The sequence below is a fragment of the Microplitis demolitor genome, chromosome 3, assembly GCF_026212275.2.
Source record: "Microplitis demolitor isolate Queensland-Clemson2020A chromosome 3, iyMicDemo2.1a, whole genome shotgun sequence".
NCBI lineage: Eukaryota > Metazoa > Arthropoda > Insecta > Hymenoptera > Braconidae > Microplitis > Microplitis demolitor.
Window position 1 is genome coordinate 21,210,525 of NC_068547.1, and position 232,684 is coordinate 21,443,208.

Consider the following 232,684-nt stretch of genomic DNA (forward strand, 5'->3'; position numbering starts at 1 on the left):
TTACTCTGTTGAGTAATTCATGTGCTTATAAATATTAATATTAATCTGTAAAGACGTTTACTATATTTGATACACTCATGATAAGATTATCGATTATACATATCATGAACTTGTTAGTAATTGACTAACAAGCGTACTAGCTTTAATTGATGTACAAGAAAAGTACTAAAATTCTATAAGTGCATTAATTAAAAGTTTACAAAACAAAAAAAAATGAATTTCTACTTATTTGAAAAGGAAGGGACTCCCTTATTAAGTTAAGAACAATAATACAACATCAACCAGTCATCATAGTCGAGAGTTAAGTAGGCTTACCCCTCGAACTTGGTAATTGCCAGGCGCCACTTTCAACAGTTGATAACCGCTAATGGCCCCGGCAGTTAAAAAGCGATTATAAGTAAATAAAACAAAATAAAACAAAAAAAAAAATACATCTATATACTCAGTAATTGAGTCACTTACATATTATGTTAGTAAAATCTTCCGGGCTTGAATTTAAAATATTAATTTATGATGATTTCGATCGAAACATGCGATATTTTTTTCCTCTCCAACTCAAGATTCTATAGTATTGTCTTGTTGCTTTCCTTTTATAATAATTGCATAGATCTGTTATGGCATAAATTGTTTAAATTAATTGAAACGAAATGTAAATTAAATTCTAAAAAAAAAAATTTTTAACATGATCACAAAATAGTTTAGTAACCACCTGATAAACTTTTATTTTTACGAGGAAAGTCGGAATCGTTTGAAAAAGAATTCAAAAGTTTTTTTGTTTCGTTAGTTGGTAATGGAATTTCATCTGATGGTGAGTTCATTAACGAAAAATAATAATCATAATCCTCAATCGACTTAATTTCTGATGAAGATACAGTATCATCGGTATGGGATGACGAAGGATTATAATAATTTGTCATCGACATTAAGTTATTCAATTTTTTAAAAATATCAGCTTATAAATATTGTATCGTATCTAAAAGTAAAAATTACATATATTAAGATATTTTTAAAAAAAGCTTAATATTTTTATTTTCCCGCTGTACAGAGTTAAATTTAAAAAAAAAATCAAGTTATTGGTTTTAATCTGATTTATATATTTTTGTAGAGAATTTAACGCTCTACAAAAAAGTCTCTTATCATTTTTCGATAAATCCATTTGTTCAAAAGTTATTGGAGCTCGAAGTAAAGTTAGAGATCTTTTTACTTTTCCGGCGAAACTATCAGACTTATCACAAAATGTTGTAGAATCTTTTTTGTTGACAATTTTAGTCTCTACAAATTATTGTCAGTAAAATTTTTTCAAATTCCACATTGTTTTCTATTTATTTTTATTTTAATTACAAGCTCTTAAAAAAGTGGTTCTGATCGATTTCAAGAGCTCGACATAACCGTTGTCGAAAGAATTAAAAAAATTGTTTTTTTTTAGTATTTTCAAAATTTCTCAAAAACGACTCGATAAATCAATATCAAAATCTAATCAGCTGTAGAACTCAATAAAACGCGTCGATTGCCACTTTAAACATCTCAGTGGCTCAATTCGTTCGAGACTTCGAGAGATGTCGTTGGAGAAAAAATGGTAAAAAACGTTTTTTTCGAAAAGAAAGGCATACAAAAGTATTTTTGAGAAATAAAAGTCTATCAGGTGGTTACTAAACTATTTTGTGATCATGTTAAAAATTTTTTTTTTTAGAATTTAATTTACATTTCGTTTCAATTAATTTAAACAATTTATGCCATAACAGATCTATGCAATTATTATAAAAGGAAAGCAACAAGACAATACTATAGAATCTTGAGTTGGAGAGGAAAAAAATATCGCATGTTTCGATCGAAATCATCATAAATTAATATTTTAAATTCAAGCCCGGAAGATTTTACTAACATAATATGTAAGTGACTCAATTACTGAGTATATAGATGTATTTTTTTTTTGTTTTATTTTGTTTTATTTACTTATAATCGCTTTTTAACTGCCGGGGCCATTAGCGGTTATCAACTGTTGAAAGTGGCGCCTGGCAATTACCAAGTTCGAGGGGTAAGCCTACTTAACTCTCGACTATGATGACTGGTTGATGTTGTATTATTGTTCTTAACTTAATAAGGGAGTCCCTTCCTTTTCAAATAAGTAGAAATTCATTTTTTTTTGTTTTGTAAACTTTTAATTAATGCACTTATAGAATTTTAGTACTTTTCTTGTACATCAATTAAAGCTAGTACGCTTGTTAGTCAATTACTAACAAGTTCATGATATGTATAATCGATAATCTTATCATGAGTGTATCAAATATAGTTAACGTCTTTACAGATTAATATTAATATTTATAAGCACATGAATTACTCAACAGAGTAAGTGCTTTTAGTAAATTGTCAATAATAATTCATAATTCTCCAAAAGATAAAAAAAAAACTCAGCTCAAATATTAATTACATTAAAGTAATTAAATAAAATTAAATTGAATTGATTTACAAAGGGAAAATACCAGAGAAACCACTTGAAAATAAATACCACAGTCCTACAAGTAAAAAATATGAATTATCGTAATTCAAATTATAAACCAAAATCAGTATTAATTTAAATTATCATAAATCAAATACAATCGTATTAATATGCAAGTATTTAACATATATAAATGATTACACTACAAAACCGCGTATAACTCAAGTGTTTTATTGCCGTTTGAATACATTTTAATCAATTTTGAAACACAGCCAAACGTTCGGAAAGGGATTACCATGTGTTTAAGTGACAATAAAACACTTACGTGTTTTGAATTAAAACACTCCAATTTACAGTGATACGGGCGCAAAAGCTTCAGGAAAACTTTTATTTTCTAAGGGCAGTTTATATGTATGTGCTAATACATTCACATTACATGTCACTTTAAAATCAATAATAAATAATTGAGAGTATAATACTTTGAAATTTAATAATACCTATTGTATAATATTTTGTTCGTTATTTTTTATGAAACAAAATTGAAATACGCGGATACCGATAATTGAGATTTTTTTTTTTTTTAAATAAAATTGACAAAATTTTTTCTGTACAAATAAAAAAGTTATCTGATATTTTCATTGAATTCAAAAATGTATAAAATATATTATTGGAAACATAAAAAATGAATAAAAAAATTTTCCCGAACCGGTTGCAATGTATCTATTTTCTCTGAAAGTGAAGAGTGAAAAAAATAAAAAATGTTGTGAATATTTGGCAAGTCATCTATGATACAAATTATTTTATTCTAACGATGCAATATTTTTATATTTATATTGTATCGATGATAAAATAAATAATAATTAGCTATTTAAATTTAATATATTCGGTTATTAAATTGAAATATGTACCTGTTGCACCAGTGTATTTCTCTATATATTCAAGAGAGAGTGATTCAGCAGCTGGAAACTGAAACTAAGCTAAACATTAGTAATTAAATACCAAAGGAAGGATAACGTTCATCCATAACAAATTTAACTGAAATTCCGTTGTTAGATAAAACTAACAAATTGTTTTATTATTTAATAAAAATCGAGATCGTGTTACGTCAAGACGGATCATAAAACATGACAATCCTTCAATTTCGAGTCGACACTGGTCTTTTACTCTGGTATGTCGAGAAAAGTTAGAATGCGTACAAGCTCTTGAGAGTCGTATAAAAGATAGGATACGAGTGAGCCATAGCAGCTAGAGGGTATATGTACATATATATGTATATATATCGCGTGCCAAAAAGTAAAAGGGCGTATACCAATGTATGCGCCCTTTTACCTTTGCAAAGGTAAAAGGGCGCATAAATTTTTTTTTCATCGCCAATTGATTAGTAAACATTTTCTACGCTTGAAAATCACATATTGTTTTCCCAAAGGTAAAAGGGCGTATAAATTTTTTTTCTAAAAAATTTATTAAAAAGCTTAGCCGAAGTCTAAAAATAAAAAAAAATAAAAAAAAAAAAAAAAAAGTGCTGCAAATTGTATGAATGTTATTTTATTTCACAGTTAATTATTAGAGTTTATAATAGTATTTTAAAATTCTTATACTAAATTGAAAAAAAAAAAAGCAGAAATAACCGGTTCATTTAGGTACGATTCCTATACCCTCTTCCTCCGTGTCTGTCGCACGTACTTTGGATTTTTTTTTTTTTTTTTTTTTTTTTTTTTCATATATTCTGATTCATGACGGATCCATAATCCAAAACACTGATTAAAGAAAAAGTCAATAAATTTTTATTTTTTATAGTCGTTATGAAAATTTTTTATTCAATTGAAAATTTGATATTTTGATTTTATTTTTTTTTCAGTTATTTTATTTTTAATAAATTAAAAAAAAAAGTGTAGGAGGAGTGTTTTTTCATCTAACTTGTCTTGTGAAATTATTTGTCAGTATTTTGTATTAAAACTAGAATTTTTTTTTATGCGCCCTTTTACCTTTAGGCACTACTTTTCAAAAGGTAAAAGGGCGTATGTCTTGAGATACGCCCTTTCAGCTCAAGGATGCCCAAATTTTTTTTTTGCAGATCTTGGCGTTTCGAAAAATTTCAAAGCTAATGGCAAAATAAAATTTTTTATACGTCCTTTCAGTATAATTCCCTACTAACCTGTAGCAATACGCCTTTTTACCTTTTGGCACGCGATATAATAGTTAAAACGCGGTGGCTTGCGACGGGTGATGAGGAGTCGAGGGCCGGAGGTCTCTTGTTTCTGGGTTCAGTGTCATACTTCTATTGATATACCTTCAACGCAGCAAGTGATAGGTTTCTCGGGTTGCTGCACACGTGTGGGATAATTAGAAATTCTATTGCCAAACCTAATATGTGAGAGCTTGAGAGAAGAGAAAAAAAATTTATTATAAGAATTCTTTTGCGCGAGAAAAGACAAAATATTTTATATGATAAAAAATTTTATTTTGCAAGCAAAATATATTTCAGTATTATATATATATATATATATATATATATATATATTTCTAAATCAAATTGTAAAAATTTAAGTAATAAGTTAAAAGCATTAAAAGTTTATAACTTTGTTATTTTCAAGTTGGTTTTCATTCAAAATTTATTTTAGTGATCATAAAATTTATTTTATTTTCCTTTGGCTATTAAATTTCTAAAGAACAAACCTATTTAAATATACTGTATTAAAAAAACTGTTTTAAGAACTGTTTCAATAATGATTTTGGTAAAAAGTGCTAAAGTGAGGCTTCATTTATTTACACTTACCAAAAATACGGTTGTAAAATTAATGATTTGATTTTTTTCTACAGTTTCATTCAAATATAGAATAAAACATGATAGTTATTGAAAAATTCTTTTTTTTTTGTTTGTAAAAAACCGGAACAAGATAGTATTACTGACTAAAATAGATCGAGCGTCACTCTTGCACCTTTGTGTTGTAATTTAAATTTACATAAACCAATTAATCGGTTAAAATTTTGTACATCACAGAAAATGGCTACGAACGACAAAAGTGAATTAAATTCCCGAAATTTTCAACTTAATCTTGAAATACGTATTTTTGGACCGAATGAAAATCCAGACAGTATACCTCTATTCTCAGAAAATACAACTCCGAGTTCACAATCCTATTATGCAGATATTAGCTCAGAATCTCCATTCAGTGAAAGATCATCCAATTTCAGTGACAATTCACCATTAATATCGGAGGATGTTTTAACAGAGTCATTATTTGCGAGTGGTAATGCAGAAAAAAAAATGAAATATTTGACTGTACCTGATTCATCAAACCATCAGGATATGCTGGACGCCGAGAAAAAATTCTTAGCAACTATTGAAGAATATGATGAAGAGCCACTCTTAGAATTTGATCAACAAGCTAACTCATCCGATAGCTCAAGCTTACATTTTGCTGATTCGAGTACAGAAAGTGATAATGGTAATGACTAATTAATAGAATATTTTTTAATAAAACTAGCCAATCACATCATAATAATAAGATACTGATTTCTCAAAAACAAAATTATATTTATCATAAAAATAAATACTCATATATTATATCATCCATTCATATACTGTTCAGAAAAAACTTCGATTGATTTTTTTATTATCGCAAAAACTAAATATTTTCAAAATTTTTAATAAACGTGATACGAAAAATTTTTTCGACAATTTTTTTTAAGTAAAAGTTAAAAGGATATTTCAACACTGAAGATTCTACATCTGATGATATTCAATCAATTGGACTGCGAGAATATCAAGAAATTCTCAATACATTTGAAGATCTCATAGCTTCTCAGATAAATTAAATATTCATTTCAATTTTGATATGTATTTAGTATGAGTAGTTGCTTATTTTTTTTTTCTTTGATTTAACTCTAAATATCGGCTTGATTGATTATAATTATCACGTTTTATCTTTACTACATATAGCACTAAGTATTATTAAAATTAACAAACAATTCGTCGGCGGCGAATTGAAAAAAAAAAATCTGAACAAATTTTTTGTTTATCATTCATTATCATTTCATTGCACCTCGAGTAAATAGAATATATTGTTTTAAAATAATTCATTTAAAACTTATAAATTTAGTGTTAGTTATTTTACATTATTTCATAATCCATAATAAAATATTTAAAATATAAAAATTCTCTTTTTGCAGCGATCAAGACTATAGAGGACAATAAGGAACAGGAAAATGGTGATAGTATTCTTGATCAAACCCAGGATAAAAATTAGGACAAATTATTAAGTAGAAAAAATACCTTTAAATATATGCTTTAAAAAATGTTCTGAATAGCTTACAATATAGTCATTTTTTGTCATTCATAAATTTAATTTTTCTTCGCTCGTGGATTTTTAGGTAGATTTCTTTAGAAATCGGCCGATTGCAATGGGTCTCATGATTGAATTATCACAGAATTTTGTCACCATATGTCTTATTTTACCTCGTTGAGTCAAAAAATACCATCCGCTCAAAAGTTTATATATGTATCTATATATATATCTTAATGACATGTTATACACTTATTTATTGGACGATTACTTTGATCAAGTTCGAAGATGAGCCCAGTCGGTCGATTAGTTTAGAAGTAGTTAATGTTTGAAATTTTTTTTGAATTTCATGAAAATTAATTTTCTGGCTTTATCCTAAAATAACTTTTGAACCGAAAATGATAACTCAATTCTGTAAAAAGTATCTCAAAATTTGAACGATGAGCTTTAATTTTCACTGTAATACTTGATTTTTTAAAGCATCTTTTCTAACAATTTGATGATATCGAAAATTTAACAAAAAATAAACAAACTTAGTTTTGCAGCTTAGTCTTCTAATAACTTCTAATTCATGAGGCATAACTCATTTTCTTGAAATTAATATTTAAGCTTACAAATGAAGTATTAATTACACTATTGTAGCTGAACAATGATTCATTTACGGACCGATATGTTTGGGGGTGGCAATACAAGTATAGAATGTGATATTTAATGTAAAACACTATATGCAAAGATGAGATTGCTATTAAATGTAAATTGCAGTAAAGTATATTGTGAAGCTAAAGTCAAAGGTTTCTGTCGCATGATTCAATTTATGTACTCATTACTTTGAACGCGTCTATTTAATATAAACCTTATACTGTGACCTAAAGCCCAATATTACAACGACTAAATAATGGATTTTCTGATTACCCGCTTTAGTAAACTAGGTAATGAAGGGCATACGCATACACGCAGCTGCATTATTACAATTTTTTATACTTTTCAATTTATATTAACGGAAAAATTAATCGTACAAATAAGTTCGAAAAAATGATTACATAATTTTTTATCATATTTATTATTCTAATGGTTCTTTAACTTATTTTTGAAAATGACATATATTTTTTATAGACATATATTTTAATTTAATTAAATCTGGATAATTGAATATAACAATTTATACTGAGTTATATTTTATATTTGACCAGTATTGTCAATAATTTTAAGTATGAAAGTACTTTGAGTATTGGATATTTATTTTATTAGGTATTCTACTGAAAATGCTAATACCAAACTCATAAAAAATAAATTAGTATATTATAGATATTTAACTTGATCTTAATTAGTATTTAAAGATTTTTTACAGCATAAATACATTTCAAATGTATTATATTATACCAAAGTTAGAAAAATTGAATTATAAATTTGGTAACATTTGAAAGTTTGGATAAACAGGATATTAATTTTGAAAAAAATTTTTTTTTTATTAAACTACAATTGTAAGTAATTAGTAGAGGAATATTTTTCAATTTGTTATATGTTATTTTAGTATTGATTTAAAAGAATGTAAGTATACATTCATATTGCTTCACGTTTATTTATGAATAAGCGTCACCATGTATGTAAATAAAGTTAAAAATCAAAAACAATCGGAAGTTGATTGCTCTTTTTTATTTCAATTAATTTGATAAAATTGTTATTCTATGCCATACCCTTTATCGTTCATACAAATATTGAATTCTCGATTCACGTATCAATACAATTATATTATAATTTCCGTGCTATCAAATATACCAGATAATTTAAACATTTATATGTACCTGATGTATCATAAAAACATCTATATAATAACTACTTAATAAAACTTGTTTAATTTAATTAACTCCATTAAGGTACTACGCACTGATGCCTACGGAAAGTTACGATAACCAGATATGCACAGAGAACTGGCGTTAATTATCTTGTAATGTAGAATCGTCGGTTAAGTATATACTCTAACCGCTTTGATACATAGAATGTATGTGTTACATATAGACGAATCTATGAACGCTATCAAATATTCTCTATAGTGTGACGATAACGCAACATCGCACTGATTAGATTGTATAGGTATCAGGGCTTTAAAAATAATAAAAATAAAAAAAATTATTATTTTTTAATTATTTTTCATCAAAATTATTATTTATATATATTTAAAAATATTAAAAACTTTTTAATTAATTGAAACTATTGATGATTAAGTTCCATTTGGTCAATCAATTAACAAATTAATTTTGCCAATTTTTGGATCCGATCTCTTGTTAGAAATATGTAGAAGACCGAATTAATCATGCTATTTTTAGTCACGTCAAGTAAAGGATTTAAAAAATTTTGATATCAAAATATGAGGATAAAGAAAAATCATAAATATTTAACCCTTCGTTGGTCCCGCTTTGAGCGATTCCCCGCTTTTTTTCTTTATTTTGTAACATAAAAAAATAATTTTTAGTCTCAAGGATTTGGTCCAGGTTGAATAAAAGAATTAAATAATTAATTATTTGAACGTTTCGTCAATTGTATTTTGACTTTATATCATCAAAATTTAACACAAATTCTGTATGCATTAAGTTTTACTGATGAAGTCAAAATACAATTGACGAAACCTTAAAATAATTAATTATTTAATTCTTTTATTCGATCTCATCCAAATTCCTGAGATTAAAAATTATCGAGTACATGTCATGGACACAATTCAACAATAACATAAAAAAAAATAATTTTTTTTAGCTTTCAACAATTCAGCTATTCCTTATTTGATCTATTTAACATACATTAGAAGAGTGTCTAAAGTTATAATTATTTATATTAATTATATATGAAACAATAAATGTCGAATCACGGCGATTCCCCACGACGCGACCAATGAAAGCGAGCAGTGAAGCACGACCAACGAAGGGTTAAGATTATTATCGATTCTATGCAGTTGGAATAGATGTTCAATATATGTATACAAATTTAAAAAATATTATTGTGAAAATAAACATATATGAATAATATTAAAAATACCTTTGTATCATTTAACAAAAACTTCAGCATGTGAAAAATTTTACCCTATAAAATTTACAATGGATAGTTATTACGCTCTGTGATTTAAAAAATAAAAAACATTTGAGTAATTATAAAAAAATATACGTCCGATAAAATTTATTTTTACCAAATCCATACAATGATATATACTTCTATAAACATTTTTAATATTATTCATATATGTTTATAAACATATATGAATAATATTAAAAATGCCTTTGTATCATTTAACAAAAACTTCAGCATGTGAAAAATTTCACCCTATAAAATTTACAATGGATAGTTATGACTCTCTGTGATTTAAAAAATAAAAAATATTTGAGTAATTATAAAAAAATGTACGTCCGATAAAATTTATTTTTACCAAATTGATACAATGATATATATTTCTATAAACATATTATTACCTAACTGATTCGATTCTGATAAAACTTTGATTAAATTGATAGATTTATTTCAACCGGGGAATTTTCAGATTTTTTTAAATAAAAATATTTTTTATAAATTCAATTTTTATTGTTATACTTTCAATTGAATAAATTGAAAATATTATTGTGACACGTAAATTTTATAAGCGCATTTGCTCTTTACAGGAGACAACAAGAATATAAGTATTGTATATTAAACAAACTAAAAAGTGCTAAAATACGTTTCAAATAAAATATAAGGTGGCAAAATGCTGTGGTGATTTAATTAACCTTGAATTGTCGAAGCCGCGTCACTGATAAATTCTCTGCGCAAGTTTCAACCCTTCTTATTGTTGACATTACAGTGGGAAGATTTGTCAGCTTGAATCATGGCAGCATTCGCAGAAACACTCTTATCTATATTGACATCGCGTTCTTATAAGAACTTAGTCGATGCGTAATTGTGTATTATTATATTAATAGAGAATTAGATAAATTTAAAAAAAAAAAATAATTTTAATTAGAATCTTAATATTTGTTATAATAAAAATAGTTATATTAATAATAATATATTCAACACTGAACAAGTATTGTTCGAGCTAATAGTGTGTCTACAAAGAAGAACTGATACTGAACAGTGACTTCATAAAATAAATATAATTAAGTAAGTATGGATTATATCCTTGATATAAGCAATAAATTTTTTTTTGCTTTTAACTACTTTTTATTTAAAGTAGACTCAAAATTATAAATAGCTTTTGAGCTTCCAAAACTACGACTTCATTTATGTCGATTTTTGCTGCACTAAACCCAAAATCATTTTCACGCTAATGAGCTTTACGCTATAGCGCGGCATGTAATGGGATTTTGCGTAACTTACATTTCGACATAGTAAACCTGTCAAAGCTGTAAATGTTACTTTTTAACGCGTGGGTTTTGTAGATTGAAAAAGGGATTAAAACTTGGAGTTGAATTCAAAGGATCAGTCATACTCTCCTACTCTAGTGAGATGAAGTAGCCAAACTAAAAGCTTTTACTAAAAATTTTGGGATGGCCGCGTTCCTCTGTTTTAACGCAAAGTTATTCTTGCTTTTTTTTAACATCATGCGATCCATTTTTTATTGATCTTTAGATGCTAAAAAAAATACTGTTTCTGAAAATATTTCTCAAGCCGAAAACATGCACTTTTAACAATTATCAAAAATATGTATATTATTTTTTTTCTTGTCTCAAAAATTTATCAAAACGATACAAATAATATTTTGTTTCATTAATGTTTAATAATTAGCAGAACTTTCTGGAGCTGTAAAATGGAGTTTTATGTTTTTTTTTTTTTTTAAGAAATTATTCTTGTACAAAATATATCACTTATCAAAAAAATCATTTGAAAATAATTTTTGAGTCAATAAAATTTTATTTTGAGCAATAGTTTTTTCCTCTAAGTGTAGATTTTTATTTATAAATAAGCCTGGAGAGTAAATAAAAAAAATTATTTATTATTGAAAATCATTTACTTTTCTGATGCTATAAATTGAATTCTAAAAAATAAATATTTTTTTACTTTATATGAACTTTTTTTCAACCTTTTAATCTTTCCTAAGGTTCAACGGTTTAAATCTTGCTGATTATTTTATGGAAGTCAATAGTTTTATAAAAATTTTTTAATAATCCGATTCCAAGCTTTAATCCCCTTTTTAACTCACAAAATTAATGCCTTAAAAAAGTAACATTTACAACTTTTACAGGCTCAGTAGGTCGAAATGTAGTTAACCAATGACGCTAAACCCCATTCCACTTCTCCCTACCCGAGTTCAAAGCTTGTTAGAGTAAATACGCATTTGTATTCAACGCAGCAAATGTGATGTTTAAAAGGGGAGATTATTATTTTAACTCTGGAAATCTAAAATCATTGTGAGAATTATTTTTTCATATTTATAATTGAAATAATGTTTTTTAAATAGACCGGTCAGTTAGCTTGAGAAATGTAGTCACATTTACCTTAGAAAATTTAACTGTGTATTCCTGAATAGTAATCAATAATGATTACTAATCATAGTAGTAAAACAGACGAGTAGGGCAGACTAAAGCATTATGCCTCCGTAGATGATTAAGGCTGGGCCGTACTAAACGAATTTTTGAATTTTGATTTTTTTTTAATTTATTGATCAATTGTTATTATGGAAATTTTTATAGCTTCCGAAAAAATCTGTGAGACAAACTTTTTCGGAAGGTTTTCACCATTCGAGTGACGTAATTATTCAAAACGTAATTAGAAAAGGTAAATTTGAAAATTCGGTTAGTACTGCCCACCCTTAAGTCCACGTATGAAAGCTCAATCATTATCAGTGATTGATAATACTATAATTGAAAGAAATATTTAACAGAACAATTTCGACTCTAATATGAAATTTTTTTCTTATCAAAGTTAGTCAGATTTAAATGTATAAAAAAATAACTAGTTCCACTTAAAATATATTATATTTATTTTATACAAATAATTTTTATTATAGTCGTTAAAATAATTGTACAAATGATAAATCGTTTAGAAAATATCAAGTGGTTTTAATGGTACTTGTAATTCAATATCTTATTCATTTAAAGTACAATTTAGCTTCAGATAAAAAAAAATAATAACTCAAGTAATAGAAACTGATATCTCTGACTGATAAAAATATTATTCGATTGAATAATAACGGTGGAAATAATTTTTTTTAAGTATAAGATGCAAAAAAAAAATTTTTCTACGTACGTTCGGCCTCGAGTTCACGGCAGAAAATCTAACATTCGTGCCGTGCTGGGATTACTCGCGCGTCATTTATAACAGCAAGCCGAAAGAAAGCAATAGCGGGACGAAAGAGTTTTCTGCACGCATTGGCGCAACTGTTACTGGTTATACGTATACTATCGTCACTTTGACAAGATTTGCTGACACTCGCTCGCATTGATAACCTCAAAATTTGTTTACAATTAATTTTAAATTTTATATGTCTCTATTTTTGAAAAAGTAAAATTTACTAAAGATTAATAAAAACTAAAAAATTATTCTTAATAAATTTAATAATTTGAAAAAAAAAAAAAAAAAAAATTAGGAATTATTTATGATACTGAAGTTAGCTGACGTCTAGTAATTGTTTGATTTTTTTTAAACGATAAATTATGAATAAAAAAAATAATTTAAAAAGTTGAGTCTACAGTTTTTTTTTATTTTCTACAAGTGCATATTTTTAGTTTTATTTTTTTGTAATTGATTTAAAAAAAAAAAAAACCGTAAATTGTTAAGTGTCTATTAACTTTAGAATCATAATTATTTCTTTTAACCATGTGTAATGATAATTTTTTTTGTCGGGGCAGGCATCAATCAAGCTGAAACGTAGTTATGTAATTTATACATCTTTGATTTGTCAACGTACTTTCGTCCGGGCATAAAGAAAAATAGTATACACTACACGGACAGAAAGTTGGAGAGCCTTGAACTGCACGTCTGATGCCCGAGGTGAAGCCGAGTGACGCGCAGTGTAGGAATCTTCAACTTTCTGCCCTTGTAGTGTAATATACTATTAAAATTCTCATTTACCCTATGAGTGCAACAAAGATAGCCCTGTTCATTTTTCTGCGTGTGAGAAAGAGGTCTGGTGACGTTCTTTTTTTTAGAGGAAATAATAATATTAAATTACGATCATTACTATCTTTCACATTGAAAATAAAATAATGAAGCGAAATTTGTTCTCTTTAACTTTGGTGAGACTTTTAAACTAATTTAGAAAATCATTTTTTTTTTTTTACGGAATTATATAGTAAATTAATTTTCTCAGGCGTGAAAAAAAAATTTTCCATTAATGAAAACTTTCCCTTTAAAGTGATACATCTAACTTTTTTTTTAGTTTCGAAAAGTTGTCATATTAAAGGAGCTATCAAAAGAGGTGGTTTCTCAGGAATCAAAATATATCACTGATTATGGATTTTATTCAGTTGAATGTCACTAGATTAATACGCTTCGTCAGGAAGTGTTTCCCTTCTAAACTCACTAGAGAGGGAAACGAACAACAGTGTAAAGGGCGTAAATCACATGAGTCTAGTTTATTCATATGGGAGAAAATTTGTGATGAAATAGAAAATAAAACCCCAAAATTAAACTACAGTTTAAAATATCCAAATATAGCAGGCAAGATGAACATTTTTTTATTTTATTATGACAATTATATCAACTTAATCCAACTTCACAGCAGTATTATTTTTAAACATAAAAATTATTTTATAGCTTCAATCAAGACAGCACGCGAATTGAAAAAAATGGAAGACTACGAAACTAAAAGAATAAAAGAAGCGAATCTTCATGTTAAAATGAAACCACGAAAAAATAAAATCAATATAAACGGTCGGTATATTTTATCAATTTGACTTCGATTTGATGCATTTTTTACTTGAAACAATGAGCAAAAAAATTATTATTTTTCTCAAGTGCTCATTGGTTCTATAAAAAGAAAAGAAAATGATTAAAAATTTATCGTATTTTGTTGACAGGATCATGGTATTACCTCTACTATAATTAATGACTGTAAGATTATATCAAAGCTACTATAAGAATTCCTCAGTTCTTCAATATTATTTATCGACATTTTTTTAAAAATCGAGTACCTGTTTTTTTTGTACTGACAAAAGAAGAAGATGACTGCCGAGTAATGAAAATAACATTGTTTGTTTAGTAACAATAAATTGAAAAAGAATGTGCAGCTGATAAAGTAAGAATGTACGATACTGTAAATTATTTTCAATTAATTTAAAATTGTAACATAATATTGAAACTTATTGAAGAATAATTATTTTTTCTTTAATTTACAAGAAATGGAAAAGCGGAAAGAATAGAAAAATGTAAATCAGGTTTTAATTTAATTACTAAAGTAATTTAATTTTTTTTAGATTTCGATTCACTGTCTGTCATTTAAATTTAATTCAAACTATTTATGTCACAATAGGGCTACATATTAAGAGTCAACCTAAAACAATATTTTATTTAAAATTATCAAGTACTTTTTTGTAGTATATTTTTTGAGTTTATTCTATTCCATATTTTAAATTGTGCGCATAGCAAATAAATTTTTTTTTTTTTTAATTTATCAATGACGTCAAGATTTATTACAAAAATAACATATAGAGTATCGCACAATATACATAATTTTATTAAAAATAATTTTCAGTAAGATGTTAAGCTTAAAAGCAGATTATTAATTTAATGAAAATTAATTGATTGTAAGCAACTTGTATTACATCTAAATGTACAGCTTTTAAGCTCATTGTAGTAACGGATCAAAAGGTATCCATGTAGAACAGCTAACAAATAAATCATTAGCGAATACTTGACCTCTCCAGGTATCGAATAACTAGAACTAATTAGTTAATAATTATAACTTATTATAGGGTTCGACGAGTGGGTGAGTAGCAACTTTATTTACTTTTTTAATACTAAGAACTTAATTTGATTTTGTTATAAAAACATTAAACATGTTGGATCTTCACAATATTTTTTTTTACAAACAAATAATTTTACCCTACTTACGATTCAAACCTATAGGCCGATGACGCGTTTTTGATAAACTCTTTTAAGCTATCCATTGATGTTTGTCATCTTAAGTATTAATTTACACACCCGCACGAAAAAATATATATCCCGGCAAAGTAGTATATATCTGGCTTTTATCTTCAGTATTGTCGTATATATGCTATTTTGCCAGCATATATTCCCGGATATATATTTTTTCGATTGCTAATCGGTAGCTGCTACCGATTATTTTTTTCAGGGTAAAAATCGGGAGTGATTACGAATTTTATAAAAATCGAAATTTACTCCGTCACTTAGAGTTCTGAAGTTTTAGAAAAAATCCCTCCGTATACGGAGTAAATAGGGAGTTTTTTTTAGCCGAGTGATTTCGGAGTGAATTTTACTCCGAGGGAATTGCATAATAATAATATAAATGTTTATTCCCAAAAAATAGGGATACATATTCCTTAAAAACCTATTTCTTACATACTACTTACATTACTTTACCACTCTATACATTTTAGCGAAAAAAGAAAAGCCACGCTGGCCAAAAAAAAAAATCGCCTTCTCCGGATTCCCACGCATACCTCCATCGATCACATTCATACCATGACCTGCGTTTCCGCTTCATGATTTTACCCCTCCCTCCTATTCTCACTTACCCCTCTCAAGTTTTCTATTCTTTTCAACCAATCCTCCCTTTGAACCTCCTTCCCCAACACCTCCTTCCTCATCTCCTGCCAACCCCTTTCTGTCCCGACCTCAGTGCGAAACTCCCACACTTGCTCCCAACTCTCCTCACCTCTCCCACACATAACACACAGCTTTTTATCCCCATTCTCCCAATATCTACCTCCTCTAAGCTTATCTCCTAGTCTAAATCTTGCTACCCTGTTCCATCTTTCATCATTCCACCCTTTCTTCAGATACCCCGGCACCCCTGAGGAAATTAAATAAATACAGTCATCCGTTCCGCATTTCATCCGAAAATTTTTCACACTTTTTCGAAAATAAAAATTTAACTACTTGTTGAATTAGGTCATTTTGCTCCGTTTTTCCCTATTGGAGATTGTTATGTGACAACTCGAGTGAGGTACGAAACCCATACCCGATCAGGGAACTAGTACTCGATCATTTATGGATTTGTATATCTATATTTACTAAATTTTACTAAATATAGATATGTAAATACATGGAGTATCAGGTCTTTTACCCTACTCTGCTACAACGCATGCTTCTTCTGTTCGAGTACGCAATCTAGGTGGGGGCAATGAACGTTTTCGGATATATATACACTTGTTGAAGAGCAGCCCGGTAGTCAGTTCAGTTTACACCTCAAGTGATAAAAGACTTCCTGACCAAATTCGATCGAAGCACAACAAATACAATCGCCACTATCCACAAGTGAGTATAAAATATTTAAGTACAACAATTATTATCTTATTACAATTATTTTAAATTACAATAAAAAAGTGATAGCACACAAATAAAAATTAATTAGATAATAAATGTAATTTAAATTTGAACTTCATAAACGAGTTTCTATTGAGTATACATTTATATTATTATGTTAAAATATTTATTTATCACACAATATTATTTCATTTAATTATAAGAAATAGAGTTGCAGAAGTTTAAAGAGAAATTTATAAAATAAGAATTTTTTTTTTTCGTCACATGAAAATTGCTGGCAAATGAGGTAACTTCAAATTATAAATTTTTTTTTACGTTTTTTTCTTGCCTACTTTAATGAATTTATTGTTGTTATATTAATGAAAAAACATTTCAAATGTACGGGTATTAATCACAAAAATGATTTTCTCTATTTGCATTAATGGATTTTATGCTTCGTCAATAATTTTTTTTTTTTTTTATATCTTCAAATAAGCTCTTACATAAGATTTAAGCTCTTCAGGTGTATGATCTTACAAGGAAATTTCTTTTTGCCGCTGAATTTATCTACTTATTTTTTTCTTTTACTTTTATTCCATAGATTAAGTGATATTACAACTTAAATCTGTTTGTAAAGAATATTGTGTGATTCTTTTTTTTTTTTTTTCAATTTTATTGAAAATATTCAAAGTTATAGCGACGTCGGTGAATTTTTTTTTCGGATCTCAGCACAGATGAAAACGTTACATATATAATTATTAGACATAGAAAAACAAAATTTATTTATATTCATGATACTCGTGCTTACAGCCCTAAACTGAGATAATTTTATATAAATGAATCGTTCATTTGAGAAACCCCATAAGTCGTTTTTTTGATATTGGGTTTGTTGCATTTTTGGGTTCTTTGGATGTCCCCCCATAGAAATTAATGAAAATATACATCAAATCAGTGTTTAAAAAACAATTAACGGAGTGACAGAAATTTCATTTTATCGAGAAACCCTACAAGTCAATGACTTATGATGGGGTTTTTCAAATAAGCATATGCAGTTTTAGTTTTATAGAAATAATTTTTTCTGCTTTATTTAAAATTCGCGCGTTTTTTGGAAAAAAAAAATAATAATATGACTAATTAAAATACTCAAATTAATTATTATTTTTTGTTATTTCTGAGTTTCAGAGTTTATACCCCCATGAAAAAAATTTATAAAAAAAATATATGTTAAAATATAAAAAAAAAACATTTTTTATGTAAGAAAATATATAAAAAATACATAAAAAATATATAAATATATATAAAACATGTATAAAAAAAATATTTTAAATAGCAAACTTTTGGACGATTTTCGTATATATTTTATATATTTTAAATCTATAAAAAATATAATTATAAAAATATAAAAAATTTGCATAAAAAATATATTTTTAATTCAACAAAAAACCTAGGTAGAGAAAATATTAAAAAAATTATATAAAAAATATATTTTCAAGTTAATTAACAACACAGAAAAAGAAATATAAAAATTTTATATAAAAAATATATTTTTAATATAACTTTTTAATATTTTTCTATAATTATATTTTTGACAAATTTAAAATAAATTACTAATATATTTTTTTATATTACCAAACCTATATTTTTTTTATATTTTTAAATATAAAAAAAATATATTTTTATACATGTATTTTTATATATTCTAAGATATATTTTTAATATATTTAAAATGTATAAAATATATAAGAAAATCAGGTAGAAGTTAGGTATTGAATATATATATTTTTTCTACATATTTTATATATATTTTTTATGTATTTTTAATATATTTTTTTTTGTATAAAAAATGTATTTATTTTATATTTTAAAATATATTTTTTTTATAAATTTTTTTTAATGGGGGTTTACATATTATATACTTTATTTTATCAGTTTAATAAATTATTTGAGTGGAAAAAATAAAAAATAACAATGATTTTATAACTTTTTCTTCCGTTTGGTTGAAAAACCCCACATAAGTCAATCAACTTTTAATCATTTTTTTAAGTAGTTTCAATTAAAAAATTGAATTCTTCTTGTTTGAATATTTTTTGGGGACGCTAACATTATTTTCTTCAATTATTTATTTATCATTTCAATGGCAAGTGTTTCCAGAAAAATGTTTTTTGAGTTTCCTGAAAAATTTTGTTTTCTTGAAATTATAATTCAGCGCGAAATCATTGTAGAGACTTTTTTAGGCCGGCGAATTAAAGGGCATAAAATTTCCTAAAAAAGTCATAAGATCAGATTATCAAAAAAAATTATTGAAGCCCATGGACTTGTTGGAAGACGAGCAAAAATTTGGAAATGTTTTTTTTCGTCGGTTTTCTTAAAATTATTGCGAAACCGTGCATGATAAAAAAAATTTAAGTCTAGATCTGAAAACGTGAAACTTGAGGCTACAATTAGCTTTTTTATTTTTTTTTTACTCTACGACCATTTTTCACCGAGTTTCAGCATGTTAAAAATCACTAAAAAAATTATAATTTTTTTTATATCCCTTAATTTTTGTCACCAGTGTATATCATTTTATCGAGATCTTAGTATAAATAAATTAATTTTATTACATATTTATTTATTTACTTAATTAATGAAACAATTAGTCAGCCGTATCAGCAAAAAATGTAATTAATATAGTTATTTATTTAAAACAAGGCTACACCAACTGCCAAAGTTATCTTACTGCCAATGCGAGTAACGCTGAGCAATACTTTTTAAAACTATTATACCAAGTGGAAAATTCGGCATCCTTCAAATTAAAAAATTCACCAGAAGATAGAAATTTGTTTTATCCGTAATTCAGTATAACACATAGTAATGGCGTTGCTGAGCGAGGACTCAAAAGCAACATTAATTATCGGAGGTGTTCTTATTATACTAATAGCCTTATCAATGTTTATTGTATATTGCGATAAAAAAGGATACTTCAACTAATTGTTTACGGAAAGCTAGTAGTCGTGAGTATCAGAAAAAAAAGATATGCATCCATATATTTATTGAAAATACAGAGGAGGCCGGGGTACGATAGGACACTTAATAGAGTAAATGACAAAAGTCAAAAATTTTGATTTTTAATAATGAGGAATTTTAAAAACGTCTAAAAATTTATTTTCATTACTTAACTCGCATGACGTCATAGCTAAACGAAAATAATTTTTTTTTTTTTTTTCAAAACATTTTTTTGATTACAGGATACTTTATATCTGTTAATTTTATTACAGTTTCTTTTTTTTTAGTTTAGTTGGAAACTTATCGAACAGGAAAAACTAAAAGTTCAAGTATTTTGATGATTTTCATATTTTCTAAAAATATGAAAAAAAAAGTACCCGAAATTGCGAACTAGTTGGAATATCCCGTTGCACGGTGTGACATGATTGCACAGAAACTGTACAAAGAATATTGTATGTGGTATATAATTTTCATCATTTATTTCTAATATGTCCTATTTTGCCCGGCCTTCTTATAGATATACTTCGTTTAATTACATCAAGCTACATAAAAACTTTTTTACAGATCGTATACCATCAAAAACGAAGAAAGGTTTACTTTATCGTTAAAAACATGAATTTAATGGCGGAAACTGGTGTTAATTTAGTATTAATCTATTTATTTATAATTCTGGTTGCTTATAATTTGAAAGAAATACTAATGTTCATATCAAAAATATATTCTTACTACTTCGACTAGAAAGAAAAAAAAAAAAAGGTCTCATTCTAATTCCGCGTGGTGTAAAAATAAAATTACACCGGTGTTAAAGTGGGGTAACCAGTGTGAAAGCGGGGTAACCAGTGTAAAAGCAGAGTAATATCGGTGTAAAAGCAGGGTAATCGGTGTAAAAGCGGGGTAAACTGCGATTGCTTGGAGTATTAACTTTAAAAATAAAAAAACATCAAAAACGTCAGGTCTTTATAAATATTAATTAAAAATATCATTTATTAACAAGTATAGTGATCGATAACGTAAAAATATTTACAAAATATAATATTTTAACACCCGTAAAAAATATCTACACCGGCGGCGGCGTTATTTTTACACCGCTTTTGGTGTTAAAATTTACCACCGCTGATTTTAACACCTACACTGCTTGGACTTACCCCGGTGATTTTTTACAGTGTAACAAAAATATTTTATTGTTACTATCTTAAGAATTTAATTTTTATTTACTTTAGTAATTTTTATTATTTCAGTATGGAAATAAATCGAATTAAATTATTATTAGTTTTTCAACTCTTCATTAATACTGCTATGATTTTGATTATTATTTTGATTGCTATTTTTATTATGTATCATCTACAGATGTATTACCATTAGTATTAATTTTTTTGATACTTGTTTTTTCCGTGGCAAGTAATTTGGAAAAAATCATATATTCAGTTACTCTTGTTATTACAAGAGAAGTATAATTCAAAATGATTGTAGGCTTTGCTTTCATCATATCTATGTTTTTTATTACGTATTATATATTCCCCTATGTAGAAGCATACCTAAAACGGTGTTATTATTTCACACTGCGTAAATATTTAAGACTGCGTGATCGTTCCGATGGGGATGATCAACCTAATAGTAGTGATGATAGCGATTTACATTATATTGACGTTTAACCCGGGTCGAAAAATTTGATCTGTTTTTAATCAACTAAAAATTTTAAGTTACCCGGGTCGAAAAATTTGATCTGATTTTAATCTAACTGAACTGTATTTGGTCTGATTGGTCTGTATTTGAACTAGTTAATCTGTTTTTGAACTATTGTAGAAATTTTTAAGCTGTTTTTGATCTAATGTTTTATACCAGGACAAAACTAGATTAATCCTGAACATGATAGAAAGACAAAACTAGATTAATTCAGGAACTTAGAAAAATTTTAGTTCAAAAAATTTGCAAGGACAAAACTAGATTAAATCGTGAACTTGTAATATTTTTATTTATGGGCAATATTTATAAAAAATATTATAAGTTCCCGGATTAATCTTATTTTGCGTACTATTCACTTACTTATCACTCACCCTCGGAAATCATAAGATTACAAACTTAAAATTTAGCAGATGTTTTACATACTATACAGTCATCTCCTAACTGAGTTTTGTAAACAATAATAAGAGGTGGAAGGTTGTAACAAAAATGAGTTTAACGAAAATCGACTGCCAAAAGGATACTCTCTAAAACTAAGTTAGTGAATATTTACTATTTACTAGTGGATGTCGCTAATTTATTTTTAGAGACTGGAGAGAAGAAAAGATACGGAGCTGTTAAATAATAAAATATTTTTAGTTTTTAATTAAAAATCGTACTGACGTAAATTTTTTAAAAAGTTAGTATTACTATGCAAGCGTAAATATATGCACGGAAAACTTTGAACATGAACTGTTACTGTAAACACACGAACAAGTCGTGTACTCAGCTATTTTTTTCTAACACACAACTTAGTCGAGTGGTGGACAGTAACTAGTCGTGTTAGAATTTTTTCGTATTAACAATAAGATTTATTGAAATTAAGTGTTAGACTTAGTGATAACCTTGAATTTTCCGTAGAAAATTCATTTCTACAAAATAGAAGTGAGCGTAGAGGGCATTGAAATAATTTTTAATTAACGAATTAAAACATAATAAATTAAAATTAATTAATATAAATTATAATTTAATACCAGTTTTTCATTTTTGTTAAGTTTAAATATTTATTTAATCAATATATTTTTTTTTTAACAAATAAAAGAAAATATTTACAGATATTTATCAGTACTCTTACGTGATTTTATTTATTCACGTTGACGACTATTAACTCGAAACCCTAAAAATAATTTATCATCATTGTATATGCAAAAACATACACTTATCAAATTTTCTACAGGAATGGACGATATCTTGTTTGTAATGTGACACTCATATAAATACGGAAGTTTAAAATCATGACCTTCAAATGTGAATTTAATATTATTTTTAATGTCTATACAATTTATTACCGCGAAATGTGTTCCTTCACATAAGCACTGATTGGACTGACAACGACAATGAGAAACTTTAACAAAGTAACGAATTTGAGCAAACTTGTATGTCTCTGCTGATCGGTATTGAACGAATGATGAAATTGTCCGTAATGATCGACTATATAATTCAGAAGTATATAATAAGCCATCTTTCATTAACCGAAAGTATTTTCTTAGCGTTGTAGTATTATTAAAATTATTTACGAAAGTTTGTACAGCTGAATCATTTACCGGGTTATAAATTTTGTACGCACCGATGCTTTGAGCACTGTTAAAAGTTTCGCAAATTTTATATTGCTTTTTACGACGTAGAATGAAATTTTGCATGGATCCTTCTGGTAAAGCTTGAGCTTTGGTGTGAAATTTTAAATATTGCCAGTGTCCACTCATGATTTGCGTTTCAATATTTGTTGTTCCATTCACACTACTGACTATTTTTCCGTTCATATCTTCAAATGGAAAACAATCATTTACCCATAGTGGTCCAAAATTTCTGACGTCATTCAGTAAATGACGAAGCTGATGAAGGTTGATACTCGCAAATCTTACTCCATATAAAATTTCGAAATTGTCAACAAATTTATCCAGCAATTCTCCAGCAATGTCAACTTCTTTAGACAAAACCACATCTTTATTTAATAAAGATATTGCGTAAACAAATAATAAATAGTGGTTATAATACTCTGGCCGCATTACCGTAGATAGAACGACTGCAGAGTATTGATGACACCAAGCCTTTAACTCAGATGCTTTCCATGATTTATATTTAGATAATTCTCTTGGTTGACGATGGACAAAGTTTGGGGCCTTTATTTTCAGGATTTCCTTATCAATCACATCAAGAACTGGGCGAAGAGAAAAAGGGCTATCACTAAAAGATGGATCTACCCATAAAAAAATTAGCTTCTTCGTGACACCTTCATATAGAGCATGCATAGAATCAATGCCTGTGCCAATAACGTAATTAGGCATTAATTTATTGAGAGTACTAGGGCCTTTCACTCCTTTAATCACATGTAAACGCTTTGGAACTTTTGGGTCGTTTTTATTTTCCACAGCCTGCTCGGCGAAATTTAAAGTTTCTTCCAAAGTTCGATAATTCAAGATTGACTGATGCCGATAGACACGAACAAATTTACCGGTTGGGAGCTTTGTTTTTTCGGTCTTAATTTTACATATTGAACAGCCATAATTTCCGTTATATTGTTGAAAATTTAAAAAGGAATATTTTGCCGGTAAATCGCATGTACCACATAATAATATAGCTCTAATGAAAATTACTCGATCACTACAAGTTAATTTTATGTTAATTCCTTTAAATAAAATATTTAATTCCGGTTTAAACGCTTTAAGAAATAAATTAGGTATCGGCTTATCATTCCCGAACCATAACCCAGCGAGAATAATATTTTCTCTGCGAATCCTCATCTCATATGGCAATTCATTTATCCGTAAATAAAATGGCCATACAGAAACTTGCGAACTCTTGAATACCGGTACACCATCAGTATTCCAGGTATAAGATAATGCACCTAAGTCTGAAAAATATTCCTGTTGTTTTCGGTATACAAGGCCGTCAGATAAGTCTTTAAGAATATTCGGGTTAATTTCATTTTGATTGCAATTTTGAAAAATAGCATTATAATTATCAGGTCTATTCAAAATCATCTGAGTTTGTTCTACTATAGAAAGAGTTACGAAATATCGAGCTTTCATTTTCTTTTTACAAACGGCACAAATGTCCGACTGTTTTTTTAGTGGAGAAGTACACGTGGGACAAAAATATCGTTTTTGTGTGGAATCCCCTTGTCTGAAAAATTTTTTATAATAATACAAATTAATTTTTCGTAAATTTTGTTTTGGACAGTGTAAACTTATGGCTTCAAAAATATCATCAATACATGAGTCAGAAAGATTATGTTTCATGGCTAAGCTCATCATAACCATCATACTCTCAGCAACTGTTATCGGCGAACCTTCGTAAACAGGTCGTTCGTACGATTCATCTTCATAATTTAAATCATTATTGTTATATAAATTATCATTTCTAATATCTCTTCTTTCTTCGTCTCCTTCACCGTCATCTTCTTCTCCTTCTTCTTCTTCTTCTTCTTCATCGTCGTCGTCGTCGTCATCACCGTCGTCTTCTTCTTCTTCATCGTCGTCGTCATCACCGTCGTCGTCTTCGTCATCACCGCTGTCGTCTTCTTCTTTTTCTTCATCAGCTCTGTTATTATCTCCATTATCGTCATAGTTGTGGTCATCTTTATCGTCTCCGCCTTCTTGTTCTATTGTTTCTTGATAGTTATTAACCCCTAAATTAAGATAATGAATGTCTTTTTCTAGATTTAAATTATCATCGACCATTAGCATTCCATCAGATAGAGTTTCGTCCGTTGGCTCCTCAATCACTACTTGAACATCATTTTCTTTTGACGTAGACGGAAGTTCAGTGTCGTCTAGAATTCTGTAAAAAAAATTCTTGAGTACTTTTGTGAGTTATATATATATATATATATATATATATATATATATATATATATATATATATATAGCAGAAACCAATCTGTAACAAGATATCGAAGTCATAATGCAATGGCCTTACCTGTTTTCACGATGCCTAAATGCAGTTACATTTTGTCCTCTCGGTGTTAGTTCGGTGATATTAAGTCCACATGATTTTTTAGCGTCTAATACTTTTATACGTTTAATAAATTTATTTTTTGCACTTTCAGTAAGCTCGTTGAATCTTTTCCGCATTTTTATTAAATTAATAATCCGTTAAAACATGATGAGTGTGAATCTAGCAGACATCGCATTCAAAAAATAAAAAAATTAACAAGTGCCCTTTTTATAAATATTATTTTTTGAATTATTTACTCTATTTATTTAAAATTTTAAATTTCTCTGATGACTGCTACATTTACTCTCACTAAAACATGTGGGTTAGAATGTGTATAAACAAGAAGACTACAAATATATATATATATATATATATATATATATATATATATATTTATATATTTATTTATTTGTTTATATGTAATAATGTTATTACGCGCGTTGTTTTTTACGTCCGAAAAGTTGACAGTCGATTAAAATTTGACAGTTGGTTTTTAAATAATTTGACTTAACATTTATAATATTCAATTCATAAAGTTTAATTTCAACTAAAATGTCAAAAAAGTTTACTTTAGTTTATTGGATAAAATCCAAAAATATCCAAACATTAGAAACTACAAAAATTCCAGTAGCATCTCGTTATGAAGGAGCAACAGTGCGATTAAAATATCAAGAAAATAAAAATAAAACGCTGCATCTTGATGCCCAACTAATTCGTATGAGCAGTAAGTTCTGTTTAGCTTTATTTATTTAGTAGATAGAATTTAATTTCTTTTCTCTAAAAAAAATGTAAAGATTACCATAACAATTTTCTTCTATAAAAATATTTTACAGATGATAAAAAGGAACTGGATGAGTTGGAAGTCGATGAAGAGACAGGAGAAGTGATAGATCGCACTAAAAAAGCATTCTCTAAAAAAATATTAGCTCAAAGAGTAGCTTTAATAGAAGAAAAGAAAGAAGAGATAAATCGGAAAAGAAGCGTGGAAAAAAAACGTGAAGAAGAAATTATTAAAAACAAATCATTTTTAATAGACGATTCAGTTCCGGAAAAAAAAATAAAATCAAAAACAAACGTAAGTAAAATAGGTAGGACTGGAACGAAAACGGCTAACATCAGAGTATGTAAAGGAGAGACCAAAAAAAGTATTAATAAACGTCAATTATCAAGTGAACTTATTGAAGACAAAACTACATCAATAAAATTAAAATCTCGCGAAATAGATTCAAGTCTTAATGATGAAAATAATGAAGACGATGAAATATTAGATATGGTATCATCAAAAAATGTCTGTTTCATTCCTGGTGGTTTGTATATTTGTTTTTTTTTTGCTCCTGTTGCTCCCACAGGAATTATCCAGTTGCTGCAACAGGATTTTTTCTGTTGCTGTCACATGAAAATTCTGTTGCTACAACAGGATTTTGTCCTGTTGCTCCCACAGAATTTTTCCTGTTGCTCCCACAGGACTGCGTTCTGTTGCAGCGCCTATTGTTTTCCGTTTATAGATTAAACTACAATAGATCTATACTTATTTCCTATTATTGTTTTAGTTACAACTGAGAATTTGGCCTTCCAAAAATTTATTTTAGCATCAATGGAGTATTCCTTGAAATCAGAACGGGGGAATATTGTTCAGAAAATGTCAAAAGTATGATACATTCTTTCAAACAAATATTATTGTTAAGATTTATTTTAATAAAATTTATTTCACAGCTAACTAAAGAAGTTTTAACTAATTCTGCCGAGAAGGTATAAAATATAAAATATTTTTATAAATTCAATCTCTTTAATGTTTAAAATATTAAAACCAAATATGGCATGCTTAAATATTAATTTATCTTTTTTTTTATAGGTAGAAATATATCCTAACTCAGGCTGTTTTATGAGTAAATCGCTTTTTACTAGCATTGATCTTCTCTTCGAGCAAGATGGTGATTGGAAAAAATTGATAAGCAATATTTTAGTGCAAATGTTTGGTGATAACTGCAAATTTATGTCCGTTAAAGGCTTTCGGGGCAATTTAAAACTTCACCCAAAAATTTGGCGATCACTTTTCGGTAAAAATTTATCATTTCCAAACATTTTAAATTTCTGTTTACTTAAATAAATAATATTAATTTAATCGTTTTATTTTAGATTTAGTAAATCAAAAAATGGAAACTAAAATAAATGCATCGGCTTTTAATTCAGCCATGAATAAGGTGTTTTCCAACAGAAAGTTAATCTTCAATAAAACAATAGTCCCGTTAGACGAAAAAAACGAAGTCGATGAAATGGAATCCGGTGAATACTCAGAAGATCCAGGAAAATTTGATTTTGCTAATCTATCTCCTACTCGAACTTTACCACGTTCCTTATCATCATCACCTAAATCAATTTTATCAACAGACTTGGTAATAGTTGATGAAGAACCTAAAGTCTCTTCAGAATTCACACGAGAAGTCAAGTCAACATTCATTCGAACGAATACACCAACTATAACACGGAGTGTAACACCTTACTCCGATCTTGCCATGCAATGCGAAACAACAGCCGCATCAACATTCACACGATTAGTCACACCACCATCGACACGAATGAACACACCTTCATACTCCAATTCAGTCCTGCAGTACCGAACGAAAGTCACATCTACAATCACAGCTCCTTACTCAGATCCAGACGTTCACTACTCATCAACAATCACACCAACTTTCACATCAACAGTCACACTTGGTAACTTTAATCCGAACATTCAATATCAAACAACATCCACAACTACTTATTCAAATCCAAATATCCAGTATGATCCAACAGTTAAATCGACTATCTCATCTACAGTCCCATCCACTTATTCAAATGCACACAGTCAGTACTCATCAATACCTGGACCTTACTCAAATCCACACTTCCAGTATCAATCAACAATCACACCAAGTACCACACAAACAGTCACACATGCTAACTCAAATCCAAATGTTCAGTATCAAACAACAGTCAAACCAACTATCTCATCTACAGTCACATCCACTTATTCAAATGCACACAGTCAGTACTCATCAACACCTGGACCTTACTCAAATCCACACAGCCAGTATCAATCAACAATCACACCAAGTACCACACAAACAGTCACACATGCTAACTCAAATCCAAATGTTCAGTATCAAACAACAGTCAAACCAACTATCTCATCTACAGTCACATCCACTTATTCAAATGCACACAGTCAGTACTCATCAACACCTGGACCTTACTCAAATCCACACAGCCAGTATCAATCAACAATCACACCAAGTACCACACAAACAGTCACACATGCTAACTCAAATCCAAATGATCAGTATCAACCAACAGTCAAACCAACTATCTCATCTACAGTCACATCCACTTATTCAAATGCACACAGTCAGTACTCATCAACACCTGGACCTTACTCAAATCCACACAGCCAGTACTCATCAACAGTCAGACCTGTCTATTCAGATCCATACGTTCAACATCAATCATTACCAACTCCTCTCTCCAATTCATACACTCGGTATCAACCATCAGTTACACCATCTTCAAGTGCTCATCATAATATTCATAATCAACCTCGACAAACGTTTTCTGATAGCCACCCCTCATATTATTCCGAAAATCACTATTCATATCAACAAAACGGTCCTAGTAACGGAAAAATATACTATGAAAATTTTCCTTACAATCATCAAAATCCACCATCTTAATAAGTAGGATTTCAATATTGTTTATAACAAAAAGTTATTAATTAAGATTTTTCTATATTAATTTTTTATTGTTTCAAAATAAGTAATTTTTTCAATTTGTTACGTTATTATTGTTCAAAAATAAATTAATTAATAATGTTAATTAATTTTTATTTTTCTGTGATGATTCCTGATTCCTTATGGTAAACCTTTTTTCTCTATTCTGAGCTTACTGAAGTCGGCATAGAGTGTGACGATTTTTGGAAGAATTCTCGGAGCAATATTTTGGAAATCGTTGATTGGCTTCTATTGAGTATGGGTCATGAGATAAGAAATATAATTAATGATTTATTAGCATTATTATTATTATTATTTCATTAAAAAAAAAAGTGTTTTTGATCTAAAGACCATCAAAACCAGACTAAAAATAATAGACAGAAAAAGTCTGATTTTGATCTAGATTAAAGCAAAATCAGACTAAAAATAATTGACAGAAAAAGTCTGATTTTGATCTAGATTAAAGCAAAATCAGACTAAAAATAATTGACAGAAAAAGTCTGATTTTGATCTAGATTAGAACAAAAACAGACTAAAAATAATTGACAGAAAAAGTCTAATTTTGATCTAGATTAGAACAAAAACAGACCAAAAATTAATGAAAATAAGTCTGAAAATAGTCTAAATAAGGAATAGTAAGTGCAAAACCAGATTAAAATTCACATATTAATTAAATATAAATAAAAAATAAAATTGAATAAAAATATATATTTTTATTCAATTTTATTTTTTATTTATATTTAATTAATATGTGAATTTTAATCTGGTTTTGCACTTACTATTCCTTATTTAGACTATTTTCTGATTTATTTTCAATAATTTTTAGTCTGTTTTTATTCTTATCTAGATCAAAATCAGACTTTTTCCGTCAATTATTTTTAGTCTGTTTTTATTCTAATCTAGATCAAAATCCGACTTTTTCTGTTTATTATTTTTAGTCTGATTTTGATCTATATTCAATGAAAAACAGATTAAAATTTTTATTTTATAATGATAAATAATAAAAACAAAAAGTAATAAATTTGAATTAAAAAAATAATTTAAAAAAAAATTAATATTTCCATTTATGGACAAAATTAATTACTACATGATTTATTAAAAATAACAAGAATGAATAAAGTTCAATTAAACTTACTGCTCATGGAAAGTGATTCGGGAACATCTAGGTATAGAGGATTATTTAAATTTTCTTGATATTTAAAACGTGCTGTTGCTATTTCGTATTACAATATCACAGAGGAATATTTCGACACAGTTCTTAATGTCAGAATATATTTCGACTTTATTCAGTGAATTGGAAAAATTTTTGTTGAGATTTTAACGGCAATTTTACTACTTTCGTTAAATATTATTCCACAATAATATTGAGTCCACGATTTAATCTAGTTTTGTCCTTGCACAATTTTAGAATCAAAATTTTTCTAAGTTCCAGAATTAATCTAGTTTTGTCCTTCTGTATCCCAATTGTTTTTTAAAACAACAGATCAAAAACAGATCAACTAGTTCAAATACAGACCAATTAGTCCAAATGCAGTGCAGTTAGACTAAAATCAGACCAAATATTTCGACCCGGGAAATTTTTTGATGATAATTGGATGGCTTTTGTATAATGGTGAAAAGTAGCTCTATCAAAACAATAAATACGGAGACAAAAAAATTCATTAAAATCTTGATTTTGTTCACTGACATTGATTTCTGCCTCACATTTATTTTACTGAACACAATCGGGAATAAAAATTTAAAAACCGCTTCTTCATTAATGATTTTCGATTCTTAAATTTCAAACTCTAGCGTAGAATATAACTTGTTGGAGCTTGAAAAGCTCATTAATAACAATTGCATGTAATAGCATTTTCGAGCTCAAAAATATATTCACACTAATGTTTTCGAGCTACTTGAGCTCGAAAACAGCGGGAAGTTTTAGGGCTGGCCCCCAGGGCCAACCGACGCCCAGATTTTTTTTATTGTTTCGATAGGGCTGTTTCTCACGAAGATATAGCCTTCAAAATATCATTAAAAAATTTGTAAAAGTATTTGTTTCTCGAATTTTTTGGATAAGTCTATAAAATAAAAGATATTGCATAAGTTTGATGGTTTATTTCTTATGACCGAGACATCACCATAAGCCTAGGTATGTATTTATCGCTTATAAAATTTTCAAAATAATATATATGTTACAAAAATATGAGCTTATAATCTATATATGTCTATATCTCTTTATAATCTATATATGTCTAATATCTCTTTATAATATATATATATATATATATATATATATATATATATATATATATATATATACAACTACTCATATATAGCTACATATATATTCAAAAAAATGTGATTTTACGAAAGTAGTAAAAGTTCTTAAAAACAGAAATATATAAATTATCTATAATAATATTATACTATACATTTGAAATATATATATATAAAAATGTGATGTTGGCGAAATGGTAAGATGTTCTCGGTCAAAAATACATAAATTATTTATAATAATATCAAAATATACATTAAAGTCTGTTATAAAGCACAACCTCTCCGCTTCGCGTTCGAGTGAATACTATCTTGATGATTGTATAAATCATCCACAGATTGTAACATTTACCATCTTGATAATACTAGTATTTATCATATTAATATTTCTTTTTTTTTTTTTAATGATAACTTCAATAATTATAATGTAAAGGAAGACTAATTTCGAATTACAGAACCCGAAAATAATTATAATTACAAAATTTGCCACTGCCGAAAATTAAATAATTCAGAGATAATTATACATTAATCCAAATAATTATTAATTTTTTGAACAATTACCATTTTAACTAGATTCGTTACCAAATACTTAAAAAATTACTGTGTTAGCATAGTAACTTTTCCTATGTCAATATATTCAAATTCTTATGTAATATAGGAAAATTTTCATGTAAAACAGTATTTTTTACTATATTTCAACAGGAAATTTTACTATCTTGTCTTAAATTTCTACATCTACATAGTAATCGTTACTGGTGACACGACCGTTGAACCGAAGACAACTGACCTCGGACAACTGTCAGGTAACCATCGATACTATTCTAACATAGGAAAAGTAACTATTTTTTTTCCTCCGGGTACACGGAAAGAAAATCATGATAACTATGAGAATAATTCCTATAATTATGGTAAAAGTTACTGTATCGTATGGTCATTAAATTATGATAAACCATATAGTAATATGGTAGTATATATATTGTACACCAAAATATATTGCAGTCATTGCCGTAAATTTTTCTCCGTGTATACAAACAAAAATTTTAACGTATTTAATTAATCTGAGGTATTGTGATATTAATGATTTAAAAAGATATCTACATTTAGTGGAATTAGTTATATATTAAACTTTACGTGATAATAATAATCAAAAGTGTTCATGCCCTAAATTCAATGATTTGATGATAAAATCATCAACAATATATATTTAAACAACAAAAGTCATTAGATACTGAATGACAAATATTTCAGAACAGCCTATTATCTATACTACTAATATAGCCCCAACTTGAAAAAACGAAAGAGAGATCATCAGACTAGATGATCATCAAAAAATTTTGATCTAAAAACTATTTTTTTTTCTTAATTACCATCTATTTGCCAATAAGTATAGAGAAAAAACATTTTAGCTTGCAGTTTTTTTATTTTAAGAAAGTAATAAAATTTTTCAAAAATAGTTAATAAAAATTATGTTACACATTTATACAATATATTATACATTTTCAAATTATGTACAATAAATAGAAAAAAGTATTTTTTTTTATTTATAATTATAGGAATTTTTTACATGCATCACATAAACTACAACACAAAAGATTCATGAAATTTAATTGAAAGCTAATTGTCATAGAAGGAGAGTATGAAATAAGTATTGATTTTTTTACATACTTGATTTGTGATGTATTCAATTAATTAAAACAGTTACAAATTAAATATACTTCGCTTCATATCATTTTATTATTAAATTCCCTTATAATTGATACAGATTTAAAATATTTTTTAATTATGAATCCTTCAATGGTTTTTAGTTCAATTACACTTGATTTTCATTCTTTTGAAGAATTAACCCTTTGGTTGCTAGCGTAAAACTGACTTTATTTGGATTTCATATATGTTTTGCATACCTCAAACGCGAAAGCACGGAGGGTACTATACGATCGTTTTTTTTTAATCTTTGAAAATAATTAACTAAATCCAACATCACTATTAAAATGTGAAAAAAACTTAATTTAAAAAAAAAAACAGTTTTTATTTTCTATATACTCGTATGTCTGAAATTTCTTTGCTAATGAGAATTCTAGTCTCACTTTGTAACACAGAGTGATTTGTTATAAAACTTCAAAATTCAAAGTAAAAATTAACTTTCGTTTTTTTTCTTTTTTCAGTTTAAGATAAATATTATAATAATTATTATTTATCCTATAATTAGTTTTTAACTTGTGAATTAAATTTACTTTTATTGGGGGAAAGTTTTATGTTATTAGTATAGATATTCGGCTGTTTTTTAATCAAGAATTTTCATATCATATTTAATTCAATTAACGTATATCATTTTACAATATACGATAAATATTATAGTAACTATTTATTACTTTATACTTATTTTTAATAAAAACTACAGGGCAAATTAATATTTTTTATTAAATTATTTACACGTTTTGTTAAGTTTAAAAATAAACGTATTATTAAAAAAATATTATATTTTTATTGACAAAAATTATAATAAAGAATAATTACAATGAATCTATTTGTTAAATGTTTGATAATGATATCCATGATCCCAAATGACTCGCATTAATATTAATAACAATATAAAATTTAAAAATCAGTAATTCTAAGTCATCAGCCTGGTATAAATCAATGAAGCCTCAAACATGTAATGTCGATGCTGATCTAAATTTCTCCAATAGGCTACAAGTGAAATTAGCCAGTGGCTGGAAAATACCCTACTCAGTGTATATTGTATTTGAGTAATATAATAATAGCTGCTGAGAACGAAAGAAGCCGAACAGAAACAGACTCGTATAAGCATACCTATAAGGTATACTGTTTGGTGGGAGGAAGAATCAGTTTGAAAGTGTGAGCCGCGAGAGACGAACACAATCTCTTTGACGTACTTTTTTATCCATCATGAGATCTTGGATATGTGACTCTGTATTTATAATCTTATCGATCATCATAACGGGTAAGACTACTCAATATATATAAATATACACCAGTCGATTAGTGTACATATATATTTATAAAATTATATCAATTTTATTGTCATCAATTTATCTACAATATAATAAATTTATCATAAGGGAAAGGTCCAGCAGAACCGGAAGTTTCACTTCCTTTCTTATACGCAAGTGAAAATAAATTCCATGTGCAAAACGTTTCTCTCACAATCACAATTTTTGTTCCTGTTTTATTTTATATTACTATAGATTATATATTTTTTATATTTTTTTATGCATAAACTTTATAAACAGTTACGAGTTTTAAGTAAAAGTATTTTCTCGCGTGTTTTATTTTTAAGTGGACAAATAATTCAAAGCAATATATTTAAATATAATCAATTGATCACTTTCTCTATTTATTATTTATAATTATTATTTTTTTTAATAGCACTCGGGTCATCCATCGATGTGCCGTGTATTGAGGACAGTAAATTTTATAGAAATCCAAATACATTAGCTCACAATGTATGGTCACCAAATGAATGTGCCAAATATTATTTATGTTTAGGTAAATATATGTTTAATTGTATCTAATGTTCATTTTTTATTTATTGCGAAACTAAAACTTTATTTGTTATAAAATTTTACTTTTCTTTTGGTGTCATTATAATTTAAGCGTAGGAAATTTCTCACGATTGTTTGTCAAAAGACTTTCTCGTATATAAATACATACATACATACATACATACATACATACATACATACATACATACATACATACATACATACATACATACATACATACATACATACATACATACATACATACATACATACATACATACATATACGCATGTATATTATTCAATACTAAAAAATACGCAATCAAATTTACAGACAATGAAGTATTTGAGTTTAAATGCTCAGAGGGTCTTCTATTCGATGTTACGAGACAGATATGCGACTTCAAAGCCAATGTAGACAATTGCGATGTAACGTCAGGTATATAAAAGTATATAATTTAATTTAATTCAACATAAAAGCATTGATAAAGATGATGACATGATTTAAATAATTTAATTAGTCTAATTACCATCAATTATTTTAAAATAAAATTCAAATTTTACAGAACACCAACCACCTAAGCCATTATTAGAAAAAGGAGACTGTAAAGATAACACACTAGCTTGTGGTGACGGTACTTGTCTTCCTAATTCATATTTTTGTGACGGAAGTGTTGATTGCACCGATGATTCCGATGAAGGCTGGTGTGGTAAATTTTTTTCCAATAGCCCGAATTTAATTTATTGAATATTAATTATTTAAAAATAATAAATGACAGGATATGAATTTACTTTTAGATGGGAGCCCGGATAAAAATTCCGCGACAAATTGCAATCCACAAAAATGTTATTTACCAGATTGTTGGTGTTCTCAAGACGGTAAACGGATACCGAATAATTTAACACATACTGAAGTGCCACAAATGATAATGATAACGTTTAATGACGCTGTTAATGCAGAAAATTTTGATTTTTATAGTAGTAAGTTTTATTTATATAATTATTGTGATTTTATAAATATTTTATTTGGTTGATTGATTATAGAGTTTTTCAATGACAAGCGAAAAAATCCAAATGGGTGTCCTATAAGAGGAACGTTTTATGTAAGCCATCAATACACTAATTACAGAGATGTCCAGTATCTTTGGAATGAAGGCCATGAAATTGCTGCTCATTCAGTAACGTAAGTTTATTTTAATTTTTATTAATTAAAAATATAATATTTTTAAATAAAATTTATTAAAGATAAAAGACGTTTTATAAATTGAAAATAAAGAGTTAAACAAATTAAAGATTAAGCATCGTGCCTTTTGTCGACCGAAAATTCATATTAGATTTTGTCCAAGTAATATTTTAAGATCAGACAGAAATCTGACACATTATTTGAATTTTTAAAATCTGCGAATGAATTCAACTAAATATATTCAGACGTAAAGATATCAATCATCAGTTATAACTGCTTAATGTAATAAGAGGTGTAACGTGCTTTTGTGTCAATAATCCGCTGAAGCATACATATATATACAGCGAAGCATTCAATTGTTCTTCATTCGTCTGATTAAAAGGGATAAGTGAATAATAAAATAAAGATTCAAGTACTCATTGTTGAGCTTTTGAATTCCCTAACTATTCATGCCAAGATTGGGTTATTGCTCGGAGTATGCAATTACCATGTTTTCGACTTGATCTGTAATGGAGAATTTACAGCAGAAATACCAAGATTTAAGTTTATGGTAAATAAATATATGCTCAGAGCAGCTTAAAGCAGCAAGCCAAACTTGCAATTAAAGTAAACCTGGGCCAAAAATAAACGAAATACGAAAAAAATAAAAACTAATATACTTTTTGTTTTATTTATTACTTTTTTTTTTTTGTTTAAAAATGACTCGTTCGCATTTGCTTCATGAAAACGAGTCATTAATAAAAAAAAAATTATTTAAACTGTAATGATTTTAAATAATTATATTCTAAGCCAGTTTGATCAATTTAAAAAAAAATAATTCAAGTGAGTGATGAATAACTAAATCGATATAGTTGGGTAAAAAGATATCGATATTTCAGCTAGGACTTTTACGACCGTCTAATTTCAAAACCTAGTTAATTCTTACTTTGTTTTAAATTAATCTTATAAAAAAAAATAAATAAATAATTAATAATCATGTCAATAAAAGAAATTTTAATATAAAAAAATTATGAAAAACGGGCCAGTCCTGAAACTTCCCGTTGTTTTCGAGTTCCGTGAGCCGTTATTTTATCCTCGAGTCAAATGTTAAAAAACCAGGTTTAAAATACCGGAACAGAGGTGGTTTTAGCGATTCCGTCTGAGTAAGCTTATTATAGCCCACCTTTATTATTCTACTAGAATGGTGATACTAGTTATAATATAAAGGACTGATTTAATTATTAAACATATATTTAAATTATTTTATCCAAACTGATCCGACTAGTTTTAAAATATAATCATTTTTTACAATCATTATCTATTTATCTACCATTTTATAATTTTCAAATAATAACAATTGGTATAAATACTTTTTATTTTTAAATTTAAATAGACATCGAGGACCGGAAGAATGGTGGTCACTGAACGCTACAATAGAAGACTGGTTCGACGAAATGGTTGGAGTTGCAAATATTATAAATAAATACGCCGGAGTAAGAATCGAAGATATCAAAGGACTAAGAGCGCCCTTTTTGCGTGTCGGTTGGAATCGACAATTTTTAATGATGTCAGAATTTGGTTTTGTTTATGACGCATCTATCGTTGCACCTTTTTCGGATCCACCTTTATGGCCATACACGCTAGACTATAAGATACCTCATCAATGCGCGAGTACGGGTCAAATGTGCCCAACTAGAACATATCCCGGGTTATGGGAACTGCCATTAAATCAACTTCTCTCTGGAGTACGTAAATAATTTTAGTTCGTTTGTCATTCATCAATGTTATGCTTTGTTTTTTAATTGATGGTTTTAATTTCTTTCCTGCAGGAATATACCTGCAGTATGATAGACGATTGCCCTATAAGTTTGTCAGGGGAAGAAATTTACAAAATGTTAATGCTGAATTTTAAAAGACACTACTTGAGTAATCGGGCACCCATTGGCTTACATTTAAATCCGATGTGGTTCCGTAATCCTACAAGCAACTACGCTTTCAGCGTAAGTGTAACTAAATATCAATTTTTTAATAAAAAAGTTTTAAAAATTACTATTAAATTATTTATTACTATGGCTATTTTCAGAAATTTGTGGATGATTTGCTGCAATTACCGGACGTCTACTTTGTAACAGGTAATCAAGTTATTGAGTGGATGAAAAAGCCTACGCCAGTTGTTGATTTAATGGAATTTGAACCATGGCAATGTAATAAACGATTTAAACCCCATGAAATAGCATGCGAGTTTCCAAGTTCTTGTAAATTACCTAGTCGTGTTTTAAAGTCCTACAGATACTTGAATACGTGTTTCGATTGCCCAAAACAATATCCTTGGTTAAGAAATGAATTTGGAACTGAATGAGCTGTATAGACTCCTATAAATTATTGATTTATTTAAAATCTTTTGTTTGAGTTATTTTTTAATTTAAAATTATGCTTTCATGTTTGTATGTACAGTCCAGTTTCAGTATGAAACTAAGTCGGGACTGGAGGCAAAAAAATTTTGAAAATTTTGATTCCTCCACTACCGCGCTTGACGTGTTTGGAGCTTGGACCTCGTTATACGACTAACATCGATGTTGTTGTTGTTTGAAATAAGAAATTAATATCTTTTCGTAAAATTGTGTAAATAAGAAAAAAAATTAATTTACACTACATAAATAAAATACAAATTTGCTACTTAATTTTTTGCGACTGACGATATAAAATAATTGGGTCGTAAAATTTGAATAGAGCGATTGACGGAAGTGTACGGGACAATATTTAACGAATCACGAAAAAAAGTCTTATAACGAGGTCATATTGAACATTGAATAAAACTGACTCGTTGATAATAGAGGGAAAAAATAATTAAATATACGTCAGTTTTTTTTTTAATTGTTTGTTGTGAATTGTATATATGTGTGTTCAGAATTGTATTATTTATTGTAATTGTTGTTACAACTATTTGTAAAAAACTACGAAATTGGCATTCCATTTTTATTGTTAAATTTTTTTATTTTAATACAAGACTGCAAGTTATATTTAAATTTTGTGCAAATAAAAAATAATTGTACTTTACAACGATTATAAATAAATAATTTGTAGACTCTGATGAATTAGGTATACGTATATATAATTTTTTTAAAATTTAATTATAAAAGTGAGCTTAAATTCATATCAATTACGAGCAGTCACATATTTCATTGTTTGTTTTTTATTTCGCTTATCATTCTTTTTTCGATTTCACTCCTCTGCGTCTCTTTTATCTCGAATTTTTAACTACGCCTTTTTCCATTTTTAAATCAAGACAATAGCTACTTTTTTATTAAATCGTATAATGGAAGTTTTTTGGTTGTCGACTGAATTTGTTATCAATTTTTTATCACCGTATCTATAAATATGTTGAGCTAAATTTTCACTTCGAAATTATTGATCTATTATTTACAAATAAAACGAAGTACATTTTCCACATTTCTGTAATTTTAACAACTGCTTACGCAATAAGTTTAGCGTACATGAAAAATACGAGTTTGGTTAGCTTTTAATTTTATATAAATATTTTCCCGAATAAATTTTATTATCTATATTAATAAAAAATTTTGATATAAATTTGTATGCTCATGAAGTGTTGAATAAAAAAAATGTTGTTAAATAAAAACTTTATTGTATACCTTTTGTTTAATATATATATATATATATATATATATATATATATATATATATACATATATATATATATATATATATATATATAAATTAAATCAGTACATATTACTTTTCCCATTTCTTCTCAATTTCCATACAGGCGAATTTCGTTAACTTGGAACTTCCGCTGATTCTCGACCCTCATTACCATCGACCCTGTCTCCCGTCTGATGCTATACATTTTTATGTGTCTGTGTATATTTGTATTTATATGTCATCACTCATATATTAGGTGTAAGCGCGCATGTATGAGGTTTGATTTTAAAAGGAGAAGGTATATTCGATAAGTCGGAATTGCCAGAATATTTTCACTACTCTGTACACTGTCCGACTTAGTGGAGTCCGGCTGTAAATATATAAACTATTAAACACACATTCATTAACTAAACAATATTAACACTTAAAAATTTAATTATTTCAAATAGTTGATACTTTACAATAAAAAAGACGCAGGCTTTTGAAATATACTGTAGAGTTAGTAATAACAAAATAATATAATTACTTAGTAAAGAATTCCTTGCAGTATTCGTATATTTTATAAATAAAAATTCATAACGAAATTTGAATTGATTATTTTTAAAATAAATACACAATAACATCTTCACTGTTTGAAAGATCATCTTCACTCAAAATTCGAATAGCTGCTTGATCAACCTTTAATTTTTTATTTGACTGACTTTCTTTTTCATTTCCTAGTTTTTCAAATTTTCTTTTAAGCTCTTGATGGCTCAGTTCGCCTCCAGTTTCACGGTCAGTCTCTTGATGATTTAATTTTATGTCCGATGGCGAATCACGACTGTTGTATTTTATTGAAATAATATTTGAAGTTTGTTCACCTCGATTTTTTTCACTTTGCACGCTTATGTCCATTACTTTTTCAGCAGTCGACATTCAACTTTACTTTTATATGATCAATATTCTATTTATTATTATTAGTAATATTATTGTGTCAGATTGTCTTGTACTTGTTTATGCACGATTATAAATTTAAATATTAATAAATATCGTTTCTAAAAGGACTACTGAGAGAGAGTATTTATCAGCAACAAACAGTAAGGTGATCTTCTAGAGAATATAATCTTAATAAATTTCCAGCTATCCTATAAAGACAATTCCCCCCACGACATTTCTATACGTAAGTGAATACCGACGTCAATAACACACACAATTATCTTATAAATTGGCATCTCAACTAAACTGTGACGTATACTTACAATGTTCATAATTGATTAAAAGATATTATTATTATTATTATTATTATTATTATTATTATAGAATTGTAATGTTTCGAAGATTTTATTACCTCTCAATATAATTCGATGAAAATACGGCGAAAAGAAAGGATTAATCACGATTTTCTATTTGATAAATACTAATTTACGCCGAAAAGCTTTATTTAATGAATCTAAATGTAGCTATACGGAGAAAAGTGAATAGTTGAAGTAATTAAACAGTTGCCGCGCAATTATATATTTAAACGCTTTGATTATAAGCGTTTGTTGGACCCGGCTGAGAAAATCTTATAAAATCCGATTGATTCTCATAAAAATTTTTTCAGGATGAATGAGTTTTATAGAAATAATTTTAAAAGTACCGATTAATTTTTTTTTTTTTTTTTTTTTTTTGGCAGGCAAGTTATAGTTCTGGGCTTTCATAGAAATAGAATTATTGTTAGTACTACTAGAAAAAATAAATAATTTATTTGGATAGTATCTGATTTAAAATATTTAGATCCTTGAAATAAAAATTAAATAAATTTTCAGCAAATGGATTATTTACTTCGGGCAAGGAATCAAATTTCCTGTATGTATATTTAATACTCACTTTTTAAAAGTCAGACTGAAATCACTAACTTTATCTATTTTTTTTTTTTTTTATCAATTTCATATTTTTCTAACGGAAACTCAAAAATTTGACTAAATCAAATAAATGATTACTGACGACTGATTTGATTTGAAACCGCCTATATATATATATATATATATATAGCAAACCTTCGAGCTCCGTTCTTTTTTTTTTATTTTACAGGAAGGGCTAAAAATAGTAATAATGTAATTTTTTCCCATAATCACTTTGTCCAAAAGAAAAAAAAAGTTCGTAAATTAAATCAGCTGATAAAAATAGTAAGATATAAATAAGATAAAATAAAATATTAAAAACCAGCCTTTGACTATTTATTTAAAAATTTTATTAATAAAACTGCTCATTTTTTCAGTTGCGATTTGGAAAACTTTATATCAGCATCAATAAACTTCAACTGATAAAAATTCAGGGAATTCCATTGAAAGCCGGGTTTTAAGAGGAATATTTGGAGCTGTTTATTAAAAATACTCAAATTTATAACATAATCAAGTACATTTTTTAAAAATAAAATACTCAAAAAAAGGTAGGTTTTATTGAACTTCATAAAGACATTTTACAATGACTATTTTAGTTTAATTTATAAAAAAATTTTTAACTTAAATGCTACAATTAATAATAAATCATTTATCGGCGTATTGAAAAAAATAATAATTAAATAAATTACAAGTTTAACTGTCTTGTTGTATAAATGGATTTGGTATAGATTCCATCCCATCAACGGGGCAAATCAATACAACAGAAGTACCTCTGCATACAACTAATCCCAGCATCCTGGTGTCTTGATTAAGTTTATACGGATCATCAGGATCTGGAAAAAAATTAAATTAAATAATTTTTTATCAAGTCCTAGTAAATATATTAATTTCTTGACTGATGTCAATTGACTATTAATTGATAATAACAAAATAAATAGATTGAATACCTCGTAGATACTCGGTAGTATTGTCAAGAACGAGATTCAACAATGGATCATAACCTTTCAAAATTCCAGCGGCTTCTCTGCCACCGGCGAATTTAACTCGTATATTTTTTTCAAGATACTTTGATAAATCCAATATACTTTCTTTTCTCTTTTTCTCTTTGTGGTCTGCATTTTGTTGCTAAAAAAACAATAAACTGTCAAAATAATAATTCTATTTTGAGGTTAACACTTAACAATTTTTACTAATTAAGTTTTCTAAGTCTAGTAAATGTGTAGACAATTGTATTCATTTTTTTAATTAAATAAATAAATAAGTGGATTTTTTAAAAAATAATTTACAGAAGTTAATTGTTTACTTACAGACATATTTAATAAACGTCGGTATTTATTTATTGGAATGTGTGTTCTTGATATTGCTTTTTATGTTTTTATATGCAGTTTGAAATTACAGTAACTGTCACTAGAGACCGCGCAAAATCAACAAACACATCTTAGTATTTAGCGGGAATTTTGAATATTAACGTCTATTAAATTTAATTTAATGATACCCACGTGATATGTTTGACTTAGTAATATCTTATTAAATTATTCAATTCTTAAATACCAAAGTGCAATAATAATAATAATAATAAAATAATAGTAATAATAATTTACAAGCCTAATATCTAATACTAAAAATTTAGAAGGCGATACTAAAAAAAATTTTCTTATTTAAACACACACACACACATATATATATATATATATATATATATATATATATATATAATACGCAACAATAAAAAAATATTTAGCCAGAAAATAAATTATTTTACCGAAGAAATTGTTTTTTTTTTTCGTTAAAGAAAATAATTGTAATTTTTTAAATTTCTTACTTATCAATTACAAACATTTAAATATCTGAAATCATGATTAGGTCAATATAATTATTTACACCGTAAAAAATCAGGAGTGAATGCGGAGTAATCACGGATTTTATTTAAATCTGATGGATTCACTCCGATTTGCGCTCACTCCACAAATTTTTTACAGTGTATAGATCAACCAAAAGAGTAAAGTATAATTAAATATTAATTTCAATTACGAAGGAAGATAGAATACATATGAAAAGAGATAGTAATAAATATACATATATATATAAGCCTCAGCAAAATATAACTGTCCATATGAAAGGCTCTCGCGATAGGAATTTACCCTGGGGCTTTACACGCGTATATTCATCGTTGCAGACTATCTGGCACCTGTATATGTTAAATATGACTTACCAACCCAAGGTACAAGTATACGTATATATTTATATATATATTATATAAATTTAAACTAGAAGGTCGTCATATTTCTTTCTATTTATTATCTGATCGATTAAAGTAAAAGACCTAGTACCCGATCAGGGAACTAGTATTCGGTCACTCCATGTATTTGTATATCTATATTTCGTAAAATTTTGTAAATATAGATATACAAATACATGGGTGATCGGGTACTAGTTCCCTGATCGGGTACTAGGTCTCTTACCTTATGTCTAATATCATTAAAAATATTAAAAGAATTTTCTCTATCTTCTTCATCCATTTTATAGTATAGATGTAGTCTCAAATTGTTTACACGGAATTTGCCTCTGGGCTATCAATACCATTCAAAGATTCCCCACGTCTTCAATGTTATACAGCCTTACGATTTTTAAATAAATTTAACTTAACTGTTACATCCACATTTTCTCTAAATTGTTTACGTTTTACGATTATTTCAATTCCATTGGTTGTTCTCCATCACATATAATCGGTTAAACCGGTGTTACATGTAGTTGTCACGTGCGCACAACTCAATAAAGGCTAAATACTCTGAGGTGTAAACACATTCTGTTTATTTTTAATCATGTTTATTTTACCAACGTTTGATGTAATATCTTTAAAATAATTATTCGCAATATTTTTGTGCTAAGACCAAATAAATCTACAGCACATTAGGTACCAATCGTACTTAATACGTTTTTAAGACATATAAAAAAAAAGTAAAATCTCTATTTTTGTCGCCATCGCAATGACCGTCGTCCACAACTTTGATTCATTCAAATCGTATTAGATTTTAAAGATTCGTACCGCCTACTTCTTCATCAGAGGCGGGTCCTATCTCTATGACTCAGTGACGTATAAAAAAAATTTTTAGTTACACTGCTACTCATCCATGGACCACTCGGATGTCTTCTAACATAAGAAAACTGGACAACGTTCCATATTCTCTTTTTCCAACTCAAAGTCTTTTGAAAATAAAGTCAAAGTCAAAGTTAAAGAGACAGTAAAAGATCGTGACCATTATCTTCAAGAAGAAATAATCGCATACCTTCAGTTCCTGCTGTGAAGACAATTATTAATATAACGACAATTTTCCTCTTGAAAGCTAGATCATGTCTCATGCCTGGTTTTTCTACTGAATCTCTTGTCTCTTCATCACTCGCGTCTAGGGTTACATTGGATGGCGACTTGTTCTCCATAAGTTTTCTCACTTGCAAGTGACATTCATCAGGTAGACACGTGAGCCAGTCAGGGCTCTTGTTATCTTTAGCTACACACCTGGGAGGCGGTGGTGAGGTCGAAATCGACAGGGACAGAAAACGGGGAACAGTCTTATTTCATACGAGCTTATTCAGATATTTCTTACCAGACAAACAGACTACGCGTACGCGGTGATTCAATTATCAAGTATACATTCAACAATTTATTTTTTAAATTATTTTTTTTTTTAATCTGTAAATTAAATTAAAACATGCAATAAAATCGAGTCAATTAACAGTGACAGTTTCAACAATGGATTTATCATTATTATTTTATATCATCCAATTAATATTTGATTGATTAAATTGTTATTCCCTATACTAAACAGTTTAACAAAGTTGTCATTTAAGTAAACGCCACGGGGTCTGAAGAAGACGAAGAAGAAGAAGAAGAAGCGGAGGAAAGTATTGAAAGCTTTTGTTGTTTTATTTTTAATTATATTGTAAAGTGAAAGTCTTGTGTGTTCATAACTGTGAAATGTTTTTTGAACAAGTGTGTAAGGATAACAATAATTTTAATAATAATATCGATAAAGTCAAGAGAACAAGAGACAGTGTTTTAACATCATGTTCGTTGTGGTTAACTGTTGTTGTTTTTGTCGGGGTGATAAGTGAACATGTGGTCCCAGTTACGTCTTCGCGAATAAGCGGTCTTTATGTAGACAATGGACTGGACCAAACAGTGGTACACAGAGTACTCACTAAGCGGGAAAAACGGGATGTAGAGCACGAAATTTTGAATTTACTTGGGCTGCCGGACAGACCGCGTAGTGTTATCGGTAAGGTACCGCAGGTCAAGAGGTCAGCGCCCAAGTTTCTGTTGGATATTTATAAAAATGCGCTTGGTGAGGACGAGGATGGCAAACCGGTCGCAACGAGGCTACATCAAACCGACGGGGAGTTCGACCTCACTGGTCAGGATCTCAGGGCCATCGACCAGAGCGATGTCATCATGACATTCGCCGCGCACAGTTGAGTACTTCCTTCAATAACTTTTCCCGTTTATAAATTGTCTTTCATTTAATTGTTGACACTCGATTTAAATTTAAGATTAAAAAATTATTATTTTTATGATATATAGAAAAACAATCATAAAAGCGGCTTGCATCAACATCTAAGTATTTTCTTACAGAGAAAGTTGCGAGTACAGATGATATTATATGTAATATATAATAAACAATATTATGTAATGGTAAAAATTAATTTTCATAAATCATCGGATTTAATTTTTTTTTTTTTTTGTAATTTAAATTTTTCTTGAGCAATCTCACCGTTTGATTTTCTTCATATTTATAAACATGAGTCCATTAGAAGTAAATTTAAGTTTATTTGCCTTGGACGATTGCAACTGAATAAATTAATATTTATTTACGCGTTTTTTATTTAAAGTCAATTGACATTCAATAAGATATTGCTCATAATAATAATTTATTACATAAGAAGACAATACACTGTACTGTGGTGGATGCCTCTGTACATTAGTTATTTAGATATATAATATATATAGATATCTGTCGTATAAATTACACACTACTGGCGTGTTGATGATTTGAATAAAATAAATAAAATTACAATAATTTAAAATAAAAAATTATTTGTTTCTCAAATATATTGAATTTTTAAACTTACATACGATACCTAAATAAATATTAAAATTAGAGAATCTCACAGCTTTATATATATATATATATATATATATATATATATATATATATATATATATGTATATATGCATAATAAATTCACGAGCTATAACTATTATTCATTCGGTTTGTGTCTTATACACGTACTCTGTCCTCCCTTCAAAAAAAAAAAAAGAAAAAAAAAAGCGGAATGATAAATAATTCGATAAGAAATCGCTTATATTTTTTTATTCTATCACGACAGATCATTGAGTTAAAACATTTTATTATTCGGACAAAGCCATAAAAAAATAATACTCGTGTCAATTAGAAATAAAAAAAAACTAAACGCGGCAAAAATTTGTTTGTAATAAAGAAAAGCGTGGAAATAAATATATTATTAGTCGTTTTCGTTTGCATACATTTTAGTTATATTTATACTGTATATATATGAGGATCCGGAAATTGTTGAGATGAAGACCGATTAATGTGTTGGATATCGATCTCGTGGCTTGAGTGTACGGAAATTGAGCTATTTGAGTCTAACATTTACGTCATCGGTGAGAACATCTAAGCCTTGGGGTGGGTTATTTGGGTGTATCTGCACACACGCAAAGTATCAAACCACAAAAAGTAAAATCTCGGCAAATTCATAAAGAAATCCACCGGCAGTCTAACATATCCCGGTTCCCGGTCGTAATATATTATCCGGCACAGCCTGGCTGTTGTATAGTGAGTTGTATACGAAGAAAGGGTTAAGGAATAAAATAAAAAAGAATATTTAAAAAAGGAGTATCAGAAAAAGGCAACGGGGATTAAAGAGAAATAATAAATAAATAAAAAAAAAGACAGGAATATTGACTCAATATCTTTTCCTTAATAGCCCGGGGTCTTGAAGCATAAAAATGTCTCAACTTGCTCCTGCAGACTTTTTTAACTCGGGTCTTTAAAAAAACTTTTATACATCGTTTTTTCACTCTTTAAATCTCGACGGGAGAGAGTTAAAAAAAATAGGTAGTATAATTCGAGGTAGAAAGAGAGAGTTTGGAGTAAAAAAATGAAAAAACAAAAAGCATCATCCGAGAGAGATCCGAGAAAACGGTCCCGGGGGCCGAACTATTCGAGACCACCCTGAGTGCCTGAGAGAGCTCTCCGGGTCTGTACAGCTTTTAGCTCTTATATAGCAATCAGGTGTGTTGTATAGTCGTCTACTCGGGAATAAGAATGCGACCATCAGCAGCAGAAGCAGCAGCAGCAGAAAAAGAAATGAGAAAAACAAAAACAAATTTTTATGCTCTTGTCTTATCCAAGCTGGAAACATTAAGCATTACTTAGGCACCACCCGGGGGAGTCCGGTTTGCTTTCTATATTCGGTCTTTTTCGAGGGGCGGTGGTCGGCTAAGCGGCATTCGACTGTAAACCAGGATGATGGGAACCAACGAGCCTCTGACGATTTCACGCTGCGAATCCTCATCCACAGCTCGTTATGTGATTAGGGACTTTTAGAATCTGACCTGCTGATACTCTATACTCTTCTTTGTTTTATCTACATATATATATATATATATATATATATATATATATATATATATATATATATATATATATATATGTATTAAAAGGCTCGTATTATTTTCTTTTTTTTTTGCGATACGCTATTGCGGCTGTGATTTATTGGTTTGACGAATGACCATATAAATTACCGTTACATTTGAATTTAATCACCACAAAAGATCATAATAAAAGTCATTCTACAGTTTTATTGCATTTGATTTGGGTCTTTATAATTTATTGGGCTAAATGGAGTGTGTGTCTTGTGAAACTTTAGAGAATTGCACAGCACATAATAATTCTGTATGAGTTAATTCAGTTTTTTAATTTTTAATAGTTTAATAAAAATTTATCCATCAATGGTACAGCAATTCATCATGAATGAAAATAATAATTAAATGTTATTTTTCATGTTTAAACATCACACAGAAAAAAATTCACGGATTAAATCCTCAGTGGGATTTGGAGTGAATCACATCGAAATTATTCAAATTATTTTTTTTTTTTTTTTTAAGCTCCGGAACTCCGAGTGACGGCATGAATTTAGATTAAAATAAAATCTACAATCACTCCAAATTTACTCGTAATTTTTTTCAGTGTACTGACCAATAGCTTGATTTGCAGATCATCACGTTCCCGGTGTACGGCACGAGCGCGGCAAAAGGCTGTGGTTCGACGTGTCTGAAGTACCCCCCGGAGAACACATAATAGGTGCCGAGTTGCGACTCTATCGCACGATGGACATTAAGCATCGAAGAAATCGCGGATCATTTATGATCACCGCGTACCGAGTTCTACGCACCGAAGACGGGTATAAATTTCTTACATGCATACACTATACACAGGAAAAAAGGATTTCTTGACACACGAAATATTTTGAATTTTTAAATGAGAGCAAAAATTTTTCTTAGGACTGAAAAAAATTTTTTGACGCAATAAATTATTTTTTGCCTCGAAAAAATTTTTGTTTTTAATTTATAATTCTAAAAAAAATCTTAGAGCAAGTAAAAATTTTCTCGGGGCGAGTAAAAATATTTTGCGCCAAGAAATCCTTTTTTCCTGTGTATCAAAGCTTTATTACAATTTTATTTTTAGCCGCTCCACGCCGCGAAAATTTCAAACTGCATCACAGTTATATTTGTTTATCAAACTTTATAAGTTGTTACTTTTGAATATTTACGCTCGGCGATATATTTTGAAAGCCAGAATTTATTTTTGGATTATTTTAGTTTTCATTACTTTGTCAAAGTTACGGCTTTGTCTTAATAGACCGTATTTCAATAAGTATTCAATAAAATATAATTATAAACTTATTTAAATAAATAAAATAAGAACACCCATATAGTAAAATATTTCTATTCATCATTATATATATATATATACACTTAACTAAACTAGACCTTTTTATCTTCGACTACCAAGAACTACCTATGATTTTAAGCATCATCTTGTTCTTCCTAATTAGACCTTCGAACGTTGTAAAAAAAAAAAAAACCTTCGAAATGTCTATACCTGTACTATTAGTATCTTAAAAGTTTTGATCTAAAGACCAAGATTTGATCTTGTGAAAGTAATTTCAAGGTTTTGCCCAGTAACTGTCAATCAACTAAACATCTTTTTTTACAACCCGTCAAATATAGACAATAATAAAACACTATATATATATATTAATATATATGACGGTTTAGTTACAGTTGAATAACCTTGTCCTTCACCTTTCGTAAAACGTTAAAAAAAAACAGGACAACTAATGGTCTAGTCAAAGTAATAATACGACCGGAAACAATATTCCGTAAATTGAAATAAATTAACCGCGTAGACGGTCACTGAGTCTTTCAAAACAATTTATCCTACGCAGTTAACGTACACATATTACTTTATTACTACTCGTCTTTAAAATTTTTATACGTTAAGAATAATTTCTATCATCATTATTTTATTTTATATATGATCTTGTCTTTGTCTTAATCTGCTCAATCCTTGAGTCACGACGCACGATTCTTAAATGTCTAACGAGACATGACGGCGACGTTTTTATTATATTCGAGTAAATAAAATCGACAGATTTTAATTTATAGATTATGTTACTCTGTGGGATATAATACCTGCGACATAATTATGTAATATATGTTTTTAAATTACCCCATCATTACATATAAAATTCTAAACTTATATACATTTGTAACTAAATTCATTTAACAAAATAATTATAATTTTATTTATGTATATTATAATCAAAGTTATGTAATTAATTTTTTGTTTTTTATGTTTAATTATTTATTTAGGAAAAAAGAATTACAGTATGTTGATTCAGTCAATACGACTACTGGAAAAGAAGGTTGGCTAACATTAAATGTTAGCGCGGCACTTCAACACTGGGTAAATAATCCTGAAGGGAATCGTGGTCTTTATCTCTCTGTTCATCCGGCAGATCGGTCTGGTAAGATTGTTATTATTGTTATTAACAAAAAACATAAAAACAAATATAAATTTTTTTCCTTGTCTTATTTTAAAGAATGTTTGGTATTTATTCAGAGAATTATCAATGAGTCATGTTGTCTAAGTGGTAGAAACCAATAAAGATTTTTTTACATAATTAATTAATAAATGATAATTAATTCACGCGGTAATAAAAATATTTTGCTTTTATATTTTATTTTTAGAGTTATTTTCGCTAATAATTAATAAACGATTGAACAAAAATTTTTTATAAAATATTTAAAAAATTAAAAATTGCGTAATAGGTTTAAAAGTAAATGTTTGTAGATGACAAGAAGATAAAACTCAATGAATTAAATTCCGCCACCGAATCAGCGGAGAAAGAAAGAGATGTAAGATAACAAGTTGAAGCAACTTGATACTGTAAACGTATACGTGTATACTAAAGCTATAAAGTATAAGTAAAAAAGGGTTTTGAGGATCGTCGAGATACGATCCAGCAACGGATAAAGAAAGTAGATACACCTGTTGAATGTTTCCACAATATCTCCTCGGTGTAATGCCACTATCACGGCTTATATACGTTAAATAACTCCTAATCCAGCATCTAGTTATTTTTAAATACTCAATCATTGACCTTAACAACAATATATAAACTCATCAGTATAATAAATGCCCACATTTTAAATTAAATAACATATACTAACTACAAGTTTTAAATGAATTCAACCAACGAGTCTACCAGATGAAATCAATTTGCCACACCTAAATAATTTTGTCTCCGCTCTCTCATCGGTCTCTACTTTATCTTTTATATATATATATATATATATTTCCTGAGCAACCTCTCGTTATTCGCGCTGCTTCTGTATATATATATATATATATATATATATATTAAACACAAACCCCACCAGGTGACTTCTTGTAACCGGTTTACCTTTGATCATTTAATATACCTAGACATTGATACACAATATTATATATAAAAGTCACATACAGAAATATATACAAATATATATATGTATATATACATATAATAAAAGTGTATGTACACTGAGAATTGCGGACTCTCTAAAACTGAGTTAGTGAATTTCACTAATTCACTTTCAGAGAGGAGTGGAGGCGTATTAAATCTGGAGTAAATTCGGAGGAAATAATTTTTCATTTATTCAATTCCTTGTGAGTGAAATTTACTCCGGAGAGGAGTTTATTTCAAAATTAAAACACCGGATCGGAGTGAATGCGGATTGATGTAAGATTCACATCACTTAAAAATCACTTTAGATTTTTTAGAGTCTATTCTATGCTGGTAAAACAATACTAGTAGTAATTTGGATTTTTATTTATGTATTTATTTGACTTACAGATTTTAGCTGTCTTATACTTATTACTTTCAAAAGCGACTAAAATCACGTTTTATTTAATCAGTTTATGAATATCCACTTATTTAAATATCGCACTTACATTACCACCCACGCATTCGAGTAACCGTTTATTTTAATTTATCAATATAAATTTTAAATTCCAATGATGAATAAATAATAAGTAAATATTGGCAATTAATAAATTAGTATATTTTAATTAAATTTTTAATTAAAAACTCGTTTTTATTTTTATTGATATAAAAATTAGTGAAGGCTTTATTAAAGTGAAAAATAAATTATTAATTGTCAGATGTAAGATATAATTAAATAGTATATATTAAATAATATGTGTTAATAATTAATTAGTAACATGTATTATTAATATTTATAAATGTTATAAATAGTTATGTTAAATGGTTTTATTTATAAATTTTATAATATGTTATTAAAAATTGCGTATGAAGATTCGACAAAGAGAACGTATTGAGTAGTATGTAAAATTGCAAGGGTGTTGAGTGTTGACTCTTAATAGCTGATATATTTATATGAAGGTTAACTATTAATAACCGTAATCGCGCACACATGAGGCTTTTAAATACATTACAATTATTTCTTACACATATTTCTGTATAGTAAAAATAATAATAACAATAATAATTGTCGTTATTATTATTATTATTATTAATAAAATAGAATGTTCTAAGCGCAAATATTATGTGTATATAATTATATTGCAATTTCACGTGACTGTAAGATAATAAAATATAATCTGTAATTTAAATTATAGACTCTTTGAACTACTATATGAAGATAAATACTACATTAATTAATATTGTTTTTTAAATTAAGATAAATTAATGAACGAAGGAGAATAAGAAGAAGGATAAAAATTGAAATTTATATGCCTTAATTTGACATAATAATTTGATTATAGTGCATGAAATGAGACCGGAAGACGTTGGCATCGTTGGGTTTCGCGGAGACGTCGACAAGCAACCGTTCATGGTTGGATTTTTTAAAAGCTCAGGGATTCGTGAGAAAAAAATTCGACAAAAACGTGACGCCAGGAGACGAAGGAAAAGCGACGCTTCTCCACTTGATTATCGTAACCCGTATATTGGTAGTTGTTTTTGTTTTATTTTTAAATAGAAATTACTAAAGTCAAATTAATGACTAAATTAATATACATTTTTTTTACAGATCCTGCAATACAATATAATTCTCGTACATGCAGGATTCAAACGCTTTATGTTAGTTTTCGCGATCTTCAATGGCAGGTAATTGAGATTAATGTATTCTACAAAGGATATCATTTAGTTTACATAACTGTTAGTTGTTGAGATTATGCGATTATTATTTTCCTTATTTATTCGTAGTGTCAATTAGTTAATTGATTAATTAATTAATTGATTAGTTAATTAATTAATTGAATGCTTGAAACAGAATATGAATATTAATTATATTTTTTACTGTAGGATTGGATTATAGCACCGGATGGATATGACGCTTATTACTGTAGCGGCGATTGTAATTTCCCACTGAATGCTCATATGAATGCTACCAATCATGCGATAGTGCAGACTCTCGTCCATTTAGTCAGCCCAGGAAAAGTACCCAAGCCTTGCTGTGCGCCTACTAAACTTTCACCAATCTCAGTGCTTTATTTTGTTGACGAAAGCAATGTTATACTTAAAAAATATAAAAATATGGTTGTTAAAAGCTGTGGATGCCATTAAAATTTAATTTCGCGCCATCAAATTTATTTATCATTTAGGGTAAAAATAAAATTTATAATTTAATATTTTTAAAAATTAAATATGTTATTATTCATTAATGAAGTTATATCTATAAGTATATACCCGATGATCATGTTCGTTTATTATTTTAAAATATTTACTTAAATTGAAAAATTACTGGTTGTCAAGTCAACTATACAGTATTTATTTATCTTTAGATATTATTAGTTACTCACTAACATTTTTATCTTTCAATCATTCATTTTTTTTCGTATTTTTTTTCGTTTGTAATGCAATGCTATCAAAAAATATAATTATATTTTTTATTGGATAATAAATAATGTTAAAATATTTTTAAGACATTATTATGTATAATATTTTTAGTTTTAATTAATGCTAATAATTTTTGTTTTACAAATTATTAAACAAATAAATATAATTATTAATACAAAATTATCATCATTGTATATAATAGTCATTTATATGATGTAAATAAATTCTAAGCATATAAGTAGAGGAATCGGGGCACGAAAGATTTTAACCTTCCAAAAAAATCTAAATAAAATATAATTAGTTAAAAAATAATAAGAAATTTTTGTATAATAAGTAACACTAGACAAATATTTAATTAAAACACTATTTTGAAAGTGAGGGAGCCTTCCTGCGAGAAACACATTTTTTTTTTAGATATTAATATATCATTAGAGGTTTCTTTAATATATTTGCGTTAAATTAAAGTATGTAACGTCTCTTTGAAACAAAAACAAAAAAAAAATTCAAAAGATTTTTTAAAAAAAGACCATCTGCCCTCCGGAATATAAAAGTTTGTTGTCATATTTATTGATAGATAATCAATGATTTATTCAAACAGATAAAATTAATGGATGCAGAGTTATGTAAAAAAAAAATTAAATTTTTTTTATAAAATTATTTTTCAAAAGGAGTCAATTATGTCCCAAGCTCTCCTACGTCTTTATGAACGTGTATATATATATATATATATATATATATATATATATATATTTATTTATTTATTTATCAATTTATTTCCTAGATTATAATTGCGCATAAACTTTTGTTTTTCTTCCCTTGTGATGCGCAGCTTCCCACTGACTACCCCTTATGGTCATAAATGATTGGTATATATATAATAGCCGTAAATATCATATACTTGTAATAGTTTCAATTCAAACGACGCGCTAGAGGTACTGAATGATACAAAGTAAATAGAAAAAATGACCGATTATACAAACGAAATCGACAATAATAATATTTTTTATGTCATAATTACTGTAGTACTTGGTTTCATTGGAGTTTTTGGAACTTTATTTAATTTATTCGTTATCATTATTATTATTAAAGATTCATCTAAAAAACTTAGGATACCTATAAACATAACAGTGTTAAGTCTTGTAGTATGTTTTTAATCACTGACATTTTATTTTTCATAATAACAAGACTTTTTACCGATTAATATTTAATCATTATGTTTTTCAAGACCGGAGAATTTTTAGTTGGTCTTCTTGGAGATCCTTTTGCTTTTGCATCAGCTTATCACCATGGCTGGTATTGGAGTTACGACACTTGCATTTGGTAATACGATTATTTTTTATTATTAATTTAAAATATGTACACTATCAGTATTTTTATAAGTGATACATGATAAAATAAGTATTTTCAAATACGATAGTACAGATATGATAAAAATTTTTAAACGTCAAAATCCCGTAATTCTACTCTGTGATTATTTAAAATTCAGTTGATCATCTTAATTAATTTAAAATATTTTTATCTTGTTATTACTATTATAGTAAATTTTATACTGATGAATTTAATAGATAATTTTTTATCCTCCATTGAAATGTTATTTTGCTAACATGAACATACGCGCAAATATATTTAACCGAAATATAACAAAATGTGTTATTTTGTGAAAAAAAATTCATATGCATATAATATATAAAATAACAACCTAATTCGCACGTAGAATAGACCACTGTGACAAGTTGGTTTGTATTTAATGATCACTAATTAATTGGTGATAATTCCTGATAATTGAAAAAATAATTGTAGGGGTTATTTTTAGTGTGCAAACATAAAAACAATTCGGAAGTATTTTTCTTTCAGCATTAAGAGCAATAAAATGGTCGATAATTATTTCATTACTGTTTATTACCTCAAGGGTAGAAAAACAGCGAGAGATCGTTAGCAAGCTTAATTATTTTATATTAATTTTATTATTACTATAATTAGTACTACATGATTTAATAATAGTTTTTTTATATACTCTTTTAATTATTAAAGGTACGCCTGGTTTATGTCAACTCTTGGCCTCTCCAGTATTGGTCACTTAACAGTAATGGCAATTGAAAGATGGCTTATGATCATTAAACCAATGTATTTATTATCTATAAAGTAAGTAGGGGAAAAAATTACTTTTCATGATACCAGGATCGATATTTGAAGCTTCAGTATCACTACAGCCAGTCGAAAGAAGCTAATTTAAGTACAATGCCGTGAATGAATATTAACAATCGCGTAAATTGTGAATGCCTTCAGTCAGCAGGCAGAAACAAACTTGTTTCGACCCTTGGGAAGAAGCAAATAATGTTTCTGCCCACTGGCTGAAGGCTTCCCAATTTAAACTGATAATTGTCATTTGTTTAATAGTAGTTTCAGACCATTAATTTAAGAACTTTTAAAATTTGACTTAAGTAGAACAAACGATTTTTATGACTGTGCTGTGAGAAGGGATAAAACAAAACGATTTCAGATGAGAGTGAAGTTGGCTGCCCGAGCTGACATTACCCGCAGTCTGACAACGTCTTTCATCCCGTGTTTCACAGTATATTTTTATGTCTCGCCTACGGCTCGGGCAGCCAACTTCAGCCTGGTCTGAAATCGGTTTGTTTCATCCTTTGTCACACAATATACTATTTATTTTCACTTACGATCAATATTTATGGTTGATACTAACAATAACTCATAATCAACATATCATTAGAGCATCTTGGATTCTCGCAGTTTCCGTATGGATTTATGCATTTTGTTTGAGTTTACCACCACTTGTCGGATGGGGAAAATATGGTTTTGAAGCAGCTAATTTATCATGCAGTGTTTTATGGGAAATAAATGATCCATCAAATCATAACGATACTTATATTGCATTTCTTTTTTTCTTTGGGTTCATCGTACCTGTTGTTATTATAATTACTGCTTATATTGGAATCATCAGAAGATTGAAGAAATCTGAAAATTTTCGTGGTACATAATTCAATTATTACTTGGGTTTTTATAATTTATTGTCTTGGTATATTGAATAAATAAGAAAAAAATTATCGCCTGATATTATTTTAAAATTTTTAAAATCCTTCGACTAAATAAAAAATAACTTTGTTTTTTAATCGAATGTAATTAAACTATACAATTAATTTCAATATCAACTAAAAAAATTTTCAGATAAGTAATTTTGCTCTATAAAAATAATATCAAGTTATAAATTTTTCTTTTTATTATTTCAATATTTATTCACCTAAGAGAGCTTACTAACAGATCGTATCAAAATATTGCCCCCCCCCCCCTCCTCATCATAGTCCCTAGATAGAACGTAATTATTATTATATATTTACTCATTATTAAAATCAATTATATTTAGCTACTGACCAATTCTGGCGCATCAAATTCAATTAACATTTCTGTTATTAAATACACCGTAAAAAATCCGGATAAACACGGATTTTATTTAAGCCCGAATTTCCTCCGTCACTCAGTGTTCCAGAGTTTAAAAAAAAAATTACTCCAAATATGGAAGGAATAGAGTTTTTTTTCATCAGAGTAATTTCAGAGTGATGTAAATTTTATTTTAATTCGCATCCACCGGAGTTAATGTTAAAATAATATTTTTTGGAGTAAATTTCACTCCAAGAGAATTAAATAAATAAAAAATAATCCAGAATAACTTCACTCTATATTTAATCCGCTTTCACTCCGCAAATTTCTTACACTATATCGAGTTTTACACATATATGTATTTTGGTAAAGTATGTAAGCATTAAAATCACCCTCCCACACACTGTAACAAATAGTAAATAAAGAACCAGTTTGACTTTCCCTTGCTCTTAAATTTATTACGTAATTTAAGTAAAGCTCTTTATAGATAATTTAACGAATTTAAAATATCAATGATTACTATTATACTTAAATTTCTAGCAAAGTCTGTAGGAAAACGTGAAAGAAGAGTAACAATAATGGTCGCACTCATGATCACTGGTTTTATGGTTGCATGGACGCCGTATGCAATGTTTGCACTAGCGGCTCAATATTTTTCTGTAAGTTTATTACTATAAATGTTATGTAGAGAAAAAAAAAAATATCTAATGAGTAATTATTAAAAATTTTTCAGTTCAAATTGACGGGCTTAGTGTCAGTGATACCGAGTGTTCTGGCGAAGTCATCGATTTGCTACAATCCGATTATATATGTGGGATTAAATCCGCAATTCCACAAAGCCCTGAGAGACATATTTAGAACTCGAGGTATTCGAAAAGTAACGATGCCAAAAAATAAAAAAGAATTCAGTAACATTCGATCAAATATAACTAGAGTTTAAATTTCAAGTTATAAACTGGAGTAGAACACATCCGATGCTTCGCGTTTGAAATAATCACAGAAGTTTGAAAAAAAAATTTTTACAATTTCTATTATTAATTAATTAATCATCACAGATTATTATTCGAGATATCAATCTGCCAATCACGACAGATAAGATGCAAAAGCAAAGTAAATGATCTATAAATTATTCTTTAAATTAATCAGTGAATATTTAACTGATTGATGTACAGAGATCTAAATTCCTCATTTATAAGATTTGTGTAGATATAAAAAATAATTAAATGACATCTATGTAATAGAAATTCAATATATATATATATATATATATGAAACTGTAAAAATTCAGAATTTCGGTTTTGAACATAATTTCGAAACTGGTGAAAAAAAACCTGATCTCAAGAAATCTACAGTAGTATCTGACTAGCTCTAAAAAAAAATTTATTAAATTCTACATTGATATTATTAGGTCTGGGTATATATATGTATAAATTATTTTTCCCGTAATTTTCTAATACGATAGAGGTATGTGATTAACAATTGTCAATTGGTAAAATAAACATAATTGTAATTTAGACATAACAAAAAAAAATTAAATATTTAATAATAAATTATGTACATTTTCTTCCCCGATAAAGAATCTGAATGTATATTTTACCACCATATCAATAACGATTATCTATAATTTGATTTACTGAATCACACCAACTATCTTTGCATCGATTTCTGCAAATCCCCGGATAAAAGCCTAGATAACTTAAAATTAATATAAATGATTAATTAGTAATAAATATTACTCCGCATAAAATTATATTAATATATGTTTATTTATTGGTTATTAAAGTATTAATTACATACATAATTAAAATAAATTTACATAAAAAATAAAATTTTATTCTGAGTTTACTTATGGGCTCGCATTTAATTTTTTAGCACAGTTCAATATATAACATATACACATACAATTGTGATGATCAAAGTATAAGAATATATATTATCCTCAAGGCACATAATTACAAACATTTGATATTATCTATTAATACTTAACCTTTTTTCTTGAGATCATATATCAAAATAAAAAATGATATTAAATTAATTTATCAAATCACGGTATTTATAAAGAGCAAGTGAGCGACGACATCAATAATTCCATTTTGTTTAGAAAATTTTTACCTTCCATTTTGTCCCACTGTACTTCTTTAAACGGCCCACATTGGTGTTCCCATTTACGCTCGCGCACAACCTGACCCGGATAGAAATCTGTTCTAGGCGAATGTGAAGTCGAGACCTGCACGCCATTCTGAGGATCACAACGTACTGCAATCATACGATCACCAGTAGGTGATGCTAAAAGACAGCTTTTAGCATTACCCAGTGGTTCAACAGGACCCAAACCAAGGTGGGAACTGTTTGCTAAAAATTGCCAGCCCATACATTTTGCCAAATTTTGCACCGCCAATATTTGATGCTGATTTATCTAAAAAAAAAATTTTTAATAAATATTAAGCTCCTAAATAAATAAATTTAATAAAACAAAAATTAATATTAAAGATGATAACCTGACAAAGTAAAAGATTACGAAGCTCTTGAGGCTCATAACTCATGTGCATAACTCTGCCGTCTCTACAAACGCACTTGAATGACTTTTCATAAACATAAATAGCTAGCGAAGTACGGCAAACGGTGTCATAACCGTCGGTCCATATGTTTATTTTGACACAAGCTAGTGTGGGTGTGCTCAGCGCATTCCAGTGTGAAACAATTATCGGATCTTTTACGTCTTTAGCAATTGAATCCAGCACAAATGCAGCACGTCTTCTCATTATATAGTGCTGAGTCTGTTTTATTATTTGATCTAGAATCGTTTGGTTCTTAGTCATCTCCAGGAGCTCGTGGCGATCTGCTGCCGATGGCCCGGCAAGACAGCGACGTTTGCTGGGCCAGAATTGTCCCGACGACGGATGCGGAAATGAATGATGGGTATTTTTGTGGTGAATTTCGCGTAATAATTGATGGAGTGAGTGCTCAAGCACGTGGTCATGTTCAGCGCTGTGAGTGGATGCCGTTGATGGTGAAGATGTAGATGATTTTTTACTGTCACTGGCGCTGAGACCGTGGCACAATGCAATTACCAAATGAATATTAGGGAATATAGATGCTGTTATTTGATTACCGACCACCAAATGCGGTATTGATGCATGTGAATGTATCGCTTCTCGCGCCAGTTGATTAAACAACTCCTTACAAAATAACACATTTTGTGCAGCTTCGAGTTTTTGTTGCCAGTGCATGTCGCTGTCAGCTTTTTTCGCGCTTGCAGCTGATAAATTTAAATTGAAATTGCATAAATCTTCTTGGTCTTTTTGACACAAGACTTTGATGTATGCTACGCCTTGTAATTCAGTTGGAATGGATACGCGGAGAGATGAAGTCTTTGGTGATGATGACGATGAGGACGACGGTACTGTTGCTTGACTTGAAGACAAAGGTGAGCTTGATTTTGAAATACCAACAGCACTTTCATCATCATCTGCTTTGGTTACTTCAAATATTCCCGCTTGTGCGAATTTCGAACCAGCAGTCCTATAACTCAGGTCACCGATTATCGAATTAGATACTTTTTTCAATCGCCAATTCTGACGTAGCCTCAACAACTCAACGTGAAACTCAGACGTTGATCTATTGGCAGCTACGTCATTGCGGCTGTTCTTCAATCTTTCAGCAGCTGTAAGCAGGACATTCGTTGCACCTTCAAGTGCTTTTTTCCTTGCATAAACTTGTGCCATCGCTTTGACTTCCGGTGGCTCTTGCGGTATCGGGTCCAGTACCATGTAGCGTTTTTCTCTTACCACTGCCAACACATCATGCAGGACACTTATCTCTGTGTACGCATTTCTATTTAAAATAAATAAAATTACTAAAAATTTATTGAACAATAAAAAATTAATAAAATTACTTTAATTTTGTTCTAATGCTATCGAATGGTAGCAATGGATTTTGTGGAAACGATTCCTTAGAATTCTGCTTATTGTCATTTTCACCATCATCTCCAACAGATTCATCATTAAAGTCATCAGTGTCTGATGCTGAGGTATTTGTTTTATTAAAATCTATTCTCTGAGCAGTTTTTGCCAAACTTTCTGACAATGTGAGCGGCCTAAAATATTAAACAAAATAATAATAATATATAAATACTAGGTTATACATTTAATAATATAAGCGCTTGAAATAATAAAATATGTGTTTGTATGAAATGTTTAGATAAACTTACGCCTGATAAATTTCTTGGCCATCATAAGTGATCTCTTGAATTTGATTTTCGTTCGGTGCTTCAACAGAAATACTTATCGATGACACCATTGTAATTATTGTAATAAACTTTTACACTCCCGATACTTTAATTGGTTTGTATATAAACGAAATTAGTTGTTTATTTACTATACCACTTGATGAAACCAAAATTTTTTAGTTGAAATTAATTAGCAATAAATAGATTGCTGATTACTGATAGGGATTTTTAAGTTTATAATTAAATATTTTTTATTATAAACTATCGAGGAGAGTAAACAATAATATATAGATATAGGTTATATGATACGAGTGATAATAGCATTTGAGGCATTGGAGATGTTGGAAAAGACAAAAAAATTGAGGGGTAGTGTCATCTATAAGTATCGTATGATACTGCAGTAAGCCGACGTTCAATAATTTTTGGATTTTTGTCAAAATGATAAATTATAAAAAAAAAGATTCAAAAATTGCACCTATAGTTTTTTTGATTTTCTACGAGTGCATTTTTTTAGTTTTTTTTTTTTTTTTGTAACCGATTTGTTGAAAAACAAATCCGAAAATCGTTAATTGTTAACTTCAGGGTTATAATTTAATTTGTGTATAAAAATAATAATAATAAAATTATTGTTAATGAAATAAAAATATTTAATTAACATAATAAATTAAAAATAAATAATTGATCAGTTTAAAACTGCCAAATAATTATTGTATAAAAATTTATGGGTGCATTCGGAAATGCTATAAGTCTAGCTCTCGCTCGAGCTCGAACTCTCGTACGTTAAATAGAATGGCGGCAGAAAATGACAGAAAAATATTTAAAATATTAAAAAAAAAAACACTTGAGTGTTTGAACAGACCTTGGCGGAGAAATAATATGCAGAAGGGTGTCCTGATACACTTGGAGATTTAATTTAAATTGCTCCAAGCGTATTGCAGCTAAACAAACGTCACTTAACTGCTATTTCCCCACCAGACGATGCCAGATGAGTTTGCTCAGGAACTTGGAAGGTATCAGCATTAGCCACCAGCTACCAGCAACACTTTACTATAGCACTGAACATTTAACACTTTACACTAGCACTGGACACTTAACTACACCACTGACACTTTGCATAATTTAAATTAATAAAAGATAAATTTTACAACCACTGTACAATTTTACACGACTTAACTAGTATACTGGCTTTCAATTCAAACGTAAAGAAGGATCTGGACTACTACTGCCGTTGTCGACGATACTGACTGACGCTATTGGACCGCCAGTTGATATAAAGCAATCGACTTTGCGATTCGTTCAACTTCCCCCACTTTAGAGCAAAAATTTGAATCTCGAATACAGCGACGCGTAGTGGCGGCAACTAGGCGCGAAATTTCAAAATTGAAATTTAATCATTTTATTAAAAACCATTTGTGTCAATAATTATACTAATTTAACTTGTTAATTATTTAATTTGTTAATTATTTTTATTACTCGCACAGTAAATTTAAATATTCAAAAAATAATTTATTAGAAATTGGAGACAAATTAAAATTTGCACATTAAAATAAAATGGTGGCAGAATATGACAGAATAATATTTAAAATATTAAAAAAAAAAACACTTGAGTGTTTGAACAAACCTTGGCGGAGAAATAATATGCAGAAGGGTGTCCTAATACACTTGGAGATTTAATTTAAATTGCTCCAAGTGTATTGCAGCTAAACAACGTCACTTAACTGCTATTTCCCCACCAGACGATGCCAGATGAGTTTGGTCAGGAACTTGGAAGCCATCAGCATCAGCCATCAGCAACATTTTACACTAGCACTGAACACTCAACTACACCACAGACACTTTGCACAATTAACATTTTTCAAACACTGCACAATTTAATTAAACAATAACTATGAGCAATAACTTTTATGGAAAATTACATGACGCCATTGCAATAGTGTGTCAATTCAAACGTAAAGATGAAAGATCTGGACTACAACTGCCATTAGCGATGATACTGACTGCCGCTATCGAACCGTCAGTCGACACAAAGCAATCGATTTTTGCGATTCTCTCGCCCCCCCTCCCCCCCCCACTTTACAACGACGCACAGTAGCGCCACCTTGGCGCGAAAGTTCAAAATTCAAGTTTAATGATTTTATTAATAATTTGTGTCAATAATTATATAATTAGGGTGCATTGAGAAATGCTCATGATATATGGCAACGCTTGACTATAGCTAGAGCTAGAGCATTTCCGAATGCATCGACAAACAAATATTAATAAAATTATCAAACTTGAATTTTGAACTTTCGCGCCAAGGTGGCGCTACTGTGCGTCGTTGTAAAGTGGGGGGGGGGGGGGGGGGGCGAGAGAATCGCAAAAATCGATTGCTTTGTGTCGACTGACGGTTCGATAGCGGCAGTCAGTATCATCGCTAATGGCAGTTGTAGTCCAGATCTTTCATCTTTACGTTTAAATTGACACACTATTGCAATGGCGTCATGTAATTTTCCATAAAAGTTATTGCTCATAGTTATTGTTTAATTAAATTGTGCAGTGTTTGAAAAATGTTAATTGTGCAAAGTGTCTGTGGTGTAGTTGAGTGTTCAGTGCTAGTGTAAAATGTTGCTGATGGCTGATGCTGATGGCTTCCAAGTTCCTGACCAAACTCATCTGGCATCGTCTGGTGGGGAAATAGCAGTTAAGTGACGTTGTTTAGCTGCAATACACTTGGAGCAATTTAAATTAAATCTCCAAGTGTATTAGGACACCCTTCTGCATATTATTTCTCCGCCAAGGTTTGTTCAAACACTCAAGTGTTTTTTTTTTTTTAATTTTAAATATTATTCTATCATATTCTGCGGCCATTTTATTTTAATGTACGAATTTTAATTTGTCTCCAATTTTTAATAATTTATTTTTCAAATATTTAAATTTACCGCACAAATAATAATAATAATTAATAATTTAATTACTTTGGGTGCATTCAAAAATGCTCTAGCTCTAGCTATTGCTAAAAATAAATCAATTTAAATGTGATACATATTTCGCGCCACTGAGTAGTTACTATTTAAATTTCAAACCAGTACCAACTAAATCCAACAGATAACAGTACCATCGCGTTAAAAAATAAACTTGCTCGCGATCTTTAATCCCGCGAAGTGAGTAACAACACAAACTATAATCTCCATTAGTTCGATACAATCGATCTTACAAATCTCGATTGTATTAAATTTTCTCATTCCTAAATATACAACACAACTATCGACAATATCGTTTTTTTTACACTACGATGGTCGGCGAACGTGTGTTCTGTGAACATGGAGTATCATAAAGACTCGTATAATTATTCGCGTTGACAACAGGATTTCGTTGTCGTATTATCATCACAATCATTAAATTACCAACCAGGCAAATCTGTAAAAATCCATAAATACCACTTGCTACTTTATTCAAATAATAATATTGCCGTCAAGTGACAATAGTGTCCTGTGTGTTCATCTTAAAAAAAAATTTCAATATCTGTGTGCTATTTCTCCAAAGAGTGTTACAAATTGTCAAACATCAGTGTTTATTTATTATTATCATTGTTAGTTATTACATTTATATAACAACCAAGTCAAATAATTTCATTAGTGTTTTATAGTGCTCATCGATTATTTTAAATAATTATTTATTAGTAAATATAATATCCCAAGCAGGTACGCCCATTTACAGTTTCGCATTCCGTATATTACGATCATCTTTTATTATTATTTATTATACTCGCTACTAATTAACCATGAATACTTAAATAAATAAATATCTGTTTCTAATGAGATGTTCAGTTTCAGCAAGTCACTCGTTTAGTTTTTTTTTTAATCATGACATTATTGATATCTAAATGAATGTTAAAAGTTAATTGATAAAAAAGGTATAAAGGCCACGAGGAAGACCTCTCCCTTAATATTACTTGGATTATGTGCTCATATATATATATATATATATATATATATATATATATATATATATATATATATATATATATATATATATATATATATATATATATATATATATATATATATATATATATATATATATATATATATATATATATATATATATATATATATATTTAATGTACGTAAGTTGATTTCTCTTCAGCATCGCGGACAGAATCGTGCCACTTTCGTTTGGGCGCAAAATCGATAGACGTTCACATCATCATCACATTGTATGCATGACTAGTTTGTCTCATTCTCATTCTTATTCTCATCCTCTTTATCTATATCTTATTCTTATTACTAGACTTACTTGTTGATAAAAATAACTAGCAGCTACACAGTTTAAAATTTCTTCTTTTATTATTCAAAAATAATAAATATGACTTCATAATAATGATCCTCAAGTTAGCTGACGTCTAATGGCTTTTGGATCTTTTAAAAACGATAAGTTATTAAAAAAAATTTTTTTTTTAAAATTGCACTTGTAGTTTTTTAAATTTTCTACATGTACATTTTTTTAGTTTTTGTTTTTTTGTAATTGGTTTGTTAGAAAAAAAATCCGAAACTTATTAATTGTCTACTAACTTCAGAATTTCAGTTAGAAGACAATTAGCAATTTTCGGATTTATTTTTAGCAACAAATTAATTACAAAAAAAAAAACTAAAAATATGCACACGTAGAAAATTAAAAAAGCTGTAGGTGCAATTTTTTTAAATATTTTTTTTTTATAATCTATCGCTTCTAAAAAAAATCCAAAAATTAGACGTCAGCTAACTTAAGTATCATGACTTTATACCTCGGATATTTTTTACATTTGTTAGGTATTGTTTTTATTAATGATTTAATATTTATCAAATACTTTAATTTCATCAGTAAGGTTATTATTTATTAGGAATTTGTCCAAAGTAATGTCTAAGAAAAATAATAACATGAACTCATGTTGAAATCTATCATTTATAGTTGCGTTAAAACGGTTAAATTTAAAATTGCATCATGACTGAAACTTTTAATATAAAATCCGATGCATTCTAATACCTTGTATGGTGATATACATGTATGTTATCTGTAGATATATATAAATATATATAATAGTTAGTAGGTACCGGTTAATTTACACGATTTCAAGGTCGTGATGTTTTACGTTTGATGTAATTGCGTGAGGCGAATAACAACAACTATAAAACTTTTTAATTGAAATAAATCGACAGTACAGTTTACTATATTGATATGTATTAAATAGTTCTACAGCTATTAAAAATAATTATCTTTTATACAGATGGATCCATATAGTTATCAAGTGTGATAAAAAATTTTGTTGAAATCGTAATTAAATTTTGATTTGTTGAAAAATTTATAAATAATATCTCAAGGAAACAGATATAAAATTAATTAAGAAGTGATTACTAATAAATAATTTAAAAATAATTACTTATCCAGTTTTTCGTGTACGCGCTATTGATCCTGAAAGACAAAGGAACTGCAAAGAAAACTAAAGATTACTCTTGTCTAGAATGACCAGATTGAGGAGCAGTAAAATAAAGTGTTAGAGGATACGTAAAAAAAAAAGTTAAGTAAAGGTACTGATGATTAATTAATCTGTGACCCACGTTGAATGTGGGGTACGATATCGCGGCTGTTCGCGACGAAACCAAGGTCATCGGTCAGGACACCAGAACCCGGTGAGGAAGCCGTCGCTGCTGAGGAGGAGGAAGGGAATTATTATAATAATAGTGATCCTGCGTGTAAAAATCTAAACGACGTGCCTCAGGCTGAGCTGGCTGTCCATGTTTTCGAATCGATGGACCGTAACATGGGAGACGACCGACGTCCAAAGGGTGGTCCTGGTGATCAGCATGGAGTTACCGATAATGAAAACTTCTCCGACGCTTATGACAAACGTCAGGTGAGTGATTATCTTAATAATACATTCGCATGGCTGGGATCTCTCCCAGAAAGGGAGGGAGAGATAGAGATTAAGGACACATTGACCGCAAATTACAATAAAATACTGTGCACTGCTCAGTGTTTAATACTAGTGAGATTCAAAAAAGTTCAAGGACAAATACCTTGAACCTTTTAACTAACCATCATGTACATTGACAACGAGCTCTGAAGCTGCTCAAGTGAAAGATCGTGCTCAGAATTGGCTATGTACATGCTGTGCATTCAAAATCACCTTCTGATGCCGGTGTTTAAACACATAATCATGAGTCTTGACGGCTCTTGAGACATATATGTATATGGTGTGTATCCACTTCCTGTGGGCAAGGTTTATAGTTGTTTATTTAAACATCTTGCTACACATTACACTGCATTTATACATTTTGTATATATGTATTCTGATAATTATGTTATTTGGTTTATGGGTGTGGTAAAATTGTAAGCATGTCGCTATTTGCTACTGCGACACAACTGTTGTCTATTACTTCTTTACATTTTGTAGAATATAAATAGTCTGTGTAAAAAAAAATTTTTCCATAAATGTTTTTTAATTTTAGATGAGAAACTAATTTCTTTAGAATTATTTGTATTTTTTTTTTAACTTTGATGGTAAAAAAAATGCCGGTTAAAATTTTTAGTCCTAAATTTTCAAACGTTGCTAAAAAGTGTAACTCGAAATTGCGATTTGAGTAAAGTTGAACAGTATTTCATGCGGAATATTTTTGGAACTGTTTTTTTGTTTTTTACACAGATTCGTTTAAATTATTCATATTTTTTATATCATTTTTTTTAAAATTGTCGCAATGTCAAATCGATAGTCAGGTGACCTCATTATTATGACGAATATTTGGCTATTGTCCAGTTGGATTTACGATTGTCATCATAATCATAATCTGTCAGGATAAATTTTTTATTTCAAAAATGTGTGAAAGTTTTTAAACTCAGTTATACGGGTATTAAATATATTCAAAGCTTAGTTATAAAGTTAAATATGTATTAATATTAATATTATGATTGAATAATTTTATGTTTAAATTAATCAGGTTTACTGAAGATAGCTCATAATTTGTATTTTCATTTGCACAATCTGATTAATTATTACTCATGCTGAAAATTTTTTATTTAATTTTAAACTGTATTTACTCACTAATAAAGTGAGTGAATTCATTGTTTATGTAAATGTAAATTTGTAAAAAAATTTTAAATTTTAAAATTCAATCAAGTTTTTTTTTTTTATCTCCAAGAGAACGAGGTTTCAGTTAAATTAGTTTCATAAAATCCTCTCGTTGAGAAGAATAAGACAAGCCTTTGAACGAACAATAGAAAATATCGATAATCGATAACAATGTTCACTATTCATTCATAAAATTTTATTACTAAGCGCTTTTATATTTATTTCTTTATTATTACTATTGTTTTTATTTATTTACAGTGAGGAGGGTCCATAGTAACTTTTGTCAAAGATTTTCTTTCAAGCAAAATCTCTTAACGCCAAATTAAGAATGAGGCTCATTGCATAAATCTATAATCTAGTAATTTACGTTTTTCTTTTTCCAAAAATGTTCATTCGTTTAAGAGAAAAACATGATAGTACCGTTCGTTGACTTGAGTGTGGTAGAGAAAAGAGTGCAGGCCCTTCTGAAAAAAAAATCTGGGAAACAGTTGATCCTGCGAGTCAGCCACAAAACTCTCCGCTGTTTTTGAGCTTTTCAAGCTCAAAAGCATTCGTTGATGCGTCGAGTTTTTCAAGCTCTACGATAACTCAAAAAATGACGACAATTGTTATTTTTTCAATATTTTTTCGCCGATATCTTTTGAACTAATAGACCGATTTCGGCGTTTGAGGTGACATTCGACGCAGTTTTTTAGTCTCAATGCTGAATTTTTTTTTTTTTTTTTTTGAAATAATCAATTAAACGGTTTTGATTTTTCTCGAAAAAAATACTTTTTTGAAATTCTATTTTTCAAATAACTTCGATCATTCTCTACTAATTAATTCTTCGCTGATTGTAGGAATTAATAATTCCCATCGAATGCCACCTCAATGATCTAAACCGGTTCCGTTCAAAAGTTATAATGTTTACATACATACGTCCACACATTCACTCGCACATCATCTTAATATTAGTCAGAATAGCTTCCTAGGATTCCAAACCGTCGAGAACTGTTGAAAACTCAGTTTTCGAAAATCAAAACGAAACCAAAAATTTCCTTTTTTTGAAAATTTTCAATTTTCTTAGCGGGAAGTTAAAAAATCTCATAAATTTTGTTTCTCAGGTTAAAAAATCATTGAAAAAAAATATATGTTTGCTAAAATTTATTATCAAGTTTGTTATCTTAAATGTAAAATATAAATTTATTATATCCTGTTTTATTTTGACGGCTATAAGGATTTTAAAAAGTATATTCCAAATATATGTTTATAAAAAATGAATCATCTTTGGCTTATTGCCCATACCACGTACATAAATTCACGCTTTCATTGATCGCTCTCAATGATTCATACATAATACTTATCCATTAAATCTCTTTTTTATTATTACAAATAAAAAATTATATTTAAAAATAAACTTCATTAATAAAACCAATTAAGTAATAAAATACATTTTATTTTTGATATTTAAAATTTATTTAAAGACTAAAGTCAATGAGTGCACGTGGTGTTCTGAGTTCACTGAGACAGAATTTATCTACTTAAACAAAATTTGACAGATCCCTTAGATCTAGGAACTTATTCACATCGTTTTTATGGATAAAAACACTGAGCACTGTTGTTAGCTTGAGAATCGAGTCTCGACTGACACGTTCTCTTTAGAATTGTCTCCCTTCTCCACTCAAACATGTATTACTCCTTTCAGTATCCATTGAAGAACACCTTTTGTATGTTACATGTAATGATGCTAGTCAGTACTCGATTCCAAAGTAAGTAAGCTAGAAGAGCTCACCCATTTGTATTGGCAGTACGTCGCGTTTAGTTATTCTCCGTCTTCCGTTTTACTCAGTCTCAAAATAATCCTAAACTCAATTCAAATCTTTGACATTACAAATTTTAAATTTATTTAAACTTACATGTGTTAATTGATTTTAATCAAAATCGCTCAAGTCACCATGGATTAATTTCATTTTATGGAGTAAAAAAACATATATTTTAACGTGATGTGACACAAGTGCTGTGATGAAATACAAAAAGAAAATAATTTTAATAGTTTTGAATATTTCAAATTGTATTTAATATATTAAATTATAAGTTATTAAATGGTAAGTCAAGTTATGCTTGCGTTGAGGACGACGCCAAAGGCGTCATGTGAAAAAGACATTGACGACGTCAGGGATTTATTCAGAAATGCTTCCGTTTCGACCATTTATGTGAGTTCTCGACTAGAATTTATGTTATTTCTTCCTACATTTTTTTTATTATACTTGACAACTGTTTACAAGGCTAGACACAAGGATTGCAAATGGAAATTTAGAAATATACTTGCAGAAATCATTTTTTAAAATAAGAAACTCAGACTAAATATTATTTATATTCAGTTTTTAGAGAAATTTGAATAAACGTTTCTAAGTTTCGGGTGATTTTTACACTTTGATTATTTTTTTTCTGGTTATTATAAATATAATTTATTGTATCATGACCAAGAATGGGAATGTCAAGGTGAAATTGTCATTCTTGCAGAACGATCACGTGGAAAAATATATAAAAAGATCGGTGGAGGAGGAAGAGACACTTGATACCTTATTCGATTACTAGCTAGACAACTTTAATCTCCCTGGGAACGATAAAAATTTTTTTTTTTATATAATCATCAACTTTTTATATTTATTTATTCAAGAGTTAGTTTTTTTGTCAAATATCAGATTCAATGTACGCTGACTAACAATTTATTATTAAAAAGTATTTTTTTAGGGTTTTAGTTTACTTTTTAAATGAATTTTTTCAGTATGGAAAGGTAATAAAAAATTTATAATTGAGAAGCTTAAATTTTCTTTTGTGCTGACCATAAAAGAGGTAAAGCCGCGATAAGAAAAAATGAATAACACTTAGAATAGTACTATACAATACAATAGAATAATAAAAGTACATAGAGAATTCAATAAATAGAGCAAGTAACTAAGTAGTAACATAAAAGGAATTTAAAATTCTCATTACACGAAAGTCATCTAGTAAAGAAAGACAGTTAAGAATAAAATTATGTTCTTTAAATTTATCAATGTACACGCGCATTCGTAGAAGCATTATTACAGTATGATTTGTCGAAATAAAATTTCCTTTTCGGGATTAGGTCAAGATTATATGATTCAATTCATAAAAATATTCATTTATTTATTTCATTGAAAACAGTACAAACTAATTTTTAAAACAACTAAAATTATATGTAGGTGGTTACATTACGACACTAATAAAGATCCATTCGCTCTGTTTCATTCAGACAAGTACATAACTTCCTGCAGATAAAATTATTCAATTCGAAAAAATTTATACTCTTACTTTTATAAATTTTCACTAAAAAAATATCTTATTTCTAATTGAAATAATTTTATGAATTTATTGGCTTATTACACAATCAATTAATAGCTGCGTATATTTTCATAAACGAAAAAATGTATACGAGATTTTCGAAATCGTGTGGGTTAGGAATGATGTCCACCTACATAAGTCTATATGAGAACAAATTCGATTTCACTATCGATTATCGCAGCAATAATTTATAATATTAATAATAATAATCTATACTTTTCATTACGGAAGTGTTTCCTTTATTTCTAATAATAACATTTATTTTTATTTAATAAATGTAAGTATATTAAGGGGGGTCTGCACTTTTATACTATCAGACTCAAGTAAACAAACGGTACTATATTTGTTGCACTTGCGCAGTAAATGGACATTCTGTTAACCTTTTTCTCTTAGACAAATGAACATTTTTGGAAAATGAAAATTTTAATTGTTAGATTATACAGTAATGCAATGAGTCTCGTTCTTAATTTTGCGTTTAAAGGTTTTGTTTGACAGAAAAGCTTCGACAAAAATGACTATAGACCCTCCTTAATATATACATATATTTACAGTGGTTACAGCAATTTATTATATAATCGTTGTCAATTTTACTATGGTCATAGTAATTTTCGCATGCGTTAATTCTAATTTCCGTCAGCTGGCCAACATGGTCCGGTTTTACTATGACATAGCATTTCAAACGAGAATAATTTCTCCGTGTTCATATATCTATATTTCCATACATTTACAGTTAACTATATACATTCGTCTTATAATTTGAATATTTAGAAATTTTCAAAATAACATTTATTTATATTTTGACATTTCTGAGCTCCTTTATAAAGCTGATGACATTTATACATAAATGTATTTCATCGCTCTAGACAAGACACTACTTTAAATATTGTTATACGTTTCAATTTCAAGCTGCTCTGTCTGCTTGAGTCATTTAAACGCTTGTAGTTATTATGTTGCTTGCGGATTACTTAAGCATCAATAATGATTATATTTCATGTCCTGCAATGTTTCTCAGTCTCTGAGTACCATTATATGTATTTAAATAAAGTTTAATTAGTTGCGCTTATAACTATTTACAAAACATGGAACGAAAAGCGACCATTAGTATCCTTATTGTAAAGCAAAAACACTTTAATTACAGAAAGTACTTAAAAATCCTTAGTTTGATTTAACGCAAAGTATTGAAATAACATAGAAAAAATTAATTATAAATTCATTGTCACGTAAAATATTGTTGCTTATTAAATATCGTGGTGTAGGTGTTCATAAGTCTAAAGTGATTTCACCTTGTATCCATTTCCATGAGTGAGAAGTTGATGGTTTTCGGATAGCAATAATATGAAAAAATATAAAATACAAAAAAAATGTATATAACAGATTATTATTACATTAAATCGTGAGAATTAATGAAAATTCTTACAATAGTTGCTTTGACTTTCCAATGAATTAAACTCTGTGTGAATCGATTTATTTTCTCCTCTACTCTCACTTTTAGATTTTTATTAAAATAAGCCTCAGTTATGAGAAAGAAAAAGCTGTGTAGGCGTATGTGGGTGTTAAATTATCTTACATCTTTGTCTTATTTTTATTGTGAATTACAGGCGTTTAAGATTCATCGTTTTTTAAAGAAATTCAGTCTTTTATTATGTTGTTTTAAATTATTACGGCGAAGTGTTCTAAATACTTAAATATTAACCTTTAATCTGTTATAATGATTTATAAAAAAGATTATACATGTATGTTAACTATATTGAAGTAGTTTCTAATGAAACAGTTAACGATTTCTAGGTCATTTTGTATACACAGTATGACATGACCGCGCCTTTGTAAATTTATTTTCGTGTTATTGGGTATCTCTCGTTCCAGTACAATAATTGAGTTTTAATTAATGGTATCAATTGGCATCAATGTGTCATTTTATTATCAGTTTTTTTTTTTTTTTTTTTTTTTAAATTTCTTGGTTTTTATTTTGTTACTGATTGAAATTTAATTCCGACGTAAATGTCAAAACAAAAAAAAAATCACTGAAAAAAAATGAATGACATTTTTGTAGATTAGTTTGTAAACCGGAAGATTTATTTGAGAAGCAATGACTTAACTTGCAACCAGCAATTTCAAGTCACGTGTTTTCAGGTGTATAAATAGAGATTTACAAGCTCACCGTTTCAGCTCCCAAAGTGAATAGACTGTCTCTATTTTCTTGACCGATTATTGTTTAATACATTTCTGTATTACAGCAGTAAAATATGCACTTCTATTCCCTATGATAGCGGTCGAAGAAAATCTAGGAACTCGCAGGAATGAGTCCGTATGTTTGTCCACCCACACATGGAGAATAAAGGAAGTGCATATGTTTTAGCCATTAGCTCTCGATAGATTTCCACTGATTTTTCGGCGTCCACCCTCAACAAATATCATGATATCTGTCGCTTACCTCCGTAAGTAGGTATGTCCTGGACCATTGTAATTTTAATCACGGTTAACAAATTATACCATGAAGCTGTGTCGCTTATAATACAATTTGTGCATGTATTAACAAGTGAGTATTTGAGTGAAATAAATTGTCCATTCGAACGGCTGTTAAAAAGTGGATGACATGGGTCTGAGGAGGAAAAGTCTGTGCGTTTATGCGCCGTTTAGCGGTGACTCCTGAAACTACGCCCATGCGAGTGGACAAATGTACGAACTCAAGCCGGCAAGTTTCTAGATTTTTTTAAAACGTCCGCAACCAAGGGCAATAAAAGAACATGTTGTACTGCCGTAATACAGAAGTCTATTAATCATAAATAAAATACTGAAATTATTATTTATATTCGTTCGATAACTGTTAATTAAAATAAAAGTAAACGGAAGTATGAAAATAAAAAATCAAATCGTCCATGTAGCGCGAATAATATTTAATGTTAAGTATACGGTATACTTATCGATACAGATATTGCCTTTTTTCATTCCATTAGCATAGGACGCACTAGTTTCAATTTTATGCATAAAAATATTATTACATCTCAAGTCATTGACCGGAAATTAATCATTGCATTGATATATCAAGATTAGTTTAATTCCGTTAGTTTCACACCTTCTTTTTACGTTAATTTCATAATACTAAAAAATATATGTATACGTACATATATGTACACATTTATATATTGGGTCGATAAAAAATTTTTTAATAATTATCGTTAAAGTTAATAAAAAATGAGCTTAGTGATTTGTTAAATTAAAATTTACGGTTAATGAATTTAAAATGATTAGATGCGTATCGAGATAGAGGATCTGTCGTATAATTATCGGAAAAAGTTTAGATACTTTTTCTAATCCCATTTAATGTCCATCTCTCTACTCTTTTTCACTCAACTTAACTCTTCCGTGTTTAGTGGTCCACTTTCACTTGAGACCAGCATATATAATGCATTTGGCTACTTTGAGATTGTGTTGCGGTCATTAACCCAGCAATTAAGACTGAAGTTAGCAACGATGCGTCGCGCCGCAGCACTCGGTCAAACGATCACTCCTCTCTTCTACTTCTTCTGTTATGTGGTTAGCAATGATGAAGACAACCGTAAGCGAGGATTTACGATTACGATCTTGGGTGCATGTTTCCGGATAGCAACTATGATTATTCATTTTTATAATCAATTACTTAATTTTTTTTTTTTTAATATTCATGTTTTCCAACCAACATAAATTCAAATTTAATTAATGAAATTTCGACATAAAATATTTTATTTTTTAAAAATCTGATGAAAATATAAATAATATATGTTAATTATACAAAGGCTTAAATAATTTATTACTTGTTAAAATATTTTTAGATTTACCTTTTCATATATGATGTGTTTGTTACTATATAAATATATGAGTTGTTTGGCGGAACAAGTTACAAGTTATTTTACACGAATGAATTATGTAAATAATGCTATATGTGTACATATATTTTATAATTAGAGCATTTATTTCATTCATTCATTCGTCTATAATATTAAAAAAATAATTCATAATAATAATAATAATAATAATAATAATAATAATAATAAATCACCGTCTAATTCGTTATTATAATTGTATTTGTATTTGTAAAAGCAACAGTGTGGTAGAGGATGTACGTCATTAACAATTATTACACATGCATATAAAGATGATGTTAACAAAGTGCGTACACTTAAATATATTAAATGAATGATACTTCTCTTAAGTAAGAGCCAATTTAGTTGCATATTTATCGAAACTGTCGTAACTCATGTAAAATTCAGCCTGAAAAGCTTCATAACTGTGTGTATTCAAATTTGAGACAATTCTGACGCTTTTTGACTTTTTATAAGATCTTTTGAAAAACGAGGTCTGAAGATAAAAAATTTTCATACTCTTGAATTTTTTTAAAGTTCCAGAAAAATCAACTTAAGGAGGGTTTACAGTAATATTTGGCGTACTTATTTTTTAAACAAAACTTCTAACCGCAAAATTAATTACGAGACCTCAAAAATTAGTGTTTGAAATTTTTAATGTTGAAATTACAATTTTTAAAGTTAAAATATCAGTTTTTCCTTCGTAGACATTAAATGTTAATATTTATCTACAATTATTTCCATTTTAATTATTAATTAAAAAATTACTATTTAGAATGATAGTATTTACTGACCACTTTATCATTATATTATTTGTCGTTTCTCAATTTATATAGTTCATTTTTTTCCATTTACGTTTTCATTTTCCAAAAATTTTCATTTGCTTAAGAGTAAACATGAACAAAGTTCCTAATCACTGCGCAAGTGCAAGAATAGTACAGTTCGTCGACTTGTGTGGTAGAGAAAAAAGTTCAGACCCTTCTTAAAAGCTCATAATTTTCCCAAATTTGCAAGTTCTCTATTATGACCTTTTTTTGAATTTTTTTTTTTTACATGAGAAGCTTATTCTATTAATGAATAACCGTAATGTATAAAATATTACAAGTGATAATCATTAATAGCCATTTTAATACATACCATGATATTAGCTCGTATATTTTACACGAGAGTAACAACCCCACGTGAACGGTTAGCATGGTCATCGATGCGTACATGACGATCCACATACGAAACAGTGCGAGTTCCTCGGACACGAGCTCAGCCTAAGCAACTATTCTTTCTTCCTTACTATTTCTTTTTCCTCAATTGCTGTAGTCTTACGATGATGTTCGTTCAAAATACAACTTGTAACTTTATGTTGCCTTTTTTTTTATTATTTTCAATTAACATTTACTAATTAACAATAATTTTATTCCTAAATTTATCATCTCAATAAATTTCCGGTTAAGTGACTGATTAAAATTAAACATATTTATAAATCATGTTTTTTATTTATTTTTTAATAATTTGTTATTGTGAGATCCAAGAGACCGAATGATTTGGATACTAAAACTTATTTTGGTAAATATATTTTAACAACTTTACTACTCATTAAATTAAGTAACTTATTTAAAATATATTGCTCAATTAAATATAATTAACATACTGTTGAGTTAATTTTTAATAACGGATTTCGTATGCACATCAACTATTTTCTCAGTATTTTATTATTATTTTCTCAAGATTACACTCATTACATAATAAAAATAGTATTAATTTATCGAACAGCATTATTAAATTTTAAAAGAATAACGGAAATAGCATTCGCGAACTACTCGACCTACACCTTAGGTGCAGCTAACCCACGCGAGTTATGACGGAAACTTATTAGTTATGTTATACATAATAAATAATCATGATAATAAAAATACTAATCCAGTTACACTAGCCAGTGTCTTAACCAGCATCGTCATCAATGATTATCACATGTAAATCTACACGCCGGGTATAGTATTGGTGTGTAGGTTTAAAATGATTTGTATCGAATTGTTTTGAAATTTAATTTTTAATTATTACTAACGACATTTTACTTTTTTGCTGTCATGAAGAACATTTATTTATTATCTGCCAGTAATATTTACCTGAACACCGGAACGTTTTTCTGGCCACGAAAATGAGAAAAAATTTATGTAACTTGATTGCTTAAATGACTTAAGGGGTAAATCCAATTGGGGGTGACCTGCAACTTTTAGCTAACATACTGACACCGGTGCGAGATATTTCAGAAATCTATGTCTAGTAGCATTTTTACTTTTCATTTTGTTTTTTTATTTTCATTCCACAAAAAACGTTCAGATCTTCAGGTACATCCAGTAGTATAAAGAATAATCAACTTTATTTTCAAAATTAACATTTTCACGAATAGTTTATTTTTGAGTCGGGAAAATTCTAATAATTTTTTAATACCAACACTTATAATTGGACATACCTGAGAAAGGTAAATTGTGTAGCTTTCATACAACTCGATCTCATTACACTGCACTTTATTTTTTATTGCTATTGCCTCAAGCAGCCTACCTATCAACTTATCAACCTACTCCAAGTTTCAGGTTTCGCTTAACTTGTTAATCCCTAGCTCGAGGTTTTAGTGAAAGAGTAAAAGTGAGGAAGATATTAATTCCTAGTTTAGAGCTGGATTTATACGCGGATACTTACTAATAAAGTACTACTTTATTCCATCTTCATTATCCTACTCTCTCTTTTTGTAGTAAACATAAAAGCGGATACACTCAAATGCACTATCTTAGCATCCACGTATCTACTTATCGGAAAAGATCTGAGAAACAATTCGTAACACCTTTGAATCCTGATAATGTCACCTTTTAAATGTTGACCGTGAAAAAATTTATGATAGTAATCTTAATGTTTCACTTGTACTTTCATTTATTACACTTTTTATTTTTTTTCTTTAATACTATTATGGTCAGATTAGATAACTTTTTTTTTATATTAATTGATAAATTATTTGATAATTAAATAATAGAATTAAAAATCGTACCTGAACATTGGAACGTTATTCGCGCAACGAAAATGAAAAAATTCATGTAATTCAACTGCTTAAAGGTGACAAAGGATAGTTCTGTATGCAAAACATTTCAGAAATCTAATAATTCAGCAGACTTTTTACTTTTCAATTTTTTGTTTGTTTGTTTTTGTTGCGCGTGAAACGTTCCGATCTTCAAGAACATTTTTTAGTCAATTACGAATGATAAATTATCGAGTACAGCATTGAATATTTTTAATATTGAAGAATGGGTTAGCCTCATTTCAATTAATAAATCTATGGCCTTAATTAAATAAGGACCGACTCATATGTAAAAAAAGTAAAAGTATCTTCACTTACCTGAAGAGAGATGAAGTATTCTGATAACTCACGCCGTTTTTCGTTCCTATTTTTTTTTTTTTTTTTTTTTTTAAAGGAACAGATGAAAAGTTTTGAATTTTCGATATGTTTTTATTTACATCTTATGGTAACAAAAGATTTTTTTAAAAAAAATTAAATATTGTTTTATTACTACTATTATCATTTAAAGTTGGCACCTCCAAAAAAAAGCGCGTGGATGGCCTGGGTGATTTTGAATCTGACATCTAAAATAAAAAATTCTTAATTAGTCTTAATCTTGATAAGTCATTCTGGTGGTAATCACAGCTATGGAACTTTATCGAAAAATAACAAAAATTTCGATATATATATACATATATATATATATATATATATATATATATATATATATATATATATATATATATATATATATATATATATATATATCTAGTGGATCGGGTTGTCTTGATACCGTAATGCAATGTTTGTATATCGTTTGCCGTGACGCCCTTCCCGATTGTCGTCAGTTAACGATGACAACGTGTCTTTTTATAGTATCACTATTACTGCAAATTAAGTAACATACATAAAACCCTCTGTATCATTTATTAGTATATATATTAGTAGTGTATAACATTTGGGTTACGTTACTTGTATTGCACATAACAACCAAGGTGACGGTGAACATTAGTGACTTTAATCGTCCGTTACGGCTTCTAGAGTTCATTCATGCGAAATTTTAATAATATAAATGCAATATCGATCGAAAGTAATGCAACAAATATGTATGATGAATATTATTCTATAAATAAATCAAATTTTTATTACACTGTAAATTTCAATTTCGTAAAATTTTATTTATATCATGGGAAATATTTTTTTATTACGTCAAGGACAAGATTATTTTCCACTGCAATTTCACGGATGACGTATGCGTTACTGTAATTTTTTCATTTTATGGATCGGTTACATATTTATATATATATATATATATATATATATATATATATATATATATTTTATAAATTATTATATTTATTTTATGATAATAATTCTTTTATTTGCATTTTCAAATAAAAAAAATTTTTTTTCATTGAAATGAATGCAAGATTTTTTTCACATTGAACACATAAATAAAAATACTTGCCCTTTATGTTTTGAAATTGAATTTTTAAATCCTTCAGCATCTAGTAAATTAATTATTCTCAACATGATAAATTAAAGTAATTTCAGTTTTTGATCGTATGGAGTTTGTTACAAAAAAAAATTTCTTATTTATGATTTTTCTAATAATTTTTTTAGTATAAGTATAATTGAACTATAAAAGTCAAGTAGTAAAAAAAAAAAAAAAAACTAGTAAAATAAAAATAACGAATAATGATTAATGAGAATGAGATATTTTAGAAATTGTATATTAATTAAAATTGAAAGTCGAGCAGACATAAATCGGTCTCATAAATTTTCATTTGCGTTAAGTTTTATAATTATGTTATTGTCTGTAAAAACTTGATAGGCCACAAGTAACTCCGGTCTGCTGACCCGTTTTCAGCGACCTGCACGCTTTCAAAGTCAAACTCACCCAGTCATCCACGACCAAATGATAATTATATACAATAACTATAAATAATGAATCCTGTTTGATATATTTTTATTTTTATCATTTACAAAATATTATTTTTATTAATAATAACAACAAATTTACTACTAACTTTCTTCAGTACCTTGAAAAAATTAATAAAAAGTAAAATTAATCATCACTTAATTTAAATATATTCAAACAACTTTCATTAAAATTAAAATTTTGATTTCAAAGAAAAGATAATTCATTAGCTACTTGATTAAATTAAATATCTGCGCATATTCACGCCGATTTATAAACGCGAACTCCTGCTATTGGATCGATAATAATCGTATACGTTCTATTAAAACAGCGACCCCCTTTACCAACTTTTCTGCATGCCTTCGACCCCAATTGTCTTAATCTATGATCGGTATAATAATTAAGTCACACCATTTCTACTTTATATATATATATTATTTATTAATTTATTTATTTATTCATACTTATTTACAAATATTTATAAAACTGTAAGATATAAAGTCGAGGTACCGTTTTTGACGACTTTAGGGCCAGTTGTGGGCACTTGTAAAATCATTTGTAAAATACACAGTGACATAATTAATTTTTTAATTGTGTTCGAAGATACTTTTATCGAGTTATTACCATGAAATGTTTTTTTATATCTTCTCATTAATTAAAATAAAGTATTAGATGTCGAAAAAAGGAGCAGTGGCCACAAATGCTACTTCTACTCTAATATAAAACTGTGAAAATAAGTAGGGTGATCGGTCCAGTGAATGAATATTATTTAATTTTTACCTCTATCATTTAGGTTTTAATCACAATTACATAACCCTCCTTTTTGCTTCACCATAGCCGGGTAAAAAAATACTTCCTAGCTGTTTGATTGACAACTTTTAGAAATTCTTATAAATTTGCTGTATCCTATATTTAAATATTCAAAAATACGACCGCTCATTCACTGGTTAAGTGTTCAATTACTGGCACACTCACCTCATAAATGACATTGACTAGGAAAAACCCTTCAAAGCTAATTAAAAAAAAAAAAAAAAATGATCTGTCATCAGGTTTATCAACACATAATGACAATTTAACACATACTTATGATCGCAATTTAACCATTTTTCTCTAATTTCATTGAATATTCATAACATAAATTTTAGAAAATACTCAAAATTTCAGCTGATGTTATAATTCTAGACAGCGAATTCCAGAAGTTAAAATCTGTTATCAGAAACTTATGATAAAAATTACTGACATAACAGTACCTATAATAATTTCATTTTGTATGGATCTACCCGTAATAAATACATCTCATTTAATCCAAAAAGTCTCGAGTTGTCTAAGTACAGAGATAAAATGTGCTACCAACTAATAACTTCTTATTATCAATAGACAACCAGCCTAATTGCCGCCAAAAATAAGAAAAATATTTAACAATCATTTTTTTATTCCTTATATTAATTATTATAATTATCTTTAATTATCAATCACCACCACGAATGGAAATAAAATTTAAATAAATTACTGTCTTCAATATTTATTTTTAATTTTTCAAATATTGTAATTTATTTATTTATTTATTTATTTATTTATTTATTACAGGCCAAACAACGTGCCTCCGTGAAATGGCTCCTCTCGAAGGCGTACAACAATCGCGTGCCCGACAATCTTCGCGAGCCTTACTATCGTGATCATGAGGTAAGAAATTTTTTTTTTAGATTTTTATTTTCTAATCTGAAGTATACAAAAAATAAAATCCACTATTTTGTTAAATGCACATTTTTTGTTTAACAACAACAATAATAATAATAATAAAAAAAAAATTAATAATCATATTAAAGAATTTTTATAACTGAAAATAATTTTTATCAAATGATAAATTCTTGGCAAGAAATTTTATCGTTTTTACAATTATTTTAAGTCCGCCACTATAACAAGTTTTCTCACCGTGTAAAAAAAAAAACCTGTTGGGTATGTTGGAAAGTGTATTTTTTTTAACATCAAAAGAGCAAGTGAAACTTGAGTAATAAAATCAAGATAAACTTTGAATATTTGTTCCTAAACGATTGATCTTTTATTGTTATTACATAAACTTGGTTTAAAATAAAAATGGATAAGCAATGATACTTAAAAAAGACTTGAACGTTAGTATGTTAGTATCCTGTGAAAAATTTTCAGAGTGGACGCGGTTTAAATCCGCAGTATTTATTCTTCTAGAATACATTTAACTCCGAAAAAGAGTTTATCTTAATATTAAAACTCCGAATGCGGACTTAAATAAAATTTCCGTCACTCCAAAATCACTCAGCTGAAAAAAAACTCCCTATTAACTCCGTATGCAAAGTGAATTTTTTTTTTTTTAACTCCGGAACTCTTAGTGACGGCATGAATTCCGATTTAAATAAAATCCGTAATTACTGCGTGAAAAAAAAATTGTTGAAAAAGTGTCAAACGATTAAACGAGTAAATAAAAAATATTAATGAATAAATAAATGAAAAAATTTTTTTTTACTTTGTAATAGTGCACATGTTGCACCCACGTGTGACCTCGTCCGGTTGGCGTTGATCCAATTAAACCAATCGAATTAGTTTTACGTTTGCTCTCTAACATGTCTCTTCGTATAGTAAATACTCAGTCAGTCATATTGTCATCAATAGTGAGTATTTAAATCTATCAATAACAAACTATCTAATATTTATTTTAGATAATTTAATATGGAGACAGTATTATTTAAATGTTTTGTACGAAAAGACATTTTATTTAAGTCTTAAGCTTTTAAATGTTTTAAGTGATTTTAAGGTTCGTTAATAAATAGATGAATATAAATATAATAAATGTACTTTAAGGAGTACATACAGTAAATACCAGTTAAATTGTAATTATTTGTTTCCTAAAAGTCTCTTATAAATAGTAAACTTACTCGAAACGTGTCGTATAAAAAATTCATGCCATGAAACTATCACTGATCATCTTGGCTCTTACCCAGTAGTTTATCCAACCTCCCAAGTGACCCGTCAGAATCAATAGTATCGTTTTAAAATTATTAAGTAATGCTACACTGGCTACTGTTTAATCTATTAATTAAATAAATATTTATTTATTTTTTTATGCAGGAACAAGAGCATTTGAAACCACAAATTGTCCATGCGTTATCAAATGCTGAGCTCTATTGTCTTGCATTGGCGAATATTTATTCGGACCCAAATTACCACAATCAAAATCACTGGGGAATATTACAAGCGCTGGCGAGGAAAGGCGTCTATGTGGCCGAGCCTAATAATTCTCAACTAACTGAGACAATTCTTATCCAAAATTCACCATTGAAAATGGTAATTATTATTGTTATTATTTGGGTGTAATTAAAAACACATCTGCTCTTTATCAGTAACAGAAAGTATCAGCAAAATTTTACAATCAGGTCCAAAATTTAGTACAGATTACTGTGAGAAAATATTCCCACGATATAATTTCATTACTGATTTCGAAGCAAATATACATTTAATTAATGAAAATTCAAGAATTACTGAACGTAACAAATTCATCAACAAATTAATGAATATAAGCAATGACTACAAAAATGAAAACAAAATCACAGATTCAGACTCTTATAATATCATGTACCTGAAGATCAGAACGTTTTTCGCGCAAAGAAAAAAAAAATGGAAAGTAAAAAATCTACTGGATGACGAGATTTCTGAAATGTTTCGCATATGAATGCTGGTATGTCAGCCGAAAATCTTAGACCGCATCCAATCTCCGGAACTATCCCTTAAGCAGTCAAATTACATAAATTTTTTTCATTTTCGTTGCGCGACAAGCGATCTGATCTTCAGGTACATATAATATCTCAAAATTTTAAAACAATAATCAAAATCTAATGATAACATGTTCAGGTAAAGGAAACTCAACAGTAATCTTAGACAAAACTAATTATAAAAACAAAGTTAAGGATAAAAAACCAAAAAATACTGATAAGGATCGGGTGTACCTTTAATTATACCCAAATTATAAGTACCGATCAAAACAAATATATGTTTTAACAATAAAATTGTTATTATTATTATTAGATTATTTGGAAATTATAATAATAAAAATTTTGAAAATTTCAGTCTGCGCATATGGCTGTGATAGAAGGATTGATGGTCTTGTATGCAAAGGAAGTAGTGACAGGAGACCGTGTAGTAGCGGCGATTCGACGATTTGATCCTGAACCAGAAGTTGAAGTACCTAGTGACCATGAAAAGGGCTTACTTATGTGGATAAGTCATGCCTCGCATGCATTAATCGTTAAAATACAAACGGAAGAAGGCGCCGGAGACAAGACGCGACTGCCTGAATTACCTCCAGCCAAGGACTTCCAGTCTTTGTGCGACGGTGTGGGTTTGGCCGCCGTTGTGGCCTTCTACTGTCCCGGTGAGCTCAACTGGATGGATATCAAAGTGTCGAAAAGACCCTCTGTCGCCGATGCACTCCACAATCTTTCACTTGTTCATAATTTTTGCATAAGATGCTTGCCCTACTCTATTTTTCATATGCAACCTGAGGATGTCACTTACATGAGAGGGTAAATATTTTATTTTATTTTATTCTAATTATCGTCATTCAAGTATGACTAAATTTTTAACAAAATTTATATAAAATTCTCATACCAGAATATCTTTAACTTAAAGTCGTTGTAAAGTTTAAACTGTTTAATATTTTAAAGTTTAAATTCCATTTCTCTTCACTTTACTTTAAAATTTATCCGCATCCATTATATTTTATTACAAAAATTATAACCAAAGTTACAACCTTTAGACTAAATTATTTTTTTAACTTACAAAAAGTGTCCCTTTAATTTATTTAATTAAATAATTAACTTAATTAATTAATACTTATTTAAATTACAGATCTATGAAACAAAATTTACTCGTTTTTCTTGCGGATATGTACAACGTACTTGAGATACATCCCGTTAAATGTGTGCGTTATCCCGGAGAAGAAAGAGCGATGCAGTATCTCGATGGTATGAATTATTTCCACTCGAATCATAAGTATATTCAACTATAAACAAATAAATTATTACCTTTATCATTTATATTATTACTATTATTAAAATAAATAAATAAAACTTTAGTGTAAAGATAAATTGAAAGAAAAAAATTAACTCACTATATGAAGATGTGAGTACTTGCGTAAGTCGGCACCGAGTAAACACGTTAACGCCTCAATGGCATAACTTACTATTGTATTTATTTAACATTATGATTATTATTATTGTTATTATAACAATATTATTATAATTTCCACATGGGTGACGGTTTTACTATACTGTATGATCGGTGAAGGCTACGCACACTTATTTACACTAAATTTATCTTGCTCTTTATGTATGTATACATATATAAATATATATACATACATATAAATTAATATTATATAATTTACGTTATTATAAGTTTATTCATAAAATTTTATTACGATTGAGTAAAAAATTATTTGATAAATTTTTAAATGCAATTATTTATTAAAACCTTTTGTAAAAAAAAAAAAAAAAAAAAAGTTTACTGAATGATCGTAATAAAATTTCGCTTTTTATCAGTGTCAATACACATTCGTACGAAATTAGCAGTGTATAAGTGTTGACTAATTTTTAAAAGTAAATTAATAAGTATAAGTCGCGTTAAAAGAGCAAAAAAAAAATGAATTTAAAAACTAAACACAATTATTATATAACCGTATATTTTTATGGTAAAATCTTCTTGACGCTTGATATGAACACAACAACTGAATTGATGTGTCCGTCTTCTTCTTCTCTCATCCACCACCACAACTCAATCCTCAATGAACAATAAATATTGATACAAAACAATTAACTGCAAATAAATGTGTGACGGTGTGACAATAATCAGCTTGCCCGCGCAATAGCCACGGGGTAGCTCATAAACGAAGTCTACCGCAGGCTATAGCTCCAATTCCTGATCTGAGAAGCAACCTCTCTGTGTCCGCGCCAGGTTTCACAGGTATCGGTTTATAAACCAACGATTTAAAAAATCAGAGATTTTAATAACTATCTTAGGTGGTTTATTATTATTTTTTTTTTAATTAATTCCTCTTCATCGTGTTATTTTTTTTCATCGCCATCCACGGTTCTGTAATTTGTTATAGAACAGGACATCAGTGTCTTGTCTTGTCTTCTCTTCTCTTCAAGCTCCAAATAACTGGGAGAACTTGATCTGTCATTCATTATCAATTATCATTATCACTAATTATTTCCCATTAAACCATGATTTAAATGCAATTATCTTTGGCCGTATCTATTCATTCTTTTTTTTTAGATCATTTATTACTTATACTATCATATTTATTTTTAGTTTTAATTAAATGTGATCTAATTAACCCAGTTTAAATTTTTTTTCAAAACCAACAGATAACGTTCCATTCTAATAAATATTTGTGATGTCAATAGACCAAAAATTAAATTATTCTGTCTTGTGATGAATAATTTTATAATTATTTAATTGAAACTTATCTAATTATTTGTTGAATCTTAATTTTAAATGCCGACAGACTTGATAATTTGTTTAATTACGTTTTATAAATTGAAATCGTTAAGGGCATTCTTAGACAACGCGTCCACTTTTTTAAAATATTCAATGACCTTGAAAGGTCATAAGAGTTTGGAAATTTTATTAATTAATTAAAAAAAAATTAAAGTCAAACGAAATTTGGTAAATTTTACCCATAAAAATTTGAAATTTTTAGTTATAATTTTGACATGATTTTACTGAAAGTAACTTTTTAAATTTCAATTTACTCCTAATTGATGTCAACTATAAAAATCTATGTCTCGGCGAAATTGCAACTGCGTTCTTTTTTTTCCAATTAACGCATGAACTTTTTTTAATTAACTATCAAAATTTAAATACGGTCATTACAATTAAGTCAGTGAATATTTGAAAAAGTGGGGGCACTGTCCGAGAATGGCCTCAAGTATTTGCATTTAAATTGTGGCATTAATCAAAACAATTGATGTTATGTTTTGAATGAGAAGAGAAATAAATTTTCGGCGCACCGCTTGCTACTAATATATTAATCAAGTATGATTTGCATATAATATATATCTATATCTATCTAAATATATATAAATCTATATCATCATGGAAAGTGCTGATTCATATGACAATGAGAGTATAGTATGCATGAGAGACATAAAAGTGATGTAAATAAATATCAATAATACCCGATACCAAGAACGCGATTCATACTTTATTGCTACTTAATTATTTTTTTCGCTTGTTGGTTATTTTTATTTGTGCATGTCGATTTGTCTTATCAAATGACCGTCATTACTCATTACCGTTTTATTTATTTTTTGTTACGACAATTGCCAATTAGGAGTAAATGCGTTTAATCATCAGGTCCACTTCATTTTTCGTTAGTTAGTATTTTTTGCGATGTATTTTTATTTAATATTTATTTTTTTTATAATCATTGTGTACATTTTGTGTTTCAGTTTTAGATTTATCGACTGCGTGTTAGCTATAGTTGATTCAAAATTTTTTTAAATAAATTTTTTTGCTTGTTAAATTAACGAGCATTAAAATTTTAAGCATTTTTTTTTTTAAATATTATACAGGCTTTTTATTTTTTATTAAATAATAAAGATACTAGTAAGCAAATTAATATAATTTTTTTTTATAGATAATAATTATTTGAGTAATTACTAGAATCTTTATTTACTATACTTGCATTCAATATTTTTTATATGAATTCAATTTGGTAATACGTTAACTTTCACTTGGTAATAAAAAAAAAATATTAAATGGATCATTAAATTTTTCAGTTGCGAAACCTATACCATCAAGTTCTGTAAGGAAATCACAGTCACTTCAACAAACTGCTGAAAGTCATTCTTATGATGAGAGGTAATATATTCTATTTTATTTTATTCAATAATTAAGTTCATAAGCTAGCCAATTAATTGTGATACTTAAAATAACAGAATCGAATCAAATAATTCGAATTTCCGAATTATTTTTCCAAATAACACAGAGACAATTTTAAGATGTCTTTTAAAAGGATGACAAATTTTTTTTTGTCTTAAAGTCACCTTTTTTTGTATAAATAAAACATGGAAATGTTGATTCCGGAGACAGAGAAAATTTGTGCTGTTTTTCCTGTCTTATGTCAATTAAAAAGTCGTTTAGATGACTTATTTTACCTCTATTTATAATTTACTTTTTATTGCCACTCGTCAAGTCTTTAAAGTAGATATTTTTTCGGTGACATAAATTTATTATCGTTTTGTCAATTCTGATCAGCTTTAAACATTTTATTTTTATTTAATAGAGAACTTAGTTTTTAAAGTAACAATAAAAAAAATTTTCGTAGATTCGTGTCTGATCTCTATTTATCTCTGGCGAAAATTTTAATTATTGGAAAAAATATTAAAATTTTAATTGGTTAAAAGTAAAATTTTTTGATTATTTGTAAATTTTGAATTATTCGATTCGATAAATAAATATTTTTGACTACCTTTTAAATTAAATTAAAAACTCAATTTATAAATTACAGACGTGGTGGATCAGAAGAAAATTTTATAGTACATAAGAATCGTGGTATACCGACATTAAGTTCCGTAATAGATGATAGATATAATAGTACAGCTGCTGGACGGCCGAGTAATTGGGAAGATCAACGAAGAAGTTCATATGCAGGAAGACGTTCGCGACGTAACAGTGTGACAGATGATTCTCAATTGACAATTGAAAATTTCGGTGGATCTCAGGACAATTTACATAACTTTGGATGTGTGAGAAATCCCGATAAAGAGCTAGTGCACACGGGTAAGCGTACTGCCACAGAACCCACGCTTCCAGCGCGCTCGAGTGTCCAAGATGTTTACGGTAGCGATGTCCAGAACATTTTATCTGACAATGGTTACGCCAACGACGAGCCACCAACGAGATTACGTCGGCAGATATCTAATTCCAGTTTAAATAACTCAAGTCACAAAAATATTTTACATTCCACGGATAATAATGATAACACTGACTGCGAAATAAAATCATCAACCACCAACACATCAGCTAGTGCTACTAAAATGTCGAGTTTTGCGAATTTGACCCAACATAGTTCGGAAAAAAGTATTAATTTCAAGTACACGGAACAACAAGATCATGATCATGAACTCAGTGGTAACAAAATAAATTATAATAATAAAAAATATGGACAAAGTAACGGCAATGGAATTGGTGAGAAGAAAACGACATTTGCTACTTTGCCCAACACGACAACGTGGCAACAACAGAGTGCACAACAATCACAACAATTGGAACAACAATCGACTGGTAAATTTTTTTTTTAAGGCCATTTTTGACGGCACCTTCTCCCCCACCCACTTTTTAAAAATATTCAATGGCCTTGAGCTGTCAGACTGCATTAAAATTTAATTAATTAATTTTAAAAAATTCCCGCGAAATTTTGAATAGATTATAATTTTAAATGTCAAACTTTTGGCTAGAATTTATGTAACAAAGTTTAGTGAATTTCTAATTGATAACTATGGGAAGTAATTTTTAAAAAATTATATGCACTGGCGAAATTATAAGTACAATGTCCTTTTTTCAATTAATCAATAAAATTTTAATATGATTATGACAGTTCGAGGTCACTGGATATTTTTAAAAAGTGGGGTGGGGGCACTGTCTAAGAATCGCCTTAACTTATCTATAAATATTTATAGATTGCCTTGTAATTTATTTTAATTCATAATTACTAATAAATTAATTTTTATCAATATTTTATCAGTAAAAATAAAACAATTTTTTTATCAATATCCACTTGGTATCTAAGATTAAGTTCTAAGGGAATAATATTTGAGTTAATAAATATTTATTTTTTAGATGAAAATGGCGGCAATACAATCATGTATGCCTCGCAAATAAACAACATAAGAATGAAGTTAGAGGAAAAACGTCGGCACATTGAAAATGAAAAAAGAAAAATGGAAGTTGTTGTATCGAAACAGCGGCAGAAAGTTGGAAAAGCGGCTTTTCTTCAAGCAGTGACGAAGGTTAATATAATTTATAAATAATAATTATAATAATTTTGTGACTAAAAAATAATTAAAATAATTTTTTTTACTGTCTAAAATCGTATAATTTTTAAAATCTAATATTCGTCAATTAAAATTTTTTAAAAATTTAATTGTATGTGTTGCTAATCAATTGTAATGCAATTATTTTTCTAATATTTCAGTTTTGCATTGCGGTAAGTGCGTGTCGGATGTACAAAAACGTTTATTGTATCACGAAATCATGCACTTATCAACTTTATTTATTATTTTATTAAAACTACTGTACACTAGAGAATACGAATCTTCAAATTTTTAAATTTCCTTCCAATTATTACTGAAATGAGTCAATTTTGTCCTGAAAATTTTAAAATATAAATTTAACATACAATAACGTTTTAAAAATTATAAAAATTTAATTTTTCTTCGCACATTTAAAAAAAAATTATCTCTTTATTTTTAGTGTACAGTAAAAGTTAATATTCATTTTTTCATAGTTAAGTAAATTATTTAAATTGGTCCAGGCTGCATGAATTGTTAATTAATTAATTAATTATTTAATTAATTAATCAATATTTTATTTATAATTTTTTTCTTAGTCGCCAAAGCCAAGTGTAGCAAAATTTGCTTTGCATTTTTTAAAAAAATAAATTCAAAAAAACAAATGATAGCAAAAACCCCAAATTAAAAAATTGAATTAGTAAACTATTTAGACAGCACGTTTGTTATACACCGTAAAATATTTAGTAGCCGCTGTAGTAAAAGTTGTCGCTTTTGATAAATTATTTAAGTAATCAATCAATTAATTAATTAATTAATTAATTGATTAAATGTAAAAGTGAATAAACTTGGCTGCGGTATTATTTGGACGTGTTACTTGGTGGTGGGGTGTGAGTATATAACAAGGCACGGTGGTTGGGCTGGTTACAGGGTAAGGTTAAATCTCCTTCCTCATCAACATCCGGCGGTGACAGTCCTGTGGAGCATGGTCCTCCTACTCCATTGTCCTCTGGATCCGCTGGTGATACCCCAACAAGTGTTACCGAGACTACGTCATCGGTATCGCAACAAAACGCCCAAGAAAAACCGCAGCGTCCTTTTTCATTGAAGGTACGATACTGCGTTTTCATTTAATTTATTCTCCTAATAGCTTTTTTTTTTTTTTTTTTAATTTTTATTTTATTTTCTACAATTAGCTAAAGCGCACGGTAATTATTTTGTCATCGCTGTATATTTTATGGCTGAGAATGGATAATTTTTTTTTTCTTTTTTTTGGTGATGGTTTTTATTTTTATTTTTTTTATTTATTATTCATTTTATTTATTTTTTTTTGTTTATTAAAAGCTAATGTAATTTGGGCTTTTTATTATTTTTTTTTATTTTAATTTCATTATTTTTTGATAAATAAATTTAATTTATTAAATTTAATTACTAATTAGCTTAAGAGATTATATTCGTGACGAGTATTTCAAGTTTAATAAAATAAAAACAGCCGAGCTAAATTATTTTAAAATATGTACTCAATATAATACCAGATATTGATCAAACACAAAGATAAATGATCTTGAAATGTCGTTGTAGACTCAACATTGTTACGTCTAAATGATAAAAGTTTCAGTTGGATTAATAATTTCGTGAGTGTGTGATTGCATTAGTAAATTTTTTTAGCTGTCATTACGTCACTTGTTAATTTAAATAAATTTAATTGCATTATAATAGTAACAATAATTACAATCAATTAGGATACAAAATATTTTTTTTACAAATAAAAATTTTCAGTTTAAAAATAATGCAATTCGTCCTTGAGTTCTAAATTTTTTAAATAATTTTTTAACCAATAACGTGATTCATTTATTTAAAAATAATAATGACATATAATTATTATTAATTTATAATTATTTACTGAAGGAAATTACTGAAGATATTCATGATGTCGAGCACAAGTGGTTGGAGCAAGATGGTAGCGCGCCATTTACTGAAACTCGTCGTACTCCTGACATTGAGAATATGGATTTTGATCAATGCCAGCAATCAATATCACAGTAATTACTCTTATCATTAATAAAAATAAAAAAAAATTTTGAATTTAAATTAACAATTGTCATAAAACTGTAGCATGAACTCCAGCTTGAGTGAAATCCAAGCAGACATTCAGCGTCTAGCGAGCCAGCAAAACCAAATTCAACAGCAGCATCTGATGAACCAGCAGCAACACCAAATTCACCAGCAATTGCAACAGCTCCAGAGTTTAAGTCAGCAGCATCTTCAGAGCTACGGCATGCCGCCGATAAATCCAATGACTCCGCGACTTCAAGACCCGCAACCAGGACAATTTTACTTGCATGACCAGCCGCAGCAAATGCAGAGAAGAACCTGGGGCCGACCGGCACAGCAACAAAATTTGGTTAACGAAATGGCCTCTGTGGGTCACTATCAGCAACAACCGGTTGTGGACACGCACTACAGCCCCCAGCCAGTTGCCGCAGCTTCTGTTATATACCAGCAAGATCCTCGTCTGTATCAAGACACAAGGACCTGGGGTAGTGGTGCTCTGCCTCAGCAAAAGGGCTTTGTTCTGCATGACAACACGCAAGACCAACAGCAGTATCAGCCAAGGTATATAAATGGTGGTGACCACAGTCTCTGCAACAGTCAAATGCATCAACAAATATCTAATTATCCGTCAGCTGCACTTTTTAATCAAACCCAACCTACGGCTGCTAGTCCTCAACATCGTAATGCCGTAAGTATTTACTTTTAATTACTATTTATTTATTTACTCATATATTAGGGGCCGTTACGTGGGGGGGGGGGGGGGGGGGGGGCTGAAGGTCTAAGGAAGCGTGACGTTTGCGGCTCACCAGACAATCCTGCAAATTTTTCTGATTTTTTTTTTTTTAATTTTATTTTTTTGTTACGATAAAAAGTCATCTGTTACATATTTTTAAATATATAAATATTTCCGTTATAATGGGGGGGAGAGATTTATTATTTGTGACGGAATATTGATAGGGGGGTCGCAGAAAATGTGACAGCGTGAGGAAGTGGAAGAGTGTCGAAAAAGGTAAAGTTTCGCGTAAATAAAAATGAATTGAAAGATATCCCAGTAGTATTATTTTAAATTAAAAATAATTATCCCAGTAAGAGGTTTAAAGGTCTCAGACAGTTGCTCATGTGTTGGTAGAGACATCATCGCTGTTAGTATACGTACTGTATACTGTTAATATAGAATACTTTAGTATTGAAAATCTTGTATGTACAAGAGTTAGCAAAGTTAAAACCAGTTGATGATGTAATGCGCCTTTTTAAGAGTTGAGTTGTCACCGAACATGGTAGTCTCTTCCCACACGCTGTATTCTCCATCCAGCTTACCTGATGAAAAACACTCCTACAGTTTGATCTCGACCCACTGAACAGTTTGACCGTCTGTTACTACTCTTGTACTTATTTTAATAATTATTTATCTTAATAATATGCATTTATTTTTATCAAACACTTCAACCTATTCTGCGTACAATTATACCACTGAGGTTCGTCGCTCATTTACTCTTATTTATTCATTCAATAATCGGTTTTATAAAATTACTGACGCGAAAATGTGGAAGAAAATGGTTTTTTTTATGATATTTATTTGTTAAATTTAGTTAGTTAATAATTGTGATTTGGATAGTAATTAATAGTAAATTGTACATATTTTTTCAGGTTCATCGGATAAGTCAACTGATAAACGAAAGTCCAGAGACTAAAAAATCAACAGTACATCATGTACCGATTACTTGTGAAAGTCCTACGGATAAACGTCAAAATAATATTAATATTCATGCTCCTGTACCAGCGCCACCAGCCGACGACATGGAACCACAAAATATATCATTTATTGGTACGGTATATTTATATATAATAAATAATTTAACATTTAGAGAGTCGCTACTTTTTAAAAATATAATTAAAATTAAAATGTTGAATTTTAATTAGGCATCATGCCTTGAAAAGTATTTTAAAATTTTTAAAGCCCGCGAACGAGTTTTTAAATGTTTAGTTGACGAAAAAAGTATGAGATTATGATCAATGTAAATTTTTAAATAGTAAATTATTTAATTTTACCAGGTAAAAAAATTATTAAAAATAATTTATGGAGTAATTTTTAAATTCTCTATAAAAAAATCCATGTGGTTGCATGGGAACCCATAGGAATCCATGTAGGAAAGTATGGATTTTTATAAGAATCTATAGAAATTAATATAGGAGTATATGGATTTATAAAAAACCATGAATATCTGGATTTTTTTTTGGGAAATCCATTTAGGAAACTGTGTGTACCTGGATTCCCATATAGGAACTTAGATATATGGTTTTCTTTGTCGGAAATTTGTATAAGAATCTGGGTTTCTATGGAAGCCGAGTTATCTGGATTTATGTCTATCATCTATTGATACGCATATATATGAATAAAAGAACAGATTAATATATCACCACAAAATTTATAATAATTATCGGGCCGTCATGAACCAGCGTAAAAAATAATAACGCCGGAATAATTAGTGACTTGGTTGTAAAATTTAAAATAATAACAACCGATGCACTCAGAATTTTGTTTGCTTACAGACTAGCGTTTACGTTAATAATAATAATAATAAACAATAAATTTCAGGTAATGATGAAGATTTCGCACAAGGAATTAAACGACTACATATCACATCAGGAAGTCGCACATACAGAATAGCATCACCAACAAAAACAACAATATCTCGTAATTCATTTCAACCTCATTCGTCATCATTACGTGAAGCATCTCCGTCACCTACATCAGCAATTTCACCACCGGAAATAACACCATTGGACTCATCTGATGCTGGAGAAAAAGGATTTTATATATCATTTGACAATGATGGGCCAAAGAAACCAAAACCTGCATTGAGAGTGAAAAGATCACCCAAAAAAGAACGAACTGTTTCGTCATTCATTGAACAGGAAGACTTTACAGCACGTCCTGAATCGCCGCCAGCCAATGCTGTAGATCGGCAACGACAGCAAGAAGCTCAGCGTGACTTGGATCGAGAACGTCAACGTCAAGCTGAAGAACGCGAGTATCATCGTCAGGAGATGCGGGACCGCGAGTTGCGTCGGGAGATAGACAAAGAACAGCGGTCACGTGAAGACAGACTCCATACTAACAGTGATAGCCGACAGAATCCAGCTGGTGCTGTTGGTTTGGTTATCGGCAATCAGCTTGCCAACCCCGACCCCAATTCTATCGACGAAATGGAACGTAAGAAGGAACGTATTATGCTGTTGTCGTTGCAGCGACGGCAGCAGCAAGAGGAATTGAAAGAACGTAAAGAAGCTGAGGCCCAAGCGCGCCGGGAACAAGAAAAAATGAAGGAAGAAGAACGGGCGAGGAAAAAAGAAGACGATCGACAGAGAAGAGCTATGATTCTGGAACAACATAAATTGAAAAAAGCTATCGAGGAAGCTGAACGTGAGGTAATTATTTGTTTTTATTTAGTCATACGTTTTATTACTCATTGATTAGAAAATTAATAATCCGCCCGCTTCTAGTTAATGTCTAATTTATATTTACGGTTATTAGGTTGGTACTGTTAAGTATAAATTTATTGGGAAGTATTTTCACATTTACCAACACCGTACATACTTACGGACATCAGAATTTTTTTTTTTTCAATCATTACTTGTAAAAAAATGACTTAGAATTGAATTCGTTTTATTAATTAATAAATTATCTTTCAAATGCTACGAAGTTTGTTCTAGTTGAGAATATTAGAATGTGTAAATATAATTTTTACGTGAGTGAATCAGCTGAGACCGAGTGAGCGTTAGCAGAACACATTTTATTGCTCCGCAATTGACTTGTGCTATAACTTATTTTTTTACAGGGTAAAGTTATTGATAAAGAACTTCTTAATGCCATAAAACCAACTCCTAAATTACGTAATAAGACTGCATCGGCTCGTCCACGACCGAAAACAATCCACGTTGATCAGAGTTCGGAACTCGATTCCGGAGCTCTGACGCCTAGTCGCGGGAAGAAAGGATCTTCCTCCAACCTCAGTACAGGTAAGTTTATTTTTTATTTATTTGTAACTTAAACAAATAAATTCAAAAAGAAAAAAAAATATAAATACTTATGTCTGTTGTGATTTAATATAAATGTTATCCAGAAGTAACGTCCATGTTATTATTAATTGTAATTGCATCGTACTCTGCATGTGTAAATTATTTTAAAATCATTTTTTTTAAACTTTCAATAATTTTTTTTTATTTATAAAGTTGTTCTCACAACTCTACCACACAAAAGTATCACAAGCTCTGGATTTTCTCGATTACTATTTATCTATAAATTAAAATTGTTTTATGGAGTACAGTATAAATTATAAGCTAAATAATGAGTATAAATTTGAGAAAAAAAGTAGGCTAGAAAATCCGAGTGGTTGATTGTTTTTATTTTTATTTTGGCACTAACACACTGACTATAGCGACGCTGATCTCACCAACGATGAAACGAGATTACTTCAGAGGCTCGCAGGACACTCTTACTGCTGCCCATTTCGACGACCGGCGAGCCGGCCTCTTCTCTAGGGGTGGCAGTCTCAAGGGTACGCACAACACGCACTCTATCACACATATATTTTTTTTTTATATTTTCCATTACCAACGATAAATATCTACTAACATTTATTTTTATCTCGAGGGCATTCGTTAGTGGACAATTTATTTAAATCCCACAGTAATTAAGAGTATTCTCAGACAGTGTCTCCTCCTCACTGTTAGAAAATATTAAATGACTGAACTGTAATTACAGTATTAAAATTTTTTTAATTATTAAAAAAAAAAATTAAAGCATTAATTGCAAAAAAAAACGTAATTGCAATTTCGCCGATATATTGATGTGAAAAAAAATTACTTACAATTGTTATCAATTGGGAATCAAACGAAATTTTGTAAATAAATACTAACTACAATTAAACGTTTTTAGACTTTTGCAGAGTGATGACGGATTTTATTTTAATATTTCATTTAAACTCAAAATTCTGGAGTTTAAAAATTTACTCTGCATGCAAATAAGGAGTCTGCTTTTTCAAGGGAGTTATTTCAGAGTGATCTGGATTTTATTTAAATCCGCATTCGGAATTTTAATATTAAAATAAACTCCCGGAGTCAATTTCACTCCAAGGAAATTGAATAAATAAACACATCTGCTCCGCATTTACTCCGAAATTTTTTTACAATCTGAGAATGCCCTTAAATTATTTAAATAAATTTTTTACCAACATCGTTACTCGATATTATTAACACTATTATTATTTTTATTTAATTAGCACGATCCTATCTAATATTAATAATAATTTCTAGCTGTAGATAGTCGTAGCAATTATAAATTATTTATTAGTAATATTAAAAAAAACTTATACATAAATAACAATGAATTCGTAATAGTTATTATTATTATTACCCTTATTTTAGTATCTTCTGTAGACTCACCCGATGACGGTAGAGGTTGTTCTCCCTGTCGAAGCTCAACTCAACTCGGCCGCCGGGGATCATACAAAACTTCACGAGGTGGGTTCACTATCCATTAAATCACTTACCCATTAACCAAAACTAATAATATATTTCATTATGAAAAATAGTAATAGAATTTAAATACTAGTTGGATCGTAGCGTACACTTATTTTTTTTTTAGTGTCTGCTTAAATATTTATAGCTTACACAGGATGCTGCTCTAAGTCTGAGTCACAGTCAAGTTTAGAAAATCCTTTATTTTATTTAATTTGTTTGTTTATCTTCTCAATTACTTACTTTGTTTATTTAATTGTTTAAGTAGAAACTAGTGACACAAATTATTTAAGCTGTTTTGCAATGTGTTCTGCACCGAACTCGATTTATTTTTATTATTCCTGGAAATGGCTGGTAGTTATAACAATAAATATATTTATTTACATATAAATTTATCTGTGCGTGAGATGAAAGTGAAAAAAAATAAATAAATAAATAAAATATAAATTGTACCGGACGTTGTTAAAAGGCTTGCGAGTGTAACAACGAAAAACATTGCATTATATTGCAGATACGCAGGAGCCTCAGCAACAGCCTAGAGGCAGGCCTAAATACTCAACTTACCAAAACTTTAAGGGAAGAAAGTCAAATTCGTTGATGAATTTGTGTGGTAAGAATTAAATACAACAAACAAACAAACAAAAACTTAACAAGTTACCAGTCAATTATTGGACATTTATCGTTTTAACGTTTAATTATCAGACATTTACCCTCCATTAACTCTATCCAGTCACTTGACATCACTGTTCAAAATTTTTTACATTTTCAAAGATAATTGTCATGGAAATTATTTATTTTATATAAATATTGATTGTAGGGATGTGCAAATCGTGTTCGAAATTTTAATTTTTGAATTACTCGTGACTTTTAAAATTATATGTAACTTCCCAAGCAGCACAGAGACAACTCAAAGTCAAGTTTTTTTTTATATAAATTAAACGTACAGATGCAACTTTTGAAAATTTTGTTTTTTTATGATTTATTGTTAAAAAAAAAAAATCCAAAAATTATTAGATGTTGGCTAACTTCAGTATCGTAAAAGTTTGTGTTCTTTTTTTCGTCCTAAAAAAATAATTTCAATTAAAAAATCGTTTAGATGACTTACTTGACCACTACTTGTAATTAAATCTTTGTCGTTACTTGTTTCAAGTTTTTTGAGCAGACATTTTTTCGGTGATATAAATTTCTGATTGCTTTGTTAAAATTGGTGCCTTATCGATGTCAAAAATTAGTCTAAAAACCGGCATCTTATAGATGTCATAAAGTAAAGAGTGGTACTTGGATTTTTGAATTATCCGTAAATTTTCGAATTGAGAAAATTCTGATCACCTTTTGATTCATAAATTTTTATTTAATAGAGAGTTTTGTTCTTTTATGTAAGATAAAGTAACTATTTAGTAGCTTCGTGTCTGACCTATGACTCAAAATTGAATTATCAGAAAAAATATTAAAATTTTAAGTCATTCAAAATGAAATTGACTTACGGACAATAAAAAAATAATTATTAATATGGTTTAAAAAAAATGTATTGTAATTATAATTTTCATGACATTTTCGACCCGGAAATTCAAAGTATATAAATAAGATAATTTATAATTTCTTATAGAATTGAATTTTTTTATAACTTCAATTAATTCGCTTTCAATTTATAAAAATTTTTAACAGTGATTATGGTTTACGATTAATCACAATTTGTTGTTATTATTTTTGTTTTGTTTTGTTACTTTTCGTTGTTCGTACACACTTGTAGGTAATTGTAGTCGCATGGCGGAAGTCTTTAAAGGCACAGGTGGAAGTATCACACACTACTTACTATTCACAACACACGTGTTAACAGTTAATTAATAATAAGTATTATTACTGTCATTATCAAATTACAAATAACTATTAATAATAATTAATATTTATTTTTTTTTTTTATTAAGTCATTATTTCAATCATCAGTAGAGTTTATCGTTGCTCGGTGGACGCTTACTGGGCTTTGTTCAGCACTTGGTTCTGGCTATTATATTTTTACATATATTATATGTATATATTTCAGATTAACGTCATGGATCCGGGTGTACATTTATTAATTATCATATATTTGTTTTATTTAATTAATTAATTAACTAATTAACTGCGCGCTTATTATTTTTTTTTTATATTTTTGTTTACAGGTTGCTGTTTTACGCGTAACATATTTTTAATTCATTAATTTCGAGCAGTAAATAATTTTATTGTTATTATTTAAATTTTTTTGACTAAACTGGTCCCCGGTTTTCAGCTTCCATAAGAAAGTTACGTTTTACAAATTTATCTGCCACAAACTTTTTTTTTTATAGATCTTTTAAGAACTAAACTTTATTTTTATGCTGATAATTTATTTGAAATTTTTATAATCAATCACAAAATTTGAGAAGCAAAAATTTAGATCGTTTTAAAAAAAATCCAAAAATTATTAGATGTCAGCTGACTGCAGTATCATAAATTTGTATTACAAAATTATGCTCGATTGTGTGATAAAAAAAATTTTTATTATATTTTAAAATTACAGTACTTTTAATTAAATTATTAAACGTAAATACAAATTTAAATTCAAATAGTTCCGTATATAATTAATAATTATATATATGAGTGCTCGAAAAAATCCAAAGTATAAAATTTTATTGCTCGAATTTGAATTAATAAGAAAAAAATAGACAATAAATTTAAAACTCAAAAAAAAATCATTAGAGTAAATAATTTTTTAATAAAAAAAATGTCATATTTTCAGCTAGAATTAATTAATTAAATAATCTTTAATTCATTGTATTTAACTGGTGAAGGTTACTCACAATAAAGGTCGTAAAAATATAACGGGTTTTCTTTTTTTTTTTTTTTTTTTTATTTGTTCAATAAAGACTTGAATAATCGACGGATATTTATTATTGACAAATTAATTATAAATTAATAAATGGTGTCCATGCAGATACGGACAGTGGTCTGGGCCGTGCGACTCCACCTAGAAGAGCGCCGAGTCCCGGAATGGGAAGTACCAAACACTTGCCATCGCCCTCGGGTCCTGGATCTCTGCCGCCTGGTCTCATGTCAAAGCGAAGATTTGACGACGGTAGCAGTGATATCAGTAGCACGCCTAGCTCTATGATGGAGTACAATGGTACTTAATCAATTTTATTTTTAAATTTGAGTACAGTTAAACTTCATTACCGCGGATTCCATTATCTCTTAATTTCCCCTGAATATTGACCCCCATTACGAGCTACGCTGTCTTCTGCCCGATGCTATACATTTGTATGTGTCTGTATATGTTTATATTTGCATCATACATGTAGATGTAAGAGCGCATACGTCATAGTTTACTTTTTAAGGGAGAAGAGACATCCGTTAACTCGGAAATTCCAATAAATTTCCATTTCTCCGTTGACTAAATGTCCGAGTTAATGAAGTACGTCTGTAATCGATCCTATTTATCATTATTTAATTAATTATTTATTTTAGGTCCTCGATTGTACAAACAACCAGCCACGAAATCGAACCGCGGAATAATGCTGAATGCCGTCGAGTATTGTGTATTCCCTGGAACGGTTAATAAAGAAGCTAAGAGACGCGTATTGGAAGAAATCGGACGATCTGAGAGTAAACATTTTTTGATACTCTTCAGAGACGCTGGTTGCCAATTTCGCGCACTTTATTCTTATTGTCCTGACAGAGAAGAAGTTACTAAATTATGTGGCACTGGACCTAAACAAGTTATTGATAACATGTTTGATAAATTTTTCAAGTAAGTTTATTATTTTTAATACGAGTATTTTTTTATTTCTAAAAATTACAGTCTACATTTAAACAATTAAATGACGATTACCGCCGAGTAACATCTATCTGAAAACGGTCAGAATAGTTTGCTAGGACCTCAAAACATCGACTTATGATGAAAACTTTATTTTTGAAAATCGGACCAAAACCCATAACTTCGCTTTTTTTTTTTTAATTTTTAATTTTAATAGCGGGAAAAATTCAAACTTCAAATTTAATTTTTAAATTTCTTATTAATCAGTAATAAAAAAAAAATAATTAATTTTATTTAGACAATTAAATTATTTAAAAAAAAAAAAAAACTTGTTACCTCACAATTTCAAATTTCCCATACTACAAAAAAAAATTTGAATTGCATCGCGCTTAAAAATTCAAATGTCAGATTTAATTTAAAAACTTCTTATTAATAATTCAGTAATAAAAAAAAAAAAAAATGAATTTTATTTACAGATACAATTCTGGTGGTAAATGTTTCTCTCAAGTGCACACAAAGCATCTGACTGTAACCATAGATGCCTTTACGATACACAATAGTCTTTGGCAAGGTAAAAAAGTTAACTTACCAAATAAAAAGGACATGGCTCTCGTCATATAGTTTACATACGATAAAAAAATTTACCTCTAACGTCATAAAAGTAAAAATTAACGTCTCCGTTATAGTTTATATTTTAATACAGACCCATACGTTACGTTTTTTATTTAATGAATATTCATTTAAATAACATTATCTTATTAAAAATAAATATACACATGCATACATGATGTTATTTAAATATATATATAAATTTAAATATTTACAACTGACAGAGTTAAATTATAATATTCATGGCCTTGTTTATAATCTTAATGTATTTTTTACTACTCATTGTATCGCGATATTAATTAACACGATCTTATTATTTAATGATATTAATATCAACAATAGGAATTGTATGGTATCTTATTAATAAATAAATATTGCGCGGACTAACAGCATTAATTGTTTGTGATTATTAAATCGTCACAGCAAGTGCTAATTAAAGGATCACAATATATATAATTTTTTTATTTTTAAAAAAATCCACGAGCTTCACTATTTTTTTTTATTTTATTTTTTATTTTTTTTTATTAAGATTTTTGGCCAACTTGATAACAAACTTCCAATTAGTAAATAATGACAGTGTATTGTAATTTATCACTTATTATTTAGTTAGACTGTTGAGATCAGATCAGAATTAAAAGTATAATAATTATGATTTTTTTTTTTTTTGACTAATTGATAAAAAAAAAAGACTACAAGAATGTATTTTTTTTTTTCCTGAAATTTAATTACTTATTATTTAAAAACAAAATACTCATGTAAATTAATAGTCTTTTATTAATTATCATTAATATTATTGTTTTTTGTTTGTGATTGTTGACATAACAACGATTAGTGTGATTTGAGTAATTTAATTGTTAATTAAAATAAATAAATAATTTAAAAACTTATAATTATTAAATTTTATTCTGTATAAAAAAATTCATGGACATAAATTAGGTTTGTAAATATAAAATATAAAATATAAGTAAATTCATTTCGATTAGTTATGAGAAAAAAAAATAAAATAAAAATAAAAATGAACAACCGTTTAAATATATACCAAATTAGCCTTACATTTAAATATATATATAAACTTGGTGTTACATATATTTCATATTTACCAGCAGCTTTTTTTTATTATTTCATAACTATTATTATCATTTTTTTCTATGATTAATGAGTAATTATTGAAGTGACATTTAAAGTAATCAGATTGAAAAAAGTTCGATGTGTAAAATTTCTAAACTTGAGACAGATTAGAATTACAAGTGAAATTTTTTGAACTTTTGTAATTTTGATAATAAAAAAAAAATTTATCTAGGATTTTATATGAGCGAAATTTGAGTAAAAAAAAGAACGTTTTCAAAATGTATTTTTACCCTCATTCTGAAAAAGTTCAAAAACCTGAAATTTGAAACTTTTTACTAACGTTTTTTAATTCTTTTGGGCCATTGGTTTCTAGTGGGAATTTTTTAAAACGAGTGTAAAATGCAGTAAAAAAAAAAAAAAAAAAAAAAAAAAGATTTAGAAACGTTATTTTTTGACTCCAAATTCGCTCATATGAATCCTAGATAGACTTTATTTTTCATTATCAAAATTAAAAAAGTTGAAAAAAAATTTCACTCAGTTCTAATCTGTTTCAAGTTCAAAAGTTCCACTTGTCGAACTTTTTTGGAATGAATTTTTTTTTGCACGAACAGTGCCCCCACTTTTTCAAAAAAAATTAAATAACTGAAATGTCACCCGTATTCGTAGTTTACATATATTTTATTTCATTTAAAAATATAAGCTAAAGCTTTCTTGAGATATGTCTTCCTAAATTTAAAAAACTAAACGACAGTAAATAAAATTTGAAAAATATATAATAGATTAAAGTTAACGGCTTTTATATTTTGAATTGTGTGCAATCATAAAAAATATTATTTTTTTTTTGTGCCATAAATTGTAAAGCCGTAGTTTCAGTACTATACGTAAAATTGGTTAATTAAGTAATTTTATAAAGTAATAACAAGATGATTAGTATGATAAATAATAATTTAAAATCTAGAGAAATTTTCTATAGAATCCTCAAGAGAAATAGTTGCTGTTAAAATTAAAATTAAAGCTAATTATTTAAATAATTATTTTTAGTAATTAAATATTTTTTTTATTTTTTGTAAAAACAAATTGCTTCACTTTTCTACTATAAAATAATTTTAAAAGGGTTCTATAGTTGCGTCATTAAAATTACACTGGAATAATTATGAATTTAAGCATTTGATATATTCGACAAAAAAAATTTAATTATTTTAAATTTTTAATTATTCAAATCTACTATTCGCGTTTGAAAAAATTTTAAATAATATAAATATGGTATAATACCTGACCTAATTGACATATCGAATTTCTATAGTCGTAACTTTCTGGAAAAATTGATAGCAAATTAAAAAATAAAAAATATTATTTTGAAATTGATGCCTCGGAGGATTAATAATTTATATTTAATAATAAATAAAAAAAAAAAAATCGATTCCATGAATTGAATAATAAAAATAATATATAATTTAAAATTTGAGTCCGATATGACAATATTGTTTATGCAGTGAATGCCATAAGAAAATAAGTGAATAATTTTTACAGTGCTCATTACAACGAGCTATTTAAAATAATAAAATAAATATTTTAAAAAAGAAATAATTAAAGTCCTCATGTGACAGAGGATTTAATATTTAGTCACTAATATTTAAGTAACTGGACAGTAAAAATAAATAATAATTAAAATTAAAAAAAAACGACAGCTCGTTTTGTGCTTGATAATTTATATTTTTCGAAAAAGAAAAATATTAGCTGGGCTGTATAAAAATAAATGAAATTTTTCAGCAAAGGGTTAATGAGTTAAAAAAAAGTTATTATTATATTAAGGAAGAAAGGACGAAATAAATAATAAATCTTAATAAATGCGATGTCTGTATGTGTGTTGTGTGTAGATACGTTGCCGTAACCGCGCTTACTAATATTAATAACTAATAATTAATATTGATAATAAAAAAAGAGTAAAAGCAATTGCTCTTATATGTAATAATCTTAAATATTAATCGTTATGAAAAAACAAAGAGAATAAAAATAAGAAGATGATAATTAAAATAAAAAAACGTTTTAAAATTATTAAATTACTATGTCACGTAATTTTTAAATTTATCCGTGTCTGTAAATATTATGTTTTTATATATATACATTATTATGATTATTATTATTATAATTACAAAAGCAACTTATTAATCAATGATGATATATATATGTATATATATCATCATAATTTATTAATTAAGTACGTAAAGTAAAATTTGGGTCATATTTTACTGTTAGCATAATATGCAGCGAATGTCATCAATAAAAACAATAATTATTAACCCAATTTTTGCATTCTTTTATTTATTAGAGTAAAAAATTAGTATATTATATACCTAGGTCAGTAAAGAAAAGTCTCAGATTATATGTAATTGTTGTCTAGGCTTTCTTTTTTACTGGCCAAGGTGCGTATACTATTTTTCTGTTCGACGGAGCCGGAAAGTTGTCACTTTCCGGCCGGAGGGCAGAAAAAATTATTAATTTTCATCATACCGGCGTCGAATGTTTATATTCCTGCCCTGTTTAGAGGAAAGAAAGTTTTTCTTATCTTTAGTCTGAAAACTTCTGTTTTTTTGTAACTCTCCTGTTATTATTTTTTTGTTATTAGTAAGAAAAATTTATTGTTAACGTAAGATGACAATTTAATTTAAAGGAAATTACTTTATTGTGATTATTCGCTCTTTAAATTTTCATATATTTATATACTGTGAGGTAAATATATATGAATTTTATTGAGCTGTTATGATTAATTTTTTTTGCTAAAGGAAATTATTGTTATGTCGCCAACAAAAAAAAAAGTTGATTGACATGTTTTAAGGTATGGAAAAAATTTACTCATTCTGACTCTCGCTTCCGTAAGATCAAGACGTTATATTTAATCTTGATAAATTATATAGCGATTGCGGGTATGTGTAATTAAAAAAAAAAATTAATTAATTATTGGCCGCGTATTTTTAAAAAATATACAATAACATTTTTAAATTTTTTTCAGCAAAAAATTGATAAATATTTTCAATCTTCCAAGTAAACTGACAGTGATTAATTATAAATAAAAGTAAGTAAACAATTTTTATAAATTATTTATATACGTCATATTTTTTTCTTATTTATATGGCGTACTTTTTTGCAGTTAATTTTTAATCAACAAAAAAATTTTAAAAAATGGCACGTCCTGTGTACGTAAAAACTTCAGAAACTAAAAAAAAATTTGAGGATCTTACTCGGGTGAACTCGGCAAATTACATTACAATAAACAATTACATTTATTTCATTATATTTATATTTATAGTAATTTTTAGTTATTTATTGTTTTACATATATTATTAATAATGTAACACAAGTGCGGATGTTTTATTATCTATATAAAATAAGGAAATTTTCTAATTAATTTTAAATTTTATATTTTTTTGTCGTGAAAATTGTGATATTTGAATTTCAATTATTTGTAATTGCAATTTAAACATTCAGTGAGATCATTTTTACAAAAAATTTATACTTTGATGCTCTGATAGCATCCTGATAACAAATCTTATTATCACAAACTTGTTCGATGAGGTAATTTACTTAATTATTATTTTCAATTAAGAATAATTATACTTAATAAGTTAATATAATTGTCGATAACACAATTCACATAAAAAATTGATTATTTAATACAAATCAATTAAATATAATTACGATAATTATTTTTGTTACAATTTAAATATATAAATGATATTAATAAGATAATTATAAATTAACTTAATTAAAGATTTTATGTATCCAATAGTAATGCTTATGAAAAATATTTATTTTGTCTGGTTTAATAAAATAAATTTATATTTAATATCAAAAACTCATTATCTAAATTTTTCTTGTGAAGTAATTAAATGATTACCGAAATAAAAATTTTTTCCCAGGCCCTGCAATCAGAATAATAATATATTTTACACTCAACAATCATTTTCAAACTGAATTTTTGATAAAAATATAATGTTAGGTTTTTGTTATTTTTTTTTTTAAATAACTTATCCCAGACAAGTGATCCCACACAAATGACTATTGATTTCAGCGACACCTGTTTCAGCAGGTACTGGTATTTATTAAGGAATCAGTCATCTTGAGATCACTTGTAAAATAAAGCCAGGATTAATCAATGACACACCCATTAACTTTTATTTCGATTTCGCGCCCTTTTGTTGAAAAAAAAATTTTAAAGCCAGAAAAACGTTTAACTTAAAGTATGCGCCCGCTTTTTCAAAATTTTTAAAAAAATTTTTAGCATTAAAATAAATCCCCATAACGATCGGTAGCAAAAAAAAAATTTATAAGCCCTTTTGACTTGAGGAAGATCTCGGAAGCCAAAAGTGCGTATAAAAATACATGCGGTAATAAAAAAAGTACTTATCCAAATTTTTTTATTTATTCAAAAATTTTTTATTAGGAATAATTACTAGAATTAATATAATAAACTTATTGTTAGTAATTAATAAGATTTGAACAATAATTTTTTACTCACAGTCTTGTAAATTTGAAGGTTCGCAAAAGACTGGTAAGAATTTATCTCAGGTCACAAAATATATAGCTTTTAAAATTCGTATACATATATTTAAATACTTGTATTTTATTTTATTTATTCGTTTTGACTTACCTTTGTCCTGGGTTGTAAAGGTAGAGTTAAACGTGCGCAATCAGTATTTCGTTATCCTGAAACTCAAGAACAATAACTGAAACGTGCGCTTCAGCTATTTCTTGCGTGAGTAATAAAAAGAACCGAATGTATATAAAGTAACATATTATCTAACGTCTCACTATTTCTACATTGAACGAAGTCAAAAATACGGTAGTTTTTTTCTTTTTGTCGACCGCAAAAAAAAATTTCAAACAAAATGAAACCGCGAATAGTTATTTTTAACGCTTCTGTTGCCTTTACTACACAATAATATATGTTTTAATAAATATATAAATATTTTTTATACGCATTGTTTTAAACGTTTTGAATAATTTTGTATTTTTAATTTCTGCCGTAAAAATCGCGCGGGAATACAGATTTTTAAAAAATTCAAATTCACTTCGTCACTCGAAGTTCCGGAGCTTAAAAAAAAATCATTTCGCATGGGGAGTAAATAAGGAGTTTGTTTATTACAGCGGAAAGATTTCGGTATATCACAGATTTTTTTCAATCCGCGTTCACTCCCGTCGAGAATATTAACAATTAAATAAATTTATACTTTATCAAAATAACTTTTTCATGCTGTGTTTCGGGCGCTGTCAGCTCTCGTCTAAAATCATCTTCAGTATCAATCCCCTGGAATTTGTACAGAAAATTTCTATCCGAAAACTTATTTTAGTAACTTAATAAATATATGAGACTTTTTTATCCGTCACTATGCCTACAAACCAATAATTAATTTTAAATCAATGAATAAATTAAATAATCTGACTAATTACCTACAATATAATTACCCATATTCAATTTGTCAACATAAACTCAAGTTATATTACTGTAAAATAAATAACTTCTATAGATAAGAGAGTAAGTTTAATTCAAAAAGTTATTTTACATGAAAATAAAGTCATTTGTACATAAATAAAAAATATATTTTCATAAATTTTCATTATTTATTAGACGGAAACAGTTATTGAAATAAATAACAGTAATTGCTGAAGATAAATAATAATGAAGGTTGTTGTAGATTTTGTGGCATACGACTTACCGCACAAAGTTAAGGCGTTAAAAGAATTCGGTATGTCCAGTGTGCATTTAGATAAAAATAATTATTACGAAACGTCTCATTATGTTTTCAAACCACCTCACCCCTGGTCTGAATTACCTGATGAATTTCGATTTTCATACGAAGAACAATCAAAACAGTACGGAATCCCGTGGGAGGCTGGCTCTACACCGTACAATGATATGATACCAGCAATAGTCCAAGATTTGGAAACAGTAACTGAAATTTACGTTGATTCTCCTAAGTCGAAGGTTATTTTAGAAGATATAATAGGCAAATTCAAACCAATTAGTATCTTAGAAGGCTTAGGGTGGTCTAAAAATGATGCGCGGATTCCCAGGAAAACCTGCAAAGTTCATACTGGTGAAAATAATACCTGTGCTTACTATACAGCACGATGCATGGGCATTTGGTTTAATGCTCGTGAATCACTTGCTAAAATTATCCACTCTGAGCCAACTGTCAAAATGATGAAACATATTGACATAGATTACATTTTCGATTAAAATTTTAATGAACAATATCGATGTTAAAATAACTTTTATAAAACATTGTCGTCACATTATAAAATAATTAAATAAGAAGTTGATGAGAATTATTGTTTAAAATGAGTGTTCATTTTTTAAAAATTAAATTCAAAACAGTGAAGAACTTTTTTTTAACTTTGAGAAATGAAAATATGAAACTCGGTAATGTAGAACTTAACGCATGTCTTTTTATTTACATGTAGTTATTCATTTGAATCCTAATACTTTTCACCACGACTTAGAACTGATGAGATTTTGAAGTCGATCAGTCAAATGTTGAGGAAAATTTTTTTAAAAATCCGAACAAAACTTTACTATTAACAATTAAAATTTTTAATATTTTTATATTGAATTCTAAATAAAATTTTGACATATTTTAATTTTCGATTTCGCTTTTTTGAATTTATGAGCCACACCCAAAAAAAATTTTGTAAATTTTCTGAATGCTTTTTTTCAATAACAATAATAATTTTCACCCAGTTCTTATTTAATTAAATCATAAGATGACTATACTGTTCTATCATAGTCATCAGTCAATTTGATATCGATATCATTAAATGAAATATTATTACAAATTGTAATGTATATCAATATGTTTCATCATTTTGGCAGTTGGCTCAGAATGGATAGTTTTAGCAAGCGATTCTCGAACATTTAACCAAATGCCCATGCATCGTGCTGTATAGTAAGCACAGTATTTCGTTTCACCAGTATGGACTTTGCAGGCTTTTCTGGGAATCCGCTCATCATTTATAGTCCACCCTAAGCTTTCTAAAGTACTAATTGGCCGGTATTTGTCTATTATATCTTCTAAAACACACTTCGACTTGGGAGAATCAACGTAAATTTCAGTGACTGTTTCCAAATCTTGGACTATTGCTGGTATCATATCATTGTACGGTGTAGAGCCAGCCTCCCATGGGATTCCGTGGTGTTTTGATTGTTCTTGGTATGCAAATTGATATTCATCAGGTAATTTAGACCAGGGTTGAGGCGGTTTGAAAATATAATGAGACGTGTGGTACTGATTTTTTTTATTTAAATGCACACTGGACATGCCGAATTCTTTTAATGCCAACAGTTTGTGTGGTAGCTCGTATGCCACAAAATCCACAACAACCTTCATTATTATTTATCTCCAGCAATCACTGTTATTTATTTCAATAACTGTTTCCGTCTAATAAATAATGAAAATTTATGAAAATATATTTTTTATTTATGTACAAATGACTTTATTTTCATGTAAAATAACTTTTTGAATTAAACTTACTCTCTTATCTATAGAAGTTATTTATTTTACAGTAATATAACTTGAGTTTATGTTGACAAATTGAATATGGGTAATTATATTGTAGGTAATTAGTCAGATTATGTAATTTATTCATTGATTTAAAATTAATTATTGGTTTGTAGACATCGTGATGGATGAAAAAGTCTCATATACTTATTAAAAAAAAAAAAAGTTGTCGCATGAAAGTTTTTCGTCTATAAATTTAGCAATTACACCCATGGGTTGGAATATTTTATCATTATTTCATGACAACGAAAAGTAAATTACAAGTAACTGTCGAAAAGTCATCTAAATGGATTTTTTAATTGACATGTTTTTTTTAAGACAGGAAAAACAACGCAAATTTTCTGTCTCCAACATCCGCATGTCTTATTTATACCGAAAAAGGTGAACTCTGACAACAAATAACTCCCCGAATTTTTGAAAATTTTTAATTTTCTTAGTGGGAAGTTAAAAAAATTTGTCTCATCATTTTAAAACTTAAAGTTGTTTGTGTATTACTTATGTAGGATTAAAAAAAAACGCGGGATATTTAAAAAAAATTTACAAAGAAAAAATTAATCAAATAAAATTTAAAAAAATAATAATATTTTTGTTAGAATTTTGATCCATAATTATAATCAGTGAATAAAAAACTTTGATTAATAATTTTTTAAATTTACCCACGCTTCCCGCCATTTTTATTTTCCGCTGCCAGTGCTAGTACATTACCATCAAGAAGTAAATAAATTAAACACATAAGCACTCAAAATAATTCAATTATCACAACTAATTACCAAATTATCACAATCACTTAATAACATTTTTTATAATAAAAGAAAACACATGGAATTATTTTTATTCCCGTTTAAAAATTCCGACACCAAACATGGCTAAATAACCCAAGAACCCCGAGAGCTAAGCTGGTACTGAATTTAATTTATTTAATGACACACTCACGGACACACATAAATTAAAATCATAAGATGTTTATTATTTGATTAAAAAATTATTTAAAATTAACATTACACTTTTTATCGCGTGTCGCAACAATTAAAATAATTATTTTAACTGAATAAAATGACAATGACGATGAGAGAGATCAGGCGGAAAACAAACTGACCCAGAGTGATTTTGCGCACGCGCGTCTCAATTTTATGTCTACAGCGCAGGTCGTACCAACCGCTCCCACAACTGCGCAAGTGTTTTTGAGCCCAACTTCATATTGTCGCCATCGTAATGACGCCGGCGTCGTCTAGCTCGTAATTAAATAAATAAATAATTTACTTTTGCAATTATGTTTATTAAAACAAGTGTCTTTGAATATTATTTGACAGCCATTGAACATTTCGTGATAATAATTGAATCAGTGTGTAATATATAAGTAGTAAAACAATTCATTTAAATAAATCGTATCTATGTTTCCATTGTTAAGTTATCGGTGATCGTTGTCATTCGTTTTATTAATTCAAAATCAGTGAAAATAAATTTTATTAGTTGTTATTTATATGGAAAAGTATTGAAGACTTATCAGTGAATATTTTTGTGTGAGTGAAAAGTGTTTTTTATCAAATTATGTGAAAATTCTTTTTTTTCTTATTCAAGTTATTTTTTGCCGGCATTTTTAAAAATCATCCTGAAGTTAGCAGATAATTATTAATTTTCGGATTTTTCTAGAAAAAATAAATTATAAAAAAATATAAAAATTAAAAATATGCACATATAAGAAATTAAAAATGCTATAGGTGCAATTTTTTGAATATTTTTTTTTTTTTTTAATTATCGTATTCAAAAAACTCAAAAATTATAAGACGTCGTCTAACTACTGGATTTTTTTTTTAAATATTCTTGTGGTATTTTTATTTTATTTTAAATAAAAAATCGTGGCTCATGAGTGAGGGTGCAATAAAATTATTAATCTTCAATTTTGAAATTTCGCGCCAAGGTGGCGCTACTGTGCGTCGTTGTAAAGTGGAGGGTGAGAGAATCGCAAAATCGATTGCATTGTGTCGACTGACGGTTCGATAGCGGCAGTCAGTATCATCGCTAATGGCAGTTGTAGTCCAGATCTTTTTTTACGTTTGAATTGAAACACAGTACTGCAGTTGCGTCGTGTAATTTTTCATAAAAGTTATTGCTCATAGTTATTGTTTAATTGAATTGTGCAGTGTTTGTAAAATGTTAATTGTGCAAAGTGTCTGTGGTGTAGTTGAGTGTTCAGTGCTAGTGTAAAATGTTGCTGATGGCTGATGCTGATGGCTTCCAAGTTCCTGGGCAAACTCATCTGGCATCGTCTGGTGGGGAAATAGCAGTTAAGTGACGTTTTTTAGCTGCAATACAATTGGAGCAATTTAATTCAAATCTCCAAGTGTATTAGGACACCCTTCTGCATATTATTTCTCCGCCAAGGTTTGTTCAAACACTCAAGTGTTTTTTTTTGTTAATATTTTAAATATTATTCTGTCATATTCTGCCGCCATTTTATTTTAATGTACGGATTTTAATTTGTCTCCAATTCTTAATAATTTATCTTTTAAATTTATTGCGCAATTAAATTGGCTTGGCTAGAATTAAAGCTAGAGCGATGTCCGAATGCACCCCGAGTAGTTTCTCATTTCGTGATGCCAGTGTTAATAATTTATATCCGTGTAATTTATCGTTAGCTTTTAATTTTTTTTATTGTATTCATGACAAAACTTTGAAAGAAAGAAAATTTTCTGTCATAAGTAATTTTGACATTTAAAAATTTTTTTTTTTTAAATTTAACTGAAAGTAATAAATAAAAAAAGATAAAATGAATAATTTAAACGTTGAATAAAAATCTATAATTACAAACAAATTATATTACTAAAAAAAAAATTAAATTAAATTAATGATTAATATAAAAATAAAACGTGCGATTGAGACGTGTACTTTTGAATTTTCAATTTTTTTTTTATTTTTCGTCACATAGTAGTGAAATATTTTATAAATTTGTTATTTGCTTATGACAAGTTAAAATATATATTACAATTTGTTAAATTAATACATTTTTAATAATAATAACTATTATTAACAAATGATACTAATAAATTTATTACTTATAAGCACATAAATATTAAAAATATTATATCTATAGTATAAATATTATCCTTATCACTAAAAATAATTATGATGATTGAAAAGTACACTTTTTACAAGACTAATTCAGTCTAAAAGTAATAACAATATTTATTTTACTCTACTTAATACAAACAATTCATTATTATAAATTATAAATAATAAAAAATATTAACAATTATTTAATATTTATTAAAGTAGTTAGTACGTATAAAATAAAAATAATTGTAATTTAATTAATAGAAATTTAAAAAAAAATTATCGCTATGGTAATTACGTTATTTATTAATTAAACATTACATTAATAAATAATAATGGATTAAATACTGATGTACAATGGCGTCTTATAAAAGACATTAGTTAATCCTACTTATGGCAGTGTTAATATTTATTTTTTTTTTAAATTACGGTCTGTTTATCTGAAGAAATTAATTTCATTACTTTTTAATTCCGTTATTTTTATTTAATTTTTTTTTTTTTTTTTTTTTTTTTCATTAAAAATAACTATTTTTATAAAAGTATTGTATTTTTTTTTTTACATGATTTTATTTTTGCTTTTTAGCATCTTTTGGCTTCGCTAAGTCTTATTTCCGGCACTTCAATTAATGTCAAATTTATTTAAATATAACGTCATTATATATTTATTTATTTTTTTTTATCTATTTATATTTTCGAATTCCAATAAGTCTGAATCCATTAAATTTGAACTTTGAATCTTAATCTTCATTACGAGCCCCCCCCCCCCTTGATGCCATACATTTGTATTTTTCTGTATATATATAGGGGAGAGAGAGGCAAAATGGGGTACCTTCAAAATTTAATATAAAAAGATTGTCCAAAATATTTGAATTTTTTTTTTACCGTTTTCAAAAAATTTTGTTTTTGTAAAAAAATAGTATGAAATCAATTTGAATTTTCTCTAATCGACTCTCAATAAATGAACTCCGTGTGTCAAATTACTTCAAATATATTTCAATAATCAACTGGAAAATATTTACAATTTTGAAATTTAATTAACTTTCAATAATTTTTTATTCTAATACCTTAAAAAATAAATAATTGCCCTTTTTTCAAGAGGTGTCCCATTTTGCCTACAAAAAAATAAATTTTATTCTATTAACTTTGAAAATCATTAAAAAAAAATTAACGTATTTGAATCCCCGAAAATTTAGTATTCTCTTAAATACTCGCACCCCTCCCACATATATATATATATATATATATATATATATATATATATATATATATATATATATATATATATATCATTCATGTATATGTAACAGCGCATGCGCGTATTTTACTCTTTAAAAGCGAAGGGACATTCGATGTGAATTTCTAGGAAATTTCCGGTCCTTCATCGACTAGCTGTCAGACTTAACGGAATTCGACTGCATTTGTGGCATTAAAATTTATGAAAGTACTACTGTCATTAAAGTGACACAGTCTTTGGAAAAGTCCATAAATTTTAAATTACTTAAAATTTTATATAAATAAATATTTATTTTACAAATTAATATTATTATTTTATTGAATTGGACATGAACTTAAATGGATATTATGTAACTCAGCCATATCAGTCCAATCTCTTCTTTCCCCGGCAATCATTACGTTTCTTATGCATCCATTGAAATGATCGCGACTCATCAATGTTCCTTTTGGGGCTGATGCTATAATAAAATAAATAAAGCTGATAAATATAAAGAATCGGGAGGGTCATTGTCACTATATATATTTTTTAATTTTTTTTTTTTTACCTGGTAATCCACCAATGTACAAAGGACTAGACGCAGTGGATATCATAAAATGTTCATTAATAGTAGCCGGTAAACCGTATTTCTGATCTAAATCATCGACTTTGAGTGTCAGCTCATCATCATTGTAGACAGCTTGTATCCTGTGCCACCTGTTGTCACATATCGCATAAGGGCTTGGAAAACTTTGTTCCACATACAGTGGACTTTTGTCACCAAGATCCGCGGACATTATAACTTTTCCATGGTGGAGTTCCAATGACAATGACGGCGAGCCACTTGGTGCCGTTATCGACAACAGAACACCCGATAATTCAGATGTCCGGAACTCCAATTGCAGCTCCAACAAAGCACTCAGCTCGAAATTTTTCTCTGTAATTTAAAATCCATCAGTATCATTCCTGAAAATAAACATTCGAGTAATGAAAATTTCTTACTGTAAATAGCATAGGCCTCATCCTGAAAGTAGGCTCCGCTTTCAACACTTGGGAAGCATTGGCCGACATTGAAAGGCCTGCTCGTGGATCCAACCATGTCGTAAATATTTCCGTTTACCCTCAAACCTCTGATGCAGCCTTTCAAAGTTTCCAGTTTCCCAACTACTTGATCGGGGAACGGCGTCCCGCTTTCCGGTAGCCCCCCAATGTACATCATCGTCTCCAGACCGATTTTTTTCGGAACTTTTATCATTCTCGGTGTCTGTGAGTCAACGACCAGCGTCAACTTTCTCTCGTCATGGTTAATGACAACATGATGCCAATTTCCATCATTAAACGGACTCTTGAAAACAATTTCTTTTTTCTGTTTACTCTTCATCACCAACGTAAGCTGTCCATCTCGAACAATAACCATCAGATACTGCTTTCTCTTGATCCCTGGCGTGATAAACAACAAGCCATTGGGATAATAGGTTCTAAAGTCAAACTCAATTATGTATTTTTTCTCCCAGAATTTTTTGAAATTCAAGTACAATTGAGTATGACTGTGAGACTTGTCGCCAAATTTAAGGGCGCCCGGTTCCAAAGAGTAGTAAGGTACCTTCTGACAGCCTTCGGGTTGAGTTGACAGCCCGCGTGACAATGACGCCGACGGTGTGTAACTCGGGGGATCTTTTCCCATAACTGGACCAGCTCTGCCCAGCAATGCGTGATCAAAAGCCACAGCATCATCAAATCTTACGATCTCATCATTGAAAATAGCGTCTTTAATCGCCCCATAAAGCGGTACACTAGAGCCAATCATCTCCGTGTTATTTATCAACGCGGGAAGACCACCGAAAAATAATCCACCGTAATCACGAGCTCTCACTGCCGCGCCAGAAGGCAATTTGCCGCTCCCCTGATAAGCATCATCAATTCTCAACTCAATTTCTTTTCGCCGTTTCAAGAATGAAACCGCGTGATATTTTCCGTCATTATAGGTATTGTTGGATTGTAAAACCAGTTCGCCCTTGCCGGCGTTTATTCTTACTTGGACATGACCCTCGACAATGGCTACTGAGTAATAAATATTTTTATTAACATCTTCGTTATCATTTATGTTATTAAAACGATCTTCTTGACCCTGGAATGTTGACAGCAACAATGCGGCGTCTGTCTGCATCGTCCGGAACGAAAAACTAACTGAAGAATGAATTTTTTTCAACGGCCATGAGCGATGTTCTAGATAACCGTCGCCGTAGAAACCAACAATTTTAAGCGGTTTGTTACCGCAAGTTGGCTCCACGCCGTAGTACTGCTCGGCCATCGGATCGTATCCGTCTTGAATGTTGATATTTGCCATGCAGCCCAAAAATGATACTTCCCGCGGTAACAACAGCTGAGACGGAGTACGGAAACTCGGTGGCACACCGCCGATGTAGTATTTTGCCTGTGACAAATCCGGAATGTCGTCTTTCTTTGGCTGAGGTGTCGGCGCGCCGATTCGTTTGTCATTATCGCCGTCGCCCAAACTCAAGCTGCACTTTTCGATATTTTTGCGCGGCTGATACTGACGAAACGCATCGACTTTTGTCCAGTTGCCGTTATTGTAACGGTATGAAGATGACATTTCCATAGATATATTACTACCGTATCCGATTTGCAGAATAACGCGACCCTCGCGTAAAAATATCATTATGAATTGTTCGGTGGTTGGGTTTACTGTCAAAAACAGCAGAGCGTTTTCGTCGTAAGTACGGAAATTAAGTGATACACCGAATGTGTATTTGCTGTAGGGTCCTGAAGATACGCGGTTGCGTACAGCGTAACCTTCGCCATTGAAACTGTAAGCGATATCATCGCGTACGTTTTCAATTCCCTCTACGCAGGCTTTGCAAGCTTTGTCTGGAGCAGTTGTTATGAAGTTCCACAGACCGAGTGGTTTCCCGTCAAGAATAACTTGATGCAAACATCCAGGTAGTCCGTTTGTTGAGAGTAATTCTGCGGAATGTCTCTGCGATCCTGGTGGGATGCCGCCAAGCCATACCCGGTCGCTCGAGCCGACATCCAACCGCCCGAATTCGGGATTTGTTGAATTAATAACTGGCAAATATTTTCCAGTTGTCGAAATTTGTTTGCGCACATTTAGTTTACCTGTATGACGCACACGATCTGCTTCAATGCGGTACCAGTTATTGTCATCCTGCGGGTCACCACTTTCTAAAATTTCGGGATGAACTAAAACTCCCGTGTCGCCACCGACGTTCCATAAAAATCTTACTTTGCTATCGTATAATTCAACGGCTATGAAATCATCGTTTTGAGAGCTGGGTAAATAAAATAGCAGACCGTCTTTACGATGATGCGTCACCGCAAACGTTATGACTATTGAGGTGGTAGTCGACGGCTGAAGGTTTGTGGGACGGTATGACCGCGTGCATTTTTTGTTTTCCGCAGGCTTCAGAGATATACGAATACCATCAGCAGTATTTCGCGCTTCTGTTATCTTTGATTTTAGTTCTTTAAGTTTGTTAGCGAGTGTTGTGTTCCATTTATTGAATTCATGCTGACGTTTTGTGGAAGCATGACTGAGGCTTATTAACTTGGCGTCAGCTTTTTTAATATTACTCTGCGCTTCAGTTAATTTTTCACTTGCCAGACTTATTTTTGAATCACCTTCGCGCTTTAGTTCATGCAGCTGCGGGTACAAATCATTTGCCAGACCTTCTTTGTAATCATTTATTAATTTTTCCGACTCGCTTATTGTTTCAATTAGTTTTTTATGGTCTGTTTTTATTTCTACCATTCGCTCCTGGAGTTTGCTGCTCTCGCTCTGCAGCTCGCGTAGTTTTATATTTATTTGATTATCTTTAATGCCGGTAGTGTTCAATGAGTCTTTTATGTCCACCACGATCTGTTTTTGCGAATCCAGGCGATTTTTTGACAGTCCCAGTGACCCGCGTAGTTCTTGGGCTTTTTCTAATTGAGCCGCGGATTTTTCCGACATTTCCGCAGCGCTGTCTAGTAGCGACTTTCCACGCGGACCTTCCGGAAATACCTGAATAAATATTTATTATTTAAAGCAAATAATTATTTATTTAAAATTTAATAGATAATTTAAATCACGACTTACTTTGTAGTACACATCCCAGGCAGCATCTTTAGCGGAAGTTGCTGATATTTTCGCGGCTGATAAATAATCAAGTATATTTTTATACACTTGACTTGCTTTAAGTGGATTCGCTGCATCATTACGCGTTCTGTCGAATAGTCTGTCGAAAAATAATTAAAAATTTTTAAATAAATTAGCCCGTTAATTGATATTTTTAATAAATAATTAAAAGAAAAAAGTCTACTTACGCAACATACTGATCAACATAATCAGATAAATTTCGCGCATGCTCAGCAGCTTTAGCGACATACTTTTCTTCATATTCATAATTCAAACGATACAATATTTCTTCCTTGATATCTAATTTTTCCGACCAATGGTCCAACTTTTTTTTCAACTCCGGAAAATCCTGAAAAAAAAAAAATTATTAATTTGAATTGAATTATAATTAATAAAGACAAAAAAAATGAAATGAAAAATTACTTGAAAATTATTTTGACTGTCGATAATAAAACCGTTGGCTTCTTCATTTAATTTGCTGCCGTCATCAATCAATTCTGCAATATCTTTATCAATGATGCCAGTATTATCATTTTGATTTTTGATAATACTATAATTTTTATTAATATCTCTGTATAAATTATCGTATGTAAAAAGTTTGTCCATCACGTCATTGACTTTGAAATTCAGGTCATCTATTTTTTTGAAGTATTTGGTAACGTTGTTTTTAAAAGAATCCAAAGATTTGATTGCGTCAAGATGTGAATTTAATTCGTCTACATAATTTTTCGAGTCGTCGTTAATTTTTTCGCACTCTCTCAGTTTTGATGAAAAGTCAATATTTCGTAGGTAATTCAATAGCAATTCTGCCTCATTAAGTACATTTTTTATTTCAACTGTCTTCAAATTATCGCCGTAATTATTCAGTTGCATTGTTGTTGCTTCCAATAAGTCACGTAAATTTTTTATCTCAACATTGCCGCTAAATATATTATTTTTGACGTCTTCACATTTAGATTTTAAATCCCACGATTTAGTACTGACGTTAACAAAATTTCGAAATAATAATTCAACTTTCTCCATCATTTTTTTATATTCTAACCATGGAATATTATTCATACGTTGTTTCAATAATTTTTTATTGTTTATTGTATTGAATAATTCAGTTGTATTCGTATCAATAAATGTCAGTTCGATCCATGGCGGCGGTATGTAACCATTTGAGATGTGAGTTGTTTCAGTTATCAATAGATCAGATAGCGATGATATGTCATTCAATAATATTCCTGTACAATTGTCATTACATGCTGCAAAAAAAAAATAATAACAGTAAATAAATAAATATTTCCAACTGTAATTTTTAATTTCTTTTCAAGGAAATTAAAAATTGGGACTTTATTATTTTTTTTCGAATTTTTTGGTGGAAGAAAAAAAAATAAATTTTGATAGAAATGATAATTTTTTTCTTTGTTTCATTAAAATTATAAAAATAAAATTTTCACCGACTATTGCAATAATTTTTCTTATGAAACTTTTAAATAATGAAATAATTTTAAAAAAATTTTCATGATTTTAAATAAAACAATTTTGGAAAAAATTAGCGTAGTCATGAATTTAAAGTCCGCGAATTTTATATTTCAAAGCTTTCGGTCTATAGCTTAAGCTGTATCTCGGCTAGAATTTATCATAAGGACTCAACAAGGACTAGAGCAGGATTGCCCGATAAGGATCTAATAAGAATGTAACGCAGATAACCCATGAGTCCTTATTCCCTTATAAATTATTCAAAAAAAAAAAATAATAAAATTGCGAAGAATAAAAATAAGAAAATTTTAATTAGATCCGGAATGTGACCTGCTGGGCTCGAACCCGCATCCTGTCAATTCGAAAGCATTGATGCCAATATTGGCAGTTTCCAAATAAAATTAACAGAGTGGATTATAAATAAATAGAGAAAGGATAAAAAAATGAAATGATAATAATTATGGTTACATACACGTGCAGATATTATCAATGAAAACATGACGAGAGGCAGTACACTGGGAACAATCTCTCCCAGTAGATCCAGGCCTGCAGTTACATTGTCCCGTTTGTTCGTCGCATTCATCACTGGCACTTCCCGCTGGGTTGCAGTTACACGGACTGCAAACTCCACCAGGTATATCAGGGTATCCATAATACCCATACGAACATTTTTCACATCTAACACCACTATATCCTGTAACATTTATTCCCATCTTGCAATATATTTATCATTCATTTTTTATTCAACTTTACCTCATACTCAATAAAAATCACTACATGCTAAATAAATAAACTTATAAATATATATATTATGTTTACCTGGCTTACAATGACACACAGCTTCTTCATTTTTACGTATTTTGCAACCAATCGCAAATCTTTTATCCGTATGAGGACATGGGCATGGTTTGCATCCATCGTAATCGGGATTTCCGTAAAAACTTTCTTCGCATATTTCACAGAATTTCCCTGCCGTATTATCGCGACAATTCTGTAAAAAAAAAAAAATTTATTTGCAAAGAGGAGTCAAAATATTAAATACCCTATAGCGGAGCTATTAAACGTTTTAATAATTCATCTCGCGACAGACCAGTGGAAATTTTTTTTTTCTTTTCTATAAAGATATCCAAGGTGATGATTCTATTCTTTGTAAAAGTAAGCTCGTAATAAAGAGCTTAGCGATTTAAAAATAAATATACTAATAAACTTACCAGACAATAACCGGTCTCAATATCACATATGTCAGATCTGCCACTGCATTGACAACGTTTGGCTTGGCCTATTAATTCGATAACACTTGTCGATGTAGTTGTAGTTAAATTGCTATTGTGCCAACGGTAATAACCGATACTTGGATCTTGACACGATGTATTGTTGTACTCGGCAGGACATTTACAAACTTCAACGCCTATTGCCAGTGACGGTGAGTGCGTAGGTGTCAGTACAGCAGCATCCATTGATGCTTCTAGTAATCTATATTTAAATATTTATTTATTAGTACACTGTAAAAAGTCGGGAGTGAATATAGATTTATTTTTCATCCGAATTCTCTCCGTCACTCGAAGTTTTATCCAATTCACACTCACTCCGAATTTAATCCGCGCTTACTCCGAAAATTTTTTCTAGTGTGAATATTTACATAGAAAAAATTATTTCAGTAAAAATAAAATAAATTCAAATTTTAAATTATTCCCGCGTAAATTTAAATACCAATTTGAATTATTTATTTACTATTTTGTCTTTTTTAGGAATAATATTTATTTAAATTTATGTACAAATAAAACACTTACATCGCTTTTTCAAAATCTGAATTGTCAGAAGCTTTTACTAATATCGACTGTACATTTTGTAGCGCTACCATTAATACTTCTCGTGATACTTTATAATCAGGTCTATTTTGTAGTTGCCACAGTGACTCGTGCAATCTTTAATTTTAAAATAAAAAATTTAATACCCAGTAATTTAATATAATTTTCAATTAAAAAAAAAAAAATAAAAATAATAATTACCGTATTTTGTAATAATCATCAGTCAATTTTAAAGGTTGATAATATTCTAGTACAATTTTATTGTTTCCCTGAATTTGTACCAGCGGATAGCGCAGACTAGATCTCAGTGGTATGCCAGCTTCGGTAAATAATTTAAGTTTCAAATAACCGCCGTATGAAACAATCTGTTGTATTTATTGAAACAATAATAATAACAATAATAATAATTTATTGAGTGGCGGGTGATGTAAAAAAATATCCAGACGAATGAACAAATAAACAAACTTACTTTGTCACCAAGAAAGGATTGAGGTAACTGCCAGTAGAGCGGATAATTGTAATAAAGATTAGCGGGTAATGTTACGTCACCAGAAGTACCAGGTATAGTCGACAGACCGTTTGTGACATTTAGACCACCATTCAAGGTTGGTAGGACCACTGAGTATCCAAAGTTGGCAACCTGATACATTATACATTTAATATATTTATAAAAAAATCATATTAATCATTTAAATAATCTGACTTGATGGTTCGGCTTGAGGTTTAATATAAAAAATGGGAAAGGAATGGGATATAAAATGATAATTAATACCATGACTAGGGCGATTTGACTGTTGGATCAGTAAATAAAAGGGAATAGCTGTAGTCATGAAGAGAAGTAGACTAAAGAGTGTGGCCTTGTTGGATAGTATGTTAAATCACTTACGATGACATCATTGACAGAATCATCAATGCGAAGTGTCCGTGAGTGGGTGATGTGTCGGGAGCCCCAGCTAAGACTCGCCTGTTGACACTTGGACGTTCTTCCGAAGCAGAAACATTCTGTACAGCCTTCATTGTTGTCTTTGGATAAACCGAAGGTACCTTCTACGCATTTATTACACTGTCTTCCGTGAACATTTTTCTGTTAAAAATATAATATGTTAATTTTATGGGCACACTGAAAAAATCGGGAGTGAATTCAGAGTGATCTGGATTTTATTTAAATCCGCATTTACTTCGATTCAGAGTTAAAATTCCCTTTAGAAGTAAATTTAACTCTGAACCGGGGTTTAAATGTTAAAATAAACTCATCTTTGGAGTGAATTAAATTCCGAAGGGATTACATAAATAAACAGTCATCTGCTCTGTATTCACTCCGCTAATTTTTTCAGTATAGATAACATATTATTTAATATAATTATGCAATGATTTAAATTTAATAACCTTGCATGGACACTGTCCATTACGATCGCAATGACAGATACCCTCAGGACATTGCAGAGTACCTCCTTCGTTGCAATTACACGGTTTACATTTTGGGTAACCGTAATAACCGGGTGCGCAACGATCGCAGCGTAGCCCATCGAACCCAACGCGACACGGACATTGTCCAGTTGGACCACATTGAGATTTGGTGGATCCAGGCGAACAGGCACAAGGTTTACAGCCTACACCTGGTACCAGATCATAAGAGTCGGGTCTGCACCGGTCGCAGTGCTCGCCCCAGGTCAGACGTGGACATGCACAGCGACCTGTGTCTGGATCACATATGTGGCCTGCTTTTGAGCATGGGTCGCAAACTAAAAATTTATTTCATTATTTTCATAAGCAATTGGGTGAAAATAATAATTGTTATTGTAATAATTATTGTTATTGACTTACGTTGACAGCCGTTTTCAGAGAAACCGTAGTATCCTGGTAAACAATTATCGCAATATTTACCACCGATTCCGGGACGACAGTAACAATGCCCTGTATTGTGATCACATGTTATATTAAATGATCCTATTGTATTGCAATCACATGCTGTACATCCTGTTCCAGTTAGTAAACCCCAGTGTCCTATCTAAAAAGTTTAAAAACACAAACTATTATTTTAGATGGGATTAAATTTTTTATTTTTACCAATTTGTTATTTATTCTGCAGACTTTGTACAAAGTAATGATGATAAATATGTTCTGTACAATGCGAATCACTGGTACTGATACATTAAATTTTTTTTTTATCTATAGAGCCGGGGAATAATAAATTACGATATGAATTTAATGATTCGCTGATAGACACTCGAACATCTGGTTCTCATTTAAAAATTTTTTTTTTAAATTAAAATTCTACAGTAAATTTTTAATAACAAAAAGTTAAGGGAATCAGAATCTTTTAAAATTTTTGTCATAACAAAATATTGACAATAATGACAATAAATATTTTTTATCTTACGAAATTTAACTTGGACGGAGTAGATTTGATTTAAAAAAAAAAATTTGAATTTTTAGTCTAATAATTATCCACTTTTGAATTATAATGTGCAGAAATACATAAGAAAAAAAAATTTGATTCACAGTTTAAGTAAAATATCGAATTTCAGTCTCTATAGATGTAATTTATTTTTTTTTTTGCAGACATAGGAAATTTTTAAAATATAAAATTCGACTTTTTTAAATAAATAAATTTTTTTTTTACCTCACATTGATGACATTGTCGTCCAATAACATTCGGCTTGCATATACATTGGCCAGTCACGATATCACATCCCGTAGATACAGAGCCAATCATATTGCACCGACATCCTAAAAAAAAATCATTAAAAAAAAATTAAATAACTTAAAAAAAAAAAAAAAATTTAATGTATCATCATCTCAATATTCTCATTTGAATTCAGACACGCCTGGCACTTGGCTCATATATATATATTACAATTAACGTTTAACGATCACAACATACATATATACATATACATTGTGTATAAAGTATTGTATGCAAATGAACCAGACGACAAAGAGACAAAGCCCTGCCGTGAATCAATTTATCAACGCATTTATTTACAAACATATCGTGTGTCCATACAAAGGTGCAGAGTAGTTTAATTATCGACACGATTAACAGGTGTCGTTTTTCTAATGCACATCAATAAAGCCTCTGAACAACATCAACACTGCGATGTACACTTGTAACTCGCACATGTACTCATAAATTATTTACATCTCAGTACGATAATTTTTTTTTTATTAATTTAAATATTACCATTACATAGTTGACTATTAAACTGATGTAAGCAAATATTTAGTCTTGAGTGTAATATAAACCTAGACATGACTTTATTATATTCCGTCAAGACTAGACATTTTGACAAGTTGACACTTTGGGTAGTATTTTATTAAATCTAATCTTAATAACCAGCAATTTAATAGTCAAGTGTCATCTGATATAATATGAGACATTATTTTAAATATTTTATTTCGCTTAAATAATATATAGTCTGAGCATATCAGTTGCATAATTTGTATTGTTAAAAATAATAAAAATAATAATAATCATTATTATTATTTATTTATTTATATTATATGGGATAGGATGCAAAGGGATAATGAGTAACGCCCTTATAAGCCTGTAATTTTGTCGTTTATAAATGAAAAGCTTGTAGTATATCTATATAGAGGAATATATGTGGATGTATATAGAGGAGCAATCTGGAGGAACGCTTGCGATTAACCATTTTGAAGGTAGCATTACGCAGTAAGTGATACCTGACTGCTTTTCGATTTATTGATCGATAAATTGTAAGCTATTACAAGGAGAAGAGAGTTAAGACTCTCGAGCCAAGATCATCTTACAGCATTAATTCCCCAAGCTTTTAATTCAACATTTATCAGATATTAATAATAACTTTAATTTAAAAAAAAATGGAAAAAATTATTTCACAATTTTCTATTGATTTTCACTAGATCTGTTATCAATTATTTTTTTTTTATTTTTAATTACACGTACGGTGAGCGTAAAAAAAATTATTAAGTAAATTACATGACTGAAAAATTAATTTTTCTTAAAAAAAATGAATTTTTCAATTAGTGTACATTTGATTAAAAACGCAAAAAAAATTTACAGTTTGCCAAGTGAATATCCGTTTAAATTCAAATATGGAGAGATTGTATCCTTTATTAATTTGAATTTTATTTGGATAATTAAAATTTTAATGAAAAATAAAAATGAAATTAAAAATGTGTAATAATTTGTTTGATAAAAGTACACCCGTCATAATAATGACTCACCGTGTGTGTAATTCAATGAAAAATGGCTTTTTGATACTACACATATTGAGATGCCTGAGATAAGAATGATCTGCAAGCAATTATTCAAACTAGTTAACGTACTGTAAATTATTTTGTGGAATTTAAATTTTTATTTATAATTTTTTAAAGTAAGCGATATTTATACGTTCAGCTAATTTATGTGTAGCATATATATAATAATATTTATTTTAAATTTAATTTCAATACATAACTAATGAGTTCATAAACGGGCTCTTGACGCCTTGACTGTTTCAAATCTGTAACTATGTAAGTAGTATCGTGTGAGGCTGATTTATAATTTATAACTACAACTAGTGTATGTACTACATACTAAATAGATTGAAAGAGTCGAGAGCAGAGACGAACAGTCGAGTATTCACGTGTGCCACGATGCGAGAAATTAAAAGCTCCTGAGGCCGAATAACTCTGCAAATCGAGTATAAATATGTAATACATTTACGTCATTGCTTACTGAGTTATCTAATTTAACTTATATTCAATTTTATTATTTGAAAGTATATAATGATAAATAGTTATAGTAGAAACACTTGTAGTGTTTCTACATGCCTTGATTGAATTTTTGAGTCTTTGGAGACATCAGACAAGTCGTTTGGAAAAACGCTGGCTCATAAAAGTACGAAAAAAAAATATTTTTAATTAGTAGAAGCAATGAGTCCCGATTTTATATAGAATTTTTTAGGCGGCGATTTCTTGGCTACAATCACGGCCTTGATCGAATTTATTTTAGCAGCCAGAGTCGAAATTTTGGCCCCGATTTTCAACTTCAAATAAACAACTTTGGTGGTGCGGGGCTGAATAAGGCTGAAATTACATACAAATTTTGATCCTCATTTGACTCTCAATAAGTAGTTATCGGACAGAATACCATAGTTAGTATGAGGTTCATTAGTTTGAAATGAGGGTCAGTAGACTTCATTGAGGGCGAGATGAGACACTGCTCTTTTGAGAATGCAATGAGTGGCAAAACCCAAAAATATTATGAAATGAAGGCTAAAATTTCGACTCAGCCAGTGAGTCCTGATTTTTTATAGTTTTAGACACCAATTCTGACTAAAACCACGATTTCGATATCCACTAATAGTAGACACACTAGAAAATTTTCAGGCCACCTAAAAAAATTCAAAATACCTCAAGGGTTTTTTAGATTATTTACAAATTTTAAACTGGGAGCTTAAAAGAAAATTCAAATTTTTTTATAAAAAATTTGGAAGAAGTAAAATTATTGTGACGTTTCAGACAATTTTAAATTCTCGGTAATTTTTCAGAAAATAATTTGTAAAGAAAAAAAATCTACTACTGTCAAAACATAAATAATAATAATAATATTTTTAATGATTGACAAATCATGAACTGAAAATAAAAAAAATTATTTCGAATTAAGTTTAATTCATATAAATGAAAGTATAAAAAATCTGTTATTATCAATTAAATATAATAATTTGAGTGACATTTAAAATTGTTTCGTTATTCAAGAATCTCGCGGTTAATTGACAATTCTAAGAAATAACGTGACCATGTTTATTATATCAATTTTTTTCTTTCCCATCTGCAACAATATCTTAATTATCAATTGCTCTTTGGGATTTGTTGATAAAAATATAAACTGAATAAAATAAAATGAAAAATTTATCAAATAAATAAATTTAAATTCTCGCGGTAAAATTTATAAATTAATTTACCGATCTAAATTTAAAAACTAAACGATTATAGTAAAAGGCATAATCGTGAATGGATATTGCAATCAGTGAGGATGCTGAATAAGAGCCGGATGAGCGTATCGGTGTGTCGCCACTTAAGTAAACCCGAGAAATAAAGACAGAGAGTAGAGGGAAAAGTTTGAGATTCGTACCAGCAATTCTCATCATCGCGACGCGTTATCTTTACGGTGCAAAACGACTGAGAGTACTTTCGTGGAATAAGACGTGAAGTAAACGATCAAATCTATATACAGACATAAGAGTATGTAGTATCTATAGTATCATATAGTGAACAGCAATTTTAAATTTTGATATATTAAGTTAAGTCAGTGTGTGGATAAGCATATAAACGAGACGCACCCTCGGGATGTAGATGGACCGAATACTCTTTATTCTTGTGTTACAACTTTTAAAGATAACTACATACTTCAAAACACTTTGTCTATTTTTAATTTTTATTATTTTTCACTACTCAATTTTTTTTTTTTTCTAAATTTTGCTCCCCATCGACTGTAGATTTATATATGGGAGAAGAGGGGGGGGGGCAAAATGGGCTGCTTAAGAAATGAGGGCTTATATGTAATATAAATGTCAACCCATTTTGCCCCCAGGGGCCCATTTTTCCCTATTCTCCCTTAATAGGGGAAGGGAGGAGGAAATGGGCCACTGAAAATTTTGAGTGCCTCGTATGATTTCGGGGCAAAATGGGCCCCTTATATTTTAGGGCCCATTTTGCCCCCCCCCCCCCTTTCCCTTACTGTAAAAAATTTTCATGGTGAACGCAGATTAAATGTGAATCGGATGACTGTTTATTTATTTAAATTTTACTCCCCTCGGAGTAATCTTAAAACTCTGGTTTAGAGTGAAATTTATTCCTCAAAGGAGATTATTTTGATATTAAAATCCTAAATTCGAGTGAATGCAGTTTTAAATGAAATCTAGATCACTCCGAAATCGTATGCAGAGTGAATTTTTTTAAAGCTCTGAAACTGAGTGATTTTGGATTTAAATTTAAATAAAATCCGTATCTATTATATATGTATACATGTTGCATTTATTCTTCGTATACATATTTCCGTGTTGGTTAAATTCAAAGATAAAAAAAATTGACAGCAATTACTAGGTTAAAATTTTTGTAGCGAAAATGAATATTTATCATAAGATAAAATAGCCCTCGTATATTTTATTAACGATCAGGATGAAAAATTACAACAATAATGATGTTGAACCAGTGGCTGGTACCTAATTGGTGCCTGATTTATGAGCTCTTGAATCCACTGGTTCTGTCGTCAACGTCTTGTTCATGATCTTCGTCTCAATATATTTAACATTTTTATTTTTATTATAATTCAACCAACAAAAAAAAAATAAAAAACTTTTTTTACTTGTACTTAATAACGATTATTTTTATGTCGCGTGTACTAACATCGTGGGACGTAAAAAACGTCATGGTGAATTCCATTGCAAGTTGTATTTATTTTGCCACGAGCCGAGAAGTTAATTCGTATGGATACAAGTATAAGTATATATATATATATATGTATGTATATATAAGAAAAGAATAATAAAAACAAGTACTATGTATACATTGCCAGTGGCTATTTAGCTTTTACATGTGCTGGGGAATCGGTAGCCTGGTCTTGTGGATTAAAGACCGACGATAAGAACCCTCAAGGAGCCGGTAACCACTCGATCTCCAACTTCTGCTTTGGCTTCCTCTCATCTCTGTATATGTATCTCGTTATATATCTTTTAAATGTTTATAAATTCTTTGCTTGATCGTCTACACACACCCGAGTGCCAATGGTATACTATAGTAATAGTAAGTCTAGACTTATTTATTTATAAAAATTTTTAACACTTATATTTACTTTATAAATTCGTGTATTTTCTTTTACACGTACTAACATACTTACTTTGTCATTTTGACACAAGTGGTTGAGAAAAAGTCTATGGCGGAGATTAAAATAATATTTAAACAAGTAAAAGCTCGTGTTATCCCTTGAGAGCTGTAACGAGTTCATGTAAAACGATCATCGTCATGTAAGTTACGTCAATTCCATCAGCTCTGATACTTCGAAGCGCTTTTATAGTTATGTCTTACAGACATACTCAATTCCACTATCACGTTTATTTTATTTACATGATATAAATATTTAACTGCTATCTTTTACTTTTTATTTGTAAAATTAAATACTTTTGATCATTTTACTTAAGGGTAATTTCATACACTGTAAAAAATTTACGGATTAAATCCGGGGCGAATGACTTTTTGTTTATTTAATCGCCTTGGAGTTAAATTTACGCCGAAGGATTTATTTTAATATTAAAACTCCGAATAAAAAAAAAATAAAAATATTCAATAATTTTGAAAAAATTTTCTTCAGATTTGCTGATAAAATATTAATTATTATTATTATTCCAAACATTTACCATGACGACGAAGAATTTGAAAAAAAAAAAAAAAAAAAAAAAAAAAAAAAAAAAAAAAAAAAAAATTTGAGGCTCGTTAAATTTCCAATTTTTCTTGGTAAAAAATACAAGATAACCATAAAAGTAAACAATCAGAAAATAATTAAATTTGAAAAAAAATTTAATAATTTTATGAATTATTGAAGACACCGTCAATTACTTTCCTAAAGGGGTTAAAATCTTAGCGTGGATCTTTAAGAACTTGTAAGAAAAAAAAATATTAGCCAGTGTGGGAAGACTTCCGGAACGCCTACAAGGATCTCAAAGTCACCATAGCGGGAGGATCTACTCAGCTCGTTAAAGTCTCGTTCACGCAAACTATGTCTTTACTTCTTCTTCTTCTTCTTCTTCTTCTTTTGCTTCTTTTCCAATTTTTTCTCTCCATTCTATTATATATAGGTACATACTCATACTTATTTTACTCTCTTTACATTGTAGAATTTTAACCCACGGCAACACGTGCCGGTTTACAGCCGCAGTCACTTCGTCTACTCTCTCACGAGCGACCTTACATCTTTTACACATTACACATTACTTATATATATAACTTTTTTCCGAGTGGAACTAAAACGTTAGCTCAGTATCAGTCTTATGTGTAAATATACATTATATTATCAGGAGGAAATGAAAGTGTAACTACATTTTGTGTACACGTAAATCTCAAAGGATGTATAAAAGACCACCCGAATACCCTTGAGTATCGGTTTATATATATACAGACACAGTTTTAATGGATGTTGAGATTTTTATCATCTCTATATGGTGTACGGTAGACAACCTCCGCATGATATCATCAGTTGTCACATTAATTTAATTTTTTTTTTTTTTTATATAATTTTTATACTTTTTTTTACAAATCAATTAAATTGTCAATCAATTATTTATCCGCGAAAAATTATTTGACAAAAGAGGGGTAAAATAGGCCATAAAAATTATGGGGTGGTAAAATTAATATGGGGTGAATTGGGCCAGTTAAAATTTTTGTTAATTAATCAGTTGACAGTAATTTTGATCGATTAATGAATTTAAATTTTAGTGAAAAAATTGTCTAGTGATATATTTATTTAACATATTATGAGAAAATAAAAAAAAAATTTTTTTATAAGGGCCCATTTTTCCCAACATTGAAAATCTGATTTTTTAATAACGCGGCCAGTACTTTGAACACAAGAAAGTTTATTTTTAAATTTTTTGGTAATGATTTGAAAAAAGTAAATAAATAAAAAAAGGTTAACTAGATGATTATATATTTTTTTGAATTGGTGTATAATGATACAATTTAGATAAACGCATGTCATGATTGAGTAATGTAATCTCTAATGCCTTTCTTCTTGTTATCTTGATGATCGCTACAACGGGTATCGAGAAATTTAAAAAAATTAATAGATAAGGCGGGAAAGGGTAAAAAAAACGCTTTAAGATCGCGACGTTTAACTTTAGAACTTCTTGATACGATACACGGCCGTTATGATTGCCGAGTCGTTTAAATTGCATCACGTGCCGTGTAAAAAGGATCATCGATCATGTTTCTTCTCCACAGGACAACTACAGCAAACTTTCATATGTATATCGGGTGAAAATTATTCATGACTAAATTAAATTTTTATTGGTAGTTGATGCAAAAAAAAAATTGCCTCCATTGGAAAACTTTGTCGGGCTAAAAAAATAATTTAATATTTAAATTCGCATATAAATTGAGTGGTTAAAAAAAAATAAATAAATAAATTGGTTATATATTTTTTTGTTTGAATAAAAATATCATTAACACCTTGTCGAAAAGGTGTTATTAAATAGTGATTTATTGGTGGGTAATAAGGAGTGTTGTGACATGTTGAAAAATGAAGGATCTTGATGTAAATACATTTATCATTATTAAAAAAATTTATTTGCATTTTCTATCGTCACCTTTAAGTGCGGAATAAAAAGCCTAATAGTTTTATATTTTTACTCGCTGTATTTTCATTCATAAGATACGTCCTGCTGTGATCCTTGTTTCAAAGGTCAATGCCGGTCAATCACATTGTAAATCATCATGTCGGTTTTTATTAGATATTTCATTTATTTAATTAAATGATTGTTAATTAATTTCTTACTGACACCAATCATAAAAAATAAAATTGAGAAACCAATTTTTGGTCATTTTTTTTATCAGTAAAAATTTTTTTTTTGAAACTGTTTTTTTGTGGAGAAAAAATCCTTGGGCTTAAATTTTTTTCATAAATTTCTTTGTCAATTTTTTTTTGAGTCGATTAGTGTAAAATAGATTAATTTTGTATAATAATTCGTTAAAATTTTGATTTTTTGTTTAATTCCAAAATCTATTATCGTTAAAAATGGGGAGTAAATTCGGAGTGATTGGGGATTTTATTTGAATCTTAATCCACTTGGGGTTCCACCCGAATTTAAAAAAAAAAATCACTGCAAACGAAATTTGTTTTTTCAACTGAGTAATTTCGAAGTCATTTGAATTTTATTCCAATTTGCATTCACTCCAATTCGGAGACTTTATTTTAAAATTAGTTTCCGCTCAAAGTGAATTTTACTCAGAGAATTAAATAAATAAACAACGCTCGGCTAATTTTTTACAGTATATAAATAAATATCGAATGATGTCTAAGTCATATTAAGTAAAAAAAATTTAAAAAAATAAATATTAATAATGAATATTTATAAAAAATAATAATAGCAGGCGTGAAGATGTTTTCTGAGGGTATAAAATCGATTAAGACAATCACTGTTGGCGATCGTTATCAACGTGCGTTGATTCTTTATCGTCCAGGTGGTCTCTACAAACCTTTGCAATGTTTTATATATCGATTAAGCCACTACAGGCACATCTGTGTCTACAACTACAACTAAAGCTCCACAACTGCATTGCTAAGACGGGTTTGACGGATATCAAACCGTTGTAGACTCGAGAGGTTATCATTATCTAGCAAATTGCTGTTTAATTAATATACCTGCGTTAAAAGCCGCAATAAGCGATCCGAGCACGAGGGAGAATTTATTTAAATTGGATTACAATTTATTTTTAAAAATAATTCTATAACATCTCGGGTGTTTATGAGGATGATGCAGAAAGTGACATTTATTATTCTCCATTCTTTTTTAAATTTTTACATGTAACCTAAGACTTTTATTCTGTGGTCAATGCGGCTTAGGCATTTTTAAAACAAAATTCAATTTTTTCCAGTTGGATGTTGAAATTTTTTATTTTTATTCAAATAAATTAATATATATGAATACATTTTTTTTTATTCAATTTCAGCATTAAGTTTAATGTTTTCATATCGAGATAAAATAACGAGTTGTAATGCTAGTATTTCCCGTAAAGAGTGACAAGATTTATTAGATAAATTACCGCGATACCTGATCATTATAAAAATAATAAAAATCTGGTGTTATGCGAATCATTTACAACTCTTTCAATTCTAATAATTATCTTTCAATAAGTATTTATTAAATACTTTTTATTTGTTTTCAATGCGAATCTGTCTATCTATTAATCGTTACAATATATTTAGTTATATAAAAAATTTTTTCATATTTTAACTCATATATTTTTTTATCATATGCATAAAAAAAAAAAACAAAAAAAAAAAATTAATATTTTAAATATTTATGAATATGAAATTCTTGTTTTTTTGCATCAAGATATACGAGGAAAAGACATTATATTACTCGACGAAAGTGCCATATCCTTTTTGATGTTATTTGCAGGTATATCTTGATTTTGTCACAAATTTCAAATTCAACTCCACCGTCCATCTTACGGCATTAAAGTGTAAAAAAAGTCTATGAAAAATATAAGAACAAAATTTTTTAAATGATCTTAAGTTAGCACTACAATGTAAAAAATTAGCGAATTAAATCTAAAGTAAATGCGGAGCGAATGACTGTTTATTTATTTAATTCTCTTGGAGTTAAATTTACTCTGGGGAGTTTATTTTAATATTAAAACTTCGAATCGGAGTGAGTGTGGATTTAAATATAATTCAAATCCGCTGAAAACAACTCCCTATTTACTCTGTATGTCGAGTGATTTTTTTTTAAACTCCGAAACTCCGAGTGACGGAGTGAATCAGGATTTAGTTCTCGGAGTACACTGGGGGTCATTTTGACCCTAGAATTTTTTTACCCTAAAATATTTCTCAAGTTAGGTTTAATTTTAATTAATTTTTTCACCGTTACAAGTTAGTTAACTCGAAATAATGATAATTGTATTCGAAAGAGCATTGTTTTACCTACATGACTTGCTTTCCAATGAAATGCATAGTGTTTGAGATATAACTCTTCAAAAGTGGAGTCAATTTGACCCCGTGTGTACTCCAAAGGTCTGTTTGGTGTGTACTCCAAAGGTCAAATAAAATCCGTAATCACTCCGAATTTATTCCCGGCTTTCGACAGTGTATTATTTAAACATTTTTTAAACAATTCAAGATTCTGGAGATTCTTTTTTTTTTTACTGTTATTTAAAATTTTTTTTTAACACCTGTTGTTAAATTTAGCAAAGATAAGATTTTTTATCGGAATTAATTTTGAATATTAAAAAAATAAAAAAGTAAATTTGATGAGGTTTGAAAATATGTTTTATTTTCTTAAAATAAAAGTCTAATACTCTTCTCTTATATAGATTTAAATGAATTGAAATTGCTGATGATCTTTATGAGTACAATAATTACAATCGACTGAATTTATTACTCAGAGGATCGAATGACATGTTTTACTGTTAATTCAATATGATTTCAATCACTAAATGTCAATTACAATTTATTTTAATTTTAAATTATTCCATTTATATTTACATTTTTTACCCATTCATTTATTTATTTATTTATTTATTTATTTATTTATTTATCAGCTTGTATTTCTGAATTTTTTTTACCAGTAAATTTTATTCAGGCAATGAATTATTTTATTTGAAGTAAATATAACGTCTGCGGTTTTAAAGAATGAATTTTATGGTACACGTCGTAACGATCGCGGTTTAAGAATATGACATGAACACGCTGATCCTGATACTCCTGTCTATCAGTGCACCTTGCGGTTGCACATATTTTTTTTTTTTCATTTATTTTTATATAATCAACTGTCAATAATTCCCGGTAATATGACACTCGCAAACGATTTCACGTGTCAAGTTACCACTTTTACTTGCATTAATTAAATTTAAATATAAGTATATTTATATTATACTAGATAAATAAATTATACATTTCATGACAAAATATACCAGTAATCTACTATTGTAAAAATACAACTCATTAAACTGATTTATTTATTATCAACATATTGAATATCTGCGCGTATCAGCATTAAATTTTATGTCAGCGTTAAATAGCTTCTATTCCGTTGTAGTCATTGTAATTTCAATTTTTCTTTTTATATTTAAATTGTAATATTATACTCATTCTTTCTTTTCACATACCGCAGACTTAAAACTTTTTTTTGACATTCAAAGAAATTCTATGAAATTATTACACTGTAAAAAATCGAGAGTAAATTCTGAGTGATTTTATTTAAATTCGAAATCAGAGTTCCGGAGTTTTAAAAAAATCACTCTGTATACGGGGTAAATAGGGAGTTTGGTTTTTTGGGTGAGTGATTTCGGAGTGATTTGAATTTTATTCAAGTCCGCATTCGCTCCGATTCGTAGTTTTAATATTAAAATAAATTTCCTTTAAAAGTAAATTTTACTCCGAACTGGAGTTTCAATATTAAAATAAACTCCTCTTTGGAGGAAATTTTTCTACAAGAAATTTAATAAATACACAGTCATATCTATCCCGCATTCACTCCCATAAATTTTTTACAGTGTAACAAGTTTTGAATCAGACAGTAATATAAAAAAACCGGGAGTAAATTCAGATTTTATTTAAATCCGAATTCACTCGGCCCGGAGTTTTAAAACAATTAATCCGTATAAAGAGTAAATAAAGAGTTTGTTTTTTCAGTGGAGTAATTTTGGAGTGATCTGGATTTTTTTAAAATTTGCATTCACTCTGATTCGGATTTTTAAAATTTAAAAAAAACCCTTCAGAGTAAATTTCACTCCAAGGGAATTAAATGAGTGGACAGTAATCCACTCCGCATTCACTCCCGATTTTTTACAGTAATTTTAATAGTAAATAAATATAATGATCATAATTACAAATAAATAAAAATATAGTTCAGAAAGTTGGCGTAGTTCCCTTAGGATCCTAGGAAACGCTATAATTAGTTAGCCCTAATTTCGCGCCACGTCTCGTAACATTTTACTATAACATTAGACACCGTCTAAAATCCTGTGTAATTTTAAAATTTATATGGTTCGCATGTTTAAATATATAAGTAACTGAGACGTATATTTTTAACGTCCACATCTTTACCCACGACAACGAATTATATATGTCTACCCTACTTTATTTCACATCGTAATTTAGGATTAAGTTGAGCAGATATTGCGATAAGAATTTCCATAACACGGTTATGTAATTTAAAAGCTTAATAAATTGATAAATTAATTTTTTTTTTTTTTTTTTTTTTTCTACACTTCACATGAGTTTTATAATTATCTATTTAATATTTTTTGTAAAACTGAATTATATTACGCATACTGGAGTAGATTTAATAGTTTGTGGATACAAAGGAGCATGTGCACCAGCCGGAAGTTTAAGATAAAAAATAATTTCTATCAACGAACGTATAAAGCATGCACGAGAATGCGATAAGATAATCGATTCAAGATTGGAATCTTGCATGTGCGCCGAGAGAATTTTTTGTTTTCGTTTCTTTTCTGTGTTCTGCGTGCATGCCGATCGACCGGTCAACGGTACACCGAACACAGATTCACCTGCGAGTTATCGATACTCGAAAACTTAAGTCTCTATAAATAAAAATAAAATTTTTTATCCAATCAATAAAAACACATGTGTAATTAAAAATTAATTTTTATTCGCGTACTTTGTAATAATTAATTTTTTTATTCTCTCGTAATATAAATTAAGGGGTCAATAATTTTCTGAAATGTTTTATACAGACATTAAAATTTATATTTAAATATATCTAATGAGGATTGACAGGAAGGAAGTTGAAGCTAGTACGGACACGAGGATGATATCGCGATAATACGGAAGTTCAAAAGTACCGGCTTGGCTTGCAGCCACGCCGGCACATATATATACATATATGTGTATATTTATACATAACATGGATGACCAGACTGCGTAGTACAGCTTTAACGTCTCTCTGTACCTTTTTTCCCGATTTTACTCCGTATCGCATGATGCGCGATTAACCGCGACTCGTTTATTCAGCCCATTTTGCTCTTTCCTTATGTAAACACGCTAAAGATTTTACGATATTTATGCAAACACTCGTGATCATGATCGACTCAATCAAGATTTAAGTTTAAATAATTACAATTACTTGTTATTTAATTTTAATTTTCATTTTTAAAATTATTCACGATTATATTATTTTATTATTTTAAATAATTTACTATATATATTGTTATTATTATAAATTTATATAAGTGAAAAAATATTGGTAATTAAATTTACGCAAGTAGAGCGTAACGTCTGTATAAATTTATTAACTTTATATCTGTAATTAAAATATTCTATGGTATATCATCTTTGATACTTTTAATATATACTTAAGTAAATAACGTGTCAATATTACTAAACGTGTTTAACATTAATTATATATATATATATATATATATATATATATATATATATTTACATATTTTTATTTGCTTTAGTCTACTCGATTTAATCTCAAAGTTATTTGTCATTAATAATTAACGTAAATATTTTTATTATTATTAATTAAAAATATTTTTTTTTATTGAACAGTACAAAGTAAAAAAAAAAAATTCTTTGGCGCAAGAAGAATTTATCATTTTAAAATGAAGACAAAAATTTTTCTAAGACTAGAAGAAATTTATTTATTTTTTCTCGTCCCAGGAAAATTTTTGTTTTCAATTTATTGTGAAAATAATTTTCAGGACAAGTAAAAATTTTTTGCGCCAAGAAATATTTTTTTTTCTGTGTAATTAATTTTTAAAATTTATATGTAAGTATTTACAGGTGAGGTATGACAGTTAGTTCGCTAAAAAATTCCAGTGATTTGTACCCTGAGGCATATACGTGACAGTATGTCGCATTTATATAGTAATTACATAATTAGTGTAATGTCAAATGTCATTTTAAGTGTACACATCATTCGAATCAATTATTACTTACATACATCTATATATATATATATATATATATATATATATATATAAATACAAGATACAATAATTTAAGATAATTGGAATTCTGTCACAGACTTTAATTAATATCAAATCCATGCGATACAATTGCTATCAACAAGATGATTTATTGTGTAATTATTATTTAATAAGTATCACTTTATGATATTCCCTTAGGATGTTTTTACAAGATATATAAATGAGACAGTAATTATTATGATTGATTGATTAATAAATATGAAGTATTACAAGAAAATAGTTAATAAAAATATTAACGTGTTTATTGCACAGAAAAAAGTGATTTTTTGGTGGAAAAAATTTTTACTTGAGAAATTGTTTCCAGTTCTAAGAAAATTTTCGCCTTCAATTCATACTGCAAAATATTTTTTGCGCCAAGAAATATTTTTTTCTGTCAGTAAATATTTTAACAGAAGAGTGAATAAATAAAATGAAATAAATGTATGTATATATATTATATATTTTCACATCGCCCACGTATTGAGACCTCCTTGGTGCAAATTTTAAACGCATGATTACCAATTTTCGCGCTCAGACACGCGTGTATGATACTTGCACAAGGCTAGTCATTGTGTCAACAAAAAAAATATTAAATTGATTATAAAATATTACTTTTAAATAAACATGTATTTAAATATTTAAATACAGTTTATTTTAAATAATTTTTTACATCTATTTAGAAATCAGTTTCAGTGTTTAGAAAAAAAAAATAATTATAGTTTCATTCTGAGAAATTTTAAAACGTCTTAATAAATTTTCACTATCTGAGAAAATTATTAGACATTTTCTGAGATAAAACATGTATACTATATAGTTATCAGCGATATTTAATGGTCATTTTTAAAAATATATGTTACATTGAACTATATTTTTAATAAAGCACACGTTCGCTCTAATCAGTAAAAAAAATACATGGAAGTATCCATTGAATCATTGGACATTGATAACGTTTATTATTTTCAAATATAAATCTTAACAATTTCAAGTAAAATATATAATAAAGCAAAGACAATACACTGTAATAAAAAATCGGGGGTCAATTCGGAGTATTTACGGATTTTATTTAAATCCGAATTCACTCTGATCCGGAGTTTGAATTTTAAAATAAACTCCACCTCAGAATAAATTTTACTCCGGATTTACTCTGGTAATTTTTTGCGGTGTATAAATACAATAGTATTTAAAAAAAAAAACTAGTGTTTACTTACCGTACATTAATCCTCGCCATTTTTTAGCGGGTTCCTGATACCTGTTAACAGGAAGTACGATCTTTGGGGGCGATTTACAGGGCTTATATACAACCATACATCTAACACATTTTCTGTTAGTGGGCGTTGGACTCGCCGGCTTAATGTGAACGTAGGCCATAGGCTGTTGTTTAACTGTCAACCGCGAAGTCGTGTAACCCACGTACTTTGAGTACCTTTTAAAACGTTCTCTATCTTCATCCCCAAGATTATTCCTCGTATTTTCAACTCCATCAGCACCACCACCAGTCACCGCGCTCGTAGACCATTTATCTGCATGGTAAAATGATTCGTTGTGGTTTTTCTCTCGCGAGACGTGACCCCACTGATATAAATTTCGCGGTAATAACGCCGACGATACACGGGGATCTAACTTTGATTCATCATATTTATGATGATGATGAGAATAATAATTACTATTATTTTTGTAACGACTGTGCCAATGCCGGTGTCGATTTTTGACTCCCAGTGTCGTCGTACTCAGAAGAAGAATAGTCACTCCGAGGGCCAAAACGCCCCGGGTCCAGAGTGTCCAACAACTTCCAAAGTACATCTCGCTACCCCATACTCATATTAATTTTATCTTCTGCATAACATATTTTTTTAAAATTTTATTTTACTCTCCCATCTATTCAAATATTTTCCATAAATAATCACTGCACCCAGTAATAAATTTTCACCACAAATAAATTCATTTTCCCGCACAAATTATTTTTATCATTAATTAAATCATGAATTTCTTTTTTTAATTAAACTAAAATTTAAATAAACAAAAATAAGTGAAAGAACCTTCTTGCAACGCGGCTCGCGAGACACTGGCATGCTACCATTAGCTTTCGGCTTCGCGCTCCTTCAAACTCCATCTCTTCTTCTACTACTTCTTCTTCTTCTTCCGTTCGCTGTCGTTCAGTTGCTTGTGTCTCGTTCACGGTATCGTACTTTACTTTACAACTATTATATATATGTATGTGTGATCACACCCATATATATTCTAGGTATACATACACATGTATATGCTATCCCTTTTTCCAGATGCCCAAGTATACACAGAATCTTAATCATTTTAATTATCTTTTTTATTATTTTGTTTTTATATACTTTTATTCTCACTTTAAATCACTCTGCCCTACACCTGGACCCGGTGTACGATTTACTTCGCCACGTGGGTGTGATATTAACTCCTAAATAATTCATATTTATATAAATTTTTATTTGGTCTGAAAAATCGTTATCATTTTTTTTCTATTTAATTTTTTATTACTTACAGTTAATAAAGATATATTATGATAATATTGATAAATTTGGTGTTAAGTATTTAAATATTTAAGTGGATATTTATCGTGTGTTAATTGCACGTGCGCGAACACACCCGATATCCTGAAATTCATTTCCGGCAGACGCGGCATAACGGACTCTGTACATTGCAGGACACTAATTTATGTTACCTCTGTTTTTATGTTACAAGTATATATAGATATATGTACACATATGTCTATACTTGTATATATATATATTGTGTCGCATGTGAGTTGACTTTGACTTGGTATTTTATTTAGTATGCAAGCAGTAACGCAGAAGCGCTTTGAGTGCGGGCATGTTACCTGTCAACAGCTTTCTCACCATGTGAATTCAATATTCATCATATTCTTTTTATAAAAATTATAATTCAAAAAAAAAATAAAACGATTTTTTAGAATATTTATAAAAAATTATTTTTTACGGAAATTATATTTTTTGTAATTTTCAAGTAAAGTATTAAAGTTTTTTGAGTAATTTTCTGTTTATTTGATAGTCATTTAGATTTTGCGTGTAAGTTAATATTTTTTGAATGAAGATTAAAGCAAACCGACACTGGGACGAGCAAATAATCACTTGGGTGTAGATATTGTAAAAAAAAATACTGTAGTTTTTTTTTTTTAAATTGAAGGATGAGTGCGCAGAGTGATGTGTTATGATGAAATTGAGACAGGCGCCAGGGACGAAGTTTAAAAAAATATTACGAATCTGCAAGTGAATGTTTTTTTTTTTTTTTTTTTCAAATTAATGCATCTGAGATTTCTGTCGTTATCTTAAAAAAAAATTTTATTTATTTTACATATAGTAAGAATACTTGGAAATTATGGGGGAGGGGTAAATTTATTTTCGAAATTTATTATCGAGATTTTTTTCAGAAACAAAATATGGAAAAATTATTTTTTAAAAATTATTTCTTAAAAAATAAAAAATAAATTGCCGGTTGATAATTGGGCTCATTCTCTTTAGATCCAAGTCAAAAATAAAAAATTTGAAGTTAATGAGACAAAACGAGACTTCATTCTGTCCGGCTGCTTGTATATTTTGTTGAAAGACTGATTGAATATCATATTTTTTTGCTGGTTTTACATAACAGAAATAGTTGTGTAGATTAAATTTTTTATTATCTCTATTTCAATCGCCTCGATCTCTGGTAAAAAAAAATTAGTAGTAATTTAATAATAATAAAATTTTTATTAGTTTAATTTTGTCGATGGAAAGGTGATTGATATCCATAAATCCATAAATCAGTAGGCCGTATAGTAGCTAGAGCTATTAACAATTTTATTATCTTGAGAACAAGGATATTAATGTTATCAGAGCCATTTACATAAATTTACGTTAGTAATAAAATTTTTTTATGTTATATATTACTGTATCTTTTTAAAACATTTAAATATTTACGGATATTACACACTAACACACGTTTTTAAAATCACCATAGAATTACAAAAATTTTTTTAAACATTTGAAGTCAAAGATAAAATATAAACGTGAAATTTCCCTGTGATTAAGTAGACGCGATGTATCAAGAGTAAGAAATAATATGAAGCAAGACGAGTTTATTGTGTTCACCCTCGGTGTAGTGGAGTATATGTGATATATATGCATGTATATATGTAACGTAAGGTCGGCGAGTCATCGAAAGCAGGTCCTACACAACAGTCCAGGTGATACTTTCACGGGGACCTCATATGGAGCGACATGAAGACGCGTTTAGTGCCATCATATTTTTTTATTTATCCATTACAGACATCTCATATTTTTTATTTATTTTTTTCCCTCCTCGCGGTTCCCTTCCCTCTTGTGATAATTTTCTTAAAAACTTGTGTTTACACGCAACATCATTATCACCGTGAAGGATTAAGCTCTCGTGTTACGCTCTTTCATTTAAAACCACCTGCTTCCTGTTATGGCTCCTTCAGAAAATTTCAGACTTTGATTTTACTCGAAATATTTATTAATTTATTTTTTTTTTTTTTGCTGTAATTTAAAAAATTAAATACATTGTAATTTATGTCACGTAAATAATTGGATTGTCATGAAAGAATTTTAATTTCCAACAAAAAAAAAAATAAAAAATATATGAAACATGTTTTACATTTTTGTTTTTTTAATTTTGTTTTTGTTCTTGACATAAGTTTGGTATTCGAAATGTGTTTCGATACAATATATGATGTTATATATAGAAAAAAAATTCTTTATATATATATATATATATATATGTATTATAAGTGACGAGCACTTGACGATCATACCATTGAAAATATAAAAGATAAAATATATAAAAAGTGTCACCGTCGCTCCACAAATTTAACGCATCATTGAATGCTTATAATAGTAATATATATGAATATATATGCACATTTGATACGATAAAAGATTTCTTTGTATTTCCCATAACTTAATTTAATAATTTCATTAAAATAATTTTTATCGCTAATAGTTGATAAATATTTATATTAATTGACTACTATGGCTGTGATTATCAATGAATAAACTCATAAATTTATGATTATTAAATGTATGAAAGTAAAAGTTTGTAATAGAAGTATTATATAAAAGCAAGTATTATTGTTGCATATATATATATATGTATATATATATTCATATGAAATGCTATTAATATATTAAGACTCGCGCCTACACTCCCAAGTACCAGATGTAAAATCTCACCTCGTGTATCGACGAATAACTCGAGTAATTACGCCCGTAGGTCACTAGTATGTGTAGTGTTGTGTTATGTACTGTAGTTATTAACTGAAACGTTTGCATGAATTAGGGATCCATAAAATCCGAGCAAGCGAGCACCAGTCAATGGAGTTTAAGTCATTTCCAATGCACACTTAAGTACATTATTATATCTTATATATACATATATATATATATATATATATATATATATTCTTATAAATACTATGGCCTTATACTTTACCTATAATTTATATTTAGAATTAAGTATAAAAAAATAATATATGGGAGCAGTTTCTCGCGTTTAAAATATAATTTAGTTGTGTTAGTACGGAAAAACCCATAAAGTATTATATATATAGTATTATTATACAGTATGTGTATATATATACATGTATAGATACGATTATAAATTTGTATTTATACTTGAGCAGATGAAAATTTTTTCGGTTGAATAGAAAATAAATTCGTGCGCTTCATAGCACAAACAACATTTCGTGGACTAATTATGCATACTCGTGATCGGTGAATCTTGCTCATGAGATTTAAAGTTTATGTTAATGATGTGCTTATAGGAAATAGAATATAAAAATATATGCTATTATATATTTTTATTTTTTTAGTTTACTGTATTATTTATTACTAGTTATAAAATCCCTTTATAGAGTAAATATTTTTATTAATACTTATTTTTTTTTTTTTTTTTTTTTTTTTTTTTTAGAACCTTGAATATAAAATAACAGAAAAATTAAGTTATCTCACCGAAGCATCTAATTCGACCCAATTCAACAGCTATTCATTACGTATTCTTTATAAACACCTGAATTAAATAGTGCAATTATTGAACACCCAACACTTTCAACTTTGCTATAGCTTTGGGATAAATATTTAAGTAGATAAAAAAAAAGTTTTTCAGTTTATAGCTGAACGAAAATTTTCTAAGAATTTAAAACTTTTATTATAAATATTCAAAATTTAATAATAATTTTATTATGTCCTTTTTTATTTAACATTACTGAAATAATTTTAAATTAATTTTATCATCATTTTTATATGACAATTTAATTCATAAAAAATTTATGAAAAATTTGATTTTGTCAATTTTTAAAAAAGTACTTATTAAATAGTAAATATACTCTTTACTGCATATGGAATTTCTGTAATACTGTTTTAAACTTCCCGCTAAGAAAATTGTAAATTTCAAAAAATTCGGGGAGTCATTTTGAAAAATTTTTTTTCCTTTATTTTTATGTGTTTGCGTTATTATAGAAAACTTGTCGATAAAAGCTCGAAGAGCCGGAAAATGTATCATAACAATATTTTCGAGGTTAAGGAGCGGGAAAACAGCGGAAAGTTTCGAGACTGGCCCGCAGGGTCAACCGATAGACAGATTTTTTTTTTTATTCAAAAAATCTATAGCACTTGATCTTTCTTTCAAAGACTACTTAATAATTTTCAAATTAAGATATATATATATATATTTTGAAAAATTATGATTATATCACTTGAAACTAACCTAACCCCTTTTAAAAAATTTTGATCATTATTATTATTATTATTATTTAAAAGTCAAATGAATTATGAATAAATTATTATAAATGTAATGATAAATAATTCAATAAAATATTGGTGTGGATTTTAGCACGAGAACGAAAGCTTATGAACGAGTGTCGTATGAAGAATGACTCAATACAGGTATCATATATATGAATGGTATATAGTATGGAGGGACGTGTTTATATGTACATATATAGTGTAGCGAACATTTATATATATATATATATATATAGTATAGGGAAGATGAAGAGTCAGGATTGCCGATGGCGATTACTCAGACCACCCATGAGGTGATTGCCACGGTGAAGATACATCTGACTTTGCTCTTAAAATACTCTATATATATAGATATATATACACCAGTATTCTACATGGTGGTTGGTTTCCTACTTCTACCGACATTCCTAGATCATGAACCGACAGCCAACAACCGTGAACTAATAATGGCCAGATGCTTACAGACAAGTTTATACTCAATAAAAAAAATCACCTGAGATTTATGGATTAATTTTTATTATTTAATACTTTTTACATCCTATAAAATGTCTTAAATCTCAAGCCAACATATGAAAAATAAATTATTTAGTATTAATCAAACTTTTTATGCGCAATCTTATAAACTTTTTTTTCCTCACGGTGTTAGAATTAAAATAATAGAAAAGGCCCCGACACCGCGTAATGTATTAACAGTTTTTATGGTTACGGAGTTAATTACCATGATAATTTTGATTAATAACCGCACTTAACAGCTTTTAATGGACACTTAAGTTAATTAAGTTGTAATAAAAAATTTTTTTCAGGCGGTTCTGAGGTTAAAAATTTTTTTTACGCTTTGGGTTTAATGTGTGGTATAAGTGCATTAAAGCGTTGAAATCGCTGGGGGAAATGTGCGTTTTGTAATTTCGCAAGCTCTGCTGGGGGCTATTTCGCTGCCAGTTTTTAAATTTTAAAAAAAAGCTGACTCGTCAGCTACTTGATATACGCCTTTACCCTCGAGCAACATTTTGCATATGTGTTTAAGTTACTAGTTGGTACCGATGTTGATATACTGATCAGTAATCACCAATCATATGCGCCTAGATATGAGTGGGTGGAAATTATTTTTCCTCCTGGCTTTTGCGTACGCGAATATTGCCACCCTTTAAATTAACCATTGAAACGGAAGGTTGCGTAGGCGGCACGTTGTATCGTATCGTGAAATAGTTAATGGAAATAGTGACATATATATAAATATATATGTTATTTTTATATGAAATGAAATATTGATAGCAATAAATTTTTCGAAAAACATTTTTAGTGAAATAACAAAAGAGATATTTTTTATTTTAAAATCTATATATTTTTTTTGTGGACATATATTTAGACCAAAAATAAATATAATAATGAAAAAATATATTTGAATAAGTATTAGTCAAAAAATAGTTTTAAAAATAAGTATTGAAATTATTTTAAAAATATAAATATATATCTTTGTAAATAATCTTGAATATGAGTTACATTGTCAATGCTAATGTACGGTTGTATAATAATTTGTTGCGATAAATCGTGGGAGATAAACAAATCAATCGATTCATATGACACTAAAATATTTAAATTCATTACATAAATTTATTATTTTTTAATCTGTACTCTATCGCTTGAATTTATGTATTTTTTTTATTTAAAAATTATTTTGAATATATATATTTAATGCTAATTCAAAAAATTTTCAATTAAGAATTAGTCTATAAATTATAAAAAAAAATATTTCTAAAAAAATGCACATTTCAAAAATTTTGTAAACTATACGTGCAATTTTTCAAAATATTTTTCTAATATTTATTTTTTTTGTTAAGAAAAATCAAAAAATTTTTTAATGTCTGCTAACTTTATTGTCATTAATTTTTGTACTTAATAATAAAATTTTTCCATAGAAAAAATGATTTTTCGATTACCTATATATATATATATTCTAGGAAAAAATTTATCAGTCAAAGTTAGCAGGATAAAAAAAAAGTAAAAAGTGAAACAGAAAAATCTGTGTGTCATTAAGATACGATATTTGAAACAATGTGCCAGGTGGACCGTGACAAATTGCACATTCTCGCAGACAGATCACACACCGACGTTCTCTATACACACAATATCATTTATGTACACACAGTGAACCTCGTAGAGTATAAATCCCATCTTATGAGTATAAGTATAAATCATATCGGGTAGCACGTTACTTTATATACCTCCACGATAGATGATGCTGTATATTTTCATTCTTATACTTATTTATTTTTTTTATCGCTTTCGTAGTTCAAGATTTAACGATTGTCTCAAGTTTAAAAATCAAAATTTATAATTTACCTTTTTTTTCTAACTATAGATAAATCGGCGTGCCGTTACAACCTGACGTTAATTTAAATTTTAAAAAAATATATAATAACTAAAGAGTATAAGTATAATAAACAAATATATTGTACAAATAAATTAGTCTTTTACCCAAGTACATAATTATGTTATTTTATTTATTATAAATTATTATTAGAAGGGTGTAATGTCAAATAGTTTTTTTGAGAATTTAAGAATCTCGTGAACTTTAAAACAGTTTAAGTAAACTATCAGCAATCTATCTATGTATATATTTATATAGATAGTTGTTGAAGTGTCTGGGGTCAAGGGGGTGTTAGTTTGCCGTGTTCTCAATATAATATGCGTGTGTATTTTCTCACGTCGACGTCTGTATTTCTCCTGACCGGGACTTAGCACGTGGTGTGCTTGAATTATGCGTAAAACCGGATTGTGTACGCACTAGACTTGCGAATCCTCTGTATCTTATAGACTACATCCTCCATACTTGCGGTCTCTACAAGTAATTCGACATAGAAAATTTTATTATCGCTATTTTATTAAACTCAAAAAATTAATAACATTAATTTATTATCTAATCCTCAGTCTTACGCCGTATTAAAGTTTTTTCAGTAAAAAATAAATAAATAAATTGGGTTTTTAAATTAATCTGCAATTAAATTTACAGTGGAAATTTAAATTTATTTATTTGACTACAAGTATTTTAAATTTTGATTGCTAATTTTTTATGATTTATCAGTAGTAAAAATTAAATATTTCTATCCAATTACGAAATAGTGGCACGAGCCGTTATTTTGTATTGTAAAAAAATTTTATGATTTAAGACAAATTTACTCAAGCGAATCTTCCAATTTGGCTTTTAAACCTCGACAACAAACAAGCACATGAATTTGCTTTGGTAAAAGCTCAAGATATTTTTATTTAGTATGAGCTCTGGTCTGTAGATCGTTTTAAAATTACGGCTGATCGTAAATTTAAAAAGGATAGGGAGCGCCATCGGGAGAATATTCACAAGCACCTGGCTGTATTGCCACGATAATAATAACTTAAATCACTTGGTATATTACTCTTATCTATATAAACTAGTATCAGTACCAGTACTAAGACCAATGCTAGCAACTAGTATTTGTATTTCAGTTATATTTTCAATTACGCTCAATTTAAAGCCATACTGTGAAGATCGAGAGTGAGTTCGGAGTAATTATGGAATTTATTTCAATCAAAAGTTACTCCATTGCTCAGGTTTTCAGTTTTTATAAAAAATTACTCCGCATACGGGAGTTCATTTTTTAATCGCAGTGATTTTTATTTTAATTGTCTGCATTGCGATTCGGAGTTTTAATATTAAAATAAACTCACTGGAGTAAATTTCACTCCGAGGGGAGTAAATAAATAACCAGTCATCCGCTCTGCATTCACTCCACATTTAATCTGCATTAATTCCTCAAATTTTTTATGATCCTGAAGTCAGTAGACAATTAACAATTTTCGGATTTATTTTCAATACATAAATTACAAAAAAAAAAAAACTAAAAATATGCACATGTAGAAAATTTAAAAAACTACAAGTGCAATTTTTTAAAATATTTTTTTTTTTAATTTATAATTTAAAAAAAAAATCCAAAAATTATTAGGCGACTAATTTCAATCATAAATTTTTAGTGTAGTCATCCGACGGTTTAATACTAAAATATACAGATATAATATACATAATATATATGACTATGATGTATTCTTGAGCAATTGAAGCTGATGCATTTTATGGGGATTTCAATAATTTAAATACCGCGTTGACGATTTAAAATAAATAAATAACAAGAAAGTTTAATAAATTAACGGAATAAAAAAGGGTAAAAACGGTAGCCAGCGTAAAAATTTTTAAAGGTTGTGTAATGTGAGCTTGTTAAATACATAAACAGTAAATTCCATCCGCGACACGACACGACAGCAGAAGAGTTAAGTCGGAATTATATTTTGTCTATAATCCTAAAGTACATAAATACACATAATATGATAACCGTTAGTGCTGAGACGTTAAAGCTTGTTTATTAATCGTTACATTAAGTACACAACATGTCATTCTATTTCTTATATATATATACTATATCTATATATACATTATACACTGGCATAAACGTTGGCTCATAGTAATTAATAATAATTTAATCCCTTTGAATTTATGCAAATGAAATATCGAGGATAAATAATATTATGAAATCTCAATTAAGCTGTTCAGTAATTTATAATTAGCTCATAGTCGCGCAAACGGAGTTATAATTATTTTTTTAAATGTGAAAGAGAGGGAAAAAAATGAAGGAAACGTGATATATGTAAATAAAAAAAATAAAAATTCGTTGATGATCGAGCAGTCGCTAGTGCAGACTTTCTTTTGCAAGATGGCGAACCTCCCTCAGCAGCTTCATATATCTCCGTTATCTTGATCGGAGCACACGAGGTACTTAGATACATGCTGGCATAGTTGCTTAGTCGGTAGAGTACTCTACAGACTGAAGTCGGATTATTTATAAAATACTCGAGTCTATTATTCATTCAATTTAATTCTTCTAAGATATTGTTATTTTGGCTACCACGTTATCAAATAAAATTGCACGCTTCATCACTATTATTTACACTGGCATTACACTTGTTGAAAGGTATCAGCGAAAGCTGGACAGTAAAGTTATCCAGTTCGATCAACAAATTTCGCTCTTGTCGGAGTGACTTTACTCGAACGAAGTTTTAAAATGTTTATTTTCAAATTTCTTTACGGTGGTAAAGAAAAATTTTTCTCACTTTACAATTTTTAGTATACTTGTTATTGGTCTCTATTAGAAGAAATTTTCTTCTTATTAATCTAAAATTTTTTTAGAATAAAAATTTTTAATTTTCTGTTCAGGAATTTGTTGTTTTTTAGCTTTAGCCTAATATACAGAGATAAATTTATGGTAATAATTTCAGTATATTATGGGAATTTATGGTTCCCATATCGCATGGTAACAGATTTATTTTGAGATACCGATTATGGGAATGGCACCCATATAAATTATGGTAACAATTCCTATAGATATGGGTTTCATTTCTATACGATAATGGAAAAATTCCTAGAAAGTTATGGTAATAATTCGTATGTCATTATGGTAACCGCTACTATGGGTGCATTGTAACACCGGACCATAAGAAAACTGGTATAAAATTTACAAGTGTCCCATAGCAAACGGTACGCGCAGACGACACGATTGGGACCTATGCGCATACGTTTATTATGGGGCACTTGTAAATTTTGTAGCAGTTTTCTTATGGTACGGGGTTACAATGCACCTATAGTAAAATTTATGGGAAATGTTTTACAATGTATAGTAATGGTTACCATAACACTTAAAAATTCTTCATATTATGGGACTCAATTTTATGAAAATATTATCACACCATAATAGTATGGGAATTATTACCAAGTATAGAGTTTATTCCCATATCCAATATGGATGGGAACTATTTCCATGAGTATGGTAATTATTACCATTCGATATAATTATAGGAATCGTTCCCATAGTTATGGAAATTTTTCCCAGAATTTATGGGTGCATACCCCATAATTCCAAGTAATTATTACCATAACTTTATGGGTTGATATTTCATAAACGTCCTAGGAACGGTTAAAAAATTTTCTCTCCGAGTAGAAAAAACCCAGACCTGAGTAATAAAAAATAATACAGAATTTAGATCTCCGCCTATTTTTAAAATAAATATTTAATGATCGTTTTCAATAATTTCATAAAATAATTTAACGTAATTGAATAAAATATAAAATTGACAGTTAATTTTGTTTAAAAATAATTTATCTAAATCGACCGCGGCATGATCAATGATTTAATTTATCGTTTGACGGTTGACATTACTTAATAAAATCGAATGCTGAGAGTTGAGGTATGCGAGTATATATCAATGGACACGAAAGGACCGATCACATTTATATAAATACATACGTGAGTCGATGGTATCTAAGCACTTGTTTCATTGTATCCATTCCGACGTTCTTGGAGCATTGTATCGGTATGCATCGTGCGACATCGTCCTGTATAACCCAAGATAAAGACGGAAAAGACGAGAATGGTTGTTACGAGTGAGGTTGCGAGGACAGTTTATGGGAGCTTTTAAATTGTTTTATTGCATACGACTTTGTCGGCGGCAATCCCACTAGATATGTGCTCAGTTGAGTCCTCGTCCTCGTCTACGTCGTTCCTTCTACCATATCTATACCGATAGCTTGAAGAAACTTCTTCCGGTTAAAACTACTTGACGGGTACGTTATAATACACTAGTACTCTTGCGGAAATTATTGAGCCGTTCACTATCGTCCATTTTATTATTCTTGATTCATGACTTAATCTGCCATTTATGGCTCATTTTTTTTATTACAAGCACTAGTTATTTTCCGATAAATCAAATTTTATTTACTTCATTTTTTAAAATTATTTTAGCTGCTCCACTTAAATTAAAATTTTTTTTATTTTATTTAATGCTCAGTAATAAATTATTTAATTTATTCCCTGTGAAATCACAGTCCGGTTACATGTAATAGTCAATTGTAAGTGAAAAAAATAAAAGTATATTGTTTTTTTTCTAATAACAATAAAATATGACATAATTTTTATATTGAAAATGCAAATAATGTAATTGCAAAATTAACTGATACCGAAGTTAGCCGACTTATAATTTTTGAATTTTTTTTAAAACCATAAATTATAAAAAAAAAAAATATTTTAAAAAATTGCACCTGTAGTTTTTTTCATTTTCTACATGTGCATATTTTTACTTTTTTTTTTTTTTTCTTAAATTGACTTGTTAAAAAAAATCTGAAAATTTTTAATGGTCTTCCAACTTCAGGATCATGTCTAGGCAAAATTAATTAATGATGCCTAGGTAAAAAAAAAATTTATGAACAAAATCTACCCACACACTGAATCAACTGCGCTTGAGGATGAGGTAATGACTGCAGATAAAAATAAAAAAAACGAAATAAACTCGACTTGGAAATATATATCTGATAAGAGCGATTGCATCATTAACGAGCAGTACGTGCTTTTAAAGTAAAGAGACAAAAGAAGTCCAGCTACTTTAGCTACCGGCAATCAAAGCACGTAAATCGCGGAAAAATTGATCTACACACATGTCTATTTATTTAATTAAATAATGATTTTTACCGTAATCTAAATAATTTATACCTATGCAATATGAAATTGACGTTTTGTGTCACTTTATTGCTAAAATGATTTTTTGTTTCCCTTCAATATATAATTTTTAATATCAATTAAATAATTGAAGTGTAAACATGAAAAAAAAATTTTGACTTTTTTTTTTCATTTACAATTAAGATAAAAAAATTTAAAATGTGTACATCTTTTAACGTGACATTGGTAGCAGTGTATTTATATATATAGGTTCGGTTTTTGGGCGTGCAATCGAATTGTCGAACGTCCAAGTTTTACAAAACTACATTCCGGTGACTCGGTGAGTTTTTGTCTTCCACACACATCAACAGTTTCATGTTTTGTTGTTTTCATATATATATATATATATGTATATATATACTAACAATACTGTACTTGGCGATACAACAGAACGACTAGTGTAAGAATGAATACACTTACACTTATATATAGTAAAGTATATAGGTAGATATATACAACGGGATGAAAAGTAGTGGATCTTCTTCTCCTTCGTCCTGGACATCAGGATCTCGCCACCGTATGCCCGTACTGGGTTTATCGCCATTTGCCGATCGTTTTCTCTATACCAACTTCTACCAGCTTTTATATTCACAATAAAATTTTTAAACTTACGATAAAATTATTTAACTCATGTTATCTTACGGTAAAAATATTTTTTGTCTCAAAATTTTAAGTAAAAAAAAAAAATCTGTCAATAATTAAAATAAAAAAAAAATTAACTAATTAATTAATACTTAATTATTTGAAGAACGCAAAGTATTTTTAATATTTAAACTGCTAGACTTTCTTGCCTATCAGCTGATCTATAAAAAATCCTGTGCCGATAAATGAAAATTTTTATGAAAACTTGAAATGTCCTTACGAATATCATATAAATATTTTATCTTAAACAAGATCCCAAGACTTTCCCACAGTTTTATCCACGCATCTCCGGAATCTCTGCCAGATTGGATCACACATGAGATTTATCCTGATATATCACGTGCTTGAGCTGATTTTCTATCTCTATCTATCTCCCGCTCTCTCTTCAACTCTTCAGGCTGTCCACCTACGCTCGATCTCGATTGCGGCAAAATAAAGCGTTCGAGTTTATATACATCCAGTATATATATATATATATATATATATATATATATATATATGTACAGTATAGAGTTGAGTCGTACGTCGTAGAAAAATACCAGCGTTATATGCAGCCAGACGATTTCATTCGGAAAAGTATCGATCAAGACAATTTAAACTCTCGCACACGCAATTATTTAAATTTGCCTAAGATAATAAATACATCAGTGACAATATTTTTTTAACTAGCAAATTATAATTATAAATCAGCTGTTGTAAATTTTTACCATACTTGAGATAACTATTTATCAAACAAAATGATTAATTACAATCATTAATATCAAATAAATAAATTCATTCATTCACAACAAAATCCATTAACGTGTTAAATATTTTAAAACATGTTTTCACTTATTAAAAATATGTATGTATGTATGTATGCAACACATACTTTGAAGTCCATTAAATAAGTTCGCGGATATTGAAACATTTTAAATAAATTCTTTATCTCAATAGTGCGCTGATAATTAATGATGAGCAACTGACGGTTATCATTGAAATTTAATAAGACAAATTTCGTCAAACTGTCAAAAATCGGGAGGAAATTCAGAGTGATTACTACGATCAGGATTTTAGCTTTGATTTAAAAATAACAATTAATAAAAAATGGTGTCAAATTTTTTATATTGTGGTGGAAATATTGATCGTATAAAAAAATTTTTCAAACAAAAATTGTAGAAAATTTAATTTTCCATAAAAAATGTCTCTTATAATTTTTTCTTAGGACCAATAAGAAAGTCGTAATTTCAAAATTAAGATTTTCATAATTAACAGAAATTTGAATCGTTCATTATGAATCTTAATTTTGGAATTACGGTGAAAATATTGGTCGTATAAAAAAATTGTAAAAGACATTTTTTCTAGAAAATTAAATTTCCTACAACTTTTATTTGAAAATTTTTTCTATAAGACCAATATTTTCGCCGTAATATTATCATTTGAAGCAGTCATTTTGAAATTAAGGCAAAAATCTTGTCCCTAGTGATTACGAATTTTTCTCTGAATCCGCATTCACTCCGATTCAGAGTTTCAACAATAAAATAAACTCTATTTGGGAGTAAATTTAACATCGAGAAGATTGAATGAATAAACAGTCATCCACTCCGGATTTAATCCGCGTTCGGTCCCCAAATACTTTTTTCAGTGTAAAGATATGGTTGGAAAAAAATATTCTTTATACATTTAGTCACATAGATAAATGAAAAAAAAAAAAAAAAAATTGTAATAATTAAATACAGAATAAATTTAAAAATATTCGGTGCTGAATCAACTGACAAGTTGGATGAGTCATTGAAAGAGAATCTAATGGACTAAAACGTGCATCAGTAGATATATTGAGGCTGGCCGCAATATATTTAATACAGACTAGCACACGTGGGACGTCACATACGTAACGGAGCGTATAATTCAGAGGTGAGAATGAGAAGGTGAAAAGCCACAGGACTAACCGTCTGGTGATGATGCCAGTGCTGGTGCTAGTGCTGGTGCTGAAGCTGCCGGTGATGCCTCTGTAGGAGGTTCATTAACATCTCAAACAAGTCATGAGTCTACTAGACATTAAGAAGCATCAGTTCTTCCGTCACTTAACTCTCCTTTCATCCTCATCCTCATCCTCATCACTACACTTTATCTCGGTTATTTTTTTACCCACATATTTTACATCGGACTTCCATATACGCGTGTCTCAAATACATTAATGAACTCGTTCTACTTCTATACGTTACCCATATTATTTTAACTTATAATTTATAATAAAATCAATACTAATACTAATACTAATACTACTCAGACTTATTGAGCTGAATTGAATGACCGGAGAGTAAATAAAAATAATTATCGTTATCATATAATAATAATCTATTGGATTTCCTTAACATTACCTTACATTACATTGCATTAGGTGCACTAGGTTATTTATTGATGTCTTCTAACTGGTTAATTTCACACTTACGCGTGGGAGAGTTGTTTCAATAGATACGAGCGTAGGAAGTGAAATGCAGACGTGAATTACCTTTTTTTATATTTACTTTTCATTTATACTTTATACTGTATATTATATATTACATATTTATGTTTATATTTATGTACGATTGTCGATCAAGCCCGCGGGTAAATTATATTTTTAAAATAAAGAAAATTTCAGTCTCGAAAATACTTGTATTGAAATGATGATACGGGTATAGTATTACAATGTAAAAAATCCGGAGTGATTATGGATTTTATTTCAATCCTAATTCACTCTGACACTTGGAGTTACGGAGTTTAAAAAAAAACACTCGGCATACGGAGTAAAAACTCTCTTTAGGAATAAATTTTACTCCGAACCAGAGTTTCAATATTAAAATAAATTTCTCTTTGGAGCAAATTTTACTAAGAGGGAGTTAAATAAATAAACAATCAGCTGATAAGTTTTTACAGTCTCATAAATAAAACAATTATAATTAGGGAGAATATTTTTGCCTTAATTTTGAAATGAATCGTTCAAATATTTGATATTTTGGCGAAAATATTGGTCGTACAGAAAAAGTTTTCAAACAAAAGTTGTAGGAAATTTAATTTCCAAAAAAAAATGTCTCTAATGATTTTCTTATACGACCGATATTTTCACCGTAATTCCAAAATTAAGATTCATAATGAATGATTCAAATTTTTGTTAATTATAAAAATCTTAATTTTGAAATTGCGGTGAAAATATTGGTCCTAAGAAAAAATTATAAGAGACATTTTTTTTACAAAATTGAATTTTGAACAACTTTTATTCGAAAAATTTTTTTATAAGACCAATATTTTCACCGTAATTCCAAAATTAATATTTATAGTGAATGATTCAAATTTTTGATAATTATGAAAATCTTAATTTTGAAATTACGGCTTCCTTATTAATCCTAAGGAAAAATTATATGAGACATTGTTTTTAGAAAATTGAATTTTTAACAACTTTTATTTGAAAAATTTTTCTATAAGACCAATATTTTTGCCGTAATATCAAAAATTTGACATTAATTATTAATTGTCAATTTCTTTATTAAGGAAAAAATCCTGGTCTTAATCAAAATAAATTTAAAAGACTCACCCAAGCAGCCATTCATCGATAATCCATAATGATCGTGGTCACATTGATCGCAGCGGTCACCAATAACTCCCGTTTGACACTTGCACAATCCTGTGACGGCATCACAATCTTCTTCCGCGGCACCAATACCACAATCGCACTCGCGACAACCTGCGGTAACGTTACCGTATCCCTCTATGCACTTTGAACAATCGCGATCGGTGTATAATGGACGGCACAAACACTGACCACTTATCAAATCACACAAACTTGAACTACTGCCAATCATGTCACAGTTGCAAGCTGCGGAAAGTAATAATCGATTATTTTTTTGCTCAAAATTTTGATAATATTTTTATGGGTCTGACTTTCAGATAAATTTTTTAAACTTCTATTGAGAATACTGCGTCAAGATGGTACCGACATTAAGCTTTTAATACATCAGATTTTTTTTTAAGCCTTAATACCCATAAATTAGCTTTGTCATTGGTCTATTTTGTGTTGCGTCAACCCCCCCCCCTCCCTTGCCGTACCGATTTATCGCTACTTTTACACTAAATCTATTATTTATCTCCTTCCGTTCTCTAAATGTGCAGGAAAAAAAGTTATAAACATAAAATTTAAAAGACATTACGTCAGATTTATTTGAAAACTCATTCAACCCATAAGTATTTTACTGTTTGTAAATTGACGTCTTTTCGGTATTTTTAAAAAAATTATTTCTTGTGAGGTCCGGAAGCCCAAAGTCATTAAAATAAATAATTACATGACCTCTTTATGGTTTAATTTATTATATACTGAATTTACTTACGTAAACAATTCTGTTCCAAAGGGTCACCGTAGTGGGCTTCTTTACACTTTTCGCATCTAAAACCTTCAGTGTTGCCGCGGCATTCTAAGCAATGGCCCGTTTCTTGGTCACATGTGCCGCCGTTGCAAGGACAAAGCTCGCACGTGCCCCCAAGTTTCGTTGGGTCACCAAAGTATCCAATGTCGCAGCTAAAAAAGTTTAACAACTCAATACCTCCGTAACAGTTACAGTTTTTCGTGACAGTAAAAGTTAATTATGACGAAATTTGTACCTCTCGCAGTGGTCTCCGGTATATCCTACCGGACATTGGGTGCAGACATAATTGCCATCAGGGTTTTTAGGGTCATCGAGTTGACAATTTGGGCTGAACTGATTTGAAGCTTCAGTGAGTGGACAAGCGCACTTTTTGCAGTCATTTGGAGTTCCTCGAGTTGCGTCTCCGTAGTAACCGGATGCACATCGGTCACATTTTGGTCCCGTTGTATGATGCTCGCACATCTATAAAAAAATTTTTTTAAATTATACTGATAGCCTGACGTTCTGATCAAAAAGTTGGCAATCAACTTGACATCAAATTGCTGACAATTTGCAGCTTTTGTAACTGTTGACAACAAGTTGTTACCAACTTTTCCAGAAAGTTCACGACAATTTTCTGATGACAACTTGGCAGCAAACTATTGCAGAAAGTTGTTACCAGCTTGCTGCCAACTTGACCATCAGGAAAGTTGATAATTTATTTAACGATTTTTTTCTCGTAAAACGATTGTCGGTAAAGAAGGCTCCAGTTTATTTTCCATCGGTTCTATACCGGTCCATAATTTCTGCCGCTATACTACCAATCGCCGATCACCAACAATTTATATATTTATATTGTAAATTTATAACAGTCGATAAAGTAGTAACACTCACATTACATTCGCCCATAACAAGATCACAGGATCCAGCATGATTATAACAGTCGCATTTAACGCAAATATGATGATCCTGATGGTCGCTGCCATTGACAATAACTTTGACGTAACCCCAGGCGCAATATTCGCATGACAGCCCGGCATATCCTTCAGGACATTTGCAATGTTCAGCGAGACTTTCCATTCCATCTTCAGCACGATCTCCAATCGGAAGAACGACAGACTGTAAACTCGCTTCCACTTGCTCTGAATGATACTGCGCGCGAATCATCAAGTACTTGATATCTGCCAGGACCTTGAGCATCTGGGATCGAGTTACTGGGTCGCCTTTGTACTCAGTCCTGCGCAGTCTTGTCGGTATGTCCTGGACTTCGCTGTGAACATGATACCATCCCTGTTCCGTAAGCGGTACCGATATTTCGGCTTCCTGGCCGTTGTACTGCTCTTCTCCGTACGCAATTCTCATTCCATTTTTACCCTGTGTAATTTTATTTTTATTTTTACTTCAATTGTCATGGTGATGTAAGATAATAAAATAGAAGAAAAAAAGTTACCACAAGGATGACATTGGGTTCGATGGTCGGTTTACCGCTAGTGTCACCTCGCATTACTATCCAAGTCGTCGAGTATGTGAGATTACTTCCGTAAGACGACAATCGATTCCCCGTGTAAATTTTAGGAGCGAACCAGAACGGACTCTGATACTCAACTTCGAAAGATGCAACGATTAGCCAGCCGTTGTCTGGATCTATCGTCGGTATCACCGGTCTCGATCCATTTATGTCTGTTACCCGCCACTCATCTAATGTTGAAATCTGCAATCAAAATATTTATTTTTTAAATTTTTTCACAAATTTTGTCTCCTCCAAAATTAGCGCAAGAAATTTTCAAATATTTTTTTACCTAAAATTTTCTTTTTAAATTCTAATCTTATTATTTTTTTATTTATTTAAATGTTAGTATTTATTTATTAAAAAAAAAAAAAACTAAAATAGCTAATTATAATTTTTACAACAAAAACCATTACTTTTATATGTTTATCAGCAATTGTATGGTAATGAGCCGTAAAAATATATGTATTAACCGATAAAAAAAAATTATTCAATGATTCTTTCAACCGCTTGTACAAGTACCGTATTCTCTATAAGCAATAAAAAAACGTCATTTATTCCCATAGCAAAATGAGAAAATAAAATTGACAAGAGCGTTGAAGTAATAATAATATAGAAAGTAAAAGGGTAGAGCATGTCCACCCTCGTTTATCGCACTCCAGCATTATAATGCCAACACAGCAAGAGTCGTTCGTGCGACAGCGTAATTACGGGTTATACTGTCTTCCGTTCCGAGTCATGAGCACCGATAACAGGGATAGACATAAGCTTATCCAGTTCATCTAACGACTATCGTGTCTCTCTGTACTGACCAAGATTCATCCGTCCATTCAAGTCCGCTCATCTTTCTCATCTCCCTCACAAGATACTTGTCAACTTTATATATAGAGTCTCGACTCCTAACAAGCCTCTATCATCTTCCACTCCTAAAAATCTACATATTTTATGCATAATATAACAATTTAAACTCAGATATTCTCAACGACGATAAAACAAAACCATACAAAATAAATGTGATGATAAATTTTTAACTCACCGACTGATAAACGAGAGTCGCAGCAGTGCATTGATCGGTAACTCCGAAACAGTCACACTGCAAGCATCCCTCGATATTGTCACGGGTCAGTGCGAAGTAACCGGGCTTGCATCGGTCACAGAAATCCCCGGCAACATTTGCTTTGCAAAGACAGTCGCCCTCGCAGTCGTGTGACGGCAATATTCCACGTGCGTCACACGGACATGGCATGCAATCAGGAAATTGACGATAACCAGCTGCACATTGGTCGCATTTGTAACCAGAAAATCCTGGTTTACATTCACAAGCACCTGCTACCTAAATGAGTTAATAAATTATTTATTTATTTAACAAAAAATTAATACATTGGAAAAAATCAAGAGTGAATTGCGGAGTTTTACAAAAAATCACTCCGCATATTAAAATAAAAACCTCTTACTCCACTCTAAATTTACTCTATATTTAATTAGTGTATGAAAAATATGGGATATTATTTTGTTAATAAATTAAAATTTTTTTAAATAATTTAGACCGCAGGTAAAATAAAAAAAAATTTGACAGATCGTAATTTTTCAGTGTATTTTATTAGAAACATGGGTTTGTTATAAAATTTTTATTGAAAGGAGGAAAAAAATGCAACTCTACTTGTGTATATTTATAGATTATATTAATTATGTAATACCTTGCCAGGATAAGTATCATCTGGAGTACAAAAACCGATGCTACCTCTCATATTACAGTGATCACATGGTACACAAGGACTAGGATCATTTGGCAAAATACCGTTGGGTCTATAGTAACCAACTTGACATCTTTCACAGTTGATTCCCGTCGTATGATCCTTCGGTTATAAATTTAAATAGTTAAGTAATTATTTTTAATTAAATTACTAAGTAAATAAATAAATAAATAATTACCGTGCAATTTATACAAACGCCACCACCACGATATTTTCCCCTTATGTCCATAGACATTTTTCTATCAGCGATCTCTGGATCGTATCTACAAGAACTTGCGTGACCATTGCAATTACATTTTTCGCAGTAAAATCCTTTAGCAGATGTACCGGGCTTCCAAGGCGCCTGATTGTACATTGGGCAGCACTTTTCGCATCTTTCACCGCAAGTATGTCGCTCGCATTCACACTCCTGATGCTGTAGAAAATATTAATTATTTTTTTTATAGTCCATTTGTTAAACTAATGAATATTTGTTTGAATTTAAAAAATTATTGCGATTACAAGTCTACTACGAGTAGACTTGACATAAGGGAAGTGTAATGTGTAATAAATATATATGTCGTAGGAAAAGGAGAAAGTTTTATAATTTACATGACGAGTGGTTATTTCCGGCGGATGTTGATCATTCAATGTAATACTCAAAGTAATCCTGTGATTACGTATTTTAATATTTATTTGTCTTTACCAATAAATCGCTTAAGGAAAAAAAATTTTATACATAGATCCCGTTTGGTTTTTTTAATTATCTTTAATTTACGTCGACATTTCAGTTCAAGTCACAAGCTTTTTTCGAAATGTTTGAAACTGGGGTCCTTGAAAAAAAAGTTATTGCTAATAATTATTTATTTGAATAGAGATAAAATAGTCATGTATACTTAGGTTGTTATTTTAGAGTTAAATTTTAAAAGTAATGGACTGCGAAATGCAAATAGTTCCTTTGTTCACTAGAGCAATTTTACAGTAGTAATAAAATCGTTATTCTACCGCAAATGGGCACGTCTATTTTTATTCCGTGGTACTATATATGTATATATTTATAGATGTAGACTAGTTATATATATATATATATATATATATATATATATATATATATATATATATATATATATATATATATATATATATATATTTACGTGAGCATGTTAATAAAAAATATCTTGTGTACTTAATTATCACAGAGGGCACGGAAAAAAAATATTGCGCTTATCACTCACCAACGGAGAGCGACAGTTGTATCGTGATTAGTACTAAATTGTAACTTGATTTTCACGATATATATACCAATATGAATGAAACACTAGATACTTATTATAATGATCCTACGGATTGTGAATATACTTAAATGTATAGTGATCGTCAGTTAACGTATCCATATCATACCAAAACGGATCGTGATTATCGCGATCTACTTCTCAAGCGCCACCACTCATAACCAAATTATTTAATAGAAAATTTACATCAATTACTTACGTATATTCTATTACTTGATTACATTTCTTCATATTAAATAATCATTTTTTATTGCAGTTATTAGAATTATTAATTCCAACTAAAAATAAAATTGTAATGAAGTTAAAGTTCAAAATTCATCCATTTTAACCTCAAATGTTTTCATGATTTCCTCAAATGATCTTATGATTTCGGGATCCGCCGATTGCGATAATCACGACCCAATAGACCAAGACTTTCTGTATACAGCGTATAACCAACCGAGGAGAGTGAATATCACGATACCGTTGAGTGGTGGGCACAATATTTTTTTTTCCGTGGGTTTGAGTTGATGCAACAGTTGGAAGCTTTCAAACATTTGCTTACGATATATCGGGTAATGAAATCTGTAATTGAGGATTTGTTTTTTTTTTTTTTTTTCGATAATAATTAAGACGAAATGAGACAATGGGTAAAAACGGCCTTCTTAAAAAAATACCGATAATTTTTTATTCAGTTTCTAATTATTTTTTTGTGATCTGGTCAGTTAAACTAAAAAGTAGGACAAATCGGGCCGCTTTGAAAAAAAAAAGAAAATCTGATTTTTTTTTTAAATTCTTGAGCATAAAGGTACAAAATTAATTTCAAAAACTTTTGCCCATTTAAATTTTTTATTTTAAATTAAAAATGTCCCGATTTAGAAAAAATTTTAAGCAGCAAATTTTTCTCCTTTACCTCTAAAAATAATTAATAATGATTTTAATTGAATAATTGAGTGACAACCTGTTGAAATAGAGTATTAATAAAATGGTGATAAAAATAAGAAATCGAAATGGCAGAGACTAATTGTGCTGAAAATATCAGAGCTGATTACTCTGAAGAACATTTATAATGCAAGTGACCTGGTGCAGTGATTATCATGCTGGTAAATAACGGGGAAGGGTAAACGGCGGAATCGCCGCTTCGGTGATTCATCGTCAGATCGTTCGAGCATTAAAGCTCTTTTGCCTCTTGCCTCAAATCTACTCCCTCTTAAATTTTTTATAATTTAAAGACTCACCGCCTTACAAGATCCACTGACACATTAAAAAAAATTAGTTAAAAAAAATGTTATTATTTAAACGTCTCCTTATCTCGAAACAACATTTAAAAGTATTTATCTCACATTTAATTGAGACACAATTTGTCGGAATATTTGAGATTCCTGAATTAAAAAGTGTGCCAGCAAAAATTTAATCGGCCCCAATCTATTCACTCTTAAAATATCGACCACGTGCGCCGGGCAAAAACTCATCCGATTCTCAAGCCCATAAAATAATTCCAATTTATTAGTTGTCTCCCGCGATATATTTTTTAACTACATAATAAATATTTAAGTACAAACATATACGTAAAAGTTCAATATAAATCGAGCCGTTTTAAAATAAAGTTTCATAGCAAAAAAATAAACGAAAATCGTGTAACAAAAAAATGTATTTAGAGTGGACGAAAAATTGCAAGCGGACTCTTTGATCCTTTCTCGGCTCCTTTAATCCTTATCCCTTCTCACGTCTCCCTTTCACATTGAACACGACCGCGAATGCGATCGTGACCGATGACCGCGCGGTAACCGAAAGCAAATAAAATTTTTATTTCGTAACAACTCTCATGCGGTCTTATTATTTTATATCCATGGTGTTAATATAAATTAACACCAAGTGAAAACTATTTACCACTTTAATTTTTAAATTTTTAACTCGCAGCGAAACAAAAAAAATTTTTTATCTTTTAATGTCATGATTTTTTTTTTTTTAAATTAAGAAAAATTTTTCTTGCAAAATTTTAAATATCTGATGAAATTTATAAATTTATTTATATAGAAAAAAAAAAAAAAAAATTACACAATTATTTATCGCGATAATCGTGAGGTGACGATACTCTACGCCGTGTAAGGAAGCAACTTGCATAGAGTGTCTACTTAATAATTTATGTTTTAAAGTTGTGATATAAATTGTGAATTACCCCATGGCGCACACTGTACCGACACCGTGAAGCGTGACCTGAGCACAAACAACGTCCACCTATGCTTATTTCTTTTATGGAATAAAATGCACGTCGTTTGTCGGCGACTGCACCACCGCCTCGATGTAGCCTCTGCAACCTCAATCTTACGAATCGAGCCTGCGTAAACTCCTCAAGTAGTTGGCTGTGATTTTGTGCGCCCGGTCGACCATTAAGTAAATGCGTGTGAATCTGAAATCATTTTATTTTACTTATAACACATTTTTTTTTTTTTTTTTTTTCTTTTACAAGATTAGATACTATTGTCATTATACTTTATGTCTAATGCAGTTGCAAAATATGTACATTGAAATAAAAATGAGAGAGAGCGAGAGTGAGAATGATAATGGACGCAAATCCATAAATGGATTCGGGAATGAATTAATGAGGCTGAAAAATGTTTAACAAGTTAAAATAAAAATTAATGGGTTGTCGTTCCATAAAAGGAATTTGTTACTTAATATAGAGAACAATTGAGTGCATAAAAAAATTACTTTGTTGATAAAAAAAAAATTTATTGCAAGGAATAAAAAATTTTTAATATTTTTACACGGAAAAAAATGATGCTCAAAATTTTAATAGTTTGTAGTTTATTTTTGACTTAAAATTAGTATATTTTATACTAATATAAAATCAGGATCATTATATATATTACAAAATGGCTATTATTTATATTAAAATTTGATACACATAGAAGAGGAAAATTTGTAATTTCGTATATTAAAATTAATATGAAAAAGGATCGATAAATTGGTACCTTCAGTTATTACTATTCAAATAAACATACAAAAATTTTAAAAATGAGGAACCGAAAAATTAGTAAACGTACATATTAATATATAAAGATCTAGTATACGAATTTTTCATTTTATTATTTACCATTTATTCGATATATGTATATAATAAATTAATTTATAATAACGAATAAATAGCATTTTATATTAATTATTAGTCAATGGGACAGAATTTATAAAATAAGAGTTAAAAATTTAGGGTATTTTTATGAGCAAAAAATCAGTATCTAGTATACTAATTTTCCGTTTTATTATTTACCACTTATTCGATTTATATATATTGTAAATTAATTTATAATGATGAATAAATGATATTTAAAGCTAATAATTTATCAGTGATATCGAATTTATAAAATAAAAATTTATAACTTTTTCAATTTTCGGCTGTAAAAATCAGTATCTAAGATAGCAATTGTTAATTTGTCCAATCATTACTTTTAATAGATTATGCCATAAATTAATTAACTTTCACTAATAAGTCCCGTATTATACCTAAAAGTAATAATATTTCCTAACTTTTTGAAATAATTGATAGTAGTTTTCAGGAATCTACAAAAATTAGTAAACTACTTTGCATTAAGCACATAATAGTACTAATTATTGATAACAGATTCCACTTTTTACTTTTATTTATTAATTTTTAATATTATATTTTTTCCGTGTACTTAAAAAATTTTGTTTTTTTTTTTTAAATGTCATATATTTTTTATTGTTTAAACGGGTCATTGGGCATGTGTGAATTATATCTAAGACTGAGATCGTATACACAGGGTGAGAGATTTGTACTAAGAAAGAGACAGTTTTTAAGACATGAGAAGAGATACGAGTAAAATAACATGAGAGTGGAGAATTGCCATGGAGTTAGAGGTATAAAAGGTCTTGCGATGAGAATGTATACATGTATATATATTATATATATATATATATAAGTAAAAGAGAAAAGAGAGACGAGTTATATAGATGATAAAAACGGAGATCCCTACATTCCTACCATGTATGGTTGCACTGACGACCCTTGTAAGGGATCTCACGTACACACTCGTGATGATGCTGCGCCTCAAGCACACACGACAAGGAGGATATAGAGGAGGGTTTGTGCGTTCAACGTTTTACGCTTTTGCAACAGAGGTGAAATGTATAAAAAAAAAAGCTAAATAAAAAATGAGACTGGATCATGTCTCGCTTAGCTTTTAAAAAAATAAAAGTCTGGTTGTCTTGTCTCCAGCTATCCAGAAGATTCAAGAACTCGGGATTCAGGTCCTCTTGTATAATCCGGCCTCAAAAATTTAATGGCATTTTTAATTTTCTTCATGAAGCTGATAAATTAAAGAAGTAAAAAATTTCTGACCGTTTACTTTTTTTGTTTAATTAAAAACGCGCGGAATGTTAATTCAATATCTATAAAAGTATGGTAATTTTTTTGCTGTTCCGTTTGACTTTACAAGTTTATTTTTAATGTAAATCAATAAAATTTTATGATGTACAGAAAGAGTGTTACGTTACTCAGTGCAATATAAAAAATTAAAACTCAACAGTTATCCAATCATGTATAATTATATGAGTATCTTGTAAACCGGATAATAATTAATGATCGATTGAGATCAAATGTGTGTAATCGTGTGTGTAACGACATCAGCAGTATCCCGTCGCACTGACGCCACGTCATTTGTCGCGACTTGAGTATTATTTTATAAAATAAAAATAAAATTATTGCGGCCACAAATAGTGATAATTAAATTATTAAGTTACTTTATTATTTACTAATTACGGAAATTAATCATCAGTTTAATTACGGTCTTTTTTTCAAGACGATTTTATAGAAAATTGCTTGTAGCAGAGGATCTCGTAGGACAACTTTGATTAAATTTTATCACAATATGTCTTAATTAGTTGAGCAGACTCAAAAGTTTATATATGTATGCACCTGTATATATTATATACATATATACAACTAATCAAATATTACCCATTTGCGAGTAATTTTTAAATAAGAAATAAAACAAAAAGAATCTGTTTTTATTCTTTCCGGTTTACTCTAAATTGCAGGGTAAATTTTATCGGAAAATTCTCTACATGTACACGGTTGTAAAATTTGTGTTAATTTAACACATTATACTTGTGTCAAGCAATAATAGGTTTGAATTTTGTTAAAATTAGATAACACATTCAATTTTTGTTAAATTTACACATAATGGTGTCAAATAATAGACAAAAAATATTCAATCATTGAATTTTGGTTCCACCATGATATGCCCGACAAAATCTCCCCATGACAAAATCTCTCCAGGATGAAATCTCTCCAGGAAAAAATCTCTTCAGAACAAAATATGCTGGACACGATCTCTATAAACAAGATCTTATAATAATCTATGTAATTATGATGATTTTTACACTTACGACTGGATTTGTATTCAGGTTTTTTTTTCACATTTTATGTGTATATCATAAATATATAGAATATGCTCCACATACATGTATTTTATCCTGGAGGAATTTTTATACACAAGAACACAAAATTTTCAAGTGTGCCTGCAATCCTACATATATTTTTATTTTTTTGATTCTGAAGTATTTCAATTTAGCAAAAAGAAAATCAAAAATTGATCAACATATGTGATTTTGACTATCTTTTGGCTAACATGACCCGCTTAGTTTCCATTCAATTAAAAAAAAGTCGAATTTGAAGTTAACTATCGTGGATTTTTTAAAATCTTTTTCGAATAATTTATTTTTCCCATATTACACGGAGAAAAAATTAAAGGAACTGTTCCTAGTACGTTTATGAAATATCATCCCATACCGTTATGGTAACGATTACTTGGGATTATGGGATATAGACCCATACTTTTTGGTAAGGTTTCCATAAATATGGTAACAATTCCTATCATTATGGTAACAGTTCCCATATCGCATGTGAAAGAATCATGGTAATGATTACCATGCTCATAGGAATAGTTCCCATAAGCAAATAGGAACCAATCCTATAACCACATTGTAACAGTTCCTAAGCGTATATGGTAATGGTTACCATAATATATATGGGTGCCGTTCCTATAATCAACATTTTAAAAAAACCAGTTACCATGCAGTATGGGAACCATTCCCATAATATATTGTAACTGTTACTATAATTTTCTCTCCGTGTATGTGTATTAAAATTCTTATATTAATGAATCTCAGAAATCAATAAACTAATAATTTTTTAATCAAAACGTATTGCTGAAATAAAAAGCAGTGAAAGTACAAGCAGAGAATAATTAAATAAATAAAACCGCTTATGTTTACCTCTCCATTTTCCATGGGCGTCTGCCGCGAGTACATACTCGTACATATGACCTCATCATCGGCGTTGTAAATAGGCTTTGTGACAGGCGGAATCGAGTACCTCGTCCAGCACTCTTCATCACTCGGGGCATAATACTGCCAGGCTTGGAACTCTTCCCCATCGAGTGATCTCTCTAGCACCCACGCAGCTGGTCGCGGTGAATTTGCCGCTTTGACGATAACGTTTTCAATTTGGTAAACCTGTAACACATAACATAAAGTAAGCAAACACACTATTATTTGCATTGCTGTCAAAATTTTATTACGCTCTCATACCAAAAAAATCTAAACTCAGTTAAATTTTTCGTCAAATAAAATCCGTTTAAATTAAAATCATCCCAGCAGGTTATCATTTAACTTTATATCAAAAATGCTTTCACATTTTTTGTTTTAAATTTATAACATGATATACATAAAAAATAAAAAAAAACTTGTAGTCTCAGAAGCGTGTCTCCCGTTGAGTAATTAATTAATTCACAAGAATCTAAGATCGTGGCAGATAATCCGGCGCAACCTTAGGGTCTTTTGTAACTCGAGAGTTGCGGGTGTCATCTGCCCGCTGCCCACTCGAGTCAGCCTTGTCCTAACACGTTCTCATCCACTTTAAAGTCATTCATACCTTTCATATTGCTTGCACTTCCAGATCCCACACTGACACCAGATCAAACCCGCGATAAACAACACGCGGGTGGAAAGAGAAAAATGAATTTACTAAGACCATTAATATATTAACTGAAAAATAGTTTGCGTTTATTTAAATATTAATACACATCATACATCATATTTTAAATTGTAAAAATATCAACATGCCCATCGCAATTTATTCAACAATAGAATAATTCATTCAGGCATTAATGTAAATAATTATTTTTATTTATCTAAAATCGAATCACAAAGAAGGCATAAAATTGACAACTGAGAATTAACGATCCAATCGAGTGAGTCTTGTCGTGGTCTTCGTGCGGACTCGCGGTACCTCAACTCCTTGTATTGGCTCAACTCAGATTCTGCTGGACCTGAACGCTGTTCGTTCCTTCGTAGGGATTTTTTTTACTCAACCTCAAGTATCGTGTGTTTAGTTGTTTCTCGTTGTCCTTAGCAATGCGACGACGCCCACTTTCGGTCATAAAGACAGATCGCAAACCGACGATACGCTTAACCAGGAGTGTGCTTGGTTACTAACCATTTAAGGAATTGCCTTCCTCGATATACTCTTCTTCTGCTTCTTATATATATACATATATATATGTACATATATATGTATAAAAAGTATGTGCACGCGCCAATTGTTATGTGCAATAAGCTGCAAGTATTTCCTTGATATTTTTAATTAACAAAATTGTTAAATTAAACAGAAATGTTTTAAGTGAAAGAAAGAAAGTAATGAAGTAATTTTTTTAAAAAATAGTTTGTTATTTTGAAGTTATCTTGCGATTACGGTTTTGTATACCGGTTCTCTCCGCGGGGCATTCTCAAAATGTTTGGCTTTTGCTTTGGCATTAACTTGCACACTATATTGAGGGTATCGGTGTCTTTGTTTAGAGCAATCGGAGACGTGTCGTCGAGTCTCAACGAGCCGTGTTGACTGCGTGCTCCTTGTTATTGCCAAAGAAAGTAAAAAAGATAAATGTCTACGAGAATGAAGATGAGGATGAGGATGGGAATGGGAATAAGAATGAGAAGGAGAAAGAAAAAAGAAGGTGAGGGTCTGAGATAGGGAGGGTTAAAAAATAAAATAAAATTGTCAAGTTATAAATTAATGAAAATATTATGTGGGATAAGGAGTATAACGAACGAGGAAACGATCCGAGACTAAAAAGTTTGTTGGGTTAAATATTTATGGTGTGAGCACGTGTTCGTCTGCTTTGAATTACAGATTAAGGAGTTGTGTTATTGTGGGGATAGGTCGTGTTTATTCATTCTATTTTGTATAAATTTGTTCGTTTTAAAATTTTTAAAAAAATTTATGCATTTAGAAATTTATAATTTTTATAAATAATTTAGCAGTGAAATAAAATGATATTTTTATTTTGTTAGTTGTAAATAAAATAATAACTGTGTAATGTTTTATTGTGATTTAAAATTAAAAGTTATTTGTATAAAATATCTGATGGACGATAAAGTTGAATAAGCGACTGGTAATATATAAGAGTTGTATTGGATATAACCAGTTGAGTTTTAAGAGTCGCACGCATGTGAGTTCCATAATAGGGATGAAAGACACACGGGAATGACAGAAATGGTTTTATAGCTGTGCTGTTGTGTGATCTGTTCTGAGCGATGAAGAAAATCATCAATAATACGATCTAAGAACTCTGATACAATACGAGATACCTTGAATTTCCACCGTGCCAACAATTTATTTTTATTGTTACCCGTCATGACGTTAGAGAAAAAAATATATGATATTTTCAAAAGTAAAAAAATATTAAACTTTACAAGTCAAGTTATTCTAACGTCAATTGAACGTCAAAATATATGTCTAAGTAAAACGCGATTGAGATTTATGGATTTTTTATCGGGTTTAATTTTTGACAATCAATCGATTAATTAACTTTTTTTTTTCATTTACTTGACACGTAAATTGTAATTTTGATTTATTAGAATGTTATCCTGGGTAGAAAAATAACTTGAATTTTACTTTTTTGACTTAAATTCAAATCCAAAGTCAAAAATTTTAAGCTGTATTTTTCAATTATTTTTGATTTTTTGAATTTTCGTAGTTCATGACAATACATGTCTTTTTTGAAGCTTGAGAAGTTCAAAAAAACAAATGAACTCACAAGCATTTATGAGCTCGAAGATTTCAAAAATTTATTCAAGCTCAAAAATTTTGAAAATAGCGGGAAGTTTTGGGGCTGAACAATCGTTTCCCAGACTTCTTTTTCGTAATTTTTTGGTACATGAATTGCAATTCAAATTAACTCTCAACGACCACACCTCACTCAGGCCACATAACGGCCACATGGGGTAACTCTCTTTTTTTGAAAATTTGGACCAATACACTAGTCACTCAATGCAGCCGTTAAGAGTTAATGAGAATGTTATTGCCCGGGTAAAAAAATAACGAATTTGATTTTTTTGACTTAAATTTAAGTCAAGTATAAGCCAAAATCAAGCGATATTCAACTTTTTTGACAAATTTATACTAAATAGGTCAAGTTATTCAAAGAAAGTCAAAATCCAATATGATTTTCATCCATTTTCGACTTGACCCAATTCCTATCCATATAAGTCAAATTTCACTGGTTTTTGACTCAGTTGACTTAAATTTGAGTCGAAAAAGTCTGTTATTTTATGACCCGGGTACTCATTATAAAATGAATAACGTTTATGATTTGATATTGATCGTGAGTAAGAGTAATAAATATTGATTGAGTATTTTTAGTAGGTTTATTTTAGCCAAGTAAATTTAGAGTCGGATGAATAATGCATTCATGAATTTAGTTACATAAAGATAATAAAATGAGAACATATTACTAAGCTATATGTTTTGACAGGAACAACGGCAGCAACACTTGCACGATGAATCTCTTTCCACTGTAACCTCTGTCAGAAAATACACATCGCACATGGTATTCCGAGACAAACGTTATATTGTGCTGTGTGTGCTGTTGTCTGTTGTTGTTGCAAACCGCTGCCGGTACTTATAACTCTCGTGGCGATAAATTTAACAGTCTGAAGTTCTTTCCGGATATTCATCGCCCGTTTCGATGGACACTCACTATACTCCGATTTATTATTACAATCATATATAATATGCATGTATTCAGAAAACGGATACACCGTACACACTAAATTTAAGGAAATCCAGATACCAGAGGTTTATTCCACATAAATCATTATTATTTTTCAAAATTCCTTATCTATTTTTTTAATTATTTAGGGGAGAGACAGTGAAATTTGAATATGTATGAAAATATAATTTTTTGATCCTAGCATTGAAAAAAAATTTTAAGAGTTATAAATTATAATTTAAAATTATTTTGAAAAAAAAAATTTTCAAGATATTTCTTTTATCGGCCTTTTTATATTAATTATTTTTAATTAATATAAAAATGTTATTTTTTATCCTACTCATTAAACGTGAGTAGAACAATGGAAAAAAAAAATATTTTTCTTTTTTTGTCACGAAAAAAAAAAAAAAAAAATAATTAAAGAATATTTTTGTAAATTAAAAAAAAAAAAAAAAAGGAGTAACAACTGTCTTTATTGTGATTTGATAAATAAAAATGTCAGTACAGTAGCATGAGTATAAATAGAAGTACTCGGTACTACCGAGTACTTGAACACGAGCAATTTATTAAGAGTGTCCTTAAAGCCATAGTTAAAAGGGTCTCCCGCGTCGTGTTGTCCTCATGCAGTGTCCATATAAAGGGCCAGAGCTCTGTAGTAACATATATACAACAAGACAAGTCGAGTTAAGAGTCGCGCGGCTCGTGAGACTCTCAAGTAAAGTCTTGGAGCCAAAGCAAGCCAAAGTAAGTGGAGCAAACCGGCTTGCACGTTGGCACATACGGTGGTCGACGCTCGTCGTTTTACCGCTTATGCTCTCGCATATTGCGCTTTTTCATCCCTCTTGCTTCTTTACTCTTTCGCAGCACCAGCACCAGCAGTAACTCTCTTGTTTCTCCTTTATTGTCACGATTCTACTCTCGTGGTTTCCAGGAAGCTGGACAGTTTTGCACGATGAGTCATATCCCGAAGAGTCTACGGTGGTCTGGCTTAACTTTTCCAAGCTCAAACGATGTTTCGCCAAGAAATATCGCGAATAAAAATCATTATTTTATTTTTCCGCAATTTTATTATTTTTTTAAATTTCCCGCTCTGAAAATTTAAAATAAAAATAAACTTATTGGTTTCCGTTCGATTTTCAAAAATCAAATTTTCATCAGATGTCGACATTTTTAGGTCCTAGGAAACTATTCTGACCATTTTCAGGTGGTCGTCCCGCCATGTGTGTTTCTATGTTTGTGTTTACAAGTTATACAAAAAATAGAAATCAGAAAAAAAAAAAATTCTTGTTGCATAATTTTTGATCCAGTGGTTTTTGAGCTCGAAGAACTCAAAAATTTACCAATAATAACATTTTCAAGCTCGAAAACAGCGGGAAGTTTTGGGGTTGGCCCACAGAGTCTACCATTTTTCATTTTTTTTTTTTTTAGTATTTTTTACTCAATAAAAAAAAAAATTTATACACTGGAATTTAAAATACTGAGCATTCATACTATATCAGCGTGTATACATCGCTGAAATAACCGGTAAAATTGCCTTCACCCACGCAATAATATATACCTTTTCTCATGATCTTTACAACTACTCAAAATAAAATCTTAATGGCATATACTCTTTACTACATTATTCTCTTCCGTCAAAGATTAATAAAAAAATAAATAATAAATTTTTACTGAAAATATTTTCCAACAGACAGTTAGTTAACTCTTTCAGACTTAATACTAAAAATTATTATAAACAATTTTCAATATATATGATTATATATATATATATATATACAGAGTATGAATTTATCTATGACTAAACGAATTACGCGAACAAACTATCTGAAGTTCACCTCACATGCCAGATAAGTAGATACTTAACAGCGTGAGGTCCTCTCAGAATATTATTATGATTCCCACCAGTTTATTTACCCCCCGTGTACACCCACGCTCGTTATTATACTTATACTTTATACTTTTTTTACCTCAAACAATGTATGTACGTTAAACTCTGTATTTTGCAACAATATGATGTCACAGTTCAATATATATATGAGTGAGTGTGTAAGGGTGTATACTAGGGTTTGAATGAAATTATCCATATAAATATTTATTTTAAAAATAATTATCTCAGGCAATAAATGGGAACATATTAATATACGGTTGAATAATAATTATAAAAACTAATAAGTGGTACAGATATCGCGGTGACGAGCACAGATAATCGGATTATGTCGTCTCGCGTTATTTTTAATTCCGAGTGCAATTAATACCTGCCGTAACGCGATATATATATATATATATATATATCGCGCTGACGAATCTCGAGCGAAACTAAAACGCTAAGGATAACCGCACGAGGACGGAGATAAAAATGTGAATGTAAAAGAAAAAGGATTGAGATGAAAAAAAAAGTAAGGAAATATTTATATCGCGCGTAGTGGCTGCAATAAAATAAGAATATGATACTTCTGGATATGAGATGATGCCGCTGTTGGATATAAAGGATAATTGGAATACTCAAAACAGTTTGCCGGCATCGATAATAAAGTCTCTGAGAGTTATTATTCATAACATATATATATGAATTACTAACTTGATAAATCAATAGATAAATGTTTTTTTTTTGATAATTATTGCAGTTAATTTTTTTTTTATTAATGAATTAGACCGGGGTATGCTTTTGAGCATCGGGTACGTTTTTTATTCTATTTTACACAAATTCTTCATAATTTCGTCGGAAAAAAAATTTTTTCTTTGAGAAATTTTTCACAGAGCCCGTCATGCCCCAACGAGTCCAATCTCCCCTACTTTAGAAAATTTTTGAGTCCTTGGAAAATTATTTTCACTAAAATATTGGAGAAATTTTTGAGCCAGTTTTAAATACTATGAAAAATTTCGAGCTTTAATTTAAATTTAAAAAAAATTCTATAATTTTTTGAAGCTCAAGAAATTATTTGTGAAAAATGATAGTAAATTTGCTATCAAGATATTTTGTTAAACGACTTAATATGTAGATAAAATATAAAAAAAATTTATTACATGTGTGCACTAGTGAAAAGAAACACGAGTAGCAACAACACTAGTATAATAGAGTATAGTAAAAAGACTGGTCGTCAAGAATAAGAGGAATGGAAAGGAAGAGTTGTAGTGTGGTATAGAGAAGATGCTAAAAGAGAGAACTGAAAAATACATCCTCTTCAGAGTACGTTGCACATGGACACAAGTACGGCTGAGTATAAGTATGTGTACATATGTAAGACAGGGCTGGAACGAAGCCAAGATATTGTGCCGTCGAGTATTCACGTCGTTCAGTAGTAGAGGGAAAGATCCACGGACTAGACTTAAACTTGTGAAAGAACAAGATAGAGAGCATGAGAGCAGGAGCCTGTGGGTCTATTCAAATCAAACATCAACCTTACACGAAAGATTTATAATCGCGTGGACTCATCCGGTGAATAAAAGATTTATCGTTTGTTTGAATTTCTGTACTACCAACTCCTCAATCTCATCACCATGTCTATCATGTCATTGATTATATTTATTTATTATTTATCTTCACTTTTATATTTATTGCCATTTGCATTTTTATTGCCGGTTATTTTTACAATAAATTTTAATTAAACATTTTGTATTTTGACTCACTAATTTTACCGGGGTATAAATTATAAATTGTTTTTATTTTTTTTTCACTATTTGGATAATTAAAATAAGCCCCGGTGGTCTCGTATCGTCAATTTTACGAGTCTAGCATAGTTACTTTTGAGTGAATTTTTTTTTTTATACCGACAGACTAAAACCACAACATAACACTTTTGCACTATCGCCAGATTCAGCTCTAGGGTTCACAATGAAAATGAAAATTTATGGGCACGCGTGGCGAATTGTCTGCCAACGCACGCTACAGCGGAACTCTATCAAAGGAAGAGCAACATAATCTTCCCATAATAAGACATAACGATCTTACAAATACATCACCTTTCATTTTTATTTTATTTTATTTTACATTATACTCAATTAATTTTTTTTTAACAAGTTTTGGGAGTGCCCATGGTACTTTGATCTTTCCTTTTCAATTTTAATGAGTATAATTAGGTAATGATTTTATCGAAGGACGGAATGAAAAATATTATAAAAATATACTGGATCTATTTTTTGTTTATGTAGTAGGAAAAATTTTAGCAATATGTTACCTAGAATTTTTTCAAATCCATGTAAAAAAAAATTCATTCCAAAAATGTCCCAAAAACGTTCATGATAGTGAGATTCCAAAATTAAGACAATTCTGAAATTTAAGATGAAGATTTTTGGAAGTTTGGAAAAATTAGGAAGTAAAAAATTTTCAATTGGTAAAGATTTTCCTGCGAATTTTTTTTTATACTTTTTGAGCAAAAATAATTTGTTAATTTTTTGGATTTGAAGGACATAGAAAAAAGGAATTGGTTAAAAATTTTGAACACTTGTGACTCTTTCCAGAATTATTTAGGTATCAACATTTTTTGACTTTTATTAAAACTTTTTGGAAAGGTCAGATTTTCTTCACTTTTTGGCTTATTAAGGAATAGTCCAAAAAATTAGTAATTGGAACTAATTACGAACTTACAAAACTGTCAGTTCAAATGAATTTTGTTTAGATAATAAAAACATGTAAGTAAAATCACGTACCTGAAGATCGCAACGTTTTTCACGAAACAAAAATATATGTACTTGCTGCATTGCATGTTTTTGCAAAAACGAAATGAAAATAAAAAAATCTAGATCTTGATTTCTTAAATGTTTCGTACATCAGCCAAAAGTTGTAACCTCCACGAATTATTCCTTAAGTCACCTTTCAGCAGCCAAATCACAAATTTTTTCGTTTCGTTGCGCGAAAAACGTTTCGATTTCCAGGTACATGAAAAATCCACTCTACTCGAAAATTTTTCGCACTTCTAATTATTTTGAAGTTGCAAAAATGTTCAAATCAAAGTTCAGAATTGCCTCAATTTTGGAAGTTCACTGTCAGGAACGTTTTTGGGACGAATTTTTTTGAAATCGGCCCGCTATGTACTAATTTTTGCAGATTTTTTTTTCTACGAACATTAAGAAATAATTTTTGAAAATATTTCCGAACTTGAGTTACAAAAACTTCTATATCTTGTACAAAATATAGAGAATAAATAAATTCTTCACAGTACTAAGTTCCGTGTACGTGATCGTCTCCACGTGGCCACGCATTTTTATCCGCGATATTTTCCCATCAAGTGCAAGATAATTTTTACCGGCGCTATATCATATGAGATTACACAAGTATAAAATATGAAAGGTATATAAATAAAAAATGAAATAAAAGAAAAACGTAAGTAATAATAATGGTAATAATAAAACATGTATGAAAGCGCGACGTGTTATGCAGAAGCAAAGAGAATATAATGCAAGTGTCTTAAAGTTTTCTCGTGTGCTACTAAGTGGAGTTGATATGGCTCCTCCTGATGAGTCGGCATTGCCTGGGTATGGACAAAAAGACTGTCTGAGATGTCCTGGAAGAGCAAGAGCCACACACCAGTCTGTAATTATTGCCCGGTGACCGTGGGAATTGAATGACGAGTTTTATTTATCGTACTCTTTACGTCTTTTAAAGGAGGAACAAAAAAATGAAGAATAAAAATAAATATAAATAAATAAAGCTGATAAAAAAGGAAAAGTTAAAAGGAGCGAGTGGAGAAAGAGAGACAGGGATAAAAATAAAAGTGGCTTCTTTAACCTGTTTGAAAAGGAAGCAACACACAAGTTAGTCAGACACGTACCGTTTTCCTTCTGATCTTTCTTCCCTTTTATACTCACACGTGCTCTACGCCTTTATATTCGATGTTGCATTATATCCTCTGTCCCCATGTCGTGCGTCCAACCCTCTAATTTAAAATCTCCGAGATTGCTTAAAAGTGAATTACGTTTCGTGTGTGAAATACACACGTCATCTAAATTGAATTTTAAGTGGTTTGAAAGCATGATTTTTTTTTTTTACTTTTTTTGTTGGAATGCATCAGTGGAAAAAAAAGTTAATTAATTAGTTGATGAAAATTATTATTAATGATTTTAAATTTCAACGGTTTTCAATTATGTGAAAATGCAACGATTTTTTAAAAACTAGAAATACGGTGACATCCACTGCGAATAATAAAATCATAATTGTCAATAAGAAAATTGTGATTTTCAATAAATACATTGGATAGCAAAGATATTTTCATGATTGAATTATTTCGTGGTTTCAAAGAAATGTTAATCTTCACAGAAGCACGTGTATAACAATACTGAAAATATTGTAATTATTATTATACTTGAGTCATCGAAATGTTTCATGTAGGGAATAATAATTGGAATGGAAAAATATGAAAGCGCATGATTATATTTTAAATCAAAATTTTGTGTAAGGTGTTAAAAAACTCAATAAATTTTAATAATCAGTTCACTACATACATAATATTTTGATGGTACTAGTGCATTACATTATCCGCAAAAATTGCAATATATAAATATATACAAGCAATTGTCAGGATAATTGCTGTCTATTCTAATAATATAAAAAAATAGCGGACTTGCAGTCCTTCAGAAAAGCTTTTACGTTAATAGGAAGGAATAAAATAGCCGGTAATACCTGGTACTTGTGCAAAGTATTCTAATATTGATGTTGACAAACTGATGATTATCACCAACGCCATGCGAAAGCTGTAGACTAAATTTGTTTATATGACTATGACCTATATCTGACGTGGCTTTTTATTCCATATGAGTACGCGTGTCCTTTTGCGTTGAATGTCATCAGTCGCAAATGCTGAGTTGAGCAAGATAGAGGAGGTGCAATGAAGGATCTGTCAATTACTCTATCTTACTTCGAAACTACTATCGTCGTGTTCTTACTACAACTGGGAATTCTTTGGGTTTTTTATACGATTATTTTACTTTTGCGACGAGAATAAAATTTTTTAATCGTAATTATCATGATACAATTTTAATCATAGTTCAAAAATTAAAATTCAGTCTATATTAAAAAATTTTTTTTCGACTATTAAAAAGTCGTGACAATGATGTGGATTAGAATAATAAACTGGTGGTTATTGTTCACCTATTCCTTTAAGGAAATTGAGGGATTTATTCCATTCAAAAATTTATTACTTTCAAAAATTTTTTTGAGTTATTATAACTAACGATATTGTTAACAGAGAGAAATAATAAAATTGTGTTTCTCAAATCGTTCGAATCCTCTAATGATTACGGATAACTTAATAAGTATAATAGACCAAGATACACGGGAATCAATCGCGCCACCGATTAACATTATAAATGATAACATTAAAGCGAAGAATATTCAAATATTCAATCCATCAAGGCCCACATACATTTTGTCGACTAATACTGATGCACAACTTAACAACATTCTTCGGGAGCTTGAATACATGGTCACATGGAGTATCGAGTCGTTGTTTTTCGTTGTTGACTTCACTGATAAAAATTATTGCGTCAATGCTTCGAGAGTACTCCGGATTTTATGGAAAAAAGAATTGCTTTCATCCTTTTTTGCCTGTAGCGAGCCTGATAGTGACAAAATATGGCTGTATACTTTTAACCCTTACGCGCCTCATGCTCCCCACCCATGGGAAGAAGCGAAAACTGTTGACAAACCTGATAGTCGATGGACTCTGTACAAACGATCTTATATAAATGGTACTTATTAAAAATAATATTCATCATTTATAGAAAATTAATAAAAGTTCTAATCCACAGATATCAGCTTTTGTCAAAATCTTACATTCGACAAAACTAAAATTTTGGACGGCTATCCACTGAAAACTATTGGACATCCCATATTTAAAAAAAATTGGACTCAAGATGAAGTGTATGGTAAAGAAGTCTTAAACTATACAATGAGAACGGGTTTTTGATATTGACATTGAAAAAAACGTTCGAACTTCCTCTCGAAGTAATCGAGGACTACTGGAGTACTGACATAATCATATTATCAATAGCGACGTTACTAATTACATCCGTAACAATATTTATTAATAATAATAACAGTTTCCGTGCAACTTTCTTAGATATTTTACGGATGATATTAGGCAGGGGTATAATGACGACTCTTGAAAGATTTTCTATGCGTATTGTTTTTGTAATCGCGACAGTGGTACTTTTTATTTTAAATCCAGCATTAAGTGGTTCTCTTTCAGCTTTAATGTCTAATCCTGGACGTCACAGTGTAGAAAATTTGCAAGACTTGCATAATTATAAATATCATGTTTACATCCATTTTATCCAAAAAGAGTTTATCGAAGAAGAAAATTTATGGTTAGGTTCGGATCGTAAATATTTGCACTTTACATATAAGACAGATGTTAGCTGTGACTATCGAGTATTAAATGACTCAACTGCTGCGTGTATTGCTTTTTCTACTCGTCAAATTCGTGCTGCTTTTAAATATCAAAAGCAATTACATGTATCGGACTCATTCTTATTCAAAACATATTTTACTTTTTGGACCCGACGTAACTGGGCATTGAAAAATAGATTCGACCAAATAGTACTCTCATTAACAGAAGCTGGTATAATAAATCACTGGAATAGTAAAGGAATCAGCGAACCTTTGAAAAAATTGAGAGCCATGGAAAAACTGGAGGAGAGTTCAGAATATTTTCAGATTCAATTGGAGAACGTATTATTTGCTATTATCTTTTGTGTATTAGGTTTAATTTTAGGAATTATTATATTTATCACTGAAATCTATTTAAAAAGACAAGTAATGCGTTTGCATCCGCCGAAAAGAAAATTAAAGTTGCGACAAAAAATTGTCATTATCAATAGAAGAATCGTGATTCTCAATAAATACATTAAATAGTCAGGGTACTCACAAATATAAATTTTTGCGTGGTTTTCAAATGTTGCACCAAAAAATTGTTCATCAATCAAATGGTATTCTTAAATCTTTTTTGAAAACACTCATTATAGTGATCGTTGCTATAATCTATAAGATTATTTAGAGTTTTTGGGTGACAATATTGAGAGATTTTAACAACAATGTTCCACATTCATACTTACTACTCCTAAATCATTATTGTGTCAACTTAAAAAGGGTATTGATCACAACCTAAGATTCATTACCAACCGATGTTCTCTTTATTAAATTATGTCACAAGAACGTTTTGAACTACTTTTTAATGTAATTCTTATTTTTTTTTTATTTTTAAATTTTAGATGTACATTGATATTCTGAGATTTACCCAATTTCATGTACATCTCTTTGAATTTGATTCTTTTTTTTTTTTAAGAAATCCCGAAAGTTTTCTAAAATCCAAATTTGGAATTCGATTATTCGACTTATTTTAGCTTTGATCTGTATATATATATATATATATATATATATATATATATATATATATATATATATATGTAGGGGAGGGGGAAAAATTGACCTCTGGAGCCAAAGAGAACTAACCTTTTTTCTTAAGGGCTCATTTTGCCCTCCTTTACCCTATAGATATAAATAAAATACCGAATTCATATCTCTGTAGATCTAAACTATTTTTTCTCGGGTTAATAATATTTTTATGTATTGAAGTGTATTACAAATTGCGAAAAAATTTCTGTATCACAGATTGTCGTTTTCAAAAATAAAAAAATGTACACCACAAATTGTGAATTAAAAAATAAAATCGAGTAAAAAAGCAAATGCGTTAATGACTCTGTATAAAAGTAGAGTAGACAGTTTTCCAGAATTCTTTGTATCGATGTAGTCAGCTGGTCAATTAGTGATCAGTCAGATACTTCAGATTCTCCGGAATCGCAGTGAGCACTTAGTAATTACCGTTTGAAAGAAGTATACCGTCTATACACATGCGATGAACGACCAAAAAGGAGGACCAACTAAAGAAAAAAGAAGGTGATGGAAAGATATCGAGAACGAAATCGTTTCTTCAATGTCCATCTTTCGCGTGATCTTCACTTCTCATCAGTTATCTACATTGAACATCACATTTTAATCATTCCGGATTTTTTAAATTAAAATAAAATTAATACCGCAAAATAAATTATTTTCCAGTCTTTCCAATTGGTATTTCACAAGAAAATTTATAAAATAAAAATAACAATGACAAAAACCACACATTTCTAAATATGGTTCGCGCTCTTGATGTCGAGACGAAATAAAATGCGAAATTGTTTGTATAAATTTTTTTTTACATTACAGACATATCAGCAGCGAAGCCTTCAGCTCTTGTATGTACCGAGACTTTCTTTGCCATCTGATGACTCACTGTCCAATAATTCTGTATATATATATATATATATATAATACTCTATTTTCAAAGTATCAAAGCCGTCGTGATGTTTCTCTCGTAAGCTGTATACTCTTAAACGTTTCCCTTTATATATATTTATATATATATAGAATTCACCAATCGCAATCCGCTACACTATTTACTTACTGACTATTGCCCCTTAAATGAGAGTAACGGTGAAAAAAAAATGAAAAATAATAACGTCCCATCAAACTCGTTGGCTATAATCCGTGAACAATAACGATAACCAGCGAACGTTACAAGCAATACATTAAAATACATTGCGCTGTCAAGTATACAGTGTACCCGTGTACACTGTACAGCACAAAGTGCTAGCTGTATATTATAAATGTATGTGTGTATTTAAAATCCTTTCACGCCACAGGATTTCAGGGTCATAAGCTCTCTTTTAATCTGCACCCACTCATTTCGTTGTTAAACAGACTGATGTCATCAACAGTTCTGATGCTCTGACAGCTAAGCTTACTCTTGAATGACAATATACATTCAATGCATCAGTACCTCATTTATTCATATGTACCTATACTAGAGCGTGTCATTAGCAACATTTTTTCCATGCTCACTATTCAAAATCATTTATTATTACACTAAAAAAAAATTCTCGAAATTTGGCGGTTAATTTGAATTTTTTATAATTTCTCAGAATTTGTTTATTTTGGCCGGACATTTTTACAAAATTTCCGGCACAAAAAAATATATAAAGAATATATATTTCCCATATAGACAATGCATTGATACATATATGTCACATATATATTTTTTCGTATGGTCACTTTACACTTTTTAATGAAAATTTTTTCTTGCGCCAAAAAATTTTTTTTTCTGTGTAGAAAATTTTCAGCAGGATTTTAAAATTTTTAAATTAAGGGCTGACTATAAATTCAACGATGAGTAAAAAATGTCAAGATTCAATATTTTCATATATTAAATTTACATAATACGCAAAAAATTTTAATAATTATGATTTATTTTTTGAATGCTTTAAAAGTGATATCGTTAAAAAAAAAAATTATTTATAATCTTCTAGTATAATTTATTATGTGAAAAAAAAAATTTAAACGTGTTTGGTTTTGAACCGGAGACATCGGTTCCAAGTGCGTCCTCAAGTGGTTGTCGCGACGCGTTCACGTTAAAAAGCATCAAATAATGCAGAGTGACAGCTACGATTGCAGGCTCATTGAAAATTATCCATTCCCTGTATCCTCATCTGTCACTTTACTCATACACTTACACACATCATCATCTCTATCACACATCCTTTAAATAAATTAATTCCCCTTTTATGTCCGTTAATTATAAAATTAAAAATCAAAAACTATTTTTTATTTTTAAAAATTTTTATCATGTAAATCCATACTCGCTTATCACAACATTTCTTATTGTTGACTAACATAAAAAAAATTATTTAAATAATTCAGTAGCCGTCAATTAAAAAATAATAAAATTACAAAAATATTATTTCATCATGATTAATTACATATACATAAATTATGAGTTACACACTTTCTCAAGTAATTAAAAAAAATTATCTACAGTTTCAAGGTAACCAAGTGTAATAAATTATGTACATATTGAGTATGCAAAACATTTAGATTTTTTTATTTTTTTTAAATAAACTTTAAGGTTTATAAAAATTTTATTCATAAAATTAATAACATGATAAATGTATTCATGTAATTTATATATTTTATTAATTTACTTTTCAATTTAAAACGACCGTCAATTCATAATTTTTATAATAAGCAAAAAAAAATACACAGACTCTGATAAGCTTATAAATTTTTATAAAAATAATTTAGATCAAATTTTATTCAAAAACAAAAAACTCATGTAGATTTTCTATACACAGAAAAAAAGGATTTCTTGGCGCTAAAAATTTTTTCTTGTTCTAAGAAAATTTTTACTTGACCCAAAAAATTTTTTGTATTATAAAGTGAAAACAAAAATTTTTTTGGGGTAAGAAAATATTTTTTAGGCGAGCAAAAAATTCCTGAGCCAAAAAATCCATTTTTTCTGTGTATTTGAATTTTTTTCTATTTATTAGGGTTTGAAATTTTTCAAAAATAAAAATTTGAATTTTCAGCTTAAAAAATTTGATTTTTTTGAATTTTTATTTTCATAGAATCATATAAATCTAAATAACAAAAAATGAGATCTGCATAAATTCAAATTATTTTTCCGCGGGTAATTTTTTTTGCGACATTATCAACCCTCATACAAAAAAAAAACTAAATGTAAGGGATTTTAGCAGTCAGGCGAACCTGCTCGTTAAAAATGTTATGCCACTGATCGCAATTTGTTGGAGTTGCTGCTGTAGGCATACATACACATATATAATATATGTATATATAAACACAGCATTAAATTCCCAGAAAGGATCAAAAGATTCCTCAACCCCACTAGTTTTCTTGTCTTCCTTATTCAAATTTATTTGTATTTTTTTTAACAACCACCATGTCACCTCCTCCCTTACAAATTTCTCTACTCTTCCTCTTATTTAATTCTTCCTTTCTCTCAATTTCTTCCATTAGCGTATGCCATTTGCTGACATTTAGTTTCTCTACCAATCTCTCAACTCCCCTTAGCTATCCCCTTTCTCGTCTTTTCTCTTTCACGTAACCGTATAACGACTCAGAATCGAACAAACCGAAGACATAAATTCGTTACAACGAGTGCCGCTCAGACTAAACAAGTTTTACGATTTTTTTAACTGTCAATTTAAACCAAAAGTTTTTATGTCTATCTATATTTTATTTTATTATTATTATCATTTTTTTTTTTACCATTTTTACCGGCAAAATTAATTATTTTTCACGCTACCAGTTAATTATAATACTCGTAAGTAATCAGCAAAGTAATGACAGTGATTAATAAAATTAAACTCACCTGTTTCAAGTCCAAAATAATTGTCACGAATTCGTAGCGATTGTCATTAGCAAGAGTCGGACTTTGCCACCATTTTGTCGGATCTGGATTCAAGACGTTCGTGATATTGTGTCGCTTATTTTGATCAGGACTCCGTGAATCGCAGACAGCGCATCTTGAAGAATCCGAGGGTTTGCAAAATGTCTCAGGTCCATCTTCTCCACAAGTCGCGTTTGCGTAAATTTCGGCTTTCGTGGCGACGTTGAAGGTCGATGGGAACAAGCCTCCGTTCTTTAGATTTCTACTCATTCCAAATTCTGCGTAACCTTTAATTACAATAATTAAATATTTATTTTAAAACCTAATACTTTTATTGCCAATAAATTTTTTTTTTATCTAAACATTTTTATAAAATATCAAATAGTTTGTTTATTTTATTTTATTTAATTACAAATAAGTATCGATGATTTTATAAAATAATACCCAAATTATATTCGATGGAATAAATCAAGCGCACCAGGGATCCTTATACACTATCTTCATTAAATAATAATCCATGTAAGATTTTATACAGAGAAAGCATAAAATAAAATATAAAAAAAAATTACTAAGGATATTTGATGTTTCTCAATAATTTATTATTACCTATGGAATGTAAGGAATAATGATGACAAAAAATTTTTAAGCCATTCAGTAATTTCTTAATTAGCGTAAGTAAAAAATGATTTATTTTTATTTTCAAAGTACAGCTGCAATTATTTTTATTTGCTGATACATATTTTTTGCCGTTATTTATTTAAAGAATTTTCTATAATTTAATATGAAGTTCTTCGTCTACGAGTCATCGCACACTGATACATTACTTGTTTTAAAATTTATATCCCGGTTTAAACCTAGAGAAAATTAATTTTAGAACTCGTTCGCCACCTGCTTGTACGCACGTGCTGACGATCGTGAACGAGGATTCTACACGAGGTTAATCACTTCTGAGATTTCTAGTTTTGTCTTTGAAAATTTCCTCGTAATAAATTTTTTATTATAAATTTTTTTCTTATCTGTTACATAACAAGTAACGTAAAACATTAGCGATGAAAATAAATAAAGATATGTATACATAATTTAAGTCTAAATAAATTGACGTCTGGCATAAATTATCCAGTTGATAAAAATGTTAAAGAGTTTTAACTTAACAATTTATTTGAATGGCGGAATTTTAAAATCAAAGGATTTGACATTTTGGATTTTTGGGTGCGTGTGCGAGTGTTAGTGTGCGTTTTATCTTAAAAGCAAATAAGAAGTGCACAAAAACATGATAAATTCAACCGACATTAAACTAATGAGATATTTGTTCTGTTCCCTTGATCTACTGATGAAGATCGGTCGCGGTCGCATGTTTTCCTATTTCAAGATCAACCATCTGGTTGTCGCGTTCGCATACTCGCCAAATTTCGCGATGGCTTTACTCCATCATTCCATTCTTAATCAGTCAACAAAAGTAACTAAATATATGTAGACAAAGTCGGTTTTTTAAAAAATAAATAAAAGTACATGAGAAAAATGATAAGAAAAAATAAAATGGTAAGAGAGAAAAATAAAGTGTGTCTAGAAAATTAAAACCCCGAAAGAATCAGTGGTGTAGCAGGAGACGTTGGGTTAAAACGAGCATAGTGGGTACTCGTGTGTCGCTACCAGTGACTGATGACGACAGAAATAACCCAGCCGTCGTTTTACTTTGAGTCTACTCTCATACTCAACTTTACTCGAGTAGGAAACCAACAAGACGACATATAGTGGATGAGACATCGTAGTTTTATGTGCACGTGCGTGCGTCATGCTGGATTATTCGCGCAAAAAATTAATTAACCAATGGCAAAAGTTTACACGAAAAAATTATCCAATGTGAGTTTTTGTTTTTAGTATGGATAAAAAATTTATATATCGAGTAATTTAATCTAACGTACGGTAGTTTTTATTTTTTCGAAAAATTTTATGGAAAATTTCTGATATTTAGGACAAGTTCAAAAATTTTAAAACATTTCAAACAATTCTACAAAAGTTTGAACCATTTTCAAAAATTCCAAAATTTCGGGATCATTCTGACACATCTTTTTTCAACTCCATATATTGTTGTGTAAACTCATATGTAAAACAAAAAGTCGCTACCGCAATAAAAATCTCAATTAAAGAGACGGGCGCACTTATATTTAATTAAAAAAAAATATATCATTAAACCAAACTCACAATATATTTGTTGGGGCATGTAGTATTATTAACTCAAGTTGCCATACACGTCCATGTGTGAGAAAAGCCTTGAGAGAAGCCACCTGGCGGAAGTTCAATAAATCAAATATCCACAGCAACTCAGTATTTATCCTTTCCAAATAATTTCAAGAAGGTTTAGATTTCTAATAATAGATCTGTATTAAACCCTCATTTGAATTTACGAGCAACTGAAGTTTAATTCGGGCTAAGTCCAACCGCGGACTTAAAATAGTCGCAATGTGGTAAGAACAATGAACCGATAGTCTACGTAGCATACGAGCGTGTGTATGGGCCTCACACGACGTGTGGATCCGCCTTGGAGCACTCGGCCTTATAAGGGACCAAGTCTGCACTCTGCACGAGTGCACATATGTATATGTATATGTATATATATCCACCTACCACCGACACTCGTATTCTCTGTGTAAAAGCAACTCCGTGGTCAATCGTTCACATGATCGCGAACGCTATTACGGAACGCCTTTTAAATTCCGATGTAAACACCAAATATATATTTTTTTATTTTCGATCTTTAATGCGTCTATTTTTATTTTATTTCTATTTCAAAGATAATTTTTTTGTTTTTCTCTGAGGAACCAGTACGAGATTTAAATTTAAAAACCACCGGCAGCAAAGTGTTCTCGTTATGTCTGGGCTCTTGATTCTCGAAGTTTATTCTCCCATTCTAAATCACTTCTCACGATCCATCGGCCACTTATGTGTCCTTAATGGTCTTAGTAGCGTTTACAAAACTTCCTGTTGTGTTAAATTCTCTCATGGCATGTCCAATCTCTCACTCGTCATACCATACAACAGACGCACTCGGTGGTCTGCTGGACACATGACTAATGATATTTTCAATTCCAGTGAATATATCTACATATATTTGTTATTAATTAAAATTTTATAAATATGTAATTTAGTAATGGAAAAAAAAAAAAATAATAATAATAATAATTTGTTAAGTAAAAATCCAAATGGTATAATTGCAGTAATTTGAGTCAGGAAAATAAAAAATAATTTTCTCTTTGTTGTGGTAAAATATGCCCTCAAGTGTCTGGAGGCCAGTCGCTTTTAAATAATCGCGGGGAGAGCACCCACGCGTGCGCTGGCGCCGAGTGTGAATGAAAGTCATCAATGGGCCACCGGCACGCGCATAGCACACTATACTATAATATATATAATATACATATATATATATATATATATTCTTGTTGAATTGCCCACACGAACGCCTTCATAATATTTCTATACAGGTATATAAACTATATACATAAATACTAATATGCGAAATATATATATATATATATAAATACATATGAGTAAGAGACATAACTTATACATATTATAAGATATGTTGTATGCAACAGACCAATGACCGTTGTAAGATCATGATGCTCATGCAAATTTTCTCTGATTTACAACCCACTAGACATTTTAATCGATTTAAACTTTTCCGTACGTCTCAATTGACATTTATTTATTATTTTATATCCTTCGACACTGAATATTAAATTTTATTTATTACATAGAGATAATTAGTTCATCAACACCTCTAATAAAATAGACATGTATATTTTGCTGTCTATTAATTTGCTAAAAAAAAAAAAAATTTTTTTATGTATATATATATATATATAATGATGTGTATTTTTTCGAAGTGAGTGTGGTCGTCAAAAGAGATTTAAACAGGTCTAGCACAAGTTTAGCGTGAAAAATACCCTGTAGGCGTAACCATGACCGATGGAAAAATTTTCGGCCCTTAAAAGTAAAAAAAAGCAGTGTAGCTAAAACCCAATTCTGCTACTTTCAGTTTAGTTCAAATTCTCAAAATGAAACCACACGCTGATGCTGTTATTCTACAGTTTCAAGTTCAGCTGTGAAAATCCTTAACTCTAATACAATAAACCTTCAATAACTACCTTCTCTCTACATCTAAAGCTACCTAAACTCCACTCAAAAAGTATTATATATATATTTTGAACCTTCCGATTCCACTGTCCTCCATTCCTTTCACTATTTACGACCACGACTAATTCAAAGGTTGCGCTTTAACTTCCTCTCTAATAATTGTTTCAGGTCTTTTTTTTCTCTCATTTTTTTATTTTTTATTTTAATATAAAAAATTCTTGGAATCAACAAACAAAAAAATTCCTCAACAAATAAATTTTGAAAATCATTCATTTAAATCATAGATAATAGATAAAAAAAAAAAATAATAATAATAATAATAAATACATATAAAAAATGGAGTAACGAAATGCATACGCAGGATTATCAACGTCGTCATGACAGGGTAGTAAAATGGAGTGACAGACCACACCTCGGATAAAACTACCGATAAAATCATGTAACCATTAACTTTATTATACTTTTCTTAATCTCTTCTTTTATATAATTTCAACATGCATTTCTTCTCGGCTGAAAATATGCCGAAAAAAAGCCGAGAAGGTTTTTGAAAAAGGCCGAAAAACTTACGATAAATTGAGTCAGCATTTTTTCAGCCATGTTATTTTTACAAAAATGAAATTATAGAACTAAGAAAAATTTCAAGCAACTTAATGTACAACAGAAAACTTCCATGTTTTCGGCCATTTTTTGGCCCAGATAATTTCCGGTCTCGTGCTCACTTTTGGCTTGAAATTTTTTAACAGTTACAAAAATGCAATATCTATGCATGTGGTTTCGCCATTGCCGCAGACTCCAAAGAATGTGGGAGCCAAATAAAAGTTACTCTCTCTCTACTTGTTAAACTCTCTATACAAATCTTCCACTCAGTTGCTACAGGAACAGCATAAAGCGTCACTATTTAAACCTCAGTCTCAATACAAGCTCAAAGTATTATATTATATTGAGTTTCCTTTACTCACGGCGCCGGTTTCACTGCCAGTAATTCACTTCTATTCTCTGTGATGTTCGCCGTGCGAATAACTGCTCGTATGTACTTGTAGTTTTTTTTCTCAGCAGATATACCGACTAATACTTTGCTTAGAACTACACCATTACTACTACATGTGTACTTTTGAATCCCACATACTGAGAAAATTACCGGGTATGCAGGTACCATAAAAATAATTAAATGCGCGGGTAAATTTGAACAGCATTAACGTTCACGTTAACGCTTAATCTATTTAATTGCAGACGTAGCTGCACATTGAGTACTTATATACTTTGGATTGCTATGTATATATGTATGTACAGTTAAAATTTATATGTGTAAATGTATAAATGTATAGATGGTGTGTGGTACCGACTATTAAACGTCGTAAACTAACTCAACAATGTTACTGCTGTTTTAATGCCCATTTGAATGCTCCCTCGATTGTCCCTTAGATCTTTCTGACATATTTATGTACTTTAGATTCTTATATTGGATTTTATTTATCAGCTATTTGATCAAATACGATAAATACTCAAAATTATTATTTTTTTTTTACATCTATCCCAGCATGTCCCTATTCGATTTTAAACTGTTGTAAGTTTATTTTATTTGAACTTTTATTACTTATGTTGTGATGGCTATGTGATATCAAATTTCAAAATATGATATTTTTAAATTTATTAGAATTTATTTCGATAATCGAATTTGATGAATCGACAAATTTATCGTTTTTTAAATTTTTTTTTCCATGTGAAAATTTCTCCCGAAATTTTCATTAAAAATGGAAACTTTTACTTTGAATTATTTCAAATTTTCAAAAATTCAAATTTTTAAGATGAGGCTCATACTTTTAAGCTTTCATCGAGTTGTGTCACCAGTCTGTCATTTTTTTAAAAAATAGTAAATTCGTAGTGAAAATAAATTTCAGTAAAAATTCAAAATTTTTTTTGTAATTTTTAGATACAAAATTTTAATAAATAATTAATAATAAAAATAATTATTTATTAATTAATAAAAATGATTACTAATAGCCCAGGTTGTGATTTCCTCTATACTGTAAAAGTGAAAGAAAAACGTTACGGATAATTGCATTCCTGAGATAGACTAAGCAGTGCTATATATTGTGTATATATATATATATATATATATATATAATATGTACGGTGTTAAATCTGTCTAATATATTATCGACTAAACACCATGGTGGCAACGTGAGTAATTCTTTTTATCATGTATACATGTATAAAAAAAAAAGTTATGTTCATATATCGTAGAGTCTATATATATATAGTGCGCTTCGTTCAGGTCCACTTGTGACAAGTAGTTCTCATGCCGATAAGCAAAGCCCCAAAGTGACGTTGGTTTTCCCGACGAGTTACGGGAAAACGATAAAGCTCTCAGATCTCTTCTTGGGCTAAATGGAACGAGCTAGTAAATTAAACATAAAGGCTACCGACAGACACCACATACACTATCATTAACACTGATTTATTAACGCGACAAATATTCTTTTTTTTTTAAATTAAAATTCTCAAAAAATAATAAAAAGTGATAATACTAATTTATGTATTTTTTTTTTTTTTACTGACTTAAAATTGATGATTAAAATTTTTTGTCAATTTAATGTGAAAAAAAAAGGAATAAAAAGTCGTTTTAAATACAAACACGTGTTTCCCGTTAACTTGAATTAAAATATTAAAATCTTTCATTACTCATCTACATTTTTTTCTAATTAACAGGTTCCGAAATATTTTGCGAGTTTATGAAATAAAAATAAACAGCTTTAAAGAAGTAACCTATCAGATTTTAAATAAATATGTGTATATATATATATGTACAAAATAGAGAGAATTTTATAGCTAAAAAAATAGAGGTAGAAAACAAATACGGGATTGATTAAATGATAAAACGGCAAGAGCATGACTTTTGCATCCTTTGAAACGTCAGAGATCTAGTCGTTAGAATTCTTCGCCATTACAAATAAAACCTCTTATCAACTCGTCTACTAGTCACTACCCTCAGTCACTACAGTACAGAATGGCTTGCAAATTGACAGATTTAACTTATAAAACTCGTCCAATAGTACTGAGTTGTACTTACCACCGTTATTTTGAGTAACGTATATATGACGATAAAAGAAACCTATAAGGCAATAAATTAAAATTTTTTTTCGTACCTCGATTGTATTGATCTCTAATCGACCTCAGAAATCAGTTTCTCGCTTTTTTCATCACTATTTTTTAACTGACTGAGAAAATTTATTATAGTTGACCCGCAGGATCAATCGTTTTGTAGATTATGTTTATTAGTGATTCAAAAAAACTGATAAAAATTTTATCAATAATTGAAAAAAGAACTCAGCTGACGAAAAAATATTTAAAACTATCAGTTCAGTGTGCGCACTTTGGCGCATTGGTAGCAGCTAAGACCTATAACCGGGCGGACTCAGGATCGAGCCCAGTGGACGCCAGATTATTTTCTAGGTGAAAAAAAATAATTATGAGAAAAAATATCCGAATATTTGAAAAAAACACACAAATAATTCATATAAAATTTTTTAATAAATGCGTTAAATTTCTATCAATAAAAAAAATGTAATGGACGCATTGTAAAAATGCCGCGAAATTCAAATTTGTCTAGAATTTAAAAGTGAAATAAATTTCTCCAGTTATCGTAAATCACAAAAAACTATGAAAAGCCACGAATCCAAAAAAAAGTTTTTTTAATGACTAATTTAATATTAATAATTAACAATAAATTTTTTGAATGATCGATATGGGTAAAAAAATAAATTAACAGACGAGCTAATTATAGTAGATAAAAATTAATAACATCAATTACTGTCTTATTAAATATTTAAAAATGAATGAGCAGCAATTAAAATAAAAATGAGAGATTATTTATTAAATTGAGTAAAAAGAATATGAAAATATTAGAGATATGTGTTAAATCGATGAATCGTGAGTCGATCTTTCTTTTCATATAATACATTATATCTGACTTTTTATTTCTTGCATAAATGCTGGACCATAATTATCGTCGGGCAGTGGATTACAGACTCGACTTGGTATGAAACCTTCCGCGAACATAAACGAATGACGCGTTCGCGGTTCTTATTTTAAAATTTATTTTTTAAAAATACACTATCAGGTTAACGTTTAAATATGATGTTCAAATAATTTAAACAGATAAAAATAAAAATACGTAAGTATTAAATATGTAGTGTTTTGTAAATTAAAATGGGGAGATATAGCGGACATGGACGAAAACGAGGTACGATAAAAAAAATGGTCCGAGGTATGTAAAAAAAAAAGTACGAGGCGTCGAAGCGAAAGAAGATCGACTGATCGATTCAGTATAAAATTAATCCGAGGCGCTAAATGACCAAGTTGCGGACGAGAGGTGCCGGGAGATCGTTATCCAGAAGCCTGTGTGTTAAAACCTTCTTACTTTTTTATCTTTCATCGATCGTGAGATGCTCGGAATATAGATTGCGATTATATTATAGGATATCCTTTAAATACATACACATATAAATTAATGTTAAAAGTATTTTAATTCTAAAATCTAGATTCAGAACATAAATCTTACGCTTGTAAAATTAATATTTATCTTGAGATTTATTTATTACCTTAAAGTTTTTAATTTAATTTAAAATTTTTTTAAGATCGATAATTATGCGTGAAAAAAATGATAGTTTGAATGACGTATGAACAGGGTGTATAGTATATAAATTACATAAATATTGGTATGTATGTGAATAAATATCGCAGTACTATTCTCCTAATTACCTTGTAAGAGATATAATTATAATGAAATCGTGAGTCGTAAGCTTTCTCATGCAAAATAAGCATAATCAGACGGTAATAAAAGAATAATGATTGTACATTAATCGTTTATTGCGCATGTTATGCTTCTTAACATGGTATATAATATATGAGAACTTTGTTAACTACATGGCCGTAGGAATACAACCGGTCACTAGGTTAGTCATGTGACATAAAACGAATATTTTTCTATCACGTTTTGAAAGATACTTAGAGTTTTTTTTTAAATTTCCCGCTATAAAAATTTAAAAATTCAGGTCTTTCGGAAGACTTGCCCGATACTCCGAAGGCCTCCAAACATCTCACGAACGCTTTAGTTTTCATCAGGATTGCCGTCTAAGAAACTCTAGAAAATTTAGTCTCAGCTCTTTGAGTTCGAAAACAGCGGGAAATTTTGAAATTTTCCCGCCGGGTCAACCGTTTTTCAAATTTTTTATTATGAAATAATTTGATACAAGGAATTGCCATGTATTTAAAGTAATTGAGACATTTAATTTCGAAAAGAGGGGGGGGGTGAAAAAATGAGAACTAAAAAAATCATACGTATTTTTTTTGAATCATATATACTGATGAGAATTTAAAATAAGACAAATTTTCGATTACCATTAAAATTTTTTTGTACAACTAATTTCAACAAAATTTGAAAAATAAGTTTATTTCCGGGTAAATTTCAGCCCGAAAGTAAAAATGCAGAAAAAAAAATTGTAAAAATAAATATCGGGTAGAGTTATAGTACCAAATATTGACCGAAATTAAATTAAAGACTGGGTACTTGGAAACCCTTGAAAATTTTACAATCGTCGAATTTCATGAAAAATATGCAGTTATGAATTTTTTCGTGAAATCCTTTCAACAAGGGGAATATTTACTATAGAATTATCTGCATATAAAAGTATAAATTTAAAAATTCCTGATAACATTTAATTAAAAAAAAAAAAAAAAAAAAAAACATGAATTGCATACATGTAATTTTTATATAAATAAATATATGAAAGGCATTAATGAATAATGTGAATGTATATTGATAAAGATTCATTGAACTTGGTTCGATATCTTTCTATGAACGTATTTCCGATGCATTAATTAAAAACTGCATGTCTCATGTGTGTTATGTTGATGTATATGAGAATAATGTAATCGTGCAGTGCGCATATAACGCGGAAATCAGAGATGAAGAGCGTGTGAGAAAGAATGAGATACGTCAGAAAGAAAGTAAAGAGGGGTCATGATGGTTTGACGTCTCAATTCCCGACGAAAGAGTGTGCGGTAGATGAGAGTTGGGTGGAGAGAAGCTTATTATATTCGACTGCCGGAAGTCGAAGGTTACCATATATAAAAAAATAAATAATAATAATAATAATAATGAAAAAAATGTGAAAAGAAATAAATAAATAAAAAGAAACGCGTCTATTAAATGGGACGTAGGACGTGCGTATAAATAATGGCGCGAGCCAACGCGACAGGAAATACGGCAGATGGAGCATTAACGATCTCGCGCGATCGCTATTGTCCTCTGGACCGCCTTGACATGAAAAAAATTTATTTATAGAAATTTTATCCTTTCATAACTCAAAATTAATATCAGGATATTAAACAAAAATATTTTTCTGTCATAAAATATTTTCTGATTGAGATTTATATTTTTTTTTTTTTTTGTATCTTTGGAATAGTGGTCATAAATAATTAATAATAGTTAAGTTATACAGATAATTAAATAATTAATTACATAAATAAAATCTTATCTCTACACATGTTTTCTTATTCTTATATTTTATTTTTTTTTATCAGTATATTTTATAATTACAATCATTTTCAAATAGTTAAAAATACAAATTAATTATTTTACCCTAAGTACATATACTCTTTACGGTCATATTATAAAAATATGAGACAAATTTTGAATTAAAAAAAAAAAGAATTTTTTTTTTCATATATGGCAAAATATTTGCAATAAAATTTCCACATAAAAACATGAAATTTTTTTTTTTACCAAATTAAAAAAATGTCCCATTTTACCCTCTTTTCTATAAATTTTTTTATAACCATAATCATAATTGACAATTAATTTATTGTAATTGAAAAAAATCTTAAATAATTTGTAATTTACTTTCTGACTAAAAAATTTTTTAAATCTTAAGTAAAAAAAAAAACAAAAAAAAAAAAAAAAAAAAAAAAATAACTATAGGCTAAACCAGATAAATGTTTAATGGGATTTTATTTGGTGAGAATGATATACCAAAGAGAAACTCGTTGAGAGATGATGATTGCAAGTAGAGTCGATCATTAGAACTCGATATCTCGAGTTAATTGCAGAGCATTCCCTCGCCACGCCTCGATGGCACTTATCAAAGTTTTGCAGGCGCCATTGACTTCCGGCTTGCTTGTAAATTTTTACTGCACTATTTTTAATTACACACAGACTCAATACTTTTTTTTTTTGGTGTAATATGAACAGTCTATTATATAAGAATTTATAATATTCAATATCAATTATGAGTGGCACATTCTAGCGCATTGCAATGAAATGTAGAGTACAAGGGTGCTTATTATCAGCCAGAAAGTCACGAGTATGGCTCTTCGACTCGTTAAACACACAAGAAGTGGTAGCAATAACCACTTGTTGTGAGTAACGGAATCTAAGAAGATGATAGGTGTTTCCAAGTGAGAATTGCACCGAGCAAATAAATGAGGACAGATATATCATATATATATATATATATATAGGTACTTAAATGCTACTCGTGAAGAATGCAATGTAATAACAACACTATATATGATATAAATAAATATAAACAAACAAAAAATTTATTGTTACTTTTATTATATAAAGGAAATGACTTTAAGCGAATCGTGTCTATTGCCACTAAATTTATTTATTCGAGACTGTCACGTTTAAATACGTGACGGTACTAGTAGATTCACAAAATTTTTTCTATAAATATTGTAAGAAAAAAATATGAAAAACGGTTGACTTTAAGGACCAGCCCCGAAACTTCCTGCTGCTTTCGAGCTCGAAAAGCGTACGTAGGGGAGCCTGGGGCACGAAGGCCCCCTTAAGCCGGTTTTTTCTTTTTGTGGCTTTTAACCATAAAATTCATTTATTTTCCGTCGATATCGAAAGAATAAGTAGAAATTTTGCAAAAAATCGAAAAAAAAATTTGTTTTTTTCTGGGGCACGAAGGCCTCCTCTCCAAAAAATTATCAACAAAAATTTTTTTTTTATTTCCCGTTAAGTTATGACCTTTATAATGTTTTTATGACGTTTTAGGCCAGTATGTGATGTATGAGGTAAAATGGACCATTAAAAAAAAAAAATTGTCACAAAAAAATTAACTTGACGGAAAATAAAAAAAAAATAATTTTTTCTTTATAATTTTTTTTTCGAGTTGTCCGTTTTGCCCCTCATATCACGTATTGACTTAAAATATACTAAAAACATTATGAAGGTCATACTTTGACGGAAAATAAAAAAAAAAATTTTACCTAATTTTTGAAGAGGGCCTTTATGCCCCAGGGGGGCCTTCGTGCCCCAGGCTCCCCTACGTACACTGGGACAAGGTCTTGAAATTAGTCTGGATAACTTTCGAGGACCTTAAAACTTCGAGATCTGTTCAATACCCGGTTTTCGAAATTCGGAGCGAAAATAATAATTTATCTTTTTTTTTAAATTTCAAATTTTTTGCGCGGAAAGTTAGATGCTTTGAATTTATGATAAAAAATTACTCTTTTAATAATTTATGAAAAAAAATTTATTTTGAATATTACGGTCGAAGATTTTGAATATAGATATTGATTGTTAGAGAAAATTTTTTTAAAAATTTGTTGTATTTAGGATAAAATCGGTATTTTACATAAATAAAAAAAAATAAGGATGTAAGAGTTTTTTGATGAGCGATAAAATAATGGCGTTTATTTAGCCTGTTGTGTGAATTTGGCGTCAAAATATAACAGAGGATATTATTTTTATGGAGATGCCTGGGGTGAAACACGGGCCACATCGCCAAGGAAGACGAGTAAGAGAGAAATTTAACCATGATTTTAAAACCTTACGGCAATGTTGCTTTATTGCCGCTTTATTATCTCCAGACTCGAATACAATAAAAAATAAAGTTACGTGAGTTAAAAATGAAATAAAAAATTTAAAAGAGAGAGTGAAAGAAAAAGCAAAAAAACTCGATCTGTCGCTTATTTTTTGCTAGGACGCGTTTGTAAGCTTAAGACGAAAAAGTGCAAGCTGTCAGTCAAGATGAAATTACGCGTGCCATCGAACGATTAAAAATATTTGTTACGCTCTCGTACGCAGTATTTATAATTACGAAGGTAAATTATTTAATAAAATAAATTTTTTAATTAAAAAAAAAAAACCACCGCTTACATGTTTGATAAATAAAATTTATTCAAATAAAAAATAAAATTTGGTAATTAATTATCTATCAAAAGGCTTTAATGTTAAGTTTAGACATCAATGTTCACACGTTTATTTGAAAAGACCGAGATGAGGGTCAAGATGAATAGTCTTTCAGTCTTAAAATTTTTTTTTTATTTATTTTAAAATCGAGGCGCCACTAAAAAGAATTTTGTATTTACAAATTTATACTGAATTTACGGTACGAAGAATTAGCAATTAATGCATTTTAATTTCAAATAATTTTATTTTGAATAATTATTATGATTTTTTAAAATTAAACAGACTCAATTTCATTGATTGTTAATTTATTTTAATTATTTTTAAAATTTATTGTATTTTTAATGGTTAAAAAAAATATAAAAATAATATATTGTACTTGAAGGTTATTATTACGAGGGCGTTTTCAAGGAGATCAATTGTGGTCATGGTTAAATTCTGCATCATTTTATTTCTATAGAGAAATGGGAGCTCGTTTTTCTTTTGAGCATATGTATTATATATTTACGTTTATATGTATATGTATATGTATATGTATATGTATATGCATGAATATACATATATGTAAGTTGTTAAGTTGGATTTAGTCGGATGAGTATCCCACTACCTATGGGACCCTTTATAAATTTGTACTCCGGGCACGTACTTGGCCCCCTCGCGATCTGTTTCAGTTCTTAGCTCTTTGCATGCGCCGCGACAGCGGCATTTAAATAACACCAAAATGATAGAGTGCGAAACAAGAAGGAAATTGTTTCAAGTCTTGATCTTATTTGATAACTGCCAAAAATTATTATCCTTTAATTATTAATATTAATAAAATTATTTAAATATTTCAAAATACTCTAATTTCGATCTGTAAAATTCTTTATATGACTTTAGAGGTTTTCAAATTTAAGCGCCACTGGGATTTCAAAAATTGGCGCTTTATTTTTTTTTAAATTTCTGCTTTGAAACTCTTGTGATCGAAATTCAAAAATTCAAATTTTGCCGCCTTTTTTTTCCATTCATCAAATTGAATTAAATAATTAAAAAAAAAAACCTAATTGTTTTTATAAACTCTAACAAAATATATCATAAATGAAAAGATAAATGACTTTTGTAAACCGAAATTTTTTTCAGTAATCATTAAAAATTATCAAGTGATATATTTAATATTTGAATTGATGAATAATCTTCTCAAAGAAAAGAAGAAAATGAAATTTTATCACTCTTTCAAAAATAAAACCAGCAGATCTCTATCTAAATTCAGATTTTTTCGATGAAGAAAATTTGAATGAATTTTTCAAATTTTTGACAAGAAAAAATATCCAAAAATGTCAATAAAAAAAAAATCAGGACATATTACTTCGAATCACGCATACATAAAATATCTGAAAAGCGGGCCTATTACGACTCTAATATCAACAGATAATATTTATACAATCAATGACTTATATGTCATATTTTTGCCGTGTATATTAAGTCGTGTAACCCTTCAAATTTTAGGACTCAAAATATATGAGATAATTCGATAATTTCTTACAAGAAAAAAATCCAATATATCTAAAAGTTATTTTTTATCCCAGTGTGATTATTTATTTTGTAAAATTATCACTTTTGGATGATGTAAAAATAAAACAATATTTAGTTTTTAAAAAGTTGAATTTAAAATTTTATTAGTTTTTACTAAGTGTATATTTTAAGAAACACTTAATGGAAATATATAAATATGTATATGTGAATACGAATTTTAACGACTGTCAGGAAATTTAGAAACTATTTTGATGATGATGAGAAAAGTAAATATTTATTAATAAAACAATATATATAATAATTATATATTTATTGTTAACGTAAAAAATAGTTAAATAGTTTAAAATAAATAACATGACTCGCCTTAGACACACTTCCATCCGCAGCTAAATATAAATTTACGAAAAGCCGGGTGGCATTTACGAAAACGAAACATCTGAGACAAGAGTACGGTATATCCACAGTGTCACGATCCTCGACTAAAACTTCAATACATTTACGCCGTTTCATATTAATGTTTATTTAAATTTTATATTATACCAAATGTATATTTTCGAGCTCGTTAAAATTTAACTCCATACAGATACGGCTCAAAATCTTAAATCTACTCAGCTCCAGTCTTATAAACTTTTAAATTCATACATTAATTTATATACCCCTAAATATATAAGTGAATATGTAAATATAAGTACATAAGTAAGTAAATTAAAAAAACTAGACATACCATTTCTAAAATTACGTTTATATCCTCGTGCGGCGTCACTTAAATTCCAGAGCGGGAAAAAAAAAATTGTTAAAAAAATACTGAGCTTGATAGCTCGTCGTAAGTTTATTAACACCATCTTAAAACTTATTATTATTATTATTATTATTATTATTATTATCGTTATTAAGATTATTTATATTTAGAGTCGCAGTTAATTAAAAAAATTTTTTTTCTTTGTGACACTATCAAATTATCTCACCGCCAAACATCGAAGGTAATGACAATAATAATTAATAATAAAAAAAACAACACAACACTAAAATTCGTATTTATTTCTGGAGCAGTAATCCGAGATGATGGAACAAGTCGAGAGTTACTCTACTTCTCGATCGCCCGGGGAATTCAATTTGTCAGTGTCCTGAATTTTTCAAGTTAAAAATACACTGTCGTAAGAAAAAAAACCACCAAAAAATATTTAAAAAACATTCATTTATATACATATTAATAAAATACCAAAGTCATCACGAAAACACGACACATCACTTAAATTAAAAAAAAAAAAAAAAAAAAAGTATATATAAATTAATCACTTAAGTACTAATATTATTTACAATAAATATATAAAAAAAACTAAATAAAGACAATTTATAAATTTTTTTTCTTTTAGACTCCTTAGTCTCATTCTTGAAAATATTTTTCCGCGTAATTTCATCATTGGTTAATATTTATTTCGTATATTTATCAATAAACAGTCGTTTCGTTTCGTTCGTTCGTTACATTTTTATAAAATATAAATTTTTATAATATATATATATATATATATATTTATATATTAATACGCGTAATATATTTATAAAAAAATAAATAAAGATGTAAGTGTATTGTAAGAGAGCGGCCGCGCGTGGTAAACGCCGCAAGCAAACTAAGATCGTGGTCCCTGAACCAGACTGCCGCTGCCTCTCAGTACAGACTACACGAGACGTATAGAGAAGTATAGAGGATGGACGGTGGAGTAGTTTCTTTTACAGCTTAAGAGTTGAGTAGACTCTACTGTACAGCATCCAGAGAATATGGAGAAACGGATGAGATAAGATGAGATGAGATGAGAAGAGAAGAGAAGAAGATGACCAAAAAAAATTTAACATCTACTCTATCCACCCCCACTAATTCACCTTTTGCTGTCCACTACCTCTCGATTCAGGTATAAGCTATGGAGTAAAAGATGTACTCACCAATACAACAAACGGATGACTGATTGTGAGTGGCTGGACTCTGGAGGCTGTAGTACAGCCGGTACAGACTAAACATAACATTACATTAGTGAACCTCGCGAAGTTTAAGGATCAAAGTAAACTTACTTACCTTAACTTTAAGTAAAAGACGCCCTCGAGGACTTTATGACCTCCTGTAGCTTCCACCTGCATTTTACTTAAAACCTTTAAATTTTTAACTTGACAAAAGGCCACAGGTGACAGACTACCTGTCATGTTTTAAGTTTTACTGTTTATTTTTTCGTGATTTATTTACTCCATTAAATTTTTCAAGTACACAATTCATACAAATATTTATTTATATTTATATATATGTATATTTATTATATAAATAATTGATGCATGTAATTAATATTTTAATTGATAATAATAATTATGAATGGTGCGGAGTCTAAAAATTTAATAATGTGTGCCAAAAATGTGGATGGTAGACGCATAAATTAAGAAAATGATTTTTTGGTGCAGTGTTTATTTATTGTAAAAGTTTTTGTTAATTTAGAGAAAAGTCTTTTAATTATTATTAGCTGCGTTCTTCATGAAATATGTCAGCATGTCGATGGGAAGTGGAAAGACGATGGTGGAGTTTTTCTCGGCTGATATTGTGTTCAATGTCTGCAATAATTATTTTTTATTAATATTTTATTTGGATTTTAATTATGTTGAACTATAATCAGTCTGAGTAATTTTGTCATGTCAGGGTAATTTGGACCTCCTGGAAATTCATTCAAAATTATATGTATACTGTAAAAAAATCAGGAGTAAATTCGGATTTTATTTAAAGGCGGATTTAGTCCGGAGTTAAAAAAAAAATTACTCTAATTTTCGGGAGTTAACAGAAAGTTTTTTTCCAGTTGAGTGATTTCAGAGTGATGGAGATTTTATTTGAATCTTTTTTCAGGCTGACTATGATATTTAATTAAATAAATAATTTACCTGAAGGTAACGAAGTTGCAATGCTGCGGGAGAGTCACCGATAACTTCAGATGCTTCTCTCAATGCTCTGCTCGCCTTCTGTTCGCCCTCTGCAGCAATAACCTGTTTGAAAAATAAAAATATTCATTTTTTTTTTAACCAACCAATCACGTGAAGTTGAAAAAAAAATAATTGACTAATTTTATTTAAATTCAAATCAAATCTTTTTTGTCAAACTCTAGTCCAGAGCCATCTGGCGTCCATCTACGAAATTAAATTATCCAAGAGTACGAATATATCTACTACTGGTATTCATTTTCTGATGAGATAACGAAAGGTAATGTCCGTTACTTCTTTAACATTAAAATTTAAATTTAAACATAAAATAAGTAAAAAATACCTTTGCACGTGCTTCACGTGCGGCTTCAGCTTCTGCAGCCATCGCACGTTGCAATTGAACTGGCAGACGGACGTCTTTGCTGTAATTAAATTTATCAATAAATTATTTAATTAATTCGGACAATAAAAAAAGAATACTATAGTATTCACTGAAAAAAAAAGTATTTCTTGACACGAAAAAAAATTTTCTTGAAGTAAGAAATTTTTCCAGTCCCAAGAAAATTTTTGTTTTCACTTCGTAATGCAAAATATATATCACGTTTTGGCTTTGGAAACTAAATCCAAATGGCGTATAAATTTTATTTTCACTGACAATCGTTTTGTAGACTTATTCTATAGCTAAAAATAAAAAAAAAATTTTTTTAAGCCAAAAAGAGATAAAGTTTAAATTACGCGCCCTTTTGGCTTTCAAATTTTTTTTCCAATTTTCAGCTTTAGATCAAGACTACAATATGATTAGCAATTAAAAAAAATTCGTACGCCCTTTCGGTTTTAAACTTAGTGGCTAAAACCAAAAGGGCGCACAAATATATGTCCTTTTGAAATTAGTAACGCAATATCTTGTGTCAATAGATCCTTTTTTTCTAAATGAATGAGGAAATTAAAAAAAAAAAATTGATTTTACATTTCAACCCGTTCGACTTTGATTCCCCAGGTGTCTGTAGCTTCATCCAGCGAAGCCTTAAAAAATAAAATATTTATATTTAAATATCGATCAGATAATTAACTTTGACATACATAAGTATGTAATAAACTAAATACTGTTTTGGTAATTTTTTTTTCTACACTGAAAATAATAATTATTATTTAAATTTTGACTTTACCTGCATGTTTGTGGAAATTGTTTCGCGTTCACTCAATATTTCGTGCAACGGCCTCGTGCCCATAGTATTACGCAATGTTGTTTGTGCAAGCAAACGTGTACTGTGATGAGCATTTTCAACATTTGCAATCGATATTGTTGCATTATTAACTCGGTAGTAAACTACGGCATCAACTGACACTGTCACGCTGTCTTTTGTTAGCACCTATTATTTTATTTATTAATTAATATTAATTATTTAATCATTTATATTTTACATTAATGTCTAATAAATAATTACTTCTTGTGGCGGGATGTCATATGTACGAGTACGCAAATCAACCCGTGCATAACAATCGATACAGGGAAGTATAAAAAAAATACCTGAGGAAAAATATTTTGTTTTATTTATCAATTTACTTTTTTTTTCTTCATTAATTTTTTTATATTTATTATCTGCTGTTTTATTTATTTACCAGGGCCTTTAGCGCCACCAGATAATAATCTTCCTAGTCTAAATATAACCGCTCGTTCATATTCTTGTACGACCTATAAATAAATATAGTATATAATAATCACTTGTTTTTTTTTTTTTTTTTTTTTTTTTTTTTTTTTTTTGTAATTGAAAATTTTTTTAGTCTGGGAAATGCGACTTTTTTTGAATGATTGGAATAGTTAATTATATTGCGCAATACTTCGCAATAAAAATATTTGATTTTGATATTCAAAATTTATTTTTGAGGCAATAGCAGTAAATTAATTTTGAAAATTTTTCAGGACAAAAAAAAAATTAGGACGCGGGAAAAATTTAGCTAGTGAGAAAAAATTCAATTTTTTGATCCTCAGTATACGCGAAATTTTTTAACTTTTTACTTTAACATATAATTGGAAAAATTAAGATTAATTTTAAATTGCCATCAATAAGATGATTTTTTAATTACGTATAAAAAAATTAAATAATTAAAATAGTAAAATTCAAAAAAATGCATATACTCATTTTTGAATTGTCTAAATGTGCATTTTTTTATTTTTATTCTATAAAAATTTTCTTTTATTATTCAAAAGATTTAAAAATTGTAAGATAATTAGATACGTTTTAAAAGAATTTTCAAAAATAAAATTTGGACAAAATTTTGAGCCGTCACTTTGCCCGATTTTTTTTCATATGACGTAAATATGTAATAATATCACCGAGGATATATTTTGGTAATATAAAATAAATATGATTGACTAAGAATAGAAAAATAAACAAGCGGCAATTTTTTGGCATCCTTATTTTTATTTTGAATGAATTTTATTAATAATCAACTAATCAATAGTATATATAATTGTAGTTATTAGCGATAAATTTGTATATTTTACCTTGAAACAAATAAAAAGTGAAAATGGCATCGTAAGAATAACGAGAGCCCACGACAGTCCAATTAAAACACTTCCGCATTTTGAAAAATCCTGTGGTTGCTGAGTGTCAGCTACACGATAAAAAATAAAAAAATTAATCAATACACCGCTTTAAGCAAATAATCAAATCGATAACCACAGAATCAAATAAACTCACCTCCAATAATACGCTTCCGTATGTCATCAGGGCGTGAATTAACCAAAACAGGTGTCATGTTACCATTTCCTACAGTCGTCATTGGAATTGACATGCCAGGACTAATTCGAGATTCAAAACGCGCCACCTTAAAAATTTCACTTGCACATTAATTTCTCTAAATAAAATAAAATTAATAAAAAAAAAAAAAAATAAAAAAAAAGCAAATTTAAAATTTAATAAGAAAAATTACTTAGCGCAAAAAATCTCCGAGCAATTAAAAGTTTTTTAATACTCGTCAGTGATACACTGTAAAGTCAAATAAACTAGCTAATTAAAATATATACATAAGTAACAACAAGTTAAATTACAAAAACTTTGCTAATTACTACAATGTTTCAAAAATTCACCATCGGCCCTTGTGTATATTTTTCAAATTAAAAATTTTTTTAACTTCACCAGTCGATTAATTAAAATTACACATTTAATTATAAGAAGAAAAAAATATACATATATATTTATATGTATACAAATAATATATACTTTAAATTATTTAAGATATATTTTTTAAAAAAAATGATAAATTTGAACTGTCGAATTTGAACGGTAAAAAAATGGGCAGCAAATAAATTTGAAATGTAAATCCGTTCGCATGTAGAGCTCGGAAAAAACAGCAGGGGTATGTCCTTACATACCTTGACGTTACAAACTGGACAATGGTATATAAAAGGTTGCCACGACAACAGGTAGTGGAAGTCTGGGGTAAAATTGTCGCCACCGCTGTCTATCGCCCAATGATAAGCTTCCGTTGGACATCGGCGGCGAGTAATAACTTGTTAAATATGCATGTTATTAACATTTATAAATAATATATAAGTATGCGTGGAAATGTCCATGGGCTGTCTATTATTTTATGTTACAATTTATCACTATAAATAGTACCCGAATGTACGCGGATTGGATGAAATTTTCATCGAGCACAGGGATGAATATTTAAAAGCTGACTGCTCAATTAAGGGTCGGACATTTAGTATAAATTTGTTATCATATTTTATGGTATTATATTTATATTTTTGTTATTTCCATAATGTGATAATGGTGTACAGTTTAACTACACCCTCTATAGGTTCTAGTGTGATGGTAAATTTATAAATATTATATATAGCTGTAATGACTTTGTATTGGCCAAGGTCTCTTCTAGTTCACGATCATCGATTTACAACAGCTTTAGAGTTATTTTAATATCAAATTATATTCAATGAAGCAGAGGCAATAGTATGTCTGAGGAATTACTTCTTATTGATTGTTATTAAGTGAGTTGTTGATAATTTAATGGGAAGACAAATAAATTATTTTAATGACATTATAGATGGAAAAGGGTCAAAATAGGTCAATTAGAAAAATTATTAATGGAGGGTGAATTTTTATTAATGCAAAAATTTTTACTTTTATTTTATATGGAAGAATGGAGACTAAGAATGTACACGGAAAAAACATAATATTAAAAATTAATAAATAATAGTTAAAGGTGGAGTCTGTTATGAATACTTAGTACTATTATGTGCTTAATGCAAAGTAGTTTACTAATTTTTGTAGATTCCTGAAAACTACTATCAATTATTTCAAAAAGTTTGGAAATATTATTACTTTTAGGTATAATACGGGACTTATTAGTGAAAGTTCATTAATTTATGGCATAATCTATTAAAAGTAATGATTGGACAAATTAACAATTGCTGTCTTAGATACTGATTTTTACAGCCGAAAATTGAAAAAGTTACAAATTTTTATTTTATAAATTCGATATCACTGATAAATTATTAGCTTTAAATATCATTTATTCATCATTATAAATTAATTTACAATATATATAAATCGAATAAGTGGTAACTAATAAAACGAAAAATTAGTATACTAGATACTGATTTTTTGCTCATAAAAATACCGATAATTTTTAACTCTTATTTTATAAATTCTGTCCCATTGACTAATAATTAATATAAAATGCTATTTATTCGTTATTATAAATTAATTTATTATATACATATATCGAATAAATGGTAAATAATAAAATGAAAAATTCGTATCCTAGATCTTTATATATTAATATGTACGTTTACTAATTTTTCGGTTCCTCATTTTTAAAATTTTTGTATGCTTATTTGAATAGTAATAACTGAAGGTACCAATTTATCGATCCTTTTTCATATTAATTTTAATATACGAAATTACAAATTTTCCTCTTCTATGTGTATTAAATTTTAATATAAATAATATCCATTTTGTAATATATATAATGATCCTGGTTTGATATTAGTATTGAATAGACTAATTTTAAGTCAAAAATAAACTACAAACTATTAAAATTTTGAGCATCATTTTTTCCGTGTACGAATTTTGATTATGCTGTTAATCGAACTTAAAACAGGAAGTTGACAATTGAGTCACCGAAAAATTATTATGCTGTACTATAATTATTATCGTAGGCCTCGAAAATTTTTTCTGCTCCTTTATAATTCCGAATTTAGACAAATAATTTTTCGTTCAATTTGTTGATAAGTTTTAAGCGTAATATTTTTTTTAGTGCGGTATAATAATTTTTCGGCAACTCAACTTGCTGTTTCAAGTTGCGTCAACAGGATAATAAAAACTCGCCCATTTTTCAAGTCCAATTTTCCGTGACCCAGAAATGAAATTTTTTTTCTAAACCCAAAATCTCGATTTTTATAAAAAAAAAATTATTGTATTTAAAAATTCAGCTTATTATTAAAAAACAATTAAATTGTTGATTAACATTCAACAACTTTTTGAAATAAAAAACAACAGAAATAAATTTAAATAGAAGTAAAAAAAAACTATTTATTTTTTTTGTCATACACAGAATTATCATTAAACTTTTTCTTAATACAACTTCTCGTCACTAATTTAAAAAATTTATAAAAAATAAATATATTTATTACAAATATCACAATGAGGGTTATGTAAACATCAATGAGAGCCTCTTGGTACCAAGACAAAGATGTTACGGAAGACTTCAAAAATTTTTGACCGTTGCCACGTGCGATGTATTCCGCCCACCAGACCGCCGTCTTTAGGGGCGACTCTGGACGATCATGCCAAGCTTTTTGCAGCAGTTTAGCATTTTTCTGGTAGCTGAATAAAATAATAAGAGCAATAGTACAGTTATATAATAAAAAAATATGAGGAATTAATTTTATTTATTTTAACAAGATTATTTATTTATATTTGTTATTAGATAAAGCTTGACCGCGTTTACCTCGAGTCGTTGAACACACGATCGATCGCAGATCTCAGAGTTTTAGCGTTGAAATTATTCCATTCGAGCACAATAGCGACCCCGCGGTTTTCAGCTGCCGCGGCGTTGTTGAATTGATCTCCGTACATCGGAACAACCACCATGGGAACTCCGGCACTGACGCCTTCGCTGATACCCAACAAACCCCCGTGGGCCAAATAACATTTCACATTTGGATGCCCTATAAAAATATTTAATGTTCGTCATTTATATTCATGTATATTTTTCTTATTTCTTTAAATATATGATTTCATATTTTTCTTGCTATGTAATTTTTATAATATTTTTTCAGGGAATAAAATTATCTATGAGTTCAGCATAGTATAAATATATGAAACTCCATCTTGTAAAATTTATCTTATATTATTTTTTATAAATAAATATATGCAGTAAATAGTCATAAAATTTTATGATAAAAAATATATATGATTATTTTTTTTTATCTTAATTATGAGAAATCTTCAATATGAATAGAGTTTAAATTTAAAAAAGACAAAAAATTTTGATAAGATTAAATTTTTTTTATCGCTAATAATTGAGTAGTATATCTGTATATATATACATATCTGCTTTGTACGAACGTTTTAATTGAAATTTTTTTTTAAATATTTAATCAACATTTTGTAATAAATTACAGTATTAAAAGAATATTGAATAATTGATATGATAAAATATAAAAATAACCATGCCATTTAATAAATAATAAAAACTAGTATATTACGCACCTAGGGAAGTAAAGTAAGAAATGTCTCAGATCAGGCGAAGCGAAGCCGAGGTCAACAAACATGTGATCTGAGGCTTTCTTATTTACTTCCCGAGGAGGGTATACTATTTTTCTCGTCGACGGAGGCGGAAAACGGCAACTTCGTTTTGCACAGCGGAACGAAAGTTGACACTTTCCACCCGGAGGCGGGAAAAATCAATTTTATCTTATATCTACAACCGCCATATTTATTTAACATCAATCAAAAGCGTTAAAATCATTATTTCCTCTTTTAGTTCAGTAAATCAATAAAGGAAAAATATTATATAGCAAACAATTCGTGTTATCAATTTTTTTTATCTTATAGCAATTCAATGTTCAATTCCGTTTACATTTGATAAAAAATATTTTTAAACCGTATTATTGTCAATTTTTTTATTCATGACAGGTAATTATTCAATGAAATTTAAATTAGCAAAAAGCCGGGAAAAATTGTCTACAATAATTTCAATGAAATTTTTTTTTTCAAAATTATGCTATTAATTTTTTTACTGGTCATATTTGTATTCAAATTAAATCTACATTTTCATTCTTTTTAAATTTTATTCAAAATTTTTTATTTTTTTTATTTTTAAGGCTACCTCATTATACTCGAAAAAAAAAATTTTTAATAATCAAAATCTAGTCTCTTTTTATTTTTTCTTAAATTATGATACTGAAGTTAACCGACGTCAAACAATTTATTGATTTTTTTCAAAACGATAAATTGTAAAAAAAAAAAAAACAGTAGATTACACACCTAGGAAGGAAAGTAGGACATTTCAAACCACGAAAATAATTTCCTGAAAGTTCAAACTTTCGCTTCCGTTTATAGGCAGAATAGCGCATGCTCTAATTTTTATGATTGCTTTTATCATAAAAGGAAAGAAGACTTTCTGCCTCCTGATTAAAAGAAACGATTTGTAATGTCAAATGCCCATAAGAAGGGTGATTTAAAGTATCCAAAAGCATTAAAAAGTAATACAAATTTTTTTTTCTAATCGTTTCTTTTAATAAGGGTCCTAAAGAGTGAAGAAATTTACATTTTTGGTCTAGGTATGAGAAAATTGCACCTATTAGGTGACAGTAGAGCACGCGGTTGAGGTATGCAATATTTTTTAAAATTTTTTACATATGCATACTTCTAGTATTTTTTTTTTTTTTGTGATTGAAAAAAAAAATCAATTAATTCTTAATTGTCTACTAGTTTGAGGATCATAAAAAATTAATTAAATTATTTAAAAAAAAATAAAATAAATACATACGAAGTATAGCAGCTTGTGGTACCCATTTCCTAATGAGAACATTACTAGGTATATTAGGTAAATTTTCAGTTTCCCATTTCCAAATAACTTTTCGCGGTATATTACCGATAACTTTCAGAATATCATTGAGAGTATCATTAGTCATTGAACTGGCTTTTATCATAGATCCCCAACTAAAGAACAAAACTCCTTCATAAGCATTATCAAGATACTGCTGTATATCATTCGGCAATGGAGACGGATTAATATGTATTCCTCCGACTTCCACGACATTTGGTAAATTTGGTTTAGGACCATGCAACGAATAATGTGTATTTACAAGTATAGCTGAGGTGTTACGCGCAATATCATATAGCGGCTTACTAGATCCCAAAGCCTCATCAATAATCTTCTGAGTCGGCCAATTAAATGCGACTTGATAGAATATTTTCATATATAACAGACTGATAGTATTGAATGTGCGTTCAATAAAATTCATATTGGGAGCAAATCCATGGAATAACGAGGGTACATAACTTGGATTATCCAGATTACCTATTCGACCGTTTGCCCATGGCATCATAACATGCGATGACAGCCCAATAAACGCCGGATTATTTAAATAATCAACTATTGCTAACGAACAGTCGCTATTAAATATTTCCGTGAGTATCAAATCAAACTTTGGTTTACTTTTAATTAAATTTTTAACTTGCGGTAAATTTAGTGCATCTTCACAAGATTGCAATCCCATGTTACGTAAGTGAAACAATTCTAAAAATGGCGTCATCGGTGTATGGAATATTCTTTTCAAATCGACGACATTTACAAATGGATTAAATTTATTTATCAAACTTATGTCATGATAATTATTTATCGTGTTATTTTCACGCGGAAAATATGATATTACTGTAACATCATGACCACGATTCGCTAATTCTACAAGAAGTGGCTTGAAAACGTCAAAATGACTTTTTCCAGGGTGACTAAAAAATCCTAAAATTTTGTACTTTTTATCTGCGACACTTTCCAAAGCACTTGTGTTATCAATTAGATGAATAATTCCCAGTAATAATATTAAAAAAATTTTTTTCACAGTCATCGTCACTTATTTATTTGAAACGATCACTAGAAGCGGACCAACCGATAGAGATGACCCCACACTTAGTGACCTTGTTTTAAATTTTAATTCGATCGTTAACGAAATAAACGAGCTGACATTATCGTATGTATTATATATCACTTATGTCATACTAAAGTAACAGGAGAGACTGATGACAGTGAACTGAACATCATAGATGAGTCTTGCTTGTGTAATCTTTGGCCCCACTCTACCTCGGAGACTTAAATTACAACAACCTTAGATAAAAATATTTCTGGCTTAACTGCACTTGCTTTTTTATCGCGTATCTATTTACTATTACTTATAGTATTACTTTTGATCCTGTTATTTAATTACGGTTGTGCTGTTACAAAAAATGAAAAATAATTTAAATTAACACGGCTTTTTATAATTTTTTTATTTATTGAGCAGAAATGTCTGTTGTAGTTTAAAAAATGTGGTGGGGATAAAATAAGTAGAGGGGGTTTCAGATGCTATGTTCGGTAGAAAATTATTTTAGGTAGAAGGTCTACAGGCTTACGTCACTAGTTAAATATTTATTTAGGAAGGGCATTACTATTATTTTTATTTTTAATTCTCTAGACTTAAATTTAATCGTAGAGATAAATCTAAATAAGAATACTTTAAAATATGTATTCAATTGATTAATTATGGAGTAAATTAATTTATAAAAATAATTTTTTATGTTCAGCTGAAATGCGCACGTGAATTTTTTTTTTGTGAACTAAAATCTTTTGTAAAAAAAAATATATTAGATAATTTAATTTATTTTATTTTGAAAAAATGAAAACAAAGAGGACTTTTTAAAGTACGGACCCACTGAGGGAAATGTAAAAATATCCGAAAAGTGGGCTCTTGCATCACTTTTATAAAGACGGTAACCAAAAAGAGAAACCGGTTTCTCTCTAGGGGTTTTTATAAATTTTATTTAAAAAAACAAAAAAAAAAATTCTATAAAAATATTATTTGTTTCAATAAAAGATAAAGTACTTTGATGTTATATATAATATATATATATATATATATATATATATATATATATATATATATATATATATATATATATATATATATATATATATATATATATATATGTATTTAAAAACAAAACTTCAAGGGTGTGTAGGGAATTAAATTTTGAGACGAAAAGTCCTCGAGCGTTTTTAAATTCGACGCAGAGATAATAAGTTATTAATTAATGAAATTAGCCAATCAGAAGCGCTTGAGCCGAAAAAGTAGAGTGGGGAGAATTACAGATAACTTCAGTAACCCCCCACTCTACTTTTTCGGCTCAAGCGCTTCTGATTGGCTAATTTCATTACTTAATAACTAATTATCTCTGCGTCGAATTTAAAAACGCTCGAGGACTTTTCGTTTCAAAATTTGATTCTCTACCCACCTTCAAATTTTGGACATGTATATACCACAAATAAACAATATAATAATAACTCTACGCTGAAATTTATATCAATAGACAATAATTAAATTAACAAAAGTATTCTGTTAATAATAAATAAATATAGGGTAAATTGGTCATAGTAAAGTTAGAAACAAAAATCCCATAGTTGAAGGACCAGGCCCAAAAAAGGCGGAAACAGCTTTAAATAATTTTTCTATGCCGTCAGTACGAACATTGATAAATTAATTGAGAAAAAAAATGTTGATATTTATAACGAGGCCCAAAGCCGACTTGGTAGCCATATTCAAAAATAAAAAATTCAATAGATTTTTAGACCAATGATTAATATTTAAATAATTGCACATCAATTGACAACAATGACCCTATATTTACTTAAGTGGCCTTGTAAATTTATATCGATTCATAAAGTTATTTAATTTAGTACATTAATATGCGTCGTTGTATTTGTGTGTATGAATAATAAAGTAGTACAACTTCTACCTCGAGTTTGACAGTGAACTATATTGTATAACTTTGATCCTACTTTTATCTAAGCGAGCCTCGAATTCCGAGGATAGAGAAAGAAACAATTACTACTCAGATCTTTTTATCTCCACACACTCGGACTATGAATAAACTATCCTAGGTCACAAATAAAACTTGATCAGATTTTTTGGTCTTAAATGACTAAGTAAGCCAGTCAAGTCCAAACCAAGGTGGGTTCGCCTTGGTTCAGACTTAACTGTCTTACTTAGCCATGATTTAATACGAAAACGTCTAAATCAAGTTTTGTGCATATTAATTACAACGTAATTAATTTTAATCGTTTAATTATCAGCAATTGCCGATATCTCCTCGGTTTAAAACTGCAATGTCACTACCGGAAGGTATCATGTTTGTTAACAATTGGTATAAATCATCATTGGTAGAAATTGATGATTAATAATTACATAAATTTAATTTTTTAAAAAATATTTAATTATAAATTGTAATAAAAAAATATTTGTTTAGAATTTTTAAATTAAAAAATTTTTTTAATTACTTTCGTAAGAGTAAATAATTATTTTCATCTCTTTACCGTAATTACAAGAGGTGAATAGCCGGGTGGTCAATGCTCTCTTTTTAATTATTTTTTTCACATTATGAGTTGATGGTTAAATAGCTAAAATATTATTATTATTATTATGGTAATGATTATTATTACTGGATATTTACTTTAATGGCTAAAAAAAATTCAGTAGAATTTAATAAAATATTTACGCTCTGAAAAAAGTTTACTCAAGTAAAACATTAATTTTCGAGCTTATAATAAAATGATAAATTGAAAATCAATGCTACTTTATATTTTCATATAATACGACTTGTCACCTTATAAAAGTTAAATAAATAGACTTCAACCTTCAACATATATGTGTATATATATTTACACACTATCATGAAGAGCACAAAATAATTTATAGCGATAAATCAGAGCAAGCTGTTTTCCTGTCAAGCTCAGAAAAAAAAATATACCGTCACTGTAAAAAATTAAATTAGTCAAAAAAAAAAAAAAAAAAAAAAAAAAACAAATTGAAAAAAAAAAAAATAAATAAATTGAAAAAAAAAAATTTAATAGAGATGTGGATTTTTTTTTATTATTATACAATAATGCGTCATAATATATGTATATACGTAATAATATATGACACATTAAAACAATAGAAAAATGTAGATACTACATATTAAATTACATAACATTGAGCAATAAATGTAATTTATTTCCATTAGCATGAATTAAATTCCCATTGACCGTGATCTTGACTGCGAGTCCTTGGCGCGAGTAAAGTTCACGATTAATAAACCGCGGCATCGAAATAAATTAAAAGAATAAATAGAAAAAGTTGTGTATTTAATAAAAAAAAAAAAAAAAAAAAAATACGAGGAAAGAAAGTTAAAAAAGTAAAACGTCAATTTGACGAATAAATTTCAAAGAAAAATCGTCAGATGTCGTTAAGCAGCGGAAAAACTTGTAGACTAAAAACAGATACCGTCGATGCGACGTCTTGGTTAAAGGACCGTCCGAGAGAGGTGCTGGTGTTGTAGCGTCGCGACGTCAGGACTTGACGACGCAAGTGTGAAACAAAGTACAGTAATCCCCGTAGCCTGTGAGCGTGAGCCATAAGCCACAAGGGTTTCGGTTCGGCGAGGGTGAGGGCGCGCGTAAGGAGAGTGGAGAGTGCCGTGGCGAGTGCGTGATCGAGGGCACGCGGGCCGGGGGAGTCGTGCCGAGTCCGAGGGCCGAGGGCCGAGGGTTGTACAGGGTGCAACGAACCTTGGGCTCTCGACTCGGGTCTCGGGTCTCGGGTCTACAAGAGACGGAGTTGAGTTTTCGAGTCATGGAGACACCCGACCCCGTAGACCCAGCCACCCTTGAGATTAAAACCCGTAGCATAGAACAGACTCTTCTCCCACTAGTGAAACAGGTAAGATTATCACCAACAACCGGCTGACTTTCAAATACCTATCGTCTTTTTCTACTTACCGGTCTTCCACTTGCTTCTACTACTTTCCACAATTATGTTTACTTACACTACTTTTTTTTTCACTATTATTATTATTGTCTATTAATAACATGAAAATGTGTATGTGTGTGTATGTATGTGTGTGTGTGTGGGTGGATGGCTATGAAATATCGAGACGTAGTACGAGATTTTATTTTAGTTACGCACCATTTTTTCGTCTTGCAACACCATGCACCATAACCTCGGTTTAAAATCTGTGTAAGTTTCAACAATATTTACCAATTTAATAATAAATGTTTTTATCAGAGCTTGTGTTCATTGGAAAGTTCGTTTGCGAATAGGTGAGTGGATAATTTGACATTATTCGGGATAAAGTTTACTTTATTTATTTTTGAGACGTCACTTGTGTGTTGTGTTGCGTTGTACAATATAAGACTATTTATGATGTTTTTTTTTTGGTAGAAGATTGAGGGTGATATTTATAAATGGGTGATATTGAATTTATTGACAAACTCGAAATTAGGCTGATCAATTTTTATTTTCGATCCAATAATAGGTTACAGGGAGAAATACTTTTAGACTTTGACAACTCTCGAGCATGCGCTCCCGCTCGTTTTGGAGGATTATATTTTCTTTTGATTTTTTTTTTTTTTTTTTTTTTTTTTAAGGAAAATTTGAATTTATTTTTTGTAAATGTTGGTTTTTTTATTAAGCTAGTTTTTACTCTAGACATTAATTTTTGAAGTAAAGAGAAATTAAGTTATAATTTATACGCGGAAAGAGCTTTTAGAATTTTAAATTCATGTTTATAAATTCATGAATCATCTTTATGCACTACTTAATTGCTGCTGAAAGTATATAAGTAATTAATGATAAGATTGATTATTAAAATTGAAAAAAAAAAATTACGGTAATATGCAGAAGTAAGTCACTAATTTTGACCCGAAAAAATTTTTTTTCGGCTATAAAAGCTCAATTTTTTTTATTTTCGAAATTTAATTTTACGGCAAATAAAATTAATAGAAATGATCAATTTTATATGAATTTTTTGAATTTCAAAGCTGCAAACGCTTTATGGGGGTCTCAAATTAATGCTACAGCAGCTTCTTACATTTTTTTTCCCTCCTAATTAATTCGAAAATTAAAATTCGAAAATTTTCGACTTAAGTACAAGAGTTTTAGAAATAAAAAAATATTACCCCAGTGTACGCTAAAAAATTTGGGGTTCAAATCAAGAACTTTGGAGTAAATTTCACCCCGCAGGGAAAGTAATTTTAATATCGACACCGGTTGAAGTGAATGCGGTTTGAAATAAAATCCAAATCACTCCGAAATCACCCCCCTGAAAAAAAATTTCTTATTTACTCATATGCGGAGTAATTTTTAAAAACTCCGAATCTCCGAGTGATGGAGTGAATTTGGAGTGAAATAAAGTCCGTAATCACTCCCGATTTTTAACGAAAACTCAAGCTGACATACTTTTAAAAGTACCAATAAAATTATTGATAAAAAAAATGAAAATACGAAATTTATTGTGTTTACAAAAAGTATAATCTAAAAATAATACCATTGAAATATTCTTTAGCAGCAAAGAAAGCAGTTTATCAAAGCGTAACGTCAGAATTTGATGAGCCATTGTGTTTGAGAATAGGTACCACAATAAAACTACTAGTGACATAAACCGCAGGTGTCTAGTCACCGTATTCATCCACACATTCACCGCCTCCTCCTTTTCCTCCCAAAGCCCACACGCAGACACGGACACAAATAAAACAACTCGTCGACTGAATGAGTGAGCAAGCCAACCGAGCAAGCGAAAGCACAAGTGAGCGTACACACCCACGCATCCTAAAAATCCACAGGTGCAGTCTAATTTAACCCCCAGATAATTAACATTTTCAAACGACTGTCCATTAAACCTCGATAAAAAAAATAATAATTACATAAATTGTTCTCCAAACTTTGACCCTTCGAGCAAAGCTTAGACAAAACATAATAAAAAAAAAATCTGCTGATCGGATGAATGAAAGTCTAAAAATAGAAACAGCAAAGAAAAAGCCGTAAAGAGAATGAAGCGTAGTGTAAAAGAGTTAGCGGCAAATATTGACATTAAGAGTCTTAAATATATACTATATATCGGGAAGAAGACGAATAGAAGTAGATATATGAAATAAAAGTTAAATAGATATATAGTGGGTAGGTCTGGCACCAGCAGGGTATTGATTGTCGTTGTGAGGATGCGCGTTGTACCTTTCTACCCAGAAACTATATAACACATATTTTAACTAAGTACGAGTGTACTCAGTACTCTATGTACTACGTACTATGTCCCATGTACTGAGGGTACATGCCTTGCTCTATATATATATATACATATACACATATACATATATATAGATGCAGATATAGGTAGACTATTTGTAGCAGTCTGAGTATTGGATGCCGTGGATACCATTGGCGTTATCCTCGTCTTATTCGCATCCATGCTCAGTTAATATCATATATATCTATCTCAACATCGTATACGCAGCTCACAACCTTGTTTTAACCACCCACCGTCTAGGCTGCAGCACCGTGCTTTTTAACCCCTCAGTCTTCCCTAGGCACTCAGCAAGCTCAGTACCTGCTTTGTATTTCAACTGTTATCCACACTTGAAGTTGGCTTCGCAGTCGTACATTCACTATTATATATACACACATACATACATACATATATATATAATAAATACCAACATATACATATAGTTTAATAAATAATCATATGGATTTAACTGACACGTACACTGAATTAAATATATAAATTTGTGCTGTAATTTATTTTCTTTGCTTTTACTCGGTTTTATTTCACCCGGATTTTATGTTTCGGATTGGCTGCTTGAAAAGTCAAAAAAATAAATAATAATAATAATAATAATAGTAATAGTAATAATAGTAAAAAAAAAAATAGTGGTGGTAAATGGGTCGGATGGAATTTTTTTTCGATGCAGAGATAAATTTTGAGTAAGAGAAAAAAAGAAGATAGGGGTGAGTTTTGTTGCGTGACATATCACGAACGGTGCAAGTAACATTGAGCCACGATATCGAATCTCGTGACGTGTATTCAAGGCCCGTTATTATGTTGTAAGCTTAATTTGGCTTAGCTTACTGTACTAATACTTGTACTTTTACTTAGTATTTATCATCCATTAAAGATTATTATAAAAATATTTATGTATTTGTATATGCTAAATAATAATAGTAATAAAAGAGCTGAAGAAAATATATAGATTATGAAATGTGGCCAAAGATTGAACGAGAATAATAGACTTTAAGATATATCTGGCTCCACTTTTGCTGCATATTGTTGGAAAATTGCTCGGGAATAATAACAAATATATAAAAGAACGAATCTATAACCAGAGAAAGAGAGAGTGGAAGAAAAAAAAGAAGAAAAAAAGGGAAGATAAATAAAAAATAATTGCAATGGATCGTTTTAAAGTAACAGATGAATTTACCCGGGAATTTATTATTTCAATTAATTAAAAACAATCAGAAAAATTAAGTACAAGTAGTGAGATAATTATTTTAAATAGACACTTAGTATAAATATAAATATATATATATTTATTCTGAATAAATCGATGTAATTGTGCTCAACAAATTAATACTCAAGAGTTTCGTTAAAGTTTAATTTTTTATTTTCAACCAGAAAAGTATAAAAAGAATATCAAGATAAGAAATGAATTGTTGAGTATTAAATCGTGACAATATTCAAGGCCGTGCAGCAACTAAAAAAAAATTAATTGAAAAAGAAGAAGAAGAAGAAGAAGAAGACAAAGAAAAAAATAATTCAACTTTTTTCCTTTTCTTTTCTGGCGAATGTACATCTGATAGCATACCATATATATATGCATATATATAGATATAAATAAATATATATTTTTGTCATTAATTTTTTACAGAATCAGAAAAGTATAAACTCGGACAATACTGAAGAAATGTTTTAAATGAAGATAATTTATTTCATGAGATATATATGTATATATATATACTTCATATCACCGTTACGTTTAAATGAGACTTGGAATTAGCCTTTGATTGTTACCAACAAGTCACTTAATCACTCATTGAATATCAAAATAAACTATAGCTTTATTCACTCTAAGATTAAATAATTATATTGTAACTGTTAAGCTAATTGCAGCCTAGGATAGAAACAAAGGCAATAATATACGTCAAAAAATCATATATAAAATATATAATAGTGACAGTGAAGAATATCGTACATTATTTACTATCATAATTTTTTCTTCGACACAGGCTTCTAAACGACACTGGTTACTTTTACTGCGTAAGAGTACGCAAGCACATTTTAAAAGTATATAGTGATATATTATTTAACAGAAGTCTATTGCGAATGCACATATCTGTAAAAAATGTTGGCTAATTGAGAGTATATTTTAATGAATATTTAATAATGATAATGAGTAATCTAATGAGATTCAAGGTAATAAGATAAGGATTAATTGTGACAGAAAACAATAATAATATTAAATTTAAAAAATTAATATTAATATTAATAATAATTATTAATTGTAATAAAAAAAGAACGACTGAATTGCACTCCGTTTTTGTCTGAGACTGATAGAAAAAAAAAAAAAAAAAAAAAAAAAAGTATATTATATATTTAATAACAAAGCGATAGACGTCAGCGTAACTTGAACTGGAGCAACTGTTTAAACTTTATAACGAGGGCTAGAAAAAAAGGAAAAATAAATATAGTTAAATAAAAAGCGTATATAGAACAAAGAAATAACTGCATTAAAAATGTACGAAGGAGGAATTACTACTGATCAGCAGGTATGGCTCTTTGTTCCTACGCGTTCAATAGTTATGCATGTCCATTTGTTTATCTAATTCAAAATATAATGCGCTGTTAAATGTAAAAAAAAAAAAGGAAATTTATATCCATGTATTTATGATAATAAATACATTTATTATTATAAAAAAATTGATGCGTATGCGTTTTAATAATTTTTCGTTTAATAGAAATCATGTCACCTTTTTTTTTATTCATCTCACATATTTTATACATTTATATTTATATGTATGTATGTATGTATATTTATTATTATAAGAAAGTAGTGAAAATAGTTGTTGCTAAAAAATTGCAATAGCTGCGCAAAAAAGTTTAAGCTGAAGCTCATTAGGATGACAAGTGTCAATAGATTACGGCTCTTAGATTTAATTTTAGAGATGGCTGTTTGTCGATAAAATAAATTAATCAGTTAATTAATTTTTGAAAGATTATTGATGTCAATTTTTTAAATTTAATGTTCATTTTTTAGCGCACACTTTAAAGAAGACGTATTGTAGGAGTTACATATTTTAGGATTTCTACATCGTGACACTAAATTGATATACGACACACTTACACTAAAAATAATAATAATAAGTATAGGCATTGTTGGTAACTAATTAATAAGCACACACATCGACACATAGATATGGCCGAGCTAGTTAAAGTTCCGGTTATGTATACATGTTATAATAATTATGTTTATTTATATTATATATATATATATATATATATATATATATATATATATTTACGCCATTGTTGGTGTAAATTGAATGGTATTATGGTGATAATGAAGAGGTGATTAACGGTAATATTATTTTGTTATTAGATCTCGACGCTGGTATCGCACCGAGAAAGGCCATTATGCTCCGACCGCAGTCTGCGTGCTGTGGCAAGAGTCGGCCAGGCGGTAAATCTTGCTGTCGAGAGATTTGTTACTGTCGGAGAAACAATAGCAGATGACAATCCTGAAATCAAACAGACCATGTACGACGCTTGTAAAGAAGCCAGAGTTGCTGGTAATTTTTTTTTTTTTTTTATATATATATTTAGGGGACGGGAATTAAATCCAAATCAATTACCAGTAATTATATAAATTACAAAAAAAACTTATGACTTTGATGTTGAAAATTAATTTTAATTCTCATACATTTAGTATTAGTAATGCGTATGAGGTAAAAGACCCTTAATCTGATCAGTGCCGTTGCTCACTTTAATTAATTAATGCGTTTTTATAATTTTTATAACAAAAAAATCTGCAAAAGGGTTGACGGAGGGAAAACTCAAAATTCAAAATTTTCTATAGAATTTCTTAGACTGCGATTCTGATTAAAATTAAGACTCTGATGGATACTTTAAGGCTCGGGATTATCAGGCAAGTCTGGAGGAACGCTATCACATAGAAGCGAATGAAAAAAAATTACTTATCTTGGATTTTTAAAAAACTGCTAAACATGACGGAACATACATTTCACTGAAAAAAAAAAAAAATTTTTCCGACAATATTTTTGGAACGAATCCATCGACTCGCGCTTTTTTCGCGGCAATCAAAAGAGCTTACCAATACTGAGAACTGATTTGATTTTGAGGTGAATCCAGCGAGTGGTTTATAAGTTATAAGAAAAAAATCTAAAGAAAATTTTTTTTTATAACTCGAACACTACTTATCAGTTCTAAGTCATGAGTTCTTTCAATTGCCGCCAAGAACGATTGGTTCATTCCAAAGACATCGTCGGACAAAAAAAGCCTACACTGATAAAAAAGTTAACTTGATTCAAGAGCGAAAATCTCGAACCAAGAATTCCATTTTTAAAAAAATAATTTTCTTGAGTCAAGAGAAAAAATTGTTGAGCCAAAAAATTATTCTTGGGTCAAATAAATATCTTTTGGTTCAAAATTTTCGCTCTTGAATCAAATCAACTTTTTTATCAGCGTACAAACACACGGCCAGACGTCCATCCGGAAATAGTCGGAATAGCTTTCTAGGAGCTCAAAACATCGAGATCTCGATTTTCGAAAATTGGACCGAAACCCATATTTAAAAACAACAAAAAAAAATTTTCATTTAATTTAGCAATTTATATTGAGTAGTCTAATGGGTTTTTTACCTTACGTTTAAAACTAATTGTTTTCAAATAGTAATTGACAGTGAAACCAATTCATTTGGTATTTAAATTACCAAAAAAAAGTCATCTATTTAAATTAAAATATTCTATGTAAATTATTATTTTATTTAAAAAGCAAATATTTAATCCGTGAACTTTTTTTTATAAAAAAGTTATGAAACGCGAGTTATTTTTAAATTTAGTTAAACGAAGAAAAAAAACTAAAAGTAAAAATGCTCGAAGCGAACGTCAAGATGAGTATTAATTTATAAAACTTACTCGTGCAGGTGGTGCCATAGAAAAATTATGTGAATGCGCAATGGAAGATAGTTTAGCAGACAGAGGATCAGTGGTGAGAGCGGCGAGATGTCTTCTGGGCTCTGTCACCAGAGTTCTACTTTTGGCGGACATTGTGGTCGTAAAACAACTGCTCTTAGCCAAAGACAAAGTGGCCCGTAGTCTCGGGCGGCTCGAAAGCGTTTCAAACTTTACGGAATTTGTTAAAGCCTTCAGTCAGTTCGGGGCCGAAATGGTCGAACTTGCACATTTAACTGGAGATAGGCAGGTAAAATACCGCTTACATACATTACATATGTAAGCAGACTTAATACATATTTAATTTTTTATCCATGCATCTGTAGCTCATAAGAAAAAATTACATTTGTAAATGACAACAAAATTGAATTTCAAATTTTAAATTTGAAAGTTGATGGATCTAATTTTTCAAAACTGCCGGTATCGCTATCATGCCATATCTTATATTTATATCTATTTATATATATGTTTACATATTTGTGTAGATGTATATAATAAATGGCGAAAAAATATTTTATTGAATTGAATTTCATCAGAAAATTTACATAATATCAGAGTCATATTTCAAGTAAAGATATAACGGCTACCGCTTCTACCTGTTCAATATATTTCACTCTGTCTCTGTAGTTGGAACGATAAATTTTTTATATATATGTATATATATATATAATAAAACATCTGGTACAGACATTGTGGGTTAAAGCATTTGTCCTTTTTATCATCAAAATGACATAGATTTTTGTAACCTTTTTTTTAAATCTCTATTAAACGAATACAAGGGCTTCAATCTAAAATTAGTACAAAAATCGATACATTTTAAATAAAAAATGATTTTATGAAATATTGAGCTTTTAATCCCGAGCGAAATTTCATTAAATGATTCGCCTAAATTACTCATTAAAGATTTTCTATTTTTAAAATTCTCAATTGATGTTGAATAAAATTATTTTGATGAGAGCTGAATAAAAATGGGGTGTCCGGTAATTATTTTTTTTTCTCATTGTTAAATATAACCGAGTAAAAAATCCAGTATATTAAAGTAAAAAACAAAATTAGTGGGCATAATTACTCAGTTCTTTCCTACAAAAAAGCACAAAATTAAATTTTGAAAGTGTGCTGAGAAAAAAAGTAAAAAGAAAAATGATAATTTATTTACACTGCTCCAAAAAATGAAAATATTTTCATATAAATTTGAATTTTTTCAATTAAGAAAATTATTTTCAATGAAACCTTAAAATTTTTGCACTAAAAATTTATGAGATTTTATTTCAATCCGTATAAGAAAAAAATTCGGAGTTTTTTTTCCAGCAGTGTGATTTGGATTTTATTTAAATCCTCATTTACTCTGATTCAGATTTTTAATATAAAATTAAACTCGCAGTGAATTTAACTTCGAGGGAATTAAATAAATAAATAGTCATCCGCTTGACATTCACTCCAGATTTAACCCGAAAATTTTTTACATGATTGAAGTTTAAATATTAAAACAGTGATAAAAAAAATGTAATAGTAAATAGTAATGAATAATTTTGTAGAATGATTTAAAAGATGAAAGGCGCCGAGCACAAATGGCTGCAGCCCGACAAGTACTAGAGCGAAGTACAATGATGCTTTTGACGTCAAGTAAAGCTTGTTTACGACATCCCGAGTGTCCGTCAGCTAAAGAAAACCGAGATACGGTATTTTGCCAAATGAGAAGGGCCATGGACTTGATTCATTATGTCGTGAAGGATGGTGTGCTTGACTGCAATGAATCTCAGTCTTACTCAAACTCACAGGTTTGTTATGCCCTACGTCTCGAGTGTCGAGTCTCTAATTTAGCCTCCCACAACCACACCCACTTCTATTAAAACTTTTATTTTACAAACTATTCACTCTATACTTGTATTTTAAATTAAAATTATTATTATCATTATAACTATTTTATTAAAACGTGGCCGGAGGCAATTAAACTTGATATTGCACCTCGACTGACAAGGGCATGAATAATTTATATTTTGTTCAATTTTAAATACCGAAGCTTCAATAAAAATTTTTATTTGTTATCGCACTTTAATTTTAATATTTTAATTAATAATTATAATTTTTTTTTTTTTTAGAGTCCTCAGCAGCAGGATTGGGACAGCAGTACTGTGAGTTCGGCGTTGAAAAATTTTGAACGTATGGTAGAGACAACAAGAATGACTTTAATGTTACCTGAATGTAGAGAAACGTTGACTTCAACGATTGATACTGTAGTTGAGAGGACACAAGACTTTACAGATAGCGCTTACACGAGTCATGAACATCGGGAAAATATATTACTGCTCTGTGATCGGGTTAAACTTGAACTCAATTCACTTCTGAGAGTCGGCAACAGTATGGTAATTGAATTTTTAAAATTAATTTTATTAATATTTTATATTTTTAATTTTTTTAAAAATCTGTACAGCAAAATTATGAAAGTGGACCGACGTCACCGAACTCTGAGCTAGATCAAGCGGTATTGAGTGTATTGAAAGCCACGCGTGATTTACGATTACAATTGGCAACGACGACAATGGAACAGGCCGGTGATCTTGGGCAAGTTACTAAAGCTGGGCAAGAATTGGTATCGACAATTCGTAATCTCGCATTGGCGAGTGAGATCGATAGATTACAGGAGAGTAGTGATCGATTTCATGAGTACATTGAACATATTCTTGAAGTAAATAATTTTATTTATTATGTCCAGAAAAAAATATCGTGGCTCAAAGGAATTTTTTTTCGCTTCAAAAAAATTCTTGCTTTCAATTCATAGTGAGAAAAATTTCTAAGGAAAATTACAAATTTTCTAGGAGCAAAAAAAATTTTTCTGCGCTAAGAAATTATTTTTTTTCTGTGCAGAAACGGGTTAAAGCAAAATGGGGGAGTGTAAATAAAAAGGTTCAGAAAATAAATCAAATATTAATTTTTTCAATTATTATTCAAAATAAAAAAAAAATTTGAATTCCAGAATTCACCAAAATTTTTTTTTTTTTTAAATTATTTTTCGATTTTCCTTCTACTGAATAGAGAATAATAATTTTTTTACTTAAATTAAATACTCAGTCTAGGAAAATTTCATTATGGGTATGAAAAAAAAATTTTTTTGGAGCTACCCCATTTTGTCTGACTCAAAATTTTCAAATGATTTGAATTAATTTATCTAATTAATTATTTAGGTATGCAAATTATTAAGACACATTGCGCTGTCAGAATCATTGCAAGTATCAGCAAAATTTACAGAAATAAATTTGCGTATTTATGGTCCACAAGTTGTTACTGCAGCACACACATTAGCACGTTACCCAACAAGTAAAATAGCTAAAGAAAATCTCGAAGTATTTGCAGATATGTGGCAATGGCTCATGTCCGACGTAACCACCGTCGCAAAAGATGTGTTAGAACTCTGCCACAGCCGCCCGGAGAAACAAGTTTACATGTCGCTACCGCGACCCGGCGTAAGTTAAAGAAAACACAACATAAATTTTATCAGTCCGTAAATCAATTGGGTGTTTAAATAATTTATTTGATTCCAGAAACACGGGACAACAAGTAAGCCATTGAAACCAGTGCGATTGGACAGCGAAGAACAAGCGAAAATAGCTAAGGCTGGTTTGGAAATGAAATTAATCACCTCAGAAATGGACGCGGAGACAGAAAAGTGGCAGGAGAGTGGGAACTCGCAATTAGAGGAAAATAATGATATTGTTAAACGTGCAAAAAATATGTCTTCCATGGCCTTCTCGATGTACCAATTTACACGTGGAGAGGGTGCACTCAAAACAACTCAAGATCTATTTACGCAGGCGGAATACTTTGCCGAAGAAGCTAATCGTTTGTACAAAGTCGTTAGACAATTTAGTTATCAGGTACCTGGTGGCCCCAATAAAAAAGATTTGCTGGAAAATCTTGACCGTGTACCGACTTACGTTCAGCAATTGCAATTTACTGTTAAAAATCCGACCGTGGGAAAAGCAGCGACGTTTACTAAAGTTGATAATGTTATACAGGAAACGAAAAATTTAATGAATATCATATCAAAAGTTGTTACCACGTGCTTCGAATGTGCAACAAAGGTAAATTTTTTTATTTTTAATAATATAGAGGGGCATGGGGCAAGTTGAGACCTCAGCGGTCCGGGGACTCCAAAATTTTCAAAATAATTCAAATTTTTTTATCAAAAATTCGGCCAACTTGCCCCAGCTTTTCATAGATATTGCGAATAAAAATCTTTAAATAGAAAAAATTAAAAAAAAAAAATTCATATCGAGTTTTCACATAAAACTCAAAAAAAAAATACTTTTGTAAAGTAGATCAAGGAGAACTTTTATAAAACGAATTTTATATAAACCGTTAAAAATAAAATGAAATCTAAAATTTTAATGTCACTTATTCGTGTCACGAGTTATAGTATTAAAATAATAAAATTATTATTATCAATCTAAAAATATTATTTAATGCACGATAAAAATATATTTAAATGAAAATATTGAAAATATTTATCTGTAACAGTACAATCTAGATTTCCGTGGATTATCAGCCCGAGGTGCTGGCGGATCACCATACAGAGGAGGTGACAATTCCGGAGATGGAGACGGTACTGGAGTTGGAGCTGATGGGAGCAAAAGTGGATCAGCCCCAGGCAGCGACCCGTCTGTCTGACAGTTTGGTATGGCCCGACGGGCCAAAGGAGACACGCGACGAACACGAGTTTCCTTTTTGTTATTTTAAACAAATCGGAAATTTCGTCATTGTTGTCTTTCAACCACTCAGCTTCCGTCTTCTCAGGCTCCGTTTGTTTATTTACCATTATACCTTTGGGTTATATTTATTCTGTTACATAATACGGTAAATTATATTTCATACTTAACAATCAATATTTATATTTATATTAAGTGTTCAAGGTTACTAAATAATTTATAAATAATTTACTTATTTAATAATTATCTAAATTAACATATTCGTTTAATTTACCAACTTTAATTATTTATTTTAGTCATCTACATATAAATATAAATATATATATATTCATAATGACGTTTTTTAATATCATTATTCAATTTAAGCATCGCTAGATTGACTAGATAGGCATAATTAGGTTTTAATAAATAGTTATAATTAATAAATTCGACGGGACGATCAGTGATATGACGTCAATGGTCACAAATAATAATAACAATAACAAACAACAAATAATATTAATAATGAAAATTTTTTTGTAACTCGAATGATGAATGCTCTGTTCAGAATTTTCAGTGGATGCGTGCAGTATGAAAAGTTTTTTTTTTATTTTAATTATAAATCTATTGATAACAATTCGGATATCAATATATTTATAAATAAAAAAAGTTACACTGTAACAAAATGGCGGAGTGAACTTGGATTAAATCCGGAGTGGATGCGGATTTAAACAAAATCCAAATCACACTGCTGTAAAAATCCCTATTTACTCCGCATTTAGATTGATTTTTTTTTTAACTCCGGAACCCCGAGTGAATTCGAATTTCAATAAAATCCGTAATCACTCCGAATTTCTTACAATGTAATTAATATAAATGAGTTTATAAAATTTTTTTTTACTAACGCGCTTCTTGAAATGAATCCTAGTAATATTTGTAATAAATACAAAATATAATTTAAAATTATGGGACCGGGTAAAATGAAGTATCTGATTTTTTTTTTTTACAAATTTTTCTAAATAATAATTATTTATTTTCATTATGATTTTGAAGCTTCAGATGCTCAAGAATTATTTTTCAAATTTTTTTTTTATTTTCAAATTTTTTTTTATGAATTAAATAAATGAAAATTTATTTAAAGTTTCTGATTTTCTCCAGGAAAAGACAAGACTTTTTTAAAATTTTCTAGCAGCCATTTTCCCGGTTCCCAAACAATAATAGATTTAATTTTGTTTGATCTCAAGAGCAACTGATTAATTAAATGCTGCGGTATTTTAAATTGGTGTAGCGAAAAAATAATAAAAAAAAAAAATTGTATACAAAAAGTTGCTCAAAATAGCTCAGAACGCGTCTTTCATTAAAAAATTTCAAAACAGTGGTGGTTGCTATTAAAATTTTTTTTTTATTTTTTTTCATGACATAACGGAAAAAATGAATACATTTTTCACTCATAACTTATTTCAAATAATAAACTAATTTTAATCGCTGGCTTCCGATTAAACATAAACCATTTAGCAAGTTGATTGATTAATTAATTATACAATAAGTTTGAATGACGAGTTATTAATTACTACAATAAATACACAAGTACGTAATTTATTGAAATATTTTTAAAAGCAAACTAAAAAAATAAGTATAGTTTTAAACATATTTCATTTATTAAAAGTCTTTTTTGAGCTTTATTAATAATAAATATTAATTAATTGATTAATTAATTATGAAGAAACATTTAACGCATATTATTAGCCGTCCACAAATGGATTTTAGTAATTATATATAAAATAATAATTTATTTAAATCTTACACTGTAAATAATTTTGGTGTCAAAATCACTCCCTAGAACTTTACACAACCGTGGTGTGAAATAACGGTGTAAATAATAAATCTGTATAATTTCTACACACTATATTTTACTTTTTTCACACCATTCCGCGTTACTCACTATAATTTTGATTAGTAAGCAACAAGTTATCATTAATTAATAAGTACATTAATCAAATTTACATATTAAATAATATTTTTGACTAAATATCGTGTCATTAATTCCAAAAAACCATATTTCGATACACTCTTTTGGCTTCAGTCATTAAATTTAATGTCAAATTGGCGCGTAATTTTTTTTTTTTGTTAATCGTATTGTAAACTCATTGAAAAGCTGCAATTTGGAAAAAATTTTTTGAAAACCAAAAAAGCGTACAATTCAAACTATAAGCCTTTATAAGAAGATATGTCATATATTCTCTTTTTCACACATTTCCGAACGAGAAATTTTAGGCATCGAATGAATTTGAGTCTTTATCTATAAAAACGGTTCATTTGAAAATCGCCGATTTCACTCTCTTTAAAGTTATTAGGTTATTTTTAACTATGGGTCATATGACGAGACAATCTGTAAGATTTTAGTTAATAACACCAAATGGTGTTGAAGATATTGTGGTCCCAGTAAGAGAATGGACCTCGGAAATTGCCTCGACTACCGAACATTTATAAACTGCGCATGCGTAGAGAAAAGTGAGAGAACATTTGGTCCAT

At 29.1% G+C, this 232,684-nt stretch overlaps 10 protein-coding genes and 3 long non-coding RNA genes across 18 annotated transcripts; 7 read left to right on the plus strand and 6 right to left on the minus strand.

Annotated features, from left to right (window-relative positions):
* The first annotated feature begins 17,041 nt into the window (after positions 1-17,041).
* On the plus strand, positions 17,042-20,757 carry LOC128667496 (uncharacterized). The gene is made up of 3 exons (XR_008403470.1): positions 17,042-17,118; positions 19,798-20,099; positions 20,656-20,757. It is a non-coding gene; the product is annotated as an uncharacterized LOC128667496 (long non-coding RNA).
* Positions 20,758-34,542: 13,785 nt separating this feature from the next.
* On the plus strand, positions 34,543-39,452 carry LOC103579290 (chitin deacetylase 1). Its single transcript, XM_014441863.2, has 9 exons — positions 34,543-34,710; positions 35,136-35,255; positions 35,585-35,689; positions 35,817-35,960; positions 36,049-36,231; positions 36,295-36,433; positions 37,806-38,157; positions 38,242-38,412; positions 38,496-39,452. Exons 1-9 carry the CDS (start codon positions 34,656-34,658, stop codon positions 38,769-38,771), a joined length of 1,545 nt encoding a protein of 514 aa, XP_014297349.1. The 5' UTR covers positions 34,543-34,655; the 3' UTR covers positions 38,772-39,452.
* A 3,017-nt stretch (positions 39,453-42,469) lies between these two features.
* On the minus strand, positions 42,470-43,351 carry LOC103579289 (U6 snRNA-associated Sm-like protein LSm7). The gene is made up of 3 exons (XM_008560649.2): positions 43,242-43,351; positions 42,882-43,059; positions 42,470-42,767 (listed from the first exon to the last, which is right to left on the minus strand). The coding sequence occupies exons 1-3, from the start codon at positions 43,245-43,247 to the stop codon at positions 42,628-42,630; spliced, it is 324 nt and encodes a 107-aa protein (XP_008558871.1). The 5' UTR covers positions 43,248-43,351; the 3' UTR covers positions 42,470-42,627.
* Positions 43,352-45,512: 2,161 nt separating this feature from the next.
* Positions 45,513-54,426, plus strand: LOC103579288 (protein 60A). Its single transcript, XM_053737845.1, has 6 exons — positions 45,513-46,403; positions 49,230-49,416; positions 50,891-51,045; positions 53,346-53,531; positions 53,612-53,688; positions 53,887-54,426. The coding sequence occupies exons 1-6, from the start codon at positions 45,911-45,913 to the stop codon at positions 54,145-54,147; spliced, it is 1,359 nt and encodes a 452-aa protein (XP_053593820.1). The 5' UTR covers positions 45,513-45,910; the 3' UTR covers positions 54,148-54,426.
* A 956-nt stretch (positions 54,427-55,382) lies between these two features.
* LOC103569855 (blue-sensitive opsin) lies at positions 55,383-59,015 on the plus strand. The gene is made up of 6 exons (XM_053737435.1): positions 55,383-55,562; positions 55,646-55,740; positions 56,452-56,562; positions 57,152-57,411; positions 58,357-58,475; positions 58,550-59,015. Exons 1-6 carry the CDS (start codon positions 55,383-55,385, stop codon positions 58,754-58,756), a joined length of 972 nt encoding a protein of 323 aa, XP_053593410.1. The 3' UTR covers positions 58,757-59,015.
* A 548-nt stretch (positions 59,016-59,563) lies between these two features.
* Positions 59,564-62,367, minus strand: LOC103569839 (mediator of RNA polymerase II transcription subunit 17). The gene is made up of 4 exons (XM_008547364.2): positions 62,027-62,367; positions 61,712-61,912; positions 60,315-61,650; positions 59,564-60,232 (listed from the first exon to the last, which is right to left on the minus strand). The coding sequence occupies exons 1-4, from the start codon at positions 62,113-62,115 to the stop codon at positions 59,870-59,872; spliced, it is 1,989 nt and encodes a 662-aa protein (XP_008545586.1). The 5' UTR covers positions 62,116-62,367; the 3' UTR covers positions 59,564-59,869.
* A 2,862-nt stretch (positions 62,368-65,229) lies between these two features.
* On the plus strand, positions 65,230-103,925 carry LOC103569838 (patronin). 6 transcript variants are annotated; one of them, XM_053737745.1, is made up of 22 exons: positions 65,230-65,724; positions 67,448-67,913; positions 82,861-82,956; positions 84,373-84,588; positions 85,369-85,823; positions 86,149-86,264; positions 87,151-87,261; positions 89,085-89,166; positions 89,816-90,591; positions 91,147-91,316; positions 92,247-92,426; positions 93,225-93,358; positions 93,432-94,059; positions 95,019-95,196; positions 95,968-96,800; positions 97,211-97,391; positions 97,811-97,930; positions 98,799-98,894; positions 99,403-99,501; positions 101,842-102,030; positions 102,372-102,654; positions 103,137-103,925. In XM_053737745.1, the coding sequence occupies exons 2-22, from the start codon at positions 67,623-67,625 to the stop codon at positions 103,279-103,281; spliced, it is 5,379 nt and encodes a 1,792-aa protein (XP_053593720.1). In that variant the 5' UTR covers positions 65,230-65,724; positions 67,448-67,622; the 3' UTR covers positions 103,282-103,925. The 6 variants fall into 6 exon arrangements, with proteins under 6 accessions (XP_053593720.1, XP_053593721.1, XP_053593722.1 ...); XM_053737746.1 differs by having other exon boundaries at positions 67,521-67,913; XM_053737747.1 differs by lacking the exon at positions 99,403-99,501.
* Positions 103,926-104,766: 841 nt separating this feature from the next.
* On the plus strand, positions 104,767-107,575 carry LOC128667482 (uncharacterized). Its single transcript, XR_008403467.1, has 3 exons — positions 104,767-107,261; positions 107,348-107,410; positions 107,486-107,575. It is a non-coding gene; the product is annotated as an uncharacterized LOC128667482 (long non-coding RNA).
* A 110-nt stretch (positions 107,576-107,685) lies between these two features.
* LOC128667481 (uncharacterized) lies at positions 107,686-109,078 on the minus strand. The gene is made up of 3 exons (XR_008403466.1): positions 108,986-109,078; positions 108,854-108,919; positions 107,686-108,257 (listed from the first exon to the last, which is right to left on the minus strand). It is a non-coding gene; the product is annotated as an uncharacterized LOC128667481 (long non-coding RNA).
* A 7,156-nt stretch (positions 109,079-116,234) lies between these two features.
* LOC103569836 (laminin subunit alpha-1) lies at positions 116,235-203,478 on the minus strand. Its single transcript, XM_053737352.1, has 28 exons — positions 202,983-203,478; positions 187,393-187,697; positions 170,424-170,663; positions 166,306-166,536; positions 163,055-163,291; positions 162,820-162,978; positions 162,159-162,455; positions 161,066-161,326; positions 160,510-160,989; positions 159,872-160,098; positions 159,601-159,788; positions 158,811-159,092; positions 126,206-126,312; positions 125,407-125,590; positions 124,969-125,324; positions 124,469-124,666; positions 124,052-124,222; positions 123,784-123,947; positions 123,565-123,699; positions 122,986-123,247; positions 122,594-122,765; positions 122,247-122,468; positions 120,734-121,557; positions 120,499-120,659; positions 120,272-120,410; positions 117,157-120,196; positions 116,723-117,091; positions 116,235-116,635 (listed from the first exon to the last, which is right to left on the minus strand). Exons 1-28 carry the CDS (start codon positions 203,098-203,100, stop codon positions 116,493-116,495), a joined length of 9,672 nt encoding a protein of 3,223 aa, XP_053593327.1. The 5' UTR covers positions 203,101-203,478; the 3' UTR covers positions 116,235-116,492.
* Positions 203,479-204,745: 1,267 nt separating this feature from the next.
* On the minus strand, positions 204,746-208,027 carry LOC103569854 (band 7 protein AGAP004871). Its single transcript, XM_008547378.2, has 9 exons — positions 207,907-208,027; positions 207,711-207,820; positions 206,825-206,897; positions 206,650-206,732; positions 206,371-206,574; positions 206,172-206,227; positions 205,548-205,626; positions 205,169-205,270; positions 204,746-204,847 (listed from the first exon to the last, which is right to left on the minus strand). Exons 1-9 carry the CDS (start codon positions 207,998-208,000, stop codon positions 204,746-204,748), a joined length of 903 nt encoding a protein of 300 aa, XP_008545600.1. The 5' UTR covers positions 208,001-208,027.
* Positions 208,028-210,740: 2,713 nt separating this feature from the next.
* Positions 210,741-214,719, minus strand: LOC103569853 (UDP-glycosyltransferase UGT5). The gene is made up of 3 exons (XM_014441853.2): positions 213,209-214,719; positions 211,163-211,382; positions 210,741-211,038 (listed from the first exon to the last, which is right to left on the minus strand). Exons 1-3 carry the CDS (start codon positions 214,287-214,289, stop codon positions 210,741-210,743), a joined length of 1,599 nt encoding a protein of 532 aa, XP_014297339.2. The 5' UTR covers positions 214,290-214,719.
* A 3,307-nt stretch (positions 214,720-218,026) lies between these two features.
* On the plus strand, positions 218,027-230,363 carry LOC103569835 (alpha-catulin). Its single transcript, XM_008547355.3, has 9 exons — positions 218,027-218,171; positions 223,880-224,069; positions 225,443-225,720; positions 227,006-227,248; positions 227,570-227,833; positions 227,902-228,156; positions 228,653-228,931; positions 229,010-229,549; positions 229,986-230,363. The coding sequence occupies exons 1-9, from the start codon at positions 218,085-218,087 to the stop codon at positions 230,133-230,135; spliced, it is 2,286 nt and encodes a 761-aa protein (XP_008545577.1). The 5' UTR covers positions 218,027-218,084; the 3' UTR covers positions 230,136-230,363.
* Positions 230,364-232,684: the final 2,321 nt, after the last annotated feature.

Excerpts from the sequence above, each read along its gene's own strand:
- LOC103569835 (XM_008547355.3), top strand. The coding sequence starts at position 218,085 with ATGGAGACACCCGACCCCGTAGACCCAGCCACCCTTGAGATTAAAACC. Across the intron at positions 224,070-225,442 it reads TAAAGAAGCCAGAGTTGCTG|GTGGTGCCATAGAAAAATTA; the intron begins GTAATTTTTTTT and ends TTACTCGTGCAG. Across the intron at positions 228,157-228,652 it reads ACATTGAACATATTCTTGAA|GTATGCAAATTATTAAGACA; the intron begins GTAAATAATTTT and ends TTAATTATTTAG.
- LOC103579290 (XM_014441863.2), top strand. The coding sequence starts at position 34,656 with ATGAGATCTTGGATATGTGACTCTGTATTTATAATCTTATCGATCATC. Across the intron at positions 36,232-36,294 it reads AAATTTTGATTTTTATAGTA|AGTTTTTCAATGACAAGCGA; the intron begins GTAAGTTTTATT and ends GATTGATTATAG. Across the intron at positions 38,413-38,495 it reads CAAGCAACTACGCTTTCAGC|AAATTTGTGGATGATTTGCT; the intron begins GTAAGTGTAACT and ends GGCTATTTTCAG.
- LOC103569853 (XM_014441853.2), bottom strand. The coding sequence starts at position 214,289 with ATGACTGTGAAAAAAATTTTTTTAATATTATTACTGGGAATTATTCAT. Across the intron at positions 211,383-213,208 it reads ACCACAAGCTGCTATACTTC|GGCATCCAAATGTGAAATGT; the intron begins GTATGTATTTAT and ends ATATTTTTATAG. Across the intron at positions 211,039-211,162 it reads CGTGTGTTCAACGACTCGAG|CTACCAGAAAAATGCTAAAC; the intron begins GTAAACGCGGTC and ends TATTTTATTCAG.
- LOC103579288 (XM_053737845.1), top strand. The coding sequence starts at position 45,911 with ATGTTTTTTGAACAAGTGTGTAAGGATAACAATAATTTTAATAATAAT. Across the intron at positions 46,404-49,229 it reads CATGACATTCGCCGCGCACA|ATCATCACGTTCCCGGTGTA; the intron begins GTTGAGTACTTC and ends CTTGATTTGCAG. Across the intron at positions 51,046-53,345 it reads TCATCCGGCAGATCGGTCTG|TGCATGAAATGAGACCGGAA; the intron begins GTAAGATTGTTA and ends ATTTGATTATAG.
- LOC103569839 (XM_008547364.2), bottom strand. The coding sequence starts at position 62,115 with ATGGTGTCATCGATAAGTATTTCTGTTGAAGCACCGAACGAAAATCAA. Across the intron at positions 61,913-62,026 it reads GGCCAAGAAATTTATCAGGC|GCCGCTCACATTGTCAGAAA; the intron begins GTAAGTTTATCT and ends TTAATATTTTAG. Across the intron at positions 61,651-61,711 it reads AGCATTAGAACAAAATTAAA|AAATGCGTACACAGAGATAA; the intron begins GTAATTTTATTA and ends TATTTTAAATAG.
- LOC103569836 (XM_053737352.1), bottom strand. The coding sequence starts at position 203,100 with ATGGTGTTAATAAACTTACGACGAGCTATCAAGCTCAGTATTTTTTTA. Across the intron at positions 162,456-162,819 it reads ATGATACTTATCCTGGCAAG|GTAGCAGGTGCTTGTGAATG; the intron begins GTATTACATAAT and ends TAACTCATTTAG. Across the intron at positions 120,660-120,733 it reads ACAGTCAAAATAATTTTCAA|GATTTTCCGGAGTTGAAAAA; the intron begins GTAATTTTTCAT and ends TTTTTTTTTCAG.
- LOC103569838 (XM_053737745.1), top strand. The coding sequence starts at position 67,623 with ATGTGGGGTACGATATCGCGGCTGTTCGCGACGAAACCAAGGTCATCG. Across the intron at positions 84,589-85,368 it reads AAAATTCACCATTGAAAATG|TCTGCGCATATGGCTGTGAT; the intron begins GTAATTATTATT and ends TGAAAATTTCAG. Across the intron at positions 99,502-101,841 it reads TTCGTTGATGAATTTGTGTG|ATACGGACAGTGGTCTGGGC; the intron begins GTAAGAATTAAA and ends GTGTCCATGCAG.
- LOC103569854 (XM_008547378.2), bottom strand. The coding sequence starts at position 208,000 with ATGTCAATTCCAATGACGACTGTAGGAAATGGTAACATGACACCTGTT. Across the intron at positions 207,821-207,906 it reads ACGGAAGCGTATTATTGGAG|CTGACACTCAGCAACCACAG; the intron begins GTGAGTTTATTT and ends TTTATCGTGTAG. Across the intron at positions 205,271-205,547 it reads CACGTGAAGCACGTGCAAAG|GTTATTGCTGCAGAGGGCGA; the intron begins GTATTTTTTACT and ends TTTTTCAAACAG.
- LOC103579289 (XM_008560649.2), bottom strand. Across the intron at positions 42,768-42,881 it reads TACTACCGAGTATCTACGAG|ATCCTGATGATCCGTATAAA; the intron begins GTATTCAATCTA and ends ATTTTTTTCCAG.
- LOC103569855 (XM_053737435.1), top strand. The coding sequence starts at position 55,383 with ATGACCGATTATACAAACGAAATCGACAATAATAATATTTTTTATGTC. Across the intron at positions 55,563-55,645 it reads TAACAGTGTTAAGTCTTGTA|ACCGGAGAATTTTTAGTTGG; the intron begins GTATGTTTTTAA and ends ATGTTTTTCAAG. Across the intron at positions 58,476-58,549 it reads TAGCGGCTCAATATTTTTCT|TTCAAATTGACGGGCTTAGT; the intron begins GTAAGTTTATTA and ends AAAATTTTTCAG.